This window comes from Malaclemys terrapin, chromosome 1 (genome assembly GCF_027887155.1).
Source record: "Malaclemys terrapin pileata isolate rMalTer1 chromosome 1, rMalTer1.hap1, whole genome shotgun sequence".
In the NCBI taxonomy this organism is placed as follows: Eukaryota; Metazoa; Chordata; order Testudines; family Emydidae; genus Malaclemys; species Malaclemys terrapin.
This window is the reverse complement of record NC_071505.1, coordinates 87,921,951-88,174,569: the sequence shown is the minus strand read 5'-3', so window position 1 is coordinate 88,174,569 and position 252,619 is coordinate 87,921,951. Positions and strand designations below refer to the sequence as shown.

Sequence of the window (252,619 nt, the reverse complement as noted above, 5' to 3'; positions counted from 1 at the left end):
TCCTGGGCTCCGGCTGCACTGGGGAAGCACCCAGCTCAGGGCGCAGGGTCTGGAGGTCTGGGGGCTGCCCTGCAAACCATGAAGCCAGTAGCGCTCGGGCAGCCCTTTTCGCGTGGCTGGGAGGGAGGAGGAGGGGGAATGCGGGGCGCTCAGGGGAGGGGGCAGAGTTGGGGCAGGGACTTTGGGGAAAGGGCAGAGTTGGGGCGGGGCTGGGGGCGGGGAAGGGGCGGGGCCAGGGCCCCATGGAGTGTCCTCTTTTTAAAAACCTTAATATGGTAACCCTAGGCTCTGCGTGCTGTCCCTGCCCCAAATGCTGGCTCTGCAGCTCCCATTGGCTGGGAACCATGGCCAATGGGAGCTGTGGGGGCGGTGCTCAGGGTGGGGGCAGAGTGCGGATCCCTCTGGCCACCTCTGTGCCCAGAAGCCAGAGGGACATGCCAGCCACTTCCTGGGAGCTGCCTGAGGTAAGCGCCATCTGGAGCCCGCACCCCACACCCCCTTCCATGCCCCAACCCCCTTCCCCAGCCCAGAGCCCCCTCCTGCACCCCAAACCCCTCATCCCGAGCCCCACCCCAGAGCCTGCACCCCCAGCCGGAGCTCTCAACCCCCCCAAACATCAAACCCTGCCCTAATCCGGTGAAAATGAGCGAGTGAGTGAGGATGGGGAAGAGGGAGGGGGGGTGGATTGAGTGGGGGCAGGACCTCATAGAAGGGGCAGGGCGGAGCCTTGGGAAAGAGGCGGGGAAGGGGGCAGGGCAAGGGTGTTCGGTTTTCTAGGATTAGAAAGTTGGCCATCCTAGATATGCAGTATGGGGCGTTTCAAAGCCCTGTGCCCTGTGCAGCCACATACTGTAGTTCACCTTAACCCTAAGGCCATCACTGGACTCACATATCCTGTGCACAACCACGTGTCACTGCACACACTTACTCTACACATCCAGATACCTAGTGCACATGCACCCATCTCATTCTATGCACACTGACCCCTCCCTTCCCCCTCTCCCCCTCCCTTTCCCCCATCTGCTTCTCTTGCTGGGTCAGCTTTTGCTCACAGAGTCCTATTCCCTACTGGATGTGGGCTTGCCCACTGCACACCCAGCCCTGGATTTTAAAGTAAGTTTGGTGAGGGTAAATGCTCACAAATGTGAGGAAAGCATAGGCATAGGGCTCAATCCTCAGGCCTGACAGCCCTGGAGCTAAGGGAAGGTCTGATACCTTTATGTCCCTTGATCCTGGGTCTGGCTGGAGCCCAGTTCAACCCCACAGAACAAGCTAAGGAAGCCCTGAGGTGGCTCTAGCTTGCACTCACTTACAACAGCCCCCAAAAGTCTGTCCCAGCAGTCAGGAGTTGCTGGAGCTCTTAATTATGCTCTTTTCCTCCTGGACATGTCCTCCATTCCATGGGGCCTGGAAGGAGGTTGAATACAGCCAGCTATCCCAGCCCTATGCCAGTTGGGGAAGATTTCCCTACAGTAGGAGAATCCGTGGCCAGCCCACTAAGTTGGCTTTGAAGTTACTTGGTTCCATAGTAAGTCCATAGTGAAGAAACTCCCTTCTCCTGCTATGCCTCATTTCTGACCTGCAACATCACAGTCTTCCAATTCTGAGCCTCCACATAGTGTTCACCATTAAAAGATCCACATTAACTCATTGGTATTTTGGACATATGAAGTGCTATATAAATGCTAAGTATGATTTTTGTACACAGTGTAGCTATAGCCGTGTTGGTCCCAGGATATTAACGACAATGTGAGTGAAGTAATATCTTTTATTGGACTGACTTCTGTTGGTGAGAGACAAGCTTTCGAGTACACACAGCTTTTCTCTCACCAACAGAAGCTGGTTCAATAAAAGTTATTACGTCACCCACCTTGTCTCTCCATTAATTATTATTATTATTTATTCTTATTTTAGTCAATAGTTACTACACAGTTTCTATCCTTATTTCTCCTTCAAACTATTGGATAGGAGAAATTGCAGTGTTTGATATAGATGTGGTAACTGCATGCAAATACTGACATTTTAATGGCAGACAACTCCTAGCCAACGGTACCCCCTGTTGCCCTCCTCTGACTGCTCCCTCCAGTTCTGCTGGTACACTTTAATATTCACCTGCAGCACTAGCTGTTATTGCAGTGTTGGGTCTTCACACAGTTCTATCAATGCACCTCAGTCCTGACCTGTAGTATCACCTGCTGTTCCAGTCCTGGGTTTTGCTTGAGTTGGTGACAGCCAATTAGGCCAAACCGTGTGGAGATTTTGAGAGAAAGAAGAATGGACTAATCCTCTGCCATGACACCATGACTAAAACTATATTTAAACACAGAGCAAATGCAGCTCCAGCAAAACTGATTCACAAAATAGTTTGACCCACCTAAATGTAGATGGTACCAGACTATGTTCATCTTGAGTTAGAGAGTTGGCCATACCTAGGGCCACGTTCACTGCTGTGTCACTCCAACTTTAAATTGGTATATTCATGATTGTTATCTGTGTTACCGTAGCAACTAAGAGCCCTAGTCATGGAGCAGAACCCCATTGTGCTAGGTGCTGTATAAACAAACACGGAAAAAAGATGGTCCCTGAATCAAAGAGATGATGCCATAGCTTAGTGTTCAACACTGTTTTTAAACAGAGGCTTAACTTGGCCAGCTGCACAGCCTGACCAGTCCAAGTCAGAGCCTAGATGATACAGCAGCTGGCACTGCCCACATTTGGTGACGTTATAGGAACAATAGTTTTGTTGTGACTCAAAGGGAAGAATGCCCCAACTGAGTCACTGACACTGAGCTCCCCTCTTCCTGAAGCATCCTGGGGCTTGATTGTACCTCTCATTGGCTTTATTGCGTATTGCTCACATCATGCAGTGAGAGAATTAAGGCCCCTTGGTTTTAACTGAAGGTCTCTCAGGATATGTCTACACTGCAATTAAAAAAACATGGCTGGCCCATGCCAGCTGACTCAGGCTTGGGGGGCTTCGGCTAAGGGGCTGTTTCATTGCTGTGTAGACATTCGGGTTCAGGCTGGAGCCTGGTTTCTAGGACCATGCGAGGTGGGAGGGTCTCAGAGCTCAGGCTGTAGCCTGAGCCTGAATGTCTACACCACAATTCAACAGCCCCTTAGCCCAAGCCCCACAAACCTGAGTCAGCTGACATGGGCCAGCCGTGGGTTTTTAATTGCAGGTTAGTCATATCTCCAGACATGGTTTGGCCAGACTCCATCATGCTAGGCTTGAGGGAGATGTGATTGTTCTTTCTCTGTGAGTTCCAATATGGCCCCCTCCGCCATGGTATCCAAACATCTCCCAGAGTTATGAAGTGCATGAAGGTCAGTCAGCGTATTGCCCAAGATGATATGGCTGCAAAGGGTTCCCTTTTTTAAAACCAGTACAAATAAGAACAATCTTCCTGGACAGGTATCACAGTGGTAATCCGGGCTGGCTCCAGCTTTTTTGCACTTCGGCGGCAGCTCTATCGCGCTGCTTCATTCTTTGGCAGCAATTCGACGGCCGGTCCTTCCCTCCGAGAGGGACCAAGGGACCTGCCGCCGAATTGCCACCAAAGACCCAGACATGCCACCCCTTTCCATTGGCCACCCCAAGCACCTGCTTCCTGCGCTGGTGCCTGGAGTCGGCCCTGGTGGTAATAAGCAATCTTTTGACTCTGCTTCTGGATCCAGGGTGAAGAAACCCTCCTGGTATTTAAAGAAAGGCTGCCTTCATCTTACCAGTTTGCAGGAACATTTTTTCCCATCTGCACTGGGGAGCAGGTTGCATGCTTTTCTTTCAGATGTGGACCTTGCCTTAGTGATTCATGTCTTGGTTGCCTCAGGACAGGGTGACAGCAATGCCACACCTTCAGACCATTCTGAAATTTCAGCTGTTGCAGAATGTGGCTGCCTGATCAGTACGTGGGACTTCCTGCCAGGTGCACATTGCATTTGTGCTCCGTGATATGCACTGCCTTCCAAATGGTTCAAAGGGTTGGTTTTGTCCTACTAAGCCCTAAATGGTTTGGGTCCTGGTTACCTAAGAAACCACCTCTCTCGCTCTCTGTAATTCTGCAGCAGTTAAAATCAGCAGAGGCGTTCAAGCTAGCAGCCCCCTGATTCACATGGAGGGAGTTCCCAGCAGGGCATTCTTCATGAAGGGCCCTCATTGCTGGAACTCATTCCTCTCCCTTGTGACAGACCCTGAATATGTTGGTCTCCAGGACAAGCTGCATGGCCTATCTGTTTAGTCTGGATTAGGTCATTTGAGGTGTCAGCAGGCGCAATGAGGGGAGATTTACCTTTGAGATGGGTTGGGAGGTTTTGCGGATATTGGTACAACATAATTGTATGGATGCTGAGTACAAGCAATGTGTAATTGCTTATAGCCAGGGCTAGGCATTTTAATCAAATTTAAATCAGTTGAATAAATAAATAATTTACATTATATAAACTTGGATCTCAGTCATGCTTTCTGCAATGTGGTTTTGCCTCAGACCCGTCTACACTATCTCTTAAACTGTTTTCAAGCCCTGTTTGAATGTGCCATGGCTAGTAACTGGGGGGATAGCTCAGTGGGTTAAGCATTGGCCTGCTAAACCCAGGGTTATGAGTTCAATCCTTGAGGGGGCCATTTAGGGATCTGGGGCAAAAATCTGTCTGGGGATTGGTCCTGCTTTGAGCAGCGGGTTGGACTAGATGACCTCCTGAGGTCCCTTCCAACCCTGATATTCTATGACTGGGGATGGTGTACAAAGCCCTACATCAGCTCCCCAGGTCAGTAGTGAGTGACTGGAAGCCATTCCCATCTGATGGCTGTACAATAGTCCAAGTAAAACTAGTTGGTAGATCTCAGTCTGGTTCCTAGTAGGACAGATCACACCAGTAAGCAACTGGTGCCAGTTGGCAGTCTCAGCAGGAGGCCAAGGACTGAATGGGTCTGGGGGTCTAGAGTATGGATTTTTCCAGGATGCACTAACAATTTGTTCTTTAGCTGTGGTTGTTTATTTGTTTTGGGTTTTTTTTCAACCCCCTTGAGCAGATTTCTTCCTCTGTGTCTTGGCTGCATGTGGCTTCAATTACGCTGAGTGTTTGTGTGGCTCCGTGTGCAGGGAGAGACTCCGATTCATTACTGTGAAATGTGTTTGATCTCATCTCAGCTTTCCATTTGAAATGGAAATAGCTGCATTTGTCAGTTTGTCAGGTCCCCAAGTAGGCATCCCACTAGAATTCCCCGACAGGCGTCCCTCCTCCCTTGCCACTCTGCAAAGCTAATACCCAGCCCACCCCACATTCCTGCTATCCCAGCAAGATTGCTTTTCCCTAGTGTAATTTTGCTCCATGGTTGATAGTTTCTTATTCATCCTGATGGCAGTTAGCTTCCACTTTTCACTTGATCCCTCCTTGCTCTTCTCCTATTCCTTTCACTCCTGCCCTGCCTCTCCCCTTGGCTTTATTTAGCTCTAGCATCCCCCCACTTCTGCCACACACACTCACTCTTTCTTACTGGGTTTTTGGCTCTCAGCCGGGGGAGAGAGGGAAATAAGAGGAGGAAGAGACTTGGAACTTCACTCATCTCTGCTAGACACTTGCCTGTCCAGGATGTTAAAGTGAGCGGAATGTTTAGTCAGTGGAGCAGTAACTTGGGGGCATAGACCACTTGGGGTTGGGACAGTGATTTATGGGGGAAGGGGAGGATTCAGAATATGGCAATATGGATGGGGACATTTTATAGAGTACACATAGCTTGCCCATTCCAGGTGGGCAGGTGAATCCAGTGCAGTTTGTTTTTCACATAGATGCCACACCACCAAGTCCACACAACAACTCCAACACAGGCTCTGTTTATCTGCCTGATGGCTGCACTCAGACTTCATTGCAGGTAAACACTGAAATCCAGGGCAGGTTCTTTTCCTCCTCCCAAGTGTTGTATCCAGGATCTATTCCAGGCCAGCACAGAAAGCTTTGTGCCTTGCCATTCCTCCCGACCCTTGTTCCCAATGAATCCCTTCCTCTCAGCATTGGCCCTAGCCGTGAGCCAGGTGGGAGGGTGCATAGGGATTTATCCACACTCTGGGAGGCCCTTCTTTGTTGATACTTCCAGCACATTGCTGCAGCCCCCTCCCCGTTTCGTCTCCCTCCTTGCACTTGAAAGATGAATTAGGGGACTCGGCCCTTCCTGGCCCTCCAATGACCAGTGACTGGTTCCCCTCCCAGTGACAGAACTCTTCTGAAGACTACCTTCTCCAAGAGTCAATTCACAAGTGCCTGCCCTAACCCACCCCAGCTTCCCTGAGAGAGTGTCGCGCCATAAGGGGAAGTCAGCTGGAGGCTCTTCTGCAAAGGGCCCCACAAGTCTCGGGTTCTTTCCCCTAGCTTGTCACTGGGGCCAGACTTCATTAACCTTGTCATAACGATCCTTCTGGCTAATATGGCCACTGAGGTCACCCCGTGGGTGCAGTTTGGTTTGCAGCACTTTATGGATATCCTTTATTTCTCTGACTGTTACTCCTTTAAGACTGAGCATTCACAGACCCTGCCACCACGCAGTCACTGATGCCAGGATGGGCCAGTGATTGTATTTCACTAACTCTGGAGCAGGAGGAATTTGATTCATTTCTGAGTTAATCACTCTTTGGCATCCTTTCAAGATGGGCCTCTTGCTGTAATTGCAGGACAGGGAGAGAGCGGGGAAGGAGAGTTCAATTTATTCCATTAACATTTTAAAAACATTTTAATTACGATAAAAATTGAAAATGTTTTTAATGTGAAAAAGACCCTGGCTTTCTCAGCTCCTCTCGGTCCTCCTACAGAGACACCCAACACACGCTTTCTCTGCAGCTCTTTCCCCACCACACTGCTGCTGCCTTCCTTTCTCCCTCATTGCACTCACATCACTACTAACCTTTCCTTCCCTATGTAGCTGTTTCCTTCCACTGGACCCACCTTCCACTGCATTCACAGCCTTGGGGATTTACCGGCCAAAGCCCAGCAGTCAAACCAAGGATACATCACACAGGGCAGCACAGAGCACTCACTTCTTGTTCTGGCTCACGACACACTTCCAACCTGGGTGGACTGAGGTTCAGGAATAAGATTTTGGCCGGACATTATATGTCACTAACCCTCTGACCAGGGGCCCTGACTTCTTCAGCATTCCAAGGCCCATAAGGAGAGAAAGATAAAAGATCAGGAATTAGATTCAAGGGCTCTTGCATGGGGCAGGGCAGGGCACAGAACTAACATCTAAACCACTTGTCCTGGTCACCACAGTGTGTCCAGCCCTGAGAAGAAAGAGACCAGAATTGCTCAGGAATCAGATTCCAGGGTGCTTTCCCAGAGTAATCCAGAGCCACCACAGTGTTCCCAGCCCAGGGAACGAGGGACCAGGAATCAACCCAGAGTCTCCTGCATTGCTTTGGAGAGAACTAATTGTTGGGACCAGACTCCCAGCAGTAGGGGTCCCAGCAAGACGCCGCAGCCCATGTACCATGGGCAAGAGACCAGGGCCTGAGAATCAGATCTGGATTCTCTCACATGAGGCAGCACCGAGCATCAGCCACCTGGTTCTCAAAGCCAGCCACTGCAGCAATCCCCAGCTGAAATGGGGTTGAGAAAGTGGGGCCTCCTCCTGAGATCTGGGACCACCTGCATAAGGCATCACTGAATGCTGCCCATGGGGTTACCAGGCTGTCTCCTCTACTGTCAACAAACACCCCCAAAGAACACAAATGCCCTCCACAAAGCAGCAGAGGCTGCTGTCTGCAGTGTACAAGCAATTGGCTCATATTCATCTCACACAGAAAACATAATTAAAGCTGCCCTATCTCCCTTATTGGAGGAGCAGGAGAGAAATGAGTAGTGGGAAGGGAGGCAGCAAAAAGCAAACTAATCTCTCTTTGATTTTATTTTTAAGCAATTTTTTTTAGCCGTGGTGAAAGGTGCCAGATTGGCAGCCCAGCAGCTGCAAGTCCTCTATTTACTCACAGGCAGCTCACCGCATCCCCGGCACTCGCACAGCACAAGTGCTGCTGCTGCCGCAGGGCCGCTCTTCCCCTTCCCTCTTTAAAGGAGCAGACCCCAGCTAGTAGATTGGAGGGATAGCATTTCCCTACCGACCAGGGCTGTGGGGAGGACAAATCCATTCCTGCATAGGAGAAACTGCGATATCTTGGGATCGGGCCATATACTGAGATGGATAATAGAAAAGCTAACATCACCCTCTCCCTCCCTGCATTCTCCTCTCTCTTGCCCTCTCCCTACGCTCATTCTCCCAACCCATTTCTCCAACCCTCCTCCTCACTCCCTTGTTCTCCTTCACTTTCCTTTTCTCCCTTCCCATTGCCCTACTCTCTGCTCTTTAGACCCCTCTCTGTAATGTCAGCCTTGGAGCTCTAAAGAGACAGGCTGCCCATCAGTCCACTAGTGAAGCTCTGGACTGGGTAACTCCATGGGAATCTATTATTTCTGGTGTGGAGTTATGAGCGTTCGTTCACCACAGTGGGAGTAAGTTTGCCCTCAACCTCCCAGAACCCCCACCGATCACATGCCTGAGAGCAGCTCTTACATCCCAGAGGTGTCTTGCTGTGGGGCATAAGGCTGAGCCTGCGCTCTCTAGTCTGCATTGTTTGTTTCTTTGGCAAGGAGGAAGGAGACACGCTTTAGCTCACACAGAGGCGGTGGGCTATGAATGTTTCTGGACTGGGCTGGTTTTACTCTTCTTCCTGTGCTGTGAGTGAATACACAGGGGTGGCTTTCGCCTTGAGCTCTGCTTTCCCTCTGCAATGGGCATTGTCACATCCCTGGCCTTCACTGAAAGGTCCTTGAACTGTGATGGGTAAATTGACGTCCTTCCTGCTTCTCTGCCTGCCCTGGCCATGGCCCTCTTAAAAAGGCTTTAGGCCACGCAGGAGGTTCTTCCACCTTTGCAAAACTCCCCAGGGCAGACAGAGAAGGGGGGTGGGGCATTTCCTTTTCTATAGTACATTGCCTCCAGCTGGATGGAAGATGCTAGCCTCAGTCCTGTCTTTGGTGCGTGGAGGTGCAGTAGACGGGTATGTGCTGATGTGTATCATTTTGAGAAGATGTGAATGAGCCAGCATGTATGTTCCCACTGAGCTCACTGCATCACACTTCTCAGCTGAATTCACAAGAGCCTGCTGCTGGCTGCCCCTACAGCCCAAACCAAACCTGATAATTGATGCACTAATCCTCTGGATCCCCTCATTAGCAGCCGCTAATGGCTGGTGTGTGAGCGAGGAACACCCCCGAGCAGGACCAATTCAATTAAGCGTCTAATAAACCCATTGTAAATTGCAGTAATGACGGAGTTCAAAGGAGGGATTACGGAAACTCTTCGCAATGGTTTATGACAGCAACAGAGGCGGCCCTCTTTTTACTGGTAATTGCCTGCTATGGGGCTGAATGACTTTCCTGGAAATCCTGTTATTGACTGGCTGGTAACTGAATCTGCTTGGATGGCATGGGGAAGAAGACAGGCGAGGTTGAGATGTCCACATGGAATACTCATACTTACACCAGACCTTTCCGGTAGCTGGGTAAAACACCTCTAATGTACAGCCCAATAACATACAGAGCTACATATCCCTCCAGCCTTTCTATTCCAGCCATGGACCCCAATACACCCTACTCCTGACTGATAGCACTTCTGGCTACAGCTGGGCATCTAATTGTAGCGAATAATTGCCATGACTTTTCTTCTGCGAGTGAATTGTCCAGGAGCAGAACAGATTTTCTTGAATTTGTTATTCAAAATGATTTGCCAGATAGTTTCTATGGATAATTCTTGCTCTGTAGCTCATTCCAAACAGTTTGTAAGCCTTCCAAATTTGAGCTGTTTCGATTGGATTTGTAGGTCACTTGGCTGGTTTCTGTTCCCTGATTGGATGCACGTAACTGCTAAATTGAATTCCTGTGTAAGTATTTGCAATGATGACTTGAAATCTTCTGCAGGATTCATTTAAATTTGGATGCTTCCCCAAACATACCCAGCCGTGAACTCATTTCCTCGAACGCTTGTGGGAAATGAACAGAAACGGGGCACTGACACGGTCGGAACAAATTGGTTAAACAATTTGAAAGAATATTTACAAGTCAGTTCCACAACCCGCTGTTCCAGTTCCAGGCCTCACACTGCTCTGCTGATGCATCCTGCACAAGGAAGAACTGGAGCTGGGTAGATGAGGTGGGAAGCAAAGGGGTTGCATGGTCAGAGGGGCTAGATTCACACAGGGACTCTGTCTCTTTAGGTGCTTAAGTCCAACATTTAGGCACCACTGACATTCACAAGACCACTGCTCAGTTGCTTGCTAACCCTAGAGGTGCTAAGGTCTCTTAATTGCCTAGGTTCCCACCTCTGGGCATGTGCACTGGCACCTCAGTCCTAATGCCTCTGAGCTGCTTGGAGCCCTCACGCACACCTATGCCTCAGCAAGAGGAGTTCCCCGCCTATCTAGCCAGCAGGGCCCAATCCAGTCGGCCTGCTCAGAGCATGTGTACCAGTTCAGGCCTCCCTTGCTTTACAGCAAGCCTACTAGTGTGGGCCCCACACAAAAGACAGCTGGGGCGAACAGATGGCATGTCCCAGTCTAGCCAAGAGCCCAGTAGTTAGGCACTCATCTGGGAGACCCAGGTCTGAATTTCTGCTCTGCCTGATTTGGAGGTGGGACTCGGATCCAGCTTTCCCACAGCCCGGATGAGTGCCCTGACCTCTGGGCTGTTGGCTGTGATGGAGTGTGTCGCTCTCTGGTTTTTCATGAGAAAAGGCTGTCTTGGCTTATGTGCCTAACTCCCTGAAAGCGGTCATGGTTGAGAATGCTGATTGGAGATAGGAGCCTCCCTCTGGCCTGTCGGTGCCAAAGGGAGTTAGGCACCTCTGTCCCTTTGTGGATTGGGGCTCTATGCCCTGCCCCTCTGCTCTGACTTTTGCTCCTGGCTAGATTAGGCAACTCCCCACTCAGCGTGCTGGCTTCTGTGGATCCCTTTCTCAGGTGCCTAATTCTTCCCGTGCATGAGGAACCTTTTACTGCATGAGGAATCTGGCTGCCTAATCTGGGGCTGTGAATTCCACAGAGCAGCAGGGCACCTAGGAGCTGGGTGCTACAACGCTCACCTTTGCAACACCTAAGTGCCAGTTGGGAATGTAGTCCAGGGAGAGGAGACTCATGGTGTAAGGGGGAGTTTCTTTTTGAGGGGAAAAACTGAACCACATCTAGGGTGAAAAGACAGTCTGTGACTCTGTGCTGTGCGAAAGGAGCAGAAATTAGACTAGAATGGAGTTGGACCAGGGATTCTGTTCTGTGGAGAGAGGCAGGAGAGGGGAAATCATGAGCAGGCATCTCCTTCCCAAATTACAGCCCTGGAGTCTGTCAGTGGGACTCCAGACAACTGGGAATAGCTCCGAGCACTAGCCTTGCTTCTGGGTGTCAGTCACCACCTCCAGTTTCTGTCTTTTTCTTCTTCCCCTCGCTTCCTGTTGCCTTTGTTCTCTTAATTCTTGCTTATAAAGAACACCAGGCCATTCATATGCAAATGAGACAGAACGCTGGGGGGAGTGAGTTGGAAAGGGGATGTATTCCAAATCTCCGCCTTCCTTTCATGTTCCACTCCAAAATCTGCTCCTACTTCCATTCTCTGGAAAGGAGAGAGAGAGCGCGCAGGATGGGAAGGGCCCCCACTATGGCCCCTTTGCGCAACTGGTTTATCTGGCCAGCTGAGAGTTCTCCTGTTACAATTATTACTGATGAAGATTATTAGACTGATTTGGTGTTGTTTCCCATTGGTCAGTGTGTGTTATGTGTTCCTATGCGTGCCTGTGCCAGACAGGATGGGCATCTGCCATAGCTCTCAGCTGCAGAGCATGGAGGTCCCTGGTTCAACCCCCACTGTTTCAGCCAGGATGGGGGCTCTTGCATGATCATCCATACAGCACCAGAGGCAGGCATGTGAGTGCTAAGACAGGCTTATGTGCTTTACTGAGTCAGGGCCTAAACACTGCATCACCTTACACCTGTTTGGCAAAAAGAATTAATAGTCTCGGTCAAGTATCATGTGAACAAGTGCCCATTTCACAAACAGCCCCACAGCACATTGGCACCCTTGTATTGTCGTGGCCCCTAGGAACCCTGATTTGGCTTATGCAGCAAAAGGCTTCTTCCGAGCTGTCTAAGGCTTTAATGAGAGCTTGTTCTGTATTCTCTGACAGGCTCATGCTCCCCTTACCCTATCTCTCCCCATCTCTTGCGTCTCGTTAAAGAATGGGCTTTGCATGCTACACCGGGTCAGGGAGTGCAGCAGAGAGAGATTTCACTCCAGCCAGGTGACCTTTTACTTAGCGCTGCAAAAATGCTGCCACTATCTGTGCTGAAATATCGAACCTATTAGTCTGAGAAGTTCACCTTTATGAGTCTGAGGTGATAGCTGTTGAATAACAAGAGAAACAGAGCTGGTCTAGCTCCCCAAACCCTGACTGTGGCAGAGCTCTGGCACATTGGCCCACTTCCTCAACGCAGAGCCCATTTTTGAAAAATTCAGTTATTTAGAATTGTTATAACAGCAGCACCTAGAGGCCTCACGTAAGATCAGGGTCCCATTGTGCTTGGCACTGTACGTATACAGAGTTAGCAACAGTCTCTGCCCCAAAGAGCTGGACAGCTAAATAGAGAAGACAGGCAAAGGGGTGTGGTGAGCGGGGACAGAGGTAGTAACTTGCCCAAGGTCACTATGATGGGGTGTAGCTGACATTTGCAGTTCCCTAGAGGAGGCCCTACCATCCTACTACCCATCACTGCCACCAGGAAGCAGCAGAGTGACAGGAAAGGAGCACCAAAGGTGGGTCCTCCTGGCCTGCCCAGAGAGTCTTCATAGGAGGAGCCAATTAGAGCCCAGTAGGCTCAGATAAAAGGAGTTACAGAGCCTTAGCAGGTCAGTTCCTGGCTGGGACCAGAGGAGTGAAGAATGGGTAGGGTTACCATATTTAGTGCCTCCGAAAGGAGGACACTTTAAAGGGGCCCCAGCCCCGCCCCCAGCCCCGCCCCCAGCCCCGCCCCCAGCCCCGCCCCCGCGCCCGCCCCAACCCCGCCCCCTCCCCAAAGTCTCCGCCCCCTCCCCTGCTTCCCGCGAACATTTGAGTCGCGGGAAGCCTGAAGCAGGTAAGGGGGTGTGTGTGTGTGGGGGGGGAGGAGGCGCGGCCCACCCCCGGCACCGCAGGTCCCCAGCCCGTCCCCCGAGCCCCCGGCCCGGCCCGGCACCGCCGGCCGAGCCCCCGACCCGGCACCCGAGTCCCCGGCCGGGCCCGGCACCGGGCCCCCCCGAGCACCGCCGGCCGAGCCCCCGGCCCAGCACCCGGCCCGGCACCCGGCCACCCCGAGCACCGCCGGCACCCGACCCGGCACCCGAGCCGCCGGCCGAGCCCCCCGGCCCGGCCCCGGGCCCCCCCGAGCACCGTCGGCCGAGCCCCCGGCCTGGCCCGGCACCCGAGCCCCCGGCCCGGCACCCGGCCCCCCCGAGCACCGCCGGCCGAGCCCCCGGCCCAGCACCCGGCCCGGCACCCGAGCCGCCGGCCGAGCCCCCTGGCCCGGCCCGGCCCCGGGCCCCCCCGAGCACCGCCGGCCGAGCCCCCGGCCCGGCCCGGCACCCGAGCCCCCCCGAGCACCGCCGGCCGAGCCCCCGGCCCAGCACCCGGCCCGGCACCCGGCACCCGAGCCCCCGACCCGGCACCCGGCCCCCCCGAGCACCGCCGGCTGAGCCCCCCGGCCCGGCCCCGGGCCCCCCCGAGCACCGCGGGCCGAGCCCCCGGCCCGGCCCGGCACCCGAGCCCCCGGCCCGGCCCGGCACCCGAGCCCCCGGCCCGGCACCCGGCCCCCCCGAGCACCGCCGGCTGAGCCCCCGAGCCCCCGGCCCGGCACCCGAGCCACCGACCGCATGTCCGATTTTCCCGGACATGTCCGGCTTTTTGGGATTTCCCCCCGGACGGGGATTTGGAGCCCAAAAAGCCGGACATGTCCGGGAAAATCCGGACGTATGGTAACCCTAAGAATGGGGCTCCTCTCTGGCCAAAGAAGCCTGACTGTTAGATAGAGTTTACGGCTGGCTGAACTTACATAGCTAGGATTGCAGAGAGAAGAAACAAAAAACCTTAACCCTGAGATGAGGGTAAAGCTAAAGGGGCCAGGTAGGAAGAGGCCCAGTGAAGAAGTGGCAATGAATTGCATTGAGCAGTATGTGGGGCTCCTGTTTATAAGGTGCTTGGGTTGAAGCTCAGAGTGGTGGGTAGGGCCAGTTTCACTACCAGCTGCAGGTAAATGGCATAAATCCCAGAAGGGGATGGAGTTTACTTGGAAGCCTGAACAAAGGGCTGAATTTAAAGGGCCCAGAGCTGGGGCTGAGAACCCTAACAAGGGCAAGTAGACTGTTTATTGGACTCTTTAACATCCTAGAAGGGGCTCATTTGGACTTTGTGGCTTCTCTGGAGGATCAAGACCTGTCAAAGTTGTCTGGCAGCCTGCAGGGGGTAACAGGGGTGAGACAAGGACTTCAGTATCCAGCTGCTCAGAGGTGCTCTAGAGGTGAGTGCCCTGTTATAGTCACCCAGCAGCTTAGCGGCAGAGTGGACAACCTCTGTTTCCTGAGTCCTAGTGCAGTTCCTTCTACATTGCACTATGCTGCCTCTCTACAGTCAAGGCCCCTTGTACTCAATACAGGCTTGACCTAAATTCTGTAGCAAGATCTCTGCACGCTGTGGCACTCCTGGGCAGCAGGGCTGGAGGTTCTGCAGCAGCATAAGATACATTCATTAAAAACCTCCTCCACATTTTAATTTAATATGGGCATGAGCGATAGTCAGAGTGTTCCTTGGGTTATTTATTGTCCTGCTATTAAGTTCAATTTGTTTCATGTTGCTGGTAAATTTTTATTTTTCCAATGCACTGCAGGATCCTGTGTTGATGATGAACCACAGCATTACAGAAGTTGTCAATGGGAAAAGGAAGGCTTTGATAGTTGGGGAGAGGACAGCTGGGGATTTTGACCCTTGATAGTGGTTTGGGTTTGTGGGATAAGTACATTAGTTGGGTGCTAGAATGATCAGCAGTGAAATAGTTGAAAATGTGGCTGCTGAAATTTGTATCATACAGACTTCAGTGGTAACATGCCATTGAGATAAATGAGCAGAGCATACCTTTCAGAGTTCTTATTTCAGGTTGCCTGTAGACTCAGACAGACATCGCACCCAGGGCCGGCTCCAGGCACCAGCTTGTCAAGCAGGTGCTTGGGGCGCCCACTCCGGAGAGGGGCGGGACGTCCAGCTATTCAGCGGCAATTCGGCGGACGGTCCCTCACTCCGGCTCGGAGCGAAGGACCTCCCATCGAATTGCCGCCACAGATCGCGATCGTGGCTTTTCTTTTCTTTTTTTTTGGCTGCTTGGAGCGGCCAAAACCCTGGAGCCGGCCCTGATCGCAGCACTGGGTTAGGCTTAGTTCACATTGTCCAGGTTCTGGAAAAAGAAGATTTTTATAATAATGAAAACTTAGGGCTTTTCTAATTGGATATTTAGCTCATAGCAAGCTGGGGTGTGATTCTACCCCACACTGGCCTGCCCTGCTCTGACTGTCCATGTGCACATTAGCGGTTTGTTAATGTGCTTTGATCTAGTCTTGAAACAGGACTAGATCAAAGCACATTAAAGAACTGTTAATGCGCCTCGGCAGGGTGCACATAGACAGTCAGAGCATGGCTGGCTAATGTGGGGTAGAGTCACACCCCAGCTTGCCATGAGCTAAATATCCATTTAGACAAACGCTTCAGGGCTGGGAAAACAACTCTGCAGCCAATTGCATACCCATGAAACTGCAGAGTACAGTATTCTATTGTGATGGCCCTGGACTCAGCACTAACACTCTTGCATAAGCCACGGTGTTTGGGACAATTGCTGTATAATACTGTGGTATTTATTTATTTGTGTAAGGCATTCAGTCCAGAGACGCCTTCGTCCCACAGTGGGCGGAGAATTGCTGAGATGGATGGATAGAGAAGTGCAGCACTGAGGAGGTCTTTGCTCTCCAGCAGGGTTAAGAATGGCTGATGGGGATGGATATAAAAGTGTGACACTCAAGAGTCCTTTGGTCCTTGGCCAGAATCATGCTGGAAGCTGCTCACATGTATGGATGAGCAGGAACAGTGCTTAGAGCTTTGCCTACATGAGGGAGGGTTTTGAAAAAATTTCTACTGTTGCTAGCACCTGTTCAGTTGAACCCATGTTAGCAAGGCTAGGCGCCCTTGTGTTGGCTGCTGACTCTTGATTTAGCCCTTGTTTCATTTACGCCTGCTGGGGGCAAGTCTAACACACACAGGAGTCTGATCCAACATCCATTAAAGTCAGTGGAAACTGTCAGTTGACTTCAGTGGGCTTTGGATCAGAACCACAGTGTTGAAAACAGCATCGGTAGCGTCTGGGCTATGTATACTAGGCTATGCTAGTGATGGTAACATTAGTTCACCTCTTTCACCTCTAGAGTAGATAGGCCTAAGAATCCTTCACCTTAAAGTGAGCCTGGGGATGGCTGAGCTTCGTTAATGGATAATAGGGCGGACAGTGGCTGATCTGGCTGGATGACGGGAGGAGCACTGGAGAGGCTTTTGCCCCACAATGAGATGAAAGCCTTTTGGGGATGGACAGAAAGGAGCAGCACTGGGGATATTCTTCCCCTAGTGAGACTGAGAAAATGGATCTGGATGGAGGGACAGGTGGAAGATTTCACCCTGCAGTGGACCTGATACTGGCTTTGATGGGTGAATGGACAGGAGAGGCACCGAAAAGGATTTCCCCCTGCAGTGGGGCTGAGAGCAGTTGGAGTGCAGGGATTCCTGGACCGGAGCAGCACTGACGGTCTTTGCCTTCAGTGGCACTCAGAGCATCTGAGAGTGACTTCATTGAGAGAAGAGATTCCCAGCATTGGCAGGTAGACAAGCTGCCTGCACATTAAAAATGAATTTGTTTTATATGTGAGATATCAATTTATACTGATCTAGATCAATAGCTATGACTTGTATTTATATAGTGTCCTTCAAAAGACTGTCAGGGCTCCATTCAAGTTGGGTGAATGCTCTTGTGCTTAAAGCACAGGGCTTACAATTGGGGCAGGCAGGCTCTGTCCCCAGCTCTGCCACAGCCTTTGTGTGTACACTTGGCCACTTTCAGAAAACTCTTTATGTCTCAGTTTCCCCAGCTGTTGAATGAGGACAGTAAAGCATATCTCCCTCACAGCGGCTGTTGGGAGCCTGAACTCATTGACATGTGTGTAGCTTTCCCAGATCCTGAGACGTGATGCTGTGTAAGTGAAAAATATTATAGCGAACAGTAACAAAACTACCAGGGCTTACAGTGAGTTAAAACCAAGAGTAACCCTGTAATTCTTTAGTCTTGACTGATGAGGCAGACTGTTATGAACTGTGATAGGCAGAGGCCTCCAGACCAAGGAGCATCACTATGGTAAATGTGGTATTCGTGTCTTATTTTTCAATCAGGAGACGTGAGTGGGGAAGGCATGAAAAAGGAAGATCTGGCTCGCTCAGAATCTGAACTGTCAGGCTCACATGGCTTAGATTTCTGGCCTGGTTTTGTGCACAGCACTAATAAAACCCGTCACCCCAATGGGCACTGATTGACTCCTTTGTTGGCGTTTCTTAAGAGGGGCCAAGGATTAAAGAGGCAACGGAGACTGAACTGCTGGCTCATCCCTCCAGGTGGTCCCTCCAAGGCAAGCTTTAGTCACATCACTCTTCCCACATCCTCCAGTCCTCGCAACATGCTGTTGCTGCTGTCTGCACTGTGGGAAAGTGGAGGATTTCTGTATGTAGTTATCTGCTCTGCTCCTTTCTCGGATTTTTTTTTTCCAGCTGTCTTTCTCTTTCCTTGAGCTTCTTGGTCTGGATGGGATATGCTCCCCTTTACTGTGTATTCTGGTAGCCATTATTTCCCTTTTCTAGTATCTGCAAATAATCTGCTCCAACTTAGTGGTGAAAACAAAACTCTACATTGAGCAACTCCAGAAAATGACAACAATTATTGGCACATCTGGCCACAGCAGGGCTCTCAATGTACAGGTAAGGGACAGGGAGCCCTTCCACTCCCTGGTCAAGTACAGATATTACTTCCAGAGGGAAATTCTCTTCTCGCTGAAGTTTCACCTACTCCCAGGTGATGGGTGTAGAAGAGACATAAGGGTCAATTAGATCCAATGTACCTAGCTCACCAGACCCTCCATTATCTTTATAGCAGATGTTGCCCTTCCAGAACTAATCAAGGGTCTGAGTCATTCCCTTTAATGATATGTTTTGTACACTAAAACAAGAAGCAACATTTTAAACGATTTGATTGCAATCCAACTTGTTCTGATTCCTACATGTGGTAGCTCTCCCGGCAGACCTCATAGAGCATCCTGCAGTGGAAAGCAGAGACCAGGGGAGATGCGAAAGTGTGCAGAGCCACCATTTAGACATAAGTTATACCAAGCATCTTCTTTGCAATCTATGTGAGTTAATTTAAATGGTATCACCCATGGTGAGCTAGGCTGCCTTTCTCTTACACCGTATAGAATTGCACAGAAGCACTGTATCGGTGCTGTATTGCTAGAGATGCCAAACAAGTGAAAGGTCTTTGGGCCTAGAGCCTCAAATGTATTTAGGCACCTAACTCCCATGGATACCTCTGAGGGTCCATATGTCCTGGTATTGGTCACAAGTAGGAAAATAGTGCTCCATAGAATAACTTCCTGATTAATCAAAGAAAGATACCACTCTGCTTCAAGCTGTTCCATTTGCATCACCTTAGACAAGTACAAAGGGACCTTGTATATTGTGCATTGTGAAAGAGCAAATCAACTGGAGATAGGGAAATTGAAAAGCCACCGACACTGCAGGATTAGGTAGCCCAGATCATGGTGGTTGTAACCATAAAGAAAGTGAGAGAGAGAGAGAGAGAGAAACAAAATTGGACCCCTTTTTCTCAGGAAACCACATACAGGATATACATTTGGATATGATTAATATGATTGATAAATGACCTAAGACAAACTGCAGCAATAGTTGCCCTTGGTGCCTTTATATGAGACTTGCCTCTCCACTAGTGCGTATTGTTGGATTTTTCAGGACACTTAGCTAATCTGACTGCAGTGGGACCACTCCCATGTGCAAAGTTAGGCATGTGCATAAGTCTCTGCAAGAATGAGGCTCCTAAATCATGGTTTACATGCCTTATGTATAGCATGTAATAGGAGATAGGGCCTGATCTTAGGCTGTACCTATACTATGGGCTAGGAGTGTGATTCCCAGCTCACATACACATACTCATCATAACTCAACGAGAGTTCATGTGAGTACAAATAGCAGTGTCGCCACAGTGGTATGGGTACAAACGTGCGTGAATCCCATGGCTATGTACTTGGCATATCTAAGCTGTGCTGCTGCTGCCCATGGTCTCGCAGCTACGCCACTATTTATACTTGCACTAGCTCTCCTCACGCTAGAGTAAGTAGATGTACATGAGCTGGGAATCACACCCTGAGTTCTTCGTGTAGATGTAGCCTCACAAATACTTACTATTGGGTCTAATGTCACCTCCAAGGGGAATCCCCTTGTCTCGGCTATCCATGGTAGACAGCAATATGCCCAGTAGAAAGTGTTTACTGGATTGGGCCCCTAAATTATAACTCCCTTTGCTTTCCCTTTTATTGCTTTTCTGGAATGATTTCTTAATCCATATACTGCACTCCATTTATAAGAATACACTGCATATAGTGATCAAATCCACTGGGACAAAATCATTCCTATACTGTGCTTGTGAGAATCAACCGCTTATAAGAATCAAATTATGTGGGATGGGTGTGATTCTTATAAAAGGAGTGCACTGTCTAATGGAATGAATACATGGCTGTATGATACACAGTGATTAAGGCCTGGATCTACAAAGGGACTTAGGCATTATGATGCTGAGGGTTGCAATACCTAACTTTCAGGCACCTAGAAAATCAAAGGAACTACACGGGGATCCACAAAGTCTGAGTTAGGTGCTTAGGCTCCCTATATAATGACTGGGGAGAGATGGACTCCTCAGAATGCTATCCCCAAAAGCCGACACATGAGGCAGAGAGCTCTCTAACCTAGCCAATGGGAGATACTGATGAGAGGGGTGTGTCCTAAACTCTGCCTCTCTCACAGAGTTGGATGCATAATTCTGTGACCTACAACCATGAGCCGAGCCCCTCTCCTGGAGTCAGGTGGCTTAGGTGCTTGAGAAATTCTTTTTGAGAATGTGTTTGGTGCCGGCCTCACTCCATACAAAGGCTGGAGGAGATGTCCGTCTTATAAGTTTTAGCCCAGTGGTTAGACCACTCACCCAGAATGGGGGAGGCTCAGCTTCAATTCCCCTCCACCCCCTGCCATGCGGGAGAAAGGATGTGATCGGGGTCTCCCACCTCTCAGGAGAGCTCCCTAACCACTGAGCTATAGGATATTCGAGAGGGACAGTGGGGCTCCCTCAATCTCTCTTCTTGAAGCTCCTATTTGTCCCTTGGTGCATGGGTCACACTGGGGCTCGGGCAAGAGATAGGCATCGGGATGCCTAGAATGAGGCAGCAGTGTGCATGGCCGGAGGCAGAAGTGTAGGTGTCTAGGTAACTTTTACAGAGAAATTTAGGCACCTACAGGATTAGCAGCAGCCGAGTGTGGGTTTTGTGAATTGCAGCAGTGTCTAATACTGGGACATAGGTGCCGAAGTGACTTACACAATACGTGAAGTCTATAGGGACACATCTACACTGCAATTAAATCCCCATGGCTGGCCTGTGTCAGCTGATGGGCTCGGGCTGCAGGGCTGTTTAGTTGCAGTGTAGACATTTGGGATCAGACTGGAGCCTGGGTTCTGGGACCCTCCCCACGCTTGGGGTCCCAGAGCCCAGGCTCCAGCCCAAGCCTGAATGTGTATACTGCAGTTTTGCAGCCCAAGCCTGACTCAGCTGGCACAGGCCAGCTGTGGGTATTTAACTGCAGTGTAGACATATCCTAGCAGATCTGGGAATCAGGTCTCCAGCCGGTCGTCTAACCATAGGACCAACCTTCCTCTAGTTGTAAAGTATATTATTAAGGCTGATCACTGTTAGGGACTAGAATGCAGAAGCTCCTAGCTTTGTGATCAGCCCACTAACCCATCTCTGCTCTTTAGGAATGTATAAACATCTCTTATTTCATGCAAAACATTCTAGTTTTGCAAATTCCCAAACAGGCAAATTTTATTGAAAACCTGTTTCACGGCAAGTGTTTTGCTCATCTCTTCTCAGGACTATGACTAAGAATATTTCATACCCAAATTATCCATCATATTTAATACTGTTAACTTTTCCACACTGACTGCACAACCCATAGAACATACAAAAACCCTTCTGGGATTCTTTAGTATCATAACAGCAACTACAGAAGATATTTGTCCTCTCAGTGAAAGGCATTTGAATCATGCTGTTGCTTTAAAGTCCTTCAGGAGCTTCTCAAGCTCTGAACTGATTCCAGGCGAGTCAAATCCTCATTGTTTCTCTCTTTTTCAGACTCTGCTTGAAAGCCTGGGGAATGGGTAGGATTGGCTGTTGCCTGCTTGCAGAATAAGGAGTGGGGATGTTAATTACCTAAGACAGGTGTGAGCTGGCTTTAAGGGGCAAGGTTTAAAGGCAACCAGAACAGTTTTTTTTCTCTTTTGGGCAGGATAGCATTAAAGCAGGTAGAATAGGGCAAAGAGTCACACTGGGGTTTATGCATCTGTGCCTGGTGGTTGAAAAGGCAAATTCTTCTAATCTTTGGGATTTTGTTAGGAGTGACTCTGCAAGATGGAGGCAGAGGCACAGAGCTAATAGCTTTCTGAGACAATCTTCTGTGGTCTCTCCTGGGTGCTCTTCTGTGTTTCTGTCACCACTGTTGTCTGGTATCGTAAAATGTCAAGAGGTGAGTTTGGTAACAACTGCTGGGCCCTGAGAGATGTTTGGCAGTATGACACTGATCAAAGTTGCTGACTTGAGCTTTGGCTTGACTGCCTGCCTGTGGGCTTGGCAGTTCATAGCCCCGCCACCTCTGGGCTTGCTGCATCAGTTATGAAAGTTTAAACAAAAAATTGGTTGAACCCCAGCACCTCTTTCATTATAAATTCAGCACTGGTTCTAGTGCCTGAGGAGTTAACACTTGATAACTGGTTGGTGAAACCCAGGTATAGAACTCCTGACCAATTTGGGGTGTTGCCTTACTTCCTAACAATCTGCCCAGAGGTTGGCACTCATGCTTCTGAGCCACTTCAGGACAGCTTGACAATAAGAACTTAAAAAGATCTTCAAGGAGAGTAACTGCTTCCTTTTAAATTCTAACAAATTTATTAGAGCATAAGCTTTCGTGGACTACAGCCCATATCTATCCCTCTGATAGAGACAAGCACCTACAAGATCTCTATCAAGCATTCTTAAAACTACAGTACCCACCTGCTGAAGTGAAAAAACAGATTGACAGAGCCAGACGAGTACCCAGAAGTCACCTCCTACAAGACAGGCCCAACAAAGAAAATAACAGAACACCACTAGCTGTCACCTTCAGCCCCCAACTAAAACCTCTCCAGCGCATCATCAGAGATCTACAACCTATCCTGAAAGATGATCCTTTACTCTCACAGATCTTGGGAGACAGACCTGTCCTCGCTTACAGACAACCCCCCAACCTAAAGCAAATACTCACCAGCAACCACACATCACTGAACAAAACTACTAACCCAGGAACCTATCCTTGTAACAAACCCCGATGCCAACTCTGTCCACATATCTATTCAAGTGACATCATCATAGGACCTAATCACATCAGCCATACCATCAGGGGCTCGTTCACCTGCACATCTACCAATGTGATATATGCCATCATGTGCCAGCAATGCCCCTCTGCCATGTACATTGGCCAAACCGGACAGTCTCTACGCAAAAGAATTAATGGACACAAATCTGACATCAGGAATCAAAATACTCAAAAACCAGTGGGAGAACACTTTAACCTGTCTGGTCATTCAGTGACAGACCTGCGGGTGGCTATATTACAACAGAAAAACTTCAAAAACAGACTCCAAAGAGAGACTGCTGAGCTAGAATTGATATGCAAACTAGACACAATCACCTCCGGTTTGAATAAGGACTGGGAATGACTGAGCCATTACAAACATTGAATCTATCTCCCCTTGTAAGTACTCTCACACTTATTATCAAACTGTCTGTACTGGGCTAGCTTGATTATCACTTCAAAAGTTTTTTTTTTTTTTCTCTTAATTAATTGGCCTCTCAGAGTTGGTAAGACAACTCCCACCTGTTTATGCTCTCTGTATGTGTGTATATATATCTCCTCAATATATGTTCCATTCTATATGCATCCGAAGAAGTGGGCTGTAGTCCACGAAAGCTTATGCTCTAATAAATTTGTTAGTCTCTAAGGTGCCACAAGTACTCCTGTTCTTCTTTTTGCGGATACAGACTAACACGGCTGTTACTCTGAAACCTTTTAAATTCTGTTCATCCAACTCCTGGCTGATTAGAAAACTTGCTCTTGTATTTAAAGCTTCTTTCACAGATATCTGCCTTAATGACCAGACCAGACTTTCAGATGGAGGTATAGGTTACTACGATCAGGTCACTTGGAATAAGGCTGGGTAGAGGGAATTTGAAATGCCCCTAGTTTAATGATCTTCCTAATCTAATGCCAGATTCTTAGATCTTAAAGCCAGAAGGAACTATTATGATCTAGTCTGACCTCTGTATAATACTGGCCATTGAATTTCACCTAGTGAATGAACTCCAAGCCATTTCACAGGGACACCAGAAAACTAGTCTGGATTTGCTGGAGTTTTTTTGGGGTGCAAATCATCAGCTAATGTAGTTCGCTGGCTCCTTGACCCAGAGAAGGGATTCACTGTTGGAGGTGGATTTCTAGGTCAATTTTTAAATTGGATTTAAATAATTGGCAGATAAAAAACACTGGAGAAGACTGACCCTGCTTCAAGAGCATCAGTGCAAGCATCCAACCCCCTGCACACCAAACCTATCCTACCCTGATGCCAATGCGCTTACTAAATGTTGCACAGTAAGCAAAGTTTATGTTAATACTGACCAAGTGTAAGCATGTGACTGCTATCCCTGTCCTTGGGAGTGTGCACTCTGCATAGCGTCTCTGTACGTCTTCACTGGGTGATGGTAACTCTTCCAAGTGCCGCTTCCACCACTGTGAGCAGAAGTGACCTGTATTCTGGACTCTTCAGCTACCTTATATCTTAATGGACTCAGTTACCACCAGACAAACATGACCCTGACTAAACTAATATGAAAGGCACAACTGAAGGCAGTTCTTGTCAGCAGGGTGTCATCCCTGTTTACATGGCTAGTGTGAGAGAAGGAGGAACTATCCCACCAAACTATGCAGTAGGTGAGTGAGGAACCCCTGCCTGTAGTACGGCTGTGTAAATCCTTTGCTACAGTGGCCTCCTGGCATGGTGGTGCTAACACCATTTTCCTGAACTGTTAAGAATGGAAGCTCTTTGAGGGAGGGGCCTTGTCAATCAACAATGAATATGAACCACACTCCTTGCTAATACCAGGGCTTTGGTACAACCTTCTTTTAAAGGCGATGGCTACACTACAGACTTGACAGCTGCACCAATGCAGCAGCACCGCTGTAGCACTGCTAGCGCAGACGCCGATGGGAGAGAGCTTTCCCATTGACTTAATTACTCCAGCCCCCATGAGGGGATGTAGCTATGTTAGTGGTAGACTCTCTCCTGCTGGCATAGCGCTGTCCATACCAGTGCGTAGGCTGGGGTAACTTGCATCTCTCAGGGGTGGCTTTTTCATACCCGTGGGCAACAGAACTTATACCGATGTAATCGTAGTGTGTACATAGCCAAAGAAAAGAATCACAATACTGAGTTACTTGTCCTTGATAGATGATACCAGACTGCCTGGTTTGCAGCATAAACCTGTACTCCAATCCAACCCCTTCAAGCATCCCAGCTATATTAAGAACAAATCCAGCTGTGATTCCTATTGAGTGTCATTATCCAAGGTGAGTCACAGACACTCTAGTCAATCTGTCACTCATTCAGCCTCCTGAGACTGGATTTAGCTATAGATATCTCTTTTAAGACAGATCATCTGAGCAGCAATGCCATCAAACCAACATGGTTTTCATTCAGCTCCGCATGGTCTGCAGAAGAGAGGCTGCGTTTCAGCTTGTGCCTGATGAATGGTAGGTGAGCACAGAGCAGGGATGGTGAGGGGAAAATGCACTTAGCCTCATTTTTCAGAGGACCCTGGCATGATTGGTCTTACCTGAAAAATGTACAAGACTTTTACTCTAAGGATTGATCACCAACAGTTTGCAAGTACTGGATTCTCAATATTTATTACCTTAGCAACTGTAAATTGCATGGCATTTCTGTTATAATCCTGGATGGGTTTAATCCTGTTATAATCCTGGTTAGAGAAACCTTTGGGAATCTTAAGGGAGACGTATCAGAAACATAGGCTAGGTCTACACTAAGGGGGGGGGGTCGATTTAAGATACGCAAATTCAGCTATGTGAGGCCTGGTCTACACTACGGGTTTAGGTCGACTTTAGCAGCATTAAACCGAATTAAGCCTGGACACGTCCACACAACGAGGCCCTTTCTTTCGACTTAAAGGGCCCTTTAAACCGGTTTCTTTACACCACCTCCGACGAGGGGATTAGCGATAAAACCAGCCTTTGCGGGTCGGAATTGGGGTAGTGTGGACGGAATTCGATGTTATTGGCCTCCGGGAGCTATCCCACAGTGCTTCATTGTGACCGCTCTGGACAGCGCTCTCAACTCAGATGCACTGACCAGGTAGACAGGAAAAGACCCGCGAAGGTTTGAATTTCATTTCCTGTTTGCCCAGCGTGGAGAGCACAGGTGACCACGCAGAGCTCATCAGCACAGGTAACCGTCATGGAGTCCTCCCAGGATCGCAAAAGAGCTCCAGCATGGACCGAACGGGAGGTACGAGATCTGCTCGCCATATGGGGAGATGAAGCAGTGATAGCTGAACTCCGTAGCAGTAAAAGAAATGGAAAAGTATTAGAAAAGATCTCCAAGGCCATGAAGGACCGAGGCCATAACAGGGACACACAGCAGTGCCGCGTGAAAATTAAGGAGCTACGGCAAGCCTACCACAAAGCCAGAGAAGCAAACGGAAGGTCCGGGGCAGAGCCGCAAACTTGCCGCTTTTACGCGGAGCTGCATGCGATCCTAGGGGGTGCAGCCACCACTACCCCAACCGTGTGCTATGACTCTCTCACTGGAGAAACACACAGGGAAGACGGTTCGGGGAACGAGGAAGATGACAATGGAGGTACTGTAGGTAGCTCACAGCAGCAAGGAAGCGGAGAAACCGGTTTCCCCAACAGCCAGGATATGTTTGTGACACTGGACCTGGAACCAGTAACCCCCGAACTCACCCAAGACCCTCAGGGCACACAGGAGACCTCTGGTGAGTGTAACTTTGTAAATATTTGTAAACATTACAAAAAAAAAGCAAGCAAGTCTGTTAACGTGTATGGGGATGGAGCGGAAATCCTCCAGGGACATCTCCAGAAAGCTCTCCTGGTTGAAATGGGGTGATTTTATTAAGGGGGACATTCAGAGGCGCCCGTTCCTGCTATTCTGACCAGAAATGTTCCCCGCTGTTAACCACGCGGTGGGGGGGAGGGGTGAAGTGATCATCCCAGAGAATCGTGTGTGTGTGTGTGTGGGGGGGGGTGGTTTACTTGTGTTTGTGCCGCATGTTAACCGGGAAACCGCAGCCCCCTCCTTTTACATTGAAACCCCATTTTAAATGGACAACCCAATTCATCCTTGATATGGGAAATGCGCTGCTGTTTGCAACCTTTCCCGCATGTTAAGAAGGTTAAAAAAGCCAAAACACTGTGGCCTACGATGGCTGCCTGCAAGCCGAAATATGCGACCTTGTAATGAAAGAGTGTACCCATTGTTCCCTAAAATGTGTCTTTTTTAACCACCTCTCCCTTCTCCTCCACCAGCTGCAAATGTTTCTCCTTCGCAGAGGCTCGTGAACATTAGAAAGAGAAAACGTAAGACGAGGGACGAGATGTTCACGGAGCTGCAGATGTCCGCCCAGGCTGATAGAGCACAGCAGAATGCGTGGAGGCAGTCAATGTCGGAGATGAGAAAAGCCCAACATGAACGAGAGGAGAGGTGGCGGGCTGAAGACGATAGGTGGCGTTAGCTTGCAGACAGACGGCAAGAGGCAATGCTCCGTCTGCTGGAGCATCAAAGTGATATGCTCGAGCGTATGGTTGAGTTGCAGGAAAGGCAGCAGGAGCAGAGACCGCCGCTACAGCCCCTGTGTAACCAACAGCCCTCCTCCCCAAGTTCCATAGCCTCCTCACCCAGACGCCCAAGAACACGGTGGGGGGGCCTCCGTCCACCCAGTCACTCCACCCCAGATGATCGCCCAAGCATCAGAAGGCTGGGCTTCAATAAGAGTTAAAGTTTTAAAATGCAGTGTGTCCTTTTCCATCCCTCCTCCCCCACACATCCCAGCTACCTTGGCAATTATCCCCCTACCTCTGTAAGGAACTAATAAAGAATGCATGAATGTGAAAAAACAATGACTTTATTGCCTCTGCAAGCGGGAGGGGAGGGGAGGGTGGGGTGGGGTGGTTGGTTTACAGGGAAGTAGAGTGAACCGGGTCGGGGGGGGGGGGGGTTGGAGGGTTCATCAAGGAGAAACAAACAGAAGTTTCACACAGTAGCCTGGCCAGTCACAAAACTCGTTTTCAAAGCTTCTCTGATGCGCACCGCGCCCTGCTGTGCTCCTCTAACCGCCCTGGTGTCTGGCTGCGCGTAATCAGCGGCCAGGCGAGTTGCCTCAACCTCCCACCCCGCCATAAAGGTCTCCCCCTTACTCTCACAGATATTGTGGAGCGCACAGCAAGCAGCAATAACAATGGGGATATTCTTTTCGCTGAGGTCTGAGCGAGTCAGTAAGCTGCGCCAGCGCGCTTTTAAACGTCCAAATGCACATTCCACCACCATTCGGCACTTGCTCAGCCTGTAGTTGAACAGGTCCTGACTCCTGTCCAGGCTGCCTGTGTACGGCTTCATGAGCCATGGCATTAAGGGGTAGGCTGGGTCCCCAAGGATCACGATAGGCATTTCAACATCCCCAATGGTCACTTTCTGGTCCGGGAAGAAAGTCCCTTCCTCCAGCTTTCGAAACAGAGCAGAGTTCCTGAAGACGCGAGCATCATGTACCTTTCCCGGCCATCCCACGTTGATGTTGGTGAAACGTCCCTTGTGATCCACCAGGGCTTGCAGCAGCATTGAAAAGTACCCCTTGCGGTTTACGTAGTCGGTGGCTTGGTGCTCCGGTGACAAGATAGGGATATGGGTTCCGTCTATGGCCCCGCCACAGTTTGGGAATACCATTTCAGCAAAACCATCCACTATTGACTGCACGTTGCCCAGAGTCACTACCCTTGCTATCACCAGGTCTTTCATTGCCCTGGCAAATTGGATCACAGCAGCCCCCACAGTAGATTTGCCCACTCCAAATTGATTCCCGACTGACCGGTAGCTGTCTGGCGTTGCAAGCTTCCACAGGGCTATCGCCACTCGCTTCTCAACTGTGAGGGCTGCTCTCATCTTGGTATCCTGGCGTTTCAGGGCAGGGGAAAGCAAGTCACAAAGTTCCATGAAAGTGCCCTTACGCATGCAAAAGTTTCGCAGCCACTGAGAATCGTCCCATACCTGCAGCACGATGCGGTCCCACCAGTCTGTGCTTGTTTCCCGGGCCCAGAATCGGCGTTCCACGGTATCAACCTGCCCCAGTGACACCATGATTTCCACATTGCTGGGGCCTGTGCCTTGTGAGAGGTCTATGGCCATGTCAATTTCCTCATCACTCTCGTCGCCGTGCTGCAATCGCCTCCTCGCCTGGTCCGGGTTTCGCCTTGGCATGTTCTGGCTCTGCATATACTCCAGGACAATGCGCGTGGTGTTCATAGTGCTCATAATTGCCGCGGTGATCTGAGCGGGCTCCATGATCCCAGTGCTAGCTATGGCGCCTGGTCAGAAAAAAGGCGCGAAAGTAGTATCTGATGGACCAGGAGAAGGAGGGCGGGAGGGAGGGAGGGAGGGAGGGCCGAGTGACGACATGGCGTACAGGTACAGGAACAGGGAGAAACACAAACAACTGTCACACAGAATGGTCCCCCCAAAGATTAAACTGGAAACCCTGGGCTTAGCAGGCCGTTGATTTCACGGAGGAAGGGGAAGCAAATGAACACAGAACAAATCTATTTTTTACATCTTAAGGTGGCAGCCGACGCTGCAGCATGAGTGACAGCCATACCAGTACGATGATGATGGGTACCAATCATAATATACCATCATCTGCCAAAAGGCAAGGGGCTGCTGCTGTGTAGCAATGCAGCCCCACGTCTGCCAGCCCCACGTCCGCCAGCACCCAGCATCGCCCTCGGCCTCTTCTGGGTGCTTAGCAGACAATATTGGGCAATTGGCAGAAAATAGTATATTATGACTGGTAACCGTCATCATCAAAACAGTAGCATGTCTGCCCAGGTGGCCATGATTGACAGCCATACCAGTATGACGACGACGGGTACCAGTCATAATATACCATCGCCTGGAAGGGGCTGGTGCAATGCAGCACTACGGCTGCCAGCCCCACGGCTATCACTCATGCTACACCGTCTACCGCCAAAAGGCAGTTAGCAGCTGCTGCTGTGTAGCAATGCAGTCCCATGTCTGCCGGCACCCAGAGGACATATGGTGATGGTGAGCTCAGCTGAGCTGAGCGGGCTCCATGCTTGCCGTGGTATGTTGTCTGCACAGGTAACCCAGGTAAAAAGGCGCGAATCTATTGTCTGCCGTTGCTGTGACGAGGGGGGAGGGGCCTGACGACATGTACCCAGAACCGCCCGCGACACTGTTTTGCATCATCCGGGCATTGGGATCTCAACCCAGAATTCAAAGAAAAGGCGCGAACCGCTTCTCGGCTCGAGCTGTGGCGCAAACGTAGTATCTGACGGCCTAGGGGAAGGAGGGAGGGGGGCCGAGTGACGACATGGCGTACAGGCACAGGGAATTAAAATAAAGAACGGTGGCTGTGCATCAGGGAGAGACACAAACAACTGTCACAGACTGGTCCCCCCCAAAGATTAAACTGAAAACCCTGGGTTTAGCAGGCTGTTGATTTGACGGAGGGAGGGGGAAGCAAATGAATACAGAGAAAATCTATTTTTTTACATCTTAAGACGACGGTGCAGCGTGACTGATAGCCCTCGGCATCTTTCTGGGTGCTTGGCAGCAAATACGGGGCGGTGTATGATGATGGTCTTCAGGCCTATTGCACGAGCTGCTGCTCAGGGAAGACTCTGCTAATGTGCGATGACCCGACTTGTAATAGGCCGGCTAACAGTCATAATACACCATTTACTGCCAAAAGGCAAGCCCCACGGCTGCCAGCACCCAGATCGCCGATGAAGGCTACCAGTCTACTGCACCGTCTACCGCCAAAAGGCAGTTAGCAGCTGCTGCTGTGTAGCAATGCAGTCCCACGTCTGCCGGCACCAAGAGGACATATGGTGACGGTGAGCTCAGCTGTGCTGAGCGGGCTCCATGTTGTCTGCACAGGTAACTCAGGTAACCCAGATAAAAAGGCGCGAATCTATTGTCTGCCGTTGCTGTGACGGGGGAGGGAGGAGCCTGACGACATGTACCCAGAACCGCCCGCGACACTGTTTTGCATCATCCGGGCATTGGGATCTCAACCCAGAATTCCAAGGGGCGGCGGAGACTGCGGGAACTGTGGGATAGCTGTGGGATAGCTACCCATAGTGCAATGCTCCGGAAGTCGACGCTAGCCTCGTACTGTGGACGCGGTCTGCCGACTAGAGCACCTAGAGCATTTTATTGTGTGGACATACACAATCGGCTGTATACAACCGATTTCAATAAAACCGGCTTCTATAAATTCGAACTAATTTCGTAGTGTAGACATACCCTGAATAGCGTAGCTGAATTCGGCGTATCCTATTCGACTTACCCCGCTGTGAGGATGGCGGCAAATCGACCGCCACGGCTCCCCCGTCGATGGTGCTTACTCCTCCTGACGAGGTGGGAGTAAGTGCCTCAATTTGGGGATCGATTTATCTGTCTAGATGAGACAGGATAAATCGATCCCCAAGAGATTACACTACCCGCCCGGATCGGCGAGTAGAAATCAGACTAGCCCACAGTTATGAAAACTTTTCCTTCTTGGGCTAAACAGGCCTTGCCCAAGGCATCATTACTAGAAAAAACGATGCTATTGTAAGACTTAATGGCTGGCTGCATACTTAAAATTCTCTCCTCACAGTCCCACAAGTAACGATGTGCTTACATAGCCCTAGATTGCAAAGAGTGTTTCAGGTATAGCTTGTATAATTACCTCTCTGCAAAGGCCCTGGTGAGGGGTTTGGTGACCTCTGTAATGTTAAGTAGTCTTCCTATCAAACATAAAAAAATGCCATTTTGCAACCTCACACTTGCTTTCTGGGAATCTGAGTGCAAGTAAAATATAACTGCTCAGCTTTCCACAGGAAAAATACAGAAGAGGGACCAGCATGACTGATACAATTTCACTTTTAAATTAGAGCAAATACTTGAGCAAATTTCTTCTATTAAGAGAAGTGCACTAGGCATTTAGCTGAAGGGGGGAGCAAAAAAAGGACAGAGCTGTTGAATTGAAAATTTATTAATGGAGCTATATCTGTGAAAATGGGAATGGTACTAGAAAATTGATGGCTCCTTCCTATGGGATCAAAGAATCTTGTTAAATGTACTGTATGATATTAAAATATCACTGGCAATTCCTCAGAGTTCGAGGATGATAGCCTGTTATCACTGGTGGATCAGCAGGTGACTAATGAGACCTGTTTTGGATCCACAGATCTTGTCATAATTGGGGAAAACATTTCCCAATGGAAGGGGAGGATCTGGATTGTTAAATCAGGGTGTGGCACGTTCTTTCCTCCTTTCCATTTCTCCATTTCCTGTTGTCTCCAGGGGATCTCAGATTACGGGCATCCTTGCCACAAAGCCCTTTTTCATTTTGGTCAATCGAGGGCTTGGGGTTTGCTATGAGTTTATGTCAATATTGCACTTCTTCATGTTGGCTTGGAGGGTGTCTGTGAAGTGCTTTTTTTGCCCGCCCCTTGACCATTGACCACGGCTCAGATATGAGAACATGACCTGCTTCAGGAGTCGACTTTCTGGCATTTGAAGAACATGAACAGCCCAACGGAGTTGGTGACAGATAACCATAGCTTCAATGCTGGAAATTTTGGCTTGGGACAGAACACTGATGTTGGTACGTCGGTCGTCTCACTTGAGTTGGAAGATCTTTTGAAAGCACCGTTGATGGCATCTTTCAAGATCATTGAAATGTTTACTGTTCATAACCCAGGTCTCAGCACCGTACAAAAAAGCAGGAATAACAATGGCCTCATATACAAGAAGGTCGGTTTGATTCTTGATCTCGTGATGTTCGAAGACACGTTTTCTAAAACATCTGAAAGCTGCACTAGTGCATTGATAGCAGTGTTGAATTTCCTTGTCAAGATCAGCTTTCTGTGACAGATAGTTGCGGAGGTAAAGGAAGTGCTCGATGTTCTCCAGGGTCTCTTTATTGTTCTGAATTACAGGAGCAGGATCCTGATGATTCAGAGCCTGTTGGTGGAGTACTTGGTGTTAAGTGTGAGGCTGAGTTGGTTGTAAGCCTCAGAGAAAGTGTTTGGTTATTTTTGAAGATCTTCTTCCCAGTGGGCACACAGGGCACAGGCATCCATGTATTGGAATTCAGTGACCGATTTAGTGATAGTCTTTGTCTTGAATTGAAGGTGATTGAGGTTGAAAAGCTTGCCATCCATTCTATATTGGATGTCAAGTCTGGAGGGGAGCTTGTCAGCAATGAGGAGGATGACCGCAAGGAAGATGGAGAAAATGGTTGGTGTGATGACATAGCCTTGCTTGACTCCTGCCTTGACTAGGAAGTGGTCCATTTTGGATCCATTGCTGATGACCATCACAGACATATTGTCGTGGAAGAGTTGGAGGGCAGCAACAAATTTTGGTGGGCATCCAAATTGAAGGAGAATTGTCCACAGACCTTCATGACTGATGGAGTTGAATGCTTTCTGAGGTTGATGAAGGCCATATACAGAGGTCAGTGTTTCACACGGCACTGTTCTGGAACTTGACTGGCAGTGAAGATCATGTTCATGGTACCTCGAGGTGGCCTGAATCCGCATTGTGATTCTGGTAGGATTTCTTCAGCCAAGGGGAGCAGCCAGTTGAGGAGAATTCTGGCAAGAATCTTTCCAGAGATGGAAGAGAGAGCCATTCCTCGATAATTTCCACAATCCAATTTGTCTCCTGCATATTAAAACATTAAAATATACAGCACTGGGGAAAGGAGAGGCTCCTTCTCTCTATAGGATAATAGTGGTAGGCAGGGCCTTACCTGCTTCATTGATATTCTTCATGACAAATGATCCTAATGGCTGTTGTTGAGGGAGTACCACTGGTTCCCTATATCTACAAAGAGTGATGGTAGTGATTAGAGGCTGGAGCAAAGAGTGAGGTCTTTTTCCTGTGAGTGTGAGTAGATATGTGTGTTGTCATAACACCACCCCAACTGCTTATTTGGGTGAGATCTTAGACCTTCCTGATGGCATGTGTTGCATGATGCCTCCCTGGCTTGCCTAAAACACAGGGTCAGCGCTGTCCGAGTAAGGTAGAGACATATGTTGCAAGCAGCCTTGTACAGTACTTGCTACCACCTGCTCCTTGGGGGTGAGGAGAGGGAGAAGCCAAACAAATCTGGGGAAGGAAGTGGAAGCTGCTTTTTCTCAGGGAAGAGGGGAAGGTAAAGAGGGGTGGGATTTTGGGCAGGTGAGGATGGGATAGAATCTCCCAACATCTTGTTCACATCTTTTTTTTAAATAGTGTATCTATGTAGATTTGCCTCACACATAATCTATTGCTGGCACTGGGAAACTCTTGTAGTATCTACCACTAACAAACTCTGTACAGTACACAACATGAACTAGTAAGTCTGTACTCCAAGGCTGAGGCTTGATCTGCACCAGAAAGACACCAAAGTCAATAGGCCAAAGCCTTGCAGAAAGATGGGGAGTAGCTTTGGGCAGCTTGATTGGCCGCAAAGGGCCTCCTCTGAAACTCAGCCACCCAATTATTCATAGATTCCAAGGCCCAAAGAGACAATTGTGATCATCTACTCTGACCTTCTGTATAACGCAGGCCAGAGAACTACCCCAAGGTAATTCCTAGAGCAGATCTTTAGAAAAACATCTAATCCTTGGTTTAAAAATTGGCAGGGATGGAGAATCCACCACAGCCCTTGGTTAAGTTGTTCCAATGGTTAATTACACTCACCATTAAAAAGTTACACCTTATTTCTAGTCTGCAGTTGTTTAGCTTCAGCTTCTAGCCATTGGATCATATTGCAACTTTCTCTGCTAGACTGCAGGGCCCATTATTAAATATTTGTTCCCCATATAGGTACTTATAGACTGTAATCAAGTCACTCCTTGACCATCTCTTTCTTAACGCTGGCGCTCAGTCTGTTTATCTTATCAAGCAAGGCCTGTAAGGGGAACGCCTCCCGTGGTTGCCATTTCTATATCTTTGGATGCTAACTTGTTTTGCTTATGTCTGCTAGAGCTGGTGTTGCCCTGAGATTTAGCCAGAGCTATTGGAACTTCCCTCTGCGTTAAGGAAGCTGTTGCTGTCTACTCAATATTGCATCCTAAATCATTCTGCAATGTGGTTACAGATGAAACTGCAAAGATTAGAACTCATCACAAAGAACAGCACCTCCTTTCTCAGTCATGGTGTTAACAAGATGCCCACATTCCTGTGTATTGCTCTCTTTCCCTAATATTTCCGTTCTAGCCTTGCTGCTGATCAGCTAGTACAACCCATGGTAAACAAACAAACACAACCTTAACATAAAGTGCACTTCTCAAGTCTTGAGTATGATACAACTATCTTCATCTAGATCAGTGGTTCTTAACCTGAGATGCCCTTTCTGGGGGTGCGAGACATGCCAGAATTTTTTAGAAGATAACTCATCAAAAACACAAATTAAGCACAGGCATGTAAGTACAACTACTTTGTTTCATCAAACCTAAGCATAAGATAATGTGTGGTGTGTATGCATCAATTTGCACTGATGGTGCCCCTGCCATGCTAGGAAAAAAATCAGGATTTGTTGCCCATGGAAAGAAAGAAAGAGAATAATAAATATATAATTCTAAAAAAGTATGTACTTTTTCATGTATTCTTAATTTTACTGTGAAATTAAAATAAATATATAATGCTATCTCTTTCATTCTATAGTTATGATATATCTAGGTTTAAAGAACTGACCTACTTCAATGATTTTTGATAAGGGACGTGAGAACATATTTTGAGAACCAAAGGGGTGCAGGCTGCAGTAAAGGTTAAGAACCACTGATCTAGATTCTTAATGTCAGTCTAACCAGCACCAACTTGCCCTTCCTGTTCAACTGTACAGGACTTCTTGCAAGAAAATACATTAATAACAAATGCATGGCAGCAGAGGATGTCTCTGGTTGCTCTGTTTGACTCCCTCAGGAAGGGGAAGCTGTAACTCATCCTGTATGGTAACTTTAATAATCAAGTGGACAGTCCCCTATTTCTAGTGGGTGGAAGAGAGAAGATAGGCTTATTCCCTCACTTGGGGAGAAGTAATTGTTCTGAATCTGTGTATACCACTATTTTTATCTCCAGGCCCTTTATAGTCCAGGAAGGAATGGTCAGTTCTCCCCTCTTAGTGGTACTCCTTCTAGGAGCCAGGTGTAGCATAAAAAGGAAATAAGTGTGTACTGTGCCAAGAGGCAATGGAGCCTCTGCACGGTGCCAGACAAGCCAATCCACCACAATATATCATGAGGAATGCTGTCACCAAGAGCCTTAATTTACAGCAACTGTGCTGCCCTCTATCTCTGAAGGTTTGTATGTCACCCTCCCACCCGGCTCAGCCCCCTCCTGTGACCCAGAGCAGGTTTTTCAAAACAAAACATTCCCGATTCACATTTTGAGATAAAAATTACTCTCATAATAAATGTAAAGCCTCAGAATTGGCTGAATGCAAGGAAAAGGTATTCTTCTCCCCCCCACACACATGCATTCCCCGGAATGAAATAGTGGGGCTGCTGATTTATTAGCATTCAATCAGCCCTGCCCCTTTGCATAATCTTCTAGTCCCCTAATTTTTCTCTTCCATTTAGTGTTAGTGCTGTGAGCTAATTAATGCTAGAAATGGCAGCGCTCTGGATTCATGGCCTATAGGAATAGAGTCTCTTACTATCCAAGTTTTTTCCTGGGGTCATGGATCAGCATTCACATTGAACTCCCTGTCAGTACCCTGCCCGGGCCGGGGAAGCAAATGATCCAAGCAGCAGACCGAATTGGTGATGAACCCTGGTCATGTGCCTCCTGAGGCAAGCTAAGAAGAAGTTTCTTCTCCCCGCTCACTTGTACCTCTGATTTGCAATAACCTTCTGCCTTAAGAGCCGTGTGCCCTGATTCTCAGATTTCTGATGGGATAAGATAAAACATAGACAAATGGAGCCTTCGAAAACATGGCAGAGAAAGCCAGGGTCAAAAACAATCTTTTCTCCCTCACGCTGTGAGCCAGGAATTTTCACCTATGCACCCTGCGTGGGATGGGAGCCTGGAATGGCTAGAAATCCCACCCATAAAAGCTCTTCTCATAGCTCTAGTATAAATTAGGCTTTTAGACACATTCACGTTAATGTAATTTTATTGACAAGGCAACTTCCTATATCACAATGTATAAATCATATACGACCTTAAACTACCCCTCCAAAATCTTCCCTCTTGCTCCCCCCCACACCAAATCCACAATGCATGGAAAGTAGAAATGTAGTCATAACTTATATACAAGGCAACTTCATTTTTCAGAGAGAGAGGGAAAATGTTCAGGCCTCCATCCTTGTGTAAGGAAAACATCAAATGTGAGCATATGGGAGAGAGACGGACATTATCTTGGTTCTGCTTGCAATGACTTCTTCAGGCACAAGAAGGTGGAGTTACAGTTTCTGTAGTGATTTCAACTAGTCTAAAGAGATGGTTTGAAAATGCCTGTGTCTGTGTGAGGAGATGTTAATGTGGTGCACACAGGGTAAAATGAGACATCTCACACACACAGAAGGATGATACTGTCTCTGATACAGTGCGTGTACATGAATGGTAATACTTTATCTGAAGGGAACTGTAGTCAGGATCTGTAATAAATCAATGCATCTGACCCGTTCAATTTGTAAAACATGATCTGTGTTATGTATGTTACATGCTGTCATAAAAATGCTGTGGAGAAAAACTACCCTTTTACAGTTTCGTTGTAGAATTCTTTTAGAAGCTGCAGCCCTGTCCAGCTTCCTCCACTCTAACCCCTCACAGGAATAAGAATTCGTGGTAAAGGTGGAGGAGTTCTCTTTTCTTATCTCCATACTCCACTTTCTGCAGTACTTTAGAAAGGAAGAGTGGTGATGGTCAACTGCAGCATGGGGCACACACCCACCACGTTGTGTGCTCAAACATTCTTCACAGCATCGTTGGTGTTATCCCCATTTTACAGATTTGCAGAGAGAGTTTAAACGATTCCTGTGAGGCCTTGTCATGAGTCAACAATAGACTTTGGATTAGAAATAAAAATTGTCTGACTTGGGTCCCTGTTGTATCACTACAGATCATGCTGTCTCATTATATACAAACGCTGTATAAGGAGCATATGTTTTACTCATGCAATCATATTGACTCATCTGAGCTAATACAAAAGGGACCCCTTTCATATATTAGTTGATACACATTTGTGATATACTTATTCTGTCTAGGCAACTTTAGTGCCCTCATCACCATGGTATCTGAAGGTAACACATACATCCTTGCCAGATGGCGGTATATGCCACAGCCCATCAAAGGAATAGAGGGGGAAGGGTACTTTAGCATGACTTGGCTGGCTGCAGGAAACACCCTCGTGCCCATAGGCACAGATGGGAAACACCATCTGCCAGAGCATGGACTATGTGTCCCAGGGGGGAAACCCCCCGCTCCCAGATTTGACTTTTTTCCCTTCCTTTATTAACATTTATTTATTCATTCTTCCTCCCTCTCTTCTCCACTCCTTCATGCCATCAGTTGCAGGATTAATGGCATCATGTCAGAATCTTTAAATAGATCTGCTGTGCAGGTTCACAGTTGAGCGGCATTAGCTGAGCTGGCCAGGGGAACATCTGGGCAACATCTGTCTGTCGTCACACAAAAGACCGTGGGTGGCAGGGAAAGTTAATAAAGCTAATTGGTTATTAAGCTCTATTAGCCTTCAACAATACCACCTTGGAATCCCTCCAATATCCTTGGAGCTACTTCCTGGAATCTCTTCATGTTTGGAGTAGACCATGACCACAAAGGGCTGGGAAAGACTGAGCTTGCAGGTACTGAGGGTTCTGGGTAAAGCTACTGACAGACAATGGTAATAATACAAGGATTTTTCTCTTATATAGCCCCTTCTTCACCTCAAGGACCCCCAAATACTTTGCCAATGCTATTTAACCATTGGCTGGCCTCAGCTCAGATGCTGCCATAGGTCTAGTAGCATGTGAAGTTGGTAGCACATTCGGTTATCTCCTTCAGCTGAGACCTTGATTGGTGGGGTGGTACCTTCACTCTCAGGCTTCCCTGCCAATAGCACCCAGAGGCTTTCTGCTGCTAGAGGATGATAACTCTGCCCCAGGTACAAAACACACTTCTCCCAAGGAGTCAAGCAAAGACCTGTCAGGACAAGGGTTTAAACACCCCTCCCTGCAAACCAGAGAGATGAGGGTTTATTTAGGTTTACAAAAAGGATTTTAAAGTTCCAGGGGGGAGTGAGAGAACCAAAACAAACAAGGGGTAGAAAGTATAACCTTGTATAGTTATGCTCATTGGCACATTCCTGAGCAAGTGGCAGCATAACCTTCCCTTACATCAAATTAGCAAATCAAGCTTTCCTAAGAGCAACTTAGGTAATATATTGACAGTTGTGAGAGTTAACATGCTGCTGTTTCAGGAAGTGTCCCACCCCCACCAGGTTAGCCCCTAGCCCAGTGAGTGCCCTAATCAGAGACCTCAGCTCCCCTGCTGATTCATAACAAGTACTTGACCCCGAGTCTCCCAACTCCCAGGTGAGTGCCCTAACTCCAGGGCTATTGGCTGTTCTGGAGTCTCTCTCCCTCCCTCCCCCTCAATCACAGACTTGAGAAACCTTTCCAACAAAAGTTTAGTTGAAACTGAGCAGTTTCTGTGAAAATTTTTGGTTTTGATGAACAGGCCTTTTCTGAGCAAAGAACACTTAGTCAAAAAAAATTCCCATCCAGCTTTATTAAATAGGTAGGTGTCATTGACACTAATTCATTCATTGCCAGCTCATATGCAGTCAGGCTGTGTGCACTCACTCAAACCATCTCCTAACTGTGATTAGAGAGTCTCTCAGAATAGGTGCAGTTAAAAACTGCTGTGTTACGCTGTCCCAGATTGCTCCTGATCTCCCAGGGCTCCTGTGTAGGGTTCAGCCAGTAATTAATTCTTGAATGGACCTTGCTATCCAGCCCAGGCTTTTGTTACCTTGCAATCTACCTAACTACAGCTGCCTGAACAAGATGAGGATACAGAGTCCCATGAGCATGACATACTTACAAGTTGTGACAGCTACGAGAAGGCAACAGATGTGAAACAGGGAAAGACTGTTGTTCTGTGTTGATAGGCCAGCGAGTCCAGCTGCCTTGAACTGATGAGCTGCTTCTGCATCTCCTGCTTTAGTCCAGAACTGGATCTAAACAGGCTGAAATGATGCAAGAAAGGCTTCGCCCAGGGCCGGCCCACAACATTTTGGCACCTGAGGTGGGGAGCTCAAATGATGCCCCCATACCCCCTCGCTTGGGCCAAACCTTTGAAAGGTCTCAATTCTTCCTTCTTCTTGTTCTACTCCTCTCATGGTACTGCTCTGCTACCTACCCCAATAAAGGAGAAAGAACAACTTAAAATGCTTTGTTCAAAAATTTTAAGTAACACTTAACTTTCAAACGCTTGAACAGCAAATGTAACTTTTCTTGACTACATAGTAAACACTGGCATTTTTATCTGTTTGAATAATCAAAGTGATGCTTTCCGTGCCTTCTTGGTTGCAAAGATTTGAACTGCTTCCTGAAAGTCCACAGTCTGGGCCTGCTCATGCTCTGTTGAGATGGACCAGCCTCTCCTGTGTCATTGTGGAGCATAGATGTGTTTTTATTAACTTCAGTTTGGAGAAGCTGCGTTCTCCACTGGCAACTATTACAGGAAGTGTTAGAAGTATGCGCAGAGCAACAAAAGCATTTGGAAAGAGGGTGGTGATCTTATTTGTGCACATATATTCCAGAACAGCCTTTGGAGTTGATTCTGCTGAAATGTATCTTGAAAGGGCTTCCAGTTCATCACCTAAATCACTCGTATCAATATCGCGCATGTCATCATGTGTCAACACTGTTTCTAGTGCCCTGCATTGCTGGTGTAGGTCTTCTTCGGGTATAGTGAGGAGTTTTGGAATATCAGAAAACATCCCAAATATACTGCTGTGTTTTTTGAGTTGCATAAAATGTTCTTCAACTGACTGTATTGCACAGTCTAGCACCTGGTTAAAGAATTCAACTTTGAATTGTTGTTTGGGGTCTCTTATGGGATTATCCCGTGCTTTGCAATCAAAATGTCTTCTTCTTCAGTGACTCTTGTATTCTTGAATGGGTGGGAAAATAGCTTCAGTGTGAAGTTCCTCTGCCAACTTCTGTCCATTCTTCAGAACATTTTGAAATCCCTCATCTGACCGGTAAGACTGTAGGTATGACTTTGCTTTGTCCAGTTGTTCCATTGCTCCAGATATATCAAGGTCAACTCCTAGGAGTCTCTTGCTTTATCACCTCCACCCGACTTTCCCATTGTGTGGCACTCAGTGGTTTCAGTGTCAGAGAGGCTGTTCCCAGATGTTGCTTCAAAATTTGCCATTGATGAGTTGATGCAGAGAAAAATACATAGATGCTTTGAATTACATTAAAAAATTCAGCAGCCTCACTAGAAGATGATGCTGCATCACTGACCACCAAGTTCAATGAATGAGAACTGCATGGGACAAAAAAAGCTCGAGGGTTTAACTCTCGGATCCGTGTCTGCACTCCTCTGGTCTTTCCTCTCACGTTGGCAACATTATCATAGCCCTGACCTCTCATGTCAGCTATCGCAATTCTCATATCTTCCAGCTTTCTAAGAAGCACATTTGTCATACTAGTTCCTGTACTATCATCAATGTCAATAAATTCTAGAAAATGCTCTCTGACAGTCACTATTGCAGGAACATTTTCACTAGGTTCTGTTGTTGTTACAAAACGCACCATTAAAGTCATTTGTTCCATATGGCTGATGTCAGGTGTGCAGTCCAGGATAACAGAGTAATATCTTGCTGACTTCAGATCTGCCACAATCTTCTGTTTGACTTTTGTTGCCAGTAATTGTATGATCTCATTTTGAATTGTTTTTCCAAGGTAGTGGTGTGTGTACATTTCTTGGGTGGTGACTCTTCTTAGATGCTCCTGGAGTATAGCATCAAACTCAGCCATCAGTTCCACGATTTGAAGGAAGTTTCCATTGTTTGGCACATACAGCTGATCTGAAGTGTCATGCAGTGCTAGGTTTTGGGTAGCAAGCATTCTCACTGTGGCAATGAGCCTTTTCAGAACATTTTGCCAGTAAAGAGACTCTGATGCAATCTTCTCTTGATGCTGATCATCTATGGTGGCCTTTAACCTTAGTCTCATCTCAAGCTCTTTCCACCTACGGAATGTTCTCTGGTGATTTGCTGCCTTCTCATGGCATGCCAGATTTCTAGCCAGATTTTTCCAATCCTTTGTTCCTGTAGAACCCAATGTGGCTGGAACATTAGACTGAAAGAGTTTGCAACAAAAACAGTATGCAGCATTCTGGGTTTTTGAGTACATAAGCCATGGTCTCTCCGCTTTGTCACCATTGGGGATTTCATACCAGTAATGTATTGGATGGAAACTTCTATTTTCATTGTCTTTGGGGAACATGAAGTTTTTCACTTGCTGCAGCCCATGCAGTACAAGGAAGTCCCTCAGGCTACTGCTCAAGTGGGTCCACAGTCCTGGATCATCTAGACTTAAGGAACTAAACTCAGCAGCAGCTGTTTCTTGCGCCTCCACCACACTCTTCTCCAATCTACAATTTTCTTCAGGAATGTGCATGGTTACATCCATTTGAGATGAAGATATGGATGCTGCAGTAGCTGCCAGGTCACCTGCAGTCTGACTAACTGGAAGATCAGGCATCTCCTCACCACTAACATGCTCACTGGGGCCAGAAGGCTCACAGTGAACATTTGTGTCTATGTATCTCAGGAGAGCTCCTTCCTGCTTAGATAGAAAAGCTTCCTTTGCTTTCTTTCTTTTTCTGAATGCTGCCCCAGAGGGGCGTTTTCTTCTTTCACTTATGACTGCTGTTCTGTGTCAGCTATAGTGGCTCTCAACACTCAATTAGGGTTAACATTTGTCCGGATTCCCCCGGACATGTCCAGCTTTTTTCAGTTAAAAATAGCGTCCGGGGGGAATTTGTTAATGTCCGGACTTCCCCCCCATGCAGAGCGTGCACGGCGGCGTACAGGGCAGCCGGCCGGATCGAGCCACTCGCACGGGGCTCCGGCAGCCAGAGCCCTTCCTCCACTTCCCCCTCCTCTCCCCTGCAACTTGACACCACTCCCCTCCTCTCTCTCCCTCCCTCCCCCTCCCCCCTGCATTCGCAGATCGCCGGCCGGCCGTTCGCCTCGGCCTCCGGCTGTCTGGAGCTCCGACCCTGCTCCCCTCCCCCGCTGTCGAGTGCGCCGCTCTGCAGCACAGTAAGGGGGCCAGGGGTCAGAGAAGTGGCAGGCAGGTTCTGGAGGGGGGGTAGTCAAGAGACAGGGAGCAGGGTTGGATGGGTCAGGAGTTCGGGGGGGGGCTGTCTGGGGGTTGTGGGTGTAAGGTTTTGGGCAGTCAGAGTACAGGTGGGGGGGGTCTCAGGAGGGGGCAGTTAGGGGACAAGGCACAGGGAGGCTTAGGTAGGGGGTCGGATTCTGGAGGGCAGTTAGGAGCAGGGGTCCCAGGAGTGGACAGTCAGGGGACAGGGAGCAGAGGGGTTTAAATGGGTCGGGAGTTTTGGGGGGGGCTGTCAGGGGGTGGGGAGTGGTTGGATGGGGCGTGGGAGTCCCAGGGGTCTGTCTGGGGGTGAGGGTATGGATAAGGGTTGGGGCAGTCAGGGTACAGGGAGGGGGTAGAGTCCTAGGGGGCCAGTTAGGATGGGGGGAGGGTCTCAGGAGGGGGCAGTCAGGGGACAAGGAGCAGGGAGGCTTAGGTAGGGGGTGGAGTCCTGGGGGGCAGTTAGGGGTAGGGGTCCCAGGAGGGGGCAGTCAGGGGGCAAGGAGTGGGGGGGAGGGTTGGGGGTTCTGAGGGGGCGGGAAGTGGGAGGGAGTGGAAGGGGCAGGGGGGGGCTAGGGCAGGACGGGGGCGGGGATAGGGCGGGGCTCCTCCCGTCCTCTTTTTTGATTGTTGAAATATGGTAACCCTACACTCAATTGAAGGGGACAAATAAGTAGGCTGGTAGCAGGGCCTGAGTGAGAGAAGATATCAGCGTCTTAAGGACCTGACTGGCTCCTACTACTTCAGTTGACTGCCTGTTCTCCTCAAGTGGGTTCAGGGAAGCATCCGGAAACAGGAAGCTCCCTGAGAAGCTGGTGTTAATCAGTCCAGGCTTCTGGGGGTGCTAGGGAGGTACATAAGAGGCTCCTCCTCTCTCTCTCCCTGCAGCCCCTGCTGCTTTCTGTTATTCCCTCTCACCTTTTCTCCTGCCTGCCTGTTATGTCTCTTGTGCCCTCATTCTTCCAGCACAGCACTCCACCATCTCTGTGCATCTAGAGCAGAGAGAATACATATGCACCAGCAGCTTACACAATTTTCTACACTCTGGGTCCTAGTGGCGCCCTCCCACAGTTTGGCACCTGAGGCGGCTGCCTCAGTTCGCCTCTTGGTAAGGCCAGCCCTGGCTTTGCCTGTGGTATGTCTACTCCTGCTGGAAGCAGCAGTAACAGATGCTATGGAGAAAGTAGGTGGCAGACTCAGGATTTGACTAAGCATCCAGACGACTGACTCTCTAAACTGAGTTTTGTCCGTCTCTAGTGGTGGTCACTCTGCCTCATAATGGGGACTAATAGCACGGCTCCTTTAATTTACGTGGGCAGAACAGTTGTTCAGCGCCATGTGGCTGCAGTTCAAAATTGCTGTCCCTCATTATTTCTAAACAATGTCATTAGAGCTGGGCGACCCCTGCAGCATTTGTAAACAAGCACTGAGCCCCGCAGTGAAGTTCACAAGGTCTTGGCTATGAACTAAACCCTTCAGGTTCACGTAGCGGTGAGAATCAGATGAACTCAAACTGCCAAGGAAACATACTCCTCAGACTCCAGTGGCCTGGAACATCCTCGCTGGAGTCCTCCTCCAACGTGGCTGGCTACATTCCTGTATGCAGTGTTGTAGCCCAGGATATTAGAGAGACAAAGTGGATGAGGTAATATCTTTCACTGGACCAACTTCTGTTGGTGAGAGAGACAAGCTTGTGCGCTTACAAACCGCTCCTCTTCAGGTCTTTGTAAGATCAAAAACTTGGTGAGAGAGACAACAGAAGTTGGTCCAACAAAGGATATTACCTCACCCACCTTGTCTGGCTACTGTCCTGGCATCTTCAGGTTTGGTGTCTGGTCAGTCCAACTATTTTCTGTAGTTGTGCTGAGGGGTGGTAGGCAGGACCCCTACCCCCATTCTAGGATTCTGGGGGGAGAGGAGAAGACTGGAAGAGGCCTTTCTCTCTCCACAAAGCACAGTGAGAGGAGAAGGCTCTCCCAGTGTAAATGACTCTGGCCTGTGCTGAAGAGCAGATATCCCAGAAGGCTTAGCACAATAGCTAGGAATCCCTCTTGGGTCCCCTAGCACCTGAACACTAGAAAGTGAAGCCCTATAATTCCTAGCATGTAGTTGCTAGGGGACCCCCTGAGGGTTTCATAGCTACCACTCTAAGCCTTCTGAGAGCTCCAGCTGCCCCTGGTTAGTGCACAGCCTGCAGCAGGAGAGAGGAGGATTCCCCTCTCACTTCCTGGGGTGGAGGTTCAGCTAGCTTCTTGATGACCTCTGAGATTTAGAGGGGACAATAGTTCTGCTGGCAATTTTTCTGAAGACAGAACATGGAAGGAGCAGGAGTGCCAGCCATTGCCCTGCCAAAACCTTTGGCGCAGAGCTACCCAGGTGTCTGTAGGAAGAGGTAGCAGACCACTGGACCTCCTTTGAAGACATCTCCAGTAAGTAGTGGGTTCCTGGGACTTGGATGGGGCACCTGTTGGGGGAGGAGGAGGTGAGACCAGCTGAGGAGAAGGTCATGGAATTCCCTACTGTGAAAATTTCCTCCCCTCAGGTTTGCTAAATATATTGAACCACAAATCCAGGCTCGCTTCAAGGTTTGCTGTCAACACTGAGCATAGCTGTAACCGTGAGGTTGCTTTTAACCCCAATGAACATTGCACTTAAACTATCCAAACCATCCTGCCAGATTCATAGTTAATCCTCACCATGACGCAGACATCTACCATCCATGCCAGAATCAAGCCAGACCCACATCTACTGCTCACCATAACAAAGAGCCCATCGAAACCTTCCAGCTGGATTCAGACCCCGCTGACCGTACCTCACTTCCCTTTGTATCCTAGTACTGCTTGACTGAAACTGCTACCGCTCCACCTGGTGGATTTGCCAATGCTCCTGGTGTGACCGGTCTCTTTCTCAGGCTGTGCACATCAGTCTGCGCTCCCCTGGGTGGTTCTGCTCCTTACCCACCTGAGTGCTGATGCCATGGTAAAAATAACTCTGTACGGAAATGAGAGCGCTGATTGGGATTTAAATAAAATTTACATAAAACTGTGCCCTGAGTACTAATTAATTAGGTACCAAGAGCCCCTAAATGGAGCTTGTCTAGTCTGCCAACAGAAGAAAGCTATCAATAGAGACTCACAAGGGCTTACTGTGGCCTGGCTTTTTGTGCACTAGCATACAGCCCTGGAGCCAAATTCACCACTGGCATGTGTGTAACTCCATTAGTTATAATGGAGTGGCACCTGCTTATGCCAGCAATGAAATTAGGCCCTAGATTTGATTCCTAGTCCTGCTCTGTCCACATATCTTTGTAAGGCCTAGGTGTTACTGCTGTGCACTAGGTTTAATTCTCCGTAGTTGTCTCTTTGCTTGTATATCCCGTGGGTTAGGGCTGTGCACCACCAGGTTTGGTTTGATTTCCATTCCATTTGCTTTGTGGTCTACTGAATAGTTTTCTGTCCTGGCTGTTCAGGAGACAGCACAGGTGGTGGCAGTACTTGCTGTCACTCAACCGCAGCCCCTCAAGCTAATTTCCCCCCATCTATTACAAGTATTACAATGGACAGCTCGGTGGCGTGTGGTGACTTGCTGGCTAATTAAGCAATGAGATGTACCAGTCCTGATGACACCACCAATTAATTTGTGCCTCATATTCTTCAGCTAATTTAATCTATCTTGGATTTCATACTGTGCTCATCACAGTGGACGGGGCGAGTGTGGTGGCCATTAACCAGCATTACAGTTTACAGCAGTTTCTGAAGTGCCTCACTGCCTTATAAACTGGGGCATTTGTACAGAGAATTAGTGAAAGTTCTGTTGCCCAAGACATTTCAAACTGAGCTGGACCAAACTCTCTATACCATACTAGAGAGAAGAGTTCAGCTCTAGCCAAGATAAGGTTGACTATATGACCCAAAAGGTCTTCTCTTTCATGAATTTCTATGGGGCAGAGTCTGAAACTCTTACCCTGAATAGCAATAGACTGTACTCCACAAATAGCTCCACTCCACTGAAACCTGCAGGACTACTTGCACATTAAAGGCCTGATTCGATGCTTGTGGAAGTCAATGGAAAGCTTCCCATTTTGAGCTGGTTGGAAAAATTATGATGAAACATTTTTTCATTGATGTTCTCCATTCATCAGAGATGGTTTGATTTCAATGACATTCCCATGGAATGTCACTGCATCCTGTTTACCTACAATTCCCTCTGAAGTTTCAGTTGGATACTCTTGTTATTTATTATTGGTATTGGGCCAGAGCCTCCAAGTCTCGGTATCAGGGTCTTACAGGAGAAACCAGGGTCCTGTTGTGCTAGATGCTGGATGAATATCTAGGAAAAAAACAGAGCTGGTTAAAAATCAGCACCTAAAACTGGGATTTTTCCCGACTATGTTTTTTTCTGTGTGTTTTTATGGTGGTCAAGTTTTTCCTAAAACTTGGGACATTTAAATTCAAGCTTTTAGTCTCAGTGAAAAGGTGATTCACTTTGTAGTCTAAACATACAGTTGAAAAAAGGAGCCTTGCCGGGGTCTCTGGCTGGCTCAGCTTTTATCCTCTGGTTAGATACAGTGAGTTCCGTGTAGGTTAGTGGGTACATTTTACAGGCAAGACATTTAAAATGGAGTCCTGCCTGCTCTGTGTGGATGCTAAAGAACCCACTGTTTATTTTGTATAAGGAGGGGCTTGTTCCCTTGCTGCTGTCCTTGCCCCATGCTGGTTGTGCAGCACCCTGTGAGCCGGTTGACTGCTGGCCTTGCTGGTGCAGTTGAGTGATGCTCGGAGTGTATAATTTATAATTCACTTCAGGCTGAAACTGGACTCCCTGCAGCCTTGGACATCTTAAAGGTGGCATGTCTTTGCAGGTAGGCTTTGTGTATTCTGCTTTGTAAACCACAGTGGATATGATTTAAGATGCCTGCAGCTGCAGGCAAAATGCCAGAGGATAAAGTTTTAAAATGTCCCTAGCTGCCTGGGTTGCTGGCAAGATATTCATGGCTAGCTACAGTCCTGGGATACTTGTCAAATATATATATCTACTGTACCTACATGGATCCATTGTCTGGCCAGGATACGAGGGCTGGGTTAAGGTTGTTGGGGTACATTACTTCTGCATTTCCATATTTTCCAGTTTGTTTAATATTAAATGTGTCTTTCCTGACCTCCCAAGATTTGTGTTTTTTGTTAAAATCGCATCCTAAAGGATCTCAGCTTTGGTTATTGATACACATACTATATTTACAGCTGTAGCCCCTCCATTTTAACAATTTTTTTTGCTTTGGTGGCTGGAGGAAGAAAGAGAATATGGGATTGTCCAGTTTGGTGTGAAGGTTTTAGTGCATGAGCCTGGGAAAACAGCATTACATGTGAGTTGTTACACCTCTTCTGAATTATGCCTGTGATTCCCTAGGCAATAGGTCACCAAAAAGAAAAAATCAATTTTAAAATTGTTTTTAAGTTTTAATTTTTTTGGATGATATTGTGTGTGTGTGTTTTTTATTATTTTTTTACATCTCTCTACCTGTAAATTCAGGCTCTTTTAATAATGTGGGTTCAACTATACAGGACTTACAGGGAGAAAAGTATATAAACTAATATCTTTTAGGTATCTAAAAAACCATCTCCATACAGAATAACATAGTAGTTTTAAGATCTAGTATCTCAGGGGCCACGCAGGACTGCAATCAAGTGTTCTATTTCTCACAAGAGAATCTGGAATCTCCCCTCCAATGACAAAGTTCTGGGCCAAAATTTTCAAGCATATGTCCTCCCTCCAGCTCCATACAAAGTGTACAACCCTAATGAGGTGTAACCAAATGCTACAGATTTTAATATGGCTAAATGTAAATGTATATATCCGGGAACAAAGAATGTAGGCCATACTTACAGGATGGGCGACTCTGTCCCGGGAAACAGTGACTTTGAAAAAGATTTGGTGACGCTGTGGTCAAGAGAGCTAATATGGTGCTCAGAGGCATAAATGGGGAAATTTCAAGTAGGAGAAGAGAGGTTATTTTGCCTCTGTATTTGGCAGTGTTATGACCACTGCCAGAATATTGTGTCTAGTTGTGGTGTCCACAATTCAAAATAGATGTTGAAAAATTGGAGAGGGTTCAGAGAAGAGCCACGAGAATGATTAAAGGATTAGAAAACATGACTCAAGGAGCTCAATCTATTTAGCTTAACAAAGACAAGGTTAAGGCATGAGTTGATTAGTTTATAAGTACTTGTCTGGGGAACAGATACTTAATAATAGTCTTTTCAGTCTATCAGAGAAAGATATAACATATTCCAATGGCTGGAAATAGAAGTTAGACAAATTACAACTAGAAATAAGGTAAATTGTTAACAGTGTGATTAACTACTGGAACAATTTACCAAGGGTTGTGGTGAATTTTCCACCACTGGCAAATTTTAAATCAAGATTGGTTGTTTTTTTCTAAAAGATCTGCTCTAGGAATTATTATGGGGCAGTTCTCTGGCCTGTGTTATACAGGAGGTCTAACTAGATAATTACAATGATCCCTTCTGGCCTTCGAATCTAAGAATCTATAAACTCTCACCACAGACAACAGCTATAGGAAAACCCAAGCACCGCGTGAGACTTCATTACATTACCAAAACAACACTGTTACAGAAGGTCACTGCTTTTCCACCCAAAATACAAACAATCCCCTCTATTAACAATCAATCATCACAACACCCTCAGACATAACCATCAGTTAAAAATCTATACCATACACACTAAGCATTTACTGCAGCTCAGCACTAGTTCAATGTTATGAACAATTAGGAAACATCCCCGTTTGATGTCTCCATGTGGTTGGTGTTAAAAGTTGTGTGTTCTGTGTGGAGGCATGTGTGCAGTGAGTGGTGGATATGGGTGAAGTAATATAGAGAAGAATTGTGATCTTGTGACCAAGGCACTGGATTGGGACTCAGGGGATCTGGGTCTCATTCCTGGTTGGGCTAAAGAATTTCTGTGTGACCTTGAACAAAGTCACTTAATCCCTCAGGCCAGATTTACAAAACTATTTAGGCACCTAAAGATGCAGATAGGTGCCTAGTGGGATTTTTGAAAGCACTTTGTAAATCTGGTCCTCAGTTCACTATTTGCACAGTGGAGATAGTTCTTGGGTGGGTGAGGCTCTGTGGACATTGTTGTACAAGAGATTAGACTAGGTGATTTTAATGGTCCTTTCTGGTCTTAAAATCCATGACCCCAATGAAGATCGAATCATGGTGGTAGGTTCAAAGGATTGGGTAAAGACGTAACTAATGATTTGCTGGCTTTTCTTATGGTTGTTGATGATAAAGACACTTAAGCAAAATTAATAATTTTTAACAACAATTTTTGTTTAGGGCCGTGTAGCTAGATAGAGATACAGACACATTCCTACCATGACTGCGATGCTGTGCAGTGCTAGACATGCTCCATCCCAATTTAAGCCATTCAAGGGCAATCAGCCCCCTGCAGCAGTAGGCCCCCTCTGAAATGATGATATCCAGATGACAAATGGCAGAACCATGTGATAAATTACAGAGCCATTGAGAAAAATGAACTCATCATATACCTTTGGCTGTCTAATCTGCCCCTTTGTCCACTAATCCATCTCCGCCAGGACTTACTCTAACTTTCCAAACCACTGAACACCTTCAAATAGCTGTCATTTAATATTATATCTATATTTATATCTAGATATATACAATACTTCCTTTTTCTATCCCCAAATATAGAACTTTTTTCCCAAATAATCTTGGCGTGAGGCCCAGAATGGGCAATATTCAGTCCTGGCAAAGTGACGATTGGTTTTCTATATATAATTATGTCATGACTTCAAAGTCTGATTTCATGGTCCTGGAAAGGATTTACTGAGATTCACTTAGGACGCCCAGCCAAACTCAGTTATGGCTACTCCACTTGTGAATAATGTGGCCATCCAAAATTCAGGCCAATGAACTCATTATACCACACCCTTATGTAATCTTTACATGACAGCCAACAAAATTATAGATACCTTATACAGTTATCTATTTATTTATTTATTTTTAATTAGCACTGCTTTTTTATATCCTTCCATTTCTAAAGTCAGGAGTGAAATTCTAGCCCCATTGGAGTCACTGCATGTTTTGTCATTGACTTCAGCAGGGCTAGAATTTCATTCCAGGTGCCTTAGTTATCATGGGGCCAGATTTTCAGCTGGAGTAATTTGGCAGAGTTCCATTGAGGCCAGCTGAAGATCCAGCCCATGACTCCAACTGTGTCTGGCTCAGAAGGAGCCACAAAAGCCTGTAAGAATGGCCAGAAATAGCTTTTCTGAAGCTAAAAATGTCACTAATGCAAAGTGTCATCTCACAAGATCTTGCAGGATAGAAACAATGCAGTGTCCCATTGAGAAGCTGGACATATCCCCTCCCTTGTGGTGTAATGGTCCTGGTTCTAGCTCTGTAGGGGCTCAGTGATCGGATTTCAGAATTATTAAGTTTTATGTCATGAAAAATAGTTATGGGCTCAGGTCTGAGTCTTGCCCATCTAGGGCCTTGAGCAGGTGCAAATTTGAGGGGGAGTTTCTGTATTTTGGGGGAGGGAAGGGGAAAGGAGGGAACATTTCTTTGGCAAGTTTATTTAGAAAAGAATACAAAAATTAGTATCTGCTTGAAGCTGTTCAGTAGTTTGGATGAACATAAGAATGGCCATATTGGGTCCGAGCAATGCTCCATCTAGCCCAGTATCCTGTCTTCTGACAGTGGCCAGTGCCAGGTGCACCAGAGGGAATGAACAGAACAGGTAATCATCAAGTGATCCATGCCCTGTCGCCCATTCCCAGCTTCCGGCAAGCAGAGGCTAGGGACACCATTCCTGCCCATCCTGGCTAATAGCCATTGATGGACCTATCCTCCATGAATTTATCTAGTTCTTTTTTGAACTCTGTTATGAGTCCTGGGGGAGATGCATGAATGGTCAAAGGTGTGTGATAAATTAATTCTTCACATAGATATCACTTCCACATGTGTAATAGATGCCTGGGAAGTTTTCTTTCTTTTCCTATCTCTCTCTTTCTCCACCCACCTGCCATGTATATACAGTAACTCCTCACTTAATGTTGTACGTAGTTATGTTCCTAAAAAATGCGACTTTAAGCGAAACGATGTTAAGCGAATCCAATTGCCCCATAAGAATTAATGTAAATGAGGGAGTTAGGTTCCAGGGAAATTTTTTTCACCAGACAAAAGACTATATTATATATATATATACACACACACACACAGTATACGTTTTAAACAAACAATTTAATACTGTGATGATGATTGTGAAGCTTGGTTGAGATGGAGGAGTCAGAAGGTGGGATATTTCCCTTACTGCTAAATGATGAACTAGCAATTGGCTGAGCCCTCAAGGGTTAACTCTCTCACTCTGCAAGGCAGCAGGAATGGAGGGAGATATGCGCATTTCCCCTTTAAGTACACTGCCTTGTTAATTAGATCAGCTTGCTGAGACCACAGCTGCTGCAAGCTCCCTCCGTCCTGAGCCCTGGTGTGTCCCCCCTGCTCGATGGAAGATGGGGTAAGCGGGGTGCAGGAGCAGGGTGGGAGGGGGACATCCTGACAGCCCCCCTCTCCCCCCCCCTGCACAGCAAGCAGGAGTCTCTGGGAGCAGCTCCAAGGCAGAGGGCAGGAGCAGCACATGGCAGTGGGGGGAGGGACAGCTGCAATTGCTAGCCTGCTGGGCAGCTGTTGCACAGGGAACTTAGGGGAGCGGGGAGCTGATAGGGGGCTGCTGGTCCACCCTGGTTCCAAGCCCCCGCCAGCTAGCTCCAATGGGCTGCTCTTCCTGCAAGCAGTAGACAAAGCAGGCGGCTGCCAAATGACGTTAGAAGGGAGCATTGCACAACTTTAAATGAGCATGTTCCCTAATTGATCAGCAGCGTAACAACGTTAACCGGGACTACTTTAAGTGAGGAGTTACTGTATGTATGTGTTGCTCATGAAAGTGGAAAACAGCTGTAAGCTCTGTGGGGAAGAGACTATTGTGTGGTGGTGTGTTTCACAGGCCCTGATCCCTGATTGAGGTCCTTAGGCACTGGTGCATTAGGAATACTAACAAATAGGCAGAGAACGAGAAAGCAGTGCCCCTATACACAGTTCTCCACATAACTCTCTGCCTTTCGCTCATGGACAAGCTGCCTGTAAGGTGTCAGATTCAGAACTGCCTGTTACATACATGCAGCCAGGAATTGAGGATTTGGCTACTGGAGTAGAAGAAAACCCCTTGACTTCCACACCAGCTGATATGAGAGGTGGGAAAGGCCCTGGATAATTGGTTGGAGCTGGCACTTACTCTTTCAGGAAGGCTGGAAGTGACTATGATTAGTATCTTTCCTGTCTTTAATCTTCCACCTTCAATATTTACATGTCCTAAAGAGAAACAGAATCTGCCTACACACATTTCTAACTGGGCGATCCCCATTCATTCTAACCGCCTGCTCCTATCTGAGAGCATGACTGTTTCAGTGTCCTAGGTGGTGTGGGTGCATATACTGCATATCTGAGTGCACAATAGCTACCATATTGGTCCTACACACTCACTGCACTGCTGATTTCCAACTCAGCCCTGTTGTATAAATACGTGTGTTTGAGTGTGAGATTATTTATGTGTGAATGAATATAGTGCTTTGTATCTACTCAGTGAGGGGAATCTGGGTTATATTTGTTTTGTGTATGCCTGAGTGTGGTTATGTTCATAAATGTGGATACTTGTGGGTTTCAGCTTGAGTATTTTGTGGAGGTGTCTGACTCTGTGTTTAGGTTGTACAGTATGTGTGTGGATGTGGGGTGCATATTGCGCTTGCATGGAAGTATGAGTGTTGTGTATATACATGTGTGGTGTCTTTTGTGTGCATGTGCATATGGAGCGTAGCGGAGGAGGGGATGTATCTCTTTATGGGCTGTGTTACCTCTGCATCCATGCAACTGGGAGTGGTGATGGGGGAGTGTAGCTAACTGGGAAGTCGGTTGTTGTCATGTGCACATGTGATGGTTTTGTTGTCTGTTGTGTATCGCACTGGTGCGGGTGTGTGTATGCGCACATGTATGTACTCATATGGAATTACCTGAAGCAGATTTTACCCTCAAATCCTTAGTTGATCAATCCAGCAGTCACATAAAAGACAGCTGGAGAGGGGTATAAGAGAAGTGACCAGGTATGTCTGTACTTCCCTTTGCTAATGTCCGTGCTGGCTGCATGCCATGTGTATCCTGTGCCTATGGGCTCTCGTTCTCAGAATGGAGGGTGATATCTGCTTGATAAAGGTGGTATGGAGTATATTTCCAGAGGGTTGTGTGTGTCAGTCCCTAGGTGATACCACCCTTCCTCCTGTACTCACTGTGGACATGGAGAAAAACGGGGTGGTAACAAGACATAAGCAGGGAGGGGAGCTCCCCTTGGAAGTGCAGCAAAGCCACTAGCTCAATACAGCAGAGTTTTGTTGCAAGCAGGCTGCAGTCAGGTGGCTTAAACTTCAGCAAATGCTTCCTTTGCCCTAACCTTCTACACGTACTTGGTGTTTGACAAAGCCATCTCCCTGGGGCCATTCAGCCGTGACATTTCCCCAGCACGTCTTAGCCCTGTCAACATGACATTGGACAGGAAACCTTTCAAAGTGTGTTTAGGAGAGAGAGAGACCTCGACGTCACCTGATGAGTGTGCTGAACCCTGGGTTAAATATAAAATTTGGATAGCTTCAAAGTTGGGCAGCAGAGAATGCACCACTTAAATCTCTTTTTATACTAGTCTCTGTGGGAGAGAATAAGAATAATGCCTTCCAGTTACAGAGTGTCCTTTATGCAGAAGGTCCAGGGCATCATGCCCCCAGAAATCATTTTGTCTGCTATAGAAATGCAGCCACCTCCAGGTTGGAACATGCTAGCTATTAAATTACACCACCACAAACAGGAAGTGAAGAACATTATGTCTGATAGAAACTGCTGGGGGAATTTTAAGGAGGCAGAATGAAATTATCCAAGATAGAGTTTGACCAGGACTTGGGGGTGAACAGACAAGACTGTTCCACAGCTCGCTTCTTGCACTGTCCTGGTTCCTAGTTCTCACTATGCCCAGTATTTCTGACAATTTGAGTTGTGGGCCTGTTATGAACAGGTTGGGAGGGGAATGAAAAAGAAGAGAGAAAATGAGTGAAGGAAGGAAGAAAGAAGAGATTGTTGGAAAAGGTTCAATGCTTAAACTTTAAAAAGGCACTGCGAGTATCAGGAGCTGTAGCACTGTATCTGGGGAGTGGTGCTATGTTTTCGGATGGACAAAGTATAAAGCATTTTCAGTCTAGATGAATAACTGGCATTTTAATTCAGAGTAAGGAAAGCAGCAAACACAGAAAGAACAAATGTAAAGTTTCCATGAGAGACAGTGCGAACACAGTAGTGATTTAATCTGTAATAGGCTACAGCTGAACTGAAACATGAAATGGCAGCTGCCCTTCTACCAGGCAAGGAAGCTCCACTCTATTTAAAGGGAAACACACCAGAGAAAGAGTGACATCTCCTGTCCCTTATCTCCATACACCACGTTGAGGGGGTTGTTTTGTATCCAGAATGCTGACTCCTAAAAGAAATCAATGCATATTGCTGACATTTCACTGCACATATTTTAAGCTTTGGAAAAGTCAGAGAGAGAGAGAGAGAAAAAGGGGGGAAGAAAATTGGGATCCAGGAAGTCCTGAGATCTTATCCCTGCCCTGGCAGTGAGTGGCTGTGTGGCTTTTGAACAAGTTGCTTAACCTCTCTGGGTCCAACTCACTTCCTCATTGCATCTCTTATGCTATGGGCAGGGGCTGTGCAGTTGGTGAATTCCCCTGGTACCGGCGGCTTCCCCAGCTGGTGTAGAGCTGGCTATGCCCCCACAGAGGGTCACATCAGGGACATTCCTGGGACTGCAGAGGCCTGGATGGAGCATGGCTGCACTCTGGCCCCCTCAGGACCAATGGCTAATGGGCAAGAGTTAGGGCAAATCCAGGCTGCATTGACCTGCACCAGGGGCCCAAGTGGCCTCCAGCTGGCACAGGATAGGGAAGGGGCAAAGATGGCATAGAGGTATCTTTGCTCCACCACATCATGGACCCTGCACTGAGCTCAGCTTCAGTGCAGGGATGCCTTGAAATCTCCGTGTCTAAAGACATGTCTGCATGCTGAGCTAGGGGGTATAATTCCCAGCTCGAGGAGACATACGTGCCGTAGTGCTGATAGGGCTAGTGCATTAACAATACAGTGTAACCATGGTGGCGCTAAATACCCCAAATATGATCCTGTCTGAGATGCTAGGTATGTCCTCAGGGCAGCAAGCCGTGCCGACTGCTGTGACTGTGCTCTATTTTTAGCACGCTAGCTAGTGCAAGTACATCTCCTCAAGCTAGAAATTACATCTCCACCGCAAAGTGTAGGCACACCCTTAGTATCATCAGTTGAAAGATAAGGACAGCATATGGACCCCTTCCCCCCAGGTGTGCCTCAGACATCTTCCCTGGTGCTTATTACTGAGAGTGGCTTCATCCCTCTCCTCATTTGGGTTGGGTCCTGGGTTCTTTTTGTGATGCCTGGTGCCTCCACCCAAGGTGACTCCTCACTGTGGCCAAGGCACAATGGGTGCTGTCCCTTGGAAAAATGAGTAATGCCACCACTGCTGGCGAGGATTATAACACCCAGTACATAAGGAACAATAGAATGCATCAACACAACCCCTAGCAAAGGAACAACACACCCCCAAATCACAGTATAACAAAGGGAGCTGTTATTGGGAGCAGGAAAATAGGAGCTGGAGAAGGAAAGGATTAGGGTTCACTAAGTACTTTAATATTAACAAATCAACCAATTCTCCATTTCTCAACTCACAACTCTTCCCTGTCGCCAGTTCTCTCTGCAGCACCTTCCCAATCCCAGGCTGATGGTGAATGCTAAGGATGAGTCGGAGACTGTGCTGCAGTGATGTCAACATCGTTGACTGACTTAAACAAAAAGGGCTCTCTTATAGTTACAGTGTCTTCACCCTGGGATGGGCAATGTCCTCTTGTAGCTCCATAGTCTGGAGTCCTGTGGAGGTCTCAGCTGGCTCTCAGTGGCTGGTGAGGGGTCAGATCCCTCCTGTTCCATATGCTGCTCTCTGCAGGAATGGAAGTACCTGACCCATGCACTAAGTCCCACAGCAGCTCATACACTCCCTTTGTGGGAAGTGGGCAAAGGCATATTAAGGGTTCCTGAGGCCCAGGGCCAGAGTAAGTGGGGGGTCTCTCCCCACCCCTTCTGCCTGTGGCGCCCTGCCTGCCTAGTGCTGCTGCCACGGAGTGGGGTTCAGGCACGGGGTCTTCCAACTGCTGTGGAGTGGGGCCGGGGCGGCAGATTTTTTCTGGGGGCCCCCCAGTTGGCCGGGACGCCATTGCCCCAGTGGCTAATCCGCCACTGGGAGTGGGAATTAATCAGAAACACCCTGAGCTGTTCTGCTTCTCTGTCTTACAGCTCCCAAAACCAAAACTGAAACTAAAACCAGTCTCTTTGTCAGGCTGTCCCCTTTCCACTGTGGGGCTGAGCAGCCCTGGCTCATCATCCCAATAAACTGCTTCTCCGTATCACCTCTATGGAGAAGCCACCCTCAGCAGGAGTTTCTAGTCCATTCTGTCCCCAGCCCTGACTCCAAGCATGCTGGGAAATGGTGTCAGAGGGCTCTGGTATTATTACAGTTGTAGTTCCTTGTGTAGGATCCCTGAGAGGCTCAGTCTGGCAGTCCAGGAGCTGATAAACTCCAAGAGGGGTTACATATGAGTACAGCTGGGTGAAATTTCTGAGATGAATAGTTAATTTTCTGCAAAATGCCATTTTGGTCAACTCAAAACTATTTGTGAATTTGACATGAATTTGTCAAATAGAGTCAGCCTTGCTATGGAGGAGTAGATTCTAAAAACAACTGGAGGAGGAGAAAGTGAGTGTTAGTGCTGCTTCCTTTCTTGTAAGCCTTAGCTCAGTGGCTAAGGCACTTATGTGGCATTCAGGAGTCCTAGGTTCTATTCTCCTCTCTGTCTGATGTAAAGGAAATATTTGAATATGGGTCTCCTCCCTCCCAGGTGAATGCCCTAGCATCTAGGCACAAGGTTATAGAGGCATTCTCATTCTCTTCCTTGCTGGCCTCATAACTATTGTATTTTATATAAAATGGAACAGCTTTAACGGGAAAAACTGAGAGACCCCACTCCAGAATAACCATAGCTTGGTGGTTAGGGCACTCAGCAGTGGGGCAGGTGAAACCTGTGTATTTCACGTACTGTATGCTGCATAATAACAGGAGAGGACTCCATGTTTATAAAACTAAATTGTCTCTTTACTAAGATAATTATTTACACAAATGCTGCAACTTCAGCTAACATTCCAGTCATGTGCCCACAGACTTACTTTCTTGTGCCCCCACAAACTAGTCCCTCCTCCAACCTGTGTTCTTCCCTCCAAGTTCCATGTGAGTTGCTCTAGTGGGAGGGTCAGGAATGTAGTCTCTATCCATAAACCCAAATATCCTACCCTCCTCAAGCACCACCTGTCTGAGTAGTTCAAAGCACTTTACAGACCTGAGGGGAATTTACCTTCCTGCCACCTGGGCCAACAGGGAGACAAGGAAAATAAGATTCATTACAATCAATTCCTGCTGCCTTGATCCTCTCTTGCTTCCTCCTCTGTCCCTCTACCACCCAGGCTTGCAATTTCCATGATGTCTTTTACGTCCTCACTTCCCACCCCCATATACCCAGGCTGCCATTGAATCCTCTCTGTGCTCCATTCTCACTCTGGGCATCACTAAACCCTGCTCTCTGCCTTGGTCACCACTCCCCTTGGCCCCTGCAACCGCCTCCTCTCTTGGCTCACTGCCTCTCCCCTCCCTTCCCCTAAGCCTAGTCAAAGTTCTGCTGCTAATGTCCCCCTCCTCCCCTGCCATTCTGCTCATGTCAGTCATTTCTTCAGATCCCTGTACTGCCCTCCCTGTGCCTCCTGAATCAAGGTCAGACTTCTTATCTGAGAGGCCCTACCCCGCTCTATTCCTGCCTTCATTTCCTTCTACTCCCACCTGACTCAGCCCAAGCCCCCCCCCCTTGTATCCTTCTCCCCGTCACCTTTACTCCACTTTCCGGTCATCCCCCCATCTGCATGGGACAGTCTCTCCCGCTTCTTGTGTGTCATGTGACCTCCTGCTTCCTCCTTCACTGCCCTCCCCAGAGCTCACTCCTCTCCATGATGATCTTTGTGAGTTCCCTGCACCCAGCCCTTGGTGTGCTCTGTGGGTCTGAACTGTTCTGACTGGGGCTGGACAGCATTGTAAGCTTCCTGGGGCAGGGACTATTTTCTTGTGTGCCAGCAAAAGCTTCCCTGATGCGGTTCCGCACCGTATCTCTGGTGCTTTGAAACAGAAAGCACAGAAAGCAGCATACTAACCTGCTGCCCGTGAAATGTGTAGCCAGCAGCAGAGGGCGCCAGACCAATTGCTCTGCTTGTAGCACCTTTCGTGGGGCTGGCTAGTGGAAATTGGGCTTTTCCAGTTTTCATGAAACCTCAATAGGATTCTGTCCATTGCTGTCGAGAACATTCCCTGAAATTCTGGAATTGATTAGATGCAGTATTCAAAAGTTGCTGCCTTACATGCCATTGAAATGCTATCACTTTGCTTGGCCAATAACAGTTTGACACAGGAAGTGGAGAAGAGTGTTCAACCCTCTGGTGTTGAAAAAGGCCAGTATTTTAACAGCCAGGCTCAACAACAGTTTGGGGCAGGAAATCAAGAGTGTTGTATTCAGCTAAAACTGCAAAGGGGGGAAGGTTAACAAAAAATAATCTCCCTGAGTTAGATTTTGCCCAAGACATTAGGATTAGCGCCCTTGCTTTTGTGAAGAGTGCCAGTAGATCTTGAATGCTCACTAGTGGTCAGGACCTTGGTTTTAAGCCTCTTCCGAAAGATGACCTCGCCAGCAGCACCGTGCTGTGGCAGTGATTCACTCCTGACACAGAGGGAAGACTGCCACATTCTGAATCATCAGCGCTGTTTCTTACAGCAACCAAGGTGTTAGTGGGGAGCTAGCCCCAGTGTTCTGGCCAGATTCCTTTCTATGTAATTACATTCTGTGGCCCTAAAAGTCCCCTGTGGTTTCAGCTGGAGAGAGCATTCATCTTCATTTTCTGTCCTAAACTCTTACACAGTGTTGTTGTTAAAGAGTTGTCTCATCCCACCCCAGGAAAGGCTGCATTTCAGTGAAGTTAATTCTCTCAATGAAAATGTTGTAAAAACTATTTGGGACCCTTTGAGGGAAAGGCATTATTGAACTGTAAGATAATATTAAAATTCCTCTTGGTTTTACTGTTGGCATTATCAGAGTGGGCTGTGTTTCCTATCAGGGGAGAGGTATCCTTGTGGTGCTGCTATGGAGAAGCTGCTGACAGTAAGCATATTACATGTATTAAGCTATAAAGTTGTCTGTACCAGGTAACTGATTTAGGATTTTATTCCTCCCTTTCTCCCCCTCTCTTTGCCCTGAAGGTCCCACCTGCCTCTCCATACCCACAGAAACCCTTATCCAACAGGAGAAGCAAAATATCTACTGTCTTCCAAAAAGACTTATAATAATTTATTAATAGAATTTGAATTAATGATTAACCTCCATCTAGTTGCTTCAATAGTGAAACAGAGCATGAACAAATGTTCTTGTAAGTAAGCTAGAAGTTCCTTCCCTCTAGGGCTAGCTGGGGCTACTGCAGAGAGACTAGGCTCACTTGCCTAGTGGTTAATGCTCTGCACTGCCAAGAAGAGTCTAGCAATCAAATCTGCTTTTGAATCCCCTAAACCATTCAATCGCCCTGGCTTGGGGCCAAATTAGAAGCAATGATCTAGAGGTGAAATGCTCTGTATCCTATTCCTACCCCCCGAGCCATCTCCAACACTTTATTTCTTCGAAAAACTGTGAGCAGATGTAGTGGGGCAGCTGCCCCACTCCAGCAGAACAGAGGTTAAAAGCAACCTTGGAGAGGGCTGCGGCCAGGATAAAAGGAGTGAGAGCAGCTGAGGGAGTAGCTGACCACAGGTGTGGCCAGCTCCATCAGGGCCCAGCTGGCCCTGATCAGAGTGCTGTGGGCCAGGAGCTGAAAGAGTCTCACTCTGGCCCTGCAGTGGAAAGGGCTAGCTGCCTGAGAACAAGGTACCTGAAGTAGGGAAGGGCAAGAGGAGCTGGACAGCTAAAGCCTGATAAACCCCCAGGCTGCAGGCCTTGTTGGAGGCCTACCAAGGTACTGGGGCTACAGAGGTGCAGCCTGGGAATAGGCAGAGGCAGCTGGTCCTAACCCCTTGCCGATGATGAGTAGCCATGACAGACTGCAGTCTGCCCCAGTGAGCGGGGGCTAGATGATGACTGGCAGTAGCCACTGAGGCAAGGTGGGTTTAGAGGGTTGGGGGTTCCCCTGGGAAAGGAGACCCAGAGTAAGGGGGTACTGCTGAGGGCAGAACCCTGAGGAAAGGGGCACTGGGGTCTGGGAGGGACATGGGGCCTAAGGCAGGTGAGACACCGGTCAGAAGGAGGTGTTCTCGAGTTGAAGTTGAGCTAATTCCTGAGGCAACCAGCAGGAGGCGCTGCACCAGTGTGTGTCGATCTGCTACAGCAGAATTCTATACATGTCTACAGCTGCACACATGCACATGCACCCTGACAAGACTGTCCACTGCAGATACACACAGGAAGACATGCATTCACTGAAAATGATACAGACCCACATGCGCACACACACATATAAATAAGTACAGCCATACAACATACACTCACACTGGCATGCACTCACACACACCCCCTGATACAGACATGCACATGCTCTAACCAGACATGTACTTGCAGGCAAGACATGCACACCCTGACACACAGACACATATCCTTAATGATTCATTCACATGCATGCCCTGACATCAACAGGCCTCTGCGCTGACACACACTTAAATTCTTCCCCATCCCTGATATAGTCACTCACTGACAGTGACAGACATACAATCTGATGCATGATCACACATTCAGGCATGCACTCAGAGTCTCCAGGGTGCCCAGTGTTGCTCTGATTTGTGCTCAAACTTGTCTTTCTCTTCCTCCAGTGTTCCCTGTTGGCTCCCTGACTCAGGGACACTAGTCTGTACCAATATAGCCTCTGAAAATAATGTGTGTGTGTTTGGGGAGGGCTGGCAGGAGGCAGCAGGTGTGCAATGGAAGTTAGCTGTAAAATATAGTGTGTAAAGAACACTCCACCCCTCCTATAAACTTCCTGACAGATCCCCTGCTTCCTACTGACCCTAATGAGGCCCAACAGCATGTGATGGAGGATGACAAAGGGAATCACTGATGAACAATCAGAGACAGAGCACAGTGGTAATGGGACTAATGAGCTGCTTTGCATAAGCGTGGCTAGGATTACAGACAGGCAGGAGGAAGGCTTCGGGGAAAAGGGCGAGACTGATTCCTGGGACAGACTAGTCACAGCAGAAGCTCAGGGAAAACTCCCCTACAGTACAGGAGTCCACATCCCATCCCTCTGATTGGTTCCATCCCTCACTTACTGGAGTCAGGACTCACATGGGGAAACAGTCCCCAAGCCCACTCATTTTTGGTCATCCTCATTACCCCAGTCCTTGTCAGACTCCTATTAAAAGGTGCCTGAGCCCAGTTTCAAGTCTTTTGTTCCCTTACTTTAGGGGGTGGAAGTGTTGTGAGAAGTCTGGTTCAGTGACTTAGCAGATTTGTGTTTTTCATAGCCAGGCAGGAGACTAGTGTTTGATTCTCAGTCTTGGTCACTTGTTCCTCCTGGGGCTGGGTAAGGATGCTACAAGGGGCTGGATTCAGTAGCCTAGTGGTTAGAGGCTCTGCAGTGATAGGGATTTGATTCCAGCTCCCTGCCTCTCGCTACCCTAGCTGGCTGGGGATGCGGCCATGCTGTAGAGGGAGTGGCTCAGATCTCGGAAGGAAGGACAGCAGTTGTGACCAGGGATTTGGAGCAATCAAATTTTTGAATTGCTCCGCTCCGGGCAAAAACCTACTGGTCCGTGCTCCAGCTCCGAGCTCTGCTCCAAAGCCCTGGTTGTGACACTGGAAGTGGTGGTGCATGACAGGAGCTGGGCATGTACTCATCACATGGGGCCACCAGGGGAGAGTTGATGGAAACAGTAGGAAACTCACAGGCATCCTACAAAAGGGAGGGGCTAAATTGTGCCTCTCCCAAACAAATTCGGCTGAAGGGGCAGGGCTAGCCAAAGCCAACTAACAACACTGTGAGGCTTACTGAGGATTTCCAGTTTCTTAACAAATGCCCTAGCAGTGCTCTGGCCATGGAAAGTAAGAACACAAGCTTAATTTACTACCCAGTAAATATGACACAGGCAACAACTCTTCCCGGTTCTGTTAATGCAGCCTGCAGCCACTCCTCCTGTTCCAGTCCTGCGACTGGATCTACAGCACTCTGCTAAGCCACTTAAACCTGACCCATAGTGCTCCCGGTGCATTTTTACACTGTTATGGAAGAACCATTAGCAATGATAAGAGAGGAATTCAGTCTCCATAGCCCAGTTTGCATCCTTTAGCCTTCTGCTGAGCTTGCAATGAGACTAGTTATGGGCTCTTTTGCGATATGGAGATCTGTCTGCTAATAACTGGACTGCAAGCCCCTAAGACATTTCACATAGGCCACTGAGCAGTCAGCAGATGGTTATGATTTTTGGTCACTACTAACTTGGGGCTAGATTTGCTGATCTAGAAGTTAAAGGCAGTACAGCCTGTTCTACAACCCCCTAAGCCATCAGTCTCTGAATGAGAGACTAGTTGTGTTTTCACCGTTAGAGCAGCAAATTAGAGGCTGCCGCTTTGCTTTCATTTGAGCTCAGAGAAGTGGATGCTGTAAATTATCCTACAAATGGAGCTGTAGGAATGGTTTGCTGCATCACCTCCATAATTTGTTGGCTCTTTATCTTGGTGCACTGATGGGAGTGGGGTGTCCTTTCATGGGCAAAGGGACAGTGAACTTTCTATCTAATCATTATTCAACACCAGAAGAACAATTCTGTCCTGTGCTGTAGCTTCTATAAGCTGCCCTGGTGGCATATGTCGCCAATAAAAATCCACAGGAGGGTGAAATTCCCTTGGTGCAAGAATTGTGTAAGGATCCCATAAAATGCTCTATGTTGCCCCCTTTCCCATCCCTGATGTAGGGGCATGCCAAGGGTGAGATGAGCCCATAGCACTGGATTCTGGGATGCAGTCTGGGATAGGCTGCCATACATTAGAAAAGCCTCCTGGCTGCTCTAATTTAAGATGAGGGGGTCTCATCAACACCCAACAGACTAGAATTTGAGTGGTGCAAAGTAGGCTTAAAGCCAGCTGTGCCCCCCATCCCTATGGGCTGCCCCTTTGGTGCTGTGCCAGCACAGAATCTGTCCCCTGGTCTTGTGTACCGTGAACCCACTCCCATGGACATCATGTTCCTTTTGATGCAGCTGATCCTCGCTCCGTTGCCTGGGGAGGAACTCAAAGACATGAACTCCTGATTCAGAGGCAGAACTGCTGCTGGCCATGATGCACGGATACCTTGTTAAAGCAATAGGTTTAATACTAGCTTTAAGGCATTCTATGCCTTGGACCTCTCATTGCTCTTAGAACATTCAGTCCCAGCTTATTGTTTGATCCCTCTATGTCCTGAGTGCAGTTCCGTGTACCACTGCCTGCTACCACGGGGAATGTCGGACAGGCTCATGTGTGCATGTGCTCCTGTCACCTTCTAGTGGTGATAGAGAAGCTTGTCTAAAAGACATCTGGATTTTTATTCTGATCTTCATTAAAGAAAGAGAATACCACTAGAAAACAAAAAGACATAACTTGATCAAAGACACCAGGCCTACAATGTCTAGCAGTCTGTCCAGAATCACTGATGGCTGAGAGAAAGGTGGGGGGGAAAATCCACCTCTTCCCTAGGGGCTACCGTATTTTTAAAATGTATTTTGTTTATCATGTTTATTACAGCAGTGTGCAGGGGCCAGTGGAGAACAGGGTCCTGTTGGGCAGACAGAGATGCACTGTACAAACGGCATAAGAGACAGTCCCTGCCCCAAAGAGCTTACAGTCTAAATAGATGGAGGACAGAGTGAAGAGAGAGAATGTACAAGCAGAGCAAACAATGCCACAGCAGCAAATGCAATGTTAGTTTTGTTGTTTTATTTTGTTATTTACACCCTTCCATTAGGGTTCTGTTAGGAGGATTAGCTAGTGAAAAAAGAAACGAAGCAAGGGGATGGGAGGTTTAGAGCAACAGCCAGTCAGCACAGGGGAGGGAATGTTCAGACTGAACGCTGCAGAAAGCAATCTGATGCCATCATCGGCAACTGGCACTCTCTGCTCGTACTGCTTTCTGCAGCAGGGTAGGGCCCGTCAGTTTCTGGCTGGCTCCTCCATGCAGTTTCTTTCCCAAAGGAAAGAAAGGGGGTGTCTCCTGGGTCCTAGTGCCCCCAGAAGGAGGTCTCTCCTGGACAATTCTGGGTACAGTGGTGGAGTGGGAGAGGTGGTCCCAGCTGGGCCCCATTTTACACCCCATCCTCTGAGTGCATCAGTACTTCCTTGAATTGCTTTCTACAGCTGCTAGGCCCAGCTTCACTCTCTGGCTGGTTCCTCCCCACAGTTCCTTTCCCAAAGATCACATGGCTGGGAGGAAGAGGCTCCCTCTGATAAAAAATCTTTTCCAGCATGCACTTCCAGGAGCTGTCCCTTTAAATATGGGAGAAACATGCAGCAGCAGCCCTAAGGTGGCCATTTTGCATCTGACTGTTGTAGGGAATATCTTCCATCTAGCTGGTAAGTATTACAATAGCTGCTATTTGTGTTTTCTCTTTTTTCTTATTCCTGAACAGGTGGCACATTCTTATAAAGAAAATGCTGTTACAACTGCTGGAAGCTCTCTTTTAGCTCAAGTGATAGGTGCTTGTGGGTTGGGAGGAAAAGGTTCTAAGTTCTTTGTTGAAAACCATGATATTCAAGTATGTACAATAATTGATGGAAGACCGTAAATTCTATGTGGCCATGAAATTGTTCAGTTGCCTGTGTTTATTCTCCCTCTGTCATCTTGTCAGATCTCACAAATTAAGCTGAGCTGGGCCTGGTCAGTATGTCAGCTGGAGACTTGAAAAGTGCTGCAGAAAATGGTCGGTGAATCAGTGGGTCTGTAAGGAGGCAGTACACTAGAGAGTGCTCTTCCGCTCGAGTTGCTGTTTTAGAGAAGAAGGATGGTCACATGGGCTGGAACTCTGAAAAACTGGGTTCAAATCCTCCTCTATTACAAGTGGCCTTGTGTGACCTTGGACAAGACACTTAAACTCTTACCTCTTCCACGTATGCAAATTGGGGATACAGTTATTTCCTTTCTCCCACCCTTTGTCTGTCTTGCCTATTTAATTGTTAGTTCTTTGGGGCAGAGATTATCTTGCTATGTGTTGGGACATTGACTAGCACAGGGGGGCCTCAATCTTCCCTGGGGCTTCTAGATACAAACAATAAATAGTTCCTGAGTGATTTAAGATTGATGGCCTGATCACTTTTAGCAACTAAAGATCCCATGATAATCTTTGTAAGAGGAGAGGAGTTTGCTCTGGTGTCCTGTCCAAACTCCATCTTGAGGGAGTACCTTCTGCCTCTCTATATTCCCCCTACTGTTTCAGATGGATACAGTATTCATCTCTTCCCCTTCTAAACTGTGTCATGGTGTATTCCTGGTGCAGAATGCCTCCTGTGCTGCACCCCAGAGTCAGATGAAGTAAGTGTGTGGGTATGTGAGAAATAAGAGGTCACAGGTGGGACTGAAGTAAAATGATCCTGGGCTAGAGCAGGACGTTTGTGATCCAAATTCCTTGGGCACAGAGGTTTTAGATCTTATATTTTGGTTGATATCTTTGGCCTTTCCTCCCTCTAAGTCATAGAGTGAAAGGGAAATTGAGACTACTTCCTCCACACAATCACTTGCCCACACCTGTACAAACCTATCCCCAAACATTCACATACACATGCCCAGGAGCTCACTCCCTTTCCTTTATGGAGAATCCCCTCTCTGAGGGCTAGAGAAAATCTGAACACTTACAAAAATGGTGTGGTGTATTTATGAATGTATCCAATTGAGGGGAGGAGGGGCAGATGACTATAATTATTTCTCAATTCATTTGCTTCCCTAACAGGAAAGGCCTTTTTCCTCTGGTAGATTTCTCAAGCTGAGGCACCATAGACCCTGTTACCAGGGAAACCAAACCCTTTCTTTGTCTATTTTAATGGTACATTGAAAATTTGGAGGAGTTTTTATTCTCTTTTGCCTCTGCTGGGCTTTTTCAGCGTTGTCTTGTGCTCAAAATGCAACATTTTTTATATTTAAAAAAAAAACCCAATTGCTTTTCCCCCACAACCCATCCCCTCTCCCTGCACCCTCCCACCCCCTTACTCCCTATCCCTGCCATCTGGTGGTCTTGGCTGTTATGGTAGTTTTATTAAGAGAGCAATTTTTTTAGCATGACACAAAGCCCCCTTCTCCCTACCAAAAAAATCCCCAAAGCAACATCAACAAGAAACCCTCCTACAGTGGAAACGTCCTTACAGATAGGCTTGCTCAGCCATACACTATGACAGGTTCACACAGGGTTACCTAGTCCTCTTCATGAGATGGGGCGGCGGGGGGAGAGGAGGTGATCTTCGCAGGTTGTGGGTGAGGGGAGACATCATCATTTTCTCCTCTTAATGTGAGAGGAAATACTTAACAGTGATATCACAGCAGTGTTATTCTTTGCCACATTTTCCAAGCATCCCTGGATTAGCTGTGTGACTTGAATTGTGAATTGAATTGCCCCATTACTGGAATCAATGTGTGGCAGTTAATTGGGGTTTCTGGCAACCTGAGTTGGTGCTCTCAGCCCACTTCTTAGGAGACAGCAGTGATAGATGAAACTCAGACTATATTTAGGTTCAGATCCATTAAGTACTCCAAAGTTCCAATGCTTTTCGAAATTACCTCGACTTATAGAGACAGTCCCTATTGTGCTACACAAATTCCCATCTCTTCACAATACCCATTCCCCTAACATGCTCTGCAGCTCTCCCTAAGCAATGCCTGTCCATCAAAAGGCTCCTAGCTCCCATGATCTCTTGTTCTCTTCTGAGGGTGGCTTGCTAACTCCCTTCAAGTATGAAGGTCTCTTCTTCAATGATCATCCTGCTGTAAGACCGTGTGACCTGGGTGATTTCTTTGCTTGATCCTACTGAGCTGCCCATTAAAGTTTAACAGACTGTAGTGGGGCAGCTGCCTCACTCCGTGAGAATTTAGGCTGCAGTGGGCCTGTGCAGACGGGCAGCCAATTAGAGAAGGGTGTATTGGGAGCCAATCAGGGCCAGGCTCAGCCCTATAAGAAGGCTGCTCAGGAAGGGAGCAGTCAGTCTGCCCCAGACCTTCAGGGAGGAAGGTCTGTCTCCTGAGCAGGAGACCAGCACCCAGGACAGCGCAGTGCTGGGCAGGCTCAGGGAAGCAGAGTGGAGCTTCAGCCTGATACCTGCCAGACTGCCGGCTCTGAGTAGAGGGCCTAGAGGGTGCAATGGGGTCAGAGGGGAAGTGACCCAGGGGAGAGAAGGAGGGCTGAGAGGCTGCCGTTAGAGGGTCCCTGGGTCGGGACCCAGAGTAGCGGGCGGGCCTGGATCCCCCCCCTTTGTGCTGCACCGGGCTGTGGAGCAGTAGCTGAGTCAGGCTGCAAACTGCCCCCTGACATAAGAGGGGCTAGACTTGAGGGTTGTGGCAGGCTGCTGAGGCTGGTGCAAAGACTTCTGTTAACCCCTCTTTCCTGCCCCCCCCCAGAAGGGGGTGTGGATGGACTAAGGGGCACCGGAGGGCAGTGGTCCTGAAGAGGATGCCGCGAGCTGGAGAGCGACGTGGGCTCAGATGCCAACCAAGGGTGAGACAACGGGCAGGACACCACCGGAAAAGGGCGCTCCACTGGACTGAGCTAATTCCCGGAGGAAACCAGCAGGAGGCGCCAGGTGGTGAGTCCCAACACTGTTACACAGACATTTGGGGTCCCACATCTCCAAGTCACTGATAGAACCTCTACCATTGTGACGATACCGGAAGAGAGGAGGGCAGTTCTAGAGTTCTAGCAGTATTATCTGAAGAGTAAGATCCAGAAGGCTGTTAAAACTTAAACAAGGGCAACTCCGTGGGATCCAGCAGAAGAGTTACTCGGTACGCTCCTGCCAAGCCAGGACAGAAGGCATTCCCTGAATGCAATGGCCACCAGCACAAGCAAGCAGGCCACCTAATTATTCTCTATAAAAGAGCCCCCAGCACTGGAGAAGGTGAAAGGATACGAGGCCTCCAAGCCGATGAGTAAGAAACTGAGCTGCATTTTGCTTCTAAGGTAAGAAATTGGGATGGAAAGGATCTCAAAAGATGTTTGGGTTTGGGTCTGACATAGTAACAGGAAAAAAAACAGGCATAGTGGTTCTTATAACCTAGTCTGCTCCTCTCTTGTGGGATCTGTATCCACACCACAAAAACAGACACCAATAATCATCACTAATTTCTCTCCATCTTTGATAGTCCGATCAGAGAGGTCAAGAAAATAGAAATTTCTTCTCATCCTAATGCCCATGAACTTTGACAGGTCTTGGTGTGTGTTCAAGGGGCGATGAAGATTCTCCTGGCACAGTGTATGCTCTGTTATCTATAGTATCCTGTGGATAACTTGTAGCCATATCCCTCCGGGCTGTGTTATTAACACTCACAAACTAAGTAAGATAGGGCTAGGTCAGTACTTGGTTGGGAGACCTCGAAGGAAAACTCAGTAGATGGAGGAAAATGGATGGATTCGGTGGGTGGCACTGTTTCCACTGAGTCTTGTGGTGAATGAGCATCTGGAAAACACTAAGGTGCATTGTATGGAGGTGCCATCTATCAGAGAAGTAAAAGCAAAGTGCTGACCATTTGTGGTCATTAAAGATTTTGCATCACATTTCACAAGAAGCAGAGAGGAAAGGAGTTTAACCTTGGCAAAATTCCATTTTGAGTTTTACATTCTGATGACCTAAATCCCCTATTGTATGTGTCATTGTTCTTCATTTCCTGGCCTAAATGATTGTTTAGGGTCACTGTGAACTCCAGTTACCTATTGCATTTCATTCCGGAGGTACGCTGCTGAATAAAGCATCTCTTCGGTTATAGCATTTACTGATCACAGATGATGTGGTTACAGCTTGGAGGAGGCACTTTCCTTTGAAGCCCCTGTTTTCCATTATGCACTAGAACTTCAGGTGCTTGGCAAAGTTGACCTTGTATTCAAGTATGAGCTAAATTAGTTTCATGGTTTGGAATTTCGCAAGAGTGAACAAAATCCTCCTGTTCCAGCTGTGTGTGTGCAGAATCATCCTGGGTTTGATTAATCTCCTAAAGAAAGGAGCAGGAACCTCTTTGTGCTATATGTTTGTACAGTGCCTAGCACAATGTCCATAACACAATAGCTGGGGCACCTAGGTGCTACAGCAACATGAATACTATTAAATAATAATACTATGGTGATGAGCTGAGGTTAGCTAGATGATTTAGACCAGACGTAGTCCATATTTTTTTGTCAAGGTCCAGACTCCAGAGAAAATAATAATTAAAAAAAATAACAATCTTAGAATCATAGGACTGGAAGGGACCTTGAGAGGTCTTTTAGTCCAGTCCCCTGTACTCATGGCAGGACTAAGTACTATTTAGACCATCCCTGATAGTAAGTAAATAAAAAGGTTTCAGGGTCCATTCAGAAGTGTCTGGCAGTCTGTATTTGGCCCGTGGTCTTCCTATTTCAGAGTAGCAGCCGTGTTAGTCTGTATCCGCAAAAAGAACAGGAGTACTTGTGGCACCTTAGAGACTGACAAATTTATTAGAGCATAAGCTTTCGTGGACTACAGCCCACTTCTTCAGATGCATATGCTCTAATAAATTTGTTAGTCTCTAAGGTGCCACAAGTACTCCTGGTCTCCCTATTGACTACCCCTGATTTAGACATAGGTGGAGGAGTCCCTTGGAGTGTGAAAGTGAGATGGAAATGTATTTGGCACACTGGTGTCATTCACTACTAGCTGAACTAGAATTTAAATCCCCTTAGTCAGGGTTGGCAGAAAGGCATATGTGCAGGCAGAAGAAGGGGTGAGGTTTGAGCAGATGGGGTGTATATTATCGCCCTAGTGGCATAAGGGTGACTAATCTTGACATCCAAGTCCCTGTCTATGCCTAAAGTTCAGCCATACAGATACCAAGGTAAACTCAACTGGTGCAAATCTTGACGTTCCCTGTCTACACGTGGGGTTTCGATCAGTGCAGCTACTTGGTTGGAACTGGGGCCACACCCAAGTATATACAATGCCTATATTAAAAGAACTAACCCTTTCCCAGTATAAGTAGTGGAACGCTGCCCTCCAGGCAGAATTTTTATTAGGTAATTAACACAGTAGTACTCAGAATGTGCTAGGCCAGTGGCTCTTGACCTTTTCCATACTGTTAAGCGCAGGATACAAGAGATAAATGGTTTGGGACCTCCTTCCCATTTAGCCATAAAGAAAGGCAGAGCACTTGTGACTTCCCTGGATTAATGTGACCCTCCCCACCAAATGAGGGTCCATGTGCTAGGCACCTTCCAAAGTGTTGCGACTGTTGATCTTTACACAACAATAACAATAAGTAGAAACTGCAAGGGCCCAACTGGGTTCCAAATAACCATGTTTAGTGGCTATACACAAATATACAGGGCCTAGCTATGCACACCTGCTTCTCTGACTGGTTTCTGGCGCCTTCGGAAACAGAGAACACTGAGTGTGCTACTAGAGGCCTCACATTAAAGAGCCACTACCCTATTCCTATATGCTACATAAGGGAAGACCCAGCCACAACCCTGAAGAGCTTGCATCCTACAAAAAACAAGAACAGAAAAAAGGTAGGGAAAAGGGATACAGTCTATTGGCAAAGGGAGCTGGCTGACAAGAATTACACAGCTTATTAATGGCCCTTTTTAACACACTTAGGGCTTGTCTAAACACAGTTTTTGCACTGGTTTAACTAAATTGGTTTAAAAAACAATTTAGCTACGGTGGTGTCATCCCCTAGAGTGGACACATTTATATTAGTTTAAAAGTGTTTATATTGGCTTAGCTTGTGCCAGTAAATTTACCTCCCTCTGCTCTTCAGTCACTTCAACTCCTTCCCACAGCAATCAGTTTCTCTTGCAGTGCCTTTACCTCGCTCCTGGATTCTGCCCCTTCTCCTCACACCAAAGAGCAGGTCACTCAGATGTAAATGTACAAAATAAATTTGGGAGTAGGGGTGGGACAGGCTTACTCTGTCCAGGCTTCATGGAAGGAGCGGGCCTTCAGGAGGGACTGAATAGAGGAGAAGGTTAGTGGCTTTGCAGATGCAGTGCCTGCTTCAGCTCTGACGTGCAGCTTTGCAACAGGCTACGTTGGAGTATTGGTCTTTCCACAGCTATTATAGTGACCTGATATATTGCAAAGGAACAAGACAAAATATCTGAAAGTGAGGAAGCAACATACCTGCTAACTCCATTATGGATGTCTGTCCATTTTGGTGATACAGTCATACGGCCTTTGGCTTTATAAATGCCCTGTGGCCCCTATCATCAGCCCACCGAATGACACTGTTCTCATATGGCTGCACTTAAATCCTTGGTCGCACTGAAGGAAGATCCCTGGGTAGCTCTTCCTGTGTGGGCATTTTAGGCATATCATCCCCCCTGCCACCCATAGATACACCAGCTCTGTACTTAGGTTTTTTTCCTACCAAATGACACTGGTGACCATTGCTCCCACTTTACACTGTCAAATGATAACATTTTACTGGCAACTTGGATGCCAGAAATGGAATTGAGACTCTCAAACTTAGGATAAGGCTCATCCTCAAAGAAGAATAGATACAGTGACCATGCAAAATTTGAAAATAATTAGGTTCCCAATGTAAAAGTTGTAGAGGATTACATTTGTTGGCACACATGCAGTACATGTGCACATTCATGTTTAGGAACTGCAGAAAGTGCGTGCACTAGACATGGCTGACTATCTGGGGAGGAAGATGCCATTTTGTGCAAAAATGATGCTGTCTGCTAGTGTGGACCGATGAGTACACATTGTCTCAGGTAAAGCTGCTTTACTGCCGGAGCCAGTGCAATTTTGTGTAAAATCTATCTGCCTTCCAGTTGTTTGGTCAGTAGGGGGAAAAACAGTATGTCCTTTTTTCTGCAGGATCATTTTTGTACAAAATCCCTCAGCCAGCATAGTCAGCTGTGGTGTCTAGAATCGCACAATGCCCGTACACACCTCTTGTGATTCCAGGTCAGGTGAGAGTATCTGCCCTACCCCTTCGCTACAGCTTTCTACCCTGGGTTCTAGAGGTGGAAATAGGCATCCCCCAGATCTCTCCCACACCCTCAATGCAGGCCTTCATGTGGGAATCCAGCCGCATCTAAAGCCACACGGATGTTGAGTCAATTCTTCGGGTGAGGTGTATGTGTGAGCCCATATACATTTTCAGGGCCACCAATATATTGAGTGCTGTGTGTGCCTGGAAGAAAACATATGTATAAATAATAATAATTAATTGTTGGGTCGTAGTATGTTTGAGGAGGGATTTGAATGAAGGCGGTGGAGGGGAGATTTTTTGGCAGGACAAGTGGAGATTTGAAGTGTAAGAGTAGCCTTGAAGGTGTGAGGATGAGATGGGGAAGAGATGCCAGGATACTGGGGCTTTAAGGATTTCTTATGTTAAAAAGTAAATGTAATGACCATGCCACTTGAAGAAAAAGTTCTCCTATAATATACAAAATGGAACATATCTTCCAACATAATCTCTGAGGGGAGGATGTGGGAGGGGACAGTGAATGGGGAAGATGGGGAGAAGATGGGAAGGAGGGGAAATGAGACTGCTCTGGAGAAAGCAATAGGGAAAGAAGGGGAAGAGGGAGAAGAAAAAGAGATGGGTGAATTGTAACGGAGAGAAGCAGAGGAAGAGGGGACAGGGATAAGAGAATGGTGGGGGAGAATGACAGGCAGAAGGGGAAAGTGGGGAGGGGGAATGGGAAAGGGGAGATGGAGAAACTAGGGGGAGGGGAAACAGGCTGGGAAAGGCTGCAGAGGAGGAAAAAAATGTTACTGCAAGTCTCCTGATGTCATTGAATTGCCTGGAGAGCCATCTACTGTCCACAAGCAGAACTGCAGCCCATTGAGTGAGGGTAAAAGCGCTGGCGTGGTGAGTCTGTCAGTTCAATCAGTCCCTGGTGCTGGGCACACACTGAGCTTGTCACAGATCAGTAAGTGATGCCAGAGAGTGAGTTGAGCTGGAAATGGCTGGGCCAGCTGCCTACAGCCAGAGGGTAACAGAGCAGGCTCCAGAGATTCCCCCCCATTGGGATGCTCCCTTCTGCCCTTCGGGGACTGATGCTTGCCTAGCATTGCAGGAGCTTGGTGGTAACACCTGCCTGGGCTGCTCCACCCCCTGCCACTGCAAGCCCCGTGTGATAAGTTTATCTCCAAGGCCCAGATACCGCTGCACTCCCTGGGCCTGACACCCCAGATGTTCAGATCCAGCTGGGGAGCTGAGACAGCCCAACAAGAAGTTTTGAGGCAGATGGCCTGTGGGGTTGGGACCAGGCCAAAAACAGCAGCTATGTCTGAGCAGTGCCTGATAGTTTGTCACTCTTTGTGCCAACAGCATGTGTCCCCCTGGAAGCCGCCTCTCCAGGGGAACCATAGCTTTCACCCACTGCAGTCATATTTTTGACACCAGTGCCTGGAAAACATTTTGCTGAAGGGTTAGAATGGCAGGGGATCCCCTGGCCTCCTCGGTATCTCAAGGGGAATAAAGTTCTAATCAAAATCAAGCAGCAGAAGAAAGAATCCTCTCCAGTAATGTGCTTGGTACAAGCTGAAACGCTGGCAGTACATACTATCAGGCTGCCTCGTGTCGCTGCCTTGGCCACATCAAATGCAGCTCAGATGAGAACATCTTCCCTGTATGCCTCCAGCTGTGCCAGCCCCCACCTACCATGAAAGCTTTGTTACAGCGCTGTGGAAAACATGTCAACCTCGGCTGTGCTGGGAGCTTTCTCAAAGCATTGTACAGTGATCCTCCATTAGGCCCCTGAGCAGTACTGCGGCACAAGTAATAGTTGTGTTACCCCTATTGTCAGCAGCAGCGTCTAATGCATCCCTAAAAGCACTGTGTTAACTGTACCAGGTCTCCCTGCTGCTAAAGGTCTGGCATATGCCTTGGTTATCTCATTCACTGGCTACATTAACTTCCTCCTCTTTGCCCTTCCTCATTCTCTGGTCTCTAATTCACCCAAAACAATCTTCCTCTCCCTCCATTCTCACCCCACCATCCTCTCCTCATAGTGCCTCACCTGCGTCCTCTCATTTTGCAGATAGTTCAGGCTCCTTATCCTCCCCATCAATGCTCTGCACGTATCTTCAGCAGGCCCCTGCATGTGTCAGCTTTTATTCTCTCTTGCATTGGTTCTCATGCTCTAGGCACTGCCTTATGTTTCTCCCACTATGGCTTTGTGCCTTTTCATTATACCAACCGCTAACCTACAAACAGCCACCTTCTTATGGTCCAGGCCATCTCCGGTTTCTCCTTTGGCTGCTTTCTTACGACACTCCTTTTGCTTAGTCTTCTCCCCCTGATCATCTCCGGGGTGCTGTCAGCTCTCATTCTTGTGTCTGACCCTTAATTATTTGGGTGCTGTCCATCTAATTTAGATTCCAAACACCTCGGATCAGGAACCTCATCTTCCTACATGCCAATGGACTATGGGACTACTACTAATTGCATCAGCAGCCCTGACAGCATGCTTCAGTGCCACAACCCCTCAGACCTCAGCAGCATGGAGAGCTTCTCCACAGAACAGGGTTACCCATGTCAACCACACCCGCCCTGATAGCTTCCTCACAGCATTGTGTCAGCCATGCCAACTCTTCCAGCAGCGAGCGCATCCTCACACCTCTGCCTCCAGCATGTCAACCCCAGAGCAGGCCTGTCTGGCAGCACGGTGCATGTCACCTATTAATTTCTGCCTCACACTTCTACTCATCTCATCTCTATGTTCCAGACATCCAAGATGTTCTTTCTCACCAAGGGGATCCTTACCAATCTGGTTCATGTCAAACTAAATGAGACGTAATTAGGAATAATTATGATACGACAAGGTCTGGAATGAGGAGCAGATGGGGCTTCCCCCAGGATGCTCCAGGTCTGATTTCAGGGGGCCAGAGGGGGAGCCGTGGTGATCTTAATGATTTCCTGTATTCCTGCCAATGGAAATTGCATGGATGAATACAGTGGCATGGTCAGCAAACTGCATGCAGCACAGAGAGGAAATCCGGCACTGTTATACAGCTGCCTCTTGCTTATCATGCCCATGTTCTGTTTCTGAAGGTATTACAGCACCCTACTGGGCTGTTCACTGGGCAGGGAGGAGATGAAAAGGAAAGGAAGATGGGCGGTTAGTTAGGCATAAGCAAAGCAGGGAGGGGCCTCAGGTGCAAAAATGAGAACAACAGAAGGACTTTCCTTTAGGCTTTTCTATTTAATAAACAGCCAGCCTTAAGCTAAACTGTTCCATCTTTCTAAACCACATGATGGGGGCTCTCCATGATGGGGGATTCCCAACGTGGAGCCCACTGTGAAGCAGAATACGTAGCGTGGAAGACCCAGCTCTTGGCTTTCCATGAAGAGAACATTGGCAGGGAACAAGGGAGTGGCCTCACTTGTGATGTTGCTGGAGATGCCAGTTGACTTTGTCAGTACAGTACATGGGTGTGGGGTGGACTCTGGAGTCCGTAGCTAAACAGAGTTGTGGGTCTGCATGTGCATCCACAGAGGGATGGAAGGTTCAAAGGCAAGAGCGCAACCCAGGGCCAAAGTGGACATTCGCCTCCTACATTTAAAATAGTGTCATCCTAAAGAAAATCCCATAGCACTGTGCTAAAGCAATCCCAGTAACCAGCCCCTTTCCCTATTGCAATAACCTCGATCTCAGAGGGCAATTTATCTGAGATTTATCACCACCACATATCTGGATCCGTGCCTTAGGGAATCTATCTAATTTAACTATACAGCACATGTGGAGGCGATCTCTTGCACTCTGCTCTCTAATCCATCTCCCGTGGGGCTACTTTTAACACTCTAAACAATTGAGTGGCTTCCAACAGCTGATACAGATTTACTGTTTAAAACAAACTGCCTGAGAAATAGCCTGCCCTGGAACAGTGACCAGTTCATATATTTCCTAGTCATAGATTTGAAGGTGAAAAAGGACCATTATGATCATCTAATCTCAGCCCTTGCATAGCACTAGCCATAGACTAAAGGGCTGATATCGTGTAGCCCATCGGGGCTTGAAAGAGGATCTCTGTGCCATACCGAGCAGGAGCAGACCCTAAACTTTTGCTTTGTCATCTGTGGAAAGTCTACTGGAGGTTTCAGAGTAACAGCCGTGTTAGTCTGTATCCGCAAAAAGAAGAACAGGAGTACTTGTGGCACCTTAGAGACTAACAAATTTATTAGAGCATAAGCTTTCGTGGACTACAGCCCACTTCTTCGGATGCATATAGAATGGAACATATAATGAGGAGATATATATACACACATACAGAGAGCATAAACAGGTGGGAGTTGTCTTACTAACTCTGAGAGGCCAATTAATTAAGAGAAAAAGAAAAAAAACTTTTGAAGTGATAATCAAGCTAGCCGAGTACAGACAGTGTGATAAGAAGTGTGAGAGTACTTACAAGGGGAGATAGTCAACGTTTGTAATGGCTCAGCCATTCCCAGTCCTTATTCAAACCGGAGTTGATTGTGTCTAGTTTGCATATCAATTCTAGCTCTGCAGTCTCTCTTTGGAGTCTGTTTTTGAAGTTTTTCTGTTGTAATATAGCCACCCGCAGGTCTGTCACTGAATGACCAGACAGGTTAAAGTGTTCTCCCACTGGTTTTTGAGTATTTTGATTCCTGATGTCAGATTTGTGTCCATTAATTCTTTTGCGTAGAGACTGTCCGGTTTGGCCAATGTACATGGCAGAGGGGCATTGCTGGCACATGATGGCATAGATCACATTGGTAGATGTGCAGGTGAACGAGCCCCTGATGGTATGGCTGATGTGATTAGGTCCTATGATGATGTCACTTGAATAGATATGTGGACAGAGTTGGCATCGGGGTTTGTTGTTACTGGAGGTGACTTTTTTAAAGGGTTCTGAGCTACATCTGTTATATTTCTGTCCCTCTGAGGCCTGTGCATTTGGATTGTTGGAGCCTGGTTCTTTCCTGCCAGTTTTGCACCAGCATAAACCCATTGACTTCAGAGCATTGCTTGTTTTGCTGTGGCTTCATGAGGCACTAGTCTTCTCTGTTGTCATTCTCATTGCTAATTCCCTTGCTTTTCTTTTGTCTGTACATTTGTTCAGAGGTGAAAGTCCCTAACTTATATGTAGGCTTGGAAGGATTAGATTTTTATCGGGAAATGTCGGTAAATGTTGATTTCATGGACACACAAATCAATGAAAAAATATTTCCATTCCTGATCATCTATATTTACAGAGAGGCAAAGTAAGAAAAATGCTGCTTGAGAACATCTTAGAGTTTGATTTAAGGATTTCTACTTTGTATATTTTGACGTGTGATGTTGACAATTTGTGTTTTAACTGTTATAAAGCTTTAACTTTTTGAATCGCAGTGTCAACTCTTATTAAGTAATTATTGTCTGACTCCCCAATTGTCTGCCCCTGCCAAAATGTCATGTAACTGTGAAAATTTAAATAGATGAAAATTGAAAAAAATTACTTAAAAATAAACATTGATATTATCTGTCAGGGGGAAAAAAATCTGCCAAGTCTACATATATTACACACCATGTTTAACTAACTGTGCCTGTCACTTGCTGAGTTGAGAAGCATCAGTCTTGTAAGCCAGGAACTTTAATTTTCCTAAAGGATTTCTCATGTAACTCTTGGAATAGGCACTGTTCTAACAGAATGCTCCATGAACCTCATTTCTATTCTGCTTGTGGGGGGCTTAAAAATATGCCAAGGAAAATCAGGACGACTGTATGGGCTTGACTTCCTCTTTACTATTTTATTAATTATCATCATTATTATTATTTGATTTTAGTAATTGTACTGTGGTTGTACGTAGGAGCCCCCATTGTGGACCAGGACCCCATTATGCAAGGCACTGGACAAGCACACAACAACGACAACAACAGTCCCTGCTCCATAGCACTTACTGTCCTAGGGGCAGATCCTCAGCTGGTGTGAGAAGTCATCGTTCCATGTAAGTCAGTGGCGCTGTGACTGTGTACACCAGCTGAGGAGCTCTCCCCTAGATTTTGTCATTACCTTTAAGCTTATAGTTATAGATCAGAAAGGTGGGCTGAAGCACCGAGCCCCGCACCCCCGGCTAGACTGAAGCCTGGAGTCCCATGCCCTGAGCCCACCCTGAGTAGGGATGAAGCCCCAAGCCCTGTGGGGCTGAAGGTAATAGATCACCACTTTTTCTAGTGGGGGGGGGCCACGGGTTTTTTTTTTTTTTTTAAGTCCATGTGGGGTCACCAGCATGTAGGTATGTCTATGTGGCAGCTGGGAGGTGTGATTCCCAGCCCAGGTAGACAGATTGGTGCTAGCTCAGCTCAAGTCTGTCTACCCAGCAATAACACCTCCTAGCTGCAGCGCAGACCTGCCTGTAAGGGCAAGAAGCTGCAACGTAGACACTGGGACAGATCTACAAAGCTGTTTAGGCAAAAAGATGCCAATAGGCAGCTTGTAGGATTTGCAAAAGTGCCTAAGCAAGTTAGTCAATGGGAGGTAGGCACCTACCTCGCTTAGGTTCTTTTGTAAATCTCGGTGCCTAAATACTTTTGTAAATCTGGCCCACTCATTAACATTCTATTCCAGTTTACAAAGCCTCTTGCTGGCATCACTGATCATTCCTTCCAGGCTCTCGTGCTTTTGACTTGGGATTGCACCTAACACACAGAACCTTACATCAGGATAAATGATAGGGTAGAAGCAGAGCAAGCAAGAATTGGTGCCCTCATCAGTGTCTCAGCTCCTCTGTGGTAGCCTGAACCATACCTGACAGCAGACGGATGGTGGACTCCCTGCTCCATTCCCTGACTAGCCGATCCAAGGGCTCATTCTCTGTGTGGGAATTTCAGGATGAATCAGCAATAGTATCCAATGAATCCAAATGCTTGATGGATATCATAAAGGTGCCTTTGGACTGACCATTCCTGCAGTGCTTTTGTTCTGTCTTCATCATCATCATCTTCTACCGCCGCAGTTGACAGGATGTGCACCAGGAAGGATATTTGCTTCTCAGCTAATGGCTCTGTATTTCAGCTTGAGACCTTCGTTCTGTCGACATTCAAAGACTAGATGCAGCCTCTCTAAAGGAGTGTCAGAATCTTCAGGGAATACCATGTATCATTCAGCTAAATCAGCAGGAGGTCAGAGACCTAATCCTAAGGACTATCTCCATTAACCGCTGTATGGTTCCTAGGCTCTGTATAGTCCCACACAGCATGAGAATCCCTTTCTGAAGACCAGTTACTGCTCTCTTGGGGGCTTGTGCTGGGTATCCAAGGAAACCTTGGAAGGAAGCAGAAGTCAAATACAGGGTAAGCAGTGCACTGAAGCAGTCTTCTACACAGGGCAGGGAGCAAGCACTTCTGCTGGTCACAGTGTAAACCAAACCCATTCTCTCGTCTCCAACTACCTCTGAATGCTGGAAAAGAAGAGGAGCACACGAGGTCAAATATCCTGAATATTCTCATTTATGTTCCAAGTGGGGTCTGTGGGCTGCTGAACCCACTGACTCGACTGGAGTGCTCATAAAGAGCTGGGAGAGTTTGAACCCTCTCTGTCCTCCACATCATTTGGAAGTGCAGGGGACAGAGAATGAACCTCTTGGCTACACTTACCTTCTGTGGGAACAGTGGAAGAAATGTGTTGCTGCGCCAGCTGCCTGGATTACCAATGGTGGGAGAGGATGCAGAGAGAAGTGATCTGCTGCTTCCATCCATATGAGAGATTTGGGAAGAGAGGCCTCCCTTCCACTCTAATCTATTAGCATAATGGGGCAGGGGAGACACTTCAGAGCAGCACTTAGGGCATGGCTACACTTGTGAGTTTGAGCGCATTAAAGCAGCCCAGTGCGTTCTAACTCATGACCCGTCCACACTGACAAGGCAAGTAGAGCGCTCTGACTCCACGGCTAGAGCGCTCCTGGTACTCCACCTTGGCGAGTGGAATAACGTTTGATGCACCCCCGCTGAAGCACCGCAGCACTAGTGTGGATGCCCTGGTCTGTTAATGTGCTCTGATCGGCCTCCAGAAGTGTCCCACAATGCCTGTTCTAGCCATTCTGGTCATCAGTTTGAACTCTACTGCCCTGCCCTCAGGTGACCAACCATCAGACCCGCCCTTTAAATTCTCTGGGAATTTTGAAAATCCCCTTCCTGTTTGCTCAGCAAGGCATGGAGTGCTCTCAGCGAATCTTTCCAGGTGACCATGCCTCCCCGCGCCAGACGATCCCCAGTATGGAGCAATGGCGAGATGCTGGACCTCATCAGTGTTTAGTGGGAGGAAGCTGTCCAGTCCCAGCTGCGCTCCAGCTGTAGGAATTACAATACCTTTGGGCAGATATGGGACATGATGGAAAGGGGTCATGACCGGGATGCACTACAGTGCAGGGTTAAAATGAAGGAGCTGCGGAATGCCTACTGCAAAGCCCGCAAGGCAAACTGCTGCTCTGTTGCTGCCGCCGCGACCTGCTGTTTCTACAAAGAGCTGGACACGATACTTGGGGGTGACCCCCACTCCGAGTACCACCATGGACACTTCAGAGCCCAGTTCAACAAGACAGGAGGAGGAGGAACAAAGCGGAAGCGAGGGTGCTGAGGCAGAGGAAGACACCCCGGAATCCCTAGATGCATGCAGCCAGGAGCCGTTCTCAAGCCAGGAGGAAGATAGCCAGTCATGGCGGCCGGTGCTTGGGAAAGGACAAACACCAGAGGAGGTGCCCAGTAAGTGGCTTTTATTTTGGGAAGGAAATTGTTCAGTGCGGGCTCTTGGGGTGAGGAGGGTTAGGGCTGCATGCACGGCTAGATGCAGAATAGGGTGTTGGTGTGCTCTCTCACATCGCGGTAATCGGCCTCAGTGATCTCTTCAAAGGTCTCAGCCAGAACTTGGGCAATGCGCTTGCACAGGTTTCTTGGGAGAGCCACTATGGTCCTTGTCCCAGTCAGGCTAACATGTCTGTGCCACCATGCAGTGAGGGGCAGGGGGACCATTGCTGCACACAGGCAAGCTGCATATGGACCAGGCCGGAAGCCGCATTGTAGTAGAAGACCCTCCCTTGCTTCCCAGGTCACCCTCAGAAGTGAGATCTTCCAGGGTGAACTCCTGTGGAAAATGTGGGTACAGTGTTCAGTATAGGGGCCCCCTGCAGCTGTTGGCTCTCCCCAAGGCACAGAAACCCAGAGGACTGTACAGCCATGAAACAATCAGTTCCCCTGGGCCCTGTGCTTACTCACCATTTTGGGGCTCGCTTTGGGACGGGCAAATTATGCTATTTTGTAGACTGTGCTTGCCCTCCTTAAGTACGGGGGAATCATTGCTCTGTCTGGTGTGAACAATGCTGTCTCTGTTAAGTGTTTCATTTTGCATTTACAGATGCAACCTTGAGATCTCAGCCATCTGTGTTATCACCGGCTGAGAGGCTGCAAAGATTCAGAAAGAGGCCACGTAGAAGCAAGGAAGACATGCTGCATGAAGCAATGCAGCAGTCACTTAACGAGAATCTAAAAGTGGAGGGAGAGTGAAAGGAGAATCCACCAGCAGAATGAGGAGCGCCGGCACAAAAGCACGGAGTTCCGGCAGCAAAGCACAGATCATCTGATAAGCATCATGGAGCGCCAAACGGACTCGATCCAGGTGCTTATAGCCAGGCAGACTGCGCACCACAGCGCCCCCCCTCAGCCTTTGTCCCCAAACTCTTTCCCTTGTGCCCCCATGTCACCTCCAACCCACTTCCCCCAACATCCGGGTTCTTATCGCCACCAGCTGCCTCCAACATTTGTAGCTTCCCCATCCAGCCCTGAAAACTACAACCCTTACCCACTGCACTCAACCCCCATCACCATGCAGTATAGCCATCCTGAAGTGCACCACTCATTGCACAGCACTCCAGACAGGACATATGCAAATCTGTGATTGTACCGTTCCCACCCCACTCCCTTGCCCTTTCTGTTTCCAAAGCAATTGTTTCTTTTCAATAAATGGATGTTTTGGCTTTGAAAACATTCTTTATTATTGCATAAAGTAAAAAATACCTTAGCCCAGGAAAGCAACAGCCACTGCAAGTAAGCGTAGCAAACACAGATTCCTACTAACATTGGAACCACTGCACTTCACTCCTGTTCAGGGCACCAGACGTTACTGGTGGCTTTCAGCCTCAAATTGCTCCCTCAAGGCATCCCTAATCCTTGCAGCCCCGTGCTGGGCCTCTCTAATAGCCCTGCTCTCTGGCTGTTCAAATTCAACCTCCAGGTGTTGAACCTCTGAGGTCCATGCCTGAGTGAAGCTTTCACCCTTCCCTTCACAAATGTTATGGAGGGTACAGCATGTGGATATAACAGCAGGGATGCTGTCATTGGCCAGGTCCAGCTTCCCAAACAGAGAGCGCCAGCGGCCCTTTAAACAGCCAAAAGCACATGCTACAGTCATTCTGCACCGGCTCAGCCTGTTGTTGAACCATTCTTTGCTGCTGTCAAGGCTCCCTGTGTAGGGTTTTATGAGCCATGGCATTAAAGGATAAGCAGGGTCTCCAAGGATCACAATGGGCATTTCGATTTCACCTACAGTGATCTTCGGGTCTGGGAAAAAAGTTCTGGCCTGCAGCTTCCTGAACAGGCCAGTGTTCTGAAAGATGGGTGCGTCATGCACCTTTCCAGGCCAGCCTGCGTTAATGTCAATGAAATGCCCACGGTGATCCACAAGCACCTGGAGAATCATAGAGAAATACCCCTTCTGATTAACGTACTCGGAGGCTAGGTGGACTGGTGCCAGAATTGGAATATGCGTCCCATCTATCGCCCCTCTGCAGTTAGGGAAACCCATTTGTGCAAAGCCAGCCACAATGTCATGCACGTTACCCAGAGTCACGGTTCTTCTGAGCAGGATGCGATTAATGGCCCTGCAAACTTGCATCAACACAATTCCAACCATCGACTTTCCCACTCCAAACTGGTTAGCGACCAATCGGTAGCTGTCTGGAGTTGCCAGCTTACAGACTGCAATAGCCACCCGCTTCTCCACGGGCAGGGCAGCTCTCAATCTCATGTCCTTGTGCCGCAAGGTGGAGGCGAGCTCATCACACAGTCCCATGAAAGTGACTTTTCTCATCTGAAAGTTCTGCCACCACCGCTCGTCATCCCAGACTTGCAGGACAATGTGATCCCACCAATCAGTGCTTGTTTCCTGAGCCCAAAAGCGGCGTTCCATGGTGGTGAGCTTGTCCGTGAATGCCACAAGCAATCTTGTGTCATATGCGTTACTCGAGTCAATATCATCTTCGGAGTCCTCACTGTCAGTTTGGATCTTAAGGAGTAACTCGACTGCCAAACGTGACGTGCTGGCAAGACTCGTCAGCATATTCCTCAGCAGTTCGGGCTCCATTCCTGCAGACTGAAAGGGAAGACAGAGCGCGCAGCACAAAAAACGTTGAAAGATGGCGCCAAATGTGCACGGAAGCAGAGGGATTGCTGGGATGCAAACCGATGCATCACGGGGCGTTGGGACAAGACCCCAAATGGCCCACCCCCTCCGCCCCCTTCCCACAAGCCACAGCGCCAGAATGGGAAGTGGTGCTCTGTGGGATAGCTGCCCATAATGCACTGCTCCCAGTCCCGCTGCAACTGCCACAAATGTGGCCACGCCAGTGCGCTTGCAGCTGTCAGTGTGGACAGACTGCAGCACTTTCCCTACTGCACTCTCCGAAGGCTGGTTTAGCTCAAAGCGCTCTACATCTGCAAGTGTAGCCATGCCCTTAGGTAGGGCAGCATTGAACCCAAATGCTAGTGAATGTGAAGTTCCATGTTAGGCTGAATACCGGACTTTGGAGTCTGTGCAGATCCCTACAGAGTGTAGGTCTTGCTGGACAAAAGAAGTCTTGGCATGTTGTGAACTCATCCACCCATCCTTTTCATCAGAAGCAACTGACATTTTATCCTGTGATGCTGTATGGAATTGTGAGACATTTTATATTATTATTAATACCAATATTATAAAATTGCAGTGAATCATGCCAGATATGCCATGTACGGTGTCAGTGGAAACATTATAATTTGCCAAGTATGATAGTTTTGTTTATATGTTTGCATCATCTTTTTATTGTGAGTTATAGATGTGTATGATATGTCTGTATTTAAAAGCTTGTGCTGTGTTTCTGGCTGACACCCCTAGACAGATTGGTATCAGCAGTGCCTCGCCTGTTTGATGGCCCATTAAGGGACATTAGCTGTACAATGAACCCATTGAAAAAAAGCCAGGGACTACACCTTATGACTCGGCATGTCCCTGCATGCCTTGCTTATGGACAGAACTCTAAGTCTTTTCCATGCCATGTGCTGTGAAGCTTGTGTTTGTAACACAGGAAGTACAAGTCACATGGCAAAAGGAATATAAAGGGTAGCTGCATCTTCTCCATTTTGTCTTTATTCCTGCTTCTTACTTCTGGAGTAACTTTTCTACAAACAAAGCTCTGAACAAAAGACTGAATGACCCATTCAAGGTGTGGATGTGTTCCAGAGGGACTTTCAAGCCAGGCAACTCACCAACACTGCTAAGAACATGATATATGGACTTTGTAGTCTTATATGTGTATCTGATTGCTTGACCATTTAACAACTCTCTTCTTGTTCTTTCTTTTTTCTTTATAATAAACCATTCATTTTAGATGCTAAAGGATTGGCTGGCAGCCAGGTAATTTGGGTAAAATCCAAACTAATATTGATCTGGTAACGTGGCTGGCCTTTTGGGGTCAGAAGAATATTTTGTATAATGAGCAGAATTTTTAAATTTCTCACTGTACTGGACCTCGGTGCTGACTGGGAGCCAGAGAACTGGAATGCAATAAAGGGGGCTGTATGATTTCTTTTTTTTTTTTTTTTTTTTTTTTTTAGCTTCTTGATAACCAGTGGGGGGGATCAGGAGCACAGTTTGTGACTGGTTGGTGAGTCTAACTTCAGTGTTAACCACCAGTTTGGGGGAAATCCGCTTTCCTTTTTGCAGCCTGCCCTGACCTTGGCATTTTCAGTGAGGGCTACCACAGACATCCCAGGTCACATACCCTCCTGTCCTTTTCCTCTAGAGATGTGGCACTTGGACCTTCTGTAAAGTTGTAGAAACTTCTAAACATTGAGAGATAACTAACTTAAGAATCAAGTAGGTTTTCTAAGTCCAACCCAATTACTTGGCTTCAGAGAGCATTTTTTTCTGCATTTCAGTCTCTACCCCCCAACAATAAGCCAGAAGCATGTAATTTTTCTTCTTTGAGTTGGAACTCTCTCCAGGGCCTCTTAACCAGCTAACCAACATTAGTTTTAGTCAGATTGATCTCAAGCCTAATCATTGTTCTGGCCTTGCCTGGGTGGTTCCCAACAGGGTTATCTCCAAAATAGCGGCTCCAAGTACAAAATTTAGCCAAATTATACCCCAAGGTCCCCAAACTATCCACAATTAATATGTAAATGAGGTACTGCCTCACTCAGTCAACTTTCCTTGCTCTCCAGCAGAAAGCTCACTCAGTTAGCTCCCTTCTCTTCCAGGTTTCTCAGGCCATATGGCTTACTCATAGAAAGTAGTTTTAGAGAGGGGATTCTATAGCTATGCTATAATTCTCAGAAGAAACTGGTGATTTTGGCTATTCAGAGAGTGGCTCTTCAGCATCTTTTGAAAATCAAACACCATTAAAATGTCTCGAGCTGGATACCTAAAATCACAAGTCAGTTTTGAAAATCTTGGCCCATGTATTCTAGCTGGGAGGTATCTGCTGCAGCAGATGGCAGGTCTCGTTATACTCAACTCAGATTAGAAGAAGCTGGCCATGGCTGTCTCTACGGTAGCTTGATGAGGAGTCTGGGATACCCTGACAATAGAAAGCTTTGGAACATTATTCTTTCTGTGTGTTTACACAGTTTTAGTCACTCTAAGACCACCCTTTCTCACACTGGATCATGTTAAACATGCACGCACTCACCACCCAAGAGAAACACAATACAGAAATGAGTAAGAGGACTTGAATATTGTGTGAATGATGATCTCCCATCAGCAGATTCCCTTTTCCCCCTTCTTTCCTGCCCTTCACAGATCCCAGGGTCTGTTGTCATTTCTCAATATGTTGTTTGTTGTAAAGTGCCAGGCACATTAAGAACAGTTTATAGAGAAATAACCACATACAAAAACCCCCATATTAATGGGTGTCCTATTTATGGGCAGCATCTATAGATTCCATATAGAGAAATGCTTGCTTGCTTGCTTTATTTTTTTGCAGAGAGGAAAGCATATTAACTGAAGGTAGATGTACGTGATAGTTTGCATGCAGGGAGATCTTGATATGAATTAAGGAGTAGACGTCATTTGATCACTTATCACACACTATGTACAGGGCTCTCTGGTGGCCAAAACAATACCTGTAAATTCCCAATTTAAGAGTTAAAATCAAATTACAGTATATCTGAGTTGTTTTTTTAATGGAGGAATTTACAAATCCTTGTATGAATGTTTTTTTTTCAATCATATGTTCTTAAGATTTCAACTCTGCTTCAATTATAGATCCCTATTTTTGTTGCCCAGTAACTGACTTGGAAAATGGGATTGGCCTGAAATTTGCCACATTTACTCTGAAGGCCAAGGAGGCTGTTTCAATAAAGTTTGAAGAAAATTCATCACATGTTTTTGACGTAGACCTCCTTTACTATTTTCCCTGAATTGAAAGTTGACGTGTCTAAAACATTTTTCTCTGCCCTTCCAGCTCAAAATTGGCTTGTTAACTATCCCAAGTGCAGCTGAGCTCATGAGGAGCAGAGGGGAAGAGAGAAGGCTTTCAAGAAACCAACAGTGGATGCTAATGAACTTGCCACCTGGGTTCAACTTCCCTTGCCTAGGCAAATTCATCGAAAAGTGGCCATGACTAAACTAATGCAGCATCTAATCTGCTCCTGCTTCCTGGACCCTCATTATAATCAGGGTTCAGCCCAAGCCCTGGCATGGAGAGGACTGTAGTAGTACTAATAGGTGACCTTCCTATTGCTGTAGAAGTCAAACTTTGGTCGTCATGCTGCTGGGCTTTTTGAAGGTTTTCATACATTTGATCTCTCATCTCCAGATACTTGATGACATACATCCAAATCTTGCAGGAGTGGATGGGGTCACATTACATTGGCTTTGATCCTTCAGTCCGAGCAGGTCCCAGAGTAGCAAAGCGTTTCTCATCCTCGAGAGTCCTCCCATGCAAAGTCACAACCAGGATCAACTCTGTCTCTTCCCCTTTTCTAAATGTATATTATGGCGAAGCCCATGGCCTGGTGCCTCCTGATGCACACAAAGCATGCATGAATAGCTTACTGTGCCAGTGCACCCCTCCTGTGACTCATTGCTTGCTTTTAATAAGGGTGGGGCCCTCTGCAAGCATCAGCGCATTGACAGGTCATTGCAACAGAAATCCAGTAGGTGGCAGCAATATGCTTTTTATGCAGACATCTGTGCCATTACTCAGCTGTGGCAGAAGGTAGTTGTTCCTTTGAGTGAAGGGAAAGAGCTGGTTCAGTGCAAGAGGAAAAGCCAGAGAGAATGAATCAGAATAGTGGTGGCGAGAAGGGGAGAATAAGGGCAGTGAAGGTTGTTTATAATGAGAGGGCAAGTGTGAACTTTCATGTGGTCAAGGTGGAGTGGGCTTGAACTCCCCCAAACCCAAAAGAGCATAGTTTGGGGAAAACTTACAACCACATCGCCTCCCTCTGGGGACAGGGCACAGGAGTAATTGGCTGGCTAATCTAGAATACGATTAAGTGAGCTAATGCAGTCCCCTCCTCATGTGAGGTACCGATTAGGTGAGAGCTGAAATTGCAAGGTGCCCTTCTTTAAAGCACCTCTCAGACCATCCCATCCTCTCCTCAGCAAAGGCAATACAAATGTATGTCTTGCACTGTAATCACATCCTCCAATGGAGCACCTGCAAATTCAGTGCAATGGCTGCAAAGCATTTGTTCCTGATTTACACCCTCTGGTGCTGGCTCTCTGGACAGATGCAGCTCCAGCACAATCGCTTTGTGTCTGATTGTTAAAAAATGAATGTAATAGCTAGCTGCCGACTGGCAGCACCTGCTGTCTGAAATTCAGAAGAGGCCACGTTTCCTCTTCCCTCATAAGTGCCCATCTGCAGCACTGGAAATGCTGGTCAGCTGGCATAACTGCTCCTTATGAAATGGCCTCAGGCTCCAACTTGGCCTTGGCCTGTGTGAGAGAAATGTGAGCTGAATACAGGCCTGGGTGTAAGTGCTTTTGTATAGAGATCCTGACTCTGACTCCAACTCCCGTCCCCACAATCTGACAAATATGAGGAACTGTAGTTACCTGCCTTGCCGGGCTGTTTTGAAGATTGATTAGTTAACATGTGTATGTGCTTTGAAGATGTTATGATCTTGCAACCTAAGCTGGGTTGGGTCTGAAATGTATTTGAGTGAGCCAACTAATAAAATCCAGGTAATGCTGGGGATAGAGTAGTTGCTATGTCACAACATCACAGGTACTGGGTTAGAAGGACATGGTGGGTTGTCTGTGGTCCAATAATCTGCATCAAGCAGGAAAGGGTCTGCACTCTCCTTATCACGGGACTTGGATAGTTTTCAAAGGGACGTTGTTTGGTGTGAACCAGTGCCCTTGAGATAGAAGTTCCATCTCATATCTTCGGTCCTCTGAGACATCTACTGTGACGATCTCCCCCCTCCCTCCCAAATATATATTTTAATATTTTTTTTAATTTTGAAGAGAATAAAAATGAAGTTCCTAAAGATCTAGGAACCTCAAAGTTCTCTAGAGAACTAAAAGGCAAAATGGAGCTATCTCGGCAGTGTGAGAACTCCAAAAGGTCAGATTAAAGTTCTAACTTTCTTAAATAACCTCCTAAAACGAACAAGTGTCACCTTCAGCTTCTCCAGTTTGAAGGTGGAAACTGATCCTCAAAGCGGGAGGCCTGTCTAGAGCCGCAGACCCCAGCCTGTAGTGGAGAGTAGAGTGCAGTGAGCTAAACACCTTGGGATGGTAGAGCAAGGTGAGGTGGTGCAAGTCTGTGCAAGTCCTCAAGCAGATAATTAGCGTGTCCCACCCTCCTTTTCCCTTTCTGTTCTCTCGCAACATGTTATTTTGTCACTACTGTTGCTAATTGGAAAAAAATGCTGCTTCTAAGCTCCTACTGAATAAAAAATTGTCTTAAACTCTGTTCCTGCTTGTTGGTGTGACACTGGCAGTCCAGGTTCCAGCTCATGCCAACGTCCTTGTGTCTCAGCTGGACACTAACAGATACATAGCTGGAATCAGTCTGACTCACTTGTGGGTTTATATTGGTAAAATAGGTGTTAGAATTCTAAGATAGTGTTTAGACTCTATTGAATGCTTTGTGAGGTGCTGCATGCTTTACTTTTAATATCTGTGTTCCAGATTATAATGTGCTCTTTGAGCATGTGTAGTGTGAGCCTCTGTGGCTGTACAAATTGCCATACAGGAGAAGGACATTAATTAGTGTGAGGAGCTGCTCTTCCACAGAAATTACGCCCCTCCTGAAAGAGGAGACCCAGCAATACCAGACAGGCTATGGGCAGATCTTACAATTGGAGTTTCTTGTCTAGATTGAGAAACCTTCCACAAAAGGACTAAAGACTCTTATTGTTGTTCTGCTCTCCTCCACTTGAAGATGAGTCATGCATGTAAGTGGACTCCCCCAGTCAGCTGAGTTTGCAGTGGAGAGCACATGGCAGGAGGGGGATAAAACCCCATACAAAAGGAGCAAGGTATCAATATGCTGCTTGGACTGGGGGTGGGGGGGGGGAGGAGATAAGGTGTTTCAAAGCATAAGCAAGAGATCCCCAGCTGCATAGCTGATTATAGAAGCCTATATTACCTTTTGAAATCTAAGACTGTAACTCGTGTGTGTGTATACGTTTGCTTGCTTTAACTTTGTAAATAACACTCCAACTTCCTTTTCCTAGTTAATAAATCTTCATTTAATTTATTATAGGATTGGCTACAAATATTGTCTCTGGTGTGAGACCTAAAATGCAGTTGACTAGGGTAAGTGACTCTGATCCTTTGGAATCAGGAGTCACCTGAATATTGCTGTGATTCTTGGTGTAAGGGGCTGTCTATCACAGAGATGCGCTTACCTGCCTGGCAAGACAGCCTGGAGTAGCCAAGGGGACTGTCTGTGACTCTGTGTTAAGGCTGTTAAAGTGCCTGAGGAGTTTGCACTTGGCACTGTTTGTTGGTGGAATCTAAATTTAGAACTCATAACTGATTTTTGTGCCCTGGTTTTTAACAGTCTGCCCTGAGGTTGGTACTCATCCTCTTGCTTCACTATTGGAAGTGTTACACCTGGAATTATTATTATTAACATATAGGCTACTGCCATGACATAATATAACCATAAATTCCTTTATCAAATCTAAAGGCCAAATGGTATTTCTACAATTGCTCTAAGCATGCCTAAAAAGTCTAAATAATAAGCGATTTACTACATCCAAACAGTAACAAAACATTTTTAAGCATTTTATTAAAACACTTACAAAAGACCTAAATCCATAGTTACTAAGACCCACATGGGTCGGCTCCAACTGGGTCAGGCAGATATTAGCAATGAGCCCTGTAAGAGTTTACTTTTTTATACCCTTTAACAAACTAGTGATGTCATTGCCAATTATCAGACCTAGCTAAGGCCAGATGAAGCAGGTTTTTTTATACCACAATAAAGAGACTTTTATATAGCCAATTATTTACTGTACCTAGTACCCAATTAACTATGTTTCATTTCTATTGCTTCAGCCCAAACTTTAAAAAAGGTAACTCTGGTATTGTGGGGGGTCAGTACAAGTTTAGCACAACAGCTCTTCTTTCTCATGATTTCATTCTTTTTGGTCACATGCTTTGGGCCTATTGCTAATATCCCAGCTCACTTTAAAACCTTAGTTCACCCAGGTCTAATGTGGACCTATTTTATTACACAACTCCTCTATAGTCAGGGACTATAGCGCTGGTATAATTTGTGTAGCTCCATTGAAGTCGATGGAACTTTGCTGATTTAAACCAGCTGAGGAAAAGGACCTATATTTTGGGCAGTTGCCCTCTCCCCCAAAACAATTACTGTAACAATCTTGGGGTTCATTAAATAACAAACCAGTGACTGAGAAAGGAATCCAACTTTAATCAAACTAACTGGATAGTGTGTGTAGTGAGCTGCTGCACACAGCCATCACAGTGTTCCCAATCCTCGCCTCCAGGGCACAACACCAAATTCCTATGTTCATAATACTGTCCCATATGAGGAAGCGTCTCTAAATTATAATCTTCTACAAACATCTCTCTACATCTTCCCTCTTAAAGAAAAACAAGTTAACTCTTATATATAAACAGCTAACAACTGTCTAATAACACACGCATTAAATTCTCAACCCATGTAGTACATTTCCATAAACCCAATGTGTCAACTACATAGAGAGGTTACCAGCACATCACTCTCGAGTGAGTCTTTATCACTCACTTTCCTCAAATACCCCTTCTCCAGGCAGGTTAGCAAATCTCTGAGTCTTTCAGGATGTTTAATCTCCCTCTCTGATCTTCTCAGTATCAGCCTTTCATTAGAGTTGTTTTCTTGTCCCTTGACAGTTTCTCCTTTGTGCATTGATGATAAAGGATCAGTCAAATGGGAAATGCCAGAGTCCCATCTGTTGTCTATGCAGGGCTGGATTTACCCCTTACACATCCCTAGGCACATCATCTTCAACACCTCTCCCCCCGCTTCCCCATGTGGCCCTGCCTGGAGCCCCTGCCGCCCCATGTGGCCCTGTGACCCCCCCCAGCAGCCCTGTGTGGCCCACTCTGCCTCCTAACCTGGCTCCAACAAAGCTGCTATGACTTTTCACTTGAGGAAAAAATGCACCCGCCACCTGCCTGCTAACTGCACCCGCCACCTGCCAGACCAGTCAGCCTCAGCCGCCTCTGGTGGGCAAAAGGTGGAACTACAGCACATTTTCTGAAGGAAAAAAAAATTCTGTCTCCCTCGGACAAGAATTCTGTACATGCTGCAAACATCATCTAAGGGCAGGGGGGCACAACGTGAGACAAGCGGCGTGTGGGGCGTCTCGACAGGGGGCGGGGCAAATCACTAGGCTCCCTCCCTCCCGAGCAGTGGCAGCAGGGCAGCAAAATAGCCCAAAATACTGCAATTTGCAACTGCTTAAAACCCCCTGCAACTGACAGCTACAAATACCCCAATAGGGCTAGAAAAATTGCATACTTGGCAATGCACCCCTAGAACGCTGGTGCCCCTAGGCATGTGCCTACTGTGCCGAAGTGGAAATCTGGCCCTGTGTCTCTGTGTTGGAACGTTCTGGGATTACTCATAAATCCCTTCGATTACATTGAAATGTGTCCTCCTGGTCTGTCTGGATTACATAGAACCTTGGATGCAGCTGTTCTTTAATGGTACCCCTTTGGCCCCAAGTATTAGAGCTGTGATTCCTCAGGCACACTCTATTACCTGGGGTAGCAGATGGGAGCTCACGGGCCCTTTTGTCAAAATAATATTTCTGCTTCCACTTCTGATTTTCTTTCATCTTCCATATGGTTTCATCAGCAAGTTATCAGGAATTGGTAAATTCTTCCCATTAACAACTGCGCTGGAGAAAAGCCATTCTCCAGGGGTGTACTTTGGTAAATCAGTAACGCTTTATACAAATCACCCCCTGTGATACATGGCCAGAAAGGGGAAAGCATTTTGCAGGCTAATTGACCTAGATTCAACCTTTAGAGACATATTAGAAAAGTATGTGAATGGTAATTAGGGCCATTTCATGTTAGATAGGCTAGTACTTTGAAACGTAAACTTATATCGGGGTCGGCAACCTATGGCATGCATGCCAAACACGGAACACGAGCCGATTCTGAGTGGCACGCTGCTCCCTGCCGCGGTCCCAGCCCCGAGCCCCACTCAGCCCCCCGACCCGCCGCTCTCCCCTGCGGGGGCAGGAGGCAGAAGCTTGGTTTTGCAGCAGCCAAGCATCCCTCCTCCCCCGCTTCTTCCCCCAGTGTGGTGCTTTCCTGCCCCACCTCCTCTCCATCCCTGCGCCAATCAGCTGATGGCCCTAGCGAGGGGGCGGGGGAAGAGTGGCAGTGTGCACACAGCTCTGTAGAGGACGTAGAGAGAGGTAGGGACGGAGTCTGGGGGAAGGGGGTGGAACAGGGCATATCCCTCCCAGTCCCCTGCCATGAGCCACTCAGGGCAGGGGGCTGGGAGCACCCCCATGAGCTGAGCACCCCAGCCTTCTACCCTGCACCCCCACACACCCCAGCCCTCTGCCCTGAACCCCCCCACACATCCAGCCTTCTGCCCTGCACCCCCACAGCCCCAGCCCTCTGCCCTGAACCCTCCACACACTCAGCCTTCTGCCCTGCACCTCCCATACCTCCAGCCCTCTGCCCTGACACTTGAACCCCCCCCACACCCACCCTTCCGCCCTGCACCCCCCACACCCCTCTGCACTGAACCCCCCCACCCCAACACACACCCATCCTTCTGCCCTGCACCTCCACAGCTCCATCCCTCTGCCCTGAACCCCTCCACACACTCAGCCTTCTGCCCTGCACCCCCACACCCTCCAGCCCGCTGCCCTGACCCTTGAACCCCCCACACACCCAGCCTTCTGCCCTGCACCCCCACCACCCCCCAGCCCTCTGTCCTGAACCCCTCACCCCAACACACACCCAGCCTTCTGCCCTGCACCCCCACAGCCCCAGCCCTCTGCCCTGAACCCCCCCACACACTCAGCCTTCTTCCCTGCACCCCATACCCCCAGCCCTCTGCCCTAACCCCTGAAACACCCTCCCCCCCCCAGGTCTGGGGTCCCGGCCATAGGCCCTGCTCAGCCCGCTGCCGGACTAGGTGAACAGAACCCCAGGCTGGCAGCAAGCTGAGCAGGCTGGTGGCGTAAGATCAGCATTTTAATTTAATTTTAAATGACGCTTCTTAAACATTCTTGAAAACCTTGTTTACATACAATAGTTTAGTTATATAATATAGACTTATAGAAAGAGACCTTCTAAAAACATTAGAATGTATTACCGGCACGCCAAACCTTAAATTAGAGTGAATAAATGAAGACTCGGCACACCACTTCTGAAAGGTTGCCAACCCCTGACTTATATTGTTAAAGAATTGGAAGAAGATAGTGATTGTAGTAGTATATGTTTACCTATATCTTGTTAGAGGTTAACAATGTAACCAAACGGTTCCTGTCTAAGGCTATATTCTGTTAATTCAGAGATCAAAAGGAAATACTAACATTTAGATGAAACCTGGGTGAAATAATGTCCTTGTCTCTATGTCTTTTTACAGTTTGTGGTAAACTGTCTGTAAACTGCTTAATGGGTAATTACCTTATGTTAACCCATGTAGTTAATTACGGGTGATGTTTAGGAAACAGAATGTTACTTCAAAAGCCTATTGATCATCCAAGGACTCTGTGCTGCCCAGGAACTGTATAAAGGACTCTTGAGACCTGATCCTTTCACTTCAGATCCGTTTAGGCTTCGTCAGGAGAAGCTTGAGTCATAAGACTGTGGTCTCCAGTTACACGCTGGACCGCCCTGTTGTTGAATATTTGGACATTGGACTATAATCTATGGATTAATTCTGAAATAACTCTATGCAATTCTAAAGCTCACCATCTTTATTATGAAACTGACCTAAGAACTATATTCCTGTCTGTATGTATAATGATCTTTTAACCAATACTCTTTCTTTTTTTAATAATTTTTAGTTTAGTTAATAAGAATTGACTGTAAGCATGTATTTGGGTAAGATCTGAAGTATTCATTGGCCTGGTGTAATGTGTCTGATCCTTTGGGATTGGTAGAACTTTCATATTTGACTTGGCTGTCTGGGTGAGAGCCAAAGGCTGGTTGCTTTTAAGGGAACTGTGTTTTGGCTTCTGTGTTGTGAAGCTGTCTTTTGGCTAGCTTGGTGGATCTAAGTATTGGAATAACCACCAGCTTTGGGGATTGTCTGCCCCGTTCTTTGCAGTTTCCCCTAATTGAGCAACCTCAGCGTGGCCCCCATGGGACCCCAGTCACACCCCCACTGTCAAAAGTCTTTTTCAGAAGGTTCTTTAAAAAATCCCATCCCATCTCCTAGAACTGGAAGGGACCTTGAAAGGTCATCGAGTCCAGCCCCCTGCCTTCACTAGCAGGACCAAGTACTGATTTTGCCCCAGATTCCCAAGTGGCCCCCTCAAGGATTGAACTCACAACCCTGGGTTTAGCAGGCCAATGCTCAAACCACTGAGCTATCCCCCCCCCCCCTTCTTACTGTCTGTATAGACCTTTCCACAAATCCATTTGACTGGGGGTAATTTGAACTTGATGTTTTGTGATGAAAATCCAAATTTCTGGCAAACTGCATAAAATCTGCACTGGAAAATTGCAACCCATTATCGCTAAAGACTTCATCTGGAATTCCATGTCTGGAGAAGATTCCCTTCATGCCAGTTATTGCTGACTTACTATTAGTACTATGCAGTGTGAAAATTTCTGGATACAGAGAATAATAATCTGTCACTATTAAATAATCCTTTGATTGATCTCCGACAATAACCAGGTACATAAATCAGTGCCTACCTTCTCATAAGGTCTTTCTGGAACTAGATGAGGTCTTGGTGGTTCTGCCTGTTGGCATTGTGTATTAAAAGCATGAAAAGCAGTTTCCTACCACGTCAGTAATGTCATGATTGATCCGCAGCTAATACAGCACCTCTCATGCTCATTGTTTGCACTTCTCAATTCCTAAATGACCTTCATGGATCTTCTATAGCGTTTTTTTTTGGAGGCTCATTGGAATTACAACCTTACTGCCCTTGAAAATCACCCATCAATCACAGTAAGTTCATGTCTGCAGTTCCAATAGTCTCTTATACTTGAACAGCAACTGCTTATTTCTTCAGGCCACCCTTTAATTATCACTTCTTTAAGGATTCCCAGCAATTCATCTTTCTCCATTTCCTCTCTTATTTGTTGCAGTTTCCTCTTAGCTATGGGAATTGACTTTACAATCAAATCTACATAGGCTTGCATCTCTGTCTCTAAAGTCTTTTCTAGTTTCGTGGGAGCCACTGCTCTGGAAAGTGAATCATCAGTGAACATGACCTTACTGGGCATGTAGGTCACAACCAAATCATATTTTTTACAGCTTTATCGTCATTATTTGAATCCTTAAGGTACAGTCATTTAGCTGTTTGCTAAATAACACTATCAGGGGCTTGTAGTCTGTTTCAACTTCCACTGTCTGTCCATAAATATACTGATTGAATCTCTCACAGGCAAACAATATTCCTAAAAGCTCTTTCTCGATCTGTACGTATCTGGTTTCTGCCTCAGTCAGTGATTTGGATGCATATGCCAGTGGTTGCCAACAATCTTGATGCTTCTTAAAATCACTGCACTTAACCCACACCGTGGAGCATCTGCTGGAATTTTAATAGACCTTCCTGGTGCATAGAACTTCAACACTGGCTCTTGTATCAGTTGTTGTTTAAAACCTTCCCATGTTTCCTCCTCTTCTGCACCCCAATACCATTCATTTTTATTCTCTAGAAGTTTTCTCAGAGTCTCTGCTTTGGTAGATAGATTAGGTATGAATTGTCCAAGATAATTAACTATTCCCAGGAATCGTTAGACATCTGTCTTTGACTGCGAATGTGGCATCACATCGATGGGTGAAATCTTCCTCTTATCAGGTTTACACCTTTGTTGGAAATAACGTCCCCAACAAAAGTCAGTTCTGTAACCCCTAAAACACATTTTCCCCTATTTAGTTTGAGGTTTGCAACTCTAGTTGCATCGAGGTCTTCCCAAACTCTATGATCATGCTCCTCATTCATTGAGCCCCATATGATGATGTCATCCATTGAGGTGTCAACACCATTAATATGCTCATAGATCATATGTATGGTTTTGTGGTACACTTCTGGTGCTGAAGCTATGCCGAAGGGTAAATGTAAGACTCTGTGTCTTCCAAATGAGGCATTAAATATGCCTAGCTTTGAACTTTCTTCGGCTAATTTTAGCTGCCCTGCATATTTAGAGAGCTTTTCCTAAACTTAAGTCTCCTTCAAGGAGCAGTTTCTCTCTTCACACATTGTCTTGGATGCCATAAATGATTCTATCTCTGACCAAAGACTCTGTCAGCTCACCAAAGTCCCAGGTTTTACTGAGTTTCCTTAATTCTGTGACATATTGCTCTATGGTGTCATCATTTTTTTACATGCATGTACAAAATGTGTGTCTCTGAAGAGTTTCATTGCTTTTTGGCATGCAATGTTCCTCAAATTTAGTCAGTATTTTACTTATCTTCATGCTTTCACCTTCTTCAAACTTTAAGTTGTTATAAATATCCAGTGCTTCCTCCCCAGCAACATGCAAAAAGATTGATTTCACGTTGTCATTTTTTCCCTCTGCCTCTACGGCTGCTACATACAATTCAAACCTCTGTCTGAATGTTTCCCAGTTCTCTGCAACATTGCCTGACAATTGCAGACTGGTTGGAGGTTGCAACACATCCTTTTTTTCCCCTTCTTAAGCTAGTCAAGCTACTATTGTGCTCACCAAAATCAAGCAAAAGTCTCTGTGCCTGGTGCTCCTTGTGCTTCTTTGATTCATAGATTCATAGATTCTAGGACTGGAAGGGACCTCGAGAGGTCATCGAGTCCAGCCCCCTGCCCGCATGGCAGGACCAAATGCCTACCTTCATCTCTGCTTTCCAGTTGCAAACACAGGAGTTAACTTCAAAATCACTGCAGTTTCCTTCTCATTCAGCACTCTGTCACCATAGAACAATCTTGGGGTTCATTAAATAACAAACCAGTGAATGAGAAAGGAATAAAACTTTAATAAAACAAACTGAAGGGAGAGCTTCTGTAGGGAGCTACTGCACACAGCCATACAGTGTTCCCAACCCCCGCTTCTAGGGCACAACTCCAAATTCCTATGTTCATAATACTGTCCCTTCTGAGGGAGCATCTCTATATAATAATCTTCTACAAACATCTAACTACAATTACGATCCACTTTCTCTAATTAAAAGATCAGGATAAATCTACACAAAAATTCTCCATGTTTTTTCCAATGGCCAGTCATGATAACAACTGCTCATGCTGTCATGCTTGCTGCTAAGTAGAAGGCAGGGGGTACCTACCTCTAATGCCTCCAGTGAATTTACAGAGCTCTTATGCACTCCTTCTTTGAATAACAATGGAGTTGCTTGAATTTCCCCTACTCCATCTAGGAGTTACTGTAACTTCTCTCAGCAATAAATATGCAGTAGAGGAAAATTCCTTCACAGTGTGTCAGTCTGTGTAACCCCGTGTATGGATGAGAGGTATCAGAGTTACATATCCAATCCCAGGAGATAGCAAATGGTAGCAGTGGCTTAACTTGTAACAGAGTTCAAAAAAGAACTAGATAAGTTCATGGAGGATAGGTCCATCAGTGGCCAGTAGTCAGGAATGCAACCCCATGCTCTGAGTATTAGTCACTACCCTCTGTTTGCCAGAAGCTGGGAGTGGACAACAGGGATGGATCACTTGACGATTACCTGTTCTGTTCCCTCTGGTGCACCTGGCATTGGCAACTGTCAGAAGACAGGTTACTGGACTAGATGGATCATTGGTCTGACCCAGTATGGGTGTTCTTATGTTCTTACATTGTGGATGTATCCATTACAATCTGTTCCCTGCTGCTGCAAGACTGAGGGTTTGATCTGGGAGACCCTTCTTTTTTTCTTTCCTAATTGTATATCAGAGTTTTGTGTTTCTTTTTTAGGGCTCTTGCTTTCCTAATGTTTTTCTGAGAAAGCTTTTAACTCTGTTTATTGACAAGATAATAATGATCTTCTCACAGTGCAGCCTTAGGGGCTTCTTAGCATTTTCAGTGGGGTCAAATTAAAAAGCACACAGTTTCTCAGATGAGCTGTGAAACCAAGATCCTGGCCACCTGAAATAATTAAAAATGACTTTTGCAGGAACACGGGAAATCAACACGTCTGATGAGATCAGTGGCCTATCTGGTCCAATATCTGCCTCTGACAGTGGCCAGTACCAGATTCCTCAGAGGAAGGTGCAAAAATCCCATAGTAGACAATTTTGGAATAACATGCCCATATGATATCTTCTTCCTAATCCCGGTCAGTTAGTATTTAGTTTATGTCCTGGGAAAGAAAACTTTATATCCCATTTTAAAAAATCTTGTCAAATGTAACTGCAGGTGTTCATATTATTCATATAAATGCCTTATTTGCATGCTAACCTCTTATGCTCAATATCTTGTGGCAATAAGTTCCACAGGTCAATTAAGTGTTGTGTAAAAAGTATTTCCTTTTTATCAATTTTAAATTCCCTTTCAATTGTATTGAATATCCTTGTTCTTGGAGGGTAAATTTACCCATGGGCGATGGATACCAGAGGCTGGGGGAGGCTGTGCCTCCCCAAACAACCAGGTGTGGCCCTGCCCACACTCCGTCCTCAGCCCCCCCTCCTGCTTCACGCTCTGCGCGGCTCCAGTCCCCCAGTGCAGTGGCCCCGGCTTGGGCTGGAGCCATGCTGCTCACCCTTCCAGCGCTCCGGGGCTGAAGGGACTGCAGCCGTGCTGCCTGTTCTCCCAGCGCTCCAGGGCTGGGGGCGCTAGCCTGGGGCAGCGGCTGGTTGGCACAGTGTGGGGGCGGTTCTGGGCTCCAGTGGGTCCTCGGGTGGTAGGGGCGGGGCCTCGGATGGAAGGGGAGGAGTAGGGGACTAGCCTCCCTTAGCTGGTGATTCACACGCCACCTGGGAATTTAGCTTCTCTGTGCCAGTCTTTATTTTGTATTTCTCTGTCACAACCTCATTTATTTGACTTCTCTGGAAATCAAACTGTCCCAGTCTTTCTAGAGTTTCTCCATGCCTCTGATAATTTTTGTCATCCATCTCTAAACCTCTTCTTTTTCTGCTATATCTTTTTTTGAGATGAGGGTGAAATCCCAGCTCCAATTAAGTCAATGGCAAAAATCCTATTGACTTTAATCAGGCCAGAATTTCACTTCAGATTATCAGAATTGAACGCAGTATTTCTGGTGAAGTTGTATCATTGATTTATATACTGGCATTATATTGTCATTATTTTCTCTCATGTTCTTAAAAAATCTTTTGTCTTTGCCATGTACTTACTTATTGTGCAATGGGAATATTGCTGCTGTAAATTTACTTTTGCAGATTTGAAAATACATTTACAGTAAAAATGTTGAAAATTAAAAAAAAAATCTCCTGGAAATAGTGAAACGTGGGCTTGGTAGGACAGTAAATAGTAAAAAAAAAAAAAAAAAAAAAAAAAAAAAGTGAATCTGAATGCAAACAGTTCTGCAAAATATTAACCCCATCAACTGTGAGCCATTTCTAGGCAGAGGACACTGAATAACTGGGTCTTCTGTAGAGCAGGGTGATTTTTTTTTTTATTTGGGGTGGTAATTTATTTGGCAAAAATTGCCATTTCAGGTCAGCCAAAAATGTTTTTTAAATTGGGTCAAATACAGCGAGAAGTTTAGGCAAAAAAAAAAAAAAGGGGGGGGGGGAATTCCAGAATCATCTAACAATTTTCATTTTGACATTTTCAGAATGAAACATTTTAACTTTTTGTTTAGAAGATGTTTCGTTTAGACATTTAGTTCATTTTAACTAAAAAAAAAACAAACCAAACAAACCCCCAAAAGGTTTTTTTTTAAAGGACACCCACACAACAACTAAACATTGCATTTTGGGTTGAAGAAAATGTTTCATTTGACCAATGATTTTTAATTGAATTGATTTTTTTCAGTTTGGCCACTGAACTGAAAAATGAACTGTTAACCCAGCTTTAGCCTTCTGTTTAGGGCTTGTGAAGCTGGAGGCCAAGGTAAGGGGAAGTGTTTCTGGCATCTGAGGCAAGTTGGAGTTCTGATCTGGAGAGAGCCCAAACTCACCCCTTCTCTCCACTGCTGGAAACTCTCCCCATTTCTCTGGACGTGCATAGCCAGATGATCCCATCCTGACAGCTGGGTCAGGAACCAACAAGGGGATGAAACCCAGCAATGGGTCAAAGGGCAGGGGAGTGCATTTAATTACTCCCACCAAGCAACCTTAAATTGTTGCCAACTGGAGGTGGATTTGGAGATCTGGATTCAATTCCCACCCCTGCCAAACCTGTGTAACCTTTGGTAAGACCTTTCAGCCTCAATTCATCAAAGCAAATAAGCACGTGCTTAAGTGCTTTGTTGAAGTAGGCTCTTTATAGCTCCGTGCCTCAGTTTCTCTTTTGTAAAATGTGGATAATATTTGCTCACCTCATCCCTGTTTAACATACACTCTGATACCATGGTGAAGGGGGCCACGTATGCAAGTAGATTAATAAAAAGTGTGGTGTTATTTTCTAAATTCAAAAAGATTTGGGTACTTTTGTGGAGAAAATCCAGGGGGCTGAGTTTGGTGTGATGATTCAGGTCACTGATTATTTTATTGCTTGTATCCCTACTGATTATAAGAGGGAGTTTTCATGTAGCTAATGGATGCACCAGTGTATCTCTCATCACACACTGAGGAACAAATAAGTAGTGAAAAATGGAAGACCTTTCCTCCCTTGCCTCACCCAAAAGGTCCATGTACTTTACACTTGGCTAATGAGTAAGGTTACGAGTTTGGCAGAGGAATTTTTATTGAAAGTCCCTGTGGAAATGCACACAGGGCCAGTGTTAGGGGGTAGCAAGCAGGGCAATTGCCTGGAGCCCCATGCCACAGGGGGCCCCAGAAAGCTAAGTTACAGCAAAGCTGAACCCCAAGCCCTGCCGCCCAGTGCTGAATTAGTGGAATTTTGAGGAAGTCATGGAGGTCTCGTAAAATCACGGAGTCTGTGACCTCCGGGACTGACTCGTAGCCTTACTAATGAGAACCCAACTGTAAAACAACTTGGAGGGCTATTTAGAGTGAACAGTTAGGCACTGCTATCTGCAGAGATGAAAGTGCGTCAGCCTAAATTAAATATTGGTTCGAACAATGCGTAGCTATTGTGCATCTTGGGGGAAAGAATGTCAATGAGAAACTCAGGAGTGGAAAAGCAAGATAACCCAAAAAGAGCAAATAAGCTTTTTATCAGACTCCATGGTTCTGTATGGTATATGGTCAAATTCATTAGCATATCTTAATTACAAATTAGCCTATCATTTGTAGAACAAATTATACTGCAAGAAATTTGGGGGGTAGAAACAATTAATTTAAGCTTAAAACCGCAAAAAATGTTTTAAAAAAATTGCTGGGTATGTATTTTATATTGCATACGTGGCATTTTACTTCAATTCTTCCTTATGCCGTTCCCCTTAAACACATCCCCACTAACTGTCATACACGATGATCACACAACTTTAAAAAAGAAGTACACACAATGACACGGGCCGCTTCACCTCGAATGGTCCCTCGAAATATGTGTTAACTACTTATGCTAAACAATGTTCCATCTTGTCTTTAGCTGTGACACTCTGAGCATGTTGCCCAGACCCGAAGAAGAGCTCTGCATAAGCTTGGAAGCTTGTCTCTCTCCAACAGAAGTTGGTCCAATAAAAAATATTATCTCGCCCACCCACACACTTACACACACCGCCACACTGTTGCACAGCAAATATGTCCGTCTGTCTCTCTCATGTGCGCTTACATGCATGTACGCACACACACACACTTTCTCATATACTTACACATGTCCCTTGCATTCGGGGAAAATACGTTTGGTACAGAAGCCTGTGCACAGTCCTATGGACAGATGCTCACTGCTTGAAAACAAGCTGGCACAAAGAATCTCTTTGTTCGTTTCGAAATGCCGGTCAGTCTGCCAGTACTTTTGATCTGCAGGACTGGCTCAATTCCACTGTCTGTCACTTAAAAGCTGAAAAATATTTCTCTGGCCCCTCTCCCACATTCCCATATTCTTGGCGAAATAGCTTTAAAATGTCTCCTTTGGATGCATGTATACATATTTATTATGTGCGTGTATAATATATTACACAAACATATACATAATGGATGATATGTAGCCCTGGGCTGAGCCCCCCTTCAATGCATATGCACCACTTAAGCATTGTTTTGAGGCCTTAAATGATGCTGAAGTCGTGTAAAAGAGGGACTTGTACTGATCTTCTATATAGGGATAATTTTCACCCTATATGTGAAACAAAAAACTTACATAAAAGGCCCATAATTAAATTTGCAGTCAAACACTCCAGAGTTAAGAAATGCCAGAAGGAAGGTTGCCTGTGCAACCTTAATTTGCCCCCCTTATGTGAATGCATTATGATACAGTTTTGAATTACATGATCACATACTATTTTTTCCACAGGCCCCTGCCTCATTCAGTGCACAGGACGGTGCTAACTTAAGGAGCAGCTATTCACTCTTTTGTTTTGATCTCATTGGTCAGGGTGTGGCCCTAGGCCTTATTTCCTGCACACTATTCAAACCCTGCTCTGCAGACAGAATTATCAATTTCCTCATGGGCTTTTCTGTGATGCTCGCCACTATAGTATCTGAATGCTTCACAACCATGAATGTATTTGCATAACAGTCTCTGAGAAGAGGGGTTTATCTCCATTTTACAGATGGGGAACTCAAGGTCAGAGAAGGATCAAAATTATCCACGAATTTTGGGTGCCCAATTTGAGATGTTTAGGACCTGATTTTTAATTTTTTTTTTTTTTTTGAGAGTAATGAGCATTATATAGCACTTCATATGTTCAAAGCAGAGCTCCCATTGCCTTCAGTTGCGGCTGTGAGTTTTCAGCACTTCTGCAAATCAGACTAAGGGCCTCAAATCAGGCACCCAGAACATGAGGAACACAGTGATCCCCTCTGAAAAGCTTGGCTTAAGTGTCTTGCCCAGTGTAACACAAGAACTCTCGGAGAGAAGCAGGGAATAGAATCCTGTTCTCCAGGGCAGCATCCAACTGCCTTAGCCATGAGACCACACACAGGCAACCATAACTCTGGCATTTCCTCACTTCAGAGTGCTTGGTTTTGCAAGTTTAATAAAGTCCTTTTAGAAGTAGGAATTTTTTTGTTTGTGTAATTTTTCTAGCTTATTAAAAGAGCAAACTGAAGAAAACCAAATTTCATCATGTGGCATCATATTGAGACTCACATGGGTCACCAGCAGTGTCTGAAATCTTTTTAGATCAACTGCTCAGCTCTCTGCCACTTGAGCAAATGAAGTAACTGATAGCAAAAGCACAACATAATCCTATGTGTGGACCAACATTAGAGGGAAATGGGAGACTTTGCCCCTGGGTTTCATGAATATTTGCTGACAGCAGAGGAATGGTGAGACTCAGGAATTGTGGGTTCCATTCAAGGCTGTAGAGGGGAGTGTGTTGTACTTGACACAGATTTTCTTCTGTCCATCTCCTCCTAACTCAACCCTTTCTGCCCCTTCTCTTCTATCCTGTCCCTATCCCAATCATGTATCTTTCCCTCTCTGGCTCCTCAGTCCCACCCATTCTCCTCATCCAGTCCCAGTCTCCACTTCTCAGCTCCTGAGGCTTTTCATCCCAATCTCCTTGCCCAGTCAATCCCAGTTTCTCCCTCCTGGCTCCTCATCCAATCTCTGTGTCCCATCCCCCTACTTTCCTCTCTGGCTCCCAATCTCCTTTCCCAACCAGTTGCAGTTTCTCTACTCTGTTCTCAGTCCTGATTTCCTTCTCCACTCCCTTGCAAGCCTCCGGTCCCAATCTTCTGAGCCCTCCCCATTCCACCTCAGGGCTGGCTGAACCATTTTGGCTGTAATTCCCCCCCAAAAAATCACCCTGAGGCAGAGACCCAGAATGGAAAATATCAGCCCAAACTGTTGAAGTTTGGCAATGTTATAAGCCACTGAAAATAGCTTATACTGGAAGTCCAAAAAGATGTTTAAATAATGTTAAGTTTGTAAAGCCAAGCATTCGGAAGTTAGGATAGGCTAGAATTAAGTATACTGTATAATCTTAATTCTGCCTCCAAACATATGCTAAAAAAGGGGACTGGACTGGGGCCTAGGAGAACTGGATTGAACTCCTGGTTCTACGACAGACTTCATCTGTCAAGCAAGTCACTTAGACTAAAATTTTCAGAAGAGGCCATTAATTGTCGGTTTCTAATTGCTGGACACTTGATTATTGTGGCTCCCACAATGAGGGGACAGTTTTACATATTGTGGCCTTAACCTCGCTGTGTCTCAGTTCTCCCAATTATAAAACAGGGATGATAATGCCTGTATTTCACAGAAAAAAGTCACAGAGGGTCCTGTGGCACCTTTAAGACTAACAGAAGTATTGGGAGCATAAGCTTTCATGGGTAAGAACCTCACTTCTTCAGATGTATTTCACAGGTGTATTTGGGAGATAAAAATCTGTTAATGTTTGCAAAACACTCAACTACCGGAGCAGTGAGCATAATAGAAAATCCCATGAGGGATATGTTCAGTGCAGTGTTTTGATGGTATGCAGAATATAAGGCCACATATTGACTGAGGAGGATAAGAAGAAATATTGAACAGCTGTGTGGTTCCCTGAGTACCGTCCATCCTGTGTACTGAATGAGGCAGGTGTCTGGTGAAATTAGTATGTGATCATATAATTCAAATTATACCTGCATTTTTAAAGTATTCAGCACTTCTTCACAACCCATTTGGTATTAAACCAAATTATATGGTTTATTGGTGTCCCTTGTGGTTTTAAAACTGAGCATTACACTGCTCTACAGCCAAAATGCTTCTGAAATAAATGTAGTCAAACTTTACTAATTCTGGGTCACTGAGAACGAAAATGATGCTTAAAATTGTTGATTGGCTCTAGTTTTCAAGGTATGCTATTGGGTCAGTATATACGACCCATGACTTGGGAATGGCGGAGGATAAGTGAGTTATAAAGGGAAGGGATCTCAATTTAAACCAGAAATGACTAAAATACATCTTTGACTGGATCTATGAATAAATCTACGACTGGGTTTGGACAGTACTTGCTTTTTAGGGAAAACAATGAATGATGCAATCTGAAGCTGGTATTGCGTCATACATGATATGATTGCATCATCCATGATTTCTAGGAATAACATGATGCAATTCATAACGAAGCTTACATCACTCTGCTGAACAAATTGCCCTATATCAGCTCTAGAAATCAGACAGTGTCGTGCTCTCTTATTTGTCAGTGTTTGATTTTGCAAAGGAACACATTTCTGTTTAGCCAAAGTGAGCAGAGATGCCTCGTACTTGTGTGAACAGTGCAGATAACTTCTGCTATGTTTGTGGTGAAGTGACTTTTGCATCACAAAAGCTCAGTATAACCACTATGGTTAAGAAAGCCTATCACCTTTATTTTGGCTGCAAAATTGGAGATCAGGACAAGAGGTGGGCCCCACACATATGCTGCAACACTTGTGCAACAAATCTTCACCAGTCGTTGAACAGGAAAAGGAAATCTATGCCTTTTGCAGTGCCAATGATTTGGAGAGAGCCAACAGATCATACCAGCAATTGTTACTTCTGCATGGTGCCTCCAGTTGGGAAAGGTGTGTCAAAGAAGAAAAAGTGGACTGTGCATTATCCAAACATTCCATCAGCTAGACGCCCAGTACCCCACGGAGAAGAACTGCCGGTTCCTGATGCACCAGAATCATTCTCTCTTGAGTCAGACGAGGAAGAGGAAGAGGATGAAACTTCTGGTCCTGAACCATCAATGTCACAGGACCCACATTTTCTCCCATCCTCCTCCTCTGAACCACACCTCATAACACAAGGTGAACTGAATGACCTTGTTAGGGATTTGGAACTACCCAAGAGTAAGGCAGAGCTGTTGGGCTCCAGACTACAGCAGTGGAATCTCCTGGCAGGTGATGTTAGGGTTTCCATGTTCCGTGACTGTCAAAAGGATCTTGTCCCATTCTTCTTCACTGAAGGTGATCTTGTAGCCTGCAACAACATTGATGGTGTGATGGCAGCCCTCAACATCGTTCACGATCCAGATGAGTGGAGGCTGTTCATTGATTCATCGAAGACGAGTCTTAAAGCTGTTTTACTGCATAATGGCAATGTTTTGCCATCAATTCCAGTTGGTCATGCAGTCCATATGAAGGAAACCTATGACAACATGAAACAACTTTTGAGGTGCATAAACTATGACCAACATCAGTGGCAGCTTTGTGGCGATTTGAAGGTTGTTGCTCTCTTGCTTGGTTTGCAGACTGGATACACAAAGTACTGCTGTTTTCTCTGTGAATGGGATAGTCGTGCAAGAGATTCCCACTACATCAAGAAAGATTGGCCACTCCGACAGTCATTGGAGCCTGGGAGGAAAAGTGTTCAGCATCCACCATTTGTTGAATCAAGGAAGATTTTGTTACCTCCGTTACACATCAAACTGGGTCTGATGACGAACTTTGTCAAGGCCATTGACAAAACACAAGCAGCTTTCAAGTACCTCCGTGGAAAATTTCCAAGGTTAAGTGAAGCTAAGTTAAAGGAAGGTGTCTTTGTTGGTCCTCAGATTCGTGAACTTCTTCGAGATGATGCATTTGACTATGCACTGAGTGGCAAGGAAAAGACAGCATGGAAAGCCTTCCAGTTAGTGGCAATAAATTTTCTCGGAAACAACAAGGCAGACAACTACAGGTTGTTGGTGGAAAACCTCCTCAAGGCATACAAAAGCCTTCGTTGCAACATGTCACTAAAGATACATTTTTTGCACTCTCATCTAGATTTTTTTTCCACCGAACTGCGGAGCAGTGAGCGATGAACACGGCGAGCGATTTCACCAGGACATTGCAACAATGGAGAAACGCTATCAGGGCAAATGGAGCCCATCAATGTTTGCAGACTATTGCTGGACAGTGACAAGAGATGCTCCATTTAATGAATACAAGAGACAAGCCAAGAAGCGCCGAGTAGACACTGAATAGGACTAAACTATGTACATAATAGTTTTTGCCTTTTGTTTCATAATAAATTTTATTGATATAACCCTTTTGCTGATTTTTTAAAGTGTTACATAAACAGGACAGGTGAGATATTATCATGTAAAGTAACCATAAACACATGAAAAGACCTAGGTTTACAATTTATGATTAAAACTCTACTATCTACACAATATACATAGACATAAAATGTAAAAACTTAAATATCTTAGAAACAGTAGCCAATCAGTTGTTTTAATTGTCATATTTGAATTCAGCACATCAAAATACATAATAAATAGCACATTTTATCTCTGAAGCAGACGACTTCTCAAAAATTGTAAACCAGTGTTATTTACAGAAAGACTTTTCATGTCAGTTGTTGAACTGATATCATGCTATTCTGCAGCAGAAGCCAATGGAAACTGTTGAAGCGCTTACAGTACCCATAACCCCTTTCCAAGGTTCAGAAACTGGAAGAATTGCAGGTGTTTCTTTGCAAATGTAAATTGCATTTCTACAGTGTTCTTTTAAAAGGTAACAATTGTTTGTGCCATTTAACAGCTGAGGGAATTAAGTCTACACATAGAATACAAATAAATGGGATGCAATGAATTTACTAATGGCTTTCAGAATCACAGCATAGATCTCTAATCCTTGAGCTAAAATACCAACTTCATTAGCTGGTAGCAGTAGCAGGCTGTTATTCTGTGTATGGGCCAGCCACTGGGATGTGTGTGCAACAGTCACTTTGTCAGTGAGTTATACAACTATTTGTTGGCCTTAGCCGTACAGTGCTGGAAATCAGATTCCTGGATTCTTTTCCTGGCTCTTGAGGGAAGTGTTCCCTGGTGGTTAAAGCAGGAATCAGAGTTAGGATTCCTGGGTGTTATTCTAATTAATGGTGCTTGGCCTTTACAGTGTTCATTCATTCACTCTCAAAGTACTTTGTGAAGGTGAGTATGCAGAAGTAGCCCTAGGCAGCATAGTAAGCACATAGTTTTGGCAAATTCATTCTGAGAGGCAGAGTTGATAAGAACTAGATCTGCCATATTGGAAGCCTGGTTCTATTTACAGCCCTATCTGAAGTGACTTTATACAGATCCTCAATGCCTTATCTGTAGAATGGGGGAAATGATACTTGCCTGTGTTGAAAACGAGCCGCTAATGAATAATAAGGGTTGTGAAGTGCACGGATCAGTTCTAGCCAATGGAAGAGGTGAGAGGAAAACTCATGGTTTCCAACCCTTCACACCTTCTCCAGGCCAAAGGAAATGGAAAAGGAGGAGAAGGGTCCATTTTGCTTGTGTCCTCTTTGGCGCTCTAGCGCTAGGCATATTGTACTGTGCATATGCTGTCACAAGAATGTTCACTGGAAGCTATATGCAGTGCAGTTCAAACATTCAGGAAATGAAGATCAAGCCTCCAACCAGGTGTGCAGAATGGTGGTTTTCTGCAGCATAAGACTTGACCAAATCTGGATGGCTTTTCATGAGAACAGCAAAAGGCACCTGATGGACCCCACACCTATTTTCCTGCCAAATTTCACTGCCTTCTCCACAGCATGATGGTGCTAGAGGTCTTCAGGAAATGGATGAGGGGAAAATTTAACTTGATAAAATTATCTATTTTTCTGTAACCTTGTGCTTGGAAACAGATGAGCTGTTTTTGCTCAGTTTGTTTTGTTTATTTATTTAAATGAATCTGGGGCAGAGACATCAACATGGAAAAGCTCAGCCCAGATGGAGAAAACTTGTCAAAGAAATAAGCATCTGAAAACAGAAGTTTATAATGGAAAGTGTTAGGCAACTATCGGCATTGCTCACAACTGCTCCTCTGAGAATACAGAATGGCCAGAACCAGAGACTTCAACTCTCTACACTTTGATGGCTGGGCTGAAATGGATCCTGGGTTGGAACCAACCCTGTCTCTGATTTTGCCATTCAAAGCCTAAATGATCATAGAATCATAGGACTGGAAGGAACCTCTAGAGGTCTTTTTGTCAAGTCCCCTGCACTCGAGGCAGGACTAAGTATTACGATGAGGGTTTACAAACACCAAAATCCAAATGTCCTTACTGGCTCATTGTAGAGATGAAGCAAAATCAAAATATTTTACCTCAAACCCTTCTCCCCAAGTTGGTGGCTCAGATTAACTGGAATCTGAATCCAAACTGCCAGTTTTTATAAAATCAAATGCAGTCTTCTCAGACCAATTTCTGTGTCTCTGTATCTCCCCAACTTAAGGACCTCTCAAGTGCTACTCATTTTGCAGAGCATGTCTCAGCTGGGCAGGAAAATGGAGAGTTCCACCCTTCTCTCCCACCCCTCCACTCAGCTTTGACACTTCCTCCCCAACCTCTCCCGTGGTGCTGACTTCAGTCCGTCCCTGCCTGGCGCTAGGTGTGAGCACCTCTTTGCCAGGATGCACAAGGAGCAGGAGAGAGAATTATCCTCTTTTAGTGATATGGAAACAGAAATCGCTGGATAGGGCCAAATTTACGGGTACAGTAACTGATACCGGGCATTTGTGGCAGTAAGGTCTGAGCAAATCTTTCAATGGGTGCACGGCAATAAAAATGACTGCTCTAAATTTTGGCTCCTTGCTGTACACTTTGGAGGCCTCCACTATGCATCTGAGCTACATTTGTTGAATGTGGGTGCTTAAAATGAGGTATTGATTCAGGGGCCTGACTTCCTGAAGTGCTGAGCACCCACAGGCTTCCAAGGCAGCTCAGCAGTTTGAAAAATGGGCTACTGGCTCAGATTCCTCAGTGTGGATTTAGGTGCTGGTTTTTGTAATTAATATTTACAAATGTTGGTCTTGATCTCAGATGGGTGAGAAAGGTAGAGTGTGAGTGAGTGTCCTGATTCCTGAAGAAATTGAGTAGGGCTCACTTGCTGGGCTCAGGTGGACATAAGACATATGATCAGTTCCCCGTGATTGCATGGGGAAGTGAAAGCAGAACTTGGGCCCGGTCTACACTACAGAGTTAGGTTGATGCAAGGCAGCTTATGTTGACCTAACTATGTAAGAGTCTACACCATATGTCCTGCCAACATAACTTTCCCACTACGCTGACTTAATAACTCCACCTCGAGCAGCGTAGAGTCAAGGTCAATGTAATTAGGTCAACGCAGTGTTGGTGTAGACCGCGGTAGGCAACCTATGACATGTGTGCCAAAGGCAGCATATGAGCTGATTTTCAGTGGCACTCACACTGCCCAGGTCCTGGCCACCGGTCCAGGGGGCTCTGCATTTAAATTTAATTTTAAATGAAGCTTCTTAAACATTTTAAAAACCTTATTTACTTTACATACAACAATGGTTTAGTTATATATTATAGACTTAAAGAAAGAGACCTTCTAAAAACTTTAAAATGTATGACTGGCACGCGAAACCTTAAATTAGAGTGAATAAATGAAGACTTGGCACACCACTTCTGAAAGGTTGCTGACCCCTGGTGTAGACACTACGTTGCTTACATTGACTGTTACTGGCTTTCAGGAGCCATCCCACAATGCCCCACACTGATAGTACAATCAATACAAGCGCTCATGGTGAGGCTGCGCGCTGACACAAGGAGCAAAGTGTAGACATGCACAAATGATGTAATTACAGTGGTAGCTGCATGGTGTTATTAGTTGGGTCGACTTAATTTTGTAATGTAGACAGGGCCTTAGTCCTTCCTTTTCCATGTTCTTCTGTGATTGTGAGATTGGGGTAAATGTTCACTTTATTTTACATCTCACCTTAAAACGCTGCACAGTACCATCTGTCTGAGAGCTAAAGTGTGTGCTGCAAAGAGCCAGGGTGCTCTACATAAGAATGGCCCTACTGGGTCAGACTAAAGGTCCATCTAGCCCAGTATCCTGTCTTCCAACAGTGGCCAATGCCAGGTGCCCCAGAGGGAATGAACAGAACAGGTAATCATCAAGTGATCCACCCCTGTTGTTCATTCCCAGCTTCTGGCAAACAGAGGCTAGGGACGCCATTCCTGCCCATCCTGGCTAATAGCCATTGATGGAACTATCCTCCATGAATTTATCTAGTTCTTTTTTGAACCCTGTTATAGTCTTATTCTCCACTGAGAACATGCTACACACACTCCTAGAACAATTCCCGCCCACTCCATCCCAGGCCTCAGGAGCATCAGTGAGTCCAGTTCCACGCTGCCCTGAAGGGCTTGTGCAATATTAGGGGTGGTGACAGTCAGGGTAGAGATTTCAGATTTCTGCCGTGATTTGCTGATAAATTCTCATCGGCTTCCAACACCCAAATCTCATATGCTTCATTACTGAGCTGTAGGATGTGGCAAATTATTATTGGTCTTTCACTGACCTCTAGTGGTAATGTATAAAACAGCAGTCTTCAGACCTGACCTTGATGAGATCAGAGACGAGTGATGCCATAGAAATTAGCATTGGACAAGAGCTATTAGGTCAGTGAGTTCATCTCCACTTTGGGCTGTTCAGGCTCACTCCTTGCAATATATTTTACAGAGCTTTTGTCCAGTCCTATTTTCAGTGGTCTCAAGCAATGGGGCTTTTGCCATTGCCCCGAGGAACTATCCTACAGCTTAACAGTTCTCACCATTGCCAGACATCCCTGACTTTCAAACCTGTGCTCCATTTTATTCCATTGTACTAGTTACATCTACTAGAGCCATTCTGTACAATGTAGAGTAGTCATTCATAACACAGATCTCTAAGATGCCTGCCCCCATAGTGTCTTGGATTCTTCTTTCTTATCCCCTTTTTGTGATTATGACTTTCAGATACTTGTAGATGTTAACATCTCACTTATTGATTTCTTCCTCCTCCAGGCAGAATGGTTCCCTACATCTTCTTTTTTGTGCAATCTAGTTTGGAAGGTGTTTTGCATAATGCTTAATAACAGATCACCCATTTATTTGGATTTTGAGAAGAGTGTTTAATTGCACAGTATGGACACTTGTTAGACATACCCTTCATATTTCTGTGTTAACCTTGAGTACTTGACTTCCTTGGCAGGAGAATTGTCTCTTTTGCCTCTGCATCCCTCCTGCTTGAATAATGACTTTGAGCCCCTTCCAGCACTCTCAGGGCTGCTCACATTTTTGCCATAAAAAAGGAGCCTCTTCTCCTTCAGAACATCTTCTGAAAACTCATCTAGTCAGGGAAGTATTCCAGCTGCAAAGATGACACTTTACACTTTCAGTCTGCATCTCCCTGCCTTTCCACCCATTGATTCTATAAACTCTGTTGGGCAGGGACTTTGAGCCCACCCCTGGTTGATGCTTCCTGTGAGGGGCTAAGAAACCCTCAACTTTCACTGACTTCAATTCCTCAAAAGAGATGTTCTTCACCTTGCAGAACTGATCCTCTTTCTTGTGTGGCTAAGTGTACTTGTTCATGGATTGTGCACACACGTATGGCTCTATGGAAATGATATCATGTTGCATGATTTTATTTACATTCTTCTTGTTATCCACATCAGTTCAGATGCTGGGATATTCCTTCACAACCAGGCAGTGTGGGATCTGTAGACCCACACCCACACAGGTGCCATATTAAAGCTAGAGTCAAGTTTAGAGTGGCCCTGCACTGCATTTCAAAGCTCCAGCAGCCACACTTCGGGCATGCCCAGAAGCCCTAAGAACTACCCATATTCCTGGTGAAATTCTAGATTAAAAGATAGAAGGGACTACAGTCATCATTTAGTCCGACCTCCTGTATAAGACAGGTCATAAGATTTTCCTGAATCCATTCCTATTTGAACTAGAGCATATCCTTTGGACAAAACTAATCTTGACTTAAAAATTGCTAGGGATGGCGAATCAACCCATAGATAAGACTTTTGCCCAGGGTAATATCAGAGTGGTGACTGAAAGCTTCTTTGTCAGGCATAAAAAAAACAAACAAAAACCTCAGCCCAGGAATTATTTCCAGAAAAATAATTCTTCTGCTGCTCCACAAAATTGAAAAACTGCTCTTGGAGCAAAGTAAGCCAAGAGCCCCTAAAGTTAGGCTCCAATCCAAATCCCAACACTGAGTCCTGGTGACAGCTGCTGTCTGGGGCCCAGTGGATAAGACTTGAGTGATTAGGTGTCCCAGAAGTCAGTTTTAAAAAGCATGCTCCCCCTTCAGTTCTGGAGAAATATTAGTTGAGGACCATCTCCCCTTGGGCTGACTTTCCCTCTTCTGCATAGCCTTACCCACATTAGCCCGTGGAATTGAGAGTAGATGAATGGGGAGGAGCTGCTGCTTACGGCCATCCGTGCCAATCACCGCAGTTGAGCAGGAAGGCAGTGTCAGTTTTCTAAGCAAAATAATAAATGACAAGGTGTACATTTATCCTAGATACCCACATACTTTGGGTGAGTTGTGGAACATAGGATTTGTCGTATCGCATCAGATCACTGGCACATCTAGTCCAGTATCATCTCTCTGACAGTGTCTAGTGCCAGATGCTTCAGAGGAAGCTGAAAAACCCACAATAATACACCTTGCCAACTGTGCAGCACTGTAAATAGGGAGTGGGAGTAGAATTCCTTCCTGATTCCTCAAACGATCAACTCACACCCCGATTGCTCTTATTATCTTAGCTGGCGTGGCTACAAATGTAAACTATAAGATTATACAGCCTCTTACAGCATTCCGTACAGCAACAGTATATGTCTTCATGGCCCCCCAGTGCTAGGACGTTCCATATGCTGTGGGTGTTTTGCATGTAGTAGTATTTTATTTTTATGTTCTAGCTTTCCTCTGAATAGTCCTGGTGCTAAATTCACCCCAGGTGTAATTCCACTAGACAGCAGAATTACTCCAGGGATGAATCTGGTCCCTAGTCTTTTTAATATCTTCTCCTATAAAAGCCCTTTATGCCTCTAATCATTTCCATCACCCCTTCCTGCCCCTTTTCTATTTCTGCTGTCTTCTTGGCTAAGAGTTGACCAAACCCTGACCACAGTATTAAAGATGAAGACAGGCCATCATTTTATATAATGGCACTATCATATTTTCTGCATTATTCTCAGTCCCCTGATAAATACAGCCCAGCATCTGATTCATATTTTTGGAACTGCCACTGCACATTGAGCAGGCATCTTCATCGAGCTGTCAACAACAGGCCCTAGATCTCTTCCCTGAGAGTTTACAAATAATTCAGAACCCATCAGTGTGTACACACAGTTTGAGCTATTCTTTCCAATGTGCATTACCCACTCAGCTAAGATCAGTGTCATCTGCCGTCGTTACCCAGTTAACTGTAATCCATCTCTTTAGATCTTCCTAGAGGTCCTCGTAGTCTTCCCTTGTGTTAACTAATGAAATAATCTCTTGTCTCTCCTCTTCCATTTTATTAATACAGCTATTGAAACCCCCTGCTCTTGAACTAGTTCCTGGAACATCCCATTATGTTAACTTCTTTCTATGTTGAGAAGTTGTTGTTTAGTCTGATTTGTCCTTGCTAGCTCTCATATCAATTTCTAATACAGGATAGACATGCCCCACATGTCCTTCGCTAGCTTGTTGTGAGACTTTATCACATTTAGTTTGGCTGAGTTCCTGGAGTTCAGGTATTGAAAGGTATGTGCTGTTCAGGAAAGACAGAAATAAAGGTAAAGATGGTGGAGTGGCATTGTATATTAGTGACATGGTAGTCTGTAAAGAAATTACAAGTGATGAAATGGATAAAACAGAATCTGTTTGGGTCAAAATAACTTGGCAGAAGAAAGGTAATAGAGGCTGTACTGGGATAGTGGTTGGGGTATGCTGCAGACCCCTGGGATCCCATTTAGATATGGATAGAGACCTCTTTAATATTTTAATTAAATAAATACTACTGCGAATTGTGTGATTATGGGAGACTTTAATTTCCCAGATATATATTGGAGGACAAGTGCTACTAATAATGGTAGGGACCAGTTATTCCTGGATGTTATAGCTGACAAATTTCTTTACCAAATAGTCACTGAACCAAAAAGAGGTGATACCATTTTAGATTTAGTATTGGTAAGAAGTGAGGACCTTCTAGAAGAACTGGTTGTAGAGGACAACATTGGTTTGAGTGATCATAAGAACGGACATACCAGGTCAGAGCAATGGTCCATCCAGCCTAATATCCTATCTTCTGACAGTGGCCAATGCCAAGTGCCCCGGAGGGAATGAACAGAACAGGTAATCATCAAGTGATCCATCCCCTGTTGCCCATTCTCAGCTTCAGGCAAACAGAGGCTACGGACACCATTCCTGACCACCCTGGCTAATAGGCATTGATGGACCTATCCTTCATGAATTTATCTAGTTCTTTTTTGAACCCTGTTATAGTTTTGGCCTTCACAACATCCTCTGGCAAAGAGTTCCACAGGTTGACTGTGCATTGTGTGAAGAAATACTTCTTTTTTCTTGCTTTAAACCTGCAATAAGATTGGTCCCAAGACAGAACTCTGAAGTAATTCATGAGCTAATTCAAACTAAATGGAATGATAAACAAAAATAGCTCTGCAACTAAGGTCCTTCATTTCAAAAGGGCAAACTTTAAAAAATTAAGGGAATTAGTTATGGAAGTGGACTGGACTAAAAAACTCAAGTGTCTGAATGTGGAGAAGGCTTGGAATTACAGTAACTCCTCGCTTAACGCTGTAGTTATGTTCCTAAAAAATGCAACTTTAAGCGAAACGATGTTAAGTGAATCCAATTTCCCCATAAGAATGAATGTAAATAAGAGGGGTTAGGTTCCAGGAAAAAATTTTTTGCCAGACAAAAGACTATATATATATACACATACACAGTATAAGTTTTAAACAAACAATTTAATAATGTTCCCAGCAATGATTGTGAAGCTTGGTTGAGGTGGTGAAGTCAGAGGGTGGGATATTTCCCAGGGAATGCCTTACTGCTAAATGTTGAACTAGCTCTCAGCTGAGCCCTCAAGGGTTAACAAATTGTTGTTAATGTAGCCTCACGCTCTAAGGCTTTCGTGAGCTAAAACCCACTTCATCGGATGCATGCAATGGAAAATACAGTAGGAAGATACATAGACACAGAGAACATACCAACTCTAACAAGACTAATCAATTAAGGTGGGCTATTATCAGCAGGAGAAAAAAACTTCTGTAGGCATAATCAGGATGGCCCATTTCAAACAATTAACAAGAAGGTGTGAGTAACAGTAGGGGGGAAATTAGCATAGGGAAATAGTTTTTATTTTGTTTAATGACCCATCCACTCCCAGTCTTTATTCAAGTCTAATTTAAGGGTGTCCAGTTTGCAAACTAATTCCAGTTCTGCAGTTTCTCATTGGAATCTGTTTTTGAAGGTTTTTTGTTGAAGAATTGTGAGGAATTTACTGTACTTTGTTTTTGCAGCTTTGACTTAAAGTAATCTGAAGCCTACATCCCAAACAAGGGGAAAATATTCATAGGGAAGTGTCTCAGTCCAAACTGGATGAACAAGCATCTCAGACAGGTTATTAAGAGAAAGCAGAAAGTCTACAAGGAATGGAAGATGAGATGGATCAGCAAGGAAAACTACCTCTTGGAGGTCAGAAAGTGTGGGGGGAAAAGTGAGAACTGCCAAAAGCCAAGCAGTAGTAAAAGGTTCTATAGCCATATAAATAAAAAGAAAACAAGGAAAGAAGAAGTGGCACCGCTAAGCACTGAGGATGGGGTGGAGATAATCTAGGCATGGCCCAACATTTACATGAGTACTTTGCATCAGTTTTGAATAAGGATAATGAGGAGCTTAGGGGTAGTGGCTAATGGAAACGAGGACATGGAAGTATAAATTACCACATCTGAGGTGGAAGTCAAACTCAAACAGCTTAATGGGACCAAACTGGGGGAGCCAATAAGCTCCATCCAAGATTATTAAAGGAACTGGCACATGAAAATGCAAGTCCAATAGAAAGAATTTTTAATGAATCCATAAACTCGGGGTTTGTCTCCTATGACTGAAGAATTGCTAATATAGTACTTATTTTTAAGAAAGGGAAAAAAGTGATCTGGAAACTACAGACCAGTTAGTTTGACCTCAATTGTATGCAAAATTGTAGAACAAATTTTGAAAGAGAAAGTAGTTAAGGAGATAGAGTTAAATGGTAATTGGGATAAAATACAACATGGTTTTACAAAAGGTGGCTCTCACCAAACCAACCTGAGCTCTTTCTTTGAGAAGATAACTAACTTTTTAGACAAAGGAAATGCAGTAGATGTAATCTACCTGGATTTTAGTAAAGCATTTGATACAGTTGCACATGGTAAATTATTAGTTAAATTGGAGAAGATGAGGATTATTGCAAGAATTGAAAGGTGGTTAAGAGACTGATTAAAGCAGAAACTACGAGAGGTCATAATGAAAGGTGAACTGTCAGGCTGGAGGGAGGTTACTAGTGGAGTTCCTCAGGGTTTGATTTTGGGACCAATCTTATTTAACATTTTCATTAATGACCTTGGTACAAAAAGTGGGAGTGTGCTAATAAAATTTGCGCATGAAACTAAATTGGGAGGTATTGCCAATACAGAGGACAACCAGAATGGCATACAAGAAGATTTGGATGACCTTGTAAACTGGAGTAATAGAAATGGGATGAAAAATAATAGTGCAAAGTGCAAGGTCTCACACACACAGGGATTAACAACAAGAATTTTTGCCATAAACTGGGGACATATCAGTTGGAAGTGACAGAGGAGGAGAAAGACCTGAGTGTATTGGTCGATTACAGGATGACTATGAGCTGCCAATGTGATGTGGCCATGAAAATGGCTAATGCAATCCTAGGATGCAGCAGGTAAGGTATTTCTTGTAGAGACAGGGAAATGTTATTACCATTATAGAAGGTATTGGTGAGACCTCATCTGGAATACTGTGTGCAATTCATGGCTTCCTTGTCTAAGAAAGATAAATTCAAACTGGAACAGGTACAGAGAAGGGCTACTAGGATGATCAGAGGAATGGAGAACCTACCTTACAAGAGGAGACTTAAGGAGCTTGGCTTGTTTAGCCTAAAGAAACGAAGGCTGAAGGGAGATATAATTGAACTCTCTAAATACATCAGAGGAATAAACACCAGGGAAGGAGAGGAATTATTTAACTTAATGGCCAATGATTTCTCAAGAACAACTGGATATAAAGTAGCCCTCAACAGTTTAGGCTTGAAATTAGACAAAGGTTTCTGACCATCAGAGCAGTGAAGTCCTGGAACAGCCTTCTAAGGGGATCAGTGGGGACAAAATACCTAACTGGTTTCAAGAGTGAGCTTGATAAAGTTTATGGAGGAGATGGTATGATGAGACTGCCTATGATGGCATGTAGCCGACCTGTAACTGCTAATAGCAAATATCTCCAACAGCCAGAGATGAGACACTAGATGGGAAGGGCTCTGATTTACTACAGTGAATTTTTTCCCAGGAGTTTGGCTGGTGGGTCTCGCTGACATGCACAGGCTCTAACTGATCGCCATATTTAGGGTTGTGAAGGAATATTCCCCTATGTCAGATTGGCATAGACTCGGGGGGGGGGGCGTTTGCCTTTCTCTGCAGCATGGGGCACAGTTCATTTGGTGGCTTGAACTAGAGTAAATGGTGGATTCTCTGTAACTTGAAGTCTTTAAATTACAATTTGAGGACTTCAGTAACTCAGCCAGAGGTTAGGGGTCTATTACAGTGGCTGGGTGAGTTCTGAGGCCTGCAGTGTGCAGGAGGTCAGACTAGATGATCACAATGGTCCCTTCTGGCCTTAAATTCTGAGTCAATAATTTAATATCTCGAGTTAGTCCATCACTTCTTTATTTGATGCCTCTACCTCCTAGGAAGGCCTGACCTCTACTGCCTGCAGCTACAGAGTGTGTGCCTGGGGTGTGTTCCTTATCTCTGCAGTGAGGCCTGAGGCAAAGAAAGCATTTTGCTTCTCTGGGATCTCCTTATCCTCTTTGAGTGCATCCTAGCAACTTACCAGTTCCTGTGGCTTTCTTCCTTCTGTTGTATTTAAAGACTTTCCTATTTGTCCTAATATTCTTAGCTATTGGGGCCAGTTCTCTCCTTAGCCCTTTTAAGGCCTGGTCCAAAGCCCCCTGAAATCAATAGAAAAACTTTCAATAGGCTTTGGATTAATGGTTTACCAGCCAAAGTTTGTATTCCAGTGTATTAACCTCCCTTGGGCATTGATTCCCATTTGATAAAGGATGCTTTTTCGGACTGCATGTAATACTGGTCGCTTCTCACCTTTTTAGCTCCCTTTTTTTAGGGTGCTCATATATCTGTGACTCTTACAAGATGTATTATACTTACCCAGTATCCTAAGTGATTCTGTGGCTCTTCGTTTTCTAATGTAGCAGGACCAGAGGCAAAATGCTGAGGGTTCATCAGATGAGTCTCAGGCATTTAGAACAGAGATACCCCCTCTGGGTTGGGTTACATTGCAGTGACTTTGGTTTAACCCAAACTGGCACCAACTAGGGAAAGTCTCCAGCTACATTCAGTTCCTGCCCTGTTCCAAGCAGTAAACACAGAGATACAAACCAAACAGGATAGCCCCTATGTTTCTCCACAGCACCCTCTCCATGCTGCTATGTAGCACAACACCTTGACAGTCTCTCCCCCACTCCGGGACTAACTGCCCTCTCCTTTTAAAGGTGTTGAGCCTAAACGGGTTGAGTTGCACATAGGGTTGCCAACTGTTTAATCACACAAACCCAAACACCCTTGCCCTTCCCCCTGCCCTGCCCCTTCCCCGAGGCCCCACTCCGCTCACTCCATCCCCCTTCCCTCTGTCGCTCGCTCTCCCCCACCCTCACTCACTTTCACTGGGCTGGGGCAGAGGGTTGGGGTGCAGGAGAAGGTGTGGGGTGCAAACTCTGGGAGGGAGTTTGAGTTCTGGAAGGGGCTCCAGGCTGGGGCAGGGGGTTGGGGTGCAGGAAGAGGTGCGGGGTGCAGGCACTGGGAGGGGCTTAGGTTTGCAGGACGGGGTGAGGGGTGCGGGCTCTGGTCGGGCTATGCTTACCTTGTGCTCCAGGGCAGCGGTGCAGCAGGGCTAAGGCAGGCTCCCTGCCTGCCCTGGCCCCGCTCCACTCCCGGAAGCAACCGGCATGTCCTTGCAGCCTCTGGGGGTGGGGTAGGCAAAGGGACTCCATGCACTGCCCCTGCCTGCAGGCGCCATCCCCACAGCTCCCATTGGCCACAGTTCCCAGCCAATGGGAGCTGCAGAGTCAGCACTTGGGATGCGGGCAGCGCGGGGAGACCCCTGGCTGGTCCCCCCTCCAGGACCGCAGGGAGGTGGTGCCAGCAGCTTCTGGGAGCAGCATGGAGCCAGGACAGGTAGGGAGCCTGCCTTAGCACCACTGTGCTGCCAACCTAAAATCTCCCGGTTTGGCTTCAGTAGCCTCTAGGTGATAAAGCTTGATTCCAGGAGACTCCCAGAGAAACCAGGAGGGTTTGCAACCCTAGCATGGAATTAGCTCACAGCTAGGAGAACCTCCTGAGCTGGATTGGCAGGGCTTCCTCCCAGGCGTGCCTCAGGGGTGAGGCACCGCAAGGCTAATGGGGCTTCTCCAGGGGGCGAGAAAAACCCCTGTACATCTGGTCACAGTGCAAGTATTCCTTCCAGTTAGTTCCCATATCCCGTAGTGATGTTTCAGCCAGTTTATACTTGGGGAGTAGAATTCCCACACTATTAAAGCTGATTTCTCCTAGGTCCCCTCTATGAGTATGTACCACTCTAACTATATGGCTTATTTAATTGGCAACACTTTCTACCAAGATGGCTATCCATGGGCCTGATCGTGCAAGCTAAGGAGCAAAGGATGCTTAGCACCTCAGAAGATCACATCCCAGGTTTGCTGAGGCCAGGAAATGCCATTGGTCCTTGAGTTCTGATTTCATGTTCTAGACCTGTCCAGGCATTAAATCATAGACGCAGAAGGTGGAAAAAAGGTTCCAGTCAGTCATCTTGCGCATCTCCCAAAATAAAGATATACACAGTAAATCTTGACAATGCTGATATTGGAACTGGGTCCTACTCATGCCTAGAGTGAGATTGAGGCATAGACACTATGGCAGCAGTGGCCAACCTGTGGCTCCGGAGTCACATGCGGCTCTTCAGAAGTTAATATGCGGCTCCTTGTATAGGCATCGACTCCAGGGCTGGATTTGCAGGCGCCAACTTTCCAATATGCTGGGGGCGGGGGGAGGGGTGCTCAGTGCTCAACCCCTGGCTCTGCCACAGGCCCTGCCCCCACTCCACCCTTTCCCACCCCCTCCCCTGAGCCTGCCATGCCTTCGCTCCTCCCCCTCCCCTCCGAGCCTCCTGCACGCCACGAAACAGCTGATCGGGAGGGGCGGGAGGGGGAGGTGCTGATTGGTGGGGCTGCCAGTGGACGGGAGGCACTGGGAGTGGGGCGGGGGAGGTGATGGGGAGCTGCTGACGTATTACTGTGGCTCTTTGGCAATGTCCATTGGTAAATTCTGGCTCCTTCTCAGGCTCAGGTTGGCCACCCCTGAACTATGAGCTCCTGCCTTGGGCCTGAGATTCTGGAGTCATGGGACTGAATCAGAATCTCAACTTTGGTACAACTAAGTTTCTAGTTCTCATGGTTGTGAAGAAAGCTTGAAAATCGGAACCAAGCATAGCCAAGTGCAACAGCATTTGCCTGAGTTGCAGAGAACCTGACACAATAGCCTGGCTCACACCCAAAGGGAAATCCTCTCATCTGCACCAGCAACCTAGTAGTGCAGCATCATAGCAGAGTGAGTGAGCTTTGGTTTGGCAGGAAGAGCAAGACCTTCCATCACAGTCTCAAATACTTCTTTTTTAAAAAGGCAAAAATGTGTAAAATAAATGGAATTAAATTGTATTTTATATCCCTAAAGCTAGAAACATTTGTATCAAAATATTTACAATGACTGTATAGAAATAAACACTCTGTCAAAGAAACAGCAAAGTACAGTACTAGAATATGTCCACCGAATTAACAAAGTCTATATGGAAAGAGAATGTAACAGAGAAAGTGTGAGAGAAAATACTGTTCATGCTACCCCTGCACCCATCAATTTTTTGTTGCCACCTAACTTTAGTTTGTGGGCATAACCACAGTGAGTCCTGACCTCTTGCCACTAACAATCTCCACTTACTATTTAAGCTTTTCAAAGGGACAGAACTGTTTGGATTGGATACCCTGATGCAGACAGTAACTCTATTCCTGCAATTATGACACGACAACGCTATTTTTTTCCATACAGCCTTTCGTGTGGGAGTTTTCTTGTATAGGCATTAATTAACAAAGCCTCTCAGCACCCCTGGGAGGTAACAAATAGGTTAAGTGACAGAGTTGGGAACAGAATGCTGGATTCCTAACTCTCAGATTTTTCTGCTCTAACTACTAGGCCTTATTTCTTCTGCCATCAAATGTCTTTTTAGTTTGAGGTGACTGACAATGTCACTGTGGGGTCGGTGATTAATGCCCCATCCTGTGCTACAATGAGCGGAAAATATCTGTTACCTACAGGTAGTTATAAAAACCTAATTCAGTGTTTCAACAGTGAGCTCCCACGAACCTAAGCCGGCTGCCTCAGCGGTCAGATTGGAAAGTCCCTTCAGTCCCATGGCTTATAGAGCACATGCATCACAAATCTGCCTGTTTATGGCTTCATAGGGACTTCCTGAGAGATACACAGCCAGCTATAGTGGAGAAACACCTCCAGATGACTCTCTGGGGTGTGTACCACTGAGTTATAACTGCATCCTCCGTTACTAGGATCATTGCCTGCCTCCTTCCTTCCCTGGCTCCTCCCCTCCATTCTTATATGCTTCCCTCTCTCCCTCCACCTCTCTCCCCGATTTATTCATGGGAATTAGTCTCTTTCTTAAGTAGGAAACAGGATGGCAATGAATTTGCTGTTATGATATTTTTAAAAACTTGAATTTAGTCTACTTGAGCTGTTTCCAGATATAATGTCTTTAATCCTTCTAAAAATGTAACAAAAGGCCTGTCCCATTGTTCTCCGGGGCAAAAAGTCTTACCTCTCACTCCCGCACCCACAATGCAGACTAAAGAGAAATAGGGAGGAGAGAGGGGGGGAAGTAAGATGCAGTGCTCATTTCCTTGAGGTGCCGCCGAGTCGGTGATGTGGAGTCTGGTGGTTCCTTAAGGCACAGCCTGACTTTGCGAGGAAGGAGAGCAGAATTCAGGGGACAAGGCAGTTCGTTTGTAACTTCAGGGCCCAAGGATCAAGGAGGTGCTGGCTGGACTGGAGGAGCTGTTTCTCTCTCTTTGGTGGATTCATTTGTGGTGAGTGTTTTTTGGTGTTATTGGCCAAACAGTTCTTCCAGCTGAATGATTCCTCATCCTCCCCATCCCCAATTTCTAACCCTCCCCCTGCCCCTTTTACTCCTGCCAGCCTTTATTTCTTTCTAAGGACAAGGTAGAGAATGCCAATGATGAAGCTGAAGCAAAAGCAGATCCAGGCCAATATGAAGGAGTAGCCATGGTGGTCTTTAGGCGCTGTGAAGTAGTGTGGGAATCGGGCTGTGTAGATGGAGACTGCAATCAAAATGAACAGCCCTGTAGGAGGAAGGGAGGGAAGAAAGAATTGGAAGATATTTGAAAACCTGAATCTTTGCAGGATATCTCAGGTACTGCAGTGATATTGTGGCATGGGCCCTATGAAGATGATGGCCCATTTACTGTTGTAGGGCTGCTCGTGAGCACTGAGCACTGTATGCTAATTTTTTATCACAGGGTTTCTTGTGAGCACCAGGTCAGTACATCCTGGTTTGTTACTGGAAGGAGATAGGCCAAGGTTGCATACCGGAGCTACTCAGATTCCAGAGTTGTCGGGAATGGTACACAAATTTAGATTCTGGTGTGTTAGTCTCGGCTTCCTTACAAGTGCTGAAGCTGTACACGCTAGTGTGCATTTGGGCAGATCGCTTGCAGGTGGGGCTGCACACACGTGTTTGTTGTGTGCTCTTACATTAACACCGGGGTTTGCTATTGTAGGGTTTTTCATGAGTACTGGGGCTACTGGCACAGGCATTTCATTTTTTATTTTTTTTAATTACAAAGCCACATAAACATAATGCACACACTGAAAACAGATCGAGGGGGGGAAAGTGGATGACATTTTCGGGCTTGCCAATCTTGACAGTGATCCTTTATCTACTGACTGTTCTAGTCACTCTCAGGTGTAAAACCAGTAACAAGTCAAACAACCTGCTTCCTCCAAACACATTTCCTTTCCCCATTCCTCCCCTCCAATAAGAACTTCCAATGGAAGACTGTGATCTGTATCAACCCTTGGACCCCAAGAGCAGCACTTATATTGGGAATCTATTCGTAACCAGTGGGGAGCTCCGGAGGATTAAAAGCTATTATATTTGACTTGTACTCTCCCTCTTTCATATAGTCAGAGTCTGATCCAAAGCCGATGAAGTCAGAATCTCCCATTACTTTAATGGGCTTTGGGTGAGATCACCTTCTGTTTATGATTCACACATGGTAGGTGGGGGCTGGTATGGATAACTGCCTGGAGCAATAAACCAAACTGTAATCTGATGTGGAGAATTAAATTGCTTCTGGATACATCTAACCTTTAGGTAAACGCCTGATGCCCTCCTTTTCAAAAAGGCAATAGTAATTAGGGATGGGTGGAGCAGGACAAGAGGATTTCTCCTCTCACTGCCTGATGGTGTCGACAGTTTGAAAACATTATTGGTGATCCCTGTTCTTTCTTGGAAAGACTCTGTTGTGTTCCAGACCATGCGTTGTGAATAACCAAAGCAGTGACTGCTTTCCTGAAACAGCCATTTTGAATTTTACATCAGAGCCACTGTGTGGTGGAGCAAGATGCTCTGGGAATGTTTGGTTTATGCTGTGGAGAACAACCCGTCCCATGGTGGAGTCAATGATAAAACCTTCAGACATTTTGATAGGGCCCATTGAATCCAGAGGGAGGGATACCAAAGCAGTTTACAGACAATGGACAAAACCATTCCAGCAGGTATACACTTGCATCTTCCATTCATTCCAATGGAATTCCACTGGTGCAGCAATGGGGATGGTTGCACTAATTGTGTGTGTGTGTGTGTGTGTGTGTGTGTGTGTGTGTGTGTGTAAGAGCTAGATTGAAAATGGTAAGTATTTCCAAAAGAAATTTAATCATTTTGATTTTTTTTTTCAAAAATATTAATGGAAATTTTCTCGCTTTTTTTTTAAATGAAAAACAAAAAATGTTTTGGTTCCTGCACTCATCCCTCACCCCCCAAAATCAGTTTTTTGAAAACTGAATTTTTTTTTACTAAAAACATTTTGATTTTCAGTTTTTCAGCATAAAACTGGAAAACTTCAAATGAAAATATTCAACAAAAAATTCCTTATAGGAAACAGCCATTTTTTGTCGAAAAAGTTTTGATGGACACTTTTCAACCAGCTCTATAAGCATGGGCCAACTTTGGGGAAGGTATGGGGGTGGTCATTCCCCCCCCAAAAAAAACCTGTATATATTGATAGTGGGGAGGCGAAATGTAAAGGTTCAGATGACCTCAAACAGCTTGAGTCATGGCCAACCCCGGGCCGGCCTCCCCCTTACCCTCAGTCTCCCCTTCTGGAAAGCAGCACCTCCTCCCTGCAGGGCCCAGCTATTGCTCCGGCCTCTCCCCGCGGGCTGCAGCTCACAGCTCGCATGGCCTCCAAGGTTACTTGACTGGTGGTTCCACCAGCTGCCACGTAGGGGAGGGGGAGGGAAAGGGGTGTGTGTGTTACATGCGTGCACACACACACATGTTTAATCCTTTTAGCAACCTGATGCAGAAAGACTGGACTTACAGCAAATCAGCATGATGGCTCCAGTGATATAGAAGCGTTTCCCTTTCTCCATGGTGAAGAGCTGCACCACGAACATGACCAATGAGACGAAGGAGAAGATGATAGCCAGGATCATGAAGGCTTGCACTGCCTTGAGGGAAGCTGGCAATACAGAGGCGGGAGGGGAGAGAGAGAGTGTATGTTAAGATACTATCAGTATCACAATGTACTGTAGGTCTTCAAACTATACAGGTCGTATCAAGACCTAAAGAAAATGTCTCTTACGCATATCCCCTTCAGCGAATGCAATCTGTTGACATTTCCCAGCATCGCAGTTTAGCCAGAGTCCTGTTGAGTTTGTTCCCTGGGCAGAGGTACCTGCCATCCAGACCTGAAATGGAACAAAACAGTCGTGTCAATGCTGTTGCTCTTGACCATTCTGACAATGATTACTCCAGCCTATCACCTGATCTGGCCCTAAGAGGGACAATGACTGCTGGAAGCTTGTGTAGAGACAAAACCTTCCTGGTGTGCATGGAACTCATGAAGAGCTAAAGTTGTCTGGGATAAGAGATTTGAAAGACTTGAGATGTTTAGTCTAGATAGAAGAAGAGTCGGTGGGGGGGGGAACTCAATTACAAAAATATAGTGAAAATTGCTCTTAGGTTCCTTTTTGTCCTGCCCTGTAATGTGACAATAAGGGGCCACTCAATTACATTAAAGGGCAGTACACTTAGAACAAATAGAAAATTGAAATACTTAACCGGTGGAACTCACAGTCACACGAGGTCACTGGGTGAATATTGGATGAATTTTGAAAAGGACTAGATAATTGCATAGACATTGGTCAGTATTTTTAGCTAAGGCAGCTAAGATAAGAGTAAAACACATATGCTTTGGGGGTACAAAAAGATTGTCAGCAGAGGACAAACAAGGACTCTTTTTACCCCTTTTGTGCACAGCCTTTTCTAGTTGGTCATCCGCACTGTGGGTGTTTAGATATGCTGCTGCTGTGTTGGCTTTGACGGCATTTGGGAGCAGTTTCAGTATCCTGCAAATGGGGCGTGCACACAATGGAGGTGTCCTACGTGAATCAGAATGGGTGGACACGCCTCGACTGAAGGTGGCAATTGGCTGGAAGCCTTGATGTGGCAGGAATGTCACAATAAAGCTGAAGCTTTGAGTTTGTCATTGTTATGGTGGCCTCCTTTGGGGGGCTCTAGACTCTGAATACATGTTTGCACAATTTTTAAAATGTGTGCAATATCCTCTCATTAGAGATTCTAGCCCCTCTTTTGGCTGTAGTTCTTTGTGTCAAAAATCTAGTAGGCGGGGCGGTCTATTCCCGTCTACGTCTGCTGTGTCAGACTTCTCTAGACTACCAGAGTGCAGGATAAACTGAGAGGTCACTGGGGTTTCTTGAGCATTTTAGCTCGTTTCTTCCCTCTTGTTGTGGGGTTTCAAGGCAGCCGCTTAAATATGATTTGGAAGCTGTTGAATAATTTTCAGACAGAGGCTGCCACGAGGGGGCAGCATAAACTAAGGCACAGGAATAGCTCTGTGTTACACATAAATGAGCGCGCGTAGCTGCCTGTGCAGGTGAAGTCTCTGAAAGACAGGAGAGTTCTTCGTGTGTATTTGGCTATGAAGTTTAAAATGGAGCTGGGCTGGCTGCTATAAAAATGGTGGCCTGCCCCTTTGCCTCCCTTCTGCTGCAAAGAGGACTGGGGAGGAGGGGGTCATTCTGTAGTGGAGTATACAAGCAAGACCATTTGTCTAAAATAGCATCCGTCTTTATAAGTTCTTTGAGGCAGGGACTGTCATTTTACTATATGTCTGTACAGTGCCTAGCGCAGCAAGGCCCCAACCTAGCTGAGGCCTCTAGGTGCTAACGCTATATAAATAACAATCTGCAGTGGAACTGGATAGGATACAATTCCTAAGGGAGGGGGGCATATGCTTCCTTCAGGGTCTAAGCTCTTTAGCTGGCGGTATCAGGAAGAAATTTCCGCGTGTGGCACGAGATTGCACACTTGAATTCCAATATGGAGTTTGTGCTTTCTTTTGAACAATGAAGGAACAATTATTGGAGACAGTATACCCGACAAGATGGAGCACTAGGCTTTCCCAGTAGGTTGCTTGGCTAGATGAAGAATTGGTTTCCGCTGGTATGGCAGGATACGGGACATAATTTACCACTGGTCTGCACTGATGTGACAGCATTTGTTCCTTAACAAGCCTTTTATCTTCACTCTGATAAGAATTCTTGGTTTTCCTTTTTGACTTGGTGAGCAAGAGCATGTTGTTGGGAATAAATACTTAGACAGCAGCATCTTGACACCAAGTAGGATTTTTATCAGCTCTTTCCAGCTCAAGAAACTCTCCCCTGCAAATCTTTTGGTATTCACACTGCTGTGAGTTATTTGGCCATTGGCCCAACAATTTACAGTCATGAGTCCCCAGCAACACTTGGCCTTTTTGTGTTGTATGTATGTGCTCTTGGATCACATGCTCTGTGGAATCTGGGGAATTTTCAGTGTATGAACCTTCCGCAGCCAACTCCTACTAGCCTGGTAGAAGATGAATTGCATGTGTTATATAACAAATCTTTTCTCCTAGGTTTGCAATAATCTCTTAATTTTGACCTATGATTTTAATGTCACAAGAGATCAATGATCTGTGTGCATGTGAGAAAACATGCCCTATGTGATATTCACACAACCCCGCTGACTTCAGTGACATTGCATGAAGGTATCTGAGGGCAGAATTTGACCAACTTACTATACTATACTATTCCTTGAACGTGGGTGGCACTAATGAGTCCGGAAGAATCTAAAACTGGTTCAGCCAATCAGATAACATATTATCCAAACGCTCTTTGTTTTTTCTTTTAAATGAGATGCCATCTTGTGTCATGGAATGAGCAATGAACTGGACTAGTCCATTTTCTCCATGTGGGGTGGGAGCTTATCGGGTGTTGCAATTTTATAGTATGTTGATAGATCTGCTGCATATTTCAGCTACTACAAAGTGCTTTTGGTTTGGACAGGGACCAGTCCTTATATGTGTTGTGTGTAGTATTTTATCATATAGATGATAATGAACGCTACCAATAACTGTTAGTTTTGCCCAAACAGCTCATGAGAACACTTTTTAGTTCCAGAAACAGACAAGCATCCACCGTATAATTATACAAGAGACTGTCTAGCAGATGGGCTGATAAATTTCAGCTCAAAACTATCCTCCATTAATCTCACTTGCTCAACTAGTTCTTGAATGGGGCGTGTACGGGTGGTTCCTACTATAAAGTTATGGGAGTGGAAACATCACCTTGAGGCTGCCTCTGTCTGTTTGAGTTCAGGATTAGGAACTTTTCTGTTCTCAGGGTGGCATTTAAATTAAAGTGGCTTGATTTTTTTCAGAGATCCATTTATTTCAAGGGAGTTACCCCAGCATAAAATTGGAGTAACAGAGCAGTGAATCAGGCTCCTTATGTTTTCTGAACAGCTCCTTTGCACATTATTATTTACTGAAAGAGGGTGCCCTACTCCCTAACTCTATAGACTGGCAACCCTAGAGCGGAACCTTTCAATGGGATGTGGGGTTATAACCATGGAAGGGTTGAGCATTCAACATCTGCTGCCTGTCTTGTTCAGAGAGACAAAGTGGGTGAGGTAATAGCCTCAGTTTCCGTTAGTGAGAGAAACAAGCTTTCGAGCTTACACAGAGACTGACGTGGCTACAACAACACCGACTTGTTCAGAAGCAGAATTACTTACGTTGGCAATGGTGGATACAAACAGCATGACCACGGTGGCAATGTGGACCACAAAAATACCAGCCAATAGCACCAACATCTTGGCTTCTTAGTCTGTGTGTGTGTGGTGGGGGGAAGGTCTCAAATGCAGATGATTCTGAGGGAAAAAAGTATCAGAGAAGAAAATAAAGGTGGGTGCTGGAACCAAGAACTTTGTTACAATAAACCAGTATTTACATGCAAGAAAGTAACCAGGTTTGTTCTAAACCCACTCCAGAAACATTGGCTTAGCGCTGAAAAAATATCTTAAAATACTAGTAACCCCCCCTCTCCCCCAACTCCCCAGCAAATCACTCAGAGTAGTTAGAGAGGAGCTGTAGCCACTGTAGCCAGTCTTCCAGGAAATGCATAGCAGGGTTTTGAAGATACTGTGGGTAGATTTTAAAAATAGGCCGACTATATGTCTGACCATTAATAAGGTTAGGTGCTGTGCAGGGTAAAGTGATATACTCGAGTCCCACATGCCAGGAAATTGAGCTACTTGCCCACTGGGGCCATGGACGTCAGGAAGGATTTCCTTTTCCTCATCCCCCCACCCGACAATACAGTGTTATCCAGTTGGTCTGGTGTATCATGAGTCGGTTGGGGTGGAGATTTGTCTTTCTCTGACACATCAGGTATTGGGCGCTGTTGGAGTGGACTACAGGACTATGCAGGCTGGTGGTCTGATCCGTTTTGTTAAGAGAGAATACCAGCATAGATGAACCACTGGGCTGTTCTAGAGGGGGAGAAAATAGACTACTGTACTTAGTGGCTCTATGGTCGGATCTAGTATGGTGGAAGATGGGATAACTGGAGTCATTGCGGTGCGTGGATCATTCCCCGTGAGTACCCGGCCCAGGCCGGGGAAGCTAATAATCCAACCAGCGGACCAAATTCAATGATGAATCCTGGTCACATGCTATCTGAGGCACGTTACACATACGCTAAGAAGAAGAACTGGAGTCAATGCTTTGCTCAGATCCTTTATTCCTAAAATGGAAATTGTTGCAGTTTCCATAAAAAAATCCCAAGCATTGGTCTGTAGTGAGAGCTACTCTTGATTTCCTTTTAAATTCAAGGAAATCTGCTTAATATATTACTGCATTAAGACACCCTACACATGTAATGTATCTGATTCCTTTGCATTGTTCCCCTACGTGCAGCAGGACTTCTTGTGGTGTTTCTTGTCACTGATGAATATTTGATTTCAAAAGAAGCAAGATTTTAGGGACTAGCATTGGCGGGGTCTGATGGTGTTATTTAACCAAGGCTACTGTTTTCTTTTCTGTAATGATGAACTCTAAGGAGCAGAGGCCTGATATTGAGAACAGATTCACTCCCCCTGCACAAAAGTGGCAAGTGGAAAGCATTAGGATTTCAAATCTGACCTACTGACAGGACTCTTATCAGTATTTTGTTCTTAGAGTCACAGAAATTAGAGACAGCAAAGACTTGTTGGGTCCTTTAGTCTTATCTTCTCTGGCCAAGAGAAGACTGCTCCTGAAAATGTGTGTGTGTGTGGGGGGTAAATAAAGGGGCTAAGTTAATTTCCTGCCCTCCCTCTCGTTGCTAGGTGAGAGCAGTGTTAAACACCTGCTTTATATTTGCAGTTATTCTGGGCCAGATGAGTCACGCAAGGAATCCAGCTGTAGCTTTCTGGATGAGGAGCAGTGACAATGCAATATAATACTGCAGTTACCATTTGTAATAACGTCTGTCATACAGAAAGGCTTTGTAGAGTCACCCAAATGGCATATGTTACTCATTTACTCCACCTTCCCCACTCCTTCCCTTTCACCTAATTGAAGCCTTGTGTGTGTCAGAGCTGCTTTTAAAGATTACAAGGTTGTATCATCACAGTCCAAATACTATTTTCCCACACCTCATGGGGCTGCCAAGCTTTCCCACTTGCTTACCATTTGTCCAAAACTGGCATTAGCTAATAACCCACAGGAATTCCCGGAATTACAGAAATTGGAGAAAGAAGTGACCTCTGTGCCATGCAGGATTGTTCTTCACTGTAAATATCTGTGCTTTGTCCTGTCCAGTTTGCAAGGACTCAACCAATGGGGCTTCCACCGCTTCTCTTGGGAAGTTCTTCCACGGCCTAACAGATCTGACTAGTAGAAAATTGGTCCTGATATTCTGTCTCTCTTTGCCATGGCTTGCTTTTATCCCTTGGATTACCCTTGAAAACTCCTTAGACTTCAGGATTTTCAGAGGTGGGGAGCACTCACACCTCTCACTGATGCTGTGCTGCTCAGCACTTCTGTAAACTAGGCTCTAAGTGGATTCCTCCAGCACCTTTAATAATCTGTCATATGAATGCCCTGTGCTTTGATTCTGAAACTACATTGATTAAAGAGAACATGGATTCAACAGTGCGGATAGGCTGTGAGAAATCATAGCTTCCCTGCTCCCTGAGATGAGGTCTCTGTGTACGGTCACCCAAACCACATTGGCTTTCTTTACCACCATATCACATAGGAAGTTCATAACTAGAGGTCCTCACATTTTTTTCAAACTGAAAATATTTTGCATTGGAAAATGCCATTTTAATAAATTAAAGTATTTCGGGGGGGGGGGGAATGTTTTTTTAAATGTATAATTGTTAAAGGACATTTAAAAAAAATAGAAATTATTTTTAAAAATCCTCACCTGACCATGCTGACCAGAACATTCATTTTTAAATGTTTCTTTATTTACAAAAATAGAAAATAACTGAAATGTACCTTTCTGTTATAAAAATGTTCCACCCAAAAATAAAATAAAAAAAAAACAACCAACCAAACCAAACCAATCCCCAAAAACCACCACTAATAAAACAACCAAACATAAATTGATTTTGGAATTTTTGTTTTTTTGTTTGCTGTGAATTTTCTTTTTCTGATCTGTTCTACTCACATCTAGCTTGCTGCTCACGCTTGGTCCTACTTAGGTCACTTCTGGCATTACTAATTCCCGTGGCCACTCTCACTATACATGCTACCTGACGTGAGCTCCTCAGGGGATGTCGATTCCTAGCTTTGAGTCTTTCTGAGTAAAAGCATGACCACCCGCTCCGTTCATTGTCCCTTTTGCCCATTGAATACACAGTAGATAATAATCCCATGTATGCTCAGGGATTAGGGGAGAGCAAAATAATAGGTCTTTTCCATTTCTGACTGGGCTACATCTGCTTTTCTTCTCATTAAGGCACAATAGAAAGTGCCTTGTTGTTCTGCAGGAGTGAGGCATGTGTTCTCATCAGCTGGGTGGGGTCACATTGCTAGAACAGCAGCACATGCCGGGTGCATATCCTTTCTCCTCCTTTCCTCAATCTAGTTGCAGCTGGAATTGGAGTTTATCAGGTTTTTATTGGACTATGATTAAGTCCCAACCATCCTGGAGTTGCCAGTTTTTCCATTGGCTCACCCCAAAGAATTCAAACCTGCAATTACTTAACCCTGCAATTGCTCGGTGTAGCCTGTCCTTTCCCGGGCTGCATCTCACAAGCCAGGGAGGTGTCATGTCCAGGAACGAGGACCCCGTGGAATGCTCAGTAAGCCCTGCGGCAGCCCCCTGCAGACAGTTATGATGGGAAATCAGTCCCTGGGCCAAGGTGAGTGGGTAGAACAGTTACTGAAAGATGCCAGACTTGAGGGGAGGAGAGGACATGAGCTCATATGCCTGGTATTCACCTTGGATGGCTTGAGATGGAAGAGAGACTTAGTACTGGTGATGGTAGCTTGAGATTCTCCCCCCTCTTCCCCCACTCCCCCTGAGATCATGGCTGAGAGAATGCTATCAATGCACAGAAGTGCTAAAAATGAATAACAACAGCTTACATTCCTATAGCACTTGTCATCATGAAGGATCCTAAATTGCTTTTACAAATACTGCCCATACGGGGACCCCTTCACCAACTGCTGCAATGCAGCTTCTTCTGGGGAGGACACAGTGGTTGGTTCATAGCACAACTGCTACACTGCAGTTGACAGCAGGAAGACCACCATATCCGATTTTTTTTACCAAAAAACCCAAAAAGTCATCTGCAGAGCGCATACACTTTTCAGGGGAAAAAATAATTTAGTTCAAACCCAACTTTCTGGCAAAATAGTTTGGATGGAAAATTTTCAGCCAGTGCTAGTTGCCACCTTAGAATTAGTGCAGACCAGCAGGACAGATAACAGAGCCGATGGCCCTAATCAGGGCCAGAATCATTTGGTAATGAAGGCGAAGAGTATACAGCAGAAGAGAAAAATACTGGATGTGCCACCCTACAGCTGGTACAAACTTATTGCTCTGGCACCAGCAAATCACCAAGGCAATGCTACTTATGGTATCACCACGATCAGGTGGCTGAGGACAATGCGTCACCTATCACAAATTCGTAGAACTATCCCACAGGCTTGCCTCTGGTAGATACAATATCTGAGCACCCCGGGGCCATCGCAGTTTTGTCAGACCCTGTGATGCGAGCCTGCTGTCTCACAATGGATGGACTCAATTGTCATGATACAAAGATGCAAAGATCATCCTGCCATTGTGACATTATTATTTTTCCCACAGAACCAATACCAGAGAGTTGGTGGCCCTACAGATTACAAAGGCGAAACATCATCAATGGTCCATGTTTCCCTATGGTCTGCTTCTTGTTTCAGACCCGAGTGAGGCCAGAGGCCCTGTTGACACAGGGTTTATGTGTCATTATGTGCAGGTAGCATGGTACAAAGCCTTGAGAGTCTGCTCTTGATTCACCTGTCTGACGCAGTTTGCAAAGCAGGTGCCTTTTATAAAGATGTGGGTGATTTGGCAGCTCTCTCTGCGGAGAGATCTACTCTCTTGGGAGTCTGTGCGTGTGTACATGTGCCTTGGGAGTCTTTGGTTTAAGGGGTGTGATTAAAAGGCCTTATTAGGTGCACAGCTTGGCTTTATAATAACTAGCGGGGATATACCAACCACCTCCAAGTTTTCTAATGGGTGTAAACATAAAGGAAAGAGAGGAATTGCACAGGGTGGCCCAATGGGCTATAACTGAGAGTAATGGGCTGAAATTGAGCAAACAGAATGTTTTGGCTGGGGATCAGGAAACATTTTCTATTAGTGAGTGAGGTCTGTTATGCTGTGGAATAGTCTCACGAGGGAAGTGGTGGAAGACTCATCGCTTGAGTCACTTATAACTGGACTGGACAAAGCCCCAGAGAACGACTCTAGGGAACAGTCCTGCACTAGGAGGATTGGAAAAGATGATCTGACAGGGTTTTTCCTCTGTGATGTCTATGATTCATTTGAGAGTGGGTGAATCTCGCAGTACTAAAGGCAAGCGCTGAGAAATTGGCATTTTCTCAGGAAGAAAAGCCCTGGAGCGCCAACTCATGTGACAACCTCAACAGAAACACCGAAGCTGTCTTGGTAGGAGGGAGGGGAAGAGAGAGCTGCCTGAGGTCTAACAAGCTGCCAACAGCCACCGCTGGAGGAAAATACTGTAGGGAGAAAGGGAGGGGCTGAGTGCCTAAAAAGGGAAGCAGAGAGAGCAGGGAGTGGATAAGGGGAAACTAGAGTTAATGGGAGCCACAGAAATATTTCAGTGGCTTAGTGATTAGTAATAATAAGATGCTCCATGCTGGTACTTTGAGGCAGCTCGGGAACTGAGGGAGGGAGCATACGCACCTTGCCACGTTAAGAGTCTCAGGATTTGTATTCCTAAAACTGGTTAATTAAATGTGTAAAATGTTTGGGAGGGCCTGGAATGCACAGTGAAATAATGAAAAGGAACAGGGAGAGAAAAGAGCATGCATAGACGTGTCTGGTCGATGGGCTGGAGGCTGTGGGTATGCGTGTGTGATTTCTCTGTGTGTGTGTGTGTGTGTGTGTGTGTGTGTGTGTGTATGTTTATTTCTGTGCATGTGTCTCTGTGAGTCTGCTTGTGTTTGCATGTGTGTAAGCTTATGCTCTAATAAATTTGTTAGTCTCTAAGGTGCCACAAGTACTCCTGTTCTTCTTTTTGAGGATACAGACTAACACGGCTGCTACCCTGAAAGAAAGAGCTGACGTAGTAGGGAATATATTTGTGAATATATTCTTTAGCTCTCTTTTTTTTTTATGTCATCCCATAATATGAGATTAAGGGGGACATGGTGAAATGAATGGCTATCTAGTTTAGAACAAATTAAAGTGCATTACTTCTTTAGGCAGAGTGTACTTAGCTCTTCCCTGCTGCAAGAGGTCATAAATCCTATTTGACTGTAAGAGGGCTGCGAGTTACAAACAATAATAACATGCACGTTCTTTATCACCAGGGTAATTAGATCTCCTGTCACAGGGTGTAAACTGATTTCCACAAGGGTCAGGAAAGAATTCCTGACATCTGATGAGGGATGGCAAATGCTCTGCTCCTGGGTGTTTGGTGCAAAATCCTAGCAGTAAAATGGCTTACTTCAGCAATGCGTGTGATTTCCAAAGAGGGCGGCCACACCTTAGCAAACCCTTGCTCTGCTTGCGTTGTTTTATCCCTCACCCGTGAGTGTTCTGTGCTTCAGTCCCCTTGTCCTGATTGCTGGCTCGCCCTTCCACAAGGCGTAGTCTAGCCCTTAAGAGGGACACAGCTCAGACGTTACTCAGCAATGACAAGTGCTTGGACATTGGACTCCAAAGTTTATAATGCCCAAGCAGACTTTGGCCTGAGCAAGCAATGTGGGGAAGGAAAGGCACTTGCCTTGTGCACCCTCTAAGCAGAAGATGTGTCCACACAGCAGCAAAATAATCACCAGGATGGCCTCCCAGGAGCTATAACTGTGGCTTGAAAGGAAAACAAGGGGTGGACAGCTGGCAAATGGAAACCTCCCGATTGATTTGGCGGCAAAATGAAGCAACGTGTTTCAGCAAGCATGGCCCATTGATTTTGCATGTAGCCCAGGAATGTCATGGTTCACGCCCTTCGACTGAGTTATTAGACTCTCACTGCAGGACTCTTACCTCCCCTGCTGCAGACACTGTGTTTCCTATTTGGTGGGTAAATCCTATACCCCAAATTTCAGCTTGACAAGCAGGATCCCTCCTTCAAGGGGGGATTGGGTTGGAGTGGGATGGGTGGGAAGCGGAGGAGATTGAATCCTCTACGCCTGGCCTTAAGGCCTTCTCCACCATGAAAATGAAACAAAAGAGAGCAGGCCACACTTGGCATTAGTGGGAAAGCTGCTCCCAGAATGCCCTCTGCTCCACTGTGATGCTGCAACCTGTTCAAGAGGGGCTGGTGGATGAGGCTGCAGCTTTGGGGAGGATTTTTCAAGTGCATCATGGAGGTTAGCGTTTTGCATGTTGGCTGCTATAGCAGCTGAGTTTATGTCTTATGTTTCTAAAGCTCATGCTTCAGGGTTTCAGCCGGTCTCCAGCAGTGGTCAGGAAGGGATTTTCCTACCCCCGACCTCAATGTATTCTGGGAGGATTTGGGATTTGGGGTTTTGGGTTTTTTTTGCCTCCTTCCTCTCAAGCATCAGGGATGGCCCAGGCTGGAGATGGGACATTGGACAGGGTGGTCCAGGGCTCTGAGGTGGCACCAAGCATTCTTTCTCTCAGGCACTTAGTTGGTTGCTCACATGCTCAGGGTATAACTGATTGCCACATGTAGGGCTGGGAAGGGATTTTTCCCCAAGTCAGATTGGCAGGTACCTGTGGCATTTTTCGCCTTCCTCTGTGGCATGTGGGTGTGGGTCACTTGGCAGGACTATCTGAGTAGATCTCACTTAATCATTTCAGGGGCCTTGGGGATTGATGCACCTGGGTCCCTCCTATTCCCTGCCTGTGGCACATAATAGTCTAGTCTCTTGTGGGCTGTAATATTTTGGTCTAATTTTGTTTGTTAGGTATAGTGAGCAGGTGATATACAGGGGGGTCATGTTAAATCCAGTGCTCCCTTCTGGCCTTAAACATCATGACTCTATGAGGCACTTTTCAAAAAACCCTCTAAGATTTATAGAAATCCTGCCAGCAACTGCAGTCCCATTCAGCTGCTCCTTCAGAAGATAGTCTCAGAGCAGCAAGCATTGTGAGAAAAGAGGTGTCCTGGAACGCTCTGTGCCCCGCAGGGAACTTCACATGAGCAGGCAGGGTGGTGATATGTTGGAAAAAGAAGCCCCCAAACCCATTCAGCACCCTCTTGTTTGTCTCTATGAGCACTTGGCTTGCAGGAAAGAGCTTTGAAAAATTAGGACTCCATCTTCAAATGTTGGGATGGGAAGTGAACCCCCCACTTGGGCAGGAGAAGACAAAGTATCTCAGCTCTTCATCCCTCCTTTTTGCCGGAGAACAGAAGCAAGAGGGAAAGTAGGAATGCAATTCTCTGAGCACTGTCCTGCCCTTTCTTCTGCTACTGTTCAGATGGAAGGGGCCACTAACATAAAAGCGAACGTGTCTACTGTTGAGAAAGTGTGAGTGCTGCCCAATCTTGCGGGAGGAGGTCCACCACGGGTATTTTAGTGCAAACACCCACTTGGATGCCCATTCTGGTTCCTCAGTGCATTGCACACCAGGTACAGTGCTCGGTGTGATGACAGCTTCTGCCCAACAGGCAGAGGGAATTTAGGGGAGTACTGGAAATCTGCCATTGTACAAGGGACATCTGACACGTGGCCGCAAGCTGACATGCACCATGAAATCCTCTGGCAGAGGGAGGGGAGGCAGTGTTAGTGCAGAGATCATCTCCCTTCAATATGGGGAAATTCAGGAACACATATTGAGGAAGGTTCTGGCTGTCTGCCATGCCGTGCTGCCTGGGAGTCATGCAGCAGGCTTATGGACAAAGTTAAGGACACTTTTAGGTCTGAATTCCCCTATACTGGGTCAGTTTAGCCAAGTGAATGTCTACACGGCAGCTGGAGGCGGCTTCTCAGCATGAGTAGGCAGACACGTACTAGCTGTGCTCGAGCCAGCACACTAAAAATAACCACGTTGCCATAGCGGCACAGGTGGCAGCTCGGGCTAAGCCACTGAGTACAATCCTGCCGGACCCCCGCCTGGCTATCCCAAGCTACCGTTGCGGCCACACTGCTATTTGTACCACACTAGCTTGAGCAGAGCTCATCCGTCTACCTGTGCTGGGAAGCATCCTCCCAGCTGCTGTCCAGGCATACCCCCAAGATCCCTGCCTTGGGGCCTCTCTTGAAATACCAAAGCAGCCAATCTGCAACATTTCATTTCCTGGCATTGGGTCTGTTTTCAAGCTCTCTAGACAGAGCCCATGCTCCATTGCAAGCCATCAGACGGCTACAGTACTTTATTGTCACGCCCTTGTATCGCTTAAGAATGGAACAAGTTGAAGGCCCCAAAGATGCACCCTGCGGGCCCTATACAAGCAGAGAGGACCTTGCGTGCACAGCTCTCTCTACCCAAAGAGGGAGAGAGGTGGTGTCAGCGTCCCCTGTGGCACTGTGCCCCACTCCTCCAGAATCAGAGGATTCTTTGTGGGGCCCACAATCCCTGGCCCACTTCCCTCAGGTTTTTCCATGGGAGGGACTCAATCCCCCTCCTTATGAGTTTTGAAATTGGATGACCAAAAGGTACAGACTGCTCCCGAGTCAGACACACCTGATGTGCCGCTGTCATATAGAAACTGCACAAAATACTTGCAGAACAATCTAGGCTGAGGTGACTCCATCAGGATCGCCTGCATGAGTAAAACAAACAGGGTTTGTTCCTCCCTCACTTGAAATGGTCTCCTCTCAGAAGCACTGTTGTTCAAAGGGCGCACAGCCAGGCTGGCACTTAGGAGACCTAGGTTCTAGGCCTAGCTCTGCCTGTGACCATGGGCAAGTAATAGCCCTTTTGTTTTCCTGCCTCTCTTGGTCTGTTTAGACTGCAGGCTCTTTGGGGTAGGCACTGGGTGTGTCTAGTACCTAGCACACAGGGACCCCAATGTTGGTTAAGGTTTCTAGGCATTACAGTAGTAGAAGTAATAATAATGACCCCAAGACACTACAGCATGCAGTGGCATTACTACACTATTTTGGAGCCATCACTCCAGCAGCATGTAATTGTATGTCTTCGAGCGGGGCTGCTCTGCATTGTCATGTTATAGGGAAATAATCTGTGTTTAAGCACAGGAAAAACCTCTTTGAGTCTCAGTACTTACCCGCCCCCACCTCCCAGGCATTTGTGCAAAGAGTTTGGGTGGAAGGAGGAGGGTAAGTCTGGCAGATTTGAAATCTTTTTTGGCAAACATCTCGGATTGCTGTGGGGGACGCCTAGTGGGCCAGTGGAGCTATCCCAGGGATGAACTTGGCCCCATCTCCTCAGGCACATCACGTCCCGTGCCCTTCGCTGTGTGTATTCAGAAAAAGGAACTCTCTCCTCATTACAGAGATGTTGAAATAGGGCACGCCTGAACAAAGCCAGTCTCACCAGTGCCTTCCAGCAAAAGGCCACTCAGTCATTATTTTCTTCCTCCAGACCTTCTCAAATGTATTTTTAGTATTAACAACACCAAATAGCTGCTTTCACTACCAAAAGTGCCTTTCACCCAGAAGGATCGGTAAGAGCTCTATAGCCTCTCTCTGTCTTGGTCTCTTCACCCACCACTGAAATGCAGCTGCCTCTTGGGTGGAAGGCAACAGCTGCAAAAGTGCACAGCAACAGGCTAAACTCCTACTATCTGCAGACAGACTGAGAATTAAATGGGAGCAGTGCTGATTTGAAATATATTTAGGGGAAATGAGAGAATTGCTGGGGAAAGGCGTTTAGTGTGGGAGGAGGGTTGAGTGAGAAATTTGCCAATTTCTGCAATGCTCTACTTCCCACCAATAGGCTCCCACCACTCCACTCATTTATCCCCTCCACTTTTTCCATGCAACTCTCCTATTGCTTTCAACACTTCTCTCGTCTGCCTTACTCTTATTCTCATCACTCCCAACCCCTGGGATTTGGCTGCCAAGAAGGCGTAACATGCAATCGTATTGTTCATATGTCTTTGGTTAGAACTTCTGGTCCGCTTCAGTCTCACTAGCTAGGATTCTGAGAAGGACCCTCCCAGCTCTGATTTGAGTTGTGCCAACCCTTTTGCCGTCAAAGACTTAAGTTTTAATTATTTTGTTAAACCAGTGACTTGCAAACCACTAATAAAATGGGAGAGCTTTGACACACACGCAAAAGCATGAGGGACATCTGGAAAAAAAAAGGCCAGATTCTGATCTGAGTTGAGCTGGTGTAAATCTGAATCAGGACTGATTTCAGAGAGACCTGCGCCGAACTCCAAAGCTTGCAAATGTGTCATTGCAACAAAAAAATGTGTCAAGCATCTCCCTTACTCCACACTGCACAGACGGTTCTGCTGTGTCTCTCTCACACCCTCAAGGCAAGAATAGAGTTACCTTAGCAAGCAGCATGCAATTGCAGTCAGACTCTGTAGTGCCTTCTATTGGTGTCTCAGCCCTATGTGTGGCTGGATTTCAAAGCAAAATATAAAGGCATAAGTGTTTGCCATTAGTGAGTCGCACTCGGAGATATAGAGAACCATGGAAATGAGGGAAAAGGGAAAGAGAGCTATTAGATCAAAGGAATGGGAGATACTGAATGGAGAAAGCAGTTGCAGAGGATTTTGTGAAGAGGTCTTACCCTGTAGTGGGGCTGGTTCTGGCACCTTTAGAAGAAGGAGCTTGCTTTGCCTTAGTCCTGTCTTCTTGATGTACAGAGCTGCAGTGGAGGGAGTGCCCTGCCTGCTGGAGTTATAAGTTTCCTCTGCTGCTGTGTCAGGATGTGCAATGGGGTGGTGTCTTTTCCCTGCGTTTTAAAGGAGTTTCTATTAATCAGTCTAGCTTTAAAGAAAAAAAAATTAATAAGCTACGCCCTGCTTCCTTGGCAGCAAGTCAAGAGTCACTGGGAGGAAACCAGCAACTCAAAGAAATCTCTTGTGGAGTTCTGTCTGACTCAGAGCACAGTACAGAGACCACAGCCTGGAAAAAGGAATGACATGAATCCAGATGAGTAATAGAAGGCATCCAAACAGCATCTGTTTACAAAAACGGACTTCTGGTTACCAGTTTTTTTTTTTAAATCTATAGTTACGAATGTGGTCAAAGATACAATGCACTCAAACAAACAAATAAATGTCCCTGCATAGGGCGTGGTGATGTCTGAGTGAGTCACTGAGCACCACACCTCTCTACCACCTTCAGGAAAAGGGGGACTTGCTGAAGGGAGCAGGGAAAGGGGATATTGATCATTCCTGCAGAATGGGACTGAGTGATCCCTTTGGAAATACACTATGGAGCCGAGATCCCCAACGGCAGTCCCTGAAGCAGTGGAGCCTGATGGGGATGGCTTGCCTCCTTGTGTCCAGGTGAGAGCAGGCTGGAAGGAGAGCTGAAATGAGGAGACAGTGTGAGGAACTGTTTTCAAAGGATAATACACTCATCACACTAGAGACATCCAAAAATATAGGACTGCTTTCCCATGGCTGAGGCGCCTTGGGGCTGTTAGATAGTTGTGACTGGGAAGGAGAGGGGTCTGGGTGATGGTGAATGGCAAGGAGATGGCATCCATAACAAGCTCTCCTGTTAAAAATGTGGCCCCACTAGGAAAGAGTTTGAGCTCCTCTGCTTTAGGGAATAAGCCTGCATTTGCCGAGCGGAGCAGTGACAGACAAGATAAGGCTTTTCCATCTCTAATGACGAGGACGCTGGAGTGTTCTCATAAAAAGGAAGCAGATGCTTTTTGAAGTCTGAGCTGGTGAAAAGAAATACTGGCTGTTTTTCAGACTACTCCCTCTGTCTGGCACTGCTGCCTTTTCTGTGACCCCTGTCTAGTTTTAGCACAAAGCACCCAGCTTAAACTGGGATGTAGCTGGCAGGAGAGAGAACTGCTCACATGTGCCGAGTGCAGTCTCAGCTTCATTGAAGTCCATGGGAATTTTGCCATTGATTTCAGTGAAGATAGGGCTTTATCCCCCAGCTACAGCATAAGGCTAAATGGGCCCTAGCTCACCTGGCTGTTTTGGTGACATCCTCTAGAATAGTCCCGGAAAGCGGAGGTGAAAGGTACATTTTCTTCCCAGCCCCAGAGAGGCTGTTGGCAGAGACACTGCCCCATCACCCCTTTCTTGTTCTCCCAGTTCCGTTTACTAGAGTGAGTGATGCTCATCTCAGCTTGGGGTTTTCATTTTCTCATCGGAATGATGGCTTCTCTGAGACACAACTCTGAGCCAACTTGCCTAAAACACACTGCGACGGCAAAGAAGTGGGCACTGGTAGGAAGTGGTGTGCAGAGAGATCTATGGTATGTACAGCACTCTTTGTATGGATAAAGGGAATTGGAGTCACACAAACTGCCATACCAGATCAGTCCATCTGTCCGTCCAGTTCCAGCACCAGCTGCTTCAGGGGAAGTTCAAGAATCCTTGAGTAGACAGGTATGGAATAACCTGCCTACAGGGAGAAGTTTCTTCTTTACTCTCCATCTGGAAGTCTTGACACTGAGTTAGAACAGAAACTTCACCAGCCAGGCCACATACACAGTGACCAGTGCACCAAAGGATGGTCATGGGAGGGATGTTTGTACCATTGAAGTTGTTATGTCAGTGACTGCCATCTTCACTGGCACTGCAGTTAGAGACAATAGTGAGTAGCATGTTGGTTACCCTTGCTCACAGCAAGCATAACCCAAACAGTGGTGCAAACGCCAGCCTGCTGTTGGGGACACTCTTGTGTGTGGACCCATGGTGATGTTATGGGCAAGCTGGGAAGTCCACATTGTGCTTAGTATCCCAGATCTCTTGAGTGCAGGCAGGAACTCTGAATTTCCAATGAGAGAAGTGGCAGCTTCTATCCATGTATACACATCCTTGGTCTGTCTGTCTTTCTAGTCTGGTAAGAAGGGTGGAAGTGAGACAATAAATTATCTCTTCCTAACTGTGTTAAAAGGTAGCATATCATTTTAAATAGATTAAATGAAATGTCTTTACACTCATAAATAACCAGAGGAACTCACTGCTTCAGGGTATTAGTTTAATATATATAGAGAGAGAGCGAGTAAGCAGTTGTTTATATAACAACAATAGCATTTATAGCAACATTAGGTAGGATCAAAATGAAGGTCTGTCAAGACTCATTTAAAAATGAAAATTGATTATCAGGAGAGGAAATGGATAATTATCCTGCCATATTTTATATTGCCCAATGAAGAGCATTACTGGGACTGGAGGAGAAAAGTATGCTCAACCTCCCTTTGAAGCATCCAGAATTGGTCACTTATGGAGGGTGGGATACCAGACTACAGAAACCAATGGGCTATGCTCTTATTGTATAAGGATTTATCTTAAAACAAAGGTTTGTTTGAACTATGGATATCCAAAGAGCATGTTAGATTTATCAGAACTCCTCAGCATACAAATTAAACAGGAGAAATTGTAGCACTTGGGTGTATTCTTTTTATAATTCTTTCAGACAAAAATACACCTCATGTCTACCTTAATCCCCAATCCAATTTCTGTCACTTACTGCCCTAATGTATTTGATCTCTCCACTGCACACATGCACAAATCAGTTTGTCACATCATGGGAGACTGCTGTGGGAAATGTCAGAGGTCATCAAAACAGGAGATGAACTCCATGCAATTCACTGCACCTCTATTTGTCATTTCTCGAAGTGGGTGGAGTCAGGAGCAACTTTAAGGTTTAAAATGTAAATTAGTGTAGCAGCTGTTCTAGAAATGCCAGAAACAGTTACAGTAGGTCATTTGTAATGGGCTTTGAAAGGCTTTTGTGGCAGTGCTGGTTCGTTAATATTGCATACACTGTTTTCAGGTTATACAGTTGATGGGTATGCACATTCTGGGGATCACCATGTGATATGATAATTTGCAGCAGCATATGATACATTTCAGAACCATGTGATAAATTGTGTTTGTCATGCATGACCCTTCAGGGCTAGAAATGGGAACTTTCATTTATGCCACTGGAAAGGAGACAATTCCAGTTTTCTAGTGCGCATTACACGAGACTTGCTTAAAGTTCTGCTAGGTTTTCAGGTAACAGCCATTTGGTATCACAGGAGCATTATGTGGTTGTAAATAATGTTTAGAGCTTTCTCAAATGTATTTGTTGTAATTTTCCTCTCCCTCTGAGGCCTATGCAGTTAGACTCATGGTACTAAGGGAGCCTGGCTTTACAGGCTGAGGGACGTGAAAAGACGTAATAGCTGTCAACATTAAACTCATTGTCTTTCTCCAACAATGTTCTGGCTTTTTTTATGGTAGTACCAATGATGTACTAGGTGTTTTCTGGACATTCAAAAAGGGATGATCCCTGGCTCAACAAGCTCAAGTATTTCTGCAAACCACATGAAAGGTAAAATTTTCAAAAATGCCCAAGTCCCATTTTCAAAAGTCATTTAGCACTGAAGGACTCTAAGTCCCATTGACCTTTTGAAAATGGGGCTGTGTGCTGTGGAGAACTGTACCTGAGGTCTGTAGAATTCAGGCTGGCATGGTGTGGTATGAAGCATTTATTGACATGACCTTCAATGACTCACTCTTGACTCCACTACTCGAGAGTAATACGATATGGCCAGCCCAGAGTCATGGCAAAAATCTTTTACCCGCATGTGTTCTTTCTAAACAACATAAAACCATTTACCAGATGGGAAACTAACTTCCCCAGTCACTGTGAGAGTCACTAGAACAACTTGTCTTCCCAGAATGTGAAAATGATACAGCCATTCTTCTGGTGTTGTGGTCTGGGGTTGGACTGGGGAATTTTGACCTCTCACCTTGTCTTGGAGAACTGTGACTTTTTCACTTGAGATTGGACGGTTTACGATGTTGACCTTGACTAGAATGGACTGTGGTCTTTGCATCAGGTAGGAGAACAGCAGACTGAGGAAATTATGCTTCTCTGAGTGCAGGGATTAGACTAGCTCTCGCATAATATTGGGTGATTATGAATCGCTAACATGGGACCTGGGGATTATAGCCCTGCCCATCGGGATTGGAAAATTGTTGGACTGGGAGATTATGAGTTTCATCAAATTGAGATTTTGACTCCATGGGAGTGGCAGATCAAGGCTGCTTGTGGTAGTGAAGACATAGCAATGATGTCTGAACTGGGGGGATTACAGCTCTTCTCCATGCACTGGTTAAAGTAGATTGAAACTAGAAGGGGAGCTCTCACTACACCTGCTAAAGAGGAGAGGGAGAAAGGGGCAAACACAGCTCTCCTGAGGGATGGAGAGGAGGAAGGGCTCTCCCTCTCTGTGATAGTAGAGGTGAGGGAACTATGCTCCCATCCACTCCCCCTTATTTTAACCTCAGCCCCAGTGTCTTCCTTTTGACACTGAAAACGTTCCTGGTGAAGAAGCTCACTAGCTATACTACAAATGGTGCATTTGCACTGGCTCTCCCATGTGGGCCGGCCAAGTGTCCCTCCCAGAGCCTCATGCCTCCATTGTCAAAGCGATGATGGGTGGAGGTTGTCCCAGTTCCCTTGCTGGAGCTCCTCACTCTCCCATGCTGGCAGTGGAGCTGATTCTCTTTATTGCCCCCTGGCGACCCCTGGAATGTCTCTGCACATGCTGGTTTACCCCCTCCAGAATGCTGCATTGTGCAGTGTTTGCTTATGAATGCGATGAAGATAACTAGGTGACACCACTTGTGTCTTAAGAAATGCCTTAAGTACTGACTTTGGGAGACTTGCCTAGAAACCAGTCTCCACATCAGTCCGTTCCAGCACTTGTTGTCATAGATGGTTCTTTGACAATGCAGGCCCTACCCTGGGCTGATCCTATCAAAGCATTGTCCTCCCCTTTTTTCTTGGCTGCTTTACAAAGGTAACATCACTCCCATGCAAGGAAAACAGAGACAAGAGCTGCTGTCTGGTGAGCCCTGGTCAATTGACAACATAGTAGTAATTGCCCCATACAGATTATTTTACAGGTGTTAATTAACATTAATTACTCCTCACACCCATCTCATGAGATGTAGATAGTTAGATGTAGCTTGCCATCTAGAGAAACTGAGGTGGGAGGGATCAGTGACTAGCCCAAGGCCAGAGAGGAAGGCTTTACCAGAGCTAGAAATAGAACTCAGGGGTTGCCTGGTTTTGGGGCCCATGCTCAAGCCACCAGTCCACACTGTGAATTAGCGTAGCTTTTTTTGTGTGGACCTGTTTGAATTGTGGCTGAGCATTGCACCACTGGCTGGGTGTGTTGGCGGCTGAGGGAAAGGCTGGAACGGAGATTCATCATCCTCACAAGCATCAAGGATCAGCTGTTGGTTTTGGTGGGATAGTAGAATCATAGAATCATAGGGTTAGAAGGGACCTCGAGAGTCAAGGCAGACATGTCATGTGTCGTTTGTTCTGGTATTGACAAATCTGACTGTATGTTCCTGTGTTAGCCGAGTCTAAACTGTCAACAGACAGGAATTTCAGAGTTAATAGTGCCACATTATTCTCCTGACAGTCAACAAAATGGCTCAAAGGATTTGTAGCAACATTGTCTTCTTCTACAAGCTAAACATGTCAGGCCTTGCCTCTACTTGGCTGGGAGACCCATAAAAACCCAGGCACTACTTGAGCTGATGCCGATGGCTTATTAGGTGGCATTTTTCTCCTGTGAGTTGGTGCCGCTCCACTGGACTGTTAGCAGTGCCTTTCTCCAGCACTAATTAGAGTTCCCGTGGCCTTTCTTTCCAGAACAGGGATGTTATCCTTGCATCCTGGACAGTTTGTAAGGTTACAATCTAGCTCTGTGTGTGTTTGGTAGGTAGGATCCAGGGGTGGTGCATGAAGATAAAATGCCCTCACTGCTCCCTCTCTGAACCGCTTCCCTTTTATCTGCAGATTCATTTATACTGAACAGCAGCAAAATGTGCCAGGTGCTTTGCAAACATACAGAAAGACCCGGTCGCAGCCTCAAGAGACAAGAAAAGCTCTGTGTTGCTTGAAAGTGTGTGTCTCTCACCAATAGAAGTTGGTCCAATAAAAGATATTATCTCACCCACCATGTCTCAAGAATCAGAGGAAGGGTGGGGAAAAGGGATATGACATATAAGCAGAGTGACCAGGATGATGCTAGAGACAGGCCCAAGTAGTTCTATGCTTTATTGAATTATTAATATTATGAACATAGAGATGGGTTTCTTTTCTATGGGGGGGGGGTCACTTGCTGGGATTGAAGTGGGGGGAGAGGAATGGTGGGAAAGGAAGGGAATGTGGGAGTAAGCCAGGGCGGGGGTAAAGGAAGAGGATAACTGCATGGGAGGTGAGGGAAGGACGAAAGGCACAGAGGCAGGGAGAGTGGGCTTGGGCAGCTGAAGGGCTGCAGTGGCAGGGGAGGGGCCAAATGATGGGGGTTGAACAAGCAATGGTGATAGAGCCAATGAGGAGAAAAAATCAGAGCTGAGTGAAGCAAGATGGCAGGAGACAGGGAAGGGTCCTCCCAGGTGCTGCTGTTGACCACATGGCAGAGGGAGGGGGGAGAACTCAGTTTCCATGAGAACCCACACACAACCAACAAACCACACACTCAGCAACAAGGGGAGAGACACAGAAATCACTTTTCCAAATATAGAGACGTTTGTCCCTTTGTAAAGAAGAAAACATACAATGTACGTTGGACCAGTTTCCATGTAAATCTGGAAAAACTCCACTGATGCCAGTGACTTAACTTTGGTTTGACACCAGTATAGGCGGGATCAGAATTTCAAGCAGTGCCTTTTTTTTCAGGAAATTAAAAGTAGTTAAAGGGTTTGGGGGAAAACTCTCAAGAGAATGTGAACATGGGTGGGCAGGTCAATATCTCTCTCCTGTGGAGTCCCTCCTTTGCCTCTTGCTCGCTGTCTCTCCACCCTGCTCTTTCTCCCTTGCTAGGAAACACTCTCCATTTTCATGTTTTAAGTCTTTCTCCTTTATAAGATACTGTCGCCACATTTGTGGCTCCCTTGTTGTTGCAGCAGGATATGGGCAGGAAATATTAATATGAGAGTCAGTTTGGAAAAATGAAACTATATTATCTGGGGGGAAATCAAGTGAAACTCGGCTATTCACTGAGAGATAATGGAACTTGAAAAGCAGTAAGATGAAAGCAACTTGTGGGGACCACAGACAGACTTTTGGCTATGAGCTTGCAATGTGACGTAGGAATCTGGGAGGGGTGCGAAGAAAGCTAACGCAATTCTAAGCTGTTCAGACCGTGGCCTTTCCTACATCAGCAAACTTCACAGATGTATTTCACCACCAGCCCTATTTTTGATAGCAACTCTATACCAAAGGCTCTACTTCCTCATCATTGGGGAGTTGTGCTTCAAAATCAGTGGCCTTGAGTGGAGTCTCACCAGTGCTACAAGAGGGACTATTGTCTTCCTGGCCTGTGATATCTGAAGCTGAGATCACACTAGCAAACTTCATAGCCATCATTCACCACCCTTGCAGCGCCATTTGTGGTAACAATGGTAGAAGCTGTAGTGTTAGACTGGGCTCAGGAAGGTTTTGCCACCATGTTGTCTCACTTTGCTCTCAGACAGGGTAGATGAAATGACGGGTAAATGCCTGAACCTTGCTTGTGCTATAGTCTTGTGGTGACGACGCAGGAAAGGAAACAGAACGCCAGGTCTGTGGTAGCTAGAGAGCTTTACAAGCCTCTTGCAAAAAGCCTCCCAGGAAAACTTTTCCTGGGGTTTTTATTTCTCTCCTTACTTTGTTTACAACTCTTCTTAGTGGTTACATTCTTGCGCATAGAAGAGCCAGGCAGTATACATGCACATAAGATAACGAACCCATCTCTTGAGCGCGTGAACACCAGCTGCGAGGGTACAATCAAATCAGCCAAATAAGTTTCCCAAACACAAACGCTGGATTGAAGGTCACTCCTGCCTCGTAGCCATGGGAGCAGTTTGCCGCGCCTGTGGACTGGCGATTCGGGAGCTATGCATCTCTACATCTCCCCCTGTTTTATTTTATAAATGCGGTGTTTAAACAAAACACTCTCGCAGGGTAGCATACACAATGCCACTAGATTGGGTATACATTAAACAAAGCAGCAAAGTAAAACGTCAAACATCAAAACTAGGACCCCATACTATAAAAGGGTCTTCATCCACTCTAAGGGTGGCTATAACTAAATATAATCCTACCAAGGAAGAAAAACATCTTGGCGGATGACTTAAGCATAGCATTTCAGCATATCAATTTGCTATTGCATACAAAACTATTATCAGCAAGCTTAAAACAGCACATTTCTTTCACTGTCTCACACCCCAGATGTTGCTGGGTGGTTTACAGACAGGAACAAGGCAGGTACTTAACAGACCTTGCATTTCCGGGGCAACGGCCAGGCAGAAATCAGATTGATTTAATACTTCTGCCAGGTGGACCCAGGTGTTAAACTGCAGCCGCTGCTCCATCTGGGGTTCGCCTTGGCAGCTAGGGGCCAACAGGAAACTCCCCAATACACACAAAATAAGGAGTGAATTAGCATTAAGGCAAGCTAACAATGTCACAAGGTAATTTTCTGCGGTAGGTTCTAGCTGCTGCTGCACTCGCAGCTGCTCGGCCTGCAATGAAAGGGCTTTAACCTGTCCCCAGGTTATGCGCTGCGGGGGCCCCCGCGGGGGGCGCTGGCGAGGACGCTCGGGATCCTGCAGATGTAGGTTGAACTGTGGAATGGGGTTCGATAGTCCCTGGTGCCAGGCCATCGCCGTGCCACGGGCGGACGTTACGCGCCGGGACCCACAACGGACCTGTAGGAAGAGAAACGGCAGCATGCCCTCGTCCCCACGTTATAAGGGGCACTGGGCCATGCCACTGAGGGTCTGGGGCCTTGCGATATTTAACAAAGGGGCGGGGCAAGGCCTGGTAGCTGCGAAAATGACATTCTGCTGCAGAGTAGTTGTCAGTCAAATTCAAATGATTCAGGGTAAAAAGCACTGCAGCCAGCCATTCCTGGCGGGGAGGAAGGCCTACGGGAATCCCCCCTTTCTGTTTTTGGCGGACCAGGGCTTGTTTGAGCGCACGATTGGCTCGTTCCACAATGGCCTGGCCTGTGGGGTTATACGGGATACCAAACGTGTGGACAATGTCCCACGTGGTACAGAAGGAGGCAAAGGCCGAGCTACAGTAGGCGGGGCCGTTGTCGGTCTTAAGATGGGACGGGTGACCCATGATTGCCATAGCGCGAATCATGTGATTAATAACATGACGAGAGGCCTCACCCTTCTGGGGGGTGACCCACACATAATGGGAAAAGGTATCTACACACACGTGAAGATACTGCCAGGGGGCAAAGGGAGGGAAATGTGTAACATCCATTTGCCAGAGCTGGTTGGCCGAGGTTCCACGAGGGTTAACCCCTACCTCCGGGCTATTGGAGAGAGAAGCGCAAAGGTCACACTGGCGAACAATGGCCTGCGCCTGATACAATGGGAGAGTGAACTGCTTGGCAAGGGCCTTGGCGGATTGATGAAAAAAGGCGTGGCTTTCGATTGGGGAGGAAAAAATTGAGGCCACCGATTTGACCGCCTGGTCGGCCACCGTGTTGCCTTCTGTTAATAGGCCCGGTAGTGTGGTGTGACTGCGAATGTGTGCCACAAACAGTGGGCTAGAGCGGGAGGAAAGGAGCTGTTGCAGGGTAAGAAAAAGGGCCAACAAATTGTCATCACAGGAGGGCGACACATAGGAACCTGGAAGAGACTTAAGAACATTAGTAACATAAAGACTGTCAGTAATCAAATTAAAAGGGTCATCCTGGAAGCATCGGCAGGCCAGGATGACAGCAGCCAACTCTGCGCGCTGTGGGGAGCGCTGAGGCAGGGTAAAGCGGACTTGCCAAGTGCCTTGCACCTGCCAGCTGACCGCACCTCGTGTTGGGCCGCCGTCCGTAAAAAGGGTAAGTGCATCCTTAATGGGGACGGTTGACAAGGACGGCCGGAGGTGAAGGCAACGTTGTTGTAGGAATGAAAGACGGGGGTCAGGGGGAATGTGATATTTAACTTCCCCAACATAGTCAGCAAGAGACAATTGGAGGGTGGCACTGCAAGAGACAGTGCGTTCCCAGTCTTTAGCCGGGATGGGGACAATAATGGCAACGGGGTCCCAACCCAAGAGGGTACGGGACCGTTCTCGCACTTTAAAAATCAGCTCTGCGGCCTGTTGAGGGAGTGTCTGAATAGTATGCGGAGGGGAGTGGGTCAAATAAATCCATTCAATTAAACGAAGACGCGCTGCCGCCCCCTCCTGGGCGAGGACAGCTGTCGGTTGTGAGAGTGTGGAAAGCAAAATGGCAAAAAGGGGCTGTTCCCTTTCTCGGCGGTCGACCCACACCTGGGCCAGGGTCTGGTTAATGAGGGTGACCGCTTGGCGCTGTTCCTGGGAAACGGGAATGATATCTCCGGGGAGACGGCCCTGCCGAAGGCCAGAAAAAAGAGGGGACAGCATGGAGGTAGTCAGAGGGCAAAAAGGACGAATCCAATTAAGGGACCCCAATAACTGTTGAAGCTGTACAAACGTAAGAGGGTTGGGCAATACCAACTCGGGACAAACTGGACGGGCATATGACTGGAGCATGCGGTGACCAAGATACAAAAAGGGTGGCTGACGCTGGATCTTGTCCGGTGCCACAACCAGGCCACACGCCGCAAGCTGGTGGCGCAGTTCGTCCAGCCAGTCATCAGGGAGGACGGGGTGAGCCACCAGGATGTCATCCATGTAGTGGTAAATTAAGGCATCTGGGTGTGCTGCGCGGAAGGGCCGTAGGGCCTGCGCAACAAAATGCTGACACAAGGTGGGGCTATTCAACATGCCTTGAGGGAGCACATTCCACTGATAGCGTGGAGTGGGCTGGGAGTGATTCAAAACCGGAACAGTGAAGGCAAAGTGCACCCGGTCCTCAGGGTGCAAGGGGATGGTAAAAAAACAATCCTTTAAATCTATTACAAATAACCGGTAATCACAGGGAATAAGGTTGGGATTAGGGGTACCACACTGCAGGGGACCCATAGGCTGTATAATTTTGTTAATGGCGCGAAGGTCCTGCAGGAGGCGCCACTTGCCAGATTTCTTTTTAATCACAAACACGGGGGTATTAAAGGGGCTAGTGGACTCCTCCAAACGTCCTGCCTTCAGCTGGTCATTAACCAAGTGCTGGAGGGCCTCCAGCTTTTCTAAAGGAAGCGGCCACTGCGCAACCCATACGGGTTCGTCAGTGAGCCAACGGAGGGGGAGGGCCGTATGCCTAATCATTGATATGGATGGTGGCAGTGAACTGTGTCAATAAATCACGGCCCCACAGGTTGAGGTGGACGGGGAGAATGATAGGCCGGATACGGGCGCGGCGGATGCCTTGGGGCGCCCTAACCTCCAACCATCGGGCACTTCGTTGTGAGTCCTGTGCCCCGCCCACACCCCAAACTGCCGGAGCCTGCTCTGTGGGCCAATGGGCGGGCCACTGCGCAGCGGCAATGACGGTAATGTCTGCCCCAGAGTCGATAACACCCTCGAACGGCTGATCGTTGAGGCAGTAAATGCGTTTGGGTTGGGGTGCTCCAATGTCTTTAACAACTGCTGCCACTTGTGGGTGAATAGTGCGCTGGTCGGTGGACCCGAAGCCTCCGGTTCGGGGAACGTTTCTTCCCCCTGCCGGAAGGGAGTAGGGCACAAGTATGAGTTGCGCCCAGGCATCTCCCTGAAACAGCCGTTTCGGGAGATGACTCCACAGTTGAACATGGATAATTCCACCATAGTCCGAATCCACCACCCCAGGCACCACAAACAGGCCCTGCTTGCTGGCGGACGAGCGGGGTAGGACAAGGCCCACCATGCCCTCCGGCAGCGGGCCCTGAATCTGGGACGGCATGAGGAGGACCTCCCCGGGGAGAGTGATATCCATATTTTCCTGATTAACAAGGTCAATCCCCGCACTGCCCCTTGTGGCGGCGGGGGCGTCGTGCACGGAGAGGGGCGCGGCCTTGGGTCTCGGGCTGGTCGCAGGCCCGCCTACTAGTTTCCCGGGGGGTTGTCTCGGTTAGCAGCCAAGACCCGGCTGTCACCCCCGGCCAAGCGACACTGCGCAGCCCAATGGTAGCCCTTTTTGCATTTCGGACACAGCGTGCGGGGCCTCTGGTCTGTCCGGGGCTTGGGTTTGTTTTTACACATGCCCCCCGCAGGGGCCCGACACTCCCGCCAAAAATGTCCGGGCTTCTGGCAGTTAAAGCAGTTCCCCTGAGGCTTCTGCCCCTTGTGCAGGGCAGCTGCCAGCAGGGCCATCTGATGGGTCTGAGTGCCTACGTCAGCACACGCCTGCAGCAATTCTGCCAGGGTATACCCGGGGCGCCCGACCACTGCCTGCATGGCACGGCGGCAGTCTGCATTGGCATTTTCGTAAGCCAATTTTATCATTAGTTCAGTCTGGGCTTGCGGGTTATCAATCTGCCTCTGGACTGCCTCTTGGAGGCGGTCAATAAACTGGTGGAATGGTTCGGTGGCACCCTGCCGAGTAACCGCAAAGGACTTAGAGGACTCGCCTGCAGCGGGGACCCTGCGGAACGCGCGACGGACACACTGGCCAATGATGGGAAAAGCTACCCGGGGCGTGCCCGCCGCCTGCTCGGGGATGCTCGAAAACTGCCCTGTGCCATATAACTGCTCAGCAAGATAAGCCCCCCCACCTTGCGCTGCTGCTGCAAGCGCCTCTCGCTGGTACTCGCTATCCCACACAACGTATTGCGCGGGAGACAGCACCATGCGACACATGTCTTTCCAATCTTGGGGGAGCAAGAAGTAACCGTTTGACACACCTTCCAAGATCCCCAGGGTGAAAGTGGACCGCACCCCGGTCTCACGAACTGCCTTGCGGAGCTCGCGCAGAACTGAGTAGGGGAGAGCCTCCCAGTCCACTATCTGCCCCCCATTTCCATTATCCCGCCAAGAGACGGGAAACGCCTCGAACCCACACTTGGATTCCTCATCGGTCAAGAGACCGGCCTCACGCGCTTGCCGCACCGCCGCGGCGACAGCGCCCCCCCGCCCGACCGGTAGGCAGGGGGGCGCCGCCACGGGCGGCGGCGCAGGGAGGGTCAGCTGTGGGCAGGAGGGGGGTGGCCCATCACCTGGGGGCAAAAGGGGGACCGGCTTGGGGCTGTTGGGGCCGATCCCCTCCAGTGCCTCCTTACAACGCTGCCAGAGCAGCAGGCACTGAACTGGGGCACGGGGTTTACTATACAAGGTGATCCCAATCTGTATCCAATCAAAAAGCTGCAATGACCCGCAGTCTGGATACCAGGGGCACTGGCGATCTATTTCCCTTAGGAGGTCCTCAATATGAGCGACCGGGACAGCGACACATGATCGCTGTCGTATAATCTCTTGTAACTCTCTTGCGTGCTCCTTCTGGGCACTGGAAAGTTTCCCCCCCATACTCACGAATAAGGGGCGGCAAACAGCCGCGGGCGCGCTCGGCGTATCCAGCCGGTGAGTAGAGGGGTATCACGTCGGGGTCACCAGCTGTGGTGACGACGCAGGAAAGGAAACAGAACGCCAGGTCTGTGGTAGCTAGAGAGCTTTACAAGCCTCTTGCAAAAAGCCTCCCAGGAAAACTTTTCCTGGGGTTTTTATTTCTCTCCTTACTTTGTTTACAACTCTTCTTAGTGGTTACATTCTTGCGCATAGAAGAGCCAGGCAGTATACATGCACATAAGATAACGAACCCATCTCTTGAGCGCGTGAACACCAGCTGCGAGGGTACAATCAAATCAGCCAAATAAGTTTCCCAAACACAAACGCTGGATTGAAGGTCACTCCTGCCTCGTAGCCATGGGAGCAGTTTGCCGCGCCTGTGGACTGGCGATTCGGGAGCTATGCATCTCTACATAGTCTCTACTGTAGCTATCAGTAATGGAGCTTCACCGGCGGTGAATTGAAGTCAATGGCAAGTCTTGTCTAAATATCAATGGCTCATTACAGCCCCTAGAATACCGTGTGCAATGCCGGTTACCTCAGTACCCTAGAGACATTGGCAAACGTGAGATGATTCAGAAAAGAGCAACCAAACGCTTATGAGCCTGAAGGGACTAACGTATGAAGGTGAACACAAGTAAATATACATAACTTGGCAAAATGATGATGAAAACACCAAGGGGGAGAGGAGGGGCTATTTAGGGTAGCCCAAAGAAATGTTCCAGGACAAATGGATAAGCAATGAGATTTTAAACACATACACTATGTTTTTAGTAATCAGCAGGCTGCAAATTAAATAGCCCTGAAGTCGTTGGTGCTTCTTTCTCAGAACGAGCACTCCCTCCTCTGTTACATGCAGTGACATGGGTTTTTAGTTAAGGCGCTGGCCCAAAGGGAGTAAGAGGCTGAACGTGAGCAAAGGGAAGCACAGCTTGAATATCAGGAAACGTTTCCTAATGGTGAGCTCTGATACGTCCCCCGGAAGACAATTATACCGTGTGACGGAAGCCTTGTTGTTGGAGTCATTTCCAAATGGACTGGGCAAAAGACAATAGACTGTAGGGAACAATCCTGCAGAAAGAGAGAGAGAGAGTGTGTGTTTTAGGGAGTGGCTTGTGGAGGGATAATGGCAAGATTATCTAAGAAGTTGCTTTAACATCCTACCTGAAGTGGACATAGATTGTCACAGTCCTCTTTATAACAGGCCTTAACAGATTTGAAGACTGTTACCAGGTCCCCTCTCAGTCTTCTTTTCTCAACACTAAACATGTCCAGTTTCTTTAACCTTTCCTCCTAGACCAGGTTTTCTCAACCTTTGATCATTTTTGTTGCTCTCCTCTGGACTCTGTCCAGTTTATCCACATCTTTCCTAGAGTGTCCAAAACTGGACACAGAACTCCAGCTGAGGCCTCATTGATGCCAAACAGAGAGGGACAATTACCTCCTGTGTCTTACATACAACACTCCTGTTAATATATCCCAGCATAGGTGCCGACTTCCTCTCTACCTGGAGGGTGCTCGACACCATCCCTCCGCCTCAGGACCTCCCCAATTCCACTCCTTCCTCCAAGCCCCCACCCTACCCCGCCTCTTCCTGCCCCCACTCCACCCCTTCCCCTGGCCCCACCCCTGCCCTGCCTTACCCCGCCCCCACTCCACAGGCCCCCACCCCTTCCTGCCCCCACTCCGTCCCAGCCCTGCCTCTTTCCCATCTCATCTTACCCCCTCCACCGAGCACGCCCCATCTCTGTTCCCCCCCGCTCCCTCCAGGTGCCTCCTGCACGCCACTGAACAGCTGTTCTGCGGTGTGCAGGAGGTTTTGGGAGGGAGGAGGAGGAGTTGAACAGTGAGGCTGCTGGCGGGTGGGAGGTGCTGGGTGGAGGGGAGGAGCTTGGCTGCCGGTGGGTACTAAGCACCCACTCATTTTTTTCCGTGGGTGCTCCAGCCACAGCGCCAGCTGTTGTTTATTGACTTATTTTAAGATTGTAAGCTCTTCAGGGCAGGGGACCATCTCTTTGTCATGTGCTTGTACAGCACCTAGCACAGGGGGGCCCTGATTTAGGACTGAGGCCCTAGATGCCTCCAATACCAATAAATAATATTAATACTAATAATGAAAGCAGGTCTGAGAGAGCCAGGATCAGAAAATAAACATCTGTTTTCCAGGTTATAGGGCTGGGTACTTGTGTCTCCACGTGGGCTTCTTTCAAATGCCTGTGTGGGGTTTTGCTGCTGTTTTTTGCCATCTTCATTCAGGGAAAACAGGATCTGTAGGTATATTTTGTGAATAAAAATAGACGGGGCAAAGCACCTGACGGTTGTGTCTCTAGAGTCTCTCTTAATAGAACCGGAGCCACTCCAATCCACTCGCGTCCAGCCCCATGGCAGTGCTCTGGTCCCGTTATTCCCATTGTGTGCTGCCAGTGTGCCTCTCAAACTGCACAACGGCTGCTGGCGAGCATGTGTAACTGGGAGGAGTCCCGCAGAGCACACATTGTACCCAGATCATGCATGGGAAACAGTGATGGGAGAGTCATAAAAGCAAGGAAACAAACACTAGCTCTCTGGGAACTCCTCATGACTATGTGCAAGAATTTGAGCACAGGCTGCTGTGCAGTTTGAGGGCAGGCTGCTGATCAGCCCATCCCTGCCTCGGGGCCATACATAATTGGTACAATGGAGCCCTTAATTCAGGACTAACTGGTTCCAATTGTAATTGGAACTCTCCATTGCATTGTGGGGGCGGGCAAATGCCAACATGCAGTGACAGATAACGGGAGTGTTTGCCGCGCAGACAGAGGAGCTCTTGTGTGCCAGCCCTGCCCGGTGACCAGTGTCCAATCTCAGGGGCAGAGAAAACGGCCTTTGGAATTCCACCCCTCCCACAAATGCAAGAGTCATGTGAGGCGAAATGGCCATACCTGAATTGCGACCTGCCAAGCTGTCATGTGAGCAATTGGGATGTTGAAACACAGTGGGGAGGGACTGGCAACGGGCCCAAGGGAAGATAAATAAACTCCTCTGGTGTGGCTGACATATTTTTAGATTCCTTGGTTTCCACCTGACTATACAATCAGTACTTCCGTGGCTAGGTGACAAACTCTTCTGTTGTTGAGTTTAGCTGTGCAGAGGCTGGGGTGGAAAGAAGAGAGGAGGAAATGGGTGTGGGGAAGCTGGAGAAGGGCTGAGGTGTCTGCAGGTTTGGGATACATTCCTATTTGCTGTACCCTGGAACAGCTGCTTCTCACCTCAGAGGAGGCATTTCTCCTGAAATTCCAGGTCATGTGACTTAACTCTTTCTGTCATCTGCAGCTGCAGAGTTCAAGAGGACACACACACACCCCTTCCCCCACCTCCCGGCCAGCATTCCAGCCGTAGGGATGGATTGTGGAGAAGAGATGTTTTGGAACAGAAAGTGAGTGACAATGATCCGTGTGTGAGTTCTGCTGAAAGATGGAGCCTAAGATTTGGCAATGGAGGCTGGCATGTGCTCTGCATTCTTCTCGGGCTTCCTGTCCACTTCGGCGTCGACTCTACAGACTTAGAGCTGGATTTTTCCAGCTGGCTAAAACCACTTTGCACTGGGTAAACCATGCAAAGTGGCCTTACAATATCCTGAGATGGCCGATGGAGCAATTCCCTGTGCCAGGGAGCTCTCTGCTGGTGTAAATCTGGCAAAAGCAGTTCCCTTGCCTCTTACACCAGCCATCCTCTGCCCCACTGCCAGTTTCAAGATCACGTCAGGGCAGGGCCGGTGCAAGGAAGTTTTGCGCCCTAGGCAAAACTTCCACCTTGCGCCCACCCCCAGCCCTGCGGCAGCTTCCTGCCCCCCCCCCCCCCGCCGCCCTGAGGCACCCTCCCCCCCGTGGCAGCTCCCGCCCCGGGAGCCGTGCGGCAGCTCCCCACCCCAGCTCACCTCTGCTCCACCTCCTCCCCGAGCACGCCACCCCCGCTCTAATTCTCCTCCACTCCCAGGCTTGCAGCGCCAAACAGCTGATTGGCGCTGCAAGCCTGGGAGGCGGGAGAAGTGAAGCGGCGACCGCGCCGCAGCCCAGCCCAGGAACGCTATAAAAAAAAATTGGGGGTACCGCTTTTTGGCACCCCCAAATCTTGGCGCCCTAGGCAACGGCCTAGTTTGCCTTAATGGTAGCACCGGCCCTGCGTCAGGGAGGTTCCAGGGCAGGGTGCAGGTGGAACAGGGAGGGTGGAGATGGCATGGCAGAGTGGAGTGGAACTACTCTCAACCCTCCTCTGGTGTAAGGACCTGCCAGAGTCAGGTTGCCCCTGTGCGGACCGAACTTGCACAAAGCTGAGTGGCTCTGAATGAGGGATCCATAACCAATGTCCTGCAGCTACTCTTCTCTGCCAGTTCTGAGTGTCCTAGTCTTAATGTCCAAGAACCTCAGTGGATTAGAATCTGGATAACTCTCAGATCTTCTTACCCAACAGGAAGCACAAAGTCCACTGAAGCTGGAGAAGCACAGCATCAGGCTCTTGGGGCTAGGAAGTTCTTGGCGATAGGACTTGGGCTGTGGGATGCTTTGCCAAAGGAGATCAGACTGAGTCACGGCCAACTGTGATCAGATCAAACAGAAAAGAACACACCTTTTGGCTGCAGGCTTCCCTCAGCGAAAACATCTTTCTCATGGCCAGCATTTCATAGAGCCTCGCAGGGGAGTGTGAAACAACGAGCAGGAGGAGAGTATGGCAGCTGAGATCTCTTATGGACTTTTTCAGAGGTACCGAAGTGGTTGTGTGCTACCACAAGGCATCCGAATCCTTCCCACATCATCAGATGTCACTTAGGGCTTGACAAACCATGGTGAGAGGTGCCTTAATGACGCATGGATGGGGACACATAGGGCAAGGTGAGCAAATGCCATGCTATGCAGTTTTAAAACTGGAGAAAACCTGCTGTTTTTATTTACATCTACAGTGCAATAGATGCCCCCTGGCGCTTTATAAAACAAACAGGGCTGGATTCTGCTCTCAGGAAACATGAACAGTTTTCTCTGGCAGCCTGACTGAATTTCACCATCCAGAACACTCACAGCAAATTGCAGACTGGGAGACTATTCACAGCAACAATTTGAAGTGATATTCCCTTTCGGGAATTTAACAGGCCTTGTGCTGGCCCTCTGCCCTGGGAGGAATTTCACCTTGGGTGAATAATTTAGAGTAGTGAATACTGTAAATCTGAGAGACGGGTATGCTGTTTACAGACAAGTTTTGCAGAGAAAAAGAAGATTGTCTATAAAATATGCATGGAGCCGGACTAGCAATGAGCCTACATAAACACGGCTGAACCATAATGCGGTCATGGTCTGAGTGCTGGCTCGAAAGGATCTCAGGGAGTTCCAGAATGTAGGATTCAACCAGAAGCACCCCTTAGGGAGAGTGTGAACTTCCTGCAGGCAAAATTCCTTCCTGTTTCTCCCTTCACTCACTGGGCCCATCCCATTTTAAATTGTTTGCAGTTGGATTTCTGGTGTTTGACGTGCCATATGAACTACTAATATACACACAGGGAATATTATTTATAACACAACAAACGTCCTGAATCATTTAGCTGTAGCTCAGTCCTTTTCTTTCTTCAACTCTCCTCTTCTGTTTCTATTCTTCTTCTCACACCCTCCCCTTCTTGGTGGAGAATGTTTTTCCATTTCACTTGAGAGACACTCACAAGGCAGTCTCCTCCCCCTCCTGCGTGGAGGAGAAACAGCCACATCTGGAGGCCATTTACATCTGGAAGATTTCTTTTGACATTCCTCCTTTTGAAATCCAATCCATGGATGGAACCTTCCATCCAAATGGGCCTCCTGAATTATGTGTGTAGCTGGAAAAGGACTATGTGAAGGGGTCCAGGAAAGGAGCCCCTGCCTGCATGATTGATTAGCAGGAATCAAACACAAGGATGATATGCACTGTGACATTTATTTCCTGAATGTAGTCGTTATATGGGAATTGGGTTTCATAGTTCTAAGTGCACACAACGCCTGTTCTGAAAGTAATCTGATAAATGACCTAAACACGGTGAACCTGGTATGCCACAGGCAGGTTATATAGGTGCATGTTCAATCAAACCCTCTCAAACATTGTGTAAATTACACCAGGAACAATGAATTAGATTATAAACTCTTTGGAGTGTGGACTGTCTTTTTATTCTGTGTTCACACAGAGCCTAGCCCAGTGGGGCCCTGGTCTATGATTGAGGCCCATAGGTGCCCACCTTAATCAATTAGGCTCATTAGAATTGGTGTGGCCACACCCATTTTTTCATGTTCTCTGTATATATATCTTCCTACTGTATTTTCCACTACATGCATCTGATGAAGTGGGCTTTAGCCTAAGAAAGCTTATGCTCAAATACATTTGTTAGTCTCTAAGGTGCCACAAGTACCCCTGTTCTTTTTAAAAATATTAATAAAAATGCTCCCATCACAAGCACTAGCATTGGAATATTTTGGCCCTGCTTGCTTTTTGGCTCGTTGTAGAGAAAGTCAGCGTGTCCAAACATGAGGTGTGGTCAAGGCAAGATCGTTCCTTTGGCCTTGATCCTGCATCACGTTCCACTAGCACTGCACCCCTGCCCCCAGGGTGAATCCCACGGTTTCAATGTTCTGATATCATCAATGGCTCTCTGCTATAAATACCATTGATGACAGCAACCTTTCACATCCAGGGCTTGTCTACACTGGCACTTTGCAGCGCTGCAACTTTCTCGCTCAGGGGTATGAAAAAACACCCCCCCCCCCCCCGAGTGCAGCAACTTTCGGCGCTGTAAAGCGCCAGTGTAGACAGTGCACCAGTGCCGCAACTACACAAGCCATGTTAAAGCGCTGCCGCGGCAGTGCTTTACCGTTGCCAGTGTAGAGTAGCCCTGAGTAACCAGTTTTGGCAATGTGCAAACGGCTGCATGCTGCATCCCTGGCACCCTGCCAATCAGGGTGTGTAACAGTATCAGGTTTAGGTAAACATTGCCTCTGATACTGAGCATCTGCCCTGTCTGAAACCACAACCTCTGGCTGCTGCTCACATTGCAAATGCGTGTGGATTTTGTGGTTTATGTTCCTCTGTGTTGGTATAATTTTTGAAGAATTTTTCCCTTTGATTTGTTTACATCATTTTGCTCCAAATGTAATTGAGCTTCCTTGCATGGAAAGAAATCCCTTATAGGCTGAATCTTATATACAAGAAGTGAGCATTGCACAGCTACAAGGCCTTGATAGAGAGAGGCCATGCCTCCTATTTTCTCCAGGTTGTATCATGAGAGCGTCTGCAGATCTAGCCTTCTGTGCCAATAGGTAAGGCACCTGGTCCCTCAGATGGATGGTCCCAGTATTCCTAAGGCTTTGTATGCCAAAAGTAAGAACTTCTATGGCACTTAGGGTGAAATTTACTCTTGTGCAGGGGCCAGCATGACACCTATGCACTGCTTAACCCCTCTTCTGTCAGGCTGAACCATCAAGTCAGCATCATTACTACTTGTATAATGGTAGCACCAGAAGCCAGGGACCCTTTGTGCTAGGCACCATGCAACCATATACAAAGAGACAGCCCTTGCCCCAAAGAGTGTACAGTCTAATGGTGCATCTCTCCGCACTGGCAGTGGGAGGGGCACCCCCTGGGAGAATGTATGGCAGTCCTCTAGCGTGGCAGTTCTGGAGGTCCAGGGAAAATGTGAACAAAAGAGCCTAAAAGGTGAAAAGTCATTTAGATTTTCTGTATTCTTCACTCTGAATAATTTGGGCTTTATTACAGGCATGTGATGTTGATTGCGACATCAAGGGCCTCATCCTATCAGTTGTGCTGTTCGTTGGACTCGCCTTTAAATCAGTGCTGCATGTGTTTGCAATTGCAATGATCGCCTCCACCCAACCCCGCCCCGGACTGTGACCCTTCACCTTTTGCTGACACTTGTGGCCTGCCTTCCAGAGGTACTGAGCACCTGCAGTGCCCATTGATTGCAGCTGGAATTCTGGATGCCCAGCAACTCTGCCAGTCAGGCTCTTAACTCTTAGAACTTCAAGCTCCTCTTTGATTGAGCTATTTAATTTCTGATTGACGAAGAAGGGCGTCTTTCTGAAAACATGGGTTCTTTCTCAAGGGGAAGAAAGTGAAATGTGGAGGCAATTTTATTCCATTACTTCTAGCCACATTTTCTTGGACCACCTAAAATGATCAGTGCACATGGGATGCACTGATCATTTTAGGTGGTCCAAGAAAATGTGGCTAGAAGTAATGGAATAAAATTGAGCAAAAGGAAACTTTCATTTGGCTATCCGGAAACATTTCCTACCAGTGAACACTATCAGTGTGCAGAATAGATTCCCAAGGGGAGCACTGTCATGTCAGCCCAGTCACTTCAGTAATTTCAAACTGGACTGGACAGAGGACAAAATACTGGAAACTAGGCTGGGGGAAAGACTATGGATGTGATCTTGCTCCATCAAAGCCGATGGGAACTTTGCCATTACTTTCAATGGTCAATGTACAATGATTATGCCCTATATGATCTAATGATAATTTTTCTTACAGATCTCTTTCTTACACTCCAAAGTGTGGCACTGGCTCGGGGGTAGTCCAAATAAAGCCCAGACTCTCAAGTTCAGCTCTACTTCCCTTTTCTCAGGGCCAGTTTTATTAATAAACAGAAGATACAAGAGGCTCAGTGTCATGCAAAATGTTGGGAAACAGAGGCCTATCCTGCTTTCCACAAGCAGGGAAGGGAGAGGACATGCCCTTCCCCCTAGGTAGCCCTTCCCAGCTATCCCTTAGGCCCTATGAGCTACAAATTCAATTCACTAAAACACAATCATCTCCCCCTCCTCCTCCGCCCTGTCTGGTAGATTCTTATGGATTTCCTCTCCACCAAGCCTCATTCTGAAATGCCTGGCCCCACCCACCTATGAATAATGACTGCAAACATTTCCTCTCCATGGACTTCTCTGGGCACTCCTCGGTGAAAAATCTCTACTTCCAATCTGTCTAATCTTTCCTGGTATTCCCCAGGCACGCCCGCTGCACTAGGGTATATTTGTATTTGGAGTAGACAGCAGGAGGGAAAAGGTGAAGGCAAATACTGTGGTTTCATGAAAAAGGAATTTATTTGAGCAATAGTAACCTCTATGGATCTCTCCACCCAGATAATCACGCTGAGCAAACATGCCACATGTCAAAGTGCTCTTGCAGATAAGAGCTAATTCAATGACCCCCGTCCTCGCTCAGCTTGATCTGAACTTTCAGCACTTAAGACCACTGAGCCCTGTAGTGCTACACTTGCAGAATGGAAGGAATGTTCTGTTCAACTAGTTGGCATTGTGCCACACATTAGACGTTGCACGTTCCTATCATCATTTTCAAGAGAGCCCTTATTTTGAAGGATAGTCCATACAACATTGGGGTCTAAATTTTCAAAGCAGCTTTGGGCTAACGTCGAAAACTTTGCTTGCAGTTTACAGCACATGATAATTCACAGGCAAGTTTTTGACAACCTGGAAACTCAGATTTGTGTATGAAGACTGCAGTTGTGCATACAAATCATAGCTAGACTTCTGTTTGATCTACGTGTGTGAATGCTGCCTGCTGGAGTAAATCTACGCCCTAGGCATACATAGGTGTAGTTTTAAAAATTGCTTCTGAAAATTTTACCTCACAACTGTCCTGAAATATACTTGGGGTTGACACAGCATCATCACATTGTGATGGTTGCCTAGCAACATAGTAATAGCTGTGCTGAGACTTTGTGATATCATTGAGGGGTAATCGTGTTGGACGCAGTAATAGTTGCATTGCAACATAGTGATGTTTGCATGAGTATTTGGAGCCATCATGAGATGCTGGTGTAATAATATGGTGACATTTACATTCTGCCTTAGTGCTTACGTAGTCCTCCAAGCCTTATCATCGGAGTTCCTCAGAATCCTTATTTGGCTTTATCCTGTCAACATTGCTAGGAGGTAGAGAAATATTCTCTGCATTCTACAGATGAGGAACTGAGGGTAAATTTAGTAAAAAGGACATGCAGAAAGTGGATGACTGAGCCTGGAATTGGACCTAGATTTCCTGCTTGCCATTTCGGTGCTTTAACCACAAGGACATCCTTCCCCTTCTAATGTGGTTATTTTTGCTTTATTACATCATGATATAACAGTCAAGCCATTGAAATGTAACTTCTCCCTGTTACAAAACATAAACTTTCCCCCAGAGGTCGAGGTTTAGAACATGGACAATATCAACTATACAAAATGAGTGTAGCCCATATTATATGGATTAAAATCTGGTTAACTGCTAGATCTCAAAAAGTAATTGTAAATGTAGACTCATCAGCCTGTGGTCTTGTTTCTAGTGAGTTTCTGAAGAGATCTGTTTTTGGCTCCGTGCTGTTCAAAATGTTTATCAATCATCTGATCCTAAAAGGAGCAGGTAAGAACCCCTTGATAATCCTTCATGTAGGAACGAATGACACGGCTAGGTTCTCGTTAGAGAGAGTCAAGGGAGATTATGCCAGGCTGGGGAAGACTCTCAAGGAGATAGAGGCTCAGGTTATCTTTAGTGGGATTCTGCCTGTTCCAAGGGAAGGGCAGCAAAGGGCTGATAGGATTGTGAGGATAAATAGTTGGCTAAGGGAGTGGTGCTATAAGGAGGGCTTTGGGATGTATGGCCACTGGGAGGCTATCGGGGACAGACACCTGTTCTCGCGGGATGGGCTTCACCTGAGTAGGGAAGGAAATAGACTTCTGGGAGGGAGGCTGGTTCATCTTATCAAAAGAGCTTTAAACTAGGAAGTTTGGGGAGATGGTTGGGAGACGCACAGTTAATCTCCACGCCAGTTTCCGGTATTGGAAAGCTGAGTGTAATAAGAGGAGACATAGCTGGGGAGATGAGATTGGACATAGGAGGGACAGGGGGGACGAACACAAAGAGGCCCGCAACATACAGTGCTAGTAATGGGAGACAGGCTAAACGACATACATTAGGCTGTTTGTACACCAATGCGAGAAGCCTAGGTAATAAAATGGAGGAATTGGAGCTCTTGGTCCGAGAATTGAAACCGGATATCGTAGGAATAACTGAAACGTGGTGGAATGGCAGTCACGACTGGAACGCAGGTATGGAGGGGTAGGCGCTGTTTAGGAAAGACCGGGATAAAGGTAAAGGTGGGGGGGTGGCATTGTATGTCAATAGTGAAATAAGCTGTAAAGAAATAATAGTGGATGGAATAGATAATACAGAGTCCGTCTGGGCGATACTCAAGCTGGGTAAAAGTACTACTAGAGCCTCTCCGGGGATAGTGCTTGGGGTGTGCTATAGACCGCCGGGATCGACCCAGGATATGGATAAGGAATTGTTTAATGTATTAAGGGAGGTAAATACTAATAGAAACTGTGTAATTATGGGGGACTTTAACTTCCCGGATATAGATTGGGGAACAAACGCTAGTAGCAATAATAGGGCTCAGATGTTCCTAGATGTGCTTGCGGATCAATTCCTTTATCAAGTGGTAGCTGAGCCGACAAGGGGGGAGGCCATTTTAGATTTGATTCTGGTAAGTAGTGAGGACCTTGTTGAGGAAGTGGTAGTGGGGGACAACTTGGGCTCCAGTGATCATGAGCTAATTCGCTTTAAACTAAATGGAAAGAGTACCAGAATTAAGTCAAAGACTAGGGTTTATAATTTTAAAAAGGCCAATTTTAACAAATTAAGGGGACTGGTAAGGGAAGTGGATTGGGCAAACGTATTAAGGGACCTAAAGGCAGAAGAAGCCTGGGATTACTTTAAGTTAAAGATGCAAGAGCTGTCAGAGGCCTGTATCCCCAAAAAGGGAAAAAGATTACTAAGCAAGAGACTTAGACCGAGCTGGATGAGCGACCGGCTGAAAGGGGCGATTAGGAAAAAACAGAAAGCGTACAAAGAGTGGAAGAGGGGAGGGATCAGTAAGGAAACTTACCTTAGCGAAGTCAGAGAATGTAGAGATAGAGTGAGAAAGGCCAAAGGCCGGGAAGAGTTGGACTTAGCGAGGGGAATTAAAAGTAATAGTAAGAGGTTTTACAGCCATATAAATAGGAAGAAAGCAAAGAAAGAAGAAGTGGGACCGCTGAAGACTATAGCCGGAGAGGAGATTAAAGATAATCTAGGCATGGCGCAATATCTCAATGAATATTTTGCATCGGTGTTTAATGAGGCCAATGAAGGTATTAGGGATACTAGCACCGTTACAGAGGGGCATACGGGATGGGGGATTACCGCATCCGAGGTAGAAACAAAACTAGAACGCCTCAATGGGACTAAGTCGGGTGGACCGGACGATCTTCATCCGAGAATATTGAAGGAATTGGCGCGGGAAATAGCAGGCCCATTAGCGACTATATTTAATGAATCTGTAAACTCGGGGGTAGTCCCGTTAGACTGGAGAATAGCCAATGTGGTTCCTATTTTCAAGAAAGGGAAAAAAAGTGACCCGGGTAACTATAGGCCTGTTAGTTTAACATCAGTAGTGTGCAAGGTGCTGGAGAAGATTCTGAAAGAGAAACTAGTTGAGGACCTTGAAGTTAATGGCAAATGCGATAAATTACAGCATGGTTTTACGAAGGGCAGATCGTGCCAAACGAATCTGATCTCCTTCTTTGAGAAAGTAACGGACTTATTAGATAAGGGAAATGCGGTGGACCTAATATACCTGGATTTCAGTAAGGCGTTTGATACAGTACCCCATGAGGAACTATTGGTTAAAATGAAAAACATGGGGATCGATATGAAAATCCAGAGGTGGATAGGGAATTGGTTAATGGGGAGAATGCAGCGGGTCGTATTAAAGGGTGAATTGTCGGGTTGGAGGGAGGTTACTAGTGGAGTGCCTCAAGGTTCGGTTTTGGGACCCATCTTATTTAATCTATTTATAACTGACCTCGGGACCGATTGCAAGAGTGGGCTGATAAAGTTTGCGGATGATACGAAGGTGGGAGGAGTTGCAAACTCGGAGGAGGATAGGGATACTCTGCAGGGAGACTTGAATGAGCTTGTGAATTGGAGTATCAGAAATAGGATGAAATTTAATAGTAAAAAGTGTAAGGTGATGCACTTGGGGACGAATAATAACAATTTTAGTTACAAGATGGGGACGCATTGGTTAGAAGTAACGGAAGAGGAGAAGGACCTAGGGGTCCTTGTGGACCGCAGGATGACTATGAGTCGGCAATGTGACGTGGCGGTGAAAAAAGCCAATGCGGTCTTGGGATGTATTAGGCGAGGTATATCTAGTAGAGATAGGGAGGTCCTGCTTCCGTTGTATAAGGCGCTGGTGAGACCTCATTTGGAGTACTGTGTGCAGTTCTGGTCTCCGATGTTTAAAAAAGATGAACTCAAACTGGAACGGGTGCAGAGAAGGGCGACTAAGATGATCAGAGGAATGGAAAACCTGTCGTATGAAAAGAGATTAGAGGAGCTTGGGTTGTTTAGTCTGACAAAGCGTAGGCTGAGGGGGGATATGATTGCTATCTTTAAATATATCAGAGGGGTTAATACAAGGGAGGGAGAGGAATTATTCCAGTTTAGTACTAATGTGGACACGAGAACGAATGGATACAAACTGGCCGGGGGGAAGTTTAGGCTTGAAATTAGACGAAGGTTTCTGACCATCAGAGGGGTGAAATATTGGAACGGCCTTCCGAGGGAAACGGTGGGGGCGACGGACCTGTCTGGTTTTAAGATTAAGTTGGATGAGTTTATGGAGGGAATGGTTTAATGATAAAACATAGTAGCCAAGGAAAACCAAGCAATGGTACATGAACAGCATAATGGCCAACAAGGGTCAGGCTGGAGACTCTTGCCTATATGCTCGGGGTATTACTGATCGCCATATTTGGGGTCGGGAAGGAATTTTCCTCCAGGGTAGATTGGCTGAGCCTCTGGAGGTTTTTCGCCTTCCTCCGCAGCATGGGGCAGGGATCACTAGCAGGAGGGTCTCAGCCGATTGAAGTCACTAAAACACAGGATTGGGGACTTCAACGGTAGAGTCCAGGGAAGGGTCTTGCGGCCTGCAGCATGCAGGGGGTCAGACCAGATGATCATAATGGTCCCTTCTGACCTTAATGTCTATGAGTCTATGAGTCTATCTGGAAGAAAATATAAAATCATTGCTTGTAAAATTTGCAGATGTCACAAAAAATAGTTGTGTGGTAAATAATGTTGGAGATGGTTCAGTTATACAGGCTGACCTGAACTGCTTGGTACAGTGGGCTCATTTTAACAAAATGTGTTTTAAGACAGCCAAATGCAAGGTCATACATCTCGGAACAGATAATGTCCATGACATTTGCAAGATGGGAGACAGTATCCTGGAATGCAGTGACCTTGAAAAGGACTTAGGACTTATTGTTGATAACCACCTGAACATGAGCTTCTAGTGCAATGGAGCTAAGTGGGGGAGAGCACACTTTTGGATGTATGCGGGGACTATTAAGTAAGGTAGGGAGATGGTATTACCTCTGCTAACTTCGTTAGCGGGACCATTCCTGGAATACCAGTCCAGTTCTCGAGTCCATGTTTCGAAAAGGATATTGAACAACTGGAAAGGATTCAGAAAAGAACTACAAGAATGATTCATGGAAATGAGGCATACATTTTTAACAGTGAGGGTAATTAACCTTTAGAACAATTTATGAAGGGATGTGATGGATTCTCAATCCCTGTCAATTTTAAAATCAAGTTTGGATGGGTTTTTTCCCCCTAAAAGGTATGCTCCAGGAATTACTTTTGGCAAAGTTCTGTGGTTGTGGGTATGATAGAGGAGGTCAGACTAAATGATCACAATGGTGCCTTCTGGCCTTCGAATCTATGAATCTATGGCCTGGTCTACACTACACAGTTATGTCGACCAAATTATGTCACTGTACAAACTACAGCCTTGCTCCTGCTGATGTAACTGCCCTACTACATCGACATAATAACTCCACCTCCATGAGAGGCACAGGGCTTATGTCGGTGTATTTAAAGTGAGGTTGTGTCTGTGTAGACACTGCATTACTTACATCTGCTGTTGGCTATCTTGTCAATTTCACTGCAGGAGCCATGAAATTGACAAGAAAATCAGGCAGCTAGATCCCAGCTGCCCCCACTCCCCTGGAGAGCTGAGAAGCCCGAGTGACAGGACTCCGCTCCCAGCTGGGAACTGGGGTGAGAAGCCCATGTGGCTGGACCCACTCCCAGTGGGGAACGGGGAGGCAAGAAGCCCCAGGTGGCTTCTCCTCACTCCCAGAGGGAAATGGGAAGCGGGGGGCAGCCCATCAGGAGCCTGTGGGGCAGCGGGTCTCCCAACAGAGCGCTACCAGTGGAGCTGAGAGACCAGGCTCTCAGTTCCCCACACTGCCTCTCTTAAGTCAGTGGAAATGCTCCTGGTGAGGACATACACCCAGGGCTGGCTCCAGCTTTTTTGCCACCCCAAGCGGCAAAAAAAAAAAAAAACGATTGAGCTGTCGCCAAAGTGCTGCCGACGAGGAAGACAGGGAGTGAAGGACCCACCGCCGAATTGCCGCCGAATACTGAAGCAGACCGGTTGAGCTGCCGCCGAAGTGCCACCGCCACTGCCGCCGCCCCGACCCAGACATGCCGCCCCAACAATGGATGGACTGCCACTCCTTTCTATTGGTCACCCCCGGCACCTGCTTCCTTTGCTGGTGCCTGGAGCTGGCCCTGCATACACCATCAACCCAAGGAGGGTAGTGTGGACATGCACACACTGTGGTGACAGTAAATCGACATAATATAGGTTGACTTACATTTCTAGTGTAGACACACCCTATGTCTGGTGTAACCATGCCTCAGTGGGTCACAACTGAGAATGCCAAATTCAGGACGAACTGCTGAGAAATAGGGCAGATACACCCCAAGACTGGTGACTAATCCCTCATAGTATATCACAAACCAGCAACAAAAGTAAATTTCTGTTTCACCACACTGGCTAACAAGAAGTCATAAAAGCAGTTTCCTTGGGCATTCCAGTTGGTGTATTACCACCGAAAACACTGAAAACACCTGAGGCAACACTGGATAAGATGAGTGGTTCTTTACAACCAGTCTCATCAACTAAAAGGTTCTTCTGATCCCAAAGGAACAGCCACACACCCAGGTCAATATAGAACTTAGATCTTATCCAAAAATCATGCTGATGCCAATCCTTTAGTATCTAAAATCAAAGGTTTATTAATAAAAAGAAAGAAAGATGAGAGTTAAAATCGGTTAAAAGAATCAAATACATACAGTAATTGCAAAGTTCTTGGTTCAAGTGCTGGCTTACTAAGTCTCTGGTTGCTTCCAAATCATTCTAAGGACCTCAGTCCCTTGGTTAGAATGATCCCATTAGTAAAGTCCAGAGGGTTTGGGCAGGAAAGAGGCAAAATGGAGGTGTTTCCAGGGTCTTTTATAGTTTCTGCCATGTGGAAGGAATCCCATTGTTCTTACTGTGGAAAATTACAGCAACAAGATGGAGTTTGGAGTCACATGGGCAAGTCACATGTCCATGCATTTCGCCTAGTCACAGCAGGAAATTCCATTAAGTGTAGATGGGCGTCTGCCATGGTCCATTGTGAGTTAAGTGTCCTTTCGATGGGCCCACTCCATTTGAATAGTCCCTCCAAGATGTGCTGGCTAGCTACCCTGTGGGTGGTACCCCAGGAGCAAATATTTGAAATCCAGGTATAGAGCCAATACTTATAACTTCGAACACAAAAATGATACATGCATACAGATAGTAAAATCATAATCAGCAAATCATAACCTTTTCATAGACACCTCACTTGACAACCTTTGTATAAGATTTGCTGCAAATATATAACAGCAGTTGCAACAATGATCTATGGTAACAGTAAATCGACATAATATAGGTTGACTTACGTTTCTAGTGTAGACACACCCTATGTCTGCAAAACATGCCTTATAGTGAGAGACTTATGAAGTTGAATCTATTTAGCTTATCCAAGAGAAAGTTAAGAGGTGACTTGATCATGGTCTGCAAATACCTACATGGGGAAGAGATTTCTGATAGAATATGGCTCTTTAACGTAGCAGAAAAAGACATTAACAAAATCCAATAGTTGGAAGCTCAGGCAGACAAGTTCAGACTACAAATAAGGCACATATTTTTGACTGGTGAGGCTAATAAACCATTTGAACAACTTACCTAGGGACATGGTTGATTCTCCATCACTTGAAGTTTCTAAATCAAGATGGGATCTCTTTCTAAATGGTACACTCGAGCTCAGACAAGTTGTGGGCTTGATGCAGGAATTACTGGGTGAGGATCTATAGTCTATGCCCGGGGTAGGCAACCTATGGCACGCGTGCCAAAGGCAGCATATGAGCTGATTTTCAGTGGCACTCACCCTGCCCAGGTCCTGGCCACCAGTCCGGGGGGCTCTGCATTTTAATTTAATTTTAAATGAAGCTTCTTAAACATTTTAAAAACCTTATTTACTTTACATACAACAATAGTTTAGTTATATATTATAGACTTATAGAAAGAGACCTTCTAAAAACGTTAAAATGTATGACTGGCACGCGAAACCTTAAATTAGAGTGAATAAATGAAGACTCGGCACACCACTTCTGAAAGGTTGCTGACCCCTGGTCTGTGCTATGCAGGAGGTCTGACTTGATTATCACAATCGTCTCTTTAAAATCTATGAACTCCCGCAGTACAGCAAGTTTATTACAAAGGGAGGAGTGGTTATTGGGACAGAGCCCTCAAGAAATCCCTGGGAAATGGAAACAGAATAATTAATTCTCAACAGTAATTAAACAGAGCTCTCTGCTTTAGTGAAAGTGCTCTGATAAAATCTCTTGACAAACCTGCTCCAGTGCAGAAGGTGGAAGCCACGCTTGCCTGCAGGTCCATCCTCTGGGGAGTGTGCAGCCCCGGCGTACTGTGGGAGTAAAAAGGAGCCACGGAGCCCTCTAAAATGGGAGACAAAACTTTCTTGGTGTGGATTTGGACATTTAAAGCAATGATTCTTTTCCAAGCAGTGATCAAATAGCTGGCCGGGAGCCTGAAGAAGTGAAATAATTTTCTCTGGATATAAATGTAAGTTGTTCACCAGCAATGAAGCATCTGAGCCATAGGCTTGAGGGATGGGCATGGGTGGGGAATGTTATAGTAATCACCCTCCCCCCCATTTAATATAGTGAGGGAGGCCAAAGGTCAGGTACGAGTAGTGGCTTTCCCAGGGTCCCTCCCCTTTACCCACCAAAATGAGGGCACCCCTGAGGCAACAAGCAAATGTGAAGGTGCTTGTTGAACATGTTGCCATGCTAGCAGCAGCCTATTAGTGACAGGGAAACAGTTTCTTTCCTAATAACCACACGTAATAGGGTTCTCTAGCACCATACATCTGAAAGGATCCCAAAGCACCCTGCAGACTCCATATGGGCTTTCCGAAGAAAGGCCTCCAGTTCTCCTGACCTGAGGTAAAGCTGATGAAACAGCTATGAATGGGGAAATTTACTCTCTCTAGATTTTCATTTTCATTCAAATCATTAGAAAGTGTCTTTTTACTTCCTGGTGGAAACCAGATAATGGGGTAGGCACAGATGCTCCAATCCAGCGAAGCGCTTATGCATGTGCTTAAGGGCCTTGATGGACTGGAGACAGGAAAAAAAAATACAAGTACATTCTGGAACAGTTTTGTTCCGACTCTAATGCTATAATATTCTGTAACAATCACTCAAGCCTGCAGTAGCACTATTGTCAGAGGGAAAGAGAGGGCATTGTTCTAGAATCCCATATTAATTCTAAAGAGGAGGCGGGCCAAGGGAGGGAATGGGAGGGGCGGCTGCACAGTAGGACTGAAGTGCTGCAGGTCAGATTTCTAAATGCATGTTGGCAGAGCCATGGGACATCCTTAGGATTGAAATATCAGGTTTTCCAGTGTCACGATTGAGGTTATTTATTTGGCGTATGCAATCCGGTCAAGCCAAGCCACAGCATTCTTTATCAACGAAGTTCAAGGCATGAAGACCTCCAGGACGTTGAGTCATTTTGCAGTTCTCGACAATGGGTGTCATAGTTTGTGGCTGCCTACACTGACATCGTGGACTGTCTTGACAATGCCATCGAAATTCCGCTGCAACACAAATTCCATGTCCAGTACAAAACCGGTTGAGAAGGGTCCATTGCCTTCGCAGAAAATCAAACCTGGGTTGAAGCTGAGTGAGGTCTGAGACAAGATAATTATTTGTCACTTTCTCTGTGGACCATGAAGCCCGCCACACATCCTCTACTGTAAATACCTCAACCGGTAAACTTATCCACAACGGGCGACTTGAGGGCAGACGACCATGTGGTGGATTAAACAAGTCTTTAATTAATAGTAGATGTGGCATATTACTTACTTTTGTCACAAGCTTCGCTATGCTTTCCTCTCTACAATCACTGGGCGGAGCAATATTGCAGAGAACCTGTAACCATGGTAGAGGAGTAGATTTAAGTGTGCCTGAAATAATAAGCATGGTGGAATTAAGTCGTACGGTACGTCCATCATCTTTGTGTGAGACGAATGAGCCCATACCGGAGCGCAATACTCCACCGCTGAATAACAGAATGCCAAGGCTGAAGTGTGTAATGTCTGGGTGTTGGCGCCCACTATTGAGGTGCACTGGCAGAGCTGAGAGCCAAGTCCCAGGCCTGGAACAACAAAGGACTGGAGAGCATTGGCAGAGCTGTTTGGTGTGCCCACACTGGGTTAGCAAAGGGGTGAGACATCAAACTCTGCATTCTAGATTTTAATCCATTCTTGTAAACCCTGATTTAAAAACCCTTTTACTTTGAGAAAATGGGGGAAATCATTAAAAAGTCAGTTAACTAAAATAAAAATCCTCTTGTGAAAAATGATGGGTGAGAGCCAGGCTGGGACTGTGCCTTCCCCCCTCTCTACAGCTCTCCCTGGAAGTGGGTCTGAGTCAGGCGGAGCAAGGCTGGAGATCACAGCACCTGATTATGGGTAGGCTTGTTCCCTGTCATAGCTGTTGTAACATTCTTGCGACATGTAATCCTCACTGCAAGTCTCATTTGTCTTGCTCTCCACGTTTCACCCAACTGGGAGCAGCCCCTCAGAGCGGCAGCCACAGCTGTTGCTGCCCCTGACCTCTTTCTTGGGACGTCTTGTTCCTTTCAGGTAGGCTGTCTGGCTCCTCAGCAACTGAAGGGCTGCAGGCTTCTTCTGATTGTATCCTAGCCACGCCCTCCTGTCTCTCTGTCATCTGTCTGCCTGTTCACAGATCCATTTTCTTTTCCCCTCTGAGATTCTGTAGCTCATTCAGAAGAGACTCAAACCGTGCTAACTGCATTATATAAAACCAGCATATCATAGAAATTAGAGATGGGCAAGTCGTGTTAGAGCATTTTGTCAATCTCCCTACATTCAACACAGCAGGAATGTTCCCTTACAGTACATCTCCAGAGCTTTGTCTATATGGCTTATGCAATGGGGCATCCATCACTTTCCTCAGGAGACTGTTTGGAAAGATTTCCTAGCTACACTCTAGATTTTCATTTTCATTTAAATCCTTCAGGAGTGGATTTTCACATTTGGATGGAAACCAGATAATGTGGTAAGACCAGAGGCTCTGATCCAGCAAAGCTCTTATGCATGTGTGTAAGGGCTTTGTTGGATTAGGGGTAGAAAGAACATCACTTTCCACTCAGTATTATCCATGTCCTCCTAGTTATACCCTTTATAATTGCTCAGTGGTTTGAGCCTTGGCCTGCTAAACCCAGGATTGTGAGTTCAATCCTTGAGGGGTTCAATCCACTTAGGGATCTAGGGCAAAAATCAGTACTTGGTCCTGCTAGTGAAGGCAGGGGGCTGGACTCAATGACCTTTTTGAGGTCCCTTCCAGTTCTATGAGATAGGTATATCTCCATATATTTATATTTATTTAACCAATTTATTTCTTTCATTGTATTTACACCTTGCAGATGTCTGTAAATATTGCTCATTTCTCCCACATAGTCTTTATTTAGTCAAGCTATTTAGTGTTTGGCTATGAAGTCTGGCAATTATAAGTCTGGCCTGCCTTACGGGAATTGTTGTTAGGATTAATTAGTTAGTGTTTGTACAGAACATTATAGGCAGGGTTGGTAGCATCGCCTGTTATTAAGGTTGCCCAATAATTCCCATTAGGAGACACTGTTTTCAGTTGCATATTACTTTGCCAAACTTTAACACTTTGGACTGAAATTTTCTCTATGCATTGCCTGCCTCAGGCGGAATTGTTTTGGAAGATATCTGCCACAACAGTTCAGCCATTTCTGAGAATGAGGCTAAGCTAAAAAACACATTGCTTTACTTATGTTAGAATATTCATGCGTCCTTTTTTTTTTTTTAATAGCTCTAGTGCCACCTTGCTTTAAAACAGGGCCTTGAATTCTGACAGGGGAGTCACCTTTGCATGAGGGATGATTAAGTCTGTTACCATCCTCATGGAAATCTGCCTGGATTTGGTCAAGGTACACACCTTTGTAAAATCACAATTCACACATGCTCAGGAGATATCTTTGATTTTAACAGCTAAAATCTTGGAAGATTCTGTTCTCACTGAGCATGCTCCAGCCTCTCTTAGCTCCTCCCTTTGAGCAGATTGCTTATGTGTCACCCCCACAGAATAACTGAGTTGGACTGAGGGTGGGAGAATGAGTAGACTGGGACAAGGAGTCTGGTGATACTGGGAATGGAGGAGAAAGAGAAACTCTGACTGGGAATTGGCAAGAGGGAGGCTGGAACTGGTTGAGTACGGAGACTATGATGAGTAACAATGGGGGAGAGGTAGAGATTGTGATTGCGAGCGGGTGAGGGAAAGTGGATAGGACAATTTGGCTGGGGATGGGAACACTGAAAGCAGATGAGGATCTGAAAGAGGGGATACTGGGACTGGCTGGACAAGGAGATTGAGATTAGGAACCAGAGGGAGGAGAATGGGGCCATTTGTGGAGAGGAGAGACAGATCTAACAAAGAGTTAGGGTGCAGGGAGAGAACTGGGATGGGATGGCCAGAGACTGGGCCAAAGAGATATGGAGAGACTGTGATTGGATGAGGATCCTAGTGTGGGGAGACTAGAACTGGGAACCATTGTGAGGTGGGGAGAGGCAGGTCAGATGAGCTGGGAGGGGGAACTCGGATTGACTGGGCAAGGATACTGGGACTAGTGTGGGAAGGGAGAGAGGCTGGGAGTTGGGGGAAGACTGGGACTCAGACAGCAAACCCAGAAAGGGAGAGTAGGATTGGCTGGGCAAGTAGACTGTAATGAGAAGCCTGAAGAGTGGAGACTGGGTAGGTGTGACATTCCCAAGGGTACAATCTGGACTGTTGAACAGCTGTGTCCCCTTAACTCTCTTATTGGGTACCTTTTACACTGTTTTGCTTTGAGAACAACCATTCCACTGAGGTGATTTGTGTCCTCTGGTCTTCCTTCTTATAACATTTCTCTTCTTTGAGAATCATCTCCAGCTGGGATTCAGGCGACAGCAAGTCTGTCTGCCAAGATGTAAATTGCTTGCTCATACCCTTCTTCCTGCCAAAGAATAGCTGCTCAGCCCAGTAATCGGACACTTGACTATGTTGACCCCTGACTGAGGTGCTAGCTAACGTTTTGCCTCTGAGGAATTGGTTTGGGCTGTTTTTTCTAAACTTGGATCATGTCTCAGCAATCTCATAGAGTAGAATCTTTACATACAATGTTGCTACACACATTTTACCAGAACAATAATGATCAGTAGATTATAAGTTTTTAAATGATACCTCACAAGGCATACTTTGTAGAAAATGTATCGTAGTCTTGTAAAAGTGGTGAACATGTGGGTACAGTCTGTCACAGTAGGCTAGTAGGATGAGACTGGGACAAGAACCTATGGGTAAAAAAGAGACAGGACTGGGACAGAGATAGGCTGATGGGGATGGGCTAGAAGGGGGTCAAGCTTGTAGGAAAAAAGCAGAAGAGTCTGTGGCTTTTAAACCATATGCCTCTCCAGAGGCTGGGGCGGAACCCAAGTTTCCTGAGTCTCACTATTCCTCTGCTATCAGAAAATATCTTTGAAACCCACTGGCAAAGTGTGTGTGTCGTCCCCCTCTAGTGCTTGTCCATATAAAAGATGACAACCTGCTATTGCTATTGGTTTCTCTGTTAGCTGAAATGGCAGATGTCTCTGTGGTCAATCTAAATGTTCCAACCCTGTTGATTAATCATGTGGGGGTCAATATGATGCCACATGATGGAATTTCTGTTTTTTCAGTTTGCTTTTTTTTATAAACCTAGGAAATTACTTGCAACAAACTACATTAGAAGCAGATTAAGGATCCTAAGTCAAGCAGTCAAATTAGAAAATGCCATAATTAAGGTTATCTGTGCAACCGTAATTCAGTCCCCTTGTGTGTGTACATTGACTTTAGTTACATGACAACATGCTATTTTTTTTCTACAGGACTCCTGTCGCATTCAGTGCACAGAGTGGACAAGGCTCTGGGGATGAATCAGGGTTGTGTTGTGGAGGAGGCTGTTGTCTGTAGGACCCCTGCCGTACTTATTGCAGAAGGTGGAAGGCACAGGTGAGCACCATAGAAAAGAAGGTGGAAGGCACAGGTGAGCACCATAGAAAAACCCATGAGGAAACTGATAATTCTGTCTGCAGAGCAGGGTTTGGATAGTGCACAGGAAATAAGGCCTAGGGCCACATCCTGACCAACGAAGAGAAAACAAAATATTGAATAGCTGCTCGTTAATTGAGTATCATCCGTCCTGTGCAGTGAATGAGGCAGGGATCTGTGGCAAAAACAGGACATAATCATGTAATTATTGACTATATCATAATGCATTCGCACAAGGGGACTGAATGATGGCTGCACAAGCAAGCTTCATTCAGGCATTTCTTAACTTTTGACTGATTGACCTTGCAACCTTAATAACGTTTTTAATAATATTTTTGGTGTGTAACTTAAGATCTAGCGCTCGAGTCTCAGCTGGGTTAAAGTGGTCCGGCACCACTGAAGTCATTGGGGTTTTTCATAGACTTTTGCAATCCTGTCCTGTGAACTCGGCCCCTCAGTTAATGATAGGGTGGCAAGACAGCAAATGTGAAAAATCGGGACAGGGGTGGGGGGTAATAGGAGCCTATGTAAGAAAAAGACCCCAAAATCGGGACTGTCCCTATAAAATCGGGACATCTGGTTACCCTAGCTAATGAGCTCCAGAAAAGCCCTCTAAGGGTATGTATACAATGCAACATCACCCTGTGCTTGAGTTTGGACTCAAGCCTACTGCCCCCTCACCCCCTTGCGTCTACACTGTAGTTGTGTTAACTCAGGGCTTGGACCCAGGGTCCCAGGACCCTGCAGGGCTGGAGGGTCCAAATTCAAGTCAAGCTGGGACCCAGGGTCTGAGCCCTATTGCTTTGCAACGTAGATGCAAACCCGCTTGACTTGGGTCCCGGGAGTCAGTTAGAAGTATCCTACAATTCCATGGGACAACTTCCTTAGTCCCCTCTATCCAGCAGTCTGCAATCCCCTCTAGTGAAAATGAAAGCCACACCCCTGCAAGGCGGGCAGTAAAGTTTATCCACAGTGCACCACAATCCTAGGGCTAAAGTGACCACATTTTGGAGAGTTGGGGGGAGGTGCTAGGGACTCTGGGATATGGTTATTTTGACACTGGTATGCGCTTTGCAGTGGGGATGCCAGAGCCCTAGGTTTTAGCACGAGTTACAAAAGTTTTAACATGGAGTTTAAATACAATGTAGATGCTCAAGCCCAAGGTTCCCTAACATGGGTCAGCTGATTCAAGTCCCACTAACCCTGGGCTTACATTGCAGAGTAGACATACCCAGAAAGAACCAGGGGGCTTGTTCTCCTAGGCTGTCTGAGCCCCAGAGCAGGACAGTGACACATTATGCACGCATCACACGCACACATGGTGCTGTGTAAAGAGATAATAATACCCTGACTCTCGCTCTCTTACACACATACACACAGCTGGAAGTGGAGGGAGTGAATGAGAGGAAGGGGGGTTACACAACAGAGACCATTACTATAGCAACCCTCCCCCTCTTCCCTTGGCACAGTGTGAGGAACTATCAGCTGGGTGTTCCCCTTCAATTCTCACACCCAGCCATTCCCAAAGCAGTAGCAGCAGCAGCAGTAGAAAGCCCCTTTTGCCTTGATCTCTGTTTCCCAGCCTATCCACTAACGCCTACTGGCCTTCCTTGTACGTCACCTTCATAGCCTGATCCAACGCTCTTCCCTCCACTTTTGTCCATCTACACTTGAATTCTACTCTTTGGGGGTATTTCTGTCCAGTCTCCTTTCCCTGCCCCCTCTGGACGCTGTCTGCCTTCGGAGTGTTCCAGGAAAGCCGTTAGTACCGGTCGGTCGCAGGAAATGGAGAGGAAGAAACATCCCCCACACACCCATCTCAGCCCCTTCTGCTGCCCGACTAGTTGGGAACTCTAAGGCCTGTTCTCTGCCTCCAGAATTCACAACATGTTCAGTGTGGTACTGGGGTTGCCCTGGCAACAGAATGACTGGCTTTGAGGCAACTCCAGAGTAAACAGAGAGAGAGAGAAATAGAGAGAAGGAGGGAGACGCCCAGCTCCATGACTGTTCCTTGTTCTCACTTTGAGTGGGCCACTCCCTTTCCATGGGGCCTGGTGAAGGCCCCCAGCTCCCTCCCCCTGCACGAGCTTCTGTCCATGTCAGTCATCAGCCCGCGTGAGGCGAGCGCGCCACAGGCTTTGCAGAGGCAGGATCTGCAATTCTCCCAGGGGGCTGGGAAATGGACAGAAAGCCATTCCTGCTCATCGCACTACACACCAATCCTGTTGCTAGGGGGACTCCAAAGCAGGGAGCGGAGGCTTCACAGCTGTGTCTCCTCCCCCAGAAGACAAGGCTGGGGGAAGTTTCCCCAAGCCTCTTTTGGTTAACAGAATTTCCCCTTTATATTAATGGGGGGGGGGGGGTACCAGAGTTACTGCAGCACTGAGCTAGACAGTTCCCAACACACACAATTTATGGGATTCAAACACTGAGGTTCCCCCTCCCTGTCATGTTAACATGCCCCATTGCACTCACAGAGGCAGTTTTCCGGGTTACACTTGGTGCTGTTAAAGGTGCACTTTAATGCCGTGACCCAGCACATGATATTTACCAGACCTGCAGACCATCAATGAGCCGATGACCTCTGAGAGCCACGAAAGAATTACAAGGGATTTAAAATCCTCATTTAAAAAGAAACAAAAACCCAAAACTACAATCCCTGATAATTAACAGATTACATGAGTTAAAATGTGCAGGAATAATATTCAGCACCTTTTGTTTTCAAAGCAAGCATCAGCCGTAACTAATCTTCCTCCATCTCTGCCATCGGGCAATCTATTCTTATTATGTCACTTAAGACCTAAATCTCTGGCCTTGTCTCTTGTTGCACCCTCTGCCTGCTCCACTTTGTCAGTTCTGCCAGCCTCAATGCCTTTTTTTGCCACCGCCTACTGCTCCAGTCTCTGCACCGCTTGCCATGCTGTCTTTTATGCATGAACACCCACAGGTAGGCAGTTTGTAATAACAAAAGGACAATAACACCTCCTCCCACCCCCAAAAAGCTAACTCTACATTACTCTCTCCTCTGAATGTTCTGAGCGTCTTCTGTCAACTCAGAGTCTTTCTTTAAGGTCTAGATCCTGCAAACACTTATGCATGAATGTAACTTTAATAACATGGTTAGTCCCACAGACATCAATGAGTAAAGTTACTCACATGCAGACTGAGCCTTTAGATTTTAAGCAGAGCTGGTCAAAACAAGTTGGATTAAAATTTGATGTGGAAAAATTCAAAATGGTTCATTTCAACTTTCTTGTTTGATTTCAATAACATCAAAACCTTTAGTTTTGATAAGGTAAAAACATTTTATTTCGACTTTTGGTTTTGATTAATTTTGTTTTCACTTTTATATTATATTTAAATTACTTTTCATATTATATACAATATGTATATATATTACTTGTATATTACAATGTTTCAACAACATGTAAATGAAACACTTCTATGGTTTTGAATCAAAAGTTTTCAGCATTTTTGTTCTGTGGAAAATGGTGGCTTTTCAGTCTGATTTGGAATGAAAAAATTTGAAATGTAAGAATTCTCCAACTTGTGGAAATTCTGTTTTCTGGCCAACTCTAATTTTAAGCCCTTTGTACCAGAGACAATCTTTACCTTTGTGTTTTGTACATCAGTGAGCACACTGTCCACGCTAATCTGTAATAAATAAATAATATTAATTTTGAAGACAGCATAACCAGAGGCAGAGATTAAATCCCGATCCTGCAATGAACTCCACAGGGATGACTTTTGCTCCTAAGAAGAGCCTGTTTGACTTCATTGAGGCTCCATGTGCAATGGGGTCAGCCCACACAGATCTCATTTAAGATTGGGTGTAAATTACTTAGCCACTACCATAGAGTCAGTGTCAGAACCGGGAGCAGAACTCAGGAATTTGGGTTCCCTGCTATACCATTAGCTCACACTAAGCATCTCTAATAAAATGCCTTTATTTGTGGCATTTAAAATAAAATATTTAAAATCATTTTGTTGCATGTCACGTGCCAAGTTTAGGGTTCTGTATCTCCTCTGGCACAGATGATGACAGGCATAAGAAGTTCCATTGGTTGGAAACTGAAGCTGGACAAATTCAGACTAGAAAGAAGGCACAAAGTTTTGATAGGTGAGGGTAATTAATCATTGGAACAAAAAGAACAGGAGTACTTGTGGCACCTTAGAGACTAACAAATTTATTAGAGCATAAACTTTCGTGGACTACAGCCCACTTCTTCAGAACAAGTTACCAAGGACGTGGTGGATTCTCCATCACCTGCAGTCCTTTTAAGTCAAGACCGGATGTCTTTCTAAAATATCTGCTATAGCTCAAACAGAAATTATAAGCTTGATTCAGAAATTAATGGCTGATGTTCTATGGTCCGTGTTATGCAGTAGGTCAGATTAGATTATCATAGTTGTCCCTTCTGGTTTTAAAATCATCTATGAATCTATGACAGTTCTTTGCTCTGTTTAGGTGTTCGTGAGGATATTTATTCTTAGAAGGGATCCCATAATAGGTATAACTAAAACTATCAACAATTAATTTTAAGAGCATTTCTAAATGCAAAGAGAGACATTCTGCAAAAGTGGAAATCCTGCAGCTTCTGTGACATATTACACAATGCATGAATTGGCAAGCTTAGAAAGAATTAACCCATCAACAAAATGACAAATGAGGTACATTTCAAGGCAGCTGGACACATTTCCTGGAGATTCATGACTGATGAATGCTTAATGAAAGAAAAAGAATAGTTGCATGTTTCCACTCTTTCATACTTGCCATTTTGGGTATTGTCCCCAAAGAGCTGATGGAGATAAATGCTTACTTTACCTAATCTAATCTGTCTGTCTATGGGCTTGTATGGCCCACACCACTGTAGTATCCGAATGCCTTGCTCACACAAGCAAGCTCTGAATCTTATTTAATATAACTATAGAGCTATAGACACTGTTTTTTTCCTTTTCCTATATATTATATGTTGGCCTAAATTTTTAGAAGTGACTAGTGATTTGGGGTTCCTCGATTTTTGGGTGCCCAATCTGAGCCACATTAAAGGGGCCCGATTTGAAGAAGGCACTCTACACTTTGTGTAAATTGAGATCCCTTAAGGTATCTTAAGTTGGGCATCTAGAACTCAAGGCAAAAACATGCCTAGTGAATTCTGAACATTTAGACTGCTGCATTTAATTTTCCTTTGTTTCCTGTAACCTTGTGTGCTTCTTAAATAGGTCAAAATCATAAAGATATAAATGAAGAAAAAACAATTCCCCTGCAAACAGAACCTTTTCCAGAAGACATGCAGGAACTTAAAATCAAGTCTTAAGAGGCGAAAAGCTTGTTTATTCACCTTTAAAATATATTTGTAATGTGTAAACAATGTATATTCAACACGTATATTCTGTTAGTGAGCTTGTGTCCCTAACAGTATAACCAATTTTAATGGTTTTAAACAAAAATTCATCTTTAAATGGATTTAGAATCCGAACATATGCCTAACTAGTTCATTGCAAAGTAAGAGTTAATTCATACATACAAACAGCTAAATAAAGGTTTCAATCTGAGTAGAATTATTTAGGGCTCAGGGAGAAATCTGGCATTTGCAGTCTGTCACTGGTTTTGAAAAGTCCGGCTCTAATGTCACCACCACCCGCAGATATCCGCTGTGTATGTATTACTAAGGGAGGAGACCACTTCTCTGGCCTTTATTCATATAAAAGCAGAAGAAGGAGCTATAGGTAGAAGGTAATACAGAGGTGTAATGTCTGAGGAGCTTGGAGAATGGTTTGTGGGTATGAGTGTGTCTATGTAAGTTTAGCTGAGTGAACATGCGTGTTTTTGTTGATATTGCCATTTTCCCCCAGGGCAACTGAAGAATCCATGTCAGACCGTCGCATGACCCCTCACTTGCCCATCAGAAGAGAACTCCATACAGGGCTATGAAGAGCCATGTACCTCTTGAGATCCACTGGTTGAGTATCACTGACTTAGGGTGCTATCCAGTTTGATGCTCAGCACCCTCAAATCCCACTGTAGTCCTTGGACACTGAGGGTGCTCACCTCCTTGCAGGATTTGACCCTGAATGTGTATGTGCGATGAGGCCAAGCTAAAAATGCTGTGGGAAATTTAACTTTTAAAATACCTGACTTTTGTATATGAAAAATCTCCTCAAAGATGTTGCATTAATATTGTGTCTTGCATTGAAGTCAAAGTGCTTCATGTGTTGACTTCACTAGGCAAAGGAAACTTTTAAAATGGTCAGTGGTGTGAAGCTGCAGATACCCAGAGGAGAAAACTGGAAGAAACAAGTATCAGAGGGGTAGCCGTGTTAGTCTGTATCCACAAAAACAACAAGGAGTCCGGCGGCACCTTAAAGACTAACAGATTTATTTGGGCATAAGCTTTCGTGGGTAAAAAACCCACTACCCAGAAAAGCTTATGCCCAAAAAAATCTGTTAGTCTTTAAGATACCACCGGACTCCTCATTGTTTTTGTGGAAGAAACAGTGCTCCCCGCAGCATGCTAAGGCAGCAGAATTGTTTAGGATGTCTGGGAGGGTATTTCTAGTAGCAATGGCATGAAATTGAGCTAAGGAGATTTTAAGTAGAATATCAGGAAATATTTTCCAATGTTGAAATCTACTTGATGGTGGAATAATCTCCGGATGGAAACCTCATTGCTTGAGATATTTGAAATGAGACTTGGCGAAGCATTGGAAAATACTGTACAGGGCGCAATCCGGCATTAGCCAAAAGATGGAGCAGGTGACCTATTAGATCTTTGCCACTGATAATTTTCATGGTTTTATAATTCTTTGGGGCTTAGCTGATAGAGATAAGCACCTTAGAAAAACCTAACACAGAAAAAAAGAGAGAGACTCAGAAAGAGAATTTGTTCTTTGAGAGAAGACAGAACAAAAAAGGGAGAGAAGATGGATATAAACTGGGATGTTGCTTCCCAGATACATGTGATACAAGTTAGAGCAGCAAGTGAGAAAAGAGTGAGGAAAAGTTGCCACCTGGTGGTAGGATAAATTCTGCCGCCATCAAAAACACTAACGGCCAGATTTTTAAAGCTGTTTAGGCACCTAAATACTTTCAAAATTCTGGCCCTTAAGTCCAGTATTTTTAAACATGGGCACCTAAAGGTATACACCTAAAATCCATATCTAGACACATAAATTAGAACTCACTTCCACAATAGAGTTAAACATGTATCCAATTTTAAGCATGTGAGTTATTCCATGTACTATAATGGGACTACTAACATGCTAAAAGTTAGGTGCATGCTCCAGAGTTGACTCAGGGCCTGCAAGAGGATTTTCAGAGGGGCTGAACACCTCTCAGACTCGCCCTCTCTGAAAATCAGGCCACTTTTATTTAGGTCTGTAAATATGGATTTAGACGCCAAACTTTACATACTCCCATTTGAATGTTTTGGCCTATGGAAAGAATTGCCTCTCTCACTAGAAGAAGACTCCTAACTAATATTATATATGGGCCTCACCCTCTTCACTCAGACAGAGGAATCTGTATTCAACACAACTCAATAATTAATATAAGGATCTGGGGACAGTGGTTGTGGTGTCCAAACATTCAGTACTGCTGCCAATTAACCTCAGAAAGAAATATATACATAAGAGTAGCCTATGCAATAGCTAGGACTAAAGTGATCTAAGGGCTATCAGTCCTCCTGCTTCAAGATATAATTGATCAGGAGGAAATTATGCTATTGACCATGTAGGGGCATTTGTGAGGCATTTTCATTAATGTCAGTGTGGTACTTTGGAGGTGGAATGTGCTATACAAGTGCCAAATATTATTTTATATCTACCTCTCAAGCATCTAGCAATGGGATTTATAAGAACCAGGACCCCTGACTAGATAGACCATTGCTTTGTTTGGTATGACAAGAGGCAGGAGAGTAGGCTAGCTACACACACAATCCATTCTGATAACTCCGAACAACACTGGAAGACTCGCCCACTCTGTACAAGGACTCCTCCTGGCCCCAGATAGGCAGGTGTGCATGGAATGCCTTACGGGCACTTTTCTGTAATGAAGTTCTAACTTAAAACAAGTTCCTTGCGTCATAGTGAGAGCTCCCCTATGCCCTTTAGTGGCTGTCTGACATATTTGTCCTGCCGTCCAGTTATTTCTTTTTCATTAAAATTTGAAGAGGTTGTGAGAGGTGCTGGATTGATGTCCCTTGGCGTCTCAAATCTTCCATACTCAGAACGGCTGCCCTTTCCTTTTCACATGCCTCAGTTCTGCCAAGGAGAATACATCTCTAAGGATCAAGGGAGCTCAGCCTCCATGGCCCATTCAGTCCCTTGCCACTCTGTTGTGATTGCCAACAATGGGACCAGCTAGTGCCAATGGTGGTTGTAGTTTTTTTGGGCTGCTAGGCATTAGTCTGAGAAACTCCGACTCATTTTGGACAGGCTACCAAACGTCCATCAGATGGGAGTAATTGGAGTCTCCTCTGTATTATATTGAAACTTTTTCCTCAGTGAATGCAGGTCACTCTTTGCGCTTAATCCCAGCCTGCAACACCAATCTCTTCCCGTATAATCTCCCAGAACAGCTGTGCCATGATTGCATTGTGGATTATAAAACAGCTCAAAACAGCTGCTGGCTGGAAGGGAGAGCATTTAATAATCACAGGGTGTTGGGGGGCTGGATGGGGTTGGGAGGAGATGAAGGAGAAAGAGCTTTGGAAGCAGTTTGTTTTCTTGAACGATCTAGTTGGTAGATGCAGGAGAGAGCAAGGCAAAGAGTGAGTCGTACAGCTGTGCCGTCCACAAACTAAACAACAGCACGTAAAAGACCCACCAGCAAGGTAAATTCTACTCTCCTTTATTTCAGGAGGTTAGCTGCAGAGGCTTTCCAGATGCCAGAAGTTGTCTGACCAGTTACTGGCTGTAAGTGCTTGGCTTTCGTAGAAGGAAACTTTTCCGGGTGTGTTTGTCTAAGGAAGTAATTCAGGTTGCCTTCTCACTTTCCTAACCAATGTCCTCTCTCTCCGCTCTTCTACATCCTCCTGGCACCACCATTTTCTGCCCCTTCTTCTTCCCTTTGCCCCAGTCCTAAGGTATTTAGAAAATTATGCAGATTCTAAGATACTGACACAAATACAGCTGTACAGAATTTTTTTCTCGTGGAAAATTTAGGTGAAAATCAAAAAAATTGTGTTTGACAAAATTTTAGTAATAACAATTGATGCTAAATCCCTTTTTAGCGAGTGCAAACAGAATAATTTTGACCAAAAAAATGCTGAAAAATGGAAAACTGTTTTCAGTGGAAAATTTTCAGTTTTCAGGTTTTCTGCTTTCAGATGAAAAGCTGGATATTTTTGAGGAAAGCAGACACTTTCCACAAAAAAACTGTTTTCTTGACAATCTTATCTTCATCAGAAAAAAGTGTTATTGGAAACTTTTCCCACCAGCCCTGGCCATAACCCCTTAACTAATACTGTGCAGGTGGCAATCATCTGCTTCCTGGACATGGTAAGGTCAAACATGCCTTCAGATTAGAGATTGAATGAGTAACTCTGTAGTGTTGACAACACCTTTTCCAGTGTAATTGAACAGCGAGGTTGCTGAGTAATTGTCACTGGAGTGGCTCACAGGAAACAGAAGCCTGAGCAATAGACTTTGAAGGGAGAAGGAAGGGCATTCTCAGTAGTTTCTTACCTTTGCTCAATGCATTCTACTTGGGCACACAGTGTTTTGAGGGTAGGGTGACCAGATGTCCCAATTTTATAGGGACAGTCCTGATTTTTGGGTCTTTTTCATATATAGGCTCCTATTACCCCCCACCCCTGTCCTGATTTTTCACACTTGCTATCTGGTCACGCTATTTGAGGCTAGGTCTACACTTACGGCAGTATATAGAGTACGGACTTTGCACACCTCCTACCACAGGTATACACAGCAGTGTAGATGACAAGGCACTGTTTAGGTGTATAAAGACATGCCAGAACCTTAGGGTATGTACTCCACACAGTCTCTCTATGCCCAGGCAGTGCCTCCCACGTCTACACTGTAGTGTCCTGCTGCCTCAATGCAGCCCTTCCCCACCACAGGGAAAAACTCTGGCCCAGGGGAAAGGCTCTGGCAGGTGGGAGGCTCCTTGCTGCTGAAGCCTTTCCCCACTGCTCCAATCCCTCCAGGTCTTTCACTGCCTTGTGTAGCTACAAACTGCAGTGTGGATGCAGCCTGGTTTTCACTGCAGCCTGCAGCTATGCAGACCCTGCATGCTGCCATCAGTGTAGACAAGGCCTTGTGTGTGATGCAAGACTAGTCAATCCTACTCCCACCCAAGAGGGAAAGTTGCTCCATCTCAGGCACTGTCCTTTACTGATCAGCTTTCTGGTTAACAAAGCAGGGGTTGTGGCCTCTGTGGGCCATGTCCTTGTAATTTATCACGAGTGAAGCAGCATTCCGTCTCACATATTATTTATTTTTGGTTGTGCCCAGATGGGCCAGGTGTTTCCCAAACATTGAAAAGGGGGTGGTCCCTGCTTTGGGGAGCTCGCAGCGTAAAGGCAGACAGACAAGCAGACAGAGGTATGGGGAAAGGGAACAGCGGGAGGCAATTTATATTCCATCAACTCTATCCATGGTGAGCAGCACAGCTGAACTAGGGCTTTAGGAGAATCTTAAATATGGAAAGGTAGGAGCCACGCCAATGAACTCAGCAAGGTTGTACCATGCGTTGGGGGTGCCTCATGGAAGAAGGCACTGAAACGATTACATGAGAAGCTGGCAGATGGACAGATAACATCTAAATGCTCTAGGGAGTGTTTTGCTGAGAGACCTCAAGAGAAAACCCCAGGGTTCTAGGGGAAGTGGTGTGAGTTATTCAGCAGGGGTACTCTTCCCTCAGAGTGAGAAGTGGCCAGTGCCCTGGTATACTAAGATGCTGTTGGAGTTGCTGGCTTTCAAATGAACTGTAACATGGAGGCTTTTATTGTCATTTAAGATCTTCATTACACTTTTTGCAAGAGCAGGGGTATTGCCATTCCAGTGCCGCACTATTCTGATCTAAGGGCTGGTAGCTTCCTGTGTGGGAAGGGCTGTCTAGTGGGGAGTCAGGCTGGGGAGTCAGGATTCCTAGGTTCTCTTCCTAAGTCTCTGATCTGGTGTGTGACCTTGGTTAATTCATGTAACTGTTCTCTGCCTCAGTTTCCCTATCTGCAAAATGACTATAATCATGTTTACCTCTCACAATGTGGGACTAAATTAATTAACCATATTTGAAAAAAAATGCTTTGCAACCCTTCAATAAAATGTGCTATGGCATTGCAAATTTGCATTTTATTGGGATACAATAGTCTTCTTCACTTCCTGTTCAAAGCTGTTGCATGGTGTTTCTGGGAGTTGTTTAACTGCTGCGGCATGCCACCTCAGAGGTGCTTGTATTTCATGGCCCTGATCATTTCATCAGTTTTCTGCACACAGCTTTCTCTGAAGAGAGAAACTCCACTCACTCTGTCACTGAAGGATTATTCCCTACAGTATATTCTCCAGTTCCTTTGTTCAGTCCAATTTTAAATGGATGAAGCAACCACTTCCCGCAAGTGACTATTCCACAGTCTAAGGGATCATGCTGTCAGGAAACGGTTTCTCGTTCCTGAGTGAGGTAATAAGATGCCCTGAGGATGGCAGACTGTCCTGTTTCTCCTCCTTGCCCTCACACGCACACACATTTTGGTGGGATACGACACAGGTCCAACTACTCAAAGGTGTTTAGGTTCTGACTCCCAGTGAAATCAGTGGAAGTGAGAAGCCTACATACCGGTGAGGGTCTGGGACATTGTGCACAGTAAGAGAGATGCATGGCTGGTATGTGAGTCCGTCATGTTTGTTTGTTGCAGATGGAACTGCTGAAGATCCTGCCTTGGCGTCGTGCTGTCTTGGCAGTTGTCCTGAATCTGCTGGCTCTCAGCCTCTCTACCACAGCCTTGCTTGGCAGCTACTGGTGTGTTGGGACCCAGAAGGTGCCCAAGCCTTTGTGTGGAAAGGGCAAAGCCACCAAGTGCATCGGTGTGCACGTGTCCGCAGACGGAGGTGCTAGCAATTCTTCATCCCAGGACGTAGTGCACTACAGCTGGGAGACCGGGGACGACCGCTTTGCCTTCCGATACTTCCACACTGGCATGTGGCTTTCCTGTGAGGAGAACATGGAAGGGCCAGGTAGCATCTCCATCAAGGCAGCCTCAGCCTCATTCTTATTACAGCAAAATGTCTTTAGTGTCAATGATAGGTGCCAGGCAGACAACACTAGGGAAAGGTGCCTTCTCCATACCTGCAGAACGGATAGAGTTGGGGCAGTGGCAGTGCCCGCTTCCCACACATACCCACACACCACACCACCATACTTCATCCCTCAGTGAGGGGAATGATGTGTGGGAGTTGATTGGGTCTTGGAGACAAGATGAGACTGCTAACAAAAGGCACCTTAGTGCTATTTGTGGTGGGGGGTGGTTTTGTAATGTTCACATCGGTCCCAGCATGAACTGGAGTAACACCCTTCCTCCCCCTCCCCCCCCCCAGTTCATGTCATGTTCAGTAGGGGATGGAGCCTGTGCGGTGAGAGACAGGGTGATGGGTTTATGCAGTGCTGACAACTGTCGCCATTTTCATTGCAAGTACCATGACAGGAGGTGTTTTTCTTAAAGCCCTAGGCCCTGGAGTCCTGTGAATAAGAGAGAATTTCAACTGTCATTTTAAAAAACTACACCCCCCCCTCCAAAGTTTCTCTCCCTCAGAGTTGTGGAGAAAAGCTTGCAAACCTGAACCCCCAAAGTGCAAATGACAGAAGGAGTATGAACAAGAGGCTTATCTTTAGAAGCTCGTGGTTTGGGGTGGGACGACACATTCATGCTTTTTGAACGCTTGGCACCGGCAATACGCTTCATGCCACCTTTGTGCCAACCAAATTCTGCCTGTGCTGGGGGGCTGGTGTGGCCCCCAGTGCAATTTAGACTGGTGGTGCTGGTCTAATTTATGACAACCTTACCCAGGCTGCCTATGGACTGCTCCGCAGCCCAGAGCCCTTTGAACATGCCTCCTATCACCCCAACTTGCTTACCCCCACCCCTGCCTCAACTCCTGTGCTGTGGCTTTCGTCAGCCCCATGTCACACGTGCTCTGGGGGAATTCTCCCCAAGCCAATCTTTATAGCCTGGCATATGTGGGTCAGAACTAGCTCCAAAGGCAGCAAACAGCTAGGTTGAAACTCATAAAACAGAAATGAAAGGCGTTTTAGCCCATCCCCATTCCTCTGTGCCAGCCAACATTCCCCCTTCCTCAAAGGCACTCACAATGGAACCTATCAGTTCAAGAAGGCATTCTGTGCACTATTGCTCCTTCTGCGATCCACTAGGATCAGCGCTTGAAAACAGAGAGGTTACAAATTAAAAGCAGGACAATAAAAAAAAAAAAGCTTCTGTCACTCTCAGGTCTTGCTGAGAGGACTGGTTTGTTCTTGGCATTGTCAGGAATGGTTCAGAACAGGGTGCGCTTAGGTGGGTATGCTTAAAGCTGTAATTACTTTCCATGGCAATAGCGGGTATGATCTGGGAAAGAGACTGCATCATTCGACTGAGTTCAAGGTGTTTTCAGAGATGTAATGGGCCTCTTGGCAATACTGGAATAACAGTGAGGCATGAAGGGAAGGAGATCTGATAGATTTGGATTTTAGTAATGCATTTGGCACCATTTTTCATGAAATCAGACTCAAAATTAATTCAGACTGGCTTGCATATAGCCCCTGTTATGTGTTTTGACAGTAGGTTGAAGGACCAGAAACAAAGGATTATGATCAGCTGCAAAGTATTGAATTTTGGGAAGGTGTCTCATGGGGCCACTGCACAGCTCAGCATTAGGGTCAGTGTTGTTAATAACTTCATTAAAGTCTAGATGAGGTAGTGAACAGTGAGTTAATGAAATCTGCAAATGGTACTGAGCTGGAAGGAATCCTGAACACCACTGAGAGGAAAGATATAATACAAGGGGTTTACAGAGATTAGAATTGTGGGCAGAAAATAACAAGATAAGATTCATCTGGAGAAAAAAGGCAAGTTAATATATATGGGGGGAAATAATCTGCCCAGGGGAGATTCAGTGGGAAAGAGAACTCTGGCAAGCCATCATGCTAAAAGAGACTTTTAGGGATTATAATGGATGTGAAGATTAGACAAAAGTTTGCACTGGGATATGGAGGCCAAAGCAATTTTGGATTGTATATGCCTAAGAGTAGGGAAGTGATAGTGATTCTGTACTGAGGGGAGAGTCAGAGTTTCCTTTGGAGAAGGGGTGTCCTGTTCTTAAGAGAAGGTACATCCTTCATTGGGAAGGAGCTGTGAGCTACTTTCTGCAGGACCAGTGGCAAGTGAAAATTCCATGTCCTAAGTGGGAGCTGGCTCTTCCGGTGCCTGTTACATGAGCTCCTTAGCAGAGGCTGGAATCAACCTGTTGAATGCAGCTGAGATTATAACTGGCATGAGGGCCCTGGTGGAGTTTAGGCTCCTTCATAGGTGCAGCAGAGACTGGATACAACTCTGGGTATTTTTAAAATCTTGGCCAATTAATGAGAACATAATACATTTTACAGACAAGTCAATGCTCGTCTTTCTGCCATTGTCAATAAGCAATGGCTTAGCTTAGTTTGGTGCCTAGGGTATTCTGGCCTGTGTGTGTTGAGTGGATTGGACGGCAGTTGATAAGTGGCCTGGAGCAATGTCTCTGACTCACATCAGAAAGTTATATATGAAAATTATAATGGAGTTTCTAGTCTATATATAGGAAGTGGATGGGGTAGATTAGAATTCCATGTCTCATAGTGAAAAAAGGTTGATGGAGTTTCTATGGAGATTAGGATATATATTGTGGTTTTCTTAGGATAGTGGAAGTCGGAGTGAGACAAGAGGCACCTCTCTGGATTGTTTATGGGGAGTAAGAGAAAAAGAGTTGGTGTGTTTGCAAATAACAGGCAGGCAAATAGAGCACGGGCCATGTGATGAGTTTGAGGGTTTGTAGCCGATACTGGAAAATCATGAAATAGAAGAGTGGGGTGGAAGAAAGTTTATGATCTCCAAGCTGAAACTGGGAGGGGTGGAGTTATAGAGTTAAAGCAGCTTGCGGAACTTCTATGACAGCAAAGGAGCATTTTATCTCATCACAGCTTTCTTTTAATGTTTTGAATTTATAGCTATTTACTTATACTCAGCTGTATTAAATTTTTTGTGAATGGGAATGTATACCAGCTTTCTCATAAGAGCCCCATCTGCACTAGACAGACAGACCACTGTCCTTCTTTCCCTATCTTTCCGCACTGGACTCCCACAACAGATCAAAGCAACCATCTCTTTGGTCAGAAAGACAGCAGACTCTAGAAGGCCTTAAGATAGGTAGAGCCTGCAAGCTTGAGAAATGAAAGAGGCAATTAAGGTGGAATTTTTTCTCCTCCATCCTCCCCTACCATCTTTTGAGAATCCATAATCTGAGCTTGATTGTGTTTGTATTTCAGATGAGAAATGTCGTAGCTTCATTGAGCTTTCACCCCCTGCAGAGAGAGGTAAGAATGAGTCTCTTCTTTTTCTCACTAGAGTTGCCCAATGCACCTTCTAGAGATTGGGGAACTTCAGCAGGTTGAGAGGGTGTTGTAGGCACCTAATCCTTGCCTACTGAAGTCAAAGTATTGAGGATTTCACCCCAAATGTTTATCCAAAACATCTGGCATCAGCCCCTAAAAGCTAGAAAGCTCAACCTTCCTCACATAATTTCTGGTACTTCCTGCTGTCAGCCCAACTGTCAATGTGACAAAGACAGCTTTTTTGCTGTGTTTCAGCATGTCCAATCTTGGTCATAACCCGGAATGCACACAAGCAGTCAATGTAAGTGATAAATAGTAACACAGCTGTACCATCAACTTGACATATGATCTTGGACAAGTCACTTCTGTCAGAAAGTTGAAACATGGCCACCATTTTGGGTGCTTTAGTTTTTGGGTCCCAACCTGAGACACCAGAGTTCTGAATTTCAGTCATTCTGAGCATCCATTACCTCAGCTGAATAGGAGCTGTGGGTGATCAGAACATCTGTAAATTAGACCCTAAGGGTGAAATCTTAGCCGCACTGAAGCCAATGGCAAAACTTCCATTGACTTCAGAGAAGCCAGGATTTCATCCTATGTGTTTGTTTGGCCACTATTTTGGGGCATCCACTTTTGAAAATGTTGGCCCTACTTACTCTTTAAAATGGTGCTAATAATGAATACCCCACCTTTGTAATGCACCTTGAAATCTACAGAAGAGAAATGAAGAATATGTGAGCAAAGAATTCTTAGTATTAACAAGCTACTCTCCCAGAAGCATGCATGAAACCTGCTTTCGTTCTTAGTTTGAGTCAGAAATCTCTACTGTAGGTGTCAAAATCTAAACCACACAGACAGGGCCTGTGGCCAGATTTCCGTGGGCTGCTGTTCAGAGCAGTTTGCCGTGTGTTAGGATCTGTGCAAGGGAGGGGAGTTTTGTGTTTTGTTGTAGAGGGATTGAGTTCTGGTGGAGGTCAGGGAGGGGGTAAGATGCTGTTTCATTTTATCTTTATTCTAGCAACTTGTGTCAGCGGCACTCAGACCCTGGGATATGTAGCCTGTTATATTAATATATAAATCTAAATAAATAATAGAGTGCCCTGTTCTCCTTGGGAATAACAAATCTGTTTTTTTACTGATGGCACTTGTTAGTTAAAAACTGACCTGTAGTCACAATGGGAGCTATTTCTACAGGGTAACTTAAATGTTTGTGCTTTGCCTATCCCCCAACCAACTTAGCATGGATACATTATTCAAGCACAAGGTCATCTTCCTAGTCTTTTTGTATTAATTAGTTTTAACAGAGTAGCATGTGTTATCCATGATAAACTACTAGGCTCAATCCTTCCTCACAATAGGATTCCCTTCTGCTCTAAAGGAACAGGCAGAAAGCTTGTTGTATTTAAATGACAGTTATTAATTATTCTAACAGGTAGAACTACAGGCTAAGTCAACTCAACAACAGATGGACCAAAACCAGGAGTGGGAATTACTTGTGAACTTACAGAATGGAAAATTATATCCAGAAACAGTTATGGAAGAACTTAGTATAACTAGATGCTTTCTGCTCCTTATCAGAACCTGAACTGTAGAATAGGGAGAATAGTCTCCAAGCTCACCTTGAACTCTTCCTGCATTGGGTCTATATGGCTTATTTGGAGACAACCCAGAGATCACTTTTCCTTCACTGGAGGAGTAGCAGGGAGGAGCTGGGCAACTGGAGTCTTGAGCCCTCCTTAGCGCGAGGCTTACAAGGCAGTTCAGTCTTTCCCCATACAATCACCTTCCACCAGCTCCAGGGAGTTGGCACTCACGTTCTTAGCTCAAAGCCAGACTCCTGATGCATAGGAGCTCAGCTTCTGTGCTCAAAGGCAATCATGTTCGAGCCTTGTTATTTAGTCAAGGCTGAAAGAAGCTTCTGGAACTGGCATCCCTGGTCTCCCAGATGCCACTGTGAAGTCACCTGTCAAGACACTGTGATGTCACCTGCTAAGATTCCAAACTCCATCACAGTCCAAACTAATTGCTAATTGCACAGGGGATGAAACAGGACTCCCGAATGTTTGATTTTCAAATGGTCTTGTACAGATCCCAATTAGTATCCATAATATTTTATATAATTGGAGTAGCTTAGAACATCCTGTAGGAAAGCAGAATAATGTCTATGGAAGTTAGTGTAGCGTACAGTGTATCTCCTATTTAATACAATAGCCACATCTGTTGTTATTATATAGTACAATATAAAATTAGAGATGGGGTGCCAAATCTTGGCTGCATTCCATCCCCTTTTCACTTCAGGAAAACAACTGGTCCTCCCTACCTGGAAATGGGTAAAGTGGGGAGAGAGTGAGGGGAGGGGACTCCTTGGGTGGCATAGGGCTAGGGTGACCAGACAGCAAGTGTGAAAAATCAGGACAGGGGGTGGGGGGTAATAGGAGCCTATATAAGAGAGACCCCCAAAATCGGGATTGTCCCTATAAAATTGGGACATCTGGTCACCCTACATAGGGCTGGCATAAGGGCTCTATGTTGCATTCTTCCCTATAGCTCCTGGCATAGGGTCATGCCAGAGGTGGGTATGTTGGGAGAAGGAGGGAGTGTAGCTGAAATTCACTGGACTCTGGCTAATTTGAGCTATTGGACAGTCCTAAAGCCACCTTCCCCCTCCCTTGCAGTGAAAGGTACAGCTCAATTTCAGGGCTAGGGTGTCTATTAGTAGTAATGGTGGTTAGAGCAGGGGACTAGGAGATAGGCGATCCCAGAACAGAGATGTTACAGGACCCCTGTGTATAAGGTCATCTCCTGACTTTTCTGAGTCTACTCAACTGCCCTAGATGTACCTGTGTAGAGGATCCACACAAGACCTATGTATATCATTTAAACCCTAATTCGAAGGCTTTCGTGGTATATACATCCTCTTCAGGCCATCTGCACAGGGGTGAATGTCGTCCCTGCAGAATAGCCACATTCTTTTTAGCCGATGTTTGTATTCATTCTGCATTACTCAGCGGGCTGTGGAGAATGTCTGGAGTCTGCTCTCTCTCCCCAGTTTATGGTGGGGATCCTTTGGGGGGGTCAGGGTCGGGAGGGCTGTGGCAGGTCATGACCCTATTTTGTGCGGACTCTGAGAGGTCTCTTCTTTCCTCTGGTTCATGGCAGGAATCCTGTGGCTGTCGTTGGGGTCGGAGATGGTCTACATCAGTTTGCTGCTCATTAGTTTCATCCTGCTGCTGATAGAAATGCTGTACACTGGGAATCCGGTCTGCGGGCTGAAGCTCAATGCCTTCGCTGCTGTTTCCTCTGTGCTGTCTGGTTGGTGCCCCAATGCAGGCATGGGGTCATGAAGGCATTCTTGGGTGGCAGCATGAGTGGCCCAGGGCAGGGAGTGAAACTCATCAAGGAAAGGGTTCAAGAAGTCCTTCAGGGAAGAAAGTGCTGCCAAGACCTCACACATTCATTAGCCTCAGTGTGTCAATCGGGGGGCAGAAGGGGAAAGGGGCCATGGAGAGAATGTGGTAGTGAGAGAGAGAAGGAAATGGGCAGAGCTGGGGAGAATAATGGGGAATCAGAGGAGAGACGATTACACAGGGTTGGGGAACAGGGCCCAAGGGTGGAGATCACTTAGCTGCTGAACCTGCTGAGTGGAAGGATGAATTTGGTTCTAAGCCTTAGTTCCTAGACAGAAGAACAAATCAGCTGGCCCTGGCCTCCACTGTGACAATTTTGCCTTCCTGTCCTCTTGCTTTAGGCCTGCTGGGGATGGTGGCTCACATGATGTACTCACAAGTCTTCCAAGCGACTGTCAATCTGGGGCCAGAGGACTGGAGACCGCACTCGTGGGACTATGGCTGGGCTTTCTAGTACGTGAACTGTGAGGCTCTCCACATCCCTATGACTGTAGGCTTCAGTCACAGTCCACCTTTCCAGCACCCTCCTACTTAGCCCGGAAGACAGCCCCAGTATGGCTTCCCCAGTGCTGCTTCTCTGTGATCCTTAGGTGTTTGCCTCAACCCTTGCCTCACATGGTTAACGTAATAGATCTGGGATGGAGGATGACTAGCTAGGTCACATCCTGTCCACTCCCCTGACTCAATGCAGGATTGCTCCCTGAAACATATATTCCCCAGAGTTTTGTCCAGTCCAATTTTGATTGAACCAAGATATGGAGCTTCCACCCCTTACCTTGAGAAACTATCCTACAGTTTAATAGACCTCCCTATTTCAACCTGATCTATCAGGAAAGTTAACAAAAAACGTGTTAGTCTTGAGAAGTGAAGACTGAGAGGGGACCTGATAACAGCCTTTAAATATGTAAAGTGGTCAGTTGTTCTCCGTGTCCACTGAATGTAGGCCAAGAAGTAATGGGCTTAATCTGCAGCAGGGGAAATTTAGGTTAGATATTAGGAAAAGCTTTCTAACTCTCAGGGTAGTTAAATACTGGAATAGGCTACCAAGGGTGGTCATGGATTTCCCACCACTGGAGGTTTGTAAGAACAGGTTACATGAACACCTGTCTAGGTCTGTCTAGGTTTACATGGCTCTCCCTCAATGCAGGGGCTGGACTGGATGATCTCTTGAGGTCTCGTTCAGCCCTACATTTCATTTCTATGATTACCAAATATCTCCTGGTATTAAGCCTAAATTGTCCTTTTAGGAAAGGAAAAGAACACTGTCCACCTGAGACTGCCAGGGGAATGAACAGAAACTAAATGTAATTATGCAAACTGACGTTTGGCCAGGAACTGGCTGGCTTCCAAAAGGTGCCATGGGGCCTTTAACGACCGTATTGTGAAGGTCTCTCTTTTACATGTATTTATATCTAAGGCTATGTCTATGCTACGAGGTAGAGGTATGATTCCCCTGCTCATGTACGCATAGTCGCTCTAGCTCAATGAGAACTAGTGCGAGTATAAATAGCAGTGTAGCCGTGGTAGTACTGGTATCTGTAGTAGAGGCAGGCTTGAGCTGTGCGTACAGACCCACCTGAAACCGGTGGGTATGTACTCAGCACAGTTCAGTCACGCCTCTGTTGCTGCTGCCAGTGCTGCTGTGGCTACACGGCTATTTATACTCACGATAGCACAATGAAAGTTAGTGCAAGTATGTGGACACGAGCAGGGGAAATCATACCCCTTAGTTCACAGTGCAGACGTAGCCTAAAAGCCAACTTCTCCAGCAGCACAGTGCCCCCGGACAGCATGCTAGGGCACAGGCTTAGTACTGAATCAAAGGGACAAGCATCACCAAATTAATTTCCCAATGTTCCCTGCATAGTCCATTTAAATACCAACCAGGCCCAATCCTGCTGAGCTTGTGAGATCTGACGACCACCTAGAGAGCTGTGGCTTAAAGTGCCCTGACCTTCATGACCAGGCGTTTTTCTAGAATTGGATTCATCCATCCTCTCCCTTTCATCATGGTTTGCTCATAAAACACACTTCCGCATTTTCATATACACAGCAGCAAGCTTAGGGCTCAGCCTCCCATCACATCCCACATGGCCATCTGAACCCACCAGCGTGGACGGTTTAGGTGTTATTTTGCATTTTGTCTGTAAACTTGTGCCTAGACACTACAGTGCCTGGCGCTCTGTCGAAATGATTCACCAGAATCCCTCCTCTCCTGTGGTTTCACAATCTGTCTCCATTGCCGCCTTCTACCTGGTCTTCCTGTTGCTCACATCAGTCAGTATAACACTTTTTCTGCAGTTATGTGTCTGTAGTCCTGACCATAGCCACCTTAATGCTAAATCCAACATACTTCTCCATATACAGCGTCATGATGGCTCTATAAAGTTCCATCACCATTTATGCACAGTGCAAGAAGATCCTCATAAGTGTAGCGAACATGCATTAAGGAAGCTGGTACTGGTGCGTCCAAGATACTGAGCACAGTGTCTACTGCTCACTACTGTCCGTATACAGTCATAAGTCAAAGGGAACACTGTCTCTTCCACAGGATAACAGGAGCCACCTATTTAAGAGGGAAATAGACATAGCGTTAGAGAACATGTAGACCCGATAATGGTGTTTTGTGATTCTGTGGGTGTGGCTCAAAGAGGTGTTGGGAAACTCTGGGATTGAGGGACACAACCAGAATACAAAACCTTTCAGACTTGACCAGATCACTGATGCATTAAATTTAGGATCCTTCTTCTAGCAGTGGCCCATACCTAGTGCTTTGGAGGAACACAGAACTCCAATAAAAGCATCTGCCAATGGTGCTATGTTGCAGGCCTAGGAGGGAAGCAGGAAGGTTCTTTCCTGACTCAGATAGTGATCAGCTAATAGCTTGAAGCATGAGATTAGATGATCAGAACTACATTATTGGCCATAAAATGATCCAGGCCTTATTAAATCTAGTTGCAATGTTTGTCTTTGGACCTCTGGCTGCATTGTATTCCACTGACTGTCTGGTTACTGTGTGAAGTATTTTTTGCATTGGTTTTAAGTTTACTTGCCATTAACTTCAAGGGACTTCAAATCAATCCCAGGTCAAAGTATGGGACAGTATAAAAAAAGATGGCCTGATCAGTTTTCACTGTGCCCTTCTTAACCTCTTCTCTGATCAAGTCCCTCACTTCTGCCATTCTAAATAATCTTATTTACATATTTCATCTTGGCAAGCCTTGCTGCCCTAATGTGGAGCTTCTTAGTCTCAGCTATGTCTTACAATAATGTGATCAAAAATGAACACAAATGATTAACATTGTTCTGTCTGTTATGACATTCTCCAAAATGCCATTTTTCATTTTAACTGCAGTTGCATGCTGGGCAGTATCAGTGATCCATGATAAGTCCTGAGTAATTATTCCTTGGAGAATCCTGCAGTTTCAAACCTAGATACATATAAAAAGTTTTTTATTTTTAGGGTTTTTTTTTGCCAGGTACGTCATATTGGCTAACTTGAATTTGAAGGGTTATTTTCTTTCTGTAATGATCCTATGAAAAGACCGTATCAAAAGCTATTTGAAAACAAGACAAAACAAAGTGTCCAACAGGTGCCATAGAGAGTGGTTAATGTAACTGAGGACTGCAAAATGAACAAGATACTCAGGATCTCCCTGGCTGGCCTATTACTCTAAGGGGTCTGCCTCGTGATCGTGCTTTCCAGATGCAAATTTTCCAGCGTCCTCCTATCATTTTCTCTCGCTGCATCCATTTTTTTTTCCTTATGGCATTTCCCCCTCCCCCCCCCTTTCTCTACCATATGTTATGACTCTAGCAACATTTTACTCCATTGTTCACGGGGAAGGGAAGGGTAATGGAGGCAGGATAAAGCTTAAGGGCTAGAATGGTTTGGATCTGGGCTACAGCTCTGGACTATCTAGTTGATGTCCATATCCAGTTAGTGGCCTCTGCCTGGTATTCCAGAAGAAAGCCATTAGCTCCTTGCAATGCATCTGGTTCATTTCTTGACCCCATCATACTTCTCTGACAATGGAAGACTTTATTAAGATCCTCACTGCATGTGCTGTTCTCCTTCCCCTCTCATAGCATGGCCTGGGCCTCCTTCACCTGCTGCATGGCCTCTGCTGTTACCACCCTCAACACTTACACCAAGACTGTGCTGGAGTTCAAGCGTAACCATATCAAAGGCTATGATGGAAGCTTCAAGGACCAGTCACAGCACCATCAGTGCTTCATGGAGCAGCAGCACCATAGGGAGCAGATGAGCAGCTACTACCAGCAGCGAGACAAACCTCTCCATTCCGTCTCAGAGGGGGTCGACTTTTACTCCGAGCTGCAGCAGAAGGTGCTACAGCGGGAACCTGAACTGGAGCTAGATGAGGTCTTGGGACAGTCCACGGAAGAAGATCACTGTTAGGGAGGGGGGAGCAGGCCGCTTGGGAAGCGGTAGGGAGATTGAGGTCTGAACCAAATACTAGTATCATTGTTATCAAGTTCTCTGGTGTTCTGGTTCCTTTCTTTAACCCTTCTGGGGGGCTGGGAGGAGGAGAAGGCATGTGGTCACTGCTATCGATGTCTCTGGGCAGCACTGCCGGGATACTCACAGTGACACTGTGGCTTGTGCTACTGGAGCTGGTCTGCTCTGTTGAGAGCAATGTTACCATGTCAGTCGTGAATGGTAAACGCACAGGCCATTTCCACTGGACACTCTTATGCCACCTGTATCCTGGGGCTCCTCTGCTGCCACAGGGGTGCTATGGAGCCAGTCCAATGCCAACAGTACCACAAAAATGGAAAGGGCTCACCCAGTGGAGACAATGCCCGCTGTCAGCAATTAGAATGGTGAGAGTCTGGAACTTTCCTTTTGATCACACCATTTTGCCTTCCATGTTAATAAAACCCTGAGGCTTTGGGCTATGTATGCCCAGCTCCATTTGCCACACAACTTGAAATGGTTCCCATTTTTCAAAACACCCAGTGGGCTGGAGAACGTCACGTCTGGCCCTTTTGGATTTTACAGTCAAACTCCTTTTGAGTTAAACTGGCTCCAGACCCTCCTCCAGAATAGCCAGAGAAATCGTTTCAAACCAGGAGTTTCCCACTGGAACAGGGATAGAAAGAGGGTCTCATTCCCCACTCATTCCCTCCTCCACCCACCAACCCCCCTTTTAAAGCACCCCTCAGCTGTGGTATCCATCACCTCCGGCCAAGTCCTGTCTGCTCCCATCCCCTGTGAGGCTCCCTTCTACACGCTGTACACCCAACCCCCTTCTCTTTGGGGCTCCCGTCTATGCTCCTTGCTCCATTCTTTCCCCCTTCAGGACCCCTGTCCATTTCGTTCCCACACAGTCTCCTCAGAGGTGCAGTGGTGAGGTCCTGCTCGCTCTTCACTCCCCAAATGCCCTCGAGGGAGCCCGTCCTGTAACAAAAAGCAGTCTCCTTTCCAGGCTAAGGAAAACAAGGGTCAAACACAAAGGGGATGTTGTACATGATATTTATTTGTTTCACTGCAGTTCACAGTTCCCAACAATATACAGACAGAGTCTTTATTCACAGTGGGAATGCAGGGGAGAAATTCACATTGTGGGGGAGCTAGCATCACTGGACACTGACTATCAGGCCTAGGAGTTTAAGGAAGCACCTCAGGGGAATTACTCCTTCGGGTAGTGACTCATCAGCCTTTCCCAGCAAGGGGGTGGGGGTGGAGAGGAAGCACATCCCTGTTCCTAACTTGCCTACTGGTACTTAGACATTCAGCCACCACCAGCCAGCCTGATTTACAAACCAACCAACACATATAAACACCACACCCAGCTAGGAGAGAGTAGAGGACAGGCAGGTTCCAGGACCAGAGCCCCTTGCTACAGTTGTGCTAATATTTACAAAGCTATTTACACACAAATACCATTAAGCATATACAAACTGTTCAAAGGCTCTGGCATTAATAAGGAGAGGCCCAAGGCCCAGCCTCGGGGTTGCAGCTACCCCTGAAGAGACTGCACAGAAGCATTGCACTGGAGAGAGAGCAAGAGAAACAAGCAGTGAGAAGCTGGGCCAAGAGCCCAGGATACAGAGCCAACCACACCCATGGTTCATGTTCCCTTTTAAAAGGAGGTGCCAAGCTGTGCCCTCTCCTCAGCACTAAGACAAGAAGAACTGGAAGAAAACAAAGGGGATGTACTAGCTGGAGGAGAGAAAAATGCACCAAGCAGCAGCCAGTTAGCCACTTTAGGGCTACAGCTGCTTGGCTCTGCCAAATGTAAAGGGCCAGCTTGAGAGAGGCATGCTGGGAAACCAGTTCCTATAAGAAGGCACCCTGCAGTGGGGAGAGTTAGTAGGGGCCAGATGTCACCAAGGAGGTGTTGTCACTATGTCACAGGAGGCTTTACGGACACACTGCAGAATCGGCGCACAGGCCATTGCACGCCCTGAGACACAGAGGTTACATTTCAAAGAATTAAAACATACTGGGGACAGATCCGGCTTTTGGCTTTTGCACTGGGAGGGAGGTCAGGGGAGAGTGATAATATAAAACCTACCGTAACCCTCTCTTGATTCTGGGGCAGCTGTGAGTAGCACAGGTCCCCACTGTTAAGTCAGAGCAACCTTCTGGCTATTCTAACTTATGCTACCTGGTGATGGCCACAAAGGACCAAAACTGCAGCTGGGGATCAGTTCAGGAAAGGGTCTCCTGGCTCTACCCCTTGCCTCCAGCCCCTCCTCCTATGGAAGAAGCAGGGGGGTGCAGAAAAGCCTTTACACCATCTGAGGAACCACTTCACACTGGTGAGATATTCCTGGGGCCACATATCCAGGCTAGAGTCTGCCAGAGGCACAGCACAAAATGGCTGCACTCCCCTGTACCAGAGGATCTGGCCCACTTCAGGTAACAAATGTGCTTTGGGATACAAATGGTGTGATGTTCTTGTGAATACTGGGCATGTTTCTATGGAGCTCTGGGCCTGCAAACAAAGCAAGGGGAAAGGGCGACCTAGGAATGGGAAGCCTCTCCACCAGCCACTTCAACCCGGTTGGGAGGGGTAATTGGAATGGGGGTGTGGAACCTTTCTTCTCTGGAGCGCGCATTCCCAACCTGCCAAGGTCATAGAGGGCTGGACGGTTCAGGAGACTGGGAACTGGACATGGAAAAGGGGAGTGCCCTGGTGTCTGTAAAATAAAAAGGTAGGACAGCTGGTGGAGCGTCCATGACCAGCCCTGCCATATAGGAGCCAGGCAGAGGCTCCACTACAAAAATTCAGAGATTAGTGCAGAATGGCAGGAAATGCTGGCTGGACACAAATGGGAGCTTCCTGGAACCAGTTCATAAATTAAACATACAAAAATATACACATTTCTATTCACAGCTCTACCTCTCTGCCTTCTCATTGCCATGTTACCCAGAAGGAAGCATGCAGGCAGGGTGTGGGGGGGAAGGGGTCACACACAGTTGCTCCCATTCCTCAGCAAGCGTGGGGGGGACAGAGAGAGTGCTCAGTCCCCACTCCCTGGGCACAGCGGACGTCCTGAGGAATCACCGAGCAGCTCCCCATGCCCCATCTAGACCACACGTCCACCTGGCTATTGAAACCTGACGGGCCAACATGCTAGAACTGGAGAAAGAGAGAAAAGTCATCAGCCAGGACTCTACTAGCCCAAAGTCCAGATAGGAGACCCCTGCCTTCCCCATGTTTCCCACTGCCCTTCTGCCCCTCCCCAGCTACCATCCCCTGTCCTTGTCCTGCTCCCAAGATTCCTCCAGTCCAACTGTCATGTCCTAACTACCAAAGCATCTGCATGCCCTGACAGTCCACTCAATTTACGCTCAAAGGGATGGCATCCTGCAAATGCCAGCGCAGAAAGATCCCCGACCCTTGTCCATGAGGGGAGGGGCACTGCCTGTCCAACCCCTGTGACTTAGCAAAGGATTCCCTCTGAACTGTCTCACCTTATGAGGAAAATCAATAAACTTCAGCCTGGAGAGGAATCTCCTCACTTCCCCACGGCTGATTTTTGGGGTGGTCTCCCTCAGCGGCACCATTCGGCTCTGAGTAAGCATGGCCCACCGCAGGCCCAGCTTGCTGACCAACAGCAGGCCTGGCTGGTTTTCGGAGGTCGGGCTTGTTGTCATGGTGATGTAAAATGCATCTTTTTGGAGATCATTAATTCCAACTGATTGATAAGAAAGGGAGAGAAAATACTGGCGAACACTGAGAAAATTACACCCTTTAGGCAAAAGCTTATAGTCTTCACTCAGCCAAGATTCCCACTGACTTCAGTGTAAGTCATGTCTGGGTGGGAGTCTGTCTACAATGCAATCAGAGATGTGACTGAAGCACATGCAGACATACCCAAGCTAGCTTTGATCTAATTGGCTTCAATAACAGCAGCAATGGTAGCCCAGGCTAGCCTCTTGAGTACATACACAGGGCCCCAGACCAGGCTGTTCAGCTTGTGCTGCCATGGTTTCATTGCTACTGGTGCTGGAGCTAGCTGGATCAGAGCTAGCTCGGGTATGTCTACATGTGCTGCAGTCACACCTCTCACTGCAGTGTAGACAGACCCTGCGTAAGGACTGTGGAACTTTAGTCACATATAAATTTGGATCATTCTGTTCAAAAATCTTGAAGGTGAAAATCTGCAGTGGAAATAAATTACAATGCAGATCAAAATATGAAGTTTGCGACTCAACTGGCATTTTTGAGTCTTATGCTGGCAGCTACGCATACTTGCATAATGTAAAGAGCCTCTCATCCCCAAATCTTAAGGCACCTTACAAACAGTAATCCTCTGTACTCCTGTAAGTAGGCATTTTAGAGAGACAAGGTGGGTGAGGTAATATCTTTTATTGTACGAGCTTCTGCTGATGAGAGAGACAAGCTTTCGAGCTTACACAGAGCTCTTCTTCAGGTCAGTAGGCATTTTGTTCATTTTACAAATAGGGAAATGGGCATAAAGGGAGGGAGGGTAACAAACTTGTCCAAAGCCCCATAATGAATAGAATAATCTGAACAAAACCCAGGAACCATCAACTCCAATTCCCTGCTCTAACAATGAATTTACACTTACTTTCAAGGCAGCCATTTATTTCAACAGTGCTACGAATCTTAGAATCATTACACCACAGCAGACTTGGTTGTGGCATGTCTAGCATTGGGCCCCACCTCCTGGCACACCAGATTGCCAGTTCATCTAATCTCATATCTTGCCTCCTGCCACACCAGCCAGGCCATTGGTCCAACTGGTCTGGTATGCTCCCTTGGGTGTCCAGCTGATGCTCTTAGGAGGTAATTTAAACTCCCACATTCCACTGATTGTGTAATTTTGTATGGAGGCAAATCCAGGTTAACCATCAAAGGAAAAACTAATATTTAAACAAAGTACTTAATTTTCAATCACCTCTTCAAACGAATGAGGAGGAAGCAGAGCAGGTTCTACCACATAGCGCAGAATAGGTGACTGCCTCGGGCACAGTATTGGGGGCAGCAAGACGATTGGGTCTGATTACCCAGTTGATGGTAAATAATGAATAACTCCACTGAAATCAATGAATCTACTCCAAAGTAAAACCAGTGTGATACCAGAATCAGGCCCTTAGTATTTATCATATGTTAAGAGTGATTTGGTGAGTTTTCTACTTGCCAGCCTATAGACCTGGTGTTGGGCAAGAGAGGAGAAGTGGGAGTTGTACCTTGGTGGCAGTTTTCACTGATTTTCTGTGGCTGGCCTAAACTTGGTGGACACCGTGAGTCCTGCTTATTCTGAAGCACAGCAAGACCCCAGACCAAGAAGCACCCCATGCCCTTGCATACTTACTGGCTGAAGCAGTCACTGTGTCTGTTACATTGGTGAGGTCCAAAAGGAGGGCAGGAAAGGTAGGGTGCAGGAGGTAGAGGTGGTGTAGCCCTGGATGCTTGTTTCTTGGGCCAGGTTCCTTTTGGAAAGAAAGGCAAAAAAGGGATGGCTACATCCTCCACAACAACTCCTGCTTTGGAAGGACTCTCCATTTGCTGAGAACCCCCATCTTACACTGACTGGCATGAGCTACAGAAATCATCTGTGACCTGCTGCTATAAAAAGCTCAGTTCTTCTCCAGGATGGGCTCTCCTGCTCCAGAGAGAGAACCATTCACACATGAGGTCTCTCCCACAATGTTTTATCTCAGGCAGTCTCCCCTTTGATTGCACAGCTCTTCCACAGCAGCTGTCCCCAAACGGAAGAAGCTCTTTCTCAGTATGAAAAGAAGCCCCTGGAGGATGTCTAGAATAACGTGTGGGCCCAAGCAGCTTCTCTATGGACTCATGCCGAGGGAGGAGACAGGCAAAAGAAAGAAACATTCTGAGAACCCATCTCTCCTCCAGCCAGGGAAAACAGGTGAACTAGCTGAGAGGACTGGGACCAATGCTGTGAGGCAAAGGGGCAGCAGGTGAGACTTTGCAAATGCAACAGAAGCTCAGGAACTGGCACAACCATCCAGTGGGCAGGGACCAATGTAAGCCCAGCTCCTAGGAGAACAAGTCACTAGAGCAAACAAGAATCCCTTCCTCAGGCTCCTGTAGGCTACTGCCTGCCCTGAAAGGCAACTCTGTAGAAGCCGTAAGGCAGCAGTTATCAACTTCCTTTATCTAGAACCCCTTTTGTGAGGCACTCCTCCTCCCATCCCTATGTCCCTTCACACCACGCTCTAGCACATTTCTCGTTCCTTTCCTTCACTCTCTCTGTTCTTTTTCCCCCTTTCTTGTCTTCCGTCTATTTTTTGCTTTATATTTTTAAAATTCTTTTTGCTCTTGTTCTTTTCCTCCCTTGCCAGCCTCCATTCAGAAAGCTACATTCTCTTGGGTGTTGCCCTCCATTGGAGGCTTCATAGTGCCAGGCTGCGCCTGCTCTTGCAAGCATGCTGAATAGCAGAAAAGGGAGGCTTGGCTTGGCAGGCTGCTGTCTGAGCTCGTTCATGCAAGCTCTTCATGGGGCTGTCTCCATTGAGAACTGTCACAAGTGCAAGTGACAGCTGTGGTTTTGATCCAAGATCATGCAGCTTTTTTTGACTCTACTAGTTCTCCCTTCCACACTGCTTTCCCCTCTCCTGGACCAGTCTAGCAGCCTGCCCACCAAGCTATGGAATGCTAGTTTAAGTGATTATGGAAGCTAAGCCCTGGAGTTCCTGGAAAACACACATTTAGCTGAACGTTTCCCCTCCCTCCGCCCCCCCACACTCTTCCAAATAAAAGAGTTCTGGGCTTAGGAACACTGTATTCTTAGGAGGGAGCCCAATGGCACACTGTCCCAGTGACACTCGGACTAGGAAAGGCTTCTGCGGCATCCCACAGAGCTCTCTCACTGCTTTCTCCCCTAGACATACAGCAAGCCCTGCAGCCATTAGCTACAACCACTAGGGGGTGAGACTCAACTGCTATAGACAATCACTGCAGAATTTAGATAGAAGTGGCTTGAAGGCCTAGTACACTTATTCTCTCCCTTCACTCAGATACCATGGTGATGGCTGACTTTACCGGACCTTAGACAGGTGGAAGATTTCATTATGTTATTCCTCTTCATGTAGATGTGGGTTTGTGTAACGCCATCAAAAATGCATTTCCTTCACTTCTGTTCTCCCTCTTGGCCTACATACACTTTAGTCTCACCTTGTCTCCCATGTCAAAAACTAATACGTGAGGGGTCTTGATTGCGTTCCACATCATTATCAATGACAGCATGGATCTGAACTGCTGAACAGGTACAGGGGAGCTCACATTTGTGTGGAGCCTACAAAAATGGCAACTATTTATGGAAAAATATTAATAATCTAGTAGTAGATTTAAAAACAGACTATGTGTATGTGTGTGTATACATGCATCCTTCAGAATTTAGAACCAAGAGACCCCCCATCTCACAACCCATCCCATATGGAAGGTTTTAAGTTCAGTAACATTGTAACTGAAGAAGAAATAAGAAAAAGGGGAGAGACTGAATACTCCTCAGGCAGAAAGCTTCCAAGTGGAAACAGGGATCTCTCTCGCTTACCAAGTTTTGTAATGCAGGCTGCATTTCGTCAGCCCAGAAGAGAAAAACAGATTTCTTCTCCAAAGTCATCACTGACAGTGCATCAGATTCCTGCATGTGACAAGGGAGATCATAGCTCCAAACAGGGAGGCCTGATTTACCATCCACCACCAGAATCTGAAAACAGGGAGGGGGACACAGCGTGAGCACCATGAGCTATGGAAATGGGAAGAGACAGATGATTATGGCAGAGACTAGGGACCTTACAGCTAGCACATACCCTGTCCTCTCTTCTGTCCCACCACAGTCCTCCCCAAGTGGTAACTTTCCCAGGATTTACCTTTTTCACATTGCCGTTGCTCTGAGCCTGCACCATGAAGTCCAGGGTTTGGTCAGCATTGAAGTAGCCAGGGGCAGGCTGGCTGTGAATGTTGAGAAAGTAACAGTGACTGGAGAAGCAAGGAATATTGAGCGAGACAATGCACCCGCTTTTAGGTAATTTTCCCCTGATTGACACTCATCCCACTGCTATTAACACAGGATTTGCCAAACCAGATCAGGCTTTTAATTCACCAAGCATAGTCCTTGACTGGCAGCAACCATTTGCCGTTATATCAGAGGAGGGAAAAATAACCACTGTGCTCCTAAGCAATTCTTCAGTGCCATAAACACAGAGGGAAATTCCTGTCTGAGTCATATGGTAATCAGTTTACCATAATGCAGCCTGACATTTTATTACCCTTTCCTTAGCATGCACAACTACACATTTGTATTAGAAGTCATAAAATTATCCAGACCTTCTAAAATCCATCAATAGTTTTTGGTTGTCAGATCGCCTGCAGTAGTAAGTTTCACAGACTGATTATATGATGTGTGAGGCATTATTTTTATCACATTACTCCTTGTTCCCTTATTATGGGCCAGTGTGAGAAAGAGTCACTGGCCATTTTTTACTAAACCCTTCTTAATCTTTAATAATTCAGCTCAAGTCCCCTCTCATTCTTCTCCTTCTATGCGATATAATTCTAGATTTAGATCTCTTGCATCATAGGTAAACTCCTGAGTTTTCTAACCATCTTGCTTGCCTCTCTGGCTTTTGAATCTGAGTTCTATCTTTCTTAAATTGGACAGGTCTGGACACAATGCTCTAAATAAGAGCAGGCAATTCTTCAATACAATATCATCACTGTATATTCTGTATTTGCTCATCCCCTTTGTAGTGCACCAAGCATGCCATTTCCTTTTTCATTGCCTCTGAACCCAGCGCAGATATCTTTAAACTAGCATCAATGTTTCCCAAGTCATTGACCGTGGAGAATCCCGTATCTTCAAAGTACACTAGCATAAACAAGAAGTGGAGGCTACTTTTTGCCTGTGCATGTTACTTTACATTTATTTAAGGTGAATTTCTTCTGCCATCAAGATTCCTGATTCCCCTGTGGGTTTGAATTCATCTGGCGTTTTCCCCCAAACTGAAAATATACTTTAGGTGTCCTCCATCAGTCAACATCAACTCCCACTTTCAAATCAGTGGTGTAACAAACCAATTCTGCCACCACACTAATTACTGGGATAGCCTGTATTAAACCTTCTCTCTTCTGAAAATCATCCATTTACAACACGCTTTTCGATTGCTTAACCAATTTCTAGTCCACCAGACTTTGTCCATTACCTTCTGGCTAGTGATTCTCCTTTATGATCTTAAAGGATCTTATCAAAAGCTGTTTGAAAATCCAATAAAATTATATCGACCAGGCCACCTTTATCATTTATTGTATTTTGTTACCTTTTTCCAAAAGGGCAAGATTTTCCCTAACAGAAGCTGTGTGGGTTTGACTCGACTGAGTGACACTTATCCAAGTGTTTTACTATTCTATCCTTAGGCCTTGTCTATGCTGGGGGACTGTGCGGATTCCAGCCACCAGTGTAGCTGCACCGGTACAAAAACCCTAGGGTAAATGGGCAAAGCACTAGAAACTGTGGCGCTTGTCCCTGATTGAACCTGGGATGCGTAAGCTGCACATTTGGAAACTGCAGCTTAACCTGTCTCCCCTATGCCTGTGCTTGTACGGCAATACTGGCGGCTCTAATTGGAGCCAATCTCCAATGAAGACAAGACTTGAGAATTGCCATCACTATCCTTAGTAGTGAAGTGAGGCTTCCCAATCTGTTATCCCCAGAATCTTCCTTTGCTCCCCTTTCCAAAATTCTTTAGCCTTCAGGAATAGTTGCTGGGTTTAGATATTGTATGTCTGACACACCATCCCTCCTGCTGTTTCATGTGTGACACTTCCTGGCAGAGTTTGTACTTTGTGCTATGTTGTTTAAGCAGGGTTTTCATTTATTAAATGATATTCTTTTAGTCCTAATAAACTAATCCCCTTCTCTACTTTACTATGCATGTTTTGTTCCCCTTTTTACTCTTTGTATCTACCCACTGAGAAAAAAAAAAAAAAACAGCTAATCTGGGCCTTTAGCACAGTGGTACTGTACAGGCTGCAGGATGATTCCATGATCTATGTTTCCACCTCTATCTTTCACTTCATCTTCACCATTTTCCTGCATAAGTTTTGCAATCTGCCCTTTTCAAAGTAATCACTCTATCCTCGTAGGTGTATTGCCATCTATTAGAACACCACACCCAACTGTACAGTGATCGCTATTGGTTAATGAAGATTCTACACTTGCCTCCTGGATAAATTCCTACCTGTCAGACCAAAGGTCCATCTAGCCCAGTATCCTGTCTTCCGATAGTGGCCAGTGCCAGGTGCCCCAGAAGGAATGAACAGAACAGGTAATCATCAAGTGATCCGTCCCCTGTCGCTCATTCCCAGCTTCTGGCAAACAGAGGCTAGGGACACACTAAGTTCACAGCTGTTTCCACCTTTGTAGGTACCAAAACAAGTTTCTTGTTTATGCTGTCAACAAATTACTTCTGCCATCTATGCCCAGGTGTACATTCAACCAGTTAATACTGGGGTTGCTGGGGAAACCACCTGTTGTTATTGTCCCAGGAGATTTTGCAACTTCCTTAAACTCTTTGAGTGAAATATATCCCTGTGCAGAGGTCCAGCACAGAGCATATGCACCATTATCTCAAGGGGCTTAAGTGCTGCATAGACCACGTGCTGGCTGCCTGCACAGGGACAAATTTCTTCCTTTCAGCATACTAAGATGGACGTCACTCTTTGAATCTAGTATGTTGGCGATTCAGTCTGTCCCTTTCTTTCATTCCTTCCCTCTCCCATTCTCCCCTCCCCACAGCACTAACATACCGACACACACATGACTCCAGCTCCCTGGTATCCCTGCAAGCTTGGGGAATAATTCCAGATGATTCCCACAGGAGTGTGCGCGCCTGGAGGAGAGAAACAGAAAAAGGAGACACAGAAAAAACAAAAGGGTAGCTAACCTGTGAATGTCCTGCAGCTCCAGGTTCCAGCGGGGCTCCAGGTCCTCTCCTCGCAGCAGAGTCAGGTTGTGTTTTGTGGTGATGAGGAGGTCGCTGCAGTTAGTATCTGAAGCCGTCACCATCTGCAGGAACTCAACGCCCCCGCTGGGAGAGGAAGAAAGACAACATGAGGTAATTGGGCTTCCCAGGTTTTATTTACTTATTTAAATAAAAACAGCCAATGCAAGCTCTAAGCACCTTTGAATATGTGAGTGTCTAATCCACAGAGGTATGGGTTCTAGGTTTTTTCCTGTGACTGAATCCCCACTTCACCACCTCATCTAAATTGGGGCCTGCTGCTTTCTTCTTGTTCCCAGTCACACTAAAGGATTTCCCAGGCTCTGCTGGGCATTGAATCACTGCGTGGAGAATAAGGGACATGCAGGGCCTACATGACCCTGGCCCACTCTGCTGTGTAGACAGAGCTGCTAACTTGGATTCTTAATGATTTAGAAACACACTTTTTCTCCCCTATTCAGGCATATTCCTATGCATGTGTGGCTGTAAGGGGGGAACAAGGGCTCAGAGGAACAAGAGGTTCCCTTTATAACACATGGCATATGCCCACTGCAATCACTGGAACAGGGGGGAAATTGAAGTTCTTGATGTCACAGGCATTGCCTAGGTGACTCTGATGGACAGAGATATTCAAGTTTCAGAGTAGTAGCCGTGTTAGTCTGTATCCGCAAAAAGAAGAACAGGAGTACTTGGATGCATCCGAAGAAGTGGGCTGTAGTCCACGAAAGCTTATGCTCTAATAAATTTGTTAGTCTCTAGGGATATTCAAGTGGAAGGGGAACCTCAAACAGTGCCCAGGCAGAACCACAGCTTAGCCCGAATGGAGAGACCATAACCTACCTGTAAATGTCAATGAGCTCTGATAAGTTGACAGATCTGCGCTTCTCCCACTCTGGCTCCTCCCGCTGCAGCACAGGAGGGAAGCTGTCACGGTTTCTGGCTTGGGCAAAGAGATCCCTCAGGGCGACTGCTTGGACATTACCTAACAGATACGTGACAAGGAGAGCAAAGATTGAGATTCTCACTTGTTGGATGACAGTCCCGAGAGCACAAGAAGCTGGGACCACTTGCAGGTGGATAGTGATCAAACAAAAGCAGGAGGAGAGTCTCGGCCTCTCCAGGAAGGACAAAATGTAGGAAGATGCGTAGGAGCATCAATGGCTTTGGAGAGCTCCAAGCCACTCCAGTCCTAGGAGCTCCAAGCAGGTATCACTGTTCCTGCGCCATTTCCTACACTGGTGTGGGGAGCTCCCATCTTCTCCAATCTGAGCCTCCACCAGTGGAAGGCACGGCAGGAACATCCTGGCAGAGCTCACAGTGATCCCAGCTTTAAAATGCCTTAGAAAAGAGATCAAATGGAAGTGGCAGAGGCCAGTGGCCCATCTTACCAAAGCCAAACAGGATATAGATGGCTCCTCGGCTAGTAACGTGGACTTGGGGGCCGATCAGTTTTCCTTCTCCATTGATGCTGTACTTCACGGGCCCACCCAGAGGGTTTCCGGTCTTACCCGATACCAGGATAAAGCACAGGTCTGGCTGCAAAGGTGACAGAGATGCAGGGAATTCTGGGAATTGACTCACACACAGTAGAAAGCCTCTCTGCCCCAGAATGAAAAGCTCTGCCATTCCCTCCCCACACAGCAGCATGCATCACATGACAAATCATTTGGCATCTTTCTTCTTCCCTCTCACCTCCTCTATTTGATTTCCTGTGTGAGCTACTAGTCTTGGTCTAGTTCCTTATGTTACGATATCCTTGTCACAACCCCCCCACCCCCAACATGCTAGGCACCCTTGTCAGTAGCAGAGGTGTCAGTGAATGAATGGACTTTGGAGCCTGAACTTTCTCATCAACCTTAAAGGCAGTACCTTCCAAGTCATTGTGCACGGAGCAGCATAGGGGAAGTTTGCACCATGATTGCCAGACAGGGACGTCTCTTCGATAGCTAAACAGAGCACATCACTGGGCTGTCAGATTGTCAGCTTTCACTAGTGCTCTAAAACCACTTTAAAAACAAAAGCAGTAACTGCTAAAGGGGGAAGCACAGGAGAGAGCAATTCTCATGTCTCAGCCAGTGGGCAATGATTAATTTAACAACGACATTCATTTGTCAGCTGATAAAAGATACGGACAATGTAATTACTACTTGATCCTGATCTCCAGAGCAAGAGAAGGAAGGCAGGTTTGTACCTAAAGGGAATCTGAGGTAAGAAAACTACTTGGATGAAGGAATTTGTGTCCTTCCCCCACTACACTCTCTTTAGACCATGTCCCTGCTCCCCCTCCAAAGATTCAAGCCCATTCAGAGCTCTGGTGGGGATGTATCATACCTGGGTCTCTCCGATGGCCAGAACCACCAGATCTCCAACCTTATCCCCATCCAAATCTGGCAGCATGACGGCTGGTGCAGCCAGGGTTCCACTTGGCAGGTGGGCTGGGTTTAGTGTCCAGATGGTTTTCCCTATAGGAGGGGAGAACATCTGAGCACTGCAGCATGTCAAGAAAGCAGAATTCATGAGAATCCCCAGAGAGTCCAACTAAACCTTCCTGAAGGAGGAAGGGAGAGAAGACACTACCGCCCAACAGCATGAGTAACAAATCCAACTTAGAGCAGATGGCCGTGGAATTCACACACAGTGGAAAGTGGAATTCTTTCCTCCCCATTGCTGTGAAGTGCTTTTGAGTCACAGCCTGCCAATGCTTTGCTTTATTAGCGTTCTGACATCTCTATCAGGGTCTGGTTCTGAACCTGCAACTCTTCTGGGGTTCAACTGTCAGGATCAGATCCTAAATAAGAGAGGCTTTGCAGGACACCAGCTGTCCTAACTGGCCAGTGGTAAAGCCTGATTGTTGATGTCACAGCTATGCCTACACTCCCGGGGAATGGGATGGGAACTCATAGTTGGAGGGACAGATTTTGGAAATAGAAATCTGTGTCTGAAAAATTTCCAACAGGAAACAGCCCCTGTTGCATCTTTATCCTCTCCACATGGGAGGATAAAGGTATGTGAGCAGAAATGATTTTAAACATGGTTTGTCAGTGGGGACCCGCGACGGGGCCCAGTAAAAGAGGATTCACAAATTTTCTAACTAAATTAAAAAACAAGTTCAAAGTAATTCCAGATGCTCTCCCTGCCCTCTGAGTCCCTCTGCAAATTACTATACTTTTACAATCACATTTTAACATGCTTTTCTCCCTCTTCTGCTGTGGGAAAGCCTCCCCACCCCTCGAAAGTACAGAACAAAGTTAGGGCCAGATCCTGCAAATGCTTATGTACACAAGTAACTGTACTCACACAAGCAGTAGTACTGAGTTCAGAGAGACTACCCTGACCCTGCAAACCCTTATACATGTGAACAGTCTCACCGGATTCATTCATTACAACCGTTTGAAAGTCAAGCTGTGTTGGTTAGTTTTCGTTGGGCACAGAAGTCATGTAACATTTCTATGTTCTCTAACTGAATAAGTATAACTCTCAGAACCAGGGTTCCACTGGAAATGCTCATTCAATCTCCAAAAATATTCTCCAACATTTGCCTAAAATTCACTGTTCCCATGAACATTTCTGCTAGCAAATTCACTTGCGAGGATGTCCATTAAGAGTAAACATAAAAGGAACATAATCAAAATGACTAAAAATGCAATATTCTTTCAGATCTAGTAAATACTTTTATCAACCTAAATTCTCCTGAATCTGGAACTGGCTACCGCAGACTTCCTCACCTCTTTCTCTAGATATGATGTTTAGTGCATCTGTGTTGTTGTGAAAGAGCTGCTGCATTTCACTCAAGAGGTGGCTACATTTCAGTGGTAGGTGAAATTACTCCTATATCCTTTATCTATATCACAGGGATGTTATAGGGCTACATTAATGAAGTGCAAAGGATTACATTACATATTATTCCTTGTAATTCGGTATTTGTTAACGATTAGAGGAGGGGTTCTCAAACTTCATTGCATTGTGACCCCCTTCTGACAACAAAAATTACTACACAACCCCTGGAGAGGGGACTGAAGCCCTAGCTCACCCAAGCCCCTCCGCCACAGGCGGGGGGGAGGGGGGCAGCAGGGAGGCAAAGCCAAAGCCCAAAGGGTTGAGCCCCAGGCAGGGGGCTTGTAACCTAAGCCCCGCCGCACAAGGCTTGGGCTTCGGTCCTAGGCGGTGGGGCTCAGGCTTTGGTTTTAGTCCCAGGCCCCAGCAAGTCTAAGCCAGCCCTGGCAACCCCATTAAAATGGGGTCACGACCCACAGTTTGAGAACCTCTAGATTAGATCATCTTCTGTATTACTCTGCCGTTTTCTTTTAGCTATGGACTTGTTCCTATGTTGCTACCATGGTGCTGAATTATTCAAGGTGATCAGTTCATCCACACATTCATGCCTGGAACTACCTGAGGAGGCCTGGAGAAGGCTGAGGAATTTGGATGTTCCAGTCACAAGGCAGACAGGCTCAGCTGGGGCTGTGAGAGTCAGTCCTTTACACTGCACACTCCGAGTCTCTTCTGGAATGTGGCTGGACCACAGGGTGCTGCCGTTCACACCCGAAAGGGCCATCACAGTTACCGATGGCCTAGAAACACCTGCAGACACACAAGAGGGGCAGTGAGGTCCCTTGCAATCAAAGGAGAGAGAGGAACAAGGCAAAGCGATCTCAGGGGGACACTCCATTCAGTTATGCTGCTACTCTGTGCTGTCCCCAAGTGGAAAAGGTTAAATTAGTTACATTCAGAAGAATCCCATGAGTTTGGTTATGTCAGTCTCTTGCTAGCTCACAGGAATGGAACTGGCAGTAACTGTCCATAGAAACACCTGAAGTTACGTTTCTGTTCTTGGTTGGCAAAGGAACATAATATTTGCGCTACCCGAGCACCTATTGGTCCATTCAATTCATCACCCTAACTGCTGTCACACCAGACTAGACTACTGTTGTTTTTAATGCTTATTCTTCTGCTGACCAATGGTTAATGCTTAGAAGTTTCAACTACCCTTCTATTAGGAACCTGGCTAGTTATGCACACGGTCCTGTATGTTCTGTGATTCTGTGGCAGCAGAATTTTGCTCCACAATCTTAAGTTTTTTCTTTTTTGGTAACCCCCCCCCCATGTTTCTAGCCTTCATTGTTGTGAAAAACACCTTGAAAGCATGCAATCAGTGTCAAACAGTGTTGTCTGCCTGAGTCTGCAGACAGCACAAAATAATAGCTAAATGGCGTATGAAGTACCCCAATATGTTTTAATCAAATGTTGACTTTGATGCCTAATGACGAGAAGTTTAAGGTCAGCCTAACATCAGACATACTGTTCATCATTTTAGCAGAAACATCCAGCTAATGCGCTTATGTCACAACCCCAAACAAAGTCCCCACATCTTCCAAGGTGCTAAGAGCCCCACATGGGTCTTATCCAGATGGCAAAATTTCCAGCTTCTCCCTAACAGCATCTACAGTGCAGTTAATGTGGGGCCAGTACAAAAATCTGCTTCGTGTTGAAAACTGAAAATGTAGGAACAGTGTAAAATAAAGAACACGGGGAATCCCACACAGGTTGAATGAGTCATTTTCATATTTAATTCAGTATAATCACAATTTTTTAATTGAAATGAACCTGCCATTGGATTTTCTATCTACTGCACCAGAATTCCTTGGACTCCAGGGACCCTGCAGTGGAATTTACATCTCACTTGTAATGGAGTACATGGGGTCTTACTTATGTAGCACTATGCCATGGAGGAAGGGAAATTTTCCTTCTTATCTGTATTCCTATTACACCAATCATTGTAATTAGACACCAGATATTGCCAATACACTCCAGCATAATGGGCCCTTGCTTCTTGATTGTGTCTGTGGGACTGGAACAGATTTCACGTTACTACAAGATGAAGGTGGCTGTGGAGATACAGTACAATGACAGCTGGGAAGCTCCAGAAACAGGAAGCTTGGAGCAGTGGGAAACCAGCAGAACTCAGTGACAAGCTAAGTTATTTCTAGACTTCTGATGGGGTATCCCCTGTGTTCCCATGCAAATGTTAGCAGAGAAATGAAAAGCAGCCTGCTGAGGGAGAGTGGGCTGTTTAACATTAAACAGCCAGGTGTGGTAAAATTACTACTGTCAATCAATATATCAGCTGGGACTTTCACAGCAGAAGTGAGCTGTTTTAAGGAGAGATCTGAAGGAGGACAGCATGGCAGCTCTGCAGATGGTTAGGGGAACTCCTCCCATTCATAAAGGCTGACAGGGAGAAAATAAGAAAAAAATCACTGGACAACCCGACAAAAGAGCCATCAAGGCTGGCATCCCTGGCGAAGCGAAGTTGGCAGTTAAAATCTTACCCAATACGCTAGCATTCATCAGGACTGTGAAGGAGAGCAAGATGTCCGGGAGCCCATCACCATTCACATCAGAGAGCTCCAGTGGGAACAGCACTCCACCTGTGACAGTCAAAGCAAATCAGGAGCTGCTATCAGAATGGCTGCCAAATCCACTCTGCACAATGGGGATGAGGACAAGCATGAACGAAAAGGGGTCTGAATAACCAGGCATCATGGAATCCACAGGAAACCACAGAAACAGCACTATTCATAGAATCACAGAATATCAGGGTTGGAAGGGACCTCAGGAGGTCATCTAGTCCAACCCCCTGCTCAAAGCAGGACCAATTCCCAACTAAATCATCCCAGCCAGGGTTTTGTCAAGCCGGGCCTTAAAAACCTCCAAGGAAGGAGATTCCACTACCTCCCTAGGTAACGCATTCCAGTGCTTCACCACCCTCCTAGTGAAATAGTGTTTCCTAATATCCAACCTAGACCTCCCCAACTGCAACTTGACACCATTGCTCCTTGTTCTGTCATCTGCCACCACTGAGAACAGCCGAGCTGCATCCTCTTTGGAACCCCCCTTCAGGTAGCTGAAGGCTGCTATCAAATCCCCCCTCATTCTTCTCTTCTGCAGACTAAACAATCCCAGTTCCCTCAGCCTCTCCTCATAAGTCATGTGCTCCAGACCCCTAATAATTTTTGTTGCCCTCCGCTGGACTCTTTCCAATTTTTCCACATCCTTCTTGTAGTGTGGGGCCCAAAACTGGACACAGTACTCCAGATGAGGCCTCACCAATGTCGAATAAAGGGGAACGATCACGTGCCTCGGTCTGCTGGCAATGCCCCTACTTATACAGCCCAAAATGCCGTTAGCCTTATTGGCAACAAGAGCACACTGTTGACTCATATCCAGCTTCTCGTCCACTGTAACCCCTAGGTCCTTTTCTGCAGAACTGCTACCTAGCCATTCGGTCCCTAGTCTGTAGCAGTGCATGGGATACTTCCGTCCTAAGTGCAGGACTCTGCACTTGTCCTTGTTGAACCTCATCAGGTTTTTTTTGGCCCATCCTTAATTTGTCTAGGTCCCTCTGTATCCGATCCCTACCCTCTAGTGTATCTACCACGCCTCCCAGTTTAGTGTCATCTGCAAACTTTCTGAGAGTGCAGTCCACACCATCCTCCAGATCATTAATAAAGATATTAAACAAAACCGGCCCCAGGACCGACCCTTGGTGCACTCCGCTTGAAACCGGCTGCCAACTAGACATGGAGCCATTGATCACTACCCCTTGAGCCTGACGATCTAGCCAGCTTTCTATCCACCTTACAGTCCATTCATCCAGCCCATACTTCTTTAACTTGGCGGCAAGAATACTGTGGGAGACCGTATCAAAAGCTTTGCTAAAGTCAAGGAATAACACATCCACTGCTTTCCCCTCATCCACAGACCCAGTTATCTCATCATAGAAGGCAATTAGGTTAGTCAGGCATGACTTTCCCTTGGTGAATCCATGCTGACTGTTCCTGATCACTTTCCTCTCCTCTAAGTGTTTCATAATTGATTCCTTGAGGACCTGCTCCATGATTTTTCCAGGGACTGAGGTGAGGCTGACTGGCCTGTAGTTCCCCAGATCCTCCTCCTTCCTTTTTTTAAAGATGGGCACTACATTAGCCTTTTTCCAGTCATCCGGGACCTCCCCCGATCGCCATGAGTTTTAAAAAATAATGGCCAATGGCTCTGCAATCTCATCCGCCAACTCCTTTAGCACCCTCGGATGCAGCGCATCCAGCCCCATGGACTTGTGCATGTCCAGTTTTTCTAAATAGTCCCGAACCACTTCTTTCTCCACAGAGGGCTGGTCACCTTCTCCCCATACTGTGCTGCCCAGTGCAGCAGTCTGGGAGCTGACCTTGTTCGTGAAGACTGAGGCAAAAAAAGCATTGAGTACATTAGCTTTTTCCACATCCTCGGTCACTAGGTTGCCTTCCTCACTCAGTAAGGGGCCCACACTTTCCTTGACTTTCTTCTTGTTGCTAACATACCTGAAGAAACCCTTCTTGTTACTCTTAACATCTCTTGCTAGCTGCAACTCCAAGTGCGATTTTTTTATAAAAAAATTTTTTTTTTATTTGATAGCAGCCTTCAGCTACCTGAAGGGGGGTTCCAAAGAGGATGCAGCTCGGCTGTTCTCAGTGGTGGCAGATGCCACCTGTGGCCTGTGCAATATTTTTATACTCCTCCCTGGTCATTTGTCCAATCTTCCACTTCTTGTAAGCTTCTTTCTTGCGTTTAAGATCAGCAAGGATTTCACTGTTTAGCCAAGCTGTGTCATGTCCCTCCCCACACGGCACAGCTCCAGCACTGGGCTCAGCCAAAGATCCAGCAAGGGCCTACAGGAGCCAGCAGAGATGATTATCTGCCCCCACTGCAGTGATCTGGCCCCACATCTGACTGGCTTCTCAGAGCCCAGAAATGGGAGGAGGAAAGAAGGAAAAGGAGTAGAATCCCATCGGGGCCGAACAGAATCACGTCACCAATCATTGCTGTCTCAGTGGAGATATCAAGAGGGGAAGCACTTTAGAAAATACCACAGATTATCTAGCTATTCTATGGCTGTTTGAGGAGAGACAAAGACCTCGGAACATTTAAATTACTGATTTATAGATTTAACAGGGAGAGAAATATGCAGAGGAAACAACTTTAGTCAAGCCAATTTGCGGACACAAAGGAAAATCCATTCCTCCCCACCCCAGGCGACGCATCATGTCCCGCCCCTGAGATTTGCTGCCTGGCTTGTATTGAGCATGCTCATTAATACTGCTGAAGCCAAGTGACCTCACTCTGCCCCCCCACTATTGGCAGACATGGGTTGTCTCTGCCTCCCCCAATCCCATGTGAACGGAGGAGCTTGTGGAGTGCAATCTCTGGATAGGGAAGTGATGGGGACCAAAGTGGACTTGCCCATCTATATCTGGGGCAAATTCCAAAATGGGTAACGCCATCCAGGCAGAGGGGTGACATGGGAGGAGAGTCAGAAGAACCCTGCTATTTTTTTGGCACTGGAGAAAGACCTTATTAGACAACAGATTTATCTCCGACTGGCCCGTGACGTGTACCATATAGGCATCAGAGGAAGGCTGGGTGCATGAACCATATGCCTATTTATGGCCTCAGAGCATCTGCAGTGGTGAAGAGGATTAAGTTGCTGCTCCTCTGCTCTAAACAAATTCTCCCAGGTGGTGGGTCTTTCCCCCACACCCAGCCTGTGAGCTACCCCCTTCCCAATCTCACAGCTGCTGTTCCTAATGGTCTCTCACCTGCTTCCTGGCCTAGGTTGCGGTTCCAGGTGTTATGCAAGTCTCTAGGAGGACAAGGAATGAGAAAGGCACACACCAGCACCAGAATCATGGAGATAACCATGGTAAGCAAAAAGACTGCTGTGCGCAGGTATGGCATCAGGGAGGAGGCTGCCTTCTGCTCCAGGCTGCCAGTGGCCTCTGCAGGGTACCCATCTGGGGCACTCTCTGATAGCCGCTGCTTTGTCACCTCGACCTCCACTTCTGAGTCTGGGTCCTGCACCTCCTCCAGAGTGCTCTTCCCGTTCTTGATTCCCCCATTCTTCTGCAAGTTGAGCACAAGGTCATCTTCACTCTCATCGCTGTCAGCCTGAGTGAGGGGGTCATACTCCCCTAGGTCCGGGCTCTTTTTTCCTGAGGAGAGAAGCAGGGAGAGAGAATCAAGCATGGCTGGTGGGAAGGAAAGAAAGAACAAGATCTCTGCGCTTTCAGGCCCCAAAGGGAGGAGAGTGAGAGAGAGAAGACAGGATGTCTGTATTTTGTGTCTACTCAGATGAGGGGGCATGGTCGGAGGGGATGAGGTGTAAGGGAGAAGGCAGGGTCCATGCACATCCACCTGGTCTCAGAGTGAGGGCTACAAGAAAACAGATCCCCCCAGTTTAGTTCCCCAAGGCAAAGAAACAATTCCAGGATTTGCTTAATTTCCTCTAAAGCTTTCCGGGTCTGTAATGAGAAACAGTTCCATGGAGCTATCGTACTATGTCTTTATGCTTGAAAGGATTAGAATCTCATCGGTATACATTGATAAATGCTGATTTCATTGTACACACACAAACCCATGAAAAAATATTTCCATCGATAATAACTGAAATTTACAGAGAAGCAAAGTAAGAAAAATGCTACTTGGGAACTTATTAGAGTTTGGATTTAAGGATATTACCTTGTGTATTTTGAAATGTGATGTTGACAATTTGGGTTTAAATAGTTATAAAGCTTTAACTTTTTCAATCTTGACATCTAGTGTCATTAAACAATTATTGGTGGACCCCCACTAATGTCGAATCCCCCCCACCCATAATTTTCCACACCTGTGAAAATGTAAATTGGTAAGAATAAAAAAATGCTTAAAAATAAACATTGATATTATCTGTCAACATTTTAAAAAATAAAACTTGAATTCTGCCAACCCTACATATCTTCATGCTTAACCCTCTGCATACCTAAGTCCCAGACTCTCCTCAGCAATCTCCTAATTCAAAGCTCTAATCATGAAAGAGCCCTTCCTCACATGGTAGCCTTTATAGTGTATCCATGGCAGGGTCCTCTCTCTATATCTCATTTTTCATCTGCTCCTCCTCCCTGATCCACTCAGTGATGTCACAATCTAAATTTCTGTGACACCATAGCTGCTTCCATGGGAACGAGCTGTGATGCCAGATGCTAAACTGTGCCTCAAGGTATTTAAAGGACCACTTTGCTAGACATAAACAATATATATATGGTAATTGCAAAAATGTGTATTGTATCCACCTTCCGATACTATGATGAATGGGAATGATCCAAAGAAGAGAAATCAGAAAGTTTTAGGTTCTCATGGTAATGTTAATTCAACCCTACTGCTCAGAAGTAATTTTTCCTATTTGTTTTTCTCTTTAAATGCACAGCTTAGTACGTAACTGTCATGTTGTTAAATGTATAAAATATGCAGTCTGTGCTACACAGCAGAGTTAACATCCTTAAATTCTTCAGTTTGGAAAGATTCTAGCAGTATGAGCAGCCAAACCAGTAATCTCTCTCCAACTAGTAGAAATGTTGGAAGTGCACCCAGTGTACCATAAAAGAACCTTCACATTTTCCTTTCTTCTCTTATGTTTGAAATTGTAACTTAAACGATAGGATTTTTTTAATGTAAAAGCCAATCAAATAACACTGTTAAATCACAGTAAATCCTTAACTGCGTCACTCTAAATAGAAGCAGGCTTAGCTAAGGCAACATGGGAGCACTGTTATAGTTAAGGCTGTGTCACAACTTCTGTATAAAAGTTGATCTTTCCAAGTCCTCTAAAATCTACATGTTTAATCAGATTCCTTTGAAATTTTGTGTGCCTCAGGACAGTGCAGAATAGGATTAGTGATCCAAATTTGGGGACATTTGACAAAGGGATTCCTGATTTACAGGATCCTCCGGAAACCCAGTTTCCTTCTGCTGCCTTATACTGTTAAACTGAGAGGTATTAATGACTGGTTGAATCACAGACCTCACTGAGACTGATGGCTGTGAACTCACCTTTCAATTAACATACCGAAGGATAAATTAATCACAAGCCCCCACCTAAAACCAAATGAGTTTTGGACTGAGTGGCCAGAGATTGCTGCAATCTGACAGTCATGGATGGCAATTTTATTTTGGAGGAAATGTAATCAAAGTTTTTGAGAGGGAAAATAGACATGTGAATGCTTCCAGGGAGGGGAGAGGAAGTGGGGGAAAAGGGATTTGAGGCTGCAGCGAAGAGAGGGGGGTTATTGAGAGGGAGTTAAATGAGGGCAGGTGATAGAGGAGAGTGGAGAGAGGTTGAGGGCTCAAGCGAGGGAGAAATGGAGGTTGGGGGAGTGGAGGGGTGGGATACTGGGCAGGAGGATGTGCGGGAGGAGTGGCAGAGAAGGGGGTGGAATACGGGCAAAGGCACCTGTCAGCCCCACATTCTCCCTTCCCATCTGTGTGCCCAGATTGCAGGGGGGAGGGGGGTAGGAAGGAAGGGCTGGAACCACTAAGGCAGTCTGAGCCCCCCATGTGAGCTGGGATATGGGAGGTCTTGCCCCTCTGGGGTCAGTACGATAATTGCAGGACATGATATGGACAACTGCCTAAATGACTCCTAACTCCTATCTCCAGCTTATCTTTTCCTGTTCAGAAAACTAGGAAATTCAATGGCAAAAATCTATCTTGAGGCAGAGTTAAGGTTGCTTAGTGGGATGTTGTCCCCTCGCAGAACACTGAGTTGACCAAAACTGAAAACTTCTGAAACCCAGGAAATGCACAGTTAAGGTTACGGCTTTGGAGAAGGTGAAAAACGAGGACAGGTGTAGGCAAACTTCGGATTGGTGGTTTGAGAAAATCTGTATTTTACTAGACACGGGGGTGAGGAGCAAGTGGCTACTTGCTGATCTCAGGGCAGATGAATGTGGTGTTTTCAAAGGCCCAGAGGTTTGAAACTGACAGCACAGGTACCTTGACTCACAGGAACCGGCTTCCTCCTTTCCACGAGGGTGCTCAATCCCCACTCTGCCCCAGGCCCTGCCCCCACTCCACACACACACCCCGCCTCTTCCCACACAGTTCTACCCCCTCCCCTGAGCGGGTCCTGTCCCCGCTCCTCTCCCTACCCCCAGCACCTCCTGCACGCTGCAGAACAGCTGATTGCGGCGGGCGGGAGGCGCTGGACAGGATGGGGGAGCTGGCTGCCGGTGGGTGCTAAGTATCCACTAATATTTTTCCGTGGGTACTCCAGCCCTGGAGCACCCACGGAGTCGGCACCTATGCCTTTACTGCAGAGGGAAAAGAAATGTGCGCGCTGCCAGGGCTCCCAAAGTATGGATTCTGGGCGATTCCTGGATCATGAGACTGCATGAGTTTGTGAGAGAGCCAGGAGTACACCGTGATATGGGGACCGCTGACTACACACGGAGTTGGGTGGGGAGAGGTGGCCTGCACTGGGACACCATATTTTGCCCTCTCTGCAGTGTCTAACAACCCGTTATTTAAGAATCGCTGCAATGTCTAACAGGTGATTTAAGAGATGATCTACCGGACTTTGTGGTGATTCACTCAGGCAGAATCTGGGTAGGAGAGCAGATTTAAACTGCATCAGAGATCTATATCGAGGATCTGTGATAGTTTTCTCTGATTTGGCTGAGGGCCTGAATAATTGCTATATATAATATGAAAGTTATGAGCAAGTGTTTCCAATAACATTAATTGGGAAACTGAAAGGTTCATAGCTGCCTGGAAAAAGGGTATTGTATGACACAGAAACATTACAAACTCTGACACCTCATGGTTTCTTGGCATTGGGGTACATTTATTGGACAGGGGTCAGAAGATCTTTCTCTCAAACATAAAACTGTCAGTACCTGGGAACAGAAACACTGTCTCCGTCTGTCTGTGATTTCTCTCTCCAATCCTGCCACAAACTCCACCCTCCAACCACTCTGAAACATGACCAGGAATACCATTCCACTGTAACATAGTTGTCCTTCGCTCCAGGCACTGCATGCGAGTTGAGTTATAGGAGAGGAGGAAGAAAAGCAACAGAAGTGTTCCTATACCAGGGAGTGAAGACTTCAGGGAGATGTGTTCCTTGCTGGGGGGGGAAGATGCTGGGTACAGTAGTGAATTGAGAGCCAGGTTGGAATGGGGAATGCAGTGAACAGGTCAGGGGCATGGCTGGCGAGGTCTGGACTGATGTCCGTGCATGGAGGCAAGCTGACTCAGTATGCAAATTGCAGGACATGAAGTGTACAGCTGCCTAAATGACTACTAATTCCTATCACCAGCATATCTTTTCCTGTTCAAAAAACTAAAAAATTCAAAGGCAAAAATGTACCTTAAGGGAGAGTTAAGTTGATTGGTAGGATGTTGTCCCCTTGCAGAACGCTAAGTTGAGCAAAACTCAAAACTTCTGAAACCCAGAAAATGCAGCGTTAAGCAACCTTAACTCTGCCCTTTTTCAACAATGTGGAATATATAATATGCCGTTAACACACATACCTTTACCCAACCCACAGTTGCTGAAATGTACAAGTTCTTCACCTCCTTTGACAACCCATTCACGTTCACCCACAGGATTCCATCTTACACTATTAAAGGACAAAAAAAGGTTGCCCATGTAATCTTTCCTCTGTTCCCTTGGAGCTGACAGTAGCCAATGGGAATTATTTGCATACACTCAAAATGCAGTCAATGTGTTACATGTACCTACCCTAAATGGTGGAGGTAGTAGTCGGGGCTGCTTGGTAAAAGTGTCAAGTATCAGAGGGGTAGCCGTGTTAGTCTGGGAGCATAAGCTTTCGTGGGTGAATGCATGCATCCGACGAAGTGGGCATTCACCCACGAAAGCTTATGCTCCAATACATCTGTTAGTCTTAAAGGTGCCACAGGACTCTCTGTTGCTTTTGGTAAAAGCGTATTTGTGATAGGAGGGCGTGGATTACTTTGAGGTGTGTGGCAGACCCGTAGTCATAATATGACAAAAATCTATGTTTTGCATCTTCCAATGTGCGTGAGCAAAGGGAAGAGCTACATGTGTAACTTCAGGATCCAGTATACACCATTTCAAGGCAGAATTGTGTACATTCTATCATTAGCAGGGCACAGGGCTCTTATTACAAAGGGTACTGTCAATAGCAAGCTGGGATATGACAGCAGTCTAAGCATTTATTATCTGCATGCATTCCAGGTAATGTGTGTGTCAGGTGTAGCTGTACTGAATGGTGGAGGGAGTAGTTAGCTCTGCTTGATAAAGGTGTGTTTGTGAGAGCTGTGGATTACTTAGAGGTGTGTGACACAGCAGTGACTGTGATATGAGAAGTTCCATGTTTTGCACCCTCTCCTGTGTGTGAGGAAAGGGAAGAGGTGCATGTGTACCTTTAGGATGAAGTATGCACCATTTCTATGCAGAACAGTGTAGGTTTTGCCACTAGCAGGGCACAGAGCTTTTATTACAAAGGATATCAGCAGTGAAATGGAATATGAGGGGATTCTAATACTTTAACGATGGTTAAGTGAAAGTGTAGGTTGTGACGGTATCCTGAGAGTAAGTGGAGTTGTAAAAGGCTGTGAAGTGGTTCTTAAATTATACACATGTGGTACTCTTTTTGGGAAGTTGGCTAAGTGTGTCAGGATCTGCAACCTCCTGAATCTTATAATGCCAAGGGTCAGTGTGAGTATGTGCATATTTAGATGTTGCTGAAAGAGGGTAGAGGGAAGGTGGCATGGACAACCCTTCCCCACTTCCAGCAAGTGTTAGCTGGAATCCTGTGGGTGAGAGTGAATGGGTTGTACAAGCTTTTCACCTACCTTTACATTTCAGCAACTGTGGGGTTGGCAGAGTAAAGGTATATATATTAATGGAGCACAGTGGGGCATTGCAGAAAGAGGGCTGAGTTAAGGTGGCACGGGCAACCCTAACTGTGCATTTCCTGATTTTCAGATGTTTTGAGTTTTGCTCAACTCAGTATTCTGCAGGACGACAGGCCACCAAGCAACACTGCCTCTGCCTTAACTTAGTTTTTTGCCATTGCATTAGGTGACGTAGCCTTACCAAAGGAGATAAGTGTCACATTTAGCTAAGGTCAGTTATCTAAACTCACTTCTAAAGCCACTTCTATTGTGATCTATGCCTGTCCACACACAGACTTGCACCAAACTAAATCAGTTTTCATTCACACCTGTGGACATTTGGGTGCAAGCCTGTGTACAGACTACCTCTTACTTCCCAGTTCTGCATTGGCATAAGCATGGAGCCTCACTGACTGCCATGGAGCTTGGTGCATGGAAAGCAGTCTGCCCAGAGAGATCACAATGCAGAATAGGAACATATATTTCCACAAATATAAATATCTTTCTCCTGTTGTGCCTGCACGCCATGATTCACCCAGTGGCACTTTAATTTAAAGACAATTCAGGGCTGATAAAAGGTTTCATGTTGTCCACTCTGGAGACTGAAATCTATCGAGCAGTCACAACATTGGCACTATAAGCTTCCTCCATTCAATCACTCCTGTCCTGGAAGGGTCACCTCCAGGGATGAGAGAAGAGCTCAGACTCCATAACTAAATCAGTCCATGAGCTCCCTGTTGGGAGCAACCACAGAGATGCCAACTGTGGTACAGGTTCTGTAACGAGGACACCTTTCCTGCAACAAACTGGTCTGATGTCCCCAACACATTTGACACAGGCGAATAGATGCAGTAATGGATTTTAGCTCTTAATGACCTAGGTAAAAAATAAACCAGTGACTTGTATGTTAGAAGTTCCATATTATATTCTTAATCCTTTGAGCCATCTATTATCTCCCTTGACCAGGGTCCAGTCTGAAATTGACAACCTAAAGGTGAAAGGCTCCATTTTCCATTACCGATTAAATGTGATTCTCTACAAAGTCAAAGCAATAATTCTAATTTTATTGTTACAATCTGTCAGTGTTTTGTATTTCTTGCAGCAGACATGTCAGTGCAGCTCCAAGCACTGGACCAAATTTTCATAGAGATGTGCCTGAGTTTTACATTCAGGCAAGATCATGTGTGCAGCTACATTTTCAACTCACCATTCTTAAAGATGCAAAGCCCACTAGATGACCAAACAAGCGTGAAAATAAGTGGGTGAGCCATGCTTTCAGGCCATCTATTTAAGCCCCCAATTGAACTTTAAGCAGAGACACATAAACAGCACTAAGATCTGTATAAGTCAAAGCATTCACCCATTTAAGAAATTATGATTTATTGAGAAGCTCTCCAGAGATCAAACTATTTGTTTTCTGATCACTGGTCCTGGACCAGTGCTTGGAGAAGTTGACTGGTCTTCCAAAGAATATCTAGCACTGTCTGGTTCTGATTTATCAGTGATCAGAAAATCTGATATCTTGTGCAGTATCAGATATAAAAAAGGTTTTCAGCTTTCTAATGATATAAAATAGAGGTTCCCAAACTGTGGTCCATAGACCAATTGCAGGTAGTCTGTGGCCAAGCTACTTATCACATTCTACTGGGCTTTTTGTTTCCAGACATTAAAAATAATCAAATACTAAGGGGGAGATTTTCAAAGGCAGAAGGTGGAGTTAGGAGCTCAACTCCTGCTGACTTTCAATGGGAGCTGGGCACCTAACAGCCCTTTGTGCCTTTAAAAATCTCCTACTTTCCTAATACTACTTTTCTATGCAAGCTACTGCTGTGGTTGTCATAGGGGTATTGTGTGATCTCACATGGGAGAAAAGGTGCTCCATTCATGCAATTATAAATTGGAGGTCAGGCATCCATTAAGGCCTGTATTAAAACTACATGAACATTATGAAAAGTTTAAGGTTTGCCAGTTTGAGAGATACCAAGCTATCACTGATCTCTTGGCCAATAGCAGTGGGGTTTTTTAGCACTGGTTTTAGATTGAAGAGAGCAAATCCTGAACTTTACACCAGTGTAATTTTCAATGCTTGTTTTTCTTGATTATTAAAAAACAGGAATCTGCTTCCAATATTCTTTGAACCCTCTTTGGTGTCATACTTTGTTTTCTATTTTTTGCTCTTAGGAGTTGGCTGATGCAACATATACATATCTAAACCCTTAGGGAGATAAGATAGCACATATTTGCGAAATTAATGAAAAGTGAAAGAAAAGCAGATATAGGAAAAACAGTTCAGACTTTTCATGGCTGTTGAAAGCTACATTTTGACTATGTGTTAGTCACACAAGTAGGGTCTTAGGTGTACAAATTAATTTGAGCACTGATATAAGGATTATTTTTGTAAATCCATTTGAAAGGCCTTGGGGTTCAACTAAAAATAGCTTACTTTGTGTACCCAAATTAATGTCTTCCAGTTGCAGGTGGATACAGATTATTAGTTATGTCAAGAAATTTAGGGAGAAATTTGTTTTTGCAGTTGCAAAATGGCCCTTTGCTCACATATTTATAACTCTCCCATTTTGTACTTCTATTTTTCCCAAGTAAACAGCTTTGAACAACTGTTCCATCCTTTTTAATCAAACAAACAAATTGTTTGGAAAATGAAAAAAAGCACTAAAGCAGAGCTTCAGTTTGGTAGAAGACCTTGCCCTGGATTGATTAATGCTCAAGGTGGGGCCTTATAGGTGTCATCATGGTTGGTCCTCATGGGCCACTGAAGGAAGGCCATGTCAACTGCTTACTAGGTTCCACTTCAAAGCCATGGGAGCACTAAGAAGCTGGTGAGACCCAGCAGGAGGGAGGAGCTCCAGCAGCCAGTAGCTGGTTCTGTTCCAGTTTTCCTGAGTGCAAGCAATAGATATGAAAGTTGATAGGGCACTTTCCCATTGGTTTAGTATTGCCACCTGTATTGGCTCCACCCGTTTTCTAACAAAACCTTGGCAGCCTGCTCTACAGTAAATACAGACACTCAAGATGTGTTTTCAGTAAAATTCCCTTTTAATGTTCTCTCAGAAATGTATAGTTGACTGTATCTATGCCTCCGAAAATACGTGCTTCTCTAAACTAATAGTCCCTTTTCCTGAATACCCTATTACCAGGGTATAGATATATTTCTTCTCTCCCATTTTCAATACAAATGATAAAATAGAGATTACTGGAAATTATACAAACAAATTTGGCAGGCCTTTTATATTTACCCTGATTTAGAGACAGAACTTGAATTTGGAGCCTGATTTCCAAGAGTAGGTTATTTATAGGAATGACACATACTAGCGAACGAGACAAAGACAAACATTTCTTTATCTTTTTTAGGTATTCATTCTCCTTCATTTATTTATTTTTTTACATGCTGCATTAGTTTACTGCAAAAGGTATTTAAAAGGCAGCAATTTAAACATTGTTCTAAATCTGTTCAAAATCAAATATGTTCCACAATAATATGAGCTGTAGGAAATGGAGAGCAAAGTATTGCAAAGAGTATGCAAAAATGTACTGTTACTTAATCTCAGAATATAGCGCTATAAGAGTGCATGACAGGGTGCAGAGACTAAGATATTCAACAGAAGCAGTGTCAGGGGCATCCGATGAGCAAGTGGACCAGCCCCGCCATTGGCTTCCAACTCAGCTCCTACTCCCCCACCTATGATCAGAGATTCCCCCGTTCCCCCACCCTCAGGGGCAGTGACCCCCCTCCCTCTCTTTCCCCCCCACCTCAGGAGCAGTGACCACCCCCACCTCCTCCTCCTCGGGAGCAGTAACCCCCCTTTCTTTCCCCCCACCTCAGGAGCAATCACACCCCCCTCTTTATTCCCCCCCCCATCTGGAGCAGTGACCACCCCCACCTCCTTCTCCACCTCAGGAGCAGTGACCCCCCCTTTCTCCCCCACCTCAGGGGCACTGACACCCCCCAAGCTGCCCGGACCCGGATGTCCCTGAGGGGGTCTCTCCCTCCCCGCAGAAAGACCCGGATGTTTTTGGCCCCCGAGGGAGTCGCGGGTCGGTCCCGGCCCCCCTGCGCGCAGGGTCCCGCCGGGTTGTCCCTGCCCCGCCCTCGGCCTGTCCCTGCGGAGCGGGCTCCCTACCTGGCAGCTTCAGCGCGCGGGACAGCACCGTGGCCATGCTGAAAGCGCGCGGTGCGCATGCGTGGCCGCCCGCGGCTTGCTGGGAAGTGTAGTTCTCCAGCCGGATGGTCACACAGGCTTACGCTGCACACGGGAGGCGTGGATGTAGGCGGGGCGGGGCGGAGCGGGGCAGAGACTTCTGCCAGGCACACGGAGCCCTTGGGTCATGTTCCCATTGCTCCTGGTAGTTGCAATTGTTATATTTCTCTTTCATTGTTATTTTAAAGTTGAAGCTCTATTTTAAAATAAAACAATGGACGGTGGGGGTAAGAACCACCAGTTACATTTAACGTGGGACTCCCCTCGGCTTCTCTGTGCGAGACTGGGCTCCTCGCTGTACAAGGTGCAAAGACAGAACTGCTGATCTCTGCTCTATACGGAGAGACAAGGATCAAATGTCAGGCACGCTGAGAGACAAACAGAATCATACTAACTGACAGCAGCATTTTTTTTTACCATCAGTCAGCAGCGCCAGACCCAAGTGTTCAAAAATCATGAGATTGTGCTTTAAATAATGGGTAATGTGGGGTTCTTTGTATTTGCCTTCTGGTTTTTGAGCCTTACGGCTCTCATTTTCCAGGTTTTTTCACAACCATGAGGCTAGAAATTTACTTAAAAAAAAAAACCACCTGAGATTCTCACATAATCAAATCATTCCGGCAGCTATATCTTTAAGTAAATCACTACATGGTACAAGACTTGGTAATGTTGTTGAGTGGTGGCAACATTTTACTGCTGCAGATGAGTTTTTTGTGGGGCTGGAGATGCTAGTGAGTTTGTAAGACCCAATCCTGTAAACATTTACACATACGTTAAAACTTAGTCACAGGAGTAGTGTTGAAATCAGGAGGACTCTCATGTAGGTAATGTTAAAAACGTGTGTTAGCAGGATTTGGGCTTAAGGCCTGAATCTTGCAAGTTGTTACACACTGATGGACCTCTGCACCTGTGCAGAGCCCCACTGACATTAACTGGCTGTTGAAATTCCCTGACCTGCAGAGTTCCCCATTGACCCTGCAACTTAATTCAAATCAACCACACTTGATTTATTTATTGTTATCATTTGTATTCCAGCAGCACTCATAATGTGCTAGACAATGTCCACACACACACACAGGAAGACAATCCTTGCCCATAAAGGTTTACAATCAAAAGCCCATACATTATTCTGCTTGTATAATATATATGTCTTAGCCCTGAGCTTGGGAAGTTCATGGTTGAACAAAATCTTATTTCTCTATTTTGTTTTATTTTAGGGCATTTTTCTTTTCTTCATAATAATATATAACACTAGAGTGCATTCATGGTATGTTTTACAAACATTATATAAGTAATCTTCACAACAGCCTTGTGAAGTAGGCAGGCCAGTTTCACTGTCCTTGCTTTACAGTGAGGAGATCAAGGCAGAAAGAATATATGGCTTGCCCAAAGTCACAGGAGTCAGTGTTCCTAATTCCCAGGCCTGGACTGAATCCACCAGACAACATCATTTCTTGCAAATGTGACCAGCTTGGTAGCTGTCGAGTTGTTTTTGTTTACTAAAGAAAAAGCCAGTTTTACAGCAAATAAAAGAGTAGCAGTCAGAGCTGCAGAAGCAGGTAACCGACTCCGCCACTTAGCATCAGACTTTGCTTTCCTCCGCTTCAAGCTCTGCCCCAACAAAAATAATTATTTCGCACCTTTCCTTCAAACTGTATCCTGAAATGCTATGAATAATAATAATAAAAGAAGAGCAGAGGGAGAGTGAAGCCAAGCTGTCTACGCAATGAAGAAGAGATGTTTTCAGATACGATTTGGAAAGAGATGGAGAGTTAGGGATTGATCCAAAGCCTGTTGGTTTCGATGTCATTGGGGCACTTTTCAGTGATGTTAGTGGATTTAGGATCAGAACCTTCATGAGGTGGAGGCCCATAGTGAGGCTGTTCCAGACAGCAGAAACTACAGAGGCAAAGACCTTTGGACCAAGAGTAGTTATTTTCCCTCTCCTTTTCAGTTCTCTCTGGATAAGAGGGATCCTGAACACATGAAAAAACAACAAGGAGTCCTTGTGGCACCTTAGAGACTAACAAATTTATTTGGGCAAAGCTTATGCCCCAATCTGAAACCTGAGCACATGAAGTTTCACAATCCCCATATTCCTCCCCCATTGCCCTCTTGATTTAAGGGCAGTGACAGTCTTGTGACTATGTAAGCCTTTTAGAACCATAGAAATGTAGAGCTTTGTTGAAGAGAATCCGACAGGATCAGTCTTATACCTGTTAAGGAAACTTGTGATATAGGAGGTAAAAGACTGTCCTGCAGAGAAGTACTTTCGAAGAGCCAGCTTCTGGAACAGATTAGAGCTGAAAGCAAGAGTGCAGCAGAAGGCAGGCAGATGGAGGAGTCGGAGAATCTGGACTCTTCATTTCTGTGTTCTGGATATCTGGCTCCAATGCCCTCAGCAATCCCTGGTTTACAATACTTGTCAATTTGTAGGGCCACATTCCAAAGCTTAAATAAATGCAAAAAAGACTCTTTCTCCAACTTCAGAGTTAGGCAGGGGTGCTATGTGGGGTCAAATTCCAGCAAGAGCAAATAGTTTGTGCTGCAAATTCATGCAATTTGATGCATGGATGGCAGAGCATAGTGTTTGGGATTTTAGTGATGTACTAAGCATGAAAAATGAAATTTACCTACTTTACATTGTGAATGTGAGCTAGTGATATGCACTGATTTACATATAAATTGGACACATCTAATTTACTAAGCCCAAGCAACAAACTTTGATAAAATAACACTAAGGTTGCAAACAGACCACTAATTTACAATGATATTAAAATGTCATTCAAAAAAAAGTTTGAAAGTCAAGAAATGTGCAGTTAAGCTTGAAGAGTTAAAAGTTTCAATGTCAGGAGTTTAGAAGGCAATTCATAAAACTAAAGTGCCAGAAAGTCTGGGAATATTTGCTCAAGTTCCATCACCAATGTTCACACTGCAGCCTTACCCTCTATTATTCTCTTCTGCCTAGAGGGAAGACCCTATTTACTTCACATGAAAGAAATTGAGTCTGTCCTGACAACTGAGTTTGGTTTTGGGTGACAGATTCTATGCCCTTTGAAATCACTCCAAACCCACTCCCAACAAGGAGTTGCCATTTTTGCCTTTGTTTCTCTCCAGGGACACAGAGACGCCTGCCTGCTCACTTCAACTGCTTAACCCACAGCCTTGTTGCAGCCCATTGCCCCTGTGTTTGGAAGCTGGAAAATCCAGCTACCTCCACACTCCCTCCTCTGGGGCCAGCCTCCAGAGATAAGAATGGGTCATTACCCATATGTCCCTCCCATGTGTCCCCGCTGACAACTCATGGGGTAGTCACCTGAATTGAATCCATACTGCCTATGGTTTCTCCTTGGAGGACTACTTCAACAACCCATAACAAGTGAGCTATTACATATTGTGACGAACTGGGACTGTTCTTACTGTGGTCTTTGAATGCTGACAGGGGAGTGTGGCTAGGATAGTCTGCATTGGGGGATGGGAGACTGACCGACGGAGAATACCTGAGCATGTAACATGAGAACCCAGGTTTCAGAGTTGCAGCCGTGTTAGTCTGTATCCGCAAAAAGAACAGGAGTACTTGTGGCACCTTAGAGACTAACAAATTTATTAGAGCATAAGCTTCCGTGGGCTACTGCCCACTTCTTCGGATGCATATAGAGTGGAACATATATTGAGGAGATATATATACACACATACAGAGAGCATGAACAGGTGGGAGTTGTCTTACCAACTCTGAGAGGCCAATTAAGTAAGAGAAAAAAATTTTTTGAAGTGATAATCAAGCTAGCCCAGTACAGACAGTTTGATATTAATGGGCCTCTCAGAATTGGTAAGACAACTCCCACCTGTTCATGCTCTGTATGTGTGTATATATATCTCCTCAATATATGTTCCACTCTATATGAATCTGAAGAAGTGGGCAGTAGCCCACGAAAGCTTATGCTCTAATAAATTTGTTAGTCTTTAAGATGCCACAAGTACTCCTGTTCTTTTTATGAGAACCCAGGAAGGGGTTAGAGGCCAGGTGACACCTTTGCCCGGGAAACTGAACAAAGGCTGTGGGAGGGGTCGCTGAAGGCAGAGTTTCAGGAGCTGGCTGGGGAGATGGCTGGGAGGCAGATGGGGCTCTGACCTCCCAAGGGGGCTGGGGCGCCCTGGGAGCCCAAGATGGACCTAACCGAGGGGGGTCCTGTTGTCTGTGCCTGCAAGACCTGTCTTGGACTGTATTCCTGTCGTCTAAATAAACCTTCTGCTTTACTGGCTGGCTGAGAGTCATGGTGAATCGCAGGAAGCCGGGGGTGCAGGGCCTTGTGTCCCCCCACACTCCGTGACATACATCTCCTTCATAACAGATGGTCTGACAACCATATGTTCAGGATCATGAGCAAAAAGTTGATTTCTGGCCTGTAGCTAAAGTTCGAAGTCCCTGAATAATACTGGGAAGGTAAATAGGGTTGAGTGAGGTTTTTTCCCTACAACAGAATGATGACTAAGCTCTGTACCATATGTGAAGGGTTATCTCGGAGAAGCTGAGCTAGTCGAAACAAGGTTAGTATATTTCATGAAAAAATTGAAACATGAAAATGTTTCACTTCATTCAAAAAATTCAGTTGGTCAAAAAAATATTTTTCAATAAAAACATTAAAATTAAAAATTCCATTCCCCCCCCCCCAAAAAAAAGTGTGTTTTGTTTCAGTGCATAATAAACCATTTTCTCACACATTTTTTACTTCCCCCCGGAAAAAGGGGGAGGAGGAAGTGAAAGTGTGAGAGAATATTTATTTCTCTCCAGAAACAAAACACAATTTTGGGGGTGAGGGGGTAGGGGGACAGTGTGTGGAATTTTTCATTTAAAATATTTTCATTGAAAAATGGGGGAAAAATCAATCAAAATTATTTTTTAATTAAATTTTTATTTTGGTCAAAAAGGCATTTTCCATTTGTTGAATAAAAGTAATAATTCATACATTTATGTTATGGGAAAGTACGAGAAAGACTGGCCCAGGACGGACCCTGGATTTGGCCTGACCATTAGAAAGAAATATGCCTCTCAGCCTGCTGAGTCTGTGCTAATTGAAATACGCCTATCAGTTTACAAGGTCTGTGTGAATTGTAGAAGCACATCCCAAGACAAAAAGTCTGTTCCAAAGTAATAAGATTACCATTAAGGACATTTGTTACAACTGTTGTCCTGAACTCAGGAATAAGATCTGTTAACCCCCACTCTTGCAGTCTTATCTTGCTTGTTTCCTTTTCATATGTAACTCGTGGTATGAATAGGTCTACTGAAGCCTGTCATGCCCCAATGATTTTAGAATGGTTATGGTAAAGAATGAATAGGTAATAAAATGTAGATGTGATAGAAAAGATGTTAAGTGAAATAGAGTGTGATTGCGGTTGTATGTTTGGATGGGTAATAAAGGGTTGAGGCGCCAGCCTTAGAATCATAATAAACAACACCACATCTGAAGGAAGAAAAACAACTACCCAGAACCGTTTGGCCAAAGAATGCACTGGGCGAGATAACCTGATAACCCTGAGGGCACACCGGAATCCACCCCCAACTGCCCCAAGGACAGGGGGACCAAAGAACTGAAGAACAAAATAACAACAAATTGTCATTGCTGTGCCATCTGCGTGATTGATTATCACTTCAAACATGAGAACAGCATGAGGAGGCAAACCCCATAGACTTGTATGAGGATGGATCCCTATAAAGACGGACCCTAAAGACTGAGGACTTTGGGTCTAGTTCTGCAATCAACTTCCAGGAGCATTGGATGCGCATCCGACAAGGCTCCCTCCTCGTGTCCAGGCCACCTGGCCAGTGACTTGGCACGAGCAACTCCTAGGCTGGTAATTATAATAACAACCTTGCAGAACTTGTGTGTGTGTGAATGAATGTGTGAGTGAATGGAATGTTATAACCCTAACTGATTGCTTACTCTGATTCTTTCTGTATTCATAATAAATGCGGTGTATTGCCTTATCCCCTGAATAAAATCCTGCTGGTTTTCATTTTCTAAGTATAACACATTAAAAAAAAGTGTCCATTTTTTTTTAAGTAGCTCTAGTAAGAAGTTTGTATTCTCTGACCCATACCATGAGGGTAGGGCAGGGTCATGCCTTCAGCCCATAGTTAGTGGGTACGATTCAGAGTTTCCAAGTAGGTATATATGGCCTTATTCTCCTCTCCCATACACCAACTGTACACCAGTATAACCCCATGGGGTCAGTTCACTGTTGCCCTTCCTCATGTATAGTTGTTTATTCCAGTATAAGGTGAGTGCTACATGCACGTAAAATGCTGTCATTCTAGTATGGTAATATTTGACACCCACTTTGCACTGGGGTGAATTACTATATAAGGTACAGGGGAGGGCAACAGGGAATTGAGCCTGTCAAGGTTCCTTCCCCACTCTGAACTTTAGAGTACAGATATGGGGACCTGCATCTGAATCCCTAAACTGAATTACCAGCTTAGATCTGGTTTTGCTGCCACCACTCCCAAGTACTAACTCCCTTCCCTGGGTAGCCTTGAGAGACTTCTCCACCAATTTCCTGGTGAACACCGATCCAAACCCTTGGATCTTAAAACAAGGAGAAATTAACCATTCCCCTTCCTTTCCCCCCCACCAATTCCTGGTGAGTCCAGATCCAACCCCCTTGGATCTTAAAACAAGGAAAAATCAATCAGGTTCTTAAAAAGAAGGCTTTTAATTAAAGAAAGAAAGGTAAAAATCATCTCTGTAAAATCAGGATGGAAAATAACTTTACAGGGTAATTAGATTCAAAGAGCCCAGAGGAACCCCCTCTAGACTTAGGTTCAAAGTTACAGCAAACAGAGGTAAACCCTCTAGCAAAAGGAACATTTACAAGTTGAGAAAACAAAGATAAACCTAACATGCCTTGCCTGGCTGTTACTTACAAGTTTGAAATATGAGAGACTTGTTCAGAAGATGTGGAGAGCATGGATTGATGTCCGGTCCCTCTTAGTCCCAAGAGCAAACAACCCCCAAAACAAAGAGCACAAACAAAAGCCTTCCCCCCATCAGTATTTGAAAGTATCTTGTCCCCTTATTTGTTCTTTGGGTCAGGTGTCAGCCAGGTTACCTGAGCTTCTTAACCCTTTACAAGTAAAAGGATTTTGGAGTCTCTGGCCAGGAGGGATTTTATAGTATTGTACACAGGAGGGCTGTTATCCTTCCCTTTACAGTTATGACAGAGCCCTTTGACTTCAATGGTCCACTTTGCTCCTGAGTACATGAGAGGTGAATCAGTCCCATGTAGTTTTATCTAGGGAAAGAGGATGGAAGGAGTGGTTATGGAGGAGGCATGTATGGAGCTCAGAGCTTAAAGACATTAGACAGAAATTGGATATTTTTGGCAGATTTTATATAACGTTGATGTAGGTGGAGTTGCTACAATTTGGAGCAGAGAAGGTGGGACTCCAGCTTATGTCATTCAGGGAGATGGTTTAACTACATCCTTTTGACTGTATAAGCTGCATCTCCACTAGAGGGCTCTGCTGGTATAGCTATACCTATACAGCTGTATCTGCAGAGCCTTTGAAGTGTAGACCAAGTGGTTCTCAACCAAGGATCCGCATACCCCTGAGGGTACAGAGAGGTCTTCAAGGGGGTACATCAACTCATCTAGATATTTGCCTAGTTTTACAACAGGCTCCATAAAAAGCACTAGTGAAGTCAGTACAAACTAAAATTTCATACAGACAATGACTTGTTTATACTGTTCTATATACTATACACTGAAATGTAAGTACAATATTCATATTCCAATTGATTTATTTTATAATTATATGGTAAAAATGAGAAAGTCAGTAACTTTTCAGTAATATTGTGGCTGTGACACTTTTGTATTTTTATGTCTGATTTTGTAAGCAAGTAGTTTTTAAGTGAGATGAAACTTGGTGATACACAATACAAATCAGACTCCTGAAAGGGAACAGTAGTGTGGAAAGACTGAGAGCCACTGGTGTAGACTAGCCAAGAGACTAACAACTAATTGCACAAGGCCAGAAAGGCCAACAGATAACTTTGATTCACTAATAAACCAGGCTGCATTTGAACTGGTAATTTAGAGGCTGAAGTCCTGCACACTGAAGTCAATGGAAGTTTTGCCATTGACTCTGCTGGGAGCCCGACTGGGCCCAAAAGACACTATTTACTATGAAAAATAGTGATCAGGATTTGAGTAGATCATCAGAGCTTTGCAGGGACCCTCTCCCAGTCTACTGCACCATCAAGTGTCCGTGCTCTGAGCTTTCAAGTGGTGAGTCCTTCCAGGAGTTTGTTTCTTCTTCTTTCCATTGAACTGTTGTGTCAGCACATCTGGACTATGCTAGTCCCTTCTCAAATGGGAACAGCTGTGAGAAATCCATGTTTTTGTTTGTTTTTATCCCTGACAACACGGGTTGCTAACATTTCTGGAGGCCATATGAGTAGTTTTAATATTTTCTATTGTGGGTTGCTTTATGTAATTGGTGTTGTATAACTTTGTAAGTGTCCCACTGTTTCAGTGCTATGGAGAATAACATTTACATAGAAACCTCACTCCCCATGCAGGCACTTGTTTTTAGAGACAGAGTGAGGGAAATGTCGGAAGCATGTGTCTCTGGTACTGTCTAGCTCTGAAGAGCCAGTCCTCTAATCACAATCCTCTCTCTGTCAGGGCACCTCTCCACTGGAGATTAGCACGTTTGAATTGCTGACTAAATGATGGTAATAATAATGACTGACATTTATAGTATCTTCACCCAGAAGGAGCCAAAGCACTTTACTGATTTACAAACCATGGGTTAGATCCTCAGCTGGTGTAAATCAACATAACTACATTCAAGTCAGTCTAGGAGCTCTGCTGATTTACACCAGCTGAGGATCTGACTCTATATACTGTGTGTGTGTGCGCGCGCACACATACACTTACATTCATACAGTGTTTCTGATCTTGAGCAATTGTAAAGTGCTTCACTCTGTGCAAAGGGATCAGTGTACCTACCACTGTGGGTATGTCTACACTACGGGATTACTCCGAATTTACAGAATTCGATTTGGGCAACCGATTGTATAAAGTTGAATGCATGCGGCCACACTAAGCACATTAATTCGGCGGTGTGTGTCCATGTACCGAGGCTAGCGTCGACTTCCGGAGCGTTGCACTGTGGGTAGCTAGTGCACTGTGGGTAGCATAGTATTGCAGGTGTGGTACGAGTGCCAGTGGCTGCAAAACTTTCGCATGTGTAAGGACACTTTCAAGGAACTTTGTGACTTGCTTTCCCCTGCCCTGAAGCACCAGAATACCAAGATGAGAGCAGCCCTCACACTTGAGAAGCGAGTGGCGATAGCCCTGTGGAAGCTTGCAATGCCAGACAGCTACCGGTCAGTCGGGAATCAATTTGGAGTGGGCAAATCTACTGTGGGGGCTGCTGTGATGCAAGTAGCCAAAGCAATCACTGAGCTGCTGCTACCAAAGATAGTGACTCTGGGAAATGTGCAGGTCAGAGTGGATGGCTTTGCTGCAATGGGATTCCCTAACTGTGGTGGGGCGATAGAAGGAACCCATATCCCTATCTTGGCACCGGAGCACCAGGGCAGCCAGTACATAAATCTCAAGGGATACTTTTCAATGGTGCTGCAAGCACTGGTGGATCACAAGGGATGTTTCACCAACATCAACGTGGGATGGCTGGGAAGGGTTCATGTCGCTCGTGTCTTCAGGAACACTAATCTGTTTAAACGGCTGCAGCAAGGGATTTACTTCCCAGACCAGAAAATAACCATTGGGGATGTTGAAATGCCTATAGTTATCCTTGGGGACCCAGCCTACCCCTTAATGCCATGGCTCATGAAGCCGTACACAGGCAGCCTGGACAGTAGTCAGGAGCTGTTCAACTACAGGCTGAGCAAGTGCAGAATGGTGGTAGAATGTGCATTTGGATGTTTAAAGGGTTGCTGGCGCACTTTATTGACTTGCTCAGACCTCAGCCAAACCAATATTCCCATTGTTATTGCTGCTTGCTGTGTGCTCCACAATCTCTGTGAGAGTAAGGGGGAGACCTTTATGGTAGGGTGGGAGGCTGAGGCAAATCACCTGGCCGCTGATTACGCGCAGCCAGACACCAGGGCGATTAGAAGAGCACACCAGGAAGCACTGCGCATCAGAGAAGTTTTGAAAACCAGTTTCATGAATGGCCAGGCTATGGTGTGAAAGTTCTGTTTGTTTCTCCTTGATGAAAACCCGCCCCCTTTGATTGACTCATTCCCTGTAAGCAACCCACCCTCCCCCTTCGATCACAGCTTGCTTTCAAAGGAAATAAAGTCACTATTGTTTAAAAATCATGTATTCTTTATTAATTGATTATAAAAAGAGGGAGAGAACTGACAAGGTAGCCCAGGTAGGGTTTGGGAGGAGGATAGGAGGGAAGGAAAAGGCCACTTAAAAAGTTCAAAATAATGACAGCCTTTTGCTTGAGCTGTCCACTGGGGTGGAGTGGGAGGGTGCACGGAACCTCCCCCCCTCCCACGTTCTTACATGTCTGGGTGAGGAGGCTATGGAACATGGTGAGAGGGGAGGGTGGTTATACAGGGACTGCAGCGGCACTCTGTGATCCTGCTGCCGTTCCTGAAGCTCCACCAGACGCCGGAGCATGTCCGTTTGCTCACACAGCAACATCAGCAGCGTTGCATCCCGCTGCCTCTCATCTCGAGCATCTCTCCTCTCCTCATGTTGGTCCCTTCTGTCCTCACGTTGGTCCCTCATGTCCTCACGTTCACTGGCATCTTTCCTGTACTTTGATACTGTGTCCTTCCACTCATTCAGATGAGCTCTTTCATCGTGGGTTGATTGCATGATTTCCGAGAACATGTCGTCTCGTGTCCGTTTTTTTCGCTGCCTTATCTGAGATAGCCTTCGGGACGGAGGAGGGAGGCTTGAAAAATTTGCAGCTGCGGGAGGGAGGGAAAAATGGGAGAGAAGTATTTTAAAAGATACATTTTAAAGAATAATGCTTATACTCTTTCACGGTGAACAACACTATTCACATTACACAGCACATGTGATTTTGGTACAAGGTTGCATCTTAATATTGAGTGTCTGCGGCTTTGGTGTTAGAGACCACAAACACAGGTCCGGGCAACAGAATTCGGCTTGCATGCGGCCATGGTAAGCCATTGTCTTTCAGCTTCTGCAGCCTTCATAAAAGCAGCACCCTCCTTTCCCACATACCAAGCAAAGCCCGTTGAGTGCTGCGGTTTTCCTGTTAACGTGCAGCAGCAAAAACCAAACTAACCCCCCCCATCCAATTCTCTGGATTTATCCCTCCCCCCACCGCGTGGCTGGTATCAGGGAAGATCCCTGCAGAAACCAAACTAACCCCCCACCCCTCCAATTCTCTGGGATGATTGCTTTACTCCTCCCCCCACCACGTGGCTGGTATCAGGGAAGATCCCTGCTAGCCAAACGCGAAAAGCTCAGCGCTAATGATCCCCCACCCCCACCCCACCGTGGCTAACTGCAGGGAAGGATTTCTTTTCAGCCACAGGCAAACAGCCCAGTAGGAATGGCTACCTTTGTCCCCTTAATTAAATTCCCGTATTTCAACCAGGTTACCATGAATGATATCACTCTCCTGAGGATAACACAGCGAGATAAAGAACGGATGTTGTTTGAATGCCAGCAAACACTGGGACCATATGCTGCCAGGCTTTGTCATGCAATGATACCAGATTACTTGCTACTAGCATGGAATGGTCAAGTGTCCTACCATGGAGGACGGAATAAGGCTGCACTGCCCAGAAACCTTATGGAAAGGCTTTTGGAGTACCTCCAGGAGAGCTTCATGGAGATGTCCCTGGGGGATTTCTGCTCTATCCCCAGACACGTTAACAGACTTTTCCAGTAGCTGTACTGGCTGTGAATGCATCCCAAGTCCTCAGGGCAAATTAATCATTAAAAAAAGCTTGCTTTTAAACCATGTTTTATATTTACAAAGGTACACTGACCAGAGGTCCCTTCCATGGCTTCATGGTCTGGGATAATGCCTTGGGAGAGTTGGGAGGGTACTTCAGTCAGACTTAGGCCTTGTCTACACTACGAGAGTAGTTCGATTTTACTTAAATCGAATTTTTGGAATCGATATTGCAAAGTCGAACGTGTGTGTCCACACTAAGGACAGTAATTCGACTTTGTGAGTCCACACTAACGGGGAAAGCGTCGACATTGGAAGTGGTGCACTGTGGTCAGCTATCCCACAGTTCCCGGAGTCCCCGCTGCCCATTGGAATTCTGGGTGGAGCCGCAAATGCCTTCTGGGTAAAAAAAAGGTGTCCAGGGTGCTTTTGGGTAACTGTCGTCATCCGTCCATCACTCCCGCCCTCCCTCCCTGAAAGCGCCGGCGGGAAATCAGTTCGCGCACTTTTCTAGTCAGTGACAGCGCGGACGCCACAGCACTGCGAGCATGGAGCCTGCTGCAACCATCACTGCAGTTGTGGCCGCTCTCAACGCCTCGCAACTTATCATACACCTTTCCCTGAGGCAGATGCAGAAAAGTCAGGCGAGGAGGCTACGTCAACGCGGTGATGGCCTGAAGTCTGAGAGTAGCACAGACCTCTCAGAAAGCAGGGGACCCAGCGCCGAGAACATCACGGTGGCAATGGGTCATGTTGATGCCGTCGAAAGGAGATTCTGGGCACGGGAAACAAGCACTGAGTGGTGGGACCGCATAGTGCTGCAGGTCTGGGATGAATCCCAGTGGCTGCGAAACTTTCGCATGCGGAAGGGAACTTTCCTGGAACTTTGTGAGTTGCTGTCCCCTGCCCTGAAGCGCAATGACACCCGGATGCGAGCAGCCCTGACTGTCCAGAAGCGAGTGGCCATAGCCCTGTGGAAGCTTGCAACGCCAGACAGCTACCGGTCAGTCGCGAACCAGTTTGGGGTGGGCAAATCTACCGTGGGGGTTGTTGTGATGCAAGTAGCCAAGGCAATCGTTGATGTACTGCTGCCAAAGGTAGTCACCCTGGGAAACGTGGAGGCGATCATAGATGGCTTCGCAGCGATGGGATTCCCAAACTGCGGTGGGGCCATAGATGGAACTCACATCCCTATCCTGGCACCGGACCACCAGGCCAGCCAGTACATTAACAGAAAGGGCTACTTTTCCATGGTGCTGCAAGCACTGGTGGACCACAGGGGACGTTTTACCAACATCTACGTGGGATGGCCGGGCAAGGTTCATGACGCTCGTGTTTTCAGGAACTCTGGTCTGTTTAGACGGCTGCAGCAAGGTATTTACTTCCCGGACCACAAAATAACTCTTGGGGATGTGGAGATGCCTATAGTCATCCTCGGGGACCCAGCCTACCCGCTAATGCCCTGGCTCATGAAGCCCTATACTGGCGCCCTGGACACTGAAAAAGAACTCTTCAACTACCGGCTGAGCAAGTGCAGAATGGTGGTGGAGTGTGCTTTTGGCCGTCTCAAGGGGAGATGGAGAAGCTTACTGACTCGCTGTGATCTCAGCGAAACCAATATCCCCATTGTTATTGCAGCTTGCTGTGTGCTCCACAATCTCTGTGAGAGCAAGGGGGAGACCTTTATGGCGGGGTGGGAGGTTGAGGAAAATAGCCTGGCTGCTGATTACTCACAGCCAGACAGCCGGGCGATTAGAAGAGACCAGCGGGAAGCGCTGTGCATCCGGGAGGCTTTGAAAGCAAAGTTCCTGAGTGAGCAGGGTAACCTGTGACTTTAAAGTTTGTGTATTGAGAAGCTAAACCTGCCCCCATTTCTTTGCCCAGTTAATGTTGACTATCCTATCCAGTTACATACCCCCTTCACCCCACTTCCAACACACGTTTCAAAATAAAAATAGTTCTACTTTGTTAAAGCACACCGTTTTCTTTAATACTGTATTCGCGGGAATTTTTTAAAACTGGGACGCAGACTGTGGTGCGGAGCGGGTGTACTGTAGTGGCGCGAATGCAGCTTCTAAACTCAAGGATTGACAGGCTCCGCTGCGGTGGGATGGTTGTTTCAACGGAGCCTGTCACCCCTCCTGATAGGGACTGTGTGTATGGGGGGGTCTATGTGACTTTGTGGCAGGGGGAGGACAGTTACAGATCCCCTGCTGTGTGGCTCTGTGATCCTGCCTAAGGACCGCCGCTTAAGATCTGTAACTGCCCTCCCCTGCCACAAAGTCACAGAGCAACCCACCCCCCACCACATAACATGAAAACAACCTCCCAGACTAACCAGGGTAACTAGTCACTGCATCACTGCACTATGTATGTGCCCTGCTGCTGTGCCTGCCCCCGACTATATACCCTGCCAAAGGTGACTGTCCTGTCGAATTACCAACCACCTATCCCCCCCTCCTGCAAAAGAACATGATGGAAACAGTAGTTAACAGAAACGTATTTTTTATTATCAACCAAACATGGAACTGGGAAAGTGAAACTTGGACGGGGGCTTGTGTCAGGCGGGAAGGAAAGAACTTGTCAAATTTTGGGGAATGAGAGCCTTCTGCTGCTCGAGCTCTCTGCAGGGGTGGAGTGAGAGTTAGCAGGGACTCTGCCGCCTCTCCTTCTGTGCACTTTGGGTGAGGGGAGTATGGGACTTGGTGGCGGGGGAGGGCGGTTAGAGATGGACTGCAGCGGGGCTCTGTCCTCCTGCCTCCGTTCCTGCAGAACATCCACAAGGCGCCGGAGCGTGTCCGTTTGCTCCCTCATTAGTCCAAGCAGGGTTTGAGTCGCCTGCTGGTCTTCCTGACGCCACCTCTCCTCCCGATCCATGTTGGCTTGGTGCATTCGGGTCAAGTTCTCCCGCCACTGGGTCTGCTGTGCTGCCTGGGCTCTGGAGCAGGCTATAAGCTCCGAGAACATGTCCTCCCGTGTCCTCTTCTTCTTATGCCTAATCCGCGCTAGCCTCTGGGAGTGTGATGACAGGCTAGGTTGTGAGACAGTCGCAGATGGGGCTGTGGGAATGGGAAAAAGGGAGTGAATTCCTCAGAAAGATAAATGTAGTTGTGAACAAAGAACATAGTCTTTCTCTGTTAACAAGACCATGCACAGCACCTATCACATGCGCACTCAGCACAAGGTCGAATTCTCGGCCTTCGCATTCAGTGCCTGGGGTCTTCTACAGCACATTTGAGAAGCCTCTCAGGAGAACGGAATTTCTGTTGCAGGCAGACATGGTAAGCCGTAGACTTGTGGCAGCTTAAAACTTTAATATTAGCAATGGCCTCATTTCACATTGAAATCAATGTCGGTCCCTGCTGCCAGCAATTCGGCAAGCAGGAAGTCTGCTCCTGTCCCACACCCTCGCGGCTGTCCCCGGGAACGATCCCTTTCGGCTGCCCCTCTCCCGCCTCCACCGCGTGGCTGCAAACCAGCGGTTACAGTTCTGTAAAGGAACGGCAAAGCAGTCCCAACACTAACATTCCCCTACCTCATTCAAAGCAGGTCATCATGAGCGACATCACCCTCATGAGGATCTCTGACAGCGAGAAAGAGAGAATGCTCCGGGAAAGCCTGCAAAGACCAGGGCCGTATGCCGCCATGCTGTGCAGAGCAATGATTCCAGAGTACTTGATAGTCTCGTGGCGTGGCAACGTGTCCTACTACGGAGGACCCAATAAGGCCGCTCTCCCCAAGAACCTAATGCAGCGGATTTCCAATTACCTCCAGGAGAGCTTCCTCGAGATGTCACAGGAGGATTTCTGCTCCATCCCCGGACATATAGACCGCATTTTACTGTAGCTGCTGTAGCAGTGACTAACCAGTAGAGCGGCTTGGGCAGGACAATCATGCAAAACCGGACATTGCTAGATTTTTTTTCAATAGTTGCACTGCCCATGACTGAATCGTTAAACTAATCAAACTAATCATGAGAAACCCATTTTTTAAATTGTTAATATTCCTGTTCTGTTACAAATAAATGTTTAGATTTTTACAACACTTACTGGCTGATCCTTCCCCAGATTCTGTGTCCGGGGTAACGGCTGGGGAGGGTTGGTAGGGGATCTCTGTAAGGGTGATGAAGAGATCCTGGCTGTCGGGGAAATCAGCGTTGTGAGCGCTGTCGACTGCCTCGTCCTCCTCATCTCCTTCCTCATCTTCCCCGTCCGCTAACATGTCCGAGGATCCAGCCGTGGACACTATCCCATCCTCAGAGTCCACGGTCACTGGTGGGGTAGTGGTGGCGGCCGCACCGAGGATGGAATGCAGTGCCTCGTAGAAACGGGATGTCTGGGGATGGGATCCGGAGCGTCCGTTTGCCTCTTTGGTCTTCTGGTAGCCTTGTCTCAGCTCCTTGATTTTCACGCGGCACTGCGTTACATCCCGGCTGTATCCTCTCTCTGCCATGTCTTTAGAGATCTTCTCGTAGATCTTTGCATTCCGTCTTTTGGATCGCAGCTCGGAAAGCACGGACTCATCGCCCCACACAGCGATGAGATCCAAGACTTCCCGATCAGTCCATGCTGGGGCCCTCTTTCTATTCTGAGATTGCACGGCCATCACTGCTGGAGAGCTCTGCATCGTTGCCAGTGCTGCTGAGCTCGCCACGATGTCCAGACAGGAAATGAGATTCAAACTGGCCAGACAGGAAAAGGAATTCAAATTCAAATTTTCCCGGGGCTTTTCCTGTGTGGCAGTTCAGAGCATCCGAGCTCGTACTGCTGTCCAGAGCGTCAACAGAGTGGTGCACTGTGGGATAGCTCCCGGAGCTATTAGCGTCGATTTCCATCCACACCTAGCGTAATTCGACATGGCCATGTCGAATTTAGCGCTACTCCCCTCGTCGGGGAGGAGTACAGAAGTCGAATTAAAGAGACCTCTATGTCGAACTAAATACCTTCGCGGTGTGGACGGGTGCAGGGTTAATTCGATGTAACGGCGCTAACTTCGACATAAACGCCTAG

At 46.3% G+C, this 252,619-nt stretch overlaps 3 protein-coding genes across 6 annotated transcripts; 1 reads left to right on the top strand and 2 right to left on the bottom strand.

The window, feature by feature from the left end:
* Nucleotides 1-25,278: 25,278 nt before the first annotated feature.
* GSG1 (germ cell associated 1) lies at nucleotides 25,279-204,712 on the top strand. Of its 4 annotated transcripts, none has more exons than XM_054029865.1 (9): nucleotides 25,279-25,306; nucleotides 181,105-181,228; nucleotides 187,124-187,230; nucleotides 190,128-190,183; nucleotides 193,141-193,459; nucleotides 196,797-196,844; nucleotides 200,022-200,174; nucleotides 200,611-200,722; nucleotides 204,359-204,712. In XM_054029865.1, exons 5-9 carry the CDS (start codon nucleotides 193,141-193,143, stop codon nucleotides 204,687-204,689), a joined length of 963 nt encoding a protein of 320 aa, XP_053885840.1. In that variant the 5' UTR covers nucleotides 25,279-25,306; nucleotides 181,105-181,228; nucleotides 187,124-187,230; nucleotides 190,128-190,183; the 3' UTR covers nucleotides 204,690-204,712. The 4 variants fall into 4 exon arrangements, with proteins under 4 accessions (XP_053885840.1, XP_053885831.1, XP_053885850.1 ...); XM_054029856.1 differs by lacking the exon at nucleotides 25,279-25,306 and adding an exon at nucleotides 69,636-69,685; XM_054029875.1 differs by lacking the exons at nucleotides 25,279-25,306; nucleotides 190,128-190,183 and adding an exon at nucleotides 69,636-69,685.
* On the bottom strand, nucleotides 124,457-143,996 carry EMP1 (epithelial membrane protein 1). Its single transcript, XM_054029895.1, has 5 exons — nucleotides 143,814-143,996; nucleotides 132,208-132,342; nucleotides 128,714-128,819; nucleotides 128,450-128,590; nucleotides 124,457-126,187 (listed from the first exon to the last, which is right to left on the bottom strand). Exons 2-5 carry the CDS (start codon nucleotides 132,283-132,285, stop codon nucleotides 126,027-126,029), a joined length of 486 nt encoding a protein of 161 aa, XP_053885870.1. The 5' UTR covers nucleotides 132,286-132,342; nucleotides 143,814-143,996; the 3' UTR covers nucleotides 124,457-126,026.
* Nucleotides 204,713-205,752: 1,040 nt separating the features above from the next.
* On the bottom strand, nucleotides 205,753-235,675 carry FAM234B (family with sequence similarity 234 member B). Its single transcript, XM_054029842.1, has 13 exons — nucleotides 235,607-235,675; nucleotides 225,371-225,763; nucleotides 222,068-222,166; nucleotides 220,131-220,319; nucleotides 218,070-218,200; nucleotides 217,127-217,274; nucleotides 216,579-216,720; nucleotides 215,682-215,825; nucleotides 212,610-212,691; nucleotides 212,291-212,446; nucleotides 210,086-210,203; nucleotides 208,218-208,441; nucleotides 205,753-207,882 (listed from the first exon to the last, which is right to left on the bottom strand). Exons 1-13 carry the CDS (start codon nucleotides 235,641-235,643, stop codon nucleotides 207,877-207,879), a joined length of 1,869 nt encoding a protein of 622 aa, XP_053885817.1. The 5' UTR covers nucleotides 235,644-235,675; the 3' UTR covers nucleotides 205,753-207,876.
* Nucleotides 235,676-252,619: the final 16,944 nt, after the last annotated feature.

Bases quoted from the DNA above. Each gene is read 5' to 3' on its own strand.
- GSG1 (XM_054029865.1), top strand. From the start codon at position 193,141: ATGGAACTGCTGAAGATCCTGCCTTGGCGTCGTGCTGTCTTGGCAGTT. The intron at 196,845-200,021 runs GTAAGAATGAGT...GGTTCATGGCAG, and splicing joins TTCACCCCCTGCAGAGAGAG to GAATCCTGTGGCTGTCGTTG. The intron at 200,723-204,358 runs GTACGTGAACTG...CCCCTCTCATAG, and splicing joins GACTATGGCTGGGCTTTCTA to CATGGCCTGGGCCTCCTTCA.
- EMP1 (XM_054029895.1), bottom strand. From the start codon at position 132,285: ATGTTGGTGCTATTGGCTGGTATTTTTGTGGTCCACATTGCCACCGTG. The intron at 128,820-132,207 runs GTAAGTAATTCT...GTTCCATTTCAG, and splicing joins TTGTATCCACCATTGCCAAC to GTCTGGATGGCAGGTACCTC. The intron at 126,188-128,449 runs GTAAGTCCAGTC...TTCCTCCTACAG, and splicing joins AGCCATCATGCTGATTTGCT to GGCTGTTCATTTTGATTGCA.
- FAM234B (XM_054029842.1), bottom strand. From the start codon at position 235,643: ATGGCCACGGTGCTGTCCCGCGCGCTGAAGCTGCCAG. The intron at 217,275-218,069 runs GTATGATACATC...TCACCTTTGCAG, and splicing joins TGGCCATCGGAGAGACCCAG to CCAGACCTGTGCTTTATCCT. The intron at 212,447-212,609 runs GTAAATCCTGGG...CCCTGTTTTCAG, and splicing joins GCAACGGCAATGTGAAAAAG to ATTCTGGTGGTGGATGGTAA.